The sequence below is a fragment of the Larus michahellis genome, chromosome 6 (genome assembly GCF_964199755.1).
Source record: "Larus michahellis chromosome 6, bLarMic1.1, whole genome shotgun sequence".
NCBI classification, from domain to species: domain Eukaryota; kingdom Metazoa; phylum Chordata; class Aves; order Charadriiformes; family Laridae; genus Larus; species Larus michahellis.
The window spans coordinates 1,211,033-1,499,390 of record NC_133901.1 but is presented as its reverse complement, the minus strand read 5'-3'; the positions used below and the strand labels follow the sequence as shown (position 1 = coordinate 1,499,390).

General features: G+C 44.6%; 1 protein-coding gene and 2 long non-coding RNA genes across 5 annotated transcripts; 2 read left to right on the top strand and 1 right to left on the bottom strand.

The window, feature by feature from the left end:
- The first annotated feature begins 29,377 nt into the window (after window positions 1-29,377).
- Window positions 29,378-32,467, top strand: SOX2 (SRY-box transcription factor 2). Its single transcript, XM_074592694.1, has one exon. The coding sequence runs from the start codon at window positions 30,419-30,421 to the stop codon at window positions 31,364-31,366; it is 948 nt and encodes a 315-aa protein (XP_074448795.1). The 5' UTR covers window positions 29,378-30,418; the 3' UTR covers window positions 31,367-32,467.
- A 12,718-nt stretch (window positions 32,468-45,185) lies between these two features.
- On the bottom strand, window positions 45,186-52,199 carry LOC141744747 (uncharacterized). The gene is made up of 5 exons (XR_012587547.1): window positions 52,005-52,199; window positions 51,224-51,307; window positions 48,457-48,598; window positions 48,036-48,235; window positions 45,186-46,571 (listed from the first exon to the last, which is right to left on the bottom strand). It is a non-coding gene; the product is annotated as an uncharacterized LOC141744747 (long non-coding RNA).
- A 22,446-nt stretch (window positions 52,200-74,645) lies between these two features.
- LOC141745211 (uncharacterized) lies at window positions 74,646-283,496 on the top strand. 3 transcript variants are annotated; one of them, XR_012587706.1, is made up of 6 exons: window positions 74,655-74,687; window positions 128,975-129,065; window positions 195,200-195,267; window positions 267,845-267,944; window positions 268,872-268,950; window positions 280,772-283,496. It is a non-coding gene; the product is annotated as an uncharacterized LOC141745211 (long non-coding RNA). The 3 variants fall into 3 exon arrangements; XR_012587705.1 differs by lacking the exons at window positions 267,845-267,944; window positions 268,872-268,950; XR_012587704.1 differs by lacking the exons at window positions 128,975-129,065; window positions 267,845-267,944; window positions 268,872-268,950 and having other exon boundaries at window positions 74,646-74,687.
- The last annotated feature ends 4,862 nt before the right edge of the window (window positions 283,497-288,358 follow it).

Below are 288,358 nucleotides of genomic sequence, written 5' to 3'. Positions count from 1 at the left end.
ACTGCGTCAGCCCAGCAAGGAAACACAGGATTGATATTGTGCGAATGTATACACATTTGCTTTATTCCTAAGACACAGGCCTGCCAGTCTTAAGGTGCTGCCATTTCAGCACCTTAGTGGTCCCAGATCTGGTTTGAGCAAAATAAATAAATAATATATATACTGAAATATATATTTTATGTATTGGTTTTCATCTGAACCAGCTGAACTGATCCAACTGAACTTGCAGCCACATGAACATAAAACAACAAAATGTAGGTTCTGGTGTTAAAGCGTATTTTCAAAGCAATAATTCTGAGGAAAGGAATCTAGGAGAAGGAAGACCCTTGCTTTATTTCCACACCTCAGTTTAATTGTTTTGTAAGAGCAGGAGGAAAATCATTGGCTGGGCTGGATTTTCCAAACATCTCTGAAGTATTACATTATGAATTTTCTTGCAGTACCTTCATTTAACACAGGCAGAATTTTAAAGCTCTATTTATTAAATATGAAAAAACTATATATTTGAGAAATCTACAAATGATTGAAGAAAAAAAAAAGTAATTAAAAAAAAAAAGAAATAGTTGTTTGTAGCTGTTTGTGGACCCGATCGTGTGGCCTTTTTGTTTGCTAATTTGCCAATGATTCTTGCGGAGGAAAAGAACTCAAGAGGGGATCTTTGAATTGGTCCCTACAGCTGTAAAACTTCAGATATGAGATAGAAACTCACGGAGTGCTGTACAGCATTAACTGAGAAGAGAGGAAATTGTTCTATCAACCTGAAGCCCCTGAAAGCTATTCATTTTCCACTCTTTATTCTCACGTAAGTCCCAGTAATGTCAATGACAGCAACTTGCGCTCTCAAAGCAAAAATCCACCCAAAGGCAACAATTCATAATGAAAAGCAGAAAAAAAAAGCAAAAAAAAAAGCCAAAAAAAAAGCCCAGGAACAAAAATTTTCCATCTTGAATTAAAAACCCCTCAACTTCACCACACATGTTTGATTCAAACAATGTTTTGTTGGCTGTAAATTGTTTGCAATTGGGATGCTGTATTTTTAGAGGAAATAATCCAGAAAAGCATTCCACCGAACTCCTGATGATTTGATTGCGCAGTCCATATTTGGAGCCTATTAGCATATTCACTGGTGTGTACAAATATCGAAACTGTCCTCTCCCGAGCAGCGAGAAGAAAATTGACAGAGGAGGTTGGGATGGGGGAGAAAGGGAAGAGCTGCCAATAAGGCCGAGGGCTTGCCAAAATCCTGTAAGTGAAGGAAAAGAAACAAAACGCGGAGCATAGACAAGGAGAATGAGTGGCTAATTACTGTACGTCCCACGCGGCTAAAAATGAAACATACAGGCACGAGACAGCAGAGAGGCAGATATTGCATAGGCACATCCTGACAGCGGTGACAAAACAGTGTAATCACAAACAGAAAACTCGGAACCCTTTCCTGCGTTGGCAGTGCCGGCGGAATGGCTTCTAGCAGAGAGGCTGTTATTCCCCTGTCACTGCCGGTCCCTTGTCTTTCATGTGCGGAAAGAAATGGCTCTGGGAAAAGCCAGACTCCGGATCTGGCAGGTTCCTCGTGCCTGCAGCCCGCAGGGCCCAATTTATTTCCCATCAGAGCCAGTGCTTTCCCTCGCCCGTCCTCGACGCAGGTGGCAGGTACGCTGTGTGACACGCGGGGCGTGCGGCGGGCAGGGCTCCGTACAAATCACCAGTTAGAAATTCGGGATGGCTGAGAGACCCCTACCTTCGGCACAATTTACCGTGTCATTGCAAACAGGTGGCACCTCTTGGTACTGAACTTTGTTATGATTTTAAAATGTAGCCATTGTTCTTTTAAATCATCTGAGACCCCTGTAGAAAAGGCACAATATAAGGCCAAAGGCTGATGATTTTTCTAAGATTTGGCTGATAATCACCATACATTCCTGGAATTCACCAGACTGATATATTGCTTTGTCTTGCAGTGAATGTAAAGTGGTTTAGTCACTGGTCATTTTTTTATTTTAATATAATCAAACCAAATATAGCTAAATTAAAATATTCCGAAAGATATGACTGTGACTCAAAGCTGAGGAACCTGAATGCTGCAGGAAAATATCAAAGCGCTTTTGTATGTGCTCATCTCCCTCCAGCGGACACCTGGCTCATCCTTAGACATGTGCACAAGGTAGTTCTAGTTATATGCATAAATATATATATGGGACTTTATCGTCACGTTTGGCTGTGTAATGCTCATGGTCGTATGAGCTGGCCACATAGACCAAACAATTCCTGGGGGAGTTCGAAGCAGCGAGGATTTGATGAAGAAAGGAAAGGCATAGCCTTGTATTTCCCCACAAACTGAAAAGGAGTACATGTTGCCAACTGAAAAAGAAAGGAATTACAGCTGGAAGCAATTAACAAGATAGTTAAATATGTACTGGCTGGTGAGATCTACAAAAAGTCACTGCAGATCGCTGCGGTCTGTCTCTGGAGCTCAGCCCCTCTGCTCCGAGGGGTTTGCGGCAGGTTGAGCAGGGCACAGTCCTCCTCTGAGGGTGCAGACGCAGCCTCCGCCGGTTGACGCTGGCAGCAGTTGGTCTGCATTAGCACAGCAAATGCACCAAGCTAACGAAGGCACTTCATTAGGGACCTCTGTCTTCTGCTTAAATGCCTTGAGGGTGATGTGAGAGTGAAGCAAGAAGCGCTCTCTTAGCAAAGAGATGGTTTAACTCCCACTCCCGCAGCGCTCCACAGGGGCTCCTTGCATCGCAGGGTGCGCTCCAGGAAGAAGTGTGGTTTGATGGGCCTCCGCTATTGAGCAGCTTCCCCAGGTATTTCGTTGAGGTGCCCGGTTCCTGTCTAGAACAAAGTAAATGGTGTGGACATTAATGGTAAATGCAAAGCGAGGGGTTCTGTAACAGATAACATAATGTGAGCGCGCACACACACCCCCCCAAACACCATTTCACCAACAGTTTTATGATTCATAGTTGATGCATATTGCCTATTTATTTCATCAGTAATCTGTGCAGGTGTCTACGTGAGATGCGTTGTTCTTGGGAATATTTTGGGGTGTTATGTTAAAAAAATAAACCACATTATTCCTGCTTAAGGGTACTGTGATTTACACTTAAGCTGTACTCTGCAGCTGTGAAGTGACTACAAAATGTTCTTAGTTCCATATAGGGCATTTTTCAGCACTGGGTTGAGCTCAGCGTTCTGTGGGCCTTCTAGACTGTTACCGTGCTGAACTGTGTCTGCAGTTACGGTGGAGGTACCATCTCTCCATCTCCCTTGTGGAGCAGGGTATGTGGCTGCAGTGAGTGGCATTGCTGTTAGACTGCACTGGATGAATAATCTGCAATTCGGGATTATTTAGTGAAAATATTTTTGTGAATAATGCTTTCTACCGTCTTCAGCTGGGTACGGTAATGGTCTACTGTTACTTAGGTTTGCCTTAATCGCCTCCCAGCTGTACGGCGAGGCAGCATGTTCAGGCGTGACTGTGGAAAAAAGCAGTGTAAATGTTTCCTCAGTAGTATCGGTTACTGACAACCTTAGATCTGTCCTCTCTTTAATATAAAAATATATATATGTGTGTGTGTATATATATATATAATGCTATACCGAATGCAGGCTAACCTAAAAAATCAGATGCAAATTCTTAGTCCTCATGTCCATGTTGCGCAGTTGTCTGAAGCACAGGGTAACTTAAAAGAAAATCCCTTGAAACCCTAGGAAAATGTTGGGAATTAATAATCTCACACCTCATGGAAACAGCCATGAGAAGAAAAAAGCGAGAGCGCGCAGAAGGCAATCTTCCCGAGGATCGGCCTGTCGTATGTGACAGTTTCGAAGGATCTCAGTCAATAGCACTCGCCGTTTCAAATGAAAAGATAATTTATTTTAATAAAAAGGATAGTATAAATAAATAGAAGTGACAGAAGTTTGGAATATGTTATATGTAGCAAAGTTTCTTTAAAACTATTTGAAAGCCACACTAAGATGAAATATTATATCTAACTGTGCTCAAACATGCAATGTGTTTGCATCAAAGATCAAAAATAAATATGGAACGTACACGTACAACTGTATTTTATTCTCATTAAATTCCAACTTGTGTTTCTAAAGTAAGGAAAACAAACCTGTTTAATGAAGCCATGTTTTAACTTACTTGGGACCTTTATGAAAAAGATAGAAGTCTGTTTCAAATTTCACATATTAAGCATGAATAATTTTTCACTTTGGTTTTGATAAGCTTAGAAATGACAGAGTTGGTCGTAAAGAGGAGATCTCCGCAATGTCTGAACCAAAAAAATCAGTGGCATTAGCAGTATCATTTTTACTGCTTTGAATGTAGAACTCTGGGAAAAGGCAGGCTAGAAAAAATAATTCAACACCAAGAGCCAAACCCTTGGCTGGCCGGAGCACTGGTTGGCCTCTGACTTGAGACGGGATTGAGAGGAGAGGACAGGAGGTGTAAAGCTGCCCTTCGGTTCTGGAAGGCTGTAGGACTCCAAACTTCTGCCCTGGTGAGCACCTACTATTGGAGTACGGTGACTTAGTCAACTCTTCTCATGGCTTTTCATTCCTGCCGCCTGGTACCGGAGGGGGGATAACGGAGGTTCCAGTTGTTGCCTGCGCTGCCCTGCAATCCTTGTGTGGTTCTGCAGTCTTCTCAGTGCCAGCTCCTCTGCCATTCTATACTTTATACCGTAGTATCTACTATATAGTAGATACTTTATAGTATGTACTAGATCACTACTGTATATGCACAAGTTCCATTAAGTGAGCAATGGTAGCTAGTGAAAGCAATCCAATTAATTGGTCAACAGCATATAGCAGGAAAGCACCTTTATAACTTCACGCCTTTCTCTTGCAGGCTCCTTATATTTTGCCGGTAAAAAGATGAGGGCATTGTGTCAGGTAGTCAGGGAAGCTCCGAACCGCAGGATGTGTTACTGCAGTGCTGGTCTGCGGGTGGTCCACCCTGCTGCTCCGTAGACTTACTAGCTTAATGGTAAATGCCACGTAAGCACGTATTCTGGGGGAGAAATGGTTTTATCTGACTGGTTCTGAGCAAGACCAAAGTAGACGCATCGTTGTCCGTACCTGGTGGTACAAACGTGACCAGCAAGGGGAGGGTGTGCTCCATGGCACCTTTTTATCCTCCAGGATGTCCTCAATTCTCCTTTGGGGGAAATATTTCCAGGATATGATCTGCACAGCCATAAACTTAACAAAAGCAAGATTTATTAGAAAAAGTAACAAACTCAATGGGGCAGGGCTACAGAGAAAGTAAAGCCAGTTTATGCTGAATAAAAGTAATCTCCCAGGGATTTATTTTACTTTAACTAATGCTCTAAATTTGAGTTCACCCCTTTGCTTAATTTGACTTATACTGCCCAAATGTCTCAAGGTAGACATGGCTACCTTTGTATTTAAAAAATGTAAAAAAAAAAGTGTCCTAGCATTGTTTTCAGAGGACAGATCGTCTTGTCTCAGAATCCTTTATGTTCCAGCAGGCGTTGGCAGGAGGAACACTGGCTCCCAGGCTGAAACATAATAGTAAGAGGAAAAAGACAAAGTGCTTTCTGGGGAAAGAGTTGAGAAAATGTTGCTATATCAGTAAGTGTTTTTGCTATTCCAACCACATACAAGTTTTTTGGGTTCTTTTTCAACGTCAAATGTCTATCCCAAGCTTTATAAAATACTTATGTACTGACAAAGTATAAATCCTGTAACATCTTCTCATCTCAAAACCCAAATGAAGAAATGAATGATCAGCCACAAATAAAAGTGAAATCCAAGCCAGACACTCCGTTACCCAGAAATGAAAGCCATTCTCCTCCTCTGTTCCCAAGGGTTTGAATAGATGATGAACCAAAGATGGATAATATGATATACCCAAAGGCTCAGTAAGCTTTGAGTAATTTGGAACAAGGATCTGAGAATTTGCACAGCAGCTCCTGCCATACCCTGTGCCTTAGGCAAAGAGCTTTCGGTGACGTTCTCAGTTAAAGCCGCTCAGTCTACTGACAGGAACATTAGGTTCTCTGCCAAGTCCAGTGGAAACTGTTCTATCTAACAGCTAAAATAAATTTTGCAGTTCCTCAGTTTAAACTTTTGATAGAAAAACCAGGAAGAGGTAGCTGGATGGTACGGTTACCTGCAGCAGAATTGCAGGCAGGCGTTGAGGATTCCACTGCCTATTTCTATATCCTTGCTTATTACAGGCAGACAGACCATTTCTTTCCAATGGCAAGTAAACTAAATTTTTTAACCATTTTTGGCTAGCAAGTAACTGCACCCTGTGGAGCTAATCCTGCAAATAAATTCCTTCTATTAAAAAAAAAAAAAAAAAAAAAGGTAAGACAGAATCCTCTTTTGGAGCAGAGGCCGGGACAGTTCCACTGACGTGTAGGGAAGGACTAAAGACCATCTGTGGAGGAGCGGTTATATCATACCCTTCCTGTCAGGCTGTGGCCAGGCTTTTCATGCTCTTTCTGGCCAGGAAGCTGCAGAGAACCACTCGTAGGCTACTTTTTCCATCCCAGCAGGCTTCCATGCAAATTCCCTCTTGTTGGCATGGCAGAATACAGACACGATGACGCAGTGACTCTATGACTCCTACAGTTGTGAGAATACGCACGTGAACGTGCAGCTCCATGCTAGGAATATGCTGCTGATCTGGGTGAAGTTACTTGTACACGTAAAACCAGATGATTTTAACAGAACCTGTTCACAGACTGAGTATATGTGCAGTTGTGTTGGAACGGGAACTTCTGATGGGAAGTAGCGAAGAAAAGGCGGTGACAGTAACCTCCCGGGCTGAATCAGCAAGAGCCAGAGCAAGGAACGAGGGCAGCAAAGAAAATGAAGAGGCAGGGGATTAAAAAAAACAGGGGGGTGGTATTTCATGTTTAGTGGGAGGTGTCCCTGCCTGTGGCAGGGGGTTGGAACAAGATGATCTTTATGTCCCTTCCAACCCAAACTGTTCTATGATTCTGTGTTGCCCAGAATTCACCTGTCAAGCTCATTGTCATGGAATTTTGGTAACACATGATTAGGGGGGAAAAAAAAAAAAAGGTGAGGTGAGGGTAAATGAGGGGAAGAAAAGTTTATCAAAATCCTATTAAAACTACCTTGGATTCAGCAAGTTCCTGACCTTCAAGTTGCTGGACATTGTCATGGAATCATAGGATGGTTTAGGATGGAAGGGACCTTAAAGATCATCTAGTCCAACCGCCATGCCCTGGGCAGGGATGAATGTGGCAGGAGTACAGCTATAGCGCAACCGTTCCTCTGATTTCGGATTTCATGCAGTCAGGTCTGGTAAGCGTGCTGTGTCAATCTGCAGTCACACGTACTACACCCTAGGAAGTTCTGAGCTTTTTCTGAAGTCCGTGGAAGGTACTTGAGCAGTCTGGTTACAGTCCTGAAACTGCTAACCTGCCTTGTACGTATTGGAAATAAATTGTTACCCACTCTCCCCAACAGAGCACTCCCATTTCTGTGCTATTTTATAGTGGGAAAGGAGAGTAATTTGTAACGTGATTTGATAATTTAAGTGACTGACCTTTTCCAATCTGCTACGTACCTGCATGTATCACTGTGTTTGTAATTTGGATTTTTAAGGATATGGAACATTTAGAATCAAACAAATGTTCTTTCTTACTTTCCTTCAAGAAAAGTAATGTGGATTAGTTAATCTGCAACAAGTATCCTGATTAAAAGAAAGAAATGTAAAACTTTTACTTACTTTGTGGGACTTAATTTAGTCATTCTGAAACGTAGAATAGCTACTTCATCTGTTAAGCAGTGTACTCTTGGTTATCACCCACTGAAGTATGTCTTTTTCCAGAGTTATAATGGAAATATAATGAATGCTTAAAAAAAAAAGAGTGTAAGGAAAAGAAAATTATGCTTGGTCCTCTGAAATTGAACATTTCAATGGCAATAGAATGGGGAGGAGATAGATGTTGCAAAGGACTTTTCGCATTTTTTCACTTTTTTTTTTTCTATAATTGGAACATCCTAAATGATATTATGACATTTAATATGTGAGATTAGATTATTAGCGTGAGTAAATGTAGAAAAAGGACACAAAAAGACAAATTTCAAGCATTTGGCACCGGAGGAGCAGTGCTAACAGTACAAATTGACTCACCAAGGCTCCAGTCCAGCAGTTACCAATGTGCTTAAGTTCATGCAAGTGATTTTTTTCCTGTAGAACTATTTATAAACATTAGGCTGGACGGGATCCTAGGATCTTGTTGTACTGGGGCTAAATTAGTTTTCTACGGAATTCTGGTTTTCTGATTTAGCTTTGGTCACTACCTGAGTAGTGCTACAAGAGGTTTTTAAGGGAGTCTCAATTACTTAACAAATAGAATTAACAGCAGAGTTCCCTTTTGCTTCTCTGGGTGGTAAAAGGTGTCTTGGACACTGTCACTGCGCACCCAACAGAGTGAGGACCAACAACAGCCCCACGTTGTGCACGGGCATTACAAATGATGGATAAAATCAAAGGTGGAGAAGTCATATCGCTGTCATTTGATGATCAGCCAGCATCATTTCAATCTTGTCCAGAGATCTGTGGTCATTTCACTCCATTCTGTGTCCCTGTCCCCACGAGGTGTAACATTTAAAAGCATAAATCAAATACTTGAGGGATGTAGGCTCGTATGGACAAATGTATTGAGGAGCCTAAAGCTCTTTGATTTCCCAGTGCCTTTGTGGGTCTGGACCGTAGCGTTGACTGTCATCAGCTTATAGAATATAGCGTAGAACATGCCTCTTCGCTAACTATTTTATTATTCCTAAATGCTTACTGCGGAGAAGAAAAGATAAGATAGATCCCCGCAGGACTCGCCATGGAAACACTGATCCTGGGGGGAAAAAGCCACTCAAGATCAGTGCTGGCCACTCTAGGCAAGTACAGAAACATTCTGGTGTATTGTATGAAAAAATGCTTGTAGGTGCAAGAATTAGAAGCACAAGTATCTGACCATCCGCCACTGACAGGGAGAATGTAGCCATTAACTAATTAGCAAGAGAATTTGCATAGCCTGCAACTCTCAAACATTTTTATGAATAAATTGATGGTCATCCAAATACTTGCAAATGAATTAATTAAAAGAGATGATAGGATTCTACAGATAACCAAATGAAACTAACCATTTTTAGTAATTAAAATATTTTACCCATATGATTACTCACCTAATTCTACTCAGGAGATTATTTTTGTCTAGTTCAGTGGAAAAATCATGACCTGTTACTATATTGTATTTTTTTCTGCTCCTTATTTTCTCTTTTATTTCTTGACTGTGCTGGTCTGCCCAGTGTATATGAAAAACTAATGCATTAGCTTGTTAGTGATTAGCTTCTTAGGCAGGACTTGTGAAAATTTAGAGCATTCAAAATGCTCCAGCTGGCTGCTGCTGTCTATTTTGACTTCTACAAAATTCACTCATACCCACAACATATTTCTCTTGTCCTTCGGTAATTAATAGGCTAGAGGTGCCAAAAAAAGAAAAAAAAAAGGAAAAAACCAATTCCCTGTTGCCCTGGCACTGTAAGAACAGGAACTATGAGCCTCTAAAAAGTATGAAATACCTTATTCTATGTTTAGAGCTGAGTGTATTATTTGGTGGTTGTGGCCTTGAAGTATTTTGATTTCATCTTAGGAAACGGGGCTGATCTGGATGAATTCCAGCTCCAGGAACTGAAGAATTAAGCTGCAGAACATAATGAAATGATTCAGTCCCATGCAATCTGATGAGCATCACTGTGTGTAATGGGGTGTGTGTGCGGTTGCATCTGAAGCTGGTTGTATGCCATTGATTACAAAAGTACCTTTTGCACATAGTGTAAGATAATTACTTTGTATGAAAAGCAGACTATTTTAAAGCATTTATTTTAATAAATACATTTAGCACTAGTTTTCTGTATGTGGGTATATTGTTAGTGGGTAGTATTCAAGGCTAAAGCCCTTACCTTTGTGCTGATGCTGAAAACTATCAATTATAAAACACCTAACAATGTTCTACCAATGAGCACTCTCTGTCAGCGGCACGTTCCTATTCCTCTCTTTAAAAGACAGATATTGCTGCGTGCGGGAGCACCGAGACTGGGGTACCATTGTTAGGGTTGATGAAGGGGAGGAGGAACCGTTCAAATTTTAGGGTTCTTTTCTTATCAGACATCTATTGAACTGAATAGCATTTTGTTTTATATCACACTTTTTATGGCCCAGGTATCTCAGAGCTCTTTACAAAACAGTCTGTTTCAATAATAAATATTACTAGTATAGTGGATGTGTAGGCATCTATTATGTGATCCGCAATAGCTCACGCACGCTTTGGCATTTGAACAATGCGTTTAGGTAGTAGGGTGATGGGAATGTGTAAGATAGTTTTATTTGTGAGTGTTAAAATAAATGTTTAAGAATCTTAGCATTGAAACCAAAAGTAGGAGGAAAATATTTATCCTGCAGCTTGTAATTTGGTAAAATCTGCTTAGCGTCCACCTGGATGCGGAGTTGCGGTAGACAAGAAAAGCCAGAGCGGTAATTGCTCGGTGGAGGGATGGAGCTCTTGAAAGAAATAGTCCCAACCTCCAAACATCTCACAAGTGGCTTAGGACCGCAGCGGAAACGGTCCTTGTCACTGAACTGTCTTTGTTAGCGTGGTGGGCCTCACTCTACCTGGAGCAGGTCCACAATTTCAGCTCATTTTGAGTGTGCGTGAGGAGAAAATAGAAGGGGGCATGTAATAAATGCTGAAGAGGCAGTAAGGAACAGAGAAGGGGAAATAAGAAGCGAGACGGTAAGGTTTCTGCTCATCCCCTTCCAAAATTGCAGCATCAGCCTCAAACAGCACTGGCACAGAGGTGTCCTCTGTGGCCTCAGTGAACCCGCTGCGTGGCTGGCAGAGGCTGTGATAAAAATACGCATCTGCAGCTCAGCCGCCACGGCTCACAGTCCAGCAGAGTGGAAACTAGGGGAGATGGGAGAATTGGTAAAATCCTGTGTTGGCCCTGGCTGTATAGGTCGTGCGGAGTGTGGTCTCTCTTAGAGGCACAGGTACGACAGGCTTACAGCTACGTGGATGCCTTTCTCTGACTGTGCACCCCAGATGCAGCTTCTCTTTCTTTTCTCTAGATTTCTGGCTCCCCGTGCCCTAGCTATCTTTTCCTGTAGTCAAGGTCTCTCTCTCTTCCTTCTCAACCTCCATCTGCTCTCATCTCCCTTTCAACTCTTCTCTGGCCCCCCTCCTTCAACCTGGACAACACTGCACCTCTTTTCAAAGCCTTTATTTTTAGAAGAAAATAAAATACATGAAATCTGAATGACTTCAAAACCATATTCTGGTGCTTTCTCTTGCTTCTCAGTCCACTATTGTTGTTCAGACAGTGTATAGAGCACTATATCAAGTAATTGGGTATTATCTTCTGGACTGTAGTTCAGGCACTAAAAATAGCGTATTAGTGACCACTTTGTTCCATATGCCTCCTCTTCATAAAAGGAGCTAACGGCACTTTTTCAGGTTTTCCATGTTGGAACATTAACTTCTAGCAGAGGTGCTATTCTTTTTGTGGTGAAAGCAAAATAAGGATGAGCTGGATATGATTGTCGCTTCCATGTAACGTTGCGAAACTCGTTGCCACATGATTATTTTCTGTCACCAGGCTGATACTTGCAAGTTCAGACTGACATGGTCTCCACTGCTGTTGTTTGACAGCATTGCTTTGTTCTTCTACCATTCTTTATCCTGTGCTATAAAGGACCGTGTAGGGCACTGACAAAATCTCTCTCATTAAGACAACCACCAAGTGGGCCACTGTTACCAAAGGTGGCTGATGGGTTTGGTTTTCAGCTAGCAACATCTCACAGGAGCCTAATTATCACAAATGATAAGCAACCTTCTGCAGATCATGCTCTTATAAAGGGTATTGCCTGGGCCTCCAGAGATTCGGAACCCAAAATACCTGGTCACTCTTTGAAATCTTCTCCGAGCTGTCCACAATCAGGTGGATGATCTTCGGGACTGGGCAGTGGTTTCTGTCTCTTGATGTGTAAAAGGACCAAAGGTGGTCCTGAAAAGTTGGCTTGAAGGTGTCTCTTCCCGTGTCCCCTTTTCCGTTCGGTTGTTGCGGGACCCCAGGAACAGGCTGTTCCTTCTGACAGTCCCGCAGGCGATTACCCCGCTCCCCTCATCACCAGCCAGCGAGGCCGAGCCGCTCTGCGTCGCTGCAAGGTGATCTCTGTTTCTTACTGCAGATGTTGAGAAGAAGGATGACCAGCTGACAGTAAAATTGCTTGGTACTGATGAGCCCTTGGCTTTGTTACCGTGGTAAAACATACATCATTTGACAGCTGCTTGTGCATGGAAAAAACCATAGATGATTAACGGTTTCCTATCTTTTTCTTGCTACTGATCTTCTTTGCTTATGACAGATGAGACTCAGATGTCTTTTTTAAGAGACAGAGAGAGAAAGGGAGAATATTTAAACTTGTTCTCACCTAAGTCTTTTATGTTATCCTAAGGACCTTATCTGTAGTAGAGATTTTTTCTGAAATTCAGCTCTCCTAAAATGATCAGCTCTATCATTCAGCTTTAAAAGGGAACGTATATTCTCCCCCTTCTGGATTTTTTTTTTTTTTTTTTTTTTTTTGCAAAAGAGTGTAATGCTAATTTTACTTATTCAGGAATTAAAATAGCAAACAGTTTATATGAGGTGTTGATAATTACCTATATTACTGTAATGCTGTGACAGATGTTGGCAAAAAGAGGCAGAAAATGCCTACAGCTGTGCACTCCATGACATCCAGTTTATACTCAGACAGAAGGCTAACAGATGTTCTGAACTGTCACTTTGCCTAAATGTTTCTAAAGTCTAAGGACCTGCTTTATAATTCACTAGGGCCTCGTTTGGTTTCACAGAGGTCCTCAGAATTCCCATCTGTGACAGTTCACGTCGAAGACTTTTATAAACCAACCCCTGTCCTTATTAGCCCTCTGCAAAGATATTGTGTATCTGTATACTCCGGAGACTTCTGGTTTTTTGTGACCTAGTTCTTAATTTCTACAACTCGTACATAACATAACTCTTATTTCGAGCACAGAGAGAACTGGATGACGTGAATACGGCTAGAGCAACGTGGTCGAAAGATTGCTGATGTACTTGAGTGACCTCAGAATACCTATGTTAAAATATTCTTTATTCTCTTCCCAAATGCTGTGGCCGTTTCTAAGGTGGCTGTAAAATGCCAACAACTTCAAACTACTTGTTTTCCTGAAGTAAAATACAAATCTTGTTATTAAAATAGAGCACTTAAACAAGCATGTTGAGCTGACAGAGATATTCCTATTCCTAGGGAATATTCTTATTCGAAGATAGTTATATCATTTCAGGGATACTTTGAAATACAAATCAAGTTTCATATACTAAATTATGCTCTTTAATTTCAAAATTGTGATTTTGTAAGTGTGACATGCATGTAATGCCTGCATATAGAAAAACTGAGATTTAAAATAGTCTTCGGTCTTTAAGCTCCACCCAAATTTTCCAGCATACCTTTAGATAAGCAAAAAATGTCACTAGTGTAAAGCAACTTACACTTTAGTGATAGTTGCCGTTTCTTTTTAAAAGCTGAATTCCTGTTGTACAGTAGTTTAATAGTTTAAACATTGCGCTAACATAATCAGTGTTTGGCCTCTTCTGTTCCCCAATCCTGTATAGAAGCAGAACTCCAAATTGTACATCTTTCTGGGTTTGTTTCTAAATTACTCCCCACACTTAATTACGAGGATGAGAGGGATGCCTTATTCCTCTTTGTTATAGGCTAAGCTCTCAGTAATCCCAAACAAAAGAGCCAGTTCTGGAAGATATAGGATTTGCTAGCAGGATTATGGTCTCATAGATAATGATGTGCAGTCAGCAGAAGCGAAGCTTTATTTTAATTCAAATAAGCTAGTAAACAAACCACTGACAAGTCTGCTGGTGAGAGTAACTGGCTTCTGTTGCCACATTGGCAGCTAAATTATAGAAAATCTATTATACCCTGTTCACCATATGTTTAATTTAATACAGATACAAATTAAACTATCCACAGTGCCTATTAAAATAACAATACATATTTTTTAAATATATGAATGTTTTAAGATACATTCCCGTGACCTTAAGAAGGGCAATGCTGATTTGGGAGACGACAGCAAAACACATGCCATAGTCAACAGATTCTCTTCAACAACAACAACAACAACAGTAATTTGAAAAACCCAGAATATTAATAGTACAGTTTTGTAACAGATAATGAGGTTAATTGGGGTGTTTTACCTTCTAAGCATCTGCTCTTACACGCTTCCCTCCCCCTAGGTTCCTGGGCCTTGGATTTGATAGAAGTGGTTGATATCTAATCCGTTGTATACTTTTTCATTCAGTGCCAGCTACAGTATGAGGTTTTTGCCCTTTTCCTGCCACAAATAGCTATCCCTCATTTCTGCGTATTCTCGTTTATTAATGGTCTTTCAAATAACCTGGATTTCTTGACCTGTCAAGAACCTTGGAATCGCTGCTCTGTGGTATTGGTGGAGGGTTTCAAATTGTGCAGAGGGATCCTGCCTGGGGCCCGTGTTCCTCAGGGGAAGCAGCGTTGAGCACAAGGTGGTGTGGCCCACTACGGACCCTGATAGCTATCTTGAGTTCTGTAATGGCCAGAGTGAAAACAGGCATTGGGAAAAAATAAAGAATAATAAGGGGCAAATATTGTGCGAGTCTATCTAAATATGGGTGTTTCCGAAAAACCTGAATGAAGTCACCAAGTCGCTGCAGGCTGTGGGGATCAGCAGATGTTACTGTGGTGAGGTGGTGATAGCAGAGTACTTGAAACCATACAGAAACCACAGGAAAAACAAAAATGAACCTCCCCAAATTCTCCCAGTATCTTAAGTCAATGATGATGAAGAGAGTGCCAGGCAGAACATTGTCAGTGAAGAGCTCTCTGGACTCCCTGGGAGCCTCCTGCCACGGTTGGCGCTCTCCCTTCCAGTTCCAGTCTGTTCACAGCAACAGTAAGCACGTAACGAAAACCTAAGTTTTGAGAAATAGCCTGGATCTAGGTTGCGGATTGTCACCTTACTCCATGGTAATACATTTGGAATTTAGCATGCCAAATCACGTTTCTTGCATCATTAAGATGTGAGAACAGACGCAAACTCCATGTGCATTTGTGGGAGAATGTGTGAAGGGAGTCTCCGACTCCTGTAAATGCTCAGTGTATGCCACGTAGGTACCAGGCTGTAGATTGTGTCCTGGCTTAGGTATCGTGTATAACATGTGCGTGGGTATGCGGCATACAGTGTAAAGTATATATATACTGTGTGCACTTCCATGCAGATAATCTATTTTTTTAGTTACTGTTGTTATTTGACAAAACATTTCCAGACTCAGTGTATGTTTGTAACGCAGACATAACATACACAGGAACTTAATAGTTATTGCAAACAAGTTTCGCTTATTTAATAAATTCATCTCTAGTGTGTAGAAAAAGTCCAGTTCCAAAGAAAGTTGCCATATAAAGAGTTGAATATATGAAGGTGTCAAGTGCCAGAGATATTTGGACAAAACACAGCATATTACTGGCGCTGTACTTTCTGCTCTTCCTCCCAGGAAAAATTTATCCTACACCATGTGGTCATCTCTCAGTAAAGGCATATTTGACACCGCAGCTACCCATAGCAATGGACAGCAAAAGTATAGCAGTAAGCGTGGAGGTAATAAATGAACATGTCTCAGGTGTCTCATAGCAATTGTGAAAAAAATGGTTGAAAAATCTCTGATTTTAAGAGGCACATCTTAAGTTCTTGCATCCATTTCTGTGCAGTGAAAGGCCTGCTCACTGTGCAAACCTGCAGCTCCTCGAGAGCCGCTCTAGTAAACTACAAACTCTTTGCCTTTAAGTAACTGAATTTTTTACTGTCATATCCCGGAGAGGTGAGGGGAACAACACAAAAAAAACCACTACTAGTGTGTCACAAATGTTCTTTTGAGGCTGCAAGGTGGTGGGAAGCTGGTCCAGCCTTCCCGAGGGTATATCCATGCGTGCACACCAGTGCACAGGCAGTGCACCACGATTCCCATGTGTTGCTTTTTGGTTAGAAAAGCCTGAACATTGTTAAAACGAAACGAGAGGATGAGAACTTCTGGAAGTGGTGATTTGGGAAGCCCTTTGCCCCCGGGAAAAAAAGCCCCAGAGGAAAGGCGAGGTAGCCACTGGCGAGCAGGCGGCGACTCGGGGCAGCCGGCGGGTATTAAACTTTAAGCCTCTTGTCAGCGAGCCAGGATGCGACACAAGGGCTTGTCCTGCTTCGCCGTTACCTTCATTCCTCCGCGGAAGATGAACGGCGGAGCGCGGAGGGACGCGGGTCTGTGCGCGGCCGCGGCCAGGCGGGAGTTGTGGCGGAGCCAGGGAGGGGCACAGAAATGCTGGCTGGGGGCGAGAAATGCCAGCAGCAGCCTGGCTCTTCCTCTCTCCTTCAAAGCAGGGTCAGGGGTTTGTCCTGGGTAGGAACCCTGAAATTCGGAAATTACTCATTTTCTGGAGACAGTTGCGGGTCAGACACCCGCGCACAGCCCCCTGCGGGACAGCCTTACTGGTGCCTCCTGGTTGGATATGCAACAGAGAGGTACAGATATATTTCACAAATTTGAAGCGATCCGTTATTTTGTCTGTGCACCCGGGCGCAGTTGAGTTTTTTCCGAGTCTAAAATGAATCGTGAAAGCCAAAACGTAGGACATTCATTTTCCCACCCCGTGGGATCCGTCTCGGCGCAGAGACTTAAGGGTAACCGTGTGGGAGCCCAGCCCTCCGCAGACCAGCGTGAAAAACGCATGTTGAGATGCGGGTTTCTTTTAGAGCCCGTCCAACCTGTGGTTCACTCTCTTATATCTTTTTTTTTCTTTTTTTTTTCTTTTTTTTTTTTTTTACCCTCCAGAAAGTCTTAGAAATTGCTGCAGAGCGTTAGGAAGTTGCAGCCACCCGGTCCACGCACTGATGATTTCGTTTCTGGTTATCTGCAAAATGAGCTTTAAGCCAATTTCGTGCTTCAGGCTAAAAAGAGGGATTCGTATTTCCCTCCTAGGTGCGTGGCATTCCTGGAATCTCTTTGTCAGCTTGCTGTAGGATGCTGCTGTAATTTGCCTGGAAATTCTCTTTAAGATTTGTATATAGCAGTTAAGAGCGATGTAAAATTTCTGAGCCATCGGGATGTTTTGTCTGGAAAGAAAAAAATCATCTTTCCTTGATAATTCGGTATTAAACTGTTCGGAATCTGCCTCCCGTTTAACCCACAAACCACTGTAGGTAGCAAAATGCGCATTTCCCACTAATCCCTTCACTTCTCTGAGGAATAAAATACCTCTTCAGGAGAAGCGGTGCTTTCTTCCCGCATCTTACCAGTTTAGGGAAGTTCCTGCAGGATTTCCTGAACTTTGTCACGTTTGGATCTTTTATGCCACTTCCCCCCACCCCAGCTTTTGCACCTAAAGGCATTTGCAAAATGACAGGAGGTCGCCTGAGCTGTGTGCGCGGAGGTGAGCCCCGCCGCCCTCCCCGCCAGCCTTCTCTTGGCGTTAAGCCCGGAGGGAAAAGCTCCCCCCGTCCCCTGGCCGCACGGCTCCCCCCCGTGCGGGGCTGTGCGGGGGCCGGGACCGCCGCCACCGGGCGCTGGCGGCGGGGACGCGGCCGCCGCCGCCCCGCAGCGGCTTCCCCGCACCCTCCCCGCTGCGGCGGAGCGAGCTGGAGCGAAGATGTTTATCCTGAGATGGAAAATGGGTTGTTGAAAAACAAGCCATGTGCAAATAGTTTAATTTTCCGTTTTGATGCTTATCTTTGTCTCCCGAATTTCATCGGAGAGGCTTTAATTGGCGTGTGGGTAATAGTTCCTAAATAATCCCTTATTAGATGACTTCAGACGAGTTGCGAACCAATAACGTCTTAGTCCCAAAAGTGAAAGTAGAATTTGAAAGCGCGGGTCAGTTTTTGTCAAAGGGCTCATTTGAGCATCTTTTAGTTTGCTGAAAAAGCTAATTAAAGAATGTTTGAAGGTTAAAGTCATTATTCCGTGCTGTTGTCGTGCTACAAGTGAGCCGAGTTTTGTGAAAACACAAAGGGCAGAAGTCACAGAGGTGGATTACTGTCAGTCCAGGCTACAGAGGCACAGAGAACTGTGGCATTAATTCCTATAGAAAGGTAGACAAACACAGCCACTGACTAACAACTTTCCCGCAGAGCCCCATTGTCTAAGCACTTTCTTTTGCTTTGGGCTCTCTTCGAGTTGCTACAGTCGCCACCAGACCCAAAACTCGGGAACGGGGAGACCTTCGGGCGCAGAATCCCTGACCTGTGAAACAATTCCCAGGACAAAACCAGGCGTGGGGCTTGGCGTTCCCCTCGAATATTTATTTTCCCCTCCAGCGGTGCTAATTTGTTCATTACTTAGCAGAAAGTTAGCGGCGCACCAGAACTCTGCCGGCGCCCGCGGCACCGCGCTGCTCGCCAGCGCCCGGCCGCGATCGCCCGCTGCGCTGCGCCGCCGGCGGCTCCGGGCGGGGGCCGATCCGCAGCCCGCTGTGCGGGGACCGCTCCGGGGGCGGACCGGCGGGGACTTTGCGGGGGGCGGCCCCGCGCCCTGGCCGCGCCGTGCGGGAGCTGCGCGCCGCGGTGGGTTGCCGGAGCGCACGGACACTCCGCGTGTGCGCACGCCGGGAGAATGCCGTGGGCTCATCCCGGCGGCCGTTAGCCCCGGTCTGCGCTTTTGTGTGTGCGTGGACAGCGGATTGCAAAAGCACCGCACGCACAAAGCTACGCGCGTAACACCGCGCGGCCGCGGCTCCTCCGCCTCCCCTCGCCGTCGCCCACCGCCTTCGCCTCCGGGCTGGCTCGCCCCGCTCGCTCCTAAAGTCTGGATTTTTAGGTCTAGCTACGACTGCAGATCTCCCCAAATTCAAAGAAACAGATGTTTGGGCTGATTAGGGATGGGGCGCGGGGGGAGGGGAGGAGGGAGCCCTGCAGCTGCAACTCAAAGAAATATATTGATAAAATATTTCAGCGGTAATAAATACGCAGAGATCAGCTCGACCTCGCGAGGTCTTTATTTTAATTTTTTTCCCCCTATATACAAAATCTTTATCAAACCTCTATTCTGTGGCTTCAATAAACAGAACCCATTACCTCACGGCAGCTTTTGTTGGCCTGTATACAAGCGAGAACAAAATGGTTATTCAGGAGAACGCTTTCGATTTTTATTGTGTGTAGTATGCACAAAGAGCAGTGTTATTGTATTAAAAAGAACCATCTGTAGCAGAAACAATGGCATCAAATTATCTTTGAATACCCACTGCAAAAATATAAAGCTTTTTTATTATTCTTCTGCTGTACGGTGGGGGACAGAGAAGTGACTTTTTTGTTGTTGTGGGTGCATTCTTATAACACACACACACACAAAATCAGCCATTTGGATTTTTTAAGCCATAAAAGATTTTTTTTTTCCCCCTCTTGTTCCAGGGACTGCAGTTAAAAGCTAGGGCTAGGACTTGGAGGATGTGTAGGCAAACGGAAGGAGAGCCGGGGGAAGAAAAACCGAAATGGATTCATTCTCTGTCCTGGCTGGAGGAGGAGAGGAGAGGAGAAGAGAAGGGGACGTGCGAGCTTCCTTCAACTGCCTCTGTCCGGTGAAAAGTGCTCAGACCCCCGGGGCTGAGCGGGGCTCAGGAGTCCGCGCGGACTTTCGCTGTAAGCTGCCAATCAAACGGCTAACTAGCCACCACCCTGCTCTGGCACCGACATGTAAGTAGCTGCAGCACAACTTTGACATTCACAGGTTTTTTTTTTCGTCCCCCCTCCTTCCTCCCCCGTGACCTTTAAAACGATCTGGAAATGTAGCTCCCACCTACGACCCGCCGCTCTGAGATCCGCAGCGTTAACCCCGGGGAGCCCTGTGCGGCTTTTGGGCTCGGCTCATTAAATTGCGCGGTAGCGGACCGCGGCCGTACCGTTGGGCAGGAGCGCTCCCCGCCCGCCCGCCCGCTCCCGGGGAGCCCACGGCCCGGGGGGAGCCGCCGGGCTGGAGCGGAGCCGCGACACTCCCCGCCCGGGGCTGCCTCAGACGGGACCGTTATTTTGGCGTTCCCCCCCGGGATGACCCGCGGAGCGCGGGGGCAGATCCCGGCTGCCCGGCGCGCATCCCGCGCGGCGGCGGGGCATGGAGCCATCCCACCCGCTTCCCGCGATGCCGGGAGGTGCCTGCGGCGGGGGCGGCCGGCGCCGTGCGCGGGTGCGGAACCGCGGCCCGGGCGGGGGTTACCTGGGCGCGCAGGGGCGCGCAGCGCCGGCGCGGCGCCCGCGGCGGCTGCCCTCTGGCGCCCCCTGTGGGCGGCGCGGGGCGCAGCCCGCACCCCGGAGGCGGCGGCGCTCCCCCCACCACCTCCGCGTCGCGGGGTCCCAGCGCTCGCCCGCGGAAAGGAAAGGGGGGGGGTCGGCCCCCGCGGGCGTCCCCGCGCCCCGCAGGCCGAACCAGGGGTTACACCGGGGGGGAGACGCGGAACAGCCCCGGGCAGGGCTCGGGCTGAGCCGGGGCGGGGGGGCCGTGACCGGGGAAGTTGGGAATAAATCAATGGATTTAACTGCCTCGGTCTAACGCTGCCTCCTGATGCACGGCAATTTGGGTTGGGAAAAGATCGATTTTGACGTTTTGGCTCATTATAGTGCCGTGTAAAGGGAAGCTCTTTTTAGTTACAGTTAGCAAAGTTGAGGTTGGATTTCCCCCCTCTTTTTCCCCCCCTCTTTTTTTTTTTTTTTTTTTGGTAAGAATTTGGTAGATAAAGGTTAATCTTGGGCTGAATGATAGAGCTGTGATTGACAAGAGAAAAGGTGTTGAGGGCAGGTCGAGCTGTCTTATTTACAGCCCACTGCTTGCTATAGAGCCTTTGTTAGGACTGGAAAGCTAATTTAGTGCTGATCAAAAGCACCACAGAGTTAAAGGACTGGTAATGACTGCTAATTTCATTTCAACCTCATACATCCCCAACTGCTGTAATTAAAGACGTGCTATTTAAATACAGGTGAAGAGTTTTTGTAGTAGGGGGAAAGTGGGTAGCCGGTTACAATTTTATTTATGCTTAATAAGGTAAAAGACCAACATTAGGTTTATGATTTTAGCGACCGGCTTTTGCGCGATGCCCTGCCTGCCCCGGGCAGGGCCGTGCGGCGGCCGGGCGGGGGGGACAGGGACGAGCCCCCACCTAGCCTGGGTTTGCGTTGTTGTTAATTATTCCCATCAAACGGCCGTCGGGAAATATCGGGAGCGCTGGGGAGAGGGGAGACGGAGGGGCATGTGTCAGCTTTTAAGTGCCTCTGCGGAAGCTCGGGTCCTCATATTATTATTATTTTTAATTAAATTATTTTACCACTCCACGGCGGGTTCGCCGGCTCTGAAACGATGTAATTTCACAACCGATATAACAGTTTCTTTCTGGGCGACATCAAAGGATAAAAGCTCTACATTTTCGGAGTTGGTTAAAATTGATACAAAAAAAAAAAAAAAAAAAAGAATTTAGCCTTTAATCTCTTTTTATCCCCGAAGACTAAAGCTCCGCACTCGACCCCGCGGGCCCCGCGCGCTCCCCCCCCCCCCCCACTCCGGGGCCGCGCGGGCGGAGGGAGGCGGCGCCGCGCGCGGGAGGGGGCGCCCCCTGTCGGCCGCGCCGGGCGCTCCCCCGCCGCCCGCGGGAAACCTGCGCGGGAGCGGCGGGGCCGCAATTAGCAGCGGGGCGCGTGGAGGGGATTAAGGGGAAGGCGAGAAGCCGGCGGCCGGACGCGGTTCGGAGTCGCTGCGGGGGGGGGGGGGGGTGGAGCGGAGGGAGCGCTGTGGAGCCGGGCCCGGTGGGGCCAGCGGAGAGCCCGGCCCGGGCACCGCGGGAGGGGCAGCCGCCGCCGGCCTGCGCTGCTGGCTCTGGGGGTTTGCAAGCGCTTCACAATAAAAATACAAATGCCCCCGGGCTGTTTCTGAGCAGCGCTCTCCGGAAGCCTGGCTCCGCCGGCAGCGTCGGTATATTCCGTTCTCCCACGCCGAGGGGGAGCGGGGACCTGCTGCCCGCTCGGGCTCTGCCCGCCGGGCACCGGTCACCTCAGCGGAGCAGCTCCCTTGGTGGTAGCACAGGCACAAAAATAAGGACGTTTTTTCTTCTCGTTCCCAACTTGGGAGCCCCAGCGCTGCCGGTGAACGCCAGCCTTTCAGAGGCTTGTGCTTGTGTTTTCCTCCCAAGGTGTCTGAAACAAGTCAGCGTTGACAGGTGTCCCTTGCGAGCAGCCTTGGACGTTCTCTTTGCATTAAGGAAAAATTTTCTAAAGTGGCATATGTTTAAACCAGAAGCAATAAAGTCGTCTCAACCATCCCCCCCCGCCTCCCCCCCCAAAAAAAAATCAAAAACACGAGTAAAATAAAACCCCCCTCCCCCAATTCCTGGAAAAGGAAGAAGCGTTATCTTAAGTGAATGCCTGGAGTGGGGTTTTTTTCTTCCTTACTGTGGAGATGACAGATTTAAAAGAAACCTGGGTGATATAAAACGATTAGCCAAAATATGTGAAGTGCTGCATTGTCACCAACTTTTTAAGGTGAATTCGCTACTTATTTTGTAGGCATCTGCGTGGCTCGGTGTAGTGCATTTAACGGCGGTATGTGCGAGTTGCGGTAATACCCAGCACGGTTGGTGTGTCTCGCGTGCGAGGAGAAACACTAATGGGAACCAAATTATTTATGTTAAATTGGGGTTATTTTGTATCTCCTGTTGACAGACTGGATGAAAGTCGTAGCGCCGCAGTTTTTCTATTAAATGAATCCTATGGTTGTGGGTCTCACAATAAACTTTTCACTTTAGAAATTATATACGAATAGATTTTTCTAAAAGATTATTGTTTGTCGCGCTGAGTATACTTGCTCCATTCTCTCAGTTTGATCTCCGCTTGAGGCTTCTAATAAGGCAATTCTGTAGTAAGAGCGCCCAAAATAAAGACATAGCATTTTCTATAAATAATAGCAAGAGCCCTGCACAGATTTCCTGCACAACGGAATTCCCAGATTTCCTTTACTGTTTCTTTAGTTAGCATGCGTTGGGTATATATAACTCCGAAATTAAGCAAAAATATACATCTGTATAGATCTGCCAAGCTAGCTATAAACAGAGATATTATATGTCAATTACCACAGGAAACGGAAAAAATACAGAGCGGTTGGTAACACACGGTTTAACGTCAGGAGGCACTTTACCAAAAATTTAGTGACTGCGGCTGAAAGGTGAATGATTAACCCGGTTCCAGGAGGGGGGCTGTTAGTGCTCCCCTTGCAACAGCAGTTGTGAGGGGGGCTGTAAAGGGGTCGTAAACTCCCCCCTCCTAGAGGCAGAAGTTGGCACATAAAATCGAGGGTCCCGAGGGCTTCCTTTAACCAAAATGCGCTTTTCCTGGGCTCTGTCCGTAACTCGGCTGCCGGCTTTTATTCCGCGGACGTTACTCGAGGGAGCAGATGCTGTACAGCGGGGATCGGGCCCCCGGCTTGGCAGAGAGCTGGCAGCAAGGGGGGTCAGCTCTCTGCTCCTTCTTCTTCATCTCCTCTTGGAGGAAAAGGGCATTTTTAGTTTATTTCTGTCTTTTGGAAGGAGGTTTTTTGGATGCCGGTATTTCCCACAGCTCGCTTTCGAGCGGTGGAAGGGGAGATGGAAGAAACACACTAGAAAAGCAACCTCAAATCCCAGTTTCCCACTTTCCCTTTTCTCTCCTCTCCCTCAGCCTCCCCCTGGCACCTGCTGCCCGCAGCACTGGCCCCGGGGCCAGCCGCCCCCCCCCGCCGCGGGCCTGTCGCCCCACGGTCACCCGGCCCCACCGGGACGGCTTCTGCGGGGGCGGGCGGGGTGCTGTGAGAAGCCCCGTTCACCCGAGATTTCCACGGAAAAGGGGTCGTGACACCCCCCCATCACTCACTCACGCCCCCACCCGAAGCCAGGGGTGCTCCAGGTCTTTATGTGCCCGAAACGCCTCTCCCGTCCCCGCCGGACCCACGCACAGCCATGGCCTGAGCCGGGGCGGAGGATGGCGGGGAGCAGCCGGGGCCCCCTCTGTCCCTCGCCGCCCGAGGGACACTCGCCTCCCTTCCTCCGGCGAAGGCTCTTTCAGGTCTTTGGGTGGAGGACAGTGGATAGACACATGGGAAGCGTTGTTGTTATTGTATATAGCACCGTCTCTCTGCTCCGATTAAGCGCCGTCTAAATATGAATTCACGGTATAGACCGCTAGTCTATAATTTGAATTAAAATCCCCCCAACGAGCCCGTCGCTGGAGAATTCTGAAATCACAAGCCTAAGTTGACACAATGAGCCCATGGTGTCAATAAACCATGGGCGAGATGGAGAGATTGTCACTCCAGACCATAACAGTTCTGAAAGTGTCATTACCGTCTGTCCTGTCAATGAGCTCCAAATTAAGGACTATGAGGAACAGCGAGATAAAAGTCACCGTCTTGGCTCCATTACGGGCGATCGTGTCAGTGATCTGCGAATCACTGGAACGGGCTTCCCCCCCCTCCCCTTTTTTTGAAATTTTTTTAATGTACTTTTCAAACCTTGCCTCGGGATGCCAGGGTTTGAGGTGCGCGGGGAAGCAAACCTTGAAGCACCCCAGGCTGTGCCTCAGGCGTTCCCATTGAAACTGCCAGAGCTTCTTTGGGAAACGGTGTGAATTCAATGGAAGAGCCAGAATAATTCCATCAAAACTGCGCTGGGGCCAAAGAGGACTTCATTTGATTGGGGCGACACGTGTGATCCTACGAACAGACACTTTTTTACACCATTATTTTCTTAAGTCAACACAAAGATGGTGAAGGGGGAAGAGGGAAATAAAATAGAAGCCTCAACTTCAGCAAAAGACAATCCATCTTCTATTCCAGATAGCCCCTTCCAGGCGTTAAGACTTTCAGAAAATGTCCCCAGTCTCTCTCTCCTGCGAGCCTGAGAGAGTTAAGGGGACTTATTCAGGAATTGGAAACCTTCAATTCTGGATTTTTGTGCCTTTGTGGGTTTAAGCAAAGCAGTTAGCGTTCTTCAGGAGGGGTTTTGTGTTTAATATACATGAGTTCATTCAACTACAATGGGAAAAGAAAACTCATTTGTCTTATAAAACTAGGAAGGGAAGATAACTTTAAATAGACTGCCAAAAAGGATCCCGCTCGAGGGGGTTGCCTTCCCGCTAAAGGGCCTACATTCAACTGTAATTTCACCCCGTTATGTTGTGCGGTAATTCCTGAGTTTATCCTCGCCACTGGTGCTTGATTTTCTGATTTATTTTTAAGGTCATGTAAGAAAAAGTACGGGCTTCAATTATGCTCTCCTCCGGGAAGGAGGTGTGGGGAGGGTTATTTTAGATGCAGGGGGAAAATCGCGGAGAGTTTGAGGAGGCTGTTGGCTATTTATGAAGAGTCCTGAAAGCGTGTTTGGACAATCGGCTTCTCCATTTATTGAGAAGCCTTTTGAAAGCGACTTTGAGAGGTGGTGTGTGCGAGTCGGCTTTTCTGCTGTTTATTGTGTACCTTAAACTCGTCCCAGGCCCTGAGATTTATTTATTTTTTAAATTTCGCTTCTCCTAGCGCTGGAGAAAGGTGGAGCCCGTTCTTTTTCTATTTTTTTCTCCTTTTTTTTTTTTTTTTTTAAACCTCCCCGCGTTGTTTTTTCACTCCCTGACCCCCTCGGCAGCGGTGCGCTCATGGATGCGGTGGCGGCCGGGAGGGGAGGTGGCAGCGGGGCCGCTCGGGGGGCACGGCGGTGCCCGGGAGCCGCCACCCTTTCCCCCGGCCTCGTCCCCCGGCTTGGTCGCCGGTCCCCGCGGCTCGGAGCGGATCCGGGCCGTGCGCTGGTCGCCCGGCCGCACGTGTGCTCGCCCCGCCGTTTCATTAGGGAGAAGGAGGATGAAAGGGGGAGGCCGGGAGGAACGCGGAGCTCCCTCTGCATTCCCCGGCTTTCAAGGGTCCTTAGAGCCCTTGAATGAAATTATTGGGCGAAATGGGGTCTGGCGAGAGCGGTGGTGACTCGCCCCCCTCGTTGGTTTGTACGTGTAATGCCACTTCTGAGAGCGACAATCGGGCTGCTTGCTGGACAGGCAGGGACAAAAAGGAGATTAAACCGTTTTAAATAATAATAAAAAATATCCAAAATGCCAGCAGAGTGGATTACACTTGCTTCAGCGCCTCGGTTCCCCCCAGATTCCCCCAACAGCCGCCCTCGGGCCTCGCAGAGAGGGTGGCCCGGGCCGGGGCGGCAGCGGGGACCCCCGCCCGGGCGCGCCCCCGCCCGCGCCCGGCCCCGCCGAACTTCTGAAGTTTATTGGAGCTCTTTTCTTTTATTTTCTTCTCTTTTTTGATTTTTTTTTTTTCGGTGCCCGGCCGCTGTCGCGGGGTCTCCCTCCGTCGCCGTGTGAGATATTTATTTGGCTGAGGAAATCTCGCCTTTTCCCCACCCGGGAGCGTGCAGGAGGCTGGGGACAGGCTGGGGACAGGCTGGGGACAGGCGGGTCGGGCCGCGGGGCTCCTCCTGCCCCCTGCCCCTTCCCTGGCTCCGTACCCCCTCGAAATGTGGGGTTTATTCTCGGGTATTCCGGGGTGTATCTCCCCAACTTTTCCTCGGGACAGCACCGCAAACTCACCATGTGATACCTGAAACTCCCCAGAGACTGGGGTATAGTTAATGCGGTGGAACTTCCCTGGCGAACTTGGGCTCCTGAGCTCTGGGCTGTTACAGCATCAGAGGGGAAGAGGAAATTTCTCTGTACATTTTCGCTTGCCTTTTTCCCCTTTTTTTCCTTTTTTTTCTTTTATTTTTTCTTTTTTTTCCCCCTTTTTTTTTTCTTTTTTCTTTTCACGTAATGAAATTAAAACTTTTGGAGCTCACAGTTGACGTTTTGCAGAAAATTGAGTTATCAAGGCAGTAATTATTTCACAGGGAGATAAAACTCTCATAGCCCTAACTGTCAAATAGGGCCCTTTTCAGATTTTAATTACAAAATAAAATTAGTCTGCTCTTCCTCGGAAGGGTTTGTGAGTGGCTAAACAGAGCTTTCCCCAATACTGGTGGTCGTCAAACTCTGCTAATTAGCAATGCTGAGAAATTCCAGTTAACAAGGACATTCTCTAAGTCTCTGCAGGTTCCCTGCCGTTCGCCTTCATTTCCATAAGAAGATTAAGAGTGGAGGGGAACACACTCAAATGCAGATGCAGAAAAGAAGCGTTTTTAACAAGCATCATAATAGTAAGATGCTTGGCTAGTTCTCACCTAATTACTGCAAGTTAAACCTCTATTTGCAGCTAAGGACAAAAAATGGAGCTGCAATCTCCCATCTCCACAAGACTGCTTAATAGTTTGCTTTAGATTGGTTACTGGTAGGTTCAGGAAAAAAATAATATGAAAATGTGTATATTCTTTCCGATACAGTTAACACGATAGGTTGTATCCTTAGAGCTTTTAGAGAAATCGGCGAGTATTAGAACAATAAATACATAAAATCCAAGTAGTTAACATTCATTTTCTTTTTAAGAAACTCATAACCTGGAAATAAGAGTGCGTGTGCCGCAGAGCCCATCACTGAGAACATTTGCAGACTATTTGTTTAATGTAAGCACTTGCCATTTCCATAAATTATACCAAAGGCAACGATTTTTTAAATCCACTCAGATTAAACCATCCCTCCGCAGGCCTCCCTTCCAACGTGGCTATATTCTTCCAGTGAGTGGTGGTGTTATTGTCATTAATACAGAAAATCAGGGACCATTTCATCTTTTTTTTACTATTATTTTATAGACAGCATCCCGGTCTGTCGCCGCTTCCGCCTGTGTGTGTACATATTCCCAACCAGGCACACCTCCATACCCAGAGGAAAGGGAGAAAATGCCCCAAAAGAGCCATCTCCCCCACCTTATTTTCCGCAGGGCATTATTATGTATATATATGCCAGATAGTTTATTGCATCGATAATTAAAACTGTTAATTAAAATAGAGCTGTAAATACTCCCGATAACACAATTGTTAGGCATTTCCCATCCTTTATTCCTATGATAAGTGCAATTAGGAAGGGGCCAGGCCCCGACAGGCCCCCAGCGCGCGGAGGGCAAGCCCCCGGCCCTGCTCTACGCACCCCGCGCACCCCGCGCACCCCCAGCCCGAGCGAAAATAACGCTTCGCTTGTGTACCACCAGCCCTCAGCATCAGTTTATTACCATGAACAAACATCACCGCCACTCACCCACCTCCCTTTTTTTTTTCCTTCCAAACTTAATTATCCCTGAGATTTTTTCTTTTTTTTTTTTTTTTTTTTTTTCTTTGGAATAACGTTATGAGCTGCAGGCCAAAGGGAGAACAATGAGAAAGTAAACAGCCGCCGTGCCCTCAGGTGCGTCTGGACAATCGGAGTCCGTTTCTATCCCACATCTCGTAATTTGCACCTATTTTTTGGCGGTTTAACCTATCACTTATCTCCGGGTTATATATATACATTTGCGAATTAAACACATTAAACCCGACAGGATTTATTTGCATAACCCACACACGGAATAAGACGCATCCTCGTTCGCTGCCGGTTTTTTATTATTATTTTTATTATTATTTAGACGGGGTGTAATTGCCCGGTCCCTTCCCCCCCCCGCCCCGGCTCCCCGTCCCTCTCCTGGCGGCGCCTCCCCGCCCGGGCCGCGGCCGGGCCGGCAGGGGGCGCCCCAGCGCCGCGGCTGAGCCCTCGCGGGGCGCCCGGGCGCGGCCCCCGCCCGCTCCGCTCCTCGCCCTGGGCCCCCCCCTCCGCTCGGGGGTCCCCCGCATCCCTCCGGCTCAGTGCTGTGCGGGGGGGACCAGGCCGAGAGGCGGAGCGGCTCCGTCGGGGCGCGGGGCAGCGCGGATGGGGCGGGCGTGGAGCGGGGCCGGCGAGCGGCTCCCCCCCTCTCCCGCTCCGCGTCCCCCCCCCCCCGCCTTCTCTTTGTCGTCAAGTGCGTTTTAGCAACAAAGATCCCAACAAGAGAGTGGAAGTAAACTTAGCCGGGGCTTTGTGCGGCCCGTGTAGCGACAACAAGAGAAACAAAACTACCTATTTGTAGCGCCGGGCCGCGCTCCCCCCGCGCTGCGCGCCCACCCAGCGCCGCCCGCGCCCGCACGGTGCCTGCGGGTCGCCGTACGCCCCGGCGTTCCGCGGGCAGCGGCGGGAGGGAGCGCGGACCGGCCCCCTCCCCAGCCCTACAGAGGGGGTTCCGTGCCCCGCTCTGTGCTCTGCGGGGGTGGCGTGTGGGGGACCCGTGTTTGCACTGGACACCCCCCCCGTGCTCCGGGGCCGGGGGCTGGACGGGGGGGCTCGGCGTTTTGTGCCGGGGCCGGGAGAAGAACCCCGGCGCTCCCCGGGCTGTGCGGGGCGAAGCCGGCTCCCCGGCGGCGGCAGGGCCCGGCCGGAGGCTCCGCTCTCCCGGGGACCCCAGGCCCGCGGCGGCCGGGGCTCGGCGCCCTGGGCCGGCCTGCATGGGGCGAGCGCGGCAGCCCGGGGGGCACTGGCAAAAGGGGGGTGGGGGACCGGGGGGAAGCCGCTCCCGCTCGGCTCCCCCCATGGCTTCTCCCAGCCCCAAGCCAACACCAACTTAAAAAAAAAAAACCAAACCAAACCAAAACAAAAAAAAACAACTAAAAAAAAAAAAACCCACGTAGCAACAATGCTGTTTACCCACTTCCTCCAAAAGGCGTGTGTGACCTGTTGCTGGAAGGGGAGATACAAAGGCTTCCCAGTGGCTGCCTGGGCCGCCCCCGGGCCCGCCTCCCCCGCCGAGCCGTCCCGGTGCTCCGAGCCCCCGCCCCGTTTCATGCAAAACCAGGGGTAGAGACTTGTCCTCAGTGGCGGAGCCGCCGCGCGCTGATTGGCCGGGGCGAACACATTTATTCCCTGACAAGCCCCCATCACATGGATGGTTGTCTATTAACTTGTTCAAAAAAGTATCAGGAGTTGTCAAGGCAGAGAGAGAGAGTGTGTGTGTTTGCAAAAGGGGGTAAAGTAGTTTGCTGGCTCTTTAAGACCGAGGTAGAGAGAGAGAGAGAGAGCGAGCGTCAGGCAGAGAAAAGGGAAAAAGGAGGAAGAAGAAGTTTTTTAAAATCGAGGCTCCGGCGGTAATAATAGCAGTTATTAGCATTATTAATCCATCAGCGAAGAGGAAGATCCTGATCTTGATCCAAGTGTGGTTTTGGGGAGTCCCCCTCCCCCCTTTCCTACCCCTCCCTAGGAAAAAAAAAAAAAAAAAAAAAAGTCCGGCTCGGGACTTCGCCGCGGCTGCTCCTCGCTTCTCCGCTCACGGCTGGGTCCAGGCAAAAGTAGTTTGAATGTACAACATGATGGAAACCGAGCTGAAGCCTCCCGCCCCCCAGCAAACTTCGGGGGGAGGCACAGGCAACTCCAACTCGGCCGCCAACAACCAGAAGAACAGCCCGGACCGGGTCAAGCGCCCGATGAACGCGTTCATGGTGTGGTCCCGCGGGCAGCGGCGGAAAATGGCCCAGGAGAACCCGAAGATGCACAACTCCGAGATCAGCAAGCGGCTCGGGGCCGAGTGGAAACTTTTATCCGAGGCGGAAAAGAGACCCTTCATTGACGAAGCCAAGCGGCTCAGGGCTCTGCACATGAAGGAGCACCCGGATTATAAATACCGACCCCGGAGGAAAACCAAGACCCTCATGAAGAAGGATAAGTACACGTTGCCGGGGGGCTTACTGGCGCCGGGCACCAATACCATGACGACTGGGGTAGGGGTTGGGGCCACCTTGGGAGCTGGGGTGAACCAGAGGATGGACAGTTACGCGCACATGAACGGCTGGACCAACGGAGGCTATGGGATGATGCAAGAGCAGCTCGGCTACCCGCAGCACCCGGGCTTGAACGCGCACAACGCGGCGCAGATGCAGCCCATGCACCGCTACGACGTGAGCGCCCTGCAGTACAACTCCATGACCAGCTCGCAGACTTACATGAACGGATCGCCCACCTACAGCATGTCTTACTCCCAGCAAGGGACCCCCGGCATGGCCCTGGGCTCCATGGGCTCGGTGGTCAAGACGGAATCCAGCTCCAGTCCCCCCGTTGTCACTTCCTCCTCTCACTCAAGGGCTCCTTGCCAAGCTGGGGACCTTCGGGACATGATCAGCATGTATCTACCAGGTGCTGAAGTACCAGAACCAGCTGCCCCAAGCAGACTTCATATGTCCCAACACTACCAGAGTGCACCTGTTCCTGGCACAGCCATTAATGGCACACTCCCTCTATCACATATGTAAGACAAAGGGGCCGGGGGGGGCGGGGGGTGCGGGGAGGGGGAAAGGAAAACTAAACAAAACAAACAACCAACAAAAAAAAAACTTTTAATAGAAATTCTGGACTTTTTCTTTTTCTTTTTTTTTTTTTTTGGACTATTTTTGTACAGAGAAAACTCGGGGCGGGGGGGGGAGGGAAGGGGAGGGAAGGGTGCGTGCGGAGGGGGGTGTCAGAAATTAAACCGACAAGGAACTTGTATAGATCTCGGAGGGGAAGCGACTACACAAAACTTTTAAAAAGTTCTAGTGAAAACGGTAGGAACTTTGCAGAAAGTTTGCAAAAGTCTTTACCAATAATATTTAGAGCTAGACTCAAAGAGCGAAGAGGAAAATGTTTTAATATTTGCAGGCAACTTTTGTACAGTATTTATCAAAAGAAACATGGCAATCAGAATGTCCATTGGTAATAGAGAGAGAAGAAAAAAAAAACAAACTCGCGAATTTGCCAATTATTTTTTAAAAATAGAGTCTACTTGGAGCGTTGTGGCTTCGGCGGCTGAATTTGTAGCAGCTGCGAGAGGAGAGGAAATTATTTTACAGCATTTGGACATTTAAATTGTTTTAGAAATTGTACAAAAGACAAAAAAAGTAGGATGAGTACTTGCGAACCATGGGCTTGGTTTGCTGTAAAAGGGCAAACGTTTAGATTGTACTAAATTTATTTTTTTTTTTTACTTCTTGTTAAAAAGCAAAAATTGCCATGCAGGTTCACACGCCGTTTGTTAATTTATAATAACTTTTTGTTTCCAGACTTCATCCTGTTCAAAGAAAAGAAAAAAAAAAAAAAAAGAAAAAATACCAACCTGAAATTACTGTGTTTGAAATATTTTCTTATGGTTTGTAATATTTCTGTAAATTTATTGTGATGATATTTTAAGTTCTTTTTTTTTTCCTCATTTTCCGTAGTTGTATTTTAAAGATTCGGCTCTGTATTATTTGAAATCAGTCTGCCGACAGTCCATGTATATATTTGAACTAATACCATCCTTATAACAGGTACATATTCAAGTTAAGTTTTTACTCCATTATGCACAGTTTGAGATAAATAAATTTTTGACATATGGACACTGAAGTTCCGCTTGAGTCTTGGATTTATTTTTGTAACGCAAGATGGTTTTTTTAAATAATCCATGCAGTAGAAGGTATCATCGTAGCCAACAGAGTGCGATAAATAATGCAGCAATATAAGCAATATAAGGCATGAATATTTTTATACGTGTGTATGTATAGAGAACGTGCGGTAGCGTTAATGGAGTAACTGCCTGTGCCTCCTTCGGGGGAACGGGAATGCGGAGCGGGACGCTGGGCTCCCAGTTCTCTTCCCTTCGGAGGACGCGGGTGCGGTGTGGCGAGGGGGGGGTCTCGGACTCGCCTGCTTTTTGGCCACTTGTTGCCCCCGGCGGGGCCGAGCCGGGGCGGGCGGGGCGCGGAGCGGCAGCGCGGCCGGGGCGCTGCTGCGGGCGCCCGGTTCGCACCCGCGGATCCTTTATTTCTCTCTTTTCCCGACGGTGCCGCCTTCCTCTGGGGCAGGCGGGAGAGCGGCCGGCTTTGGGCCGCCGGGAAGCGGGATGCGGCCGGCCTGGAGCTGAGCGCTCCCCGCTCCCTTTGTTCGGGACTTCCCAAACTTTGCTCCCGGCCAGCGCAGGAGAAGGTGAGAGCTGGGGGCGAGGTGGCGTGCGGGGGGGAGCGCTTGGCCGGGCAAGGGTAAGAAACCAACAAAAAGCGGACAAACAAACAAAAACGGTGGAATGGCAGAGACTTTCACGCTTTATCACAGCTCTTTCTTGAATCCTATTTCTTAAATTGCCAGCGCGGTGTAGCCCCGTTTCGGACACTCTCTGCAGCCGGTCACAAGCCCCCAAGAGAAGCGGTGGCGCCCGCCAGATAGGAGGAGAGAGGGAGAGATCCGCCATCCGTGCCAGGTAGAGTTCGACTTTGTACAGTTGTAACCGCAATCGCCGAGGAGACGGCTCCGCGCTGCCGGCCCCGACCGCAGGCCGGACGGCGACAAGGGCCGGTCGCCCCCGGGCCAGGCAGTGGCAGGGGGCGACGGGCAGCCAAGCGGAGCCGCCGCAGCCAGTCCTTCCCCCTCCCCCGGAGCCCCCACGTTTATTCGGTGCTGCTAACGCGGCTGCGGATTCCCTTGGGAAACGCGCGAGGGAGATGCAAATAATAATAATAATAATAATTTTTTTCAAAAAACGGGTTCGAAATTGGGGGCACTGTGCTTGCGAACTGGTCGTGTCTTCTGCTGCTGGCGCGTTGTGGATGGCGAGGAGAGGACGTGATGGTTGGCTTAAGCGGGGCGCGAAGCGGGCACTGTGGCGCGGGGACAAGTGTTGCTCAGCTTTTCTCTCTGCCGGTTTTTATCGGTCACTGGATTTCGCTTTGGCTCGGGGAGGAAGAAAGCAAGGGGCGGGGGGGGGGGAAGCAAACAAAAAAGCCCAAAAAACCCCAAAAACAAACCACAAAAAGAAGTTACCTGGCCGGTGGTGGCTTTTATTTGGTAGTGCTATTTCCTAGGCTCAGTTCTGGCCTCCATCCCTGATGCCTGGTGTCCAGATGAAAACTAACATTGCCAGACTGGGAGGTGTGGAGTTGTGCTCACTGCCTGGTGGTCTAGTTTAGCTCCCTTTGTCCCTTTTATTTCTGCACCGTCGCGGTACTTGGGCAGCTCAGCAATTCTTGCAGATTCCCAACCATTTCTATTCCTTTTAGGTTAATGCAACGAGTAAAATATTCTTTTTTTTTTCCAGTGTTGTGAGGGTTTGCAATGCGTCTGGGGATTATTCACGTGGTAACGAGCCCCCATCCCCACTCCCGCTCGCCTCGCTGAGAAAAGAGAACCAGGAATAAAAGCCCAATCGATAACGCGATTCCATTTTTTAAAAGCGAATCTTAGCCAATTAACAGCAATAAAACCTGGCCCCTTTTTGAAGTGCTAACTAAAATATTCGAGGGGGGTAGTTGGAAATGTTGGTCCTTTTACAATTCGCATAGAGAAGGCGAGCTAATACCATTAAACAAAAGGCACTAAGCCACATATTCAGGCTTAGTGAATTCAGCAACTTTTTATATGGGCAATTTGTTCTAGCTTAGATTTCGGAGTGTGATGTGGAATATATGTTGTTGAAACCTGATCTCCCTTGGACAGATTCCCTACATCCATCCATCCATCCATCCATCCATCCATTTATCCGTTCGGAGAGGATAACCCAAAGCATTTTACACCTACAGCTGAACGATTTTATTTTTAATACTTGGAGGAACGCCATTGTCCACTTTTAATTTTAAATTCAACACATTCAATAACCCCATTCACACCTAAGGCACCATTCTTTCGTTTGTGACAGCTGAAGTGTGCGGCAGAACGCGTGCAGAGGTTTTTATTTTGGTTATTGAAGACCTTTTGGTTTCTCCGTGTCTTCCCTCTGGTGGATTGTTGTGTGTTTTATAGCCAGGGTGATGCTCGGTCCAAGAGCACAGTGTAATGTTTCGCTAACCTTCTCCAGAGCCGGAATGAACCCAAGGATAAGATTATAGTTTCCCCTGTGATTTTTTTACGGCTTTTTAAGGGCTGGGGTGTTAAAATATTTTGCGGAGCTGGAGAGGTAGATTAGCAGGGTTTCTTGCCAAAGCCGGGAAGCTGGTATTACAGACTGTCCCAGGGGGAAATCGCTCACATTAACCACTAAATGAATATTTGACAAGGGCTCATTCGGGGGTATTATTACTACAAACGGGTCCCTACTGGACTTTCCAAGGGTCAAAGAGCAATGGTTCAATTAATTATTTAGACTGTTAGTAGATTTGGTTGTAATAGCTGTACTTATTCCTGCAACCGACAGCTTCTTGCGGTGGGGGACCCGGGGAGCGGCTCCGCGACGGGGCGAGCGGCTGCCGGCTGCAGCGGCCGTTTCTGGGCCGAGAGCGCGGGTTTCTTTTCTTTTGAGATGCCCACGGGTGCCGTGTGGGACACCGGGGGTGGCCGTGGTCCCCCGGCAGCCTGGTCCCCCTCCGGATCCCCTCCTCCTCGTCCCCCGCGGGCAGCAGAGCTGTGTATCTGTCTCCGAATAGGAGGTAGATAGCTCAGCAGTTTAAGGAGTATATAATGTAGGTCCCGCTGAAAGCAAGAGGCCCATTACTGATAGGCGTGATTAGATACACTTCAGTTATTGAAATCCTGATCTAACTCAAATATTAAAATCTAAAGCTCGCTTCGGTGTGTACGAGATTTCCGAGGATATATGCAAAATGCTGACATTCGTATGGCAGGAGAGCTTCGTCTCTGCGTTTTTAACGCCAGCCAGCCTCGCCTGACACTGTCGTTTCAACATTTTTGTTGTTGTTGGGGGGGGGGGCGAGAGAAGGGAGGATTATTTTGTTTAATTTCTACAACAAACATGTCCGCAGTAGTAGATACTAAAAAAAAAAAAATGTTGGGAGTGTGCGATTAGGTGACAATAATATATGTTGAATGAATAAGAGATAAGCTGCAAGGGGGGAGAGGGAAGCAGTAATTACAAACCCAATTCATTCAGCTTTTCAGGACTTTTGTTGTGGGAGCTCCATTGACGGGCTTCGAGCTGCCAGTTTTCTCACATTAAAAAGAACTGATCAGCGCCTCAGGGGGACAAGCAACACCGCTTAACTGCATAGTGATGGGGTCCTCATTTAGAGCCATTACAACAAGAAAATTAAACAGAGCCTTTGTGTGCACCAGGTTTACTTTTCAATTGCTGACAGTTTATAGCTAACTGCTCAGAGATTGAAGTTTGATTGCGGTTTGATCGCCTGCTAGTTAGCACCACCGCTATTTTAGTTTTGGTAATTAAAACCAGTTTTTTTTTTTTCCTGAGGATGGCACGGGGAATTGCAAGAACTTTGGTACTGTTTTGCTTTTGACGAACCAATTCGCTTGGGGAGGACGTTCAGCGCTGAAGTGAGTGCGGGGCTGTTCCACCGGCGAGCTGGAAAGAGAAGGAGCCCAGGGATGGAAAACCTCGGAGCTGCACGTTTGGCTGGGGGAGAGCGGGAGGGCGAGCTCCGGCCCCCGGCCGCTGCCGCCGCCCGGCCATGCTGCCCGCCCCGCTCCGCGCCTCTGCGCGCCGCTCCGCGCCCGGCGGGACAAAGCAAACCCCCAGACCTCGCCGTGGTGATTTTTGAGCTTTGCTTCTGGAGTGCGCAGCGGATTTGCTGTGGCTGAGCCCTGTGTGTGTGTGTTTGTGTCCGTGTGCGCCTGTGCGTGCAGGGGGAGGGGGCGCGCCGAAAAGGGCTGTAATTTTTCGTTAGAATTTAGCAAGGTTGGGGGAAAGCCGGGCCCGGACACTTACAGCGGGGGAAGGTCGGTCCCTGCCGGCCCCGCTCCCCCGACTCCCGGAGACCCTGCAGGGCTGGAGAGCTGCTGGCAGAGCGCCGGGGGGAGCCCGGGCTCGGGGGTCCCGGCCGGGGCGGCCGCCCGGGGAGCGGGGCCGGGCCGGGGAAGTTTGTCCCGGAGTTTGTCTCCGGTAACTCCGACGTGCCGCCTCGCAGGACCTCCGCTGTGGGGACGAGAGCTTTTACAGCCTGTTTTTATGTCTTTTTTTTTCTTTTTAAAAATTCTTTTAGGGTTTCTGTGTGCTTTGTCTGCATCCCCTTGCCCGCCCCCCGCCGGTAAAAGACCCTCTCCCGCCTTCCAGGCGCGTTTCAGACCCAAGTCACCGAACGCTTATTCCGAGGCGATCGACTTCTTCAGGGGAGCGAGAGGGCCCGCAGCCTGGGGGGTGTGTGTCCCTGACGGTCACTCCACGGGGCGGGGGACAGCCAGGCCGCCCCCGCGGAGCCCGGCGGAGCTCGGTGGGGCCGAAGCGGCGATGCCGCCGGTCCCTAGAGGCTCTGGGGACGGCGGGACCCCGGGGGAGCCCTGCCAGCCCCGGGGCGAGGAGCTGGGCTGTGCCCTCTCGGCTCCCCAAAGCGCGTCCCCCCGTCCGGAGCCCGGCGGCGGGGACGGGGCAGCCCTGGCCCCCCCGGCCGGGACGTGCCCCCGCTCCCGGGCAGGCGGCGGGGACCCGGGGCCTGGGCCGCTGCCCCGGGGGAGCGGGAGGGGAGGCCCAGCCCCCCGCGGGCTCCCCCGCCCCGGGACCTCGGTGACCCCATCATCTCCGCAGCAGTTAGGGCTGATGACGTAATGTGGGCGCTTTTTTTTTTTTTTTTTTTGCAGAAAGTCATGATTAACGGAGGAGGGGGGGTGACGGGGGGAGGGAATCCCACCGTGTGCTGGAGAGGCCTGTGCAGAGCCTCCCCCGCGGGCAGCCTCGGGGGGGGTGCCCTGGGACACACACACACACACTCCCGCACATCAGGCTGCGGGCCTGATCCCGCAAACCTGCCTCCCCTCCTGCGGGCAGCTCCTCGGCGCTGGGTGGGGGGCCCGGCCGGGCCAGCGGGGCTCGCTCGGGCGAGTGAGGACGCCCGGGGCCGGGTCCAGCTTAATTAGAACCAAACCCCGCAGCGCTCTGCGGGGCGGCCGGCCCGGCTGGATGCGCGCAGGGCCGGAGCGGGGCTACCGGGAGCGGGGCTACCGGGAGCGGGGCCGAGGCCCGTCCCTGCGCTGCCCCTGGCTGCCCGGCTCCTGCCAGGGCTGCGGGTGCCGCGGGAGAATCTCTCCAACGTGTCCTTCTGGCGTTTCTTGGAATGATGGTTCCTTTAAGCTCTTACAAATTGCAAAAGTTGCGGAAGACAGAGAAATAATTAATGTATTAAAACAAGCAGCGAATTCCTCAGGAGGCACCTTATCAACTCCAGCCACACTGGCTTCATCCCTCCTCGTATGCTAATGCCCCGTGACGTCACCGGCGCCAGATTGAATGTGAATCAGTTATGAAATTATTAGTTTTAGCTTAAAAAGCAATCTGGCTCTCCCGCGAGTGGGGTTTGCGTTGCTGCGGGTTCTCGCTCCGTGTCCTCCCCGTGTTGTGCACACACAGTAGTTGCGACTTTCCTGTCACATGAATCAATATTGCCAAAGCACACACCCGAACTGGGGTTGATGTAAAGAAAACCCCTAAGATTAATTGGGTCCCGTTTCTGAGACGGCTGTGTCTTCCTTATCGATACACACATTACACCCGAAACCAGACAATCGGATTTTCCTCCTACTTTTCAGGTAGGCAAGAGCTCCTTGTGATTTATTTCTGTTAAGATCCCGCTGAGGGGGTGTGATTCTTTGCCAGCGTCTGAGAAAAAAAAACACCCAGGAGTGTTTGCTTTTGCTCGCGATAGAGGAAAATGGGCCAGGAAGGGGGGAAATACAGAAATTTTTTTTTGTTTGTTTCAGGTAGAAAGATTTTTATTTTTGATTTTGAAAAGGAGAGTAGCCCAGCGGTGGCGGGCCAAGGGATCTGAGCGGGGAACAATGGGAATTAACACCGTTTCAATCGCTGAGGCCACTCTAATTAGATGTCTGGATCCGGCGAGATCAAATACCTGAATCTCACCCCCCCGGCTCGGTTGCTTTTGCTTGCAAATGCTTCTGAAAAACGGTTCCTGAAGAAACCAAACTAACCCTAAATTCCCCGGAGTCCTTTTCGAGGAGTTTCGCCGACAACAACTTTCTCCCCGGGTCGGGGCGTGGGGGGGATGCGGTGCGTCCCCGGGGCTGCCCCGCCGCCCCCTCCCGGGCACCCACCGTAACCCGCCCCCCCCCCCCCCTCCCCGCCAACCCCCCCCTCAAATGCTGAAGGACACTTTGGTCTCTCTGGCCGTTTCTTTCTCCCCGTCTCCCGAGAGCAGGCGGCTCCGCGACCATGAATTATGAATAAACTTGTAGCGCTTTCTCCCGGGGACAGCCGAGCTCGGCCCCCGCTCTGTGCTGAGGGGCTGCGGGGGCCCCGGCGCCCCCGGCCGCAGGGAGGGAGATGGCACTCGCTCCGCTCCTTCTTCCAGCAGCCCCCTGAGCAAAGAAAGGAAGAAAGAAAAAGTTGTAACTGGCTGAGAAGTGAGTTTTCTGACTAATGAAATCCAAAATGAGTGGCGAATATATAAAGTATTGTAAGATTTCTTCCCTGCCTCCCCCCCACCCCGGCACTGATTGGCAATACTCTTTTTTTTTTTTTTTTTTTGTGTGTGTGTTGGTTTGAAAAGCAGGAAGAAATGTAATGAATTGAGTGCTGTCAGAGATGTCTTCTCTGTTGATGTGGTGAATGGCAGTAGCTCCCTGATCCAGTGCAGGTGCAGTAGAGCTGGGGAATAAAAGAGGGGGGCTCTCTGTTCAGTGGAAAAAGCACATTCCCTACAATAGACCACACACTGCCAGCCAGCACGGCATCAGCTCACACTCTCAGACTTTTTTCGCCTCTTTCCACAGTCCTGAGCTCACAAAATGGCTATACATTAGCACCAGTTAGGGTTTGCTTTTAATGAACAGTTGTGACTCCTTTTGACCAACATTTAAATCTGCTGTGCTCTCTCTGAAGACAGGTCTGTTTTGATCACAGGTTTTAAAAAATGGCCCGTTTCCTCACAAGGCGGCTCATTCAGGGCCATCAGTCGCATTTGATTGCAAAAAAAAAAAAAAAAAAGCTCTCGATTAATAAAACGCGTTTTCCAAGTGCTGCTAACGGGGAAAGTTTTTTTTTTCTTTTTTTTTTTTTTAAATATATATAATAAATTGATGTGGGGAGGAGGAGAGACACTGTTTTTAAATGGATAAGATGGTCTAATCCTATACACGAACGCATATTAATCCTGTTTAGAGATAACCTGTCTCCTTTTTGGCTTAATATATTATCCTTATACACGGATAAAAACTTTGCGCTCCTTTTAATTCGGTCCAGATTGGTTTTTCTTGGCTTATTTCTGTCACTTTTTTTTTCTTTTTTTTTTTTTTCTTCCCCCCCCCCCCACCTTCTCTCGGCGATCTGCTCAGAGGAAGCTAGATGGTTACACTTGGTTACTCAAGTTTTATTCGAAATTATTTCCAGCGCGAGGGCTCACTCCCCAGCCAGGGGGGCTGATTGATTCTGTCCCTCTCCGCCTCGCATTTAATGTGCCTCGTCCTATCGCGGCCAAGCCAATGAGCCGGGATTTTCATGGCATCCCGGAGCAGCCCTTGCTGATCCCTCTTGCACGTATCCTGCAAGAAGCAGATTAAGCTCTTTTGGATATACTTGCTGATGCATTGCGCTGAGGAAAATTGCTCGGCGTTTGCTTATAAAAACCCATGTCACTGTGAAAGTTCTTTTTTTCCCCTAATCATGGTAACAAATAGCATCAGCTCCTGGAACTGTTTGGCAAAGCTATTCTTTGCCTGAATACTGCTAAACGGGAGCAGCTGACAGCTAACCAGTTACTACCTGAGCTCCGAGTAAACTCCCCCTCTCCCCCCCCCCCCCCCCGGGCTGATCACAGAACGTGTTGGCAATAAATGACATTAGAAATAACAGTCAGATGCCGGTGGGTGCCTGGAGCACGTTTACCATGGGTCAGATCTTGTCATCCGGCGCACAAAGGGACGGATCTTGTCTACACGGGAGAGAGGGGATCGCACCGATGCGCCAATATGAAAAATACAGCTCGTTTACACTTTGTTTTCGGGATGTTTGAGCCGCGCCGGAGCATCACCGCCTGACAGCGCCGTATTTACTGCCAACAAGTTGGAGCTCTCCCAGCGCCAACCTTCGTCCCGTTGCTGCTTAATTATAAAAGAAGGGGAGCTGGGGCTTTGTCGGGGGGTGCCCGGCACCGCCCGGGGGAAGGAGGCGCGATCCGCCGCTGCTCCCCCACCCCGCTCCGGCGTCCCCGCTCTCTGTCCCCCGCGCTACTTGATCGCCTTTGTGTCCTATTGCTGCACACACCCATAATTAATCCTCCTTCTTACCGCTTACATCCCGGACCCAAGGGGCAACTCAAACCTATTTAGATCGCCTTGGTTGGTTGCACAAATTTAAGTGGCAAATGAGTTATAAACCTAATAACTGCTTTAATAAAAATAATTATTTGATTACGGCAGAGGAAATTTTCTGGAGTGCAAGGATGCGGCTGGGTTTGCGTTTTGGTGGCGGTGAGGCTCGTATTTGGATTGAACTCAAACGCCTTTAAAAAACGTTACTCTGAAAAAAAAAACCAAAACCAAACCAAAACGCGCCCCAAAATCCCGATCTTAAACCCAACCTTAAATCAACAAAAAGATCGCCCCGATTCGCGAAGCGTTGTGGAACATTTCCCGTGATATTCGGAAGAAGAACTAATCTGTAAACAGAAAAATCGATATGAGATTTGGGTGGCTGTGAATTAATTGAAAACAATCAACACGGGGGACCATTAATCACAAACGCCGGTACCTCTCTCACTTTTTTTCCCGTTAAGGACGAAGTTTCTGCGCCTCTTTCAAGTGTATTTATGCTTCTGGTTTTACAAGGAAAAGTGAGGATGCAACAAGACCAGTCGCGTTGTCCTCTCTATACTTTTAACGCTAGCATATTGTTTGATTACTAATTCGAGTTAATATGATCTTTATGGCAACATAACAGTGGATAATTGGCCCTTTTTCTGAACAACAATGTAAATCACAATCGCTTTATTATTTAATAACGTCAAACGCTTCGTTGGATTGGCCCCGACAGAGAAGACCTTTTCTTTCTAGGCAGTGTTGTTGAGAAAGAACAATGCAGATCTAATTGTGGAGATTTCAGAAGTTGGCTCCTGTAAATGAACAGCTTAGATATGGAAGTTCCAGCAGATGTCTGCACTTTTCCCTGTGACAAACCTTGTAACCCCCCTTCCTCCCCCACTGCCCTGTCCTCCCCCCCTCCCCGACTTATTGAAGATTTTTTGTTCTCACATCCTAGCAACAACCTAAATCTTCCAGTCGCAAATACACCCCTTTCCCCCTCGTTGCTACACAGCACTTCAGATGGCAGCCTTAAGCGTACACACCAAATTAGCGCTTGGCCCAAGGCGCGCTCGCCCCTCGCCCGCTCCTCGCCCCGGCCCCCCCATCAGCTGCGGGCTGGGAGGGGGGGGGGTGTCGGGACAGCGGCGGGGGGGACACCGCGGAGGGGGGGGGGGGTTGGGCTCTCGGCGCCGCCGTTCGCCACCTTCTTGCCAGCCCTGTAAACGTGCCGGGGGGTTGTTTTGCAACAGTTTGGAGGCGACTGGGAGTTGCGCAGCCCGTGATGCGGCAGGAGAGGTGCCAGGGCCTGGTAGCCCAGCCGGGGTGGGCGGGGGCCGGCCGGCCGGGCCCCCCCGGCGGAGCACCCCTGTGTGCCACCCGCTGCCCCGAGGGGCTCCTGCTTGTCCTTCTTCGGCCCAACCGATCCAAACCCTCCCGCGGCATCAGCAGTGACCCTGCCCCGGGAGGGGACACGGCTGCGGGGACAGGGATCCCCCCGGGATGGCTCCGAGGGAGAAGTTGCGCGAGTTCTGGCTGGGGGGTCCGCGCATCCCAGTGCGCATCCGCTCCCCCGGCCCTGGCTGCGCGCTGCTCCGCGGAGCGGAGTTTTCCCCCCTGGGCGCGTTTTTCCGTTGCGCTTTGAGGCCACCTGCCTGGGATCGGCGGATCCCGCTCCCCTCCCGCACCGCCGCCCCCCGCCGGGGGCAATTCCGCGGAGGGGAGTAGCTTTGGCAAACTTTGGCGGAAGGCGCTGGCCGCGCTTCGGGTGCCCGCGGGCCCAGCGATGCGCGCTTGGCTGCGCGCTGGGGGCCCGTCAGCGGGGGGGTCAGCGGGTCGCTACCAGGGGCGCCAAGAGATGAGGCAGATACAGCAAATTCGGGGCATTTTCCCTTCCTTTTGTGTTTTTGATTTTTTTTCCTTTTATTTTTATTTTTCACACAAACTGTGGCTAAATCCTCTTCCGTAGCAAGACCGGCGGAGCCCCTTTCTGCCCCCTCCCGAGGTGCAGTGATGGGGGTCCCGGTGCCGGCCCTCGGGCTCCCCGGGCGCCCGCACCCCGCCCGCGGGGGGCACCGCCGCCCCAAAGGCGGGGGGGGCACCAGCCCCACACCTGCGCCGGGCTGGGGCTTTTTATTTGTTTGCAAGAACCCACTCGAGGAAAAGTGTTGAAAACACAGACCTGGCTACTGAAATTCCCCGAAACAGAGAATGCAGGTTCAGCTGGGGGTTGCCAGCCCCGCCTGCAGCCCTGGGAAGCGGCTGGTGAATCCCTGGTGACCTTTGAGCCTTTTTCTCCTCGAGTGGGTGGAAAATCTCGATTTCTGCATTTCTGCTTTCTTTTTTTTTTTTTTCTTTTTGTATTATTTCTGCCTTTCCCGTCTTGTTTATTTGTTTCACAACTTTATTTTTTTTCCCGCTCACCTCCCCTGGCGGGGGGAGCACCGCGCCTGCTGGATGCCGCCCGTGGAGAGTGGGGACACGGAGGGGGGGTGGCCGGGGCTCTCCCGGCCGGCAGCGGCGGCCCCGCGGCGTACCGAGGGTTAACCGTACCCGCTCCGCGGCTCTGCGCGGCGATGGGTGAAACTGCCGCGACTTCCCCCCAAAAAATCAAGAGGAAAGAGGTGTCCCGGAGCCCCGGGCCGGGCCGGGCCGGGGGCGGGGGAGGCCTGGGGGCTGCCACTCCCCCCCTAATGAGCTCATTTCCATGTCTGCGCCTCCCGCAACTGTGAGAAAATCCGCCGGGACACGCAGCGTGCCGATGCGGCCCGGGCTGCCCCGGTCTCCCCGGTGACAGCGCCCGCCCGGGAGAGCCGCGACGGCTGCGGGGCGGGGGGGAGTGGAGTGGAGTGGAGTGGGGTGGGGTGGGGTGGGGTGGGGTGGGGAGGAAGACGACGACACACAGCAAATAAATAAAATAAAATGAAAAACTTCTCCCGGCCTCGGTACCTCGCAAGTTTCCGCTGAGGAGGGGACACACGCCCCCCCCGCCCCCGTCTCCCACGCGTGTCTTGAGTGGGGCCGGGCTCCCCGAACACCCACGGGGGGGTGGAGGGGTGCAAAAGTGCCCGGGGACAGTGCGGGAGGGGGAAGGGAGCGCTGAACAGCCCCACACTTATCAATAACAAGATGTATAAATATCAAAGTGAAGGAGCCCGAGTAAGTCTTTCTAGAAGCGAGGAGGAAGCTTAAGCAGCTTTCTTTAATGGTGATTTGTAGCTCTGTAAGGGGCACGGATAGCAAATACCCTGCAGGTGCATGTTGTAACACTGCCATCCGGACTTTAATGTAGATTACTCTCCAACTCGTTTGATCGGTCCTTTGAAACCCTTTACAATTGCCTGTGACGAACCGCCAGTCTCAGTTTTTTTTTCTTTGAATAATGCCTTAAGGGTAAGTCCTCGGGGCTTTTAAAGATCTCCAGCACATTTTTAAAAAAATCACGTTAGATTTTTACTTTAGAGCGTGGGTCCGTGTCTCTCAACTTGGGGCTGCTAACAGGCATCTTTTAAATCATTAATCATCTAATAACCACCAACTTTACTCTGTGAGGGAGACCCAGGGATCTTCTAAAGGCCTCCAAATATTTCTGTTGCTTTTGGGATAGTACTGGTTAAAATTTAGGAGGCAAAGCCCCCCGGTCCCTCCTGCTGAAGCTCGGGAGCTGGCGGCCCTGCGGCGTTTGTGGACTTTCTGCCGGGTGAAGCTCTGCCGGAGGCCCTTCCTCTGGCCACCGAGGAACCGCAGGGTGACACGGGGGAGAAGCCCGGTCGGAGGGGTCCCCCCGGCCCCCCCCGACCTCCACCTGCTGCTGTGTCGGTGCCTTCTAGCAAACAGTGGGCATTTTTTTTTTTTTTTTGAGGGGGAAAAAAAAAAAGGCAAAACGAGAGGACGCAATAAATCCCGCAGATGTTTCCACTCTCTCCGCAAATAACGTTTAACCTTTAATATTTATTCGTTACTATTAATTCAAAAAAATAATTACTGAACTTTTGGCCCTTCAATTTCCACAAGCGGCGCTTTGTTTCCCTAAAATAAACTTGGGAGAAGCGATCCCTCCGTATCAAACTAGGGATTTGAATTAAAGGCCCATTTGGGACACTTGAGACTACAAAGGGTTACACATAAATAAATGCCACATTTGCCTATTGCAAAAGTTTTCTCTGTCCTTTCTCAGTCACAACAGGGGAGGAAAAAGCCGTCGTTTATTATCTAGCGCTGGGCAGGAGCAGCCCCTCCAGAATGTGCTCTTAGATTTGGCCGGCAGAAGAGGGACTCTTTTTTTTTTTTTTTTTTTCTTCTTCTTCCCCCCCTCAACAGCAGCTCCTTTTGTTCTCCAGATCTCTTTCCCAATTTCAAGCTTCACTTGCAGATCCTAAGTTTGTTTGTTAATGACGCTATTACCATCTGGCTCGTCCTACTTTCCAAAAGATATAAATCTCCCCAGTTTCATTGCCTACATTATCATTTAAGTGCCACCGTAGCTGGAAGAAAAATATGCTTTCAAGGCTGCAAATTCTCTTGCAGGGAGTAACTTCCCCGGGCGCGGAGCTGCCGCCCGGCCGGGATGGCTCCAAATGGATTTCACCTTCCAGCGATGCTGGGAGAGGGGGAGGCAGCACCATTTAAGTTTTCCACCAGAAACTTAAGTGAACCTTCCCCCCCCCCCCGCCCCCCAACCCCTTTTGTCGCTGTTTAATGCATCTGGCTACTTTGAACCGTTATCTTCGGCGGGGAGGGGGCAGGATGGGTCCTGCCCCTGGCAGCCCCTCTTTTCCCTCACCCAGCGTGAACCCCCGTCTCTCCGCCATCAGTACATATTCCATACGTGGGGCTAAACCTTTCCCACAGGCGTCGTACAGTAAAGGAAAGAAAACTTTGGGCTCCTCTTAGTGCAAGGCGGTCGCAGATTTGTGTGCGTTTAGGCATAAAGGGATGGTGGGGGGGGGAGGGCGAGAAGGGATGGGGGAGGGAGTTGGGTCGGTTTGTGTATGGGCTCCACAATGACTCTATTTATTCGCTGCAACCAGCCTGGGCAGATTGAATAGGCGAGAGAGAGACACTCAGCCTTCCCAACGCGTGGGCTTTGTGGGATCCAGTCCCCACGAGCAGATTTCCACCGCTAATTTCCCATTCCGCGGGAGGGGGGGCGGGGGAGGGGGGGTCCTGCGAGGCGACCCGGCCGTGCCCAGCAGCTCCCCCGAACATCGCCCGCGACTCCAGCCCTCAGCCTCGCCGCGGAGAAGTTTAGAGAGAAGTTTCAACCTTTATCGTTTCTTTGCTGGGTGTCCGGCAACGCTTCTGCGGAAAAAAAAAAAATAATAAAAAAAAAATATATATACGTACACACACGTACACACAATAATTTCAAGCGAGGGAAAAGATACTCCTTTAATAATGAGAAAGAAAGCCAGGGATTTTTTTTTTCCCCAAGTGATCTAATTGTTATAAATAATTACGGATGAAAAGAAAACTCACTTATTATGCACTTGTACTACTGCGACTGCATAGGAGAGAAAGGGGGCCAAGCCAGTGATTAATTAATATCGCACTGGCGTAGCTGTTTTCTCGCGAAAGGCCTTTTCCCCCCTCGCCGCTGCGGAGTTATGGCTCCGACTCGAGTCATGTGCAGGCAGGAAGGGATCTTGTTTATAAATTTATATGACGACCTTTTCTTTGTGTGTGCTCTAAAGTTGATATGGACAAATTGCAGAGGTATACAATTTAAGTAGATGCACTTTTAATCACCGATCATTAAAATGGTTATGTTAAATATACTCAATTACATGCATGACTTCACCCTAACAGTACTTTCTATTCTCCCAGCTGCTCACGTATTCCTTAACTATAGTCAGCAGAAGAAACTCGATTATGCTGAATCCATACATTTCTATGGATTTCATCAGCCTAATTAATGCTTCAGTGTGGTCCATGTGTCTGAATGGTCCCTTTGCTATTACTTGGGTAAGGAGGCAGTGCTGGAATGCAGAGGGTCTTTCTTTCAAAGATACCCATGGGGGTCACTCTAGGATTCTAATGGCAAAGGTAGCAAGTGTTAAATAGCAGAAACATGCAAAGAAAGGGAAGGCAGCGATGTAAAAGGGACATTGATACTGTAGGTATGCCCAACAGGTCAGTGATGATAATTAAAACGCTTAAAGAAGAAAAGGTAAATGGAAAGCTTCCACAATTCGCAGCGTGCACGGTTAAAAGCAAACAAATCAGCCCCCAGAAACGCACCTTGCTGATCCCGGCGGAAAAAAAAAAGAAAAAAAAAAGAAAAAAAAAAGTCGACAGCAGATTTTTAGCCTAAATAACTGCCAGGGCAGCCTCTTCTGCGAGCAGCGCGTTTGGATGCCCCGTCTATTCTTTAACTTTCTCGTTGTCGAAATGCAGCGTGTCGGGAAGAGGGTGCCGGGCGCTCCCACGCTGTCCGGGGGGCTCGCTGTCCCGGCACCGGCCGTGGGGGCGTCCCTGCAGCCCCCCGGCTCAGTGCGGAGACACACGGAGCTGGTGGAAGTAGCTCTTCTCTCCCCGGCTTTTTTTTTTTTTTTCCCGAAATGAAGAAGCGATTAAAATAAATGGGATGCGTTGCAGCTTTAGCGCAAACAGCCAATGGCTGCTGCTATAACCCATCTTCCCATCGCAGCGCTCAGTGGGATCGAAAAGGCAGGAGCGCTTCCTGGTATTCCAGCAACATTTTAATCGATGAGAAATGCAGATGCATCGAGATGTAATTTTTTTTTTTTTTTTTTTTGTTCCCACCTGTTGTAGTAGAGGACCATCTGATCACACCTTTCTCTGGCTGCTGGGAGATGTGAGGGGAAATCAGAGCTCTCTCTCGTCACCCACTGCACTGCCAAAAAGGTGGTGATGGAGCCGGGATTTCTTCCCTCTTCCTCCACCACGCACTCTGCAGCTTGATTGTCCTAACTTCCAGTTGGTGCCTTGCTGCAGCCTTCATCCTTCGAGTGGAGAGAGAAAGCAGGGAAGATTTCAGATCTATAACCAAATTATAACCTAGGAACTTTATGCTTGTCATGCTAATTTAATGACTTTTATAGTAAGTGTAGACTTTCTGTCTTTTGAAATTAGCTCTTCAAAACGCTTTGTGTAATGACAGACACTAGACATAAGAGACAAATGCACAAGCAATAGTGGGATAATAATCTGGCAAACACTGTACCATTTAGTATTAAAATGGAGAACAAAGTGCATTAAATCTCAGCGGAGATGTACATCGTTGTCCAATGCCGTTGGTCCAGGCCTGGGCTGCAGAGTGACCCGAAAGGGGGATGTCCTCCGACAGCCGCCATGCCTGGGCTCACCTGGAAAACAAGCAGGTGCCAGATGTTGAGTACAAAATAGCATTTCATGCCGTGTAGTGCCCCTTCGGCGCCTGGTGGTGCTTACACGTGTTTGAGTACTGTAAATATATTGATTTCCACAGGCTGGTTCTGCTGGGCCCGGCCCCTCGCTCGGTTCCCAGCGGGGGGATGTACACGCTGCACTCGTGTATGTTGCTCTGAACGTACACGTCCCCTCCGGCCTTAAGAGCGTCTCTGTGCTCCCATGTTATGAGAGGTCCAGAAATCTGCCCAAGAGATGGTCTGGCTAACAAAGGGAGGGGTAAACCCAAAGCTATAGGTGTACTGCAGTCTGGGCGACTCACTCGTTGCCTATAATTGTAAATAAGGTGAGTTCACACGACGATCGAGTAACGAGGGAACAAGAGGCCCATTTTAATCAGGTGGTTATCTCTCCTTGGTGGAGATCAGAGCTCCATCGCTCCTGGCCTTCTCATTGTGTCCCCCCTGCTGGAAATGACAGCTCCTTCAGAAATAAGCAACTTGGGCCCTGGATGGGATTTCAGCTCTTTTGCACTACACATGTACCAATTGTCATTTTACAGCTACAGCGAAACCTCTAAATTATATGAGTGTATAAACTCGGCCTCATTAAATCCCCCCTTTTGGATAGCCTCAAGGTTGGAGAGTATATTACTGTAAGCCAGAGGAGACTTAAATTATATCCAAAAGGGGATTGAAACGTAGTGGTACTTAAGCACACTCCTTGTCTCAGCTACAGAGGTTTCATTTTTCCCCTTTCGAGTGTTATAATATTACAAACGCAACAGTTTCCTTATGTCAAATCAAACGATCTGAAATCCTATTTCTTGATCAGGCCGACGGGTCCCTTTGTGGTGGGGACAAAAACACAAAGATATGATCAAACACCGTAGCCTGACCAAAGAGAAATTTATCGTTCATCTGAGAGAGCTTCCTAATTTGAAGCAGAAACCCTCCCCTTCCAGAAAGCATCTGAACATGCTGTGGAAGTTGTTTTCTTGCGCGTGTGCCGGTGTGTAGGGATAAATAGGGGTGGGGGTGGGGGGGCGGGGGGGCGAGGGCAGCCATTGCCCCACAACCTAGAGCCCGCCCTGCCCGCAGGTTAATTTTTCCACCCCAACCCACAGAAAAATCAAGGGTGCGGTGGGAAATCGGTGCCCAGGCGGGCTGCCGCTGCTGCCGCCGTCCCCCCACCCGCCCGGGCCGGGGGGGTCAGCCCAGAGCCCCCCTGCGACCCCCCCGCAGGGCTCCCCGAAAGGGCCGAGCTGAGCCCCCCCCGGCCACGGCGCTGGCGAGGGGGGCACGGCTGCGGCGGGCATCGCAAGCCCCCCAAAGTCGGATTTGCCGGGAGGGGGTCGCCTTCCCCCCCCTTTCCAGCCCTCGCAAGAGGGTCAGTGGTTTAACCAGGCGTCACCAGGACTTCGTTTTATCCCCGGCCCACTGAAGCGTGTGGCTTTTAGTGACTGATGGCCGCTGTGGCTGTACGCGGCACAGTTGCTCTCACGGTGCGGGCTCCAGATGGGCACGTCCCGCAGGCTCGGGGCGGGGGGGCGCGGCCGCTTTGCAAAGGCCACCGAGACACTGAGATTTGTTCTGGGTCAACCCTCCCCAAACGCCAAAGTTGGGAAACAACTTTCGCAGCGTGTGTCGGGGAGGGAGGGAGCGGCGGCGGAGCGGCAGCGGGTGCCGCGGTGATGGGCGCCGGGGCTGGGGGCTGCTCCCCCCCGCCCCCTCCGTCCCGGCCACCGCCCCCCCCCCCCCCGTCCCTCTGCTCGGCTCTTCCTCCCCGAGCCCCGGACGCGCAGACAGCACGTTTCCAAACTTTGAAATGCCAAATCACGTTATTGCTGTGGCAGGAGGCTGCTTTCGGATCCGTGACAGCTGAGTTTTCCTTATCGATTATGTGACACTGCAGTTCATTTACACAGCTCAAAAGCTTAAAGACACTGGAGGAGCCCCGGGTTTAACCCGAAATCCTAACAGAAAGTGAATCAACTTTCTGGCCAGTGTTTAAACTGATAGATCAGAACTTAATTCGGAGAGACAGAAAGGGAGAGAAACGACAGCACGGATTTATCTTGCCCGGCGTCCTCCGCTCAAACTTTAGAAACTGCGGCGTGGAAAATCCAGGGCCGAAATGCTAATTAGAAGCCGCGCGTTGGGTGCCCAGATACGTTGTGTATTTTCGAAAGCCGACGATGAGAGCGCGGGGGGTTTTGCGGGCGCGGGAGCAGCCGGGATGCGGGAGCCGCTCCCGCCGCGGGGCCGGCGCCGTGCGGGCTCTGCCGCCGGAGCGGCCCGGCCCGGCCACCGGGCCCGGGGAGGGCTTGGGGAAAGGCGGGGGGGCGGCATTTTCCGCTCCCGCATGGGGACGGGACCGGCCCCTTCTGCTGCCGGGTCGTTCCCTCGGCTTCTTTAACTGGGGGCTTTCCAGGAGCCAGCCCACCTCCCGGTCCCTGCTGCTCCCTCCCCCTGTCCTCGCCGAGGTTTCATTACTTGCTGTTAGTGCCTGGAAACAATAAAGGATGTGGGACTGGGCTTTTATTGATTATTTGTCACCCTGTATTTGTCAGTTTCAATAACTTTTCCTGAAGTTTTACTTACGGGCACTTGAGCTTTCGGATTAGGCCAGCTCTGCGGATTGCAGTGAGGGGTAATTATCCGCTGGCCTGCTTCCCTGCAGCCGCGCTGCGCACCCGGGGAGAAAAGAGCATTAACGTATAGAATGGGCAGGATCCGGCCTGAGCCCCGCCTAAAGCGCTGCCCGGGCGAGAGGTGGGAGCAGCCAGGGGCTCGCCGCGGCCCTGCCAGCTGCCCCCCCCCAGCCCCCCGGGCTCCCCCGCCGTCCCCATCCCTGCCGTCCCCATCCCCGCTCCCCCCACCCCCGCTCGCCCTGAGCGGGCTACAAGGAGCCCACGGCCGCTCTCCGCCCCCCGGGTGATTGGGGGGGGGGGGGGGGGGGGGCGCTCACCCAGGCCCCCCACTGTCGCCCCCTCCCCCGGTTGCGGAGGCGAGAGATCAACCCCCGAGAGACGGCCCCGTTCCCGGGTGGGGGACGGGGCGGGGGGGGGGGGGACTCAGGGCGCTGGGGCCCGAACCGGGGCTCTCGGCAGCGGCCAAATCCCCGGGATTCAATTAAAAAGCTGGCTCGCGCCGCTGGCGGGGAGGCGAAGCCGGGGGATTTGTATTATGAAGATCGACTCTTCAAAACTGCCCGCCTGGCAGCCCGGCCGCCATCCCGCCGGCCGAGGGGACACGGCCGGAGCCCCGGCGGCGGGGGGTGCGGGGGGCCGGGCCCCACGGGCGGCGGGGAGAAGATCCCCGGGGACCTGCCGGGGGGGGTCGCATCTCTCTCAGCCTTTCCAGAGGGGGGGGGGTGTCAAACCTTCCTGGAGAGACAAGACCCTCTTCCTCCTCTAGGAAGTCCCTGCGTCTCCCAGGCGCTGGCGCCGCTCCGTGCGTGCCCCGGCTCTGCCCGCGCCCAGGCGCGCTGGGGCGAGCGCAGCCCCCCCCGGGCTGGCAGGGCGCCTGTCGGGGACGGTATAGCGGCCGATGCGCTGCATCTCATCCCGCTGCGAGCGAAGAGACAAGCGAACACAGAGTGCCCAGTTACACAGGATTTAATTACAGCGGAATGCATTCTCCATGCTGATTAGGAGAAAAATCAATCGGGGGCTTATTTGCCACAATGAACCAATAAAACCCCAATTTATTAGAGCAATAATCTCAGCCCCAAATGGTCTAAATATTATTGTTTCAATTGCATTGAGGGAATTCAGACTGAAAGTGTTACGCATAGAGCATCAGGGAGCCCTTCTGCATGAATGCAGCAACAGTTTCTAGCCTCTTCCCGGAGGCTCGCTTGCTGGCTCCAAGATCTTTGAAACAGGGGGCCGAGTTCCCCCATTTCAGGTCCAGGTGTCTGGATTGCTGTAGCACCTACAAGGCAAAGATGCTGTGCGGTCCGCAGCGATCTATGCCAAGAGACAAACATAGCATACAGCTTCCCACCGGGTCTTAAAGGTTTTCCTGCTTTCCAGTGATTTATATGTGAAATTCCTAGAGGAGGGGAGGCCACACAAAAGATCCCCGAGCCATAGGCTGACATAAATGCCTTGTTGTAATATCGTTAGAAAAACACCATGCGGTGTGCCAAAAATTCTCTCGCAGGGATGAGGGAGAAAGGCATTCCCTTGGGAGGGTGCTGGGCACCGGGGCGGGGGGGCGTGGGGAGCATGGGGGGGGGGCAGCAGTGCCCTCGCTTCCCCTCTCCCACGCGAAATGTCCCCCCCCCTTCTCCCCAGGGATGCGCAGTTTGCAGGGTGCTGCCGTGGGAAGTCGGTGGGAGGCTGGAGGGCGATGCAGCGCTGGTGGGCCGGGTCGCTCTGGGAACCGTGGGGTCCCCCAGAGCTTAAAGTCTGTGACTCAGGAGATGCTGATTTTGCTTTACAGCTTTCTGTAACTCCAGTCATCTCTGTCCCAAACCGGAGAGGACCTCATTTCCTGCTCAGCGCTCTGCCAACCGCAAGGTCTTTCAATAAAGCTGCCAGGGGTGCCTGGCTGCGGGAAGGACAGTCAGTGTTTGTCACCAGGGAATGCGCTGGCATCGTGGCTCTAATCTGAGTCAACAACCTGGCTAGCTCTGAGCATGACTTCATAAATCATGCTATCTAATTGAAAGGCACATGCTTATATACACAGTCTTGTTCAAAAAGGACGTAAAAATAAAATAAAATGCAACAAACGCTTCTTTTCTTCCCGCTGGCCTATTAATCAGTCACCTGATTGTTTCAATTTACATTATTTCACGCAGGAAAAAAAAAAGAGAAAACATAAAACCATCTTGTATAGCCATAATAAAAACACAAATGAAAAAATTCATCTCTTAATGAGAGGCTTAGCCTTTTTCTAACACATCCCTAATAATAGGAAAACAATCTTTAAGTGTTTTTAATTTAAATTGTTTTCGTGTTTAATTCAAAATTGCTAAATAACATTATCATGCGTCTATGTATCTATTTAGCATCGAGGCGTATGATATTTCAAAGCAATTGAACCAGTTTTGAAAGGAGGAAGAGTCCTTTAACGTGCCCGTATTCACTTTTTTTTTTTTAATGTTGGTTAATACACGTACGCTGGCCCGCCTTTTTCTCATCCTTCCAGCAGAAATTAAAAAATAAATGTGGGACAGCGTGCTTTTCACACCGAAACCTCCCGCTTTCTCTGGTCACCCACAGGACGCGCAGGACCCCTCTGCCACCTCAGCCCTGCCAGGGGAGAAGCCCCGGAGAGAGCCCAGAGCAGGGGCTGAATATTCCAATTTAACTCCTCAAACAACACAAGATTCTTCAAAACCGCGTGTGAGACAAAAACGACATTAAACTTTCAGTCATTAAGGCTCTGTGTAGCTGTACTGCAGAAATGAGCAGTGCATAACAAACGGGGAATTCTGATTGACAGTTTGCCATCAGGAGCCCTTAAGTAGGATTTTTCCAGCTCTAACGCAGCGTGCTCTCCTGCGCTCCCGTTTGCAAGATGCTATTTCAAGTATAGGAGCACGAGGAAAATTTACATAAAAGCTTCGTGTATAAGATGTGATTGCTCTGAAATGAAGAAGCACCAGTTTTTCTCCTATTGTTTTAGAAATGAAGAGCGCACTTTGTTTTCTTGTTTACTTACTGCGCTCTCTGATCCCTTGATGTGTTTCAAGCCTTTTCTGTCGGCACCGCGAGACCTTGCTTACCTGGTAAATTTTATGTGTGAAATGGTTAGTGTTCAAAGTGCCTGAAGAAGCCAACGGTAACGATGTCTGACAACTTCCCCCCCCCCCTTTTTTTTTTCTTTCTCTTAAATAATATTTCATGGTACATTAAATGGGTTATGCAGTCTCCTCTTAAGAGACCCAAGCAATGTAGTGCCGCATACTTAATGTTTTCATCCAGCAGCTGGTTTTTAAAAGGAAAAAAAAGCCGAAGGCAGCCTGGAATCCCCCCCTGAGCCTTTTCTCTGTTTGTTCTGAATTCGATAAGGAATGGTAATAATTTGGAGACAGATATAGAAAGAAAAATAAATATTATTTCCCAATAAACCTCTTAGTGTGTCATTTGCGATCGCAGGCAGATACTGGAAACGCTCCTCGTTAAATCCACCGAACATTACTTTTTCAGAAGTCGAGATGTTTTTAGCCAAACTGCTTACTCGATGGTTGTGTCGGATGTACCAGTTAGAGCCGGAGCAGCCCAAGGAGAAACAATTAAAACATTTATGTATTTGATTCTTGGTAGACATCTCTACGAGGTAGGTTTTAACATTTTTTTTTCTTCTTAATTTTTTTTTTCTCTCTCTTTCTTTTTTTTTTTTTTTTTTTTTTTTTCAGTAAGAAGGATAAGCTTGGAGTGCCCAGTCACCGTGGTAACTGCCAGAAAAATTCTCCTGAAGTTTGAAGAGGTCAGCTAACGGGGTCAACAACTCCGGCCTCTCCCCGCGCCGGGGCCGGCAGGCTCCATCCTGCGGCTGGGGCGTTAGCGCAGGCGGAGCCCTGGGAGGTGGACCATTCCCGCTCTGATATAAATTTTTTGAGTCAGTTCACGGCCCGGACTCTCCAGGTGGCCTCCAAAATCGATTGTGACCTGGTGACCCTGTCTAACGGAGGCATAGCATCCAACCTAAGTAAGGATTTAGCCAGGAACGACAGCTTTCCGCTGAGTGTTATTGGGGACAGTACAAACAGTTTTGGAAGCAAGGAGGTAGGTATGGGGAGTAGAGGTCATTAAAAGCACATTAAAAAACAATTTAAAAAACCCGTTAGTGGAAAGTTTTTATTAGCAGTAACCCTTCCTTAAATAAACTCTTCTGGCAACTGTTTTTTTTCTTCCCTAACAACATCGTGGCAAGTGTTTTGGTGCATTAATATACAAAAAATCGTCACTTTATATATTCCAAACTAAATTAATATTTTATCTACCTCTGGATTTTGAACTTGTAAACGAAGCTGACTGACTTGTGTTGAACTAGATGGCTGTGAAGCAGGTTTTTTCCTTAATATCATAAAACCAGGAGGCAGCTTATTAAAGTGGGTTGTTTACTTTAGGAAGTATCCTCTCTAATATGCGCATTCTTTTTGGATTCAAAAGGCTCTTAATCTGTGGAATTTTATTTTTAAAGTAGGAAACTCAGTAACGTTCAGAATAGCGGGGAATGAAAGTGTGAGGGTGTCAAAGGCGAGTTCCTTTGCTGATTTGCAATACAAATAGACAAGCCACAAATGCGGTTATGTATTTTTGTAGAAGAAAATTGCGGTCATGCTCAGATCATATTTATAGAGAATAGGATGGTTTTTTCTTTAAGATTTTAGGCAACAAACTACGTAGGGCAGGGAGGGAGAAGGCTGCTGCAGACATATGATTTTGTCATCAAATCTAGAAACTCGCCCTTCTGAGCAAGTGGACTTGCTCGTGTGTTTTATTCCCGCTTCTACAAAATCTGCACGCGTTGCTCCGTGAGTAACCGGTGCTCATCAGATGAGTAAGTGGAACTACACCGAGGAGCAAAGTCCAGTCTCCCAGGTGGAAAACGCTCTCAGACTTTAAGCGACTTTAAAACTGCTCCGAAGGAAGAAAATTGCATTAATATTTGCTCCCAGGCATAGGAAAATTATGCAGACTTATCCCAGTGGGACTTCTTGTGCCTTGCAGGAGAGGGCCTGGCTCCGACGTCCTTCCTCCCAGTCACTTCCCTGTTGAGCAGTTCCCCTGCGGTTGGCGGGGCTGCACGGAGACAGGGCTATTAAATATGGCTCAGGATGGGGGTCTGAGCTGCTCTACACCCTAAATATCATTGTACTGCTGAGGGGTCCCGCAGGGGACAACGGCAAGGGTCTCTAGCTTTTAATTGTGCTAACTCCTTGCTCTGCAGAAAGTCCCCCAACATCCATGGATGCTTGTTGGCCAAGGTCCTACCTCTCGTAGGGTCGGCATAATCTGCTCCGGCGGGATTATTTGAAGAGAAGGAGATTAATTGCTAGGAATGGGAAGGGGGGAAGAACTGTGCCCTGAAATAATTTAGGACCCAGACCTGCGCATGCAGATATCAGTGGCGACGCTCTATTTAATTCCACCCTGAATACTAATTGTAGTTTGTTGTTGTTGTCGGTTTTTAACAGAAGTGTGCTGAAAACAATTTATTCGCATTAGCAAGCGTGTTGATTCAGGGGAGTGCCTCGTGTGACTAAGCTTGGCAAGACATAGCTCACAGCCCCCAGCGAGGACCAGCACATTTGCTTGGTTTTCAGAAAAAAAAACCCAAACATTTAAAAATAGGAATTGTGAGCAGCTGGAAGGTGAATCCTCAATATTTTCAAAAGCATCTGCAGAATTTTTAGCAGCTTTTAGCAGCTTTATCTCCTTTCTAATGTGAGTATACAGTGCACCAGTTCTATCTGACAAACAGGGGATCACTTCTAAAAAAAGGTGATACAACTCTTCCATCGGAGCTTTTGGTCCAAAATTGCTCCAAAATTTCCCCAAAGCCTCAGGCTTGGAATGAGGACTCATCAGCAGAGGGAACGACAGGGGGGTCTCAAGAGCTTTGACTTGCTGCAAATTCTTTTGAGTTGATTTCTATAAATCCTATTGAATTAATAATCAACTGCAAATCTGCAAATGTCCCTTGAAACGGGTCCTGGGCTTGCGTTTATTGTAGCTCTTCACCTTTTCCAGGTGGTCATCCCTCCTCCAGGGGGGACGCGGAGTGCTGAGAGGTGCAGTAGCTGCAGTGGGACTGTTCGTCCTCCTCACCCCCTTCTGCTCAGCCAAGTGCTCACTTGGATTGATTTCATTCCTCGGAATATTTTCTGAAGCGCAGGCTCTTTCAGTTTTAACAGGGTGATACAGATGAACGGGCTTAATACAGCGTTAGAGACGAACGCTCAGAATCCCCAAAGGCTCTGGTGGTTCCCAGCCCCTCCTGTATGGGCCACCGCTAATCCACGAGGCCTTGGCAAGTTTGCTGCTGGTGGTCTGCGGAACCGTATTAAATAATAACGATCATGGACTTCCATAAAAATTGTGACGAGAGGAGTGTATGGCCATCTGCAAGGGGAAATCTGATCTCCTAGCCTGAAAGCTCCGAGGACGCCTCCTTTGCAGGAGCGCGCCTCAGCCCGTGGTCTGCGGGGCATTAGATGGTATTTTGAGAATGTATTCAAATGAAATACGCGCCCAGTTAAACGAACGCACTTTATTAGGCATGCAAGCAAGCGAAAGAAAAACAACAAAAACCCCCACTTCAAAATAAAATGAAGAAAATAAAAGCAATGAACGAACACTGAGGCCTCGGCCCGGTTTGTGTTTGCCCGTACCCGCCGCCAGGCTCCCGCCGCTGCTCCGGAGAGTGACAGGTTGTCCCAGCCCCTGGCAAAGGTCTGCGCGTCCCGGGGGAGCCGGGAGGGCCAGCGAGCGCTGGGGCTCCCACGTGCCCTGCCAGAAGGTCCTGAGCAAGGGCCGCGTCTCCTCCTTCCCTCTGCTCCGAGTGCGCGTGGCTGGCGTGCAAGGGCAAAGTCAAACCAATTCTGATGCTTTCCCCTATTTGGGGCGGACTGAGTCAGAGAAAGCCCTTACGGCAGCCTTTGTGGAAGGGTTACGATATAGGTTGATACTTTCGGAGTTATAGGAAGTTCTTAATCCTTCCCTGCCTACGGGACTGTCACTCATAGACCCGCTATTGTCTCATCTTTTATAAGGATGTTTCCTTACGTTAAGGTTCCAAGAGCAGCCGGACTTTGCCATTGTTCACAGCTATTCTGGTTCGTGGCTTAATGCACATCTAATATTCTGTTTATGCTTTCGCTGCTCTCCTACGCAGCAGACGGTACCTACACACTGGCTCAGGTGACATCATTCTCAAAACATTCATTTCTGCGTTTCTCTTTTTTTTTTTCTGTGTTGTCTGTGCATCTTCATTTTGCATTAACCTAGTTTATTGCAGGTAACATGCTGAAGCACGTGGAACTTTATGCATTTAATTGGACATTTCACGTTCGGTTCTTGTTTGCTGAACAGGCACACTGTCTTATAAAAATCTTCTGTGTGTTGTTTTTCCACCAGGTTAAATCCTTTTTATGAAAGATAATAAAAAATCTCATAGCATGTAACAAGAATGAATTCAGCCATGAGCAGACAAAATGGAAGTGTAGATTATTTTGGATGTATAAAATTTAGCTGGAGGTTACTGGTGGTTTAATGACAGGATTTTTTTATTGCTATTCATACAGACATCGTTGTTTTCTGCTTTGATTTATCTCCAGCTCAGCCCCCTTCAGGACCCCGTTTCTGGCGATCTCAGCAACACGTGGGGGTCTGGCAGCTCCTGCAGACGTTCCAGCTTCCCTGCACCGCTCCTTCTTCTGCCCTTTCTCAGACGGTGCCTTTCCTCCCTCGGCTGCCCCGCGGCTCTTCCAGAATCACACGCTTTTGTCAAAGTTTTTCGAACCCATCTAGAAATAGATACTGAAAGAAAGGCAGGTGGATCTGGTGATGGGGTGACGTTCTGACGCTGCCTTCCTGCCCTGCCTTGGGCAGATCACTGACCTTCTCCAGAGCTCAGCTCGTTCTCCGTAGAGTAAGAATAATAACAACTTTGCGAAGTGCTTTTTATATGTCTGAAAGATGTAATGCAAATTAAAAGCTGCCTAGATTTTGTCAAGCCTAACTCTATCTTACACTCTTCACCTTCTCCACTGCTGACTTTTAGCTGCTGAAGATTTGCCGATAAGCCTTTTAGAGTCAGGTTTTCGCTTCATGCCTTGCATATAGCAACGTTTGGGCTTTTAAATGACCCTTGTTCATAACATACATAGCGGCGCCGATAGTTTTTTTTTTTTTCCACGCGCATTCTTGCTCTGCTGAAAAAGAAAACCCCACCCCAGAACAAACTACAACCAGCTGGATGATGCACGGTCTGGAGTGCCCGGCAGCCTTTGTGCGCGCCAGGCAGTGCCCGGCTTTATGGTGGCCATTGGCGGGCCAGCGCAGATGGAAGCGGGTGATCTGTTCCTTCCCCAGCCCCGGTTCCGCCGTGCGAAGCGGTTCCTCTGGCTGGTGAGTTGCTCCTGTAGCTTCCAGTTACGCAACCCATCTCGTTTTGTGAATATGTGAATTTTACAGCTGTCAGTGTCAGCAGCGGTGGGGGGGGGGGGGGTGGCGGTGGTGGGTTTTCTTTTTTTTTCTGGCAAGCTGGCATTACTCATCAGTCTCATGGTAGTTTTGTTTGAAAAATGCTTGTGTTAGAAAAAGTGGATTTATCAGCTCAGCACTGTATGGTGCTAGCATGCAGCACAACAAAAGACAAGTGCTCATTCCAGTAACGCTCGCAGCATTTCGTGGGGCCCCCAAATAGGCTGAACAAGGCTTCTCTGGCAGCTCACCCCAAGTACAGTGGGGAACTGTTAAAGTGGCAGTGGCACTGCCTGCAAAAGGGGTTTGCTTTTCCTCCATCCTTCAGCCCTGCTTTTTGGTTTTTTTTTAATAAAGGCTACAAACTGCAGTAGGAATTTCACTGAATATTGGAGGAAAAAAAGAAGAGGGCTGACTGAAAATGCTGTGCTCTTAGAAGTGATCTTTTCACACGGTTTCTTGGAGCACAGACCAAACTGTCAGTCTGTCCTTCCCAAAGCGTGTGCGCTTTACGGGGAAAAATAAGTCACTTGCAGCTTTTTCCAAGTAATGCTACAAAGTCAGTCGTGCTGCAGCCTCTCAGGGAGAGCTCATTCTCTGTTTAAATCAGTTTATTTTCAGAGTGATTTGCTGCACTTACACTTTCTTTTGTAATTGCTCTTCCAGAATGCAAATACAACCTGGAGAGTTTTCTGTGTTTAATTGAATGTGTCAGGTGGTTAAAATCATGTTTTAGAAACAGTATTACATACTGCAAATGTGTAAAACAAATGTATTTCTCAGTATTTATTTATTTATTCTCTCTGTTTACACTCCATGCAGATGGTGAAGATAAACCAGTGAGTTTCATTTTTGCTGAAAAATTGTCTTTCACATTTTCAGGTTCTCACATCCTGGCAAGATGCTACAACCCCCATGTGACAAAGATCGAAGGGAAGTACTTATTTGAGGAAATCTTTGGCATTACCTGTATTGTAAGTTTTAGAAAAGGTTCAATTTTATAAAATGCAAGTTCTGGACTAATTGTTCCTCTGAAAGCCTCTACGGTCTGCATAGTGAATCTCCTTCCTGCCTCTGCTCAGGTATCCAGCAGAAGCCAGAGATGGGTAAAACACATCTTCAGAGATCCATAAATCAGTTGTGTATATTTTTAACTTTTATTTGCTAAAATGTGATTGTTTACCATAACCTGCATCCAGAGTTACCGGCTTCTGGAAAGCCTCTAGCAGCTCAGACGGAGATGTAGAGGCCAGAGACACAGACGTGCCCCGGCATCACTGACCGCACACACAACCTGCTGCCCCCTCCACACCGCTGCCTGCAGCATCCCCTGGGGTCATCCTGGGATCCCCTGGGATCCGTGGAGCAGCCACCTCTGGATACCAAGAGCTCGCTGTGATTAACCCGCCGGGATTCACACTCGTCTGAAGACAGCGCTATGGCAGCCGGTAAGATGTTTGCATTCAAAAGAAAGCTGGGCACTTTCTAGAGTGTATCCAAAGTAGCGTGGACAAATTGGAGACCCATGGTCCTTAGCGGGGCCAGGCACAGGTAACACACCAAAACGATGCTTCAGAGAAGCAGGGAGGATGTTCAGGAATTCTTTCTCCCTGACCGGAGTAAATTTGAAAGCTATGGAGGGGCACCAAGATCAGGCTGGGGAACCAGGCTTTGAGGGCGTGGGAACTGTTGAAGACCTTCCATCACTGGTACTCCGATGCCCTCTAGCTTGTTCCCACCCAGGACAAAGCCGTGCAGAGACTGCTTGCTTTCCCCCCTGGGGGCTGTTAGCGAATGATATTTCCTTCGTGGCTCACTGTACCCTCACGTTTGTAGCTCATCCTGGCAGAGCACTCGGGGCCAGGTACACCATAAGGCCCCGGAGTAAGGGCGTAACTAAGAACTGCAGTTGGAAAAGCCAAGAAAAGGTGCTATCAGTAGCTGTGTAAAGGGGGGGTGGGCTGTTTGGGCATGGAGAGCCGGGACTGACGCATTTCTCCCACACCTATCCCAGCAGCGTTGTGGTTGTTGACTTGAGTGACGGAGGAATGGGAGACCGGGATGTCTCAGCCCAAACTCCCTTAAGCCGTGGCTTGATGGGTGAGATCTTGGACGTAGCCAGGGCCTAGGACATTAAAGGCTTTATAAAAGCAACAGTCCCCATTTAAAACCAACCTCCCACGTTACCAGCAGCCCCAGCAGGTGTAACGTGATCCAGCAGCCCAAGCCATTGAGTAAACAAACCGCTGCTTTCTGAGGGACTCGCACCAGAGAAACGCTCCTAACTGGGAATTACAGCGGATATTTGTGCTGAGCTGTGCTGCTATTGAAAAACCCGTGAAAATGGACAGGCTCCTGTGACTGTTAATTCTCCTTATTCCATACAGGTTTTTCCCTCTACACCGAAAACGAGGCAGGGGAAAAATTGTAGGGAAAAATTTCCCTAATAAGCCTGTAAAGTTTAGTGGGATTGGGCCTGATCTGGCTCCTTGAGCTCCAGCGGGGTCTGATGCTGGGTTTCCCTGAGCCAGAGTGAACAATCCAACTGCTTCAGAATTGCCAAGCGGCGTTTAATATTGTCCCCAGGGAAGCTGCTCCCCGGCTCTTCCGTTGGGTTCCCAGTCCCATCTGCAGTGAGCGATATCGCCTGAAGGGCTTCTTCCTTGGCCACAGCATTGATCACTTGTTGCTCCTCCAACGCCAACACCTAAGCCTCCCTGGACAGCCCCCCTGTGCCCAGACCAGCGGCTCCAGCTCAGCAGGGGTTGGCTGCTCCATTTTAGATCGCCCCCGGTGTCACTGCCTGGCTCCCCAGCAGGAGGAGGGAGGTCATCCTCCCCCTCTGCTCTGCCCTGGGGAGGCTGCACCTGGAGCACTGGGTCCAGTTCTGGGCTCCCCAGTTCCAGAAGGACAGGGAACTGCTGGAGAGGGTGCAGCAAAGGGCTACCAAGATGCTGAGGGGGCTGGAACACCTCTCTTGTGAAGAAAGGCTGAGGGATTTGGGTCTTTTCAGTCTGGAAAAAAGATGACTGAGTGGGGATCTTATCGACGCTTATAAATACTGAAAGGGGGGGTGTCAGGAGGATGGGGCCAGGCTCTTTTCAGTGGTGCCCGGGGACAGGACAAGGGGCAACAGGCACAAACTTGAGCATAGGAAGTTCCACCTAAACACGAGGAGGAACTTCTTTCCCCTGAGGGTGGCAGAGCCCTGGCACAGGCTGCCCAGAGAGGTGGGGGAGTCTCTGTCTCTGGAGCCATCCCAAACCCGCCTGGAGGCGTTCCTGTGCCACCTGCTGTGGGTGACCCTGCTCTGGCCGGGGGTGGGACTGGGTGATCTCCAGAGGGCCCTTCCCACCCCCACCAGTCTGTCATTCTGTGAGAAGTGCATAAAGGTAGAAACGATGCATGTCTCCAAGTAGAGTCTGGACCTTGACAAGTATTACAGGCTCTGAGACTCACCGCAGCGTCCTTGGGGCGTGCAGACCGTGGGCACCCTGCGCTGAGGTGCCAGCGGTCCAGCTCTGATCCCGTGGTTCTGCTTCCCGGCTGGGTCCCATCCCGCCCCGGAGAGCCTCCCCCTCCCCGTGCCCACGCTCTGGTTCCTTGGGAGTTATGATAACATATAAGCTGCTTAGAGAATTCTTATCGGAATAAGTTGAACACAATGCAACGTTTAACTCTTAATGACAGCCACCTCTGACTGTGAGTGACATATTATAAATTATGTTTGAACTGGATTTTTTTTTCGGAGGCAGATATTCCCTCTGCCACCCAGTCAGCCCCGTAACGTTGCACTTGTGGCCTTAATCCCACTTGGATGCGTGCCCTGCTGCCTCCACTTTCCGTCACTTGGGTACTTTAGTATTCTCGAACAAGTGAACAATCTTTGTTTCTGTACCTTATTAGGCCAAAGCCCATAGCAGCTAGCGATGGCATCAGCAGGCCCCGCAGGCAGGATTCTCTGCAGACACAGCCAACCTCCAACAAACCCCTTTTTATCCTCCTGTTTCTAGGAAGAATTATGATGGTGGTGCCCTGCTGTTGATCAGTCAAATCTGTGGTAGGCCTAGAGATAAGTCCTGTAAGTGTGGTGTACTGTAAAACAGCGGCTCCCATTCATTAGTAGCTTGTGTGTAATAAACCACCCAAAGGAGGGGGATGGGGAGGGAGAGGGACGAGCAGCTGCAGTATGCAGGAACAAACAACACAACTCATTCTTGGGAGCCAAAACTTTCTAATTTGCTGCCGGGCTGCTGGGAGCACTCAAATTCTTTCTGATAATACGCTCGTGCCCTCCGTGTCTCTGCCTGCCTTTCCCGAGTCCCGCTCTCCCGAGCTCCCCGAGCCTGGGACGGTTTCGCTTTGAACCCAAGACACAGAGGGTGGTTGAACGGGGAGGAGGGGACACGTCGGCCACCCAGCGTTTGCGGACTCCGGCCTAAGAGAGCCGGACTGGGAGACCAGTGGTTCTGCCGGGGCAGGGCTGTTGCCCATATCTGCCCGGGCAGGGGGCAAACAAAGCATGGCCCGGGCTGCAGGGCGAGCGCCGGCGCGCGGCAAACCCACGTGTATCCGAGGGCATCTCAAACGAGGGACATGGTCTCTCAAACGTCGTTACCTGGTTAGAGCCTGCTGGAACATTTAGAAACTTCTATCTCCCAAAAGGCAAAAAACCCCAAGTAGACCTCAAATCAACAATAGCTGAAAAATTATTTGGCTTAATTTCTACTGTTTTTTTTCTTCCACAAATTCCTGTAAATATTTAGATAATATTTCCCGGTTGCTCTGTATTGGAAACTGCTTATAGGCATATGAATTTAAACGAAATCTGCTAAGTATAATGTAAGATGTTGCATGTGTTGAGACCTCAGAAGTTCCTGATGCTTGTGTAGCTGTGGTTACGTTGGTGCTTTAGGATCTCAGCCGTGGACCCTCCAACTGCCCGTAGGACATTTCGGACCAGGGATTGAAATTACTGCGTCTTGCACAGCTGCTCCCATAGACCAGACCTTTGTGCTCAAGTTTGTGTTGTCACAAGAAGACGAAGTTATTTTCAGAGCGGTGCTGCTGTGGAGGACCGCTGTACCCCTGCAGGAGATGACAGTGAGGGCTTTTTCACAGAGATGTGCCAGGCTGTGACGGTGCTGGGGCTGCCTCCGAGCATTTGTATGGACAAGGGCTACTTAAATGGCAAATTCAGGCTTGGGCCAAACTGCAAGTACTGTTTACTTGTCAGTACTTGAAGACAAGGCAAAGCCTCAGATTTGAGGTTTCCCACTTTGCTGCAGGAGACCCATCCTCCTTTCTCCTCCCCTGACCTCCCGGGGGCCCTGCGTGAGGTGCCGGAGTCTCACGCTCTGAAACGAGAGGGGCTGCTGCCAGGATGCTGCTCGGGAAAGTTACCCAGTGGGCTGAGGTTGAAACATCCCGAAGAGCCCTCCCGTAATTCCCCGAAGTGGCGTTAACTACATCCGGGCAGACAACGGCTTTCCCGTCTTCTGAAAGTTTAGGTGGAGAAGTTCAGGTGACCCGCGGCTATCAGTGCCAGTTGTGTCATTTTGGCATTTTTTGACAAAGTCAAAGTGATTTGGCATTTTGATTTTCCTTCCCCAAACTCAGATAGGTGGGTAGGTGGGTAGGTAGACAGACACCTTTATAATTGAAATTCTCCAGACGGTGCCCATGTCCAGCATGGAGCCTGATCTCACTTCTACTCGCTGTTCCCAGGATTCCAGCTAGAGTCGCAATGAAGAGATTTTATGGGAATCTGTCCATGACTTCTCAAGGCAAATGACAAAGGGAACACCTCTGGTAATCGCCACGTGCCTTTACTGGGTGAGGAGATGGGTCTGGAGCAGAAAACTGTCAACTGGGAAACTCCAACGCTGGTCTTCGTGTGTTTCACGTGAAATAATGTTACGTATCGCACGGGAATTCTCAAGAGCGGAGCGTGCTTTGGACGGACCCGCTCCCCTGAGAGCAGACAGCACACAGCAGGCACCTACCTGTGATCAGGTTGTCAGCAAAACATTGGAAGTTATGGGTGAGGGCGGCAAAGGGAGTGAATGCGCTGGGCAGGTCTGAAACCAGGGGAGGGAGTTTTTTTCTGAGGGTTTGGGCCCCGTCTCCGGCACCAGCAAAGCCGTGTAATCCTTCCCTTTGCAATTAGAGCTGCAAAATCGCCCCCGGGCCACGGCACTCACGCACGGAGCAATTAGACGAGCGAGACAGTGGGAAAAGCTAAAAATAGTAAATAATCTGCCTCCACAAAAATACCTTGAATCATTAGCAAAGGATGTTTTATGAATTTCCTGGGAATCAGTTGCTGCTTTTGTGTTTCGTAGCGTTCTGCTAGAAGGGCTGTATTTTAACTGTTGTTTGACAGGGGTAAAGATGAGTAACCCGGCTCTCTTCTTACACTTGAGACACGGGAAAAAGCTGAGTAAATCCTGAGATTTTCATATCTAACCAACTGAAACTGGGGGAACTGCATTGTTTCGTGTCGAACTGAGGCAAAATATGCCTTAGTGCTATTTTAAGAAAAGTGGTCTAATCATTTGAGGGTAAAAAATGACTTATTTTGGGTTATTTAATGACTCAACCCAGTTTTCTTTAGAAAAGGATGAATCGATGATACTCATCCATTAGCTCAATCCAAACTCTCCTACTATAAACTATTATAAAAACTCTCCTTTTAGAAAGTACGTGAAAGGATGACAACTGTTGACTTATTTCGCAGCACTCCTGAGCTGGAGGAAATGTAAAAACAAAAAGGCTAATCAGAGCAGGGCGGCTTTAGTCCTTTGCAGGGAACTACGTATGACGCTATTTAATTAAGAATGACCCTTAAAGGGTGATTTGGCTGTTTCTTGCAGAGAAATTAAGTTTATGGTGCTATTTTTTACATGTAACAAAACTTGGACCGGAGGCTTGCGAGCAAAAAAAGTATGCTCAGAATTAGCTGTTTATTAATACAGGTAAAAAAGGGGTTACATGTTGCTGTGGGGGTTTTTTTGTTGGTAACTTGTGTAATACTGTATGAAAACCGCCGTGACCGGTAAATTACATTCTGTTCTGTCTTTTCTATCTACAGGAGACAATTCAAGAGGAAAAATAAAACCCCTGTATAAAATTAAACAGCAAACTCTGTGTGCATCTGTGCGCGCGCACACGTGCGTACACGTGGCTGTTGCTGGCACGCGTGTTTCCGAGTGGAAGTTTCAGTGGTGGGCGACTTACCATAAACTTTCAGCCCGTGGCAGGCTGGTTTTGCGGGCGTTTTTGCCCGCTGCCGATTTCACGAGCGGCTCTTTCCCGTCCCAAGCAAGCGCGACGCGTGGCAGCGCCGTCAGCACCCCACCGGCCTCGTGACGGGGCTGCGATACTGAAATTCCAGGAGCTCTTTTCACGCTGGGACTCGGAGCGGGGAAGGGGCCGCGTGGGGCCAGGCGGGCTCTCGGGGCGCTGCCGGGCGGTGGGGGGCACTGGGGGCCCTGCGGCTCCTGCGGGCGTTGGGCATCCCCAGGGCCTCTGGCGGCGCCGCCGTCCCCCTGCGTCATCCCCGTCCCGGCGCGTGGGTGTTCGCTCCTCCGGCCGCGGGCAGGCGGGGAGCGGGGCTGGGGGCCCGGGGGCTGCGCTGGGTGCTGGGGTACCGAGAGCCACCCCATCCTGCCCCGTCCCCTGCGCTGGGTGCAACCGTGCACACGGTTTCTTCTAAACGTGCATTTAATGCGCTTTCAGGCTTGACAAGCTCCTTTTGAATGGAAACATTTACGTTAAGCAAAAAGCACGTTTTTCTCTCCAAATAAATGGAATTATGGTTCCAAGATCTGACTTAATCCTGAAGCTCTTACGCTGTGCAGTAAGCAGAGAAGAAAGGGGATTGCTCGGAGGAGCAGGGTGAGCAGGATCAGGCTCCGCTTCGTAGCATCTGGCTGGTTTTCCTTCTGGCATTTAATGCACCTTTTTCAGACTCCCACTGGCTGTTTATAACAAAGTCAAAGTAACTTCACATCTATTACCTAACGGCAAAAAAACCCCAATAATTGAAAATAATGAGGGATGAGAGCCCACCCAGCGTTCCCACTAGGAAAATTTGAGGATTGTTTAACAAATGAAAAATGCAATTCTCCCAGATGTATTTTTATCATAAAGTCGTGTCCTTTTTTCAATTTGTTTCAGGACTTCTCTCAAATGCGTTGTAACTTTTTGTTCTCTCTTCCACACTGTTTTCTTTGTGAAACCGGATGTAAAATCTGCGTTGACGTTTCAAAGGAGTTGAGGGAAGATGTTTACAAAATAGCGGTGCCATTTGTATTTGTTGTATTTCTAAGAATGTAATTTCCGATCAGATAACATTAAAGTATTTTTGCACTCGTTTTTGTGTGTTTTCGTGACATTTATGTGTTTCTTGTTATGATTTTGGTACCTGATCCCGTGTTACCTGGCTAATTAAGGGAAGTGGGATCAAAATTTCTATTGTTCCTACGTGTTCTGTAACCCCGCTGCTGCTCCTGGTTCTCTCTCAACTCAATTATTTGGCTTTGGAGTTATTTCTTTTTCTGCTAAAGCCCGGAGGTACCCGTGTTCCCGTTGGTAGATGGATGTTCAGGAGATCTAAAGCTGACAGAAGCCTGGGCAAGAAGAGCAGTTTGTTTAGTGGGTGCATTCAAATGAACCCCCAGCGCAGACTAAAATGAAGACTGAATGAAATTTATTGTGGCAAAGTTTCCTTCATGGGCCGCAAAACAATACGCGCAGAGAATTGGACAAAGAAAGTTTTGCAGATCTCATTTTAAAGCCTGGACCCTCTTGTGTGGAAAAAAAATAAAAATAAAAATCCTTCTGAGAGATGAGACTTAGTTTTTGCTGTGCAAAGGGGATTCCTGGCCGGTACTTCGTACCCTGCTTTGTCATGGCCCTGCAAGGGGATTTTGTACGTGGACAAAAATTGGGCCCAGCAGACGACATGGTCGCTGGTAGAGGCCAAGGGGAAGCTTTGCTTCTTCTTCCTGCCTGGGCTGAGCTTCCGTGGGAGCCCCGCTGGGTGGGATGGGGGGTTTCTGCGACGCCACCCTGTCCCCCCATCCCTCGCGGCACCTCCCCATCCCTCCGGCAGAGCAAGGGAACGGCTCTCTGCCCCCTCGGCCGCAGCCTGGCCCGGTGCGGGGTCAGGGCCGGGGACTCGGCTGGGGCGGCCACTTGCCGACGCCCCGTGGGGACCCCAGGGCACCCTCCGGGGCTGTTTGGGCAACCGGGGCTGGTGGGACCCCTCACTGTCACCGGGACCGGGCGGGCGGTGGTGGCCGCAGCAGCCCACGTCCCGCCTGCGCGTGGGGTGGTCTTGGGCAAACGTCGCTTCCCTGAAACAAGGTTTTGGGTGGCGCTGCCGGGGTTTGTGCTCGGGGCCAAACCGAGCCAGGGACACGGGGGATTTCCAGGCGTCTCCACCCCACTGCAGGGTCTGGCTCTTGCTGCTCCAATTCTGGAGTGACATCAACAGCCCGTAGTAAGAAAATAAAGCAGCGTTTTAACGTTTTGCCACTGACAATGATCAAAAGCAACGTTTAGATTTAAAATAAACTGTTCTTTTTTTTTTTTTTTTTCCCTGACGGAGACGTTGCGTGAAACATTTTTAGCCAGTTCCAGGTTGAAACCAGCTCACTTTTTCTTTTTAGATTCAAATTTAAACTCGTTTCTATTCAAAGTTTTTAAAGGGACATACACCACGTCATTCTTCAGCCTGACATTTGAGTCTCGCCCCCTGCCAGGAAGGATACCTTAACCTCCCTCTTGCTGAAAGGGCCGGGGAGAAAAATAGCTTGGTGTTTTGTACATCGCTTCGCACGGTCACTTGGTACTACTTGGAGTAAAGCGAGTTCATTGTGACTCCTCTGCTTTGTGTTTCACCTTTCGGTTTGTGGGGGATTTTCTGTAGCTGTACAGACACGGGCAGAGGGAAAAAATGAAACCGCAAGGACAAGTCTGTCCTCAGAAAAATCCCCGCGTGGATTATATGGGCGACATGGGCTCGACACAGGTGGGCTACAGGAAAAGAAGATTTTTTTTTTTGTAGATGATTTGGGGACCATCAGGTTATCAGTGTCTCCCTAAAAAAAATAAATCCAGCTAAACCATCCCTATGTGCCAGTGTAACTGTACTACAAACTGGCTTTGCAGAAACTGCTCTAAGCATAGCTGTGAAATGGATGTCGGCAAATCTGTGAGTATTTTTCTCTTAAGTTTTTTTAAGCAGACATCAAGGAAGCGTTTGGGGTTTTTTTTGTTTGTTTGTTTTGTGACGGAAACAGACCACAGCTATGCAGAACAAATAAATTATTAAAGTATTCCCTACATATCTCCCTATCTTTCTCAAGCCATTCTGACCAAAAGCTTTTGTAAGCGTGTGGGGGCAGCACTGACCTTTTAATTCTGTTTATATGATGACTAGAAAAAAATAAATCCCTGATCGAGGAGGACCTGAACTTGTAGGAGTTGCCTCCAGACGTTTTAAGCCGCTCTGACTCCAGGCGTTTCTGCAGGCAGCCAGCCCCGCTCCGGCGCTCCCGGCTGGCAGCAGGCGCCGGCGGGGTTGTCCCTGGTTTATGGGGGACGCAAGGGCACCAGCACTTGTCCCCGTGGGCCTCAGAGATGGGCAGTGCCGCGGTCCAGCGCCGGTGAGCACTTACACAGGGCTCAGCATCTTCTCGGGCGCAGTTTTGCCCGTGGCAGCACCGTCACCCAGCGCCGAGGCTGGTGGCCGGGTGGTGGTTCCTGGGTTGACCTTCATGGTGGGCCGAGATGCTCAATGGGCGCCCACCGGACCCACAGCAACCTGTGGGGCTGCCCCACGCCCACGGCAGGGCCTGCCCAGCAGCGTGACTCGAGGCCAGCAGCATGGAGGTTCGTGGGATGGCTGCTCTGGAAGCACCCGCGGCCGCAGCAGCCGCCCTCCCCACTGCCACCATCTCCCCGCCGCACCGCCCGGGCTCCCGGGGCCCAGGGAAGGAGCCATGTAGGCAGGGTGGGCAATGCGGCCCCGGCAAGGACATGGCTCGGTAACACGGAGCCAAGCACAGCTCTGCAAAATGCAAAAGCCCCGGGGGGTGTTCAATAGTGGGGCCGCGGCGGGACTGGTCCCTCCATCCCTGGGGCGGCCGCTCACTCGGCCCCACAACTCACGGTGGTCCTTGAGTGCACTTTCAGCTGGTTTTGCTCCCCAAAACAGGTCCCGCTGGGGGCCTTTGCCCCAAGGGACATCTGCGATGCGGCAGCGTGGTGGTGAGGGCGCAGAGTTAATGCACAGCAGCCAAAAAAGGGAGGGAAACACATCGCTGGGGCCCTGAGCTGAGGGATGGCAAGGCAGCCCGTGGGTGGGCGGGAATGGGGGCCGTGTTAGTCTGTCCCCAGGAGTCAAACAGCAGCTTTCAGCACACACAGCCTTTTTCTTCCTTTTTTTTCCCTTTTTTTTTTTTTTTGGCTTAGCCACTTGCTCCTCCATCACTGCAGGAGGAGTCGCAGGCACAGCCCGCAGCCCCTGCCCAGGGCCGCCATCCTGCGCGGTGCTGAGCCCCGGCCGGTGCCTGCTGCTGCCATCAGCACCGGGGGAATTAAGGGCATTTCACAGCTTTCAGGCACAGGAACAAATTGTAAACTGTAGTGTCGCCTCCGTGTGTGAAACACACGCGCACACACACACACACACACACACACGGAGCGGCCAGCAGCTGATGCTGCATACTAATCGCTCTTATAAATGCCTCTAATTAGACTTATAAATACCTCCAACTTTCCTACAGGGAACAAAATGCCCAACAGGCTTAATGTAAACTCGGGGTGGGGGCGGGGGGGGCAAAAAAGAGTTAAAAAGATGAGTAAAAGCTATTTTTAAACCTGGCAAGTCCTCGAGCGGCGCTCTGGAAAATTCAACCAGTGCTACAGAAATCCGAAATTGCGGTGCCCTGCACCCCGCAGGAGCCCTTCAGGCTGCCGGGGGGGCGGCGCAGCGTGGGCAGATTGGGGTGAGCAGCCGGGGGAGGGGCTGCAGCCCCCGGCCTTTGTAGCCGGAGGGCGAAACATTGGGATCCTGCGGCGAGGGAACACAGAAACCCTCAAGGCAGAGAGAAATAGGCCCAGACAAAAGCCCGTTACATGGTTGCAAATCACCCCACTGCTGTTATTTTATTTACCGCTGTCCGCGGGAGGATTGTTTTCTCTTGCAAAATTTTAAGCTTTTTTTTTTTTTTCCTTCCTTCTCCCCCCTCCTTCCTCGCTTCCCCGCGGCGGTCACTTATACCACAGTGCCACATACAGACTGAACCCACCTCCGCGCCCGGCCAGGGAGGGGGTGCTGCTGGCAACGGCCTCCCGAGCACCCGCGCCCACCGCCCCGCTGCTGCTTGCGTGAAAAAAAAAAAAACAAAAAACAACCCTTTTTCCCAGGAAATGGCAAACGGGCAGCTTATTTGTCTGCCCGGGTGCGGAGCAGAGCACGGCCAAGCCACCCCGCATGGCTGCCGATGAACAACCCCGACACCTTCCCTGCCATGCCCATAAAAACCCCCAACAATCATCACAAAACTTCTTTCATTAATCTATTTTAAAGGATGGCTATATCATTTCTTTTGAGGGTGTGAGAGAAAGGAACAAAAGCCTCTGGGGCATCACATTCATTTATCGGATGTTTGTCTGGGGAATAAACTCCCCTCTCACGAGTCACAGGCGTCTTCCCCATCCCATTCCGGCAGGATAAGTTTAGGACTGCTTGATTTTAACCGTTGCGGTGAGTATGGGTCCTCAGTAAAAACAACCTGCAGACTTCTGTGCTTTGGAAAAGGTGCTAATACAGGCCGGGATTTGCTGGTGGTTCCCCCACCTTTAGCCTTAGGGTCTGTGAAATACCTTTTGGACGTTACCGGCTGCGTGCGCGAAACCCTCGTGGGCGTGGGGAGGCAGGAGGGCGCCGGGACAGCAGCTCCGTCCCTCTGGGGACCAAACGACTCCTGCCCTTGCCTGTAAACACTGTATCGCTGCGGTGGGCTGGATGTGGGGAGCACGGGGGACACGGGGGGGACCCTGGTGAGTTCGGGCTGCCCCGGCCACCCCGCAGCCGGGAGATGAGCTCTGCCTCCTCTGACAGGTATTTATTTACAAGGGGTTTGAGCAGGTAATTAGCGCCCAGACCAGGCTGCAGGGAACCCTCCCGGTCCCCGCCGCGGCACGGGCAGCGAGCGGGAGGGCTGATTGTCGACGGCTGATTTACCCCGAACAAAGGCCCCAAACAGCACCGAGCGCCCGACGTAGGGATGGTAACTCTAGAGCCAACGGGCTCCTGTCCCATCAGTTTAAAACAGTGTTATTTTTTTCCGAGCTGATAACATTTTCAACATATTGCAAGACAGAGCTTTCTTGGGAGGCAGGGAAGTCCATGCATTCCCTATAAAAGAAACTTCTGTGAAGAAGGAAACCCGTCCTGTGAATTCACCTGTTGCCAGCCAAGGAGAAATGTTTGGTGTTTTATTTCAATGAAGAATTTGCTGCGTATCTGGTAGTTTATCTAACCTCGCTCTTCGGAAGATTTGATGTTTTGCTTGGCACAGCTCTCAGGTCCAAGCTGCTTTATTATGCCGCGCTCTACAAGTTTCAATGTTTTAGACGGGTGGTATTGTAGGAGCAAAAATATAGCCTGAAACCCTGACAGAATAGGCAAGGTGCATTTAACGTGGCTCAAATGAATCTTGAATTATTTTTTTTTTTTATCGGGAGTTTATATAAGCACTGGATGCTGTTGGAAAAAAAAACCAACGCCACACCACGTTTTTTCTATAAGCAAAGTCAGAGAAATGCCCAGCACATCTGTGGCGGTCAGGGGATCTTTTTCTGGCCTTGACCAGCAACTGCATCACCCGCACGTCCTTCTCCGCGGGTGTGGAGACCCAACAAACCCTGCCTTACCAGTTACCAGCTGAGGAAATCTGCCACAGCGCTACCGGAATAAATCTTTGCCGTGTCCCCAGTGTCGGTTTGAACTCTCCCAATTCCGTGCACCTCTCCCGCAGCTCGAGGAATCCAGCTCCTTCGGGGGAAGCACGAGGGCGGAGGGTGCCAGGCAGAGCCGTTCGCTGCACAGAGGGAGGTTTGTGCCTCACACCCCCATTTTTATCAAGCCTTGTATCCTGGCCTCTATTTTTTAACTTTATACAAAGACCCAGCTGTCCTGTAGCAGCAGACTCTGATGGGTAGCCTCAGCTCCTCAGTATCTTTATCACACCATTGACTGCATGGACCGGTATCCGCAGTCTTTGCCGCTCTCTTCAGCCCACCACGTTTAAGGTGGTCACCCTCGGGTGGGCGCTGAAACGCATGCCCGTGCTCTGACCGTTCTTGTCCATATTTCTTCGTCTAATCTGCTTTTCGCAAATATGGGGTGTCTGAACGGCAGCGTTTGGGGCTGCCCTTCATCTCAAGTGGTGGCAGCCCCCAACGAAGGGGCAACATCAGCCACCTGGGGACACAGCCCCGACGTTATCGCAGCCGCAGCCACTCACGCTGTGTCTGTCACAGCTCCGAGATTTGGCCGTGTACAAAATGAATTTAGGATTACTGCAATTCACTGGTCAACGTGGGGCACGGTCCTGTTACAACCTCTAATTATGGGTGGTAACAGCTTGAGCAGGAGCGGCAGGACTTTGTTCTTACGGTGTTAACTGTTGGGCCTCACCGTCTGGTGCATCAGACGAGGCTGCAGATAGGAAACCTTTTCTGCGGTGACGCCCCTACTCAGCCTAACGCAATGGGTCCCACCTGGGGCTCTCATTAGAAAATCCATGCCACCTGCTTCCTTCCAGCCCCTCAGTGCGGGTCTGGTTGGTGCCCACCAGTTGCTGCATCCTTTCCAGGTAAGGATTTTTACTTTTATTACTATTTTGTGGTTTTTCTTATATTTTTTAAGGTATGTCGTTGTTTTTCTGGAGAACAGGAAAAAAAATATCTCTGCTGTAGGCGCAGGATGGGTCCATAGTAAGTTTTGCTCTGTGAGAGGTGGTTTGTTTGTTTGATGTTGCTGTAAGTGCACTGTGTGCGTAACCTGCAAATGGGCTTAGATCTGGTTGTGTTTTTCTTGAAACAATTGAGTTTAATGTATAAGTTCATGCTGTAGTTTAAAATAATGTACGCATTTAGTTTCAAATGGCTGCAAAGTTAACTCTGTGCTCAGAAAACACGTATTCTTCATCCGGGATAGTAGTGCTGTGTCATAACTAAGTGGAATAAAACAAAGTTTGCTGCTTTGATAACAAATATCTTCTTAACTATCTATCTACCGTATCTTGCTGAGCACAGAGGAGCGTAGCGGTGGCTGTGTTAGCACTGGAATGGTGAGCGGCTTTAGGAATCCTAGGGATATTCTGAAAAATAACACGAGGGCTAAGTTAATTTTGTAAAAATAAGGAATGGTGTAGGGGAGCTGTGCTCTGGTCCCTGTCTCGCCAGCGAAGCCTCTGAACGCTGGGCACGGGGAAGGCGGATGGTAGGAGATGGTTGTGCTGCCCATCAGAAACCCTGGGGCTGGGTTAGACACAGAAAATGTCTCTACGTTAATTGTTTGTTTACTGGTTTGTGCAGTTAGGGGATGTCTTCCAGCTTTGTCCTTTTGCCTGGGGCTGGAGAGGTGCCCTTTACTTATTTGTGCCTTGGGAAATGTTTGTCACTGTGGGAAGGGGGGTGTTAAATCCCACCCCGAGTGCCGTGAGGTTCCCGACAGCCCCCTGGGGTCCCTGCCCTGGGCAGCAGAAGGACCGTGGGGGTCCGGGGCACAGCACCGCAGGTCCCCTCCCCGTCCTGGCCATGTCCCTTCCCAGCAGCGAGGGCTTTAGTGGAGACACTGGGAATGTGGGAAACTAAGGATAAGGGAGCAGAGCCCCGTTTCTACCCCCAAAGGGGTGGGTGAAGGCAAACTGTTCTCTTGCCTGACCCATGTAAGTGCTTTTTCACATTGCTGGGGGCCAGGGGCCCTGTGGGTCCCTTGCACACCCTCCCACCGCCTCCAAAACCACTTCCCAGCGGAGGACGGGGAGGGCTGATGCCTCTTGGTGACCCACCAGGTGTCCCAGCGCTGCTGCCATCTGTGGTGCCCGGCCGCGAGAGCCGGAGCTTTGGTGTTGGGGTTCGCCTGGAAAAGATGGTGGGATCCGAGTCAGTACTTAAAGGTTTTCTCTCATCTTTAAGCCAGGTGTGGGGAGGGCAGTTGCCACAAAAATCTCCTGCTGTTTTAGAGTTGTGTTTGGGGACACTTAAAGTGTATCATAAATTTAATCTAATCACTTATGGCCTACTCATATTTTTTTTTTTTTATTTTTTTTTGGTCAGGGTCATATCAAATGTAGTTGTCTCCTTTTTCCAGCATCAAGGAAGAAACTAAAGAAAAAGAGTCAAGGCAAGTGCTGTGTACAAACGGCTTTTGGCTCTTCATCTGTGTGGAACTTATCCTTATTAATGTCTGTAATGACTTCAGTAACGACTAATGTGATGCTATAACAAAATGTAGTTTTTTTTCTGTGCTAACAGTTCAGGAAATAAATTAGAAAAAACATCTAATGCACAGGAAGGTTTTAAATACCTAGCTGAAAGCTGCTGGACCCGGGCTCCCAGGTGTCTCTCTGCAGAGCACACTTTAGCTTTGGACGTACCTTTAAAGACTTTAAACAGCTTGAGACTCGTAGCTTGCCACAGGAGCTTAGAGCAAATTCCTGTTTCTGGGTTTTAAACCCTGAGCTGGAGTACAAGAGCCCTGCTCAGGAAGGTAAGGAAAGGTGTAACAAGGTCATTTTGAACCACATATATTCAGGTTGTACCTTTAAAGTCAATTCTAAATTTAATTGAAAGCTGAGGGCAAGGGAGGCAGGGTAGCGCCGATGTGCTGACTTATTTGGCAGCATGTGAGGAGCCGTGCCGTCGGATGCAACCTTAATGAAATGGCACGGGACAGGCGGCGGGAGAGGGACGGGGCAGGAGGAGGGTTGGGACGGTGCCGGGGGTGCCCGTCTCTGCAGCCTCTCCCCAGGGTCTGCTGCCCCCTCAAGTTGGCGGCAGCGTGCGAAAGACAGCGATGAAGTCGGGCGTTTAACCAAAGCCTCCAACAGATTTCTCGGGGGTTTTATGGCACAGGGGAAGTGATGGATGAACAGAACCAACCAGATACGGCTGTTTGAAAATGGAACTGGGAAAGGCACCGATTTCACTGAACGGGCACTCAGTTTGAGTAATAACGCTTCTCTTCCCCCTCCGTTTTTGAGATGTTCAAGAGATCCATTGGCAAAGGAGGTGACAGTGTTTGACCCTCCTTGCGGACAGAGGTGCTGAGGCATACGGGGGCGCAGTGCCTTGTCCCATGTCACCCAGCAGCCAAAGGGCAGCCCGGAAAAGTCCTCCTGCTCAGGACTTTGTGAGCTCCATCTTGCTGTAGCAGTAATAACAAGTGCTGATCTGACAGAAGAGCACCTGCTAAGAGAATTACCAGCTCTTGGTGGTATCAGCAAAGTTTTCCTTTGCTTTGCTAGTTGTTTTATGCCGGAATAATAATCTCTTTGTAAAGCTTACCCTGCGTTGTGGAAGGAACTGCTCGCACGGGTGGTTGTGTGCGCCTTCCTTTGGTGCTCCCACATCCCCCAGAGCCTTCTCCATCCAGCTGTGGTGCGTGAGCTCCTCTGCCCCAGGTCATGCAGTGCCGCCCTCAAGGGAGAGGTGTAATTAATTTTCTCTGTAACCGAACTTTTCCCCTTAGTAATGTTACCCATGGTGGCTTTACTGGCTGGCAACAATTTCCATCGCTCTGATATAGAAAGGGGGGTGGCTACGATGGGGGGTGAACGCGTGGTTGCTTCCCCTGCCTCGCTGGCCTGACTGGTGGCTGACCAGTTGACCAGAATGGCAACGCGAAGCCTTGCTCTGCTGGAGTCTGAAAGAGAAATTGCGTACGAATCTGGTGGGTGCGGTGCTAGACCCTGAAGAGAAATGGATCTTACTGTACATGGCCGACTTCTTAAGCTGTTGATATTTGCAGCAGTCAGCAGTTACGTTTATTAAGTTGCTCAATGGTTTAGGAAATCACGTACTTGGGACAGTGGCAATGGGGATGTCAATTTTTTGGGCTGTAATTTTACCAGCCAGTTTCCTGTTCTCTCCACTTTTAAAAAATGAGAAACAAATATAGAATTCGTATGAGATATTTTCTAAGTTGTAAGGCAGATATTTTTAATCTGTGCATCACGTACCTGTGGTTACTCTCCGTTTGAGTACAGTCTTCGCGTTTTTATTTCAGAAATACTCTGTAAGGGCTTTACCAACAACCACCCTTCCCAACTCACACCAGGCTTTAGTAAAAGTAGACTGCAGTTGTCTCCTCTAGTCTAAAGTTTCTGAAAATTGCTTCCCAAGTCCAATTCGGTCTTGTTGACCTCATTATTTATGGAGGATAAAATCAGTCCTTCCACCTGCATTACGTATTAATTCCTCAGTCTATTTAAGAGAAGACTGTGATTCTGTGAGTTGTTAGTCGTGCGTCGACCACTTGCAGCATGTTTACACCCAAATCAGTAGCTCAAGGGGAATCAGCTGAAATGCATCAGGCTTCTAAAGCGTGTATCTCTACAGCAGAAATGAAATTGCACTGAGCTCAAGGGTTTTGTGCTGGATGTTCCCAAACACTGATCAGAAGGTACGGAAGTGTCGGCTCTCCTGTCATAATTCCTGCAACTTCTGGTATCTTCTGGCAAATCTTTGTCGTGCAACTTTTTTTTTTTTTAGTTGACTGCAGTTCCTCTATCAATATTCTTGGAGGAATTCTTTTTTCTGTTTGTTTTTTCTCTGTATGGTACCTCCCCATTAAATATGTAAAACAAAGCCTTAACATTTTAATTCAGCACTATAGCTAATTGCATTATGTAAGTATTGAAGACTGCCTTTCTTTGAAAGCTTTTGGCAACAATACTTTTTTTTTTTTAAGCCTAAGCCAGTGTTATCACTCCCCAAAATGAATAATGCAGTTGAAATTGGTGTTCTGACTTGCCTGTTATTGATCTAGCTGCTGTTATAACTTTGCCCTGGGAAGGTCACGATAGGTGTTTTTCTATGTTTTTGTTCCAGCAGTGATTTTGTTTTATCTGTTTTCCACACCCTCCAAATTACTTACAGTTATGCTATTTCAGGGTAATTTCATGGGGCTTCTCCCTGTTGCAGTAAAGTCAGTGTAAGCCAAAAGTCTGTCCACGTAGTTATTCGATAGCTAGAAAGGCATGGAACCGTCCAAATGTGAAGATCGTCACGCTCATCTTTGAAACTCTGCTTGCCGTTAGTGGTTGTGAACATCAAATTGATCTCATTCTGAACTTTCTGAGTACATTCCTGTGAAATTCTGCTTTGGTTTAAATCAAGGACGTTGTTATCCTGGGAACAGGTTGCTGTTTCCGTTCCTACTGAGAAGTATTTAAATACGGGTATGGGTGTTCTGGAAAAACTTGAAGAAAGCTTAGCTTGTGAATTTTTTTCATAAACCATAAATCGTCATAACAAGATTAGCCTTTTACTGCCTCTCTCCCAATTTTTCCCTAAGGCAGGTTTTTTTGTCACTTTTGGGGAGAGCTGTCATGGGAAATCCTCTGCTCTTCATCTTGTTAATATATATGCTTGATCATCTGTATTTGAAGTTTTGGAGTATGTTTAAAGTGTGTTGAATAAGTGACGTTACCCATCGGCACCGCTGGTGTAACACTTTCTCTCTATTGGTCCTGTTCTCTTCTTGTGGTCCAGTATTGCTTAAAACAGAATAATTGCATTTGCTATAATGGCTTAATTAATACGTTTTTCAGAGGTATGAGTGACTAAATATGTAATTCTCCAGGGGACAAATCCAGTCAAAAGTTTTTTCTTTCTCTTGATATAGCACCTATAAGTTTATATACTCCACCAGTTAAAGCAAATGGCCTTGCATATTTATTTGACAAATATCTTCAGTAAGTAAGTTTTGGCTGTGATCTGCAAGTAGTTACGCATATGCTTAACGTTTTAGTGCTGCTTCAGCTAGATAATAGCTGCACGGCGCAGAGGATCAAGGGAGCTGGGAACTAAATTCCCATCCCTTAATGGGAACTGATCTTCCCAATAATTTTTTTTTTTGGGGGTGGTGGTGGGGTGAAAGGCTAAAGGAGGGTGGGAACCAGGTTCCATTATTTGCCAAAATGCTTGAAACCCAAGGTTGGTAGCCCAGAGGTAGCCCCAGGTTCGCGTCTGTTCCTACAGCTCAGATGAAGTCAGAGGAACTGATCCAGCTTGTACCTGGCTGCTGATTTGGCCCTTGCCTGCTAACACAGGTGACAAATATTGCCTGAAGGAAAACTATTTTTACTCCCGTGGGTGTTACAACCTGACAGAACGTGACACTTGCATTTTGCTGTTGTGTACCGTGAGGAGCAGGAAAGGCTGCTCTGCCCACAGAGAGCTGAACCAAGTGAAGAACGTGCACCTGGGCCTAGTGCCTTGGTGTTTTACAGTCACCTACGGGCAAGTTTTAACATTCTGAGCTTTAGATTCAAAGTTCAGGTTTCCAGGATTCCTTGCTTTAACTGATGCATAGTGGGGGGAAAACCTGGAACCTGAACTGATTTCTTCCACTTTTTTTAATATGGTGTTAGTCCCCACTGTGTCGTCTCGGCTTATTCCACCTGGTGAAGCGGGCCAACAACTAGGAAATAAAAACTTAATCAAATCAAAGCTGTGATAAGGATCAATTCCATGCAAACTCTCCTCGTCCAACGAAGTATCATGGGTAACTTCTCCATTTGAAAAATATCAGTCTGACTAATTAAACTCATTCTACAGGTAATGCTTTTGGGTTTGCCAGTTAATAAAGCGCTACCCATTAAGGTTATACCAGACATCTGGAGCTGCCTACCTATGGTTTATAGGGCATCTCTAGCTCTACATTACTTGTGGGGTGGTTTTTTTTTTTTTGAACTTTCCTTTGGTTTTCTTGTCTCTGGTACTCCCAAGCTAATTAATATTTGCGGTCTTTAACTATCAAATGAGGTCGCAATCATAAGCACATTCTTAAACCTCTTAGTACTGAAAGGAAGACCTAAATAACTTTTAAATCTGTGAGACAATGTCAAGAAATGTACTTGCTTAAATTTAATCCATCGCTCTGTGCCAGCAACACATATAGCTGAAAGGTCAGGGAATCACCGAGAGGGAGAAAAACAATTAATTTGGTATCAAAAAGGTAATAGGATAAGGCCTCGCCAACCCTCTCCTATTGTTCTGCCGCATTAACTTCAGCAGGTCAGATGCCGCTGGTCGTTGACCTCGGGCTAAACAGGGTCAGCCCAGGCTGATTACAAAAGAGATGTGTTTGCACTTACCCAAGTGTGCCTTAAAAAAAAACCGAACCCACATCTGTGTTGTTCCTGGGGAGGATCACACAAAGGGTAAACATTTTTCAATGCAAATATCACTTACGGAATCTTCTGCGTGAAGAACGGCGTCTCCCATCGTGGCATGGCCCCTGTGCCCCATTCTTTCCCGCCACCGTGATGGGTTGTAACCCCAGACCTGCCAGTAGGTGTGTGTCAAAGAACTGGGGATGCACTGGGAAAATCTGCCATGAAAGGAACTGGTGGAAAACAATTGTATTTTTTTTTTTCCCCCTCAACTCTGCCACATCCCATTTCAGCAGGGGCCCTGCTCCAAGGGGAGCTGCTGATGTTATTAAAACAGAAGATGCCAGTGAGTTAGGTAATTCTTGGTGGGGGAAAGAAAGGTCCCAAAACTCCCAGTAAGGCTCGTCCCAGTGTAGTGGGCGGGATTCTGGCCTCACCATGGCTTTTAAATTCACCTGTCTGAGCCCTTGGGATCCGCTCTGTGCTCCTGCGGGGGTCAGTGGTGCTTCCCTCCTTGGGGACAGTCCATCCCACTGCTTCTAGGCACCTAGCTGGAAGGAATCGCGTTCTGTTGGTGCTGGATTGGCTTCACCAACGCTGTGATGACCCGCAGGTTGATTTTTCTAGCACAGCTCTAGGTAGTTAAGGCCCGGCTGAGGATACTGTCTGCCCATCTCTCTCTCCTTTCAACAAATTCTGATGCTTTCGGTTGACTTCAGCCAAAGCTCACCAACTGGTAAAGAGCCACAAGTTTCTACAGGATTTGTGACAGCAGAATACAAGTAGGGCAGAGAGAATCTGGGTCTCCTAAAAAGAGTTGGTGAAAAATCTGTAATATCAGCTCACTTCTAATAGTAAAGAAACTGGGGGTGGAAGAAACTGGCTCAGCCACAGAAACGGTTATAGACGAGAGAATGAAAAACAAGATACAAATTGTGTGAAACCTGGCTTCTGTAGCTCTTTAGTTTTCCGAAGCTAACTTAGGCCTTGACTGGATGCAAGTGTCTTATTTCCGTACCTTGTGCCAGACTGCCCCATCCAAGCCATCCCGTTTGCAGCTCCGGAGTTCAGGCAAATTTAATAATTACAAAGCTGTAAATATTCCAGCTGACAGATGTGAACTGGAGTATCACTGTGTTGTAAAAACATTTGAGACTCTGGCTCCGGGCTAGAGACAGTTAGCTAATTGAAGAAAACCCCCTCCTACTTTCGTATGTCATCTACCTGCTTAAATTTTAATAGGATTTCTCCCCTAAAGATACTCATTTAGTCTATGGACGAGACCTTTTGGAACCAGTTAAATTCACATTACCTTTATTGCTGGGCTTGGTTCTGCCAGGTGCTGGGCCTTCTCCACCTCTGCTGGGGAACAGGAGTTAGAGGTTTGGTTGTAAGCACCGGTGTTTCTAAAGCAGATGGGGAGGTCTCCGAATTGGTTTTCTAGGAAAGGAACAAGTGAAAACAGGGCTGTGGTAATTGCTAGTAAATGTACACTGCATAGTAGGGTTTGGGTTCCGTGGGGGGAGCAATGGCAATCCATTGGAGTAGGAAAAGTAGGAACTATTTGCAGCTTTAAAAATATTGAGCTGCAGCAATGCTCTTTTGCTTTGGATTATGCTGATTAAAAGCATTAATTGCAAAGACTTCCAGCATGCTCTTGAGCATTGCTAGGCTTTGCTTTGTGTTGACCAACAGCCCTCCGTGCAGCTTCCACATGTGAAGTCTTCCCTCATGCGATGCTTCCATGTTTGAACATTCACTGGTCATGAGGACGATATTGTCACTGTCCCGATGGCTGTGCCGGCAGGTGATGGCCCGCTGTGCGGAGGCACCCAGGTGCAGGTATTTCTTCAGCAGGAAAGAGCAAAATGCTCAGAAAACCAGGCAAAGGCTGGGAAACTGAAGTGCTGAATGAAGAATAAGTTAGGTAAGTGGAAAAGTAAGGAGGATTTTGCCAAGCTGAGACTGTCCTGTGGTGTCTGTCACTTAGAAACCCAATTGCACGGTCAACTGCAATAGCATGAAAGCCCATCAGCCCAGTGATCTCCAGCTTGTAATTGATTCTGTTTCTACAAATGTTAGCTAAAGAAAAAATCTGCATTAAGGTAAGTGCTAAACATCCATCAGCCTGACTGATTAGTCAAAGTAGGAATTGCTGGAGAAATGCACGTTATTTGCCATCAGATTAAGTGAAGTTTTGCTTCCACGGTCAGAAAGCTAATAATTTGCTCGTGATGGGATCAGTTCAGTTTTCAGCTCCAGTTGCTGTACAAATCTCAGTGTTCGAGGGCACATCTTTTAAGATCATGAGGCAGATAATCAGAAAATATTTTTATTTTGCCTAAGTAGATATCAAAAGCTGTTGGGGGGAAAAAAACCTTGAATTGCAAAGATTGAACAGCTAAACTAGACAATAGACAGGCCAGACTCTTAATATATCAAAGACCAAACTGGATTTATCCGTGGATTGTCTAAATCTTCTTTGATATTGTGTTGTGTCTGTGTTTCTTTGCCATTTTCTTTTCTTAAAGCATGATCAGCTGATATTAGTTTCCGTGAACTTGTTGATGTAACTCTGCTTTTGTCAACCGGGCAACTATATTCCATGCCTGAGAACGCATACAGGGTACATGTGTTTTTACAACATAATAGATATATTGACTTAGTGGGGAGATAGCCCTGAATTTGACAAACTCATTTTTTTTGAAACATTCTGTAATGATTATGTGTGTCCATACTAAAATTATTCCTGGTCCAACCGAAATCTGTCATTTGCTGATGCTGAGCAATTACATGGCAGATGGTGTTACTTTCCTTTCTAGCTCATGTAACTACGCATGGCTTCAGGAATTACAAGTCTTATAATATCCTAATCGTACTTCCATTGAACATTGGAGTATTTAAACTTAAAATTCACTTATAAAAATGTTCTCTAGTAATCACAGGACTCTAAAGCTTAGCAAAAATGAATCCAAAAGGGGCTATAAAGAGATTAAAAACTTGGTTCTCTTTGTATTCAAGCGAGTACTTGTGAATAACTTTTTCTCTATTTGCTTATCGCTAAGGTAAGCATCTTGAACGTACCTCACCGAGAAATGTAGTGAGTATGGAGCAATGCTGCAGTCCAACAGGAGCCCTACCCTTGGCGAGATGCTAGGGGATCTTGAGTGACCACCGGTGGTCAGGAGTCTGCTTCTACCACCACCAGTGATCACCTCTGACCACGTGTGCTGGGCTAGCAGGTTTCCTGTCAACAGCGCATGCACAACACCAGCGTTTTGATGTTCCTTCCACCAAAATACCCAATCTTTAATCACCTTGGAAAGCCCTCTCATTCCCAAGTTTTCAAAAAATGTCCTTCCCCTGCATACTGACGATGAGCCTCTTGGCCCTGTGACCCTGATGGCATGTCGTTGTTGTTTATCAGCAGCAGGGAGGAATTGCCCTGGCTGTGATCCCACAGGGTTCGTCCCACCAGACGCCCTGCAAGCCAAGCCACGGTGGTGCTGAGATCCTAATAATGTCTGAAGATATTTATGGATTAGCCAGATATTGCCCTGGACGCGCCATGACTTGGCAAGCTCAACCCAGGAAAAAGGTGAAGCAAAGCGAGCTGCCCCACAAGCAGGAGGAAGCTTCTCGCATGGATCTCTCCCTCCTGGCCGGACTCCTGTGGGGCTCTGGGCTCCGCTGAAATGTTTTCTGTGGGCAGGGTGAGTCGCGAGGTTTCTCCCCCATGTGGGCGCTGTGGTTTGCGTTCACGCTGCGTCCTTTCTGTCTGCCGGGGCATCCTTGTGTCGGAACTGGCAGTTCCCTGGAAACCTGCAAGGCTGCTGTTTCCAAAGACCTTTTTCAAATCTAGGTGAAACTGCTCCCCAGGCTCAAAAAGAGCAGCTGACGACGGGAGCGCTTGGATTGGGTTCCTCAGGCTTATTTGTCGTATCTTCCACGACTAGCAGCGCTGTTACTTCGCAGGCTGGCACATAAAATCTCCCCACGAGGGCTTTCCCTTCCCTGGGTGCAGCTCTCGGCTGAGGTGTGTGCGGCCGAGCGGGAGCAGGGAGTTCGCTGGCAGGAACTGGGATGCTTCTGCCCACACCAGGCGTGGGAGGAGCTGCAGCCTCTGGGGGTAACTCTCGCTGGTGAGACTTTCAGCTGACTTTTCTGGCCCAAAAGGAGTTGATGGGACTTTGTGTAAGTACCTAAACATTTAGATACATGTGAACTAAATAAAACCACCAAACCATGTGCAGTTTATTTAAGGTTACAATAGCTTAATTTCTTAAGCATCCTTATTCAAAAACGAGCAACAATTCAGCCTTTAATACAAGGTCGAGCTGTGAGTCATAGTTGGTGGTAGGAGAAAGCAGTGAGCTAATTGCTGGGGTCTGGTCAGCAGAGAGTGAAGCAGCTCCCTTGTCCGTGACACCAGGCCCCTTCCCTTTCTGGTTATTCACCAGAGAACATCCTACGGCCCCATTCATAAAGTCCAGTAATGACACAAGAAATGTCAGGAGTATCTGCTGGGAGAGTGGGAGGCTGACAGAGCCGCGCATTGTGAGCCGGCGAGGGCAGCTCTGCGTTTCCTCTGGGGTTGTTTTCAGTTCTTTTGTCAGCTGATTACATGGTCTTTTATAATTTCTAATCTACAAAATAGGGCTATTTGCTTGTGGATTATGTGAAAGTCGCAGGCTTATGCAAAAGAAAAACAAAATAATCTGAAAGTGGATTCTGTTGGCAAAAGTTAAACTTCATTTAGGGGGTTTTTATCTAAAGGGGAGTTTAATCTAGGGGTGTGAAGGAAAAAACCAAAACTTCTGTCAGTCTTTGAGATTTCAGCTTTATGGAGTTAATTCACCAGTGCCACTATGCACATAGTTAAAATTACTTCTCCCTATTCAGTGAAATGTATTTAAGACTCTGCTTAAATTTAAAGGTTGGTCTTACGTGTTTTGGTGAATAGTGTTAAATGTGTGCTAAAGTCCTTTGTGGATTGGTGCCTGTGTGTGTTAAATGCTATAAACCAGCTTATTACACTTACTGTCTCCTTTATAGTTAATGACAACAGTGCATGCTTTTCCTGATGCTTTTTTATGTTAGTCTGTGGATGTGGGTGCCGAGTCTTTGCAGAAAGAAGGAACTGTGAGATTAGGATTGGGATATAAGCAAAGTGAGGTGTGAGATGTGTTTATATTGCTCCCCAAACTTCTTCAGGTAGATCTGGGTTTGCAGTCTCAAGCAGGCAGAAAGTGTCTGTTGGGTCGTAGTGGAACACGTGTGTATGTATATAGAAATATTTCACGACTTCCTTCTTCTATAGGAGTTGAAAATGGTGCTAGTGAGCAGTATAGTTTCTTGTGGGTCTGCAGATCGAAAGACAGACCTTGAGATGGGACCTGGGGGAAACAAGGGAGGTTCTTCTTGGCAAGGGTGAGAAAGCCCAACTACCGAGAGGGGTCTGAAACGCCAGCGTGGCTGGAGGAGGGAAGGGTTTGCTCAGCTGTATGTAAAACCTCCCTCCGCTCCTTGCAAGGCCTCCATCTGACTTGCAGATGTGACTAGGTGTGTGCAGACGGCTGCTGTGATATGCTTCTGATTTATCAATATGAACTTTGGAAGCCGGCTTAAACCCCTCTCCGTAGCACCTGCAGCAGGCCCCCTGCTATCTGCTGTGCAAAGTGGACAGATGTATATCGAAGAGGCACGCTTTATTTTTCTTGGGTCAATATTCCACATGGAGTTCTAGCCGGGTAGTTTTGTTTGGTTTTCATCGAGCCCCTTATTATCATGCTTCTGGTGGGGGGGTGTGAATAGTAATGCCAGAGTCGTGGGAGCTGCAGCGGCGGGCGGTGTGCTGATACCCCTGCGTCTGGCCTCCCAGGAAACTGCTCTTCCACTTGTGCAAACGCACTGTTGGAACACAAAAAACCCACCGAGGAAAAAGGTAACAGTGCGTGAGATGTGCTGGTGCAGAGGGAAAAGGTCTCGGGGAGAGAATTTGGCTCTGTAACAAAAATGAACGGACCTCAAATAATGAGACTTCTGATATCTTGTTCTGCTATGAAACTTCTAAAAATTAGCGAGAAAGAGTCTTGTTGACTTTGATAACTATTAATGAAGGTTCTTGAGAGATCTCAGTGCTTGTTAGTTAGATGCGTTTGGAGGCATTAAAAAAGTTTCTGTGTGGCAAAGGTTGATTTGAGAAAAAGATTCTTCCCTCTGGTTTAAAGTTTGCTGGCTTGAATAGGAGTTAAGTTTACAAATGAGGGTTTCTGCTTCTTATTACTGAAGCAGGTACCGTCTACTTATAGCTTACTATTTCTGTTGTCTGCGGATTGTGCAGAATGAATTCTATTGTATCACTAAAAAATGGATTTGATAGTTTCCTGAATGCTTCTGTTAATCTGGAAACGGGGGTTCTGCCCAAGCCATCTAGATGCCCATCCTACTTGTGTGTTAACCCAGCACTCGAAGGAGAATGTGATCCAGCGTAAAGAAGCGTTCACCTTGCGGAAACATGGCACAAAACATCTTGCTCCATGACTGCGCTTGGGGAAGAAATTAAAAGGAGCTGTTGGCTTGCGGGTGCACGTGGCTTCTTTCCCGGAGTTGGAAAGGGGCGTCTGGCCTGTAAAGGCACAAAAGCCCCTATGGTATATGTTCTGCTTGTACTCTCTTTTAAATGCTTCCCTTGGAGTTTACCACTCTAATAGTAGGTTTTTGTCTCCAAGATTACGAAATGGTTTACAGGCTGTTTATGTAGGGATTACTTTATATATCTCTTAGCTGCCTCTCAGAATTTGACAACTGTGTCCCACAATAATGCGTGATTATTTTTGTTAAAAAATAATCTGCAATATGAGGATCTAGTTCACAAATCCAGACTCACCCACATTGTTTACATGAAGACATGGATTTGGATAGGAGCTTAGACTCAAGCCTGGAGCAGAGAAACCAATGAGTGTTTTGTCCCAAAAGTGAATTGTTAAACTGTGGGTTTGTTTGTTTATTTTTTTTTCCTCCATTGCCACCAACCTCAGAAATTTGGAAGCAAGTTGAAAAGCAGGAGAGACTTCGGATCTTGTCGTGACCTTACAGGCTTTGCTTCTGGCTGTGGTCCTATACGCTGTGGCTCACATCTTGGTCACTAAATCCCCAGGATGACCCGACGGCTCTTCTGTGCCAGAAGCTCCAGAGAGTTACAGGTTCACCTTGTTCGTCCTCAAGATGCTCGTGTTGTCACGTCTTATGAGATTTATACTGAAATATTGTGGTGAGGAAGGTCACTGCTTGTGGCTTTGATGCTGAGTCAACTCAATATAAAAGTAGTTTCCAGCTGCCAAATATCAGTACATTTATATACAGATACTTACGTTTACCCGTAGCGTCTGGTTCTTGTCTTTAGTCGTAAGACCAAGCGTCCTTTCTTTTTTTTTTTCGCACTCGGAGCTGGTAGTCCTTTCCCCGGGCACTGTGCCTCTACAGCCCCTGTTTTCTGTCCTGACGGTCAGCACAGTCTTCTCTTTGGTGACAACTGCGAGAGCCCGTTCTGTCCCTACAGAAGGTCTCCATCATCAGAGAGAGCAGAGGTTTGCCCTGCCCAGCAGAAGCTGCCCTGGCCCCTGCTTTCATTTAGACTCGCCCTCTAAATCCAAGGGACATCAAAGGTTTCCCCCGTACGATGGAGGCTGCCTGGCCTGTTCCAAAGCGAAACAATGGATTCCCTATATTCTGGGCTCAGTGCTCGAAACGCGCCTGTCTGCCTGGCTAATGGGGCTTGGAGCGTTTCTGCTATAAAGGACCGGTTGTCTTTTGCGTAATGGCCTTTGATAGATATTCTGGGTGGGTACACCCTAATGTACAGTGTAAGGAAAGAGGCTACCAATTGTAGCCGTGAATGTTTTGTTTATGAGATCAAAATCACACACAGTATTTGGGGAAAAAAAACACAACCCCAAACACAAAACAAAACCCCATGAAATAGGAATTGACCGTATTGTGACAGTATTGGTACAAATAATGTTTTCTAAATCGCCGGAGGGTGATGCGCGTGTGTGAGTATAGAGTGTTTGTCAAGCCAACTTTAGCTAGACCAGGTAGCAAAAGCATTGAAGAACAGATTTTTTTTTTTCCAAACTTGGTTGACCCCCTGCATGGTTCCAGTGGTCCCAGGTGGTCTTGAAACATGTAGTTTTAAAACTTTGAGAATTAGCAGGGATGCTGCAGCTTCATTGCTCTCTGCACTTGGAATATAGAGGAAGCTCGTTTGCAGACATCCTGCTGGCACAGTTCTCTGCCCCGTTTTTAGAAACCACGCAAGTCCTATTTTTAAAAAGAAAACCTACTTTTGGAAAAGGTCATTCTCTATCACTGGAGCCTGATAGATTGTGCAGATGGAAAGTTCTGCTGTAAACACATCCATCTGATCGCTGCTCAGCGTCACGTATTACTGCTCTGACTTCCACCCCTCGAGGACAAACGTGGGATCTTCAGAAACACGGGCATCACTGGAAGGGGCCATGCAAAACTCATCTAAAGGCAAAGGTGTTTGGGCTTTCTTTATTTTAATTGCTTTTGGAAGTTTTCTCAAGATACTTGGAATTTTGCAGAAAGAGAGTTTGTGGGGAATTTTGTGTACAAGGATTAATTTTGTAGAGAAAATTAGCTTTATTTTTCATTTTTTCCATCTGAAAATGAGAATAATTTGGCTGAAATGGCATAAAGTGAAATCTGTAGAGAGCAAATGAGAGAATAAAATTGGGAGGGAAAGCAGTATCTTTTACTCCCCGAGAAAAGGCTTCAATAATGAGGGCATCTTGTGCATCTTCCATCAAAAGGGACGTTTGTGGCTGAGATTCGTGCCTGACATCAGGCAGGTTTGCATCAAGTTTTGACGTCTGATGTTAGATCCCTAAATATCCCCTCTTGCACTGGGTTTTTGTTGCTCTTTTTTGCCTCATCTGTGCCTGAGGAATTCTATGACACTGCGAAGTCATTGTTTCCTCTGTAGCTTGGATGCCTTCCTGCAAACAGCGATGCGCTGGCTGCGGAGCGCTCATGCGGCCGTGGCCGTGTAAGCTGCCAGACAATAGTTCACATCATCACCTGCGTTAAAAGCCAGAACATTCCTGCTTTGCCGACTCCGGTTTTGACAACCATTGTTCTTCTTGTGTGTGCAGTATAGTATCACAGGCAAATAAGGAAAAATTGCTTTTTATTAATAACTGTATGAATTGGAATGAAATAGTGTCCTAATTCTATTTCAGTCAACCTGAAAAGAAAATCCCTTCTGTCAGGGTATTGACAACGCTCAAGTAACGAAATACAAGGTGCAAGGGTTGCATCACAAGAACACTTCTCACCGCCTAAATACACCTCAGGGCAAGCTAGAGATACATAGCTACGTTTAGGAGCTTATTAACTCCGTGGTTGTGTCCTTTAGGCTGTTATATCCTGGAAAAATATTTGTTTCCTATCATTCAGCTTTGTTTTCAGATCACTTTCTAATGACGGTACTTGTTTGCTGAGTCCAAGTCTACCTGCGAAGGTTTATGCTACTCCCGCTGGACGGAGGTGGCTTGTCTCCATCCACCTATCTATATCTCGCGTGGAGAGCACTCTCTGAAGTTGTCATAACTCACAGGAGAAACGCGTGTTGGCTTTGGGGTGCACTGCCTGAGGGATGTGGCGATGTACATCGCCTGGGCAAAAAGGCGTTCTGGAGGAAAGCGATTTTATGACACCTTTTGCTGCTTTGATTGCTGCTTTTTGAATACAGTGATGGCAGCTATTCTGGAAAATTAGGTCTGAAAGACAAAATCAATGAAGGTACCCCCCCTTCCCAAGTTATTTTTTTTTTTCCCCTCAAACATTTCTGAGGTATTTAGTAGTGCTTCCTTGTTTCTTCTGTGGGTTTTAAATCAAATCTGTGTAGGTGACACAGCCCTGCTGCAGAGCAGCTCTGGCTTCATTTTGTTTGCTCGTCGCTGCTGGTGGGAAAGGAAGAATAATAATTTATTGATGTGGTACAGAAGCGGTTGATTTTTGCGTTAGGGAACTGGTGCTTTCTTAACGCTCAGAATAAACGCTGTGAACATCTCTACAGTCCTGCCTTGGTCCAGTAAGCTATATGAACATTCTTGTGCTATATGGCAAGTCCCCAGTGCTTAGTTGCCTTCATGGTCTAGTGACCACAAGAGGTAGAAGCATTACGGGCCATTCCTACGTAAAACATATTATTGTCTATGGCTGATGTCCAGAGGGTCAATCCAAGCTGTCAGTTTTAGCTCCCTAATTCTAATCTCCCCTCTTCAAATGTCTTATGAATAAGAAGAGGGTAGAGGAAGCCAATTGGCCCCAAAGAGCAAGGTAGAGGATTAGGATTTGGGGTGATGTGCTGCCAGAGTGTAAAAGATACTCCTCGCTCCCCACGCTGCTTGATAGCAGCTTTGCAGAACACTTAATAGGTCTGGCTAGAAGTCTGCCAGTTCAGTGTTCTTGTTCCCCTGAGACCATGTACTGGTGTGCTTGGCTCGGGTAGCTGGAGATGGCTTACAGCCCCCTTCAGTTTAGCCACCCAAAAACTAGGCATCCAGTTTCAGGGCACTGGGTGTGCTCTCCTGGCTGCTGGTGGCCAGGCTGACCTCCTCTGGAGGTTGCCTTGTCCCACCCTGCAGCAGCTAAAGTGGGGCGAGTACCACCCTGATCCATCCTTTCTCCAAAGAATTTGTCTCCTCCGTTACTGCCGTCTGGGCTCAGCTCGTTGCTTTGGAGGTAGAAAATGGCCCAAGGCATGCTCGTGGACTAAGCGCAGGCACACTGGCCTGTGTCGCTCAGTCTCCGACATCAAGGCGAAGGCAGAACAAAATGGCCAAGCTGACTCCTGCATCCCTGTCTTCTGATGCAGGAAAGTGAAGAGTCAGCCCAGGTAATGCCCTTCCCCTGTTAATTACCCAGCAGGCTCTGTTCATAGACAGGGCTTTCTTTCACTACTTGACTCTATCAGGGTGTTGGGGTGGTCCCTTCTAGTCGATGGTGAGGGGTGAGGAGGATGAGGGATGGAGATAGTCACTAGGAGGGATGGTCACTAATTGCTGGGCACATGCCCGCCTGCAATTAAGGCTTCCTTAAATGCAGACTTATTTGTGGAAGTCTGGTGGAGCCTTTTGTGGACTACTGCAGCCAAGAGGTATTTTGTCCCAAGGGGGAGGGCGCGAAATGCATCTGCAAAGTCTGCAGGAACTGTTCTGGAGGCCTCGGATCTGCCTCTACCTGTCAGAGGGTAAACAAAGCGCCCTGGGAGGACGCGGGGTGAGCCGAACACCTTGGTCACACACTAAGCAAACTATCCCCCAGGTGTGCTTGCAGAACAGACTCTCCATCAGCGTCCTGTCATGCACAAAATGTTTATCCAATTTGTCAAGATAATCTTTCTTCAAATAAGCTCAGGTCCCAGGCCTCAGAACAGCCCAATTTCAAGCAGTATAAAGTAACTTTTTCGTTTTCTTTTTTTTTCCTCCTTTGCTCACCCTCCCCCCCTCCCTTTAATCACTGTGTCAACTTTTCCTTGGCTTTGAGCAAACTGAAAGTAATTATATCATTCTCAAGTGAGTTATCTTTTGACTGAGTTAGCTGATTTGTAAGTGACTTCAAAATGCTCCCAAGTTGTGGTATCCCTTTCCAAACACACGTTCTCAGATGCTTCACGAAGTTGAGTTCATCAATGACCCAACAATTTGTTTATACAGGCACATACAATAGCTAACTAATGACAACTAATTCAGAGCATCTGTAAAGAAATAGAATTTTGAGTTGTTTTTTTTTTTTTACCTTAATGGTAGCTTTACCTATAGTTCTGGATTTCCCTTAGGAATTTAAGAGTCTGTACATTGTCATTTTCTGCTTGAAGCTGTCAATACATTTTAAGTCTATTCTGAAGTATGGATTAATAATCAGGTGTTACTGCCTAAGACAATGCTCACTCTTATTTTTGACAGACAACAGAGTTTCTCAGTTGTATTGCATACAGAATATTACTTCTGTCATCACTCACAACTGTCAGATTGAAAATCATTTGCTCAGTTTTTCCCCCAGCTCCCCCAAAGAACTGAGTGTGTATCCCAAAATAGAAAGATAAATCATCTTCCCCCCCCGCTATGTTTCATTCATTGATTTCCTTCCCCCTCCCGCCCCAGGTAATACTACAGAATCTGTCGTTTCCTTTTCACTTAAATGAAGGTGGAACCAAACTTTGGGTATTCTCTTGCAGTCCTTCGCAGGTAGGATCCTTAATGCAAAAGGACGGCTGCACGTGCTCTTTAATTTTTAAACTTGGCGGGTAAAATCCTCCTCAGTTGGAGACAATGGGTCTGTTCCTGTGGGGCTGTGTGGGCCGGAACTGGTCAGTGGTGATCGGGGAAACTTGCAGAAGAAGCTGAGTAAACCCATCAGTCAGTTCTAGATGTTCATAAAAATAAATCTTTGGACTACGATATGGAAAAAAAAAAAAAACAAACCAAAACCCACCCCAAAACCCAAAAAACCCCCACCAACAGAAAAAAAAACCCAAAAGAAAACCCACCACAAAAAAACCCCAAGCAAGGATTGAAAAATGTCTAGAGCTGTTATAAAGATAATAACTGGTATATTTACATAAGTAAGGGATGTGATAGCTAATAAATAGAACTTAATTAATAAAGATTGCCATTATGCAGCTGAGGACCTTGAAGCGCTTAACAATTAATTAAGCCTCACAACCCTTTTGCTTTATTGATAAGTGTTGTTATGATTATATACCTCTTCTACAATAGGTAAATGGAGACCTTGTGCACTTGAGTGAATCATTTTCCTCAAGGTCACATAATGACTTGGCGATAGAATTCAGGAATCTTCCCATCACCACCTGAGACTGGTCCTTAGACAATACGGTTTTGGCGTAGATGGGGGAGGGAGGGAAGTATATTCATGCTGGTGTCAATACAGCTCTTCTGTCTGCGGAACCATTGTCTCTTGGTTCGTGTGGAGTACGTTATATGTGCTGTCAGGGTTTTTTTTTTTTTTTAATGGTAAATTCATCTTTTCTGTTGCATTGCCAGTCAACTAATTGCTGTCTGTGCAGCCTCACAACTGTTCTAAGTTTGTTCTGTATAATTCTATTTCCGTTCGTGCTCTCTTGTGCTTTTGTTTGCATAACTCGGTTTGCACATTATACAGCCCTTGTCAGGCTCATCTGCAAGGAAAAAACTGAAGAATTGTGCTGCGTAATATTTTGGGTAGGAAGAAGTCCGTCTTCATCTGGTTGACTTGACAGTCGCAGGAACGGCTTTGCTAGTTGCTGAAGAGTGAAATATTGTCTGTAAATGGGTGTGAACAGGCACACGCTCAGTCGTGAAAGGGAAATTGGAAGAATAGCACATCAAAATGAAATTTGGGTTTTGCTGAGGCAGTTGCACATTGCCTGGCTCACCAAAGGGAGCAGGGAGGTATTGCTTTTGCGAGAGCAGAGGCAGCATCCTCCTTCAGAGCTACCTCTGAAGCTCTCTACAAAAGGCCTTCCTCTCCCGTGGCCCTGTGGCGAGATTCTTGTTACTCTCCGACAGGTTCCTTTGCCGGCCTCGCACAAAGAATCTGTCCTGGTGCCCTGTGAAAATAATGATCAAGTTCTCCCAGAAGCCATTAGCCAGGAAGTATTTCTGGCAAAAGAGAAGTGTTCTCTGAGCCTGTGCTTAGGCAGAGAAATAGTGAAATACATACGGCCAACCCCAAATGTTTACTATTCAACAAGGCAGATCTTTCAAAACAATGAAAGTGGATTAAAAATATTACTTTGCCCACGTCAGTGAAGGCTGGAAATATATTTCTTGTCAATAAAATAGATTCTCAAATAATGATGAGATTCTGGGAACAGGAGTGCTTATGAAAATCTTGCTATTTTCCGTCAGGCTATCACAAATCTTGTAATAAAACGTTAAGTTTTGGCAATAAAACGTTAAGCTTTGGCATCAGTAATGTTGCTTTGTGATCGTTTAAAAAAAAAAAGAAATTCAGACTGGTCAAGTCCCTGAAATTCGTGGGTTTTTTGAAAGCAAAACTTTATTTTTGTCTCCTTTTTTTTGCAGCAGACCAAATTGTGCTATTTTGCCCTGTGCAAAACCCCATTTTTTCCCAGATATTTTCATGTTATGATTGTTGGAAAGGGATGCTTTTAATTTCGCCTAGTTTTGGAAACACAAAGATACTTTTATTTCAGATGTTTTTGTTGCCAGCCAGGACATAATGTGCTCCTACTGACCTGTACTAATTAAGGCTTCATGTCCAGTGTGGACACTCACTGTTCTAGTGTCATGGCAAAACCAAAGCTCGAATCTGCCACAATCAGACAAGCCATACACTTGCCAATTATGCTAAGGAAAATCTCCGTTACCCATTGGCTCCATGAGGGAATCAACAATTATGAGTTAGTCTCACTTTAACAGTGTCTGGGCAAGTTGCTAGTGCTCATTGGGCAGCTCTGGACACAACACTGAAGTAAAACCATGGAGCTTTGCTTCTCAGATCCACGCAAATGAGTAAAATTAAACTAAATAAGCCGTGGCTTCTATGAAGCATCATGGCAAGAAAGTGGCCAGACTTTCCACTTGCATTCTCCTGGAGAAGCTGGTGAATCATGGCATAGACAAGTGTACTCTTCGCTGGGTTAAAAACTGGCTGGATGGCCGTGCCCAGAGAGTTGTGATTAATGGGGTGAAATCCTCTTGGCAGCCGGTCACCAGTGGTGTCCCTCAGGGCTCAGTTTTGGGGCCGGTTTTGTTTAATATCTTTATCAATGATCTGGATGAGGGGATGGAGTGCACCCTCAGTCAGTTTGCAGATGACACCAAACTAGGTGGGAGTGCTCATCTGCTTGAGGGTAGGAAGGCTCTACAGAGGGCCCTGGACAGGCTGGATCGATGGGCCAAGGCCAACTGTATGAGGGTTAATAAGGCCAAGTGCCGGGTCCTGCATTTCGGTCACAACAACCCCAAGCAACGCTACAGGTTTGGGGCAGAGTGGCTGGAAAGCTGCCCGGCAGAAAAGGACCTGGGGGTGCTGGTGGAGCCAGCTTAACATGAGCCAGCAGTGTGCCCAGGTGGCCAAGAAAGCCAGCAGCATTCTGGCTTGTATCAAACAGCGTGGCCAGCAGGAGCAGGGAAGTGATGGTGCCTCTGTACTGGGCACTGGTGAGGCCTCACCTTGCGTACTGTGTTCAGTTCTGCGCCCCTCTGTACAGGAGGGACATTGAGGTGCTGGAGCGTGTCCAGAGGAGAGCGACCAGGCTGGTGAGGGGTCTGGAGACCAGGTCACGTGAGGAGAGGCTGAGGGAGCTGGGCATGTTTAGCTTGGAGAAGAGGAGGCTGAGGGGAGACTTCATTGCCCTCTACAGCTCCCTGAAAGGAGGGTGCAGAGAGGTGGGGGTTGGCCTCTGCTCCCAGGGGAATAATGGCAGGACCAGAGGAAATGGTCTGAAGTTGCAGCAGGGCAGGTTTAGATTAGATATTAGGAGGAATTACTTTACTGAAAGAGTGGTCAGGCCCTGGAACAGCTGCCCAGGGAGGGGGCTGAGTCACCATCCCTAGAGGTGTTTAAGAAACGTCTAGATTTGGCACTTCAGGGCATGCCCTAGTGACAGAGATTGTAGGGGTCTTTTTTTGTGTGTGTATGGTTGGACTCGATGATCTCAAAGGTCCTTTCCAACCACGAAGATTCTATGATTCTACGTTTGTTTTCTAGGGGGGGTGGACTTCTGTCAGTTATGTCTGAACTCTGCTGAAAGTGAAGGTAGTCATAAATATGTTGCTTTTAGAATACAGGAAAATGCATGTACTTTTCCATCTTGTTTTCCCTTTCTCCTGATTTATTAGTTGAATGTGGGTTTCTTACTAGTATCTTGTCATATTTTGGGAAAAATCAATATTTCAGATTTTTTTTTTCTTTTCCGTATCACACGAGGAACGTAATCATACAGCGGTGGTTCTTGGGGGGAAAAACTCTAACCTCGTTTTGCAGACTCAAGAAGTTCAAATAATTCTGTCAGCATGCAAATGTCGGTGCTTAACCAGGGATTGTCTCCGAACCTTTATGTTCATTGCTGCTTCTTGATTGAGTATTCATGTTGTTGTATGGAAGAAGAAAAGGTTGCAGGATAATTCTTTACCATTCTGGCAAGCTGTGATCTGGGGTGTGGAGGGAATCATCTCTCTTATTTTGTCAGTGCTACTCCTTTGAACTCCTGGCTAAAAAGCTGTAATAAAGATCTGTCTCAAAAGGAAGGTCATCAGGCAAGTGCTGAGACTTCAGGAAGTCTTAAGCGAACCTATAGAGTCTTTTTGCCATTCAATTGCTCTGTCTCAAGCCAGGCCCTTCCTTACCGGTGTGTGCTGTAAGGAAAATGCCAGTGCTGCTCTAGCTCCTGCTGCTCTAATGCGCTTCTCCCCGGCCCCTGCGCAGAATGCTGATTATTCCCTCCGCGGTGGTGCCCTGGGCGTGCGGTATGTTGTGTAGAGTCCTGGAGATGCCACGGACGGTCTTGAAGTCTGAAAAGAAAACATGGCTGAGACTAATCATAGAGGCAATTGGATACTGAATGGTAAATAGTATGTTGGGGAAGATGAAAACGTGTGTGTGTGGGGGGAAGAGCAGCTAAGTTCAGCCACATACTTCAAAAACAGATGTTTGACAGCTTTTGGTATGAATGTTTCCCACTTTTAAAATAGCGTGTTCTGATACTTCCAATTTCTTTACCTAGCCATCGCTGTTGGGAGGCTGTTAAGAGGACTGGGGGGTCCAAGGGCAGTGCTCTGGTGCTGTACCCCACGGCGCAGGACACACAACGATGGCTGCTGTAGAGTGAGGGAGAGCGCACAGGAGTTTAAGGAGAAGTGTTCCTAGAAATGCTCTTCTCGTGAAACGCCCCAAGGCCTCCAGCTGCTTGAAAGACGTGTCCCAAGGGCAAACTTATTCTCTAAGAAGACAACAGAGACATCAGATCTTGGCAGACTAATGCGCAAGCTCTTTAATGTGTGTATTAACTCTTTAGCTGCTAAGCTATTTTTTTCTTCTTAAACATTGTTAATAATATCTTTGGAAGAAGTTGTCCTAGAAATTTAAGTTGATCTGGAGTTTGCTTGCAAAGCTCAGCTGTGCTCCAGGTGAAATCTTGGAATTGATTGCATAAGGCTAAAGCATATTCCTTCTCGGTGAGAGAGTTTTGACTGTTATATTCTCCAGTCAGTGCAAACACACAGGCTATAAAAGCTGTTTGCAAATTCTTTTCTTTCCTGTGTTGTTTTTGTAAGTTGCTCATTGGCTTAATGGTTTTCCAGGAACTCTCTTTGTTTTTCTGTTCTTTTCATGAATTGTTGGACAGGATCTGTGCTCCAGAGTCAGCAGGAGTGTAGACTTTAAGGTAGAATATTCGGATTTGATCCCCCCCCGGCATCAGTAGAATCTTCGGGAGCTCTCCAGCTTTCTCACACGTGCTCAGAGCTCAATGGTCACCATCCAATGATCAGATGATCAGATTCTCAGAGGTTTGTGGTGGTGGTTTTTTGGTGGTTTTTTTTTTTCTTTTAGAAAGGCTCTGTTATGTAAATCAAACAGCCACAATTATCATGGATGTCAATAGGATCCCATAATCATTATTACCTCTTGAGGAGTGATCCTCAAATGACCTAAGAAAAGTAATTTTGAATAACACGTGTCTCCATTTCACTGATAGAAAAGTTTTAGTCTTGCAAAAGAAGAAACAGATGTCTAGTTTGGCATCAGCAGGTACAGTTCTGCCCATAGAGGAAGCCGTAATGTGGCCCCAACAAGAAAAGAAACCATGCAGTTTTAAGCAGATTAGATAATTGAGATTAGCCCTCTGTGATCTTGCTGTGTTTTCATTTATTTCAAAACAGTTTAACATAGAGCATGTTGGGCAATCAGTTGAAAATCACGTGCAAACACTGCCTAAGTACCGATAAGAATCGTGGAGGTAAACAATGAATTCCTACTAATGGCTAAGTCACCAAGGTAAGATCAAGTCTAAATACACACCCTTAGTTAAATATAATTTCATTAACTCAGGTTACGTGGCTTTGGTAAAGATTTTCTTTTTTTTTTTTTTTCTTCTTCTCTCCCTGCTCTCCACTTTCTGATGCTTGTCAAATGAATTGCATACAACTAATCCATCACTTTCGACTTTGTCTGTACCGGAGATGTGTTCTGAGCTGAGCACCAGCCCAGCAGAGCTCTGTGAACCTGCCGGCAGAGCAGCGCTAGGTGTGTGTGCTGATGCCGGTTGGGGAAGTGCGGTTTTAGTGCGTTTTGCATATCACGCTTCTGCATCTGAATTCTACTAAAAGTTTAGCTTATTAAAAAAACCCCATAGTCCATTATAAATACCCAAATATCACATATTTTCCATTTGGAAAACACCAAATGTCTTTTTTGCAGGCGCTGCAGGGTTTCTAATCCCCTGTTAACATTATGCGTTGAGCACTATGCACTTGAAGTCACTCACTCGTCCCTTTTCAGCCTCTCCCATTCCAGAATTCTACATAGGTGTGGTGCGGCTTTTTTTTTTCCTATACTCAACAAGCAAGTCCAGGTATTGTAATTATAAACAGTTTATCGCTTGTTTCACACTTTTGTGGAAAATCCTAACTTTGAGTATCTAACTGATATTTACATCTCGGAATTTGCCTCCCTTTGTAAGATTTGCTCTTTCGTTCTGTGATGTCTCGTGTCCTTTGCTTTTTTTCTGCCCATGCAGCCATTTGTTTGGATCACTTGTCTTTCCTTGGTTTTCTGGCCAACAAGCCCTTCTAAAATATCCAGATTCCCTTTTGCTAAATATTCTGCAGTAAAGCTTCCAATCAGCAATGCAGCAGACGAAAACAATGGGCAAACAACATGAGGGCTCCCTTTTCCACAGGGAGTTCTTGCTCCCACAGAAAATATTCCTACTTTAATATTCCTCTCATCCTCCCTATTAAGTTCTACAGGACCAGTTTTCTTTTTTTAACGCAACAGAAGACTTTTCACCCTGCTCAGTACTGCCAACTGGTCCAGTCCCAAGGAGATAGTTAACACATAACAGCTGACAATAAATAATAGCAATAATTAAAGCATCCATGGCAGTGGATTTAGAATTTATTGGCTCATTTATCAGCCTGCATAGAAAAACAGATTTCCTTGCTGCCATAGTCAGTAGCCTGACAAGGGCCAGTAATAGATTCTTCAAGAGGGAATACAATAAAACCCGTAGTGGGAACATATGGGCTCTCCTGACTCAAAAAGGACGGGGGGAAGAAGTCTTGTTTATATGCTGATGCCTGATTTGTCCTATTACCTGAAACTATGAAAGTTGGTTGGTTTTTTTTTTTATACCAATGGTATTTGTGGTGGTGAATACTGTAGGTGCTTGTTATTTGTCCGAAGGTTGGACCTCTTTGTGTTAAGCAAACGCAGAGCAAAAAGTTAACTGCTGCCTCAAAGAGTTTGCAACCTTGGCGAAGAACTAGAGATGGATAAGAAAGCGGTGCAAGAGTGGTATGAGACCTCATTGACCAAGATGAAAAGCTTTGGCTACAGAATGTGAGTTGTCGAAGCATCACCCATGATTTTTCATGAGGAGGATGGGAGAGGACATAAATGAGCTAATAGTCTCGTAGGTGCCTGCAAGGAATTCCCACTGAACACTAAGGTAGTGTGGTCGAAATCGTGAAGGTGTCTCTCTGTGAATGCAACAAATGCCTTTCCGACTGGTATATTGGGATGATGATGCAGAAGAGGGGTCAGGGATAATCTGTGAAAGACCTTGCCAAGGAAGATAAGCTTGTGTTTGAAGTAATAGAGAAGGTGAACCAGCTGAGAAGTGAAACATAGTCAAAGAGAGGAGCCGAGAAATGATCTCTCTCCCATGATGAGATAGCAACAAAACATTATGGTGTGCAATTGTGGCCAGAGGATAATGGCAGGAACTGATATGAGATGGCTTAGATAAGAGTTGGCTCAAGTGCCTGATGTTATGCAGAACAACTGTGGAAATTGTCTATATAGGACTGTGAGAGTCCAGAGGAAGCTCTAAATCCAAGGTGACTTTTTGGTACTGGTGAGATCTCCGTACTTGGGATGACAGAGTGGACACGAGTGATGGGGAAGACGGTGGTATGATCAACAGTGAGAAAAGGACAAAACTGGGAAAAGAGAGGATTTAATACATCTGCCTTGGATGTTGTCTGATATTATTTTTTTAAAATCATTATCCCTCATGATTATCCTAACAATAGAAAAAAGGCCCAATTTGGAACAGCAGGGAGATCTGGAGTAGAGATGTGGATTTTTAGAGCCACTAAGATACGGTGAATTTGTGAATAAGATCATCTGTGTAAAAAGGGGTACAGGGAGGCAAGACAGAGGATAAAACCCCCCTGGCTCCCAATTTTGCCACCGTGAAAGATGAGGGAGAGCGAGGACAGATTTTTCCATAGGATGCAATAAATAGCACATTTAAACCTGTTCCATTAAGGTAGCTGCCTTTTAGCTTTACTGAACGTTTCCCTGCTCTTGTGTTGCAGCAGAAGCTGTATGAAGTACCCATTTTAATCCTTTACAGTTCATTATTTCATAGATTTTTATTTGCTTTTTCTCTAATCTAAAGAGCAATCATCTCAAGATGGCAGAGTAAGAAAAGTAATTGTGAACACTGTGGCACATAAGTAGCGCATAGGAAGAAGCTGAAGTCATCCATTATTACTGTTAGTCTGATTTGCCTCTTTAATCTCTTTCATCTCCTTGCACTCAATGCCCTTTTCTTGCTTGGGAAGCCGATAGTTTAGCTTTGTTCCTAGATTTGTGCAATTACAGATACAAATATCTGCTGTATGTTTTCTGCGCTCAGAATTCTGGCATGAGATATCACAAAAATTTCCAGGTGTGTTGCTATTACTGTCCAGGGAATCTGAACTTCCAGCAATTCCTATATTTCTGTGAAGTGTAGTTGGGCTTATTTTATTGCCTGCATTTTTGTTTGCAACCTTTAGTTGTCGAATCTTTGTGTTTGCAATTGGGGTGTTTTGGATCTGACACTTTCTGTAGTGGTGGGGGGTGTGTGCGTTTGGTTTTTTGTGTGTGTGTGTTTGTGTGTTGTTTTTTTTTTTAAAGTGCATCCCAGCTGGGATAGGGAAGTGTCCTTGCTACCTCTCGGCTGTGGCAGTTAAGGGTGTCTTTTTGAAGCCCCCTGGGGATGGATCCCCTCTGGGATCTGGCACAGCGTCCCCAGCAAGCGCAGTCCCAGGTGTGCGCTGACCTGCTCTGCCGAGTAACGGTGGTTAGAGATGCATGGGAAGTTAGCAGAGATGTGGCTCGCTGCGGCAGAAATGGAGTAACAAAGTCCCCTGTCCTTTGCCCCGAGCTGTGTTACTCCACCTGCGAGGACAGCAGAGCAATACAAATAAACCACTCGCCGCCTTTAAGGCATCTCAGTTTACTTAGTCGTCTCTCTGCTGAGGTAGCCCCTATCTGGAATGTGATCTAAGTCGGCTATTCCAAGTCTTCCCGCCTCTTTATGCTAAGCTTGCCTCCAGTTTGGGGAAAGCAGGAAAAATATTGAATCAGGGCACAGATGGCAGGAAGTTTCCTAGGAAAACAAAAAAGCATTAAAAATCTCTTTATTTTCTGTTGAAATTAAAACCTGTTCTGTGCGTATCTAAATAGGAGGAAAATGTATCTTTTAAAATTACGTCCAGGAATCCAAATCTGGTTGTGCGAATCCCAACTGCTGGCTCCACAGCTCATCGTTTTGGAGGTTCGAGAGGAGGCAGTGTGGAATAGGGAGATTCTGACTTGACAGGACAAAAACATCTCTAGGGAGGGAAGGAGCTACACGTGGCCAGGTGTCGGCTCTCTGATGTCCTGCAGGAAAATACCCGCCAGCCGTGTGTACTGAAAGCAGCGCGAGGGCCATGTGATGTTATATCCCAAATTGCACTTACTGAAAGTCAAGGAACAGGTTTGTTGTACCAACAAGCTGGCTGTGCCCCGAGGAGACAGGCGGTGGCTGCGGCTGGTTTGGAGGGGAGGTGATGCTCTGGCCCGGTCGCAAGGTCGGGGCTGGTGTGGGATTTGGGTCTGGGTTGGGGGGCAGCACTGTGGTGCCCTGTGAAGTCTGGCCTCCGGCTTTTTTTCACCTTGGAAAGTATTGCTGATCTCACATGATGGATTGCAAGGAAGGACTTTTTTTTTTTTTAAGTAGTATTTTTAGTACCTTTGGCTGGAATAGGAAAAGGATCCTTTTGCAACTAAATCCGACCCACCAGCACAACTCAAAGACCTGAGGTTGTATTTCAGGGGTTAATCCCATCTCTGATGTCAGATTGCCTAATCCTCTTTAAAAATTCCAACAGCCCATGCTTGCACGTTGCCCATACCTTGACACCTGAGGACGCTGGGGAAGGAGGACAAGTTAAATAATCGGAAATTTTGGAGCCGGTTTTGATCTGTACAGATCTCATTTGATCTGTTAATGAGATGGAAAATCATGGTGCTTTATGGCAGCTCAAAGTGTGTCAGTTGAACAGTCATAACCAAGGCACTTATTGGATTTGAACCGCTGGCCGAGTAAGACTGTTATTGTATCCATGAGAAACAGTGCGGATATGCCTGAGCCTGGTGAACCTGGGGCTGTGGGAGCCGGCATGGAAAGTTAAACACCAAACAGCAGCCAGGTGCTGTTGTTAGCAAATGTTTCCCCAATAATTAGATCACCTTGTGGTGGGGACAGTGGAGCCAGATGGTGCAGCAGAGCTCACCTTGTTAGAGACCAAGAGAGGCAATGCACTTCTACAATAAATTTCACTTTCCATGTCTCTTAACTGCGGTATTTCCCCCCCCGGCCTTTCTGGGTTATCTTTTGGCAACGCTGACAGTTTTCTCGTATTCTTTTGGAAGTATTTTCAACATTGCACAGCTGTTTATTTAATATGTCTCTAGTGCCTCGGCAGATAATAGCAAGTCAGGGGGAATATTTACCTTATTTCTGAAGCACTATTCCATTCAGCACTTCTAGCACTCCCTTTGGCGGTTTCAAGTGAGCAGCACAGCATTTTAGTTTTTCTTTACTTTGGGCATTCAGCCACTCTAGAACAAGACTATTGCTCATGTTCTTTCTCCCATTATCTTTTCTTTCTCATCAAATTGTAAATAACTTCATTGCCTCTTTTCCCTGGCAGACTTTCAAATTTTTATTTGCCAGGTTGGAATGACCTCATAGAAAGCAGCGGTTCCCCTCACCCTCCCCAGAAGGCTGCAGAGTGCTCAGGAAAGTACCGTGGGCTGTTGTTACCGCACTCCCACAGCACCAATTAGCTGAAAAGCGGACAGCAAAGTCTATTAACATAAAGAGAAAGGAACCCCAAATAACACTTCCCCACTGCGAGAAAACTAAGCTGTGTTTATTCCACCACTCACTGTAGCGTTGGTTTAGGGGTGGATTCTCAAAACTTGTCTGCAGCGCTTCTGCTGAAGTCCTAAATCTCTAATAAACTTCTGGTGAGCGCTGAGAACGGGAATCCTGAAAACCCTGTCCCCAACAGGCACCTTGGGAGGGACTGGGGGCGGCTGTTCGCTGCTTATTTACTACTTGTGCAAACTAAGTCGCTCCGAAGAGATTAAGAAATATTCTCCTTACTTTTCAGAAATAAGTTACCCACAGCTGAAGCTGGGCATTTATTTAATGTGATTCTCTTTCACTGCAGTATGTCACAACATAGTGCTTCATACTAAATATATGATCATAGGAATTTATTCTGGTCTGAACAACATTTATATCGTATTTAAGCATCCTTCATTTGAACCAGATTGGGAATTCACTGTATCTTGGAGAATAGGTAGTAAGGGAAGCGTTCTTCAGATGACAAGGGGTATTTTTGTATTTAGCTTTGATAGCGCACATTACATCAGCCAGAGCACTTCTGTAAGGGTCTGCCAAGTCCTAAATTTTCAATAATCCCACTTCCTTCTCTTAAAATTGAAAAGGTAGTGACTCCCCTGGGAATGCATGTCATTTCAGCATTCCCGTTGACTGTGTATTCTGAAATGCTGCAGTCTGTTTGCTTAGTAATCCCCTTGTCTGTGTAAGTTGTTAGGGGTAACCAAAGGCAGCTGATTACTTAATTGTATAAGGCAGGAAATCGGGTTCTTTCATTAGTTCCCATAATGTTCTTGAGAGCAACCAGTATTCTGCCTGACTGAGTTTTCGATCCTTTAATTCAAAAGATATACTTTCCCTTGGCATACTCAGTGACCCTTTACCCTGATAGGCTATTTACTGAATAAACGGAACATTTTAGATTAAAAAAAAAAAAAGCCTAAGATTTCTAAATAAAATAAAGCATTATCTCTTATTATAAGACAAAATACATTGCAACCAGAGGAGAAATATAACCTGCGAGGTCTTCACGTCACTCTGCACTCTTGTGAGATTGTTGATTTTTGTGTGTGTTGCTTGAACTGATGGGCCCGACTAGGAAAAGAAATATTACTATCAACTTGTCAGAGCCCTAGAGATCTGACTTTGTTCAGCGTCTCAAGCTGAGGAAGCCCTTTTCCATACTGATGATTGGCTTCCTTTGGCTGAAATTAAAAGAGAGCTTCGGGCCAAATTGTGCCGTTTCCGTGTCCATTGGCAAATAGTTGCCAGAGAAGGAGACAGTCACAAAGTCTGTGCTTTGCCGTGCGATCAGGGGCGTATGCAGAATTCTGAGCAGCGCTGGCGGGGGCTCTGGCTCAGGTATGTTCCCCCCGTCCCACCCCACCGTTTCCCAGGTGTAACTCTTTCTGTTGCTGGTTCAAGCAGCAAAGCGAAGGGGGAGTTTGTGAGCTATCCACACGGCTGGGGGTAACTTCAATACTGGGTGGCCTGTTCGTGCTCCTCAGCAATGAGTTGGTTCAAAAATACCTCCAAACCTCTTCTGCCCCAGATCATCTCTCTACCTCTTCTCCATTCCCTGTAGATAAAGCTGGGGCTTGTCCAAGCTGGCCTCGGGTGTCCTGTGTGCCTGCACTGGTGCCTGACGTGACCTAAGACGTTTTAGGCGCAGCTTCAAGAGGGAGCGACGTTTCCTCCTGCCTGTCACACATCACTTGTGTTACCTGCTCCTGTCGCCAAAGGAAAACATTGCATTTGTGAGCTTGTAGACCTTCAAAGCATAAAAACCAAACAAACACAACTTACTAAATTTTCCATTGATCCGTATAGGCAAAAACATCCCTTGCAAGATATTTTCTAACATTTTGGGCAGCTGGACCGCTGCATGAAACCTGTGCGGGTGGGTGAGTTTTGCAGGGTTATTTCAGATAAAGATGAGTACAGTTTGAGAAGAGGAGCCTTAATCGCTGAGCGAAGGCGTTTGCCTCGTTTGGGCTGATCTGGGAACAATCGTGTCTGTCTGCTGTGCTTCTTAGTGGATGTGGAAAAGGTGAAAGGAACTGTGAAAATGTTTGCGAAACAGGCATGATTTCAGTGGCCTGTGGTGGCAGCGCCCTTCTGTTGAGCTTGCGCGCCGCTTTCCCTGGGTTTGTAAGAGGACACCTTCGCTGGTCACTGGCCCATATTGACATCATGCAGAAGGACAGATCTATAACCAGGTGTTTACTTTGGATCTGATTTAACACTCACTGCAGTTGATGAAAAATCATCAGATGATTTAAATGCCCTTTACATAAACAGAACAGCCTTTCTTTTTTCCTTAAGGAAAATGTAGGGCCTCCTAAAGGGCTAGAGACTGCAGAACCATGTGAACACATTTAATTTGAGTCTAATAATTTCAAACAAATATGTGACTCAACTTAAATTAATTGGAGGTTTCTGCTTCTAACTATAACATTTCTTATCGTGTAAAGCATTAAGGCAGCATAACATATACAAGACAAATATTAAACAAAGGTATTATGGATGGGAAATTCCTAATCTAGCTCACTGTGTTGGTACAGTGGAAGTTTCTTAATCCAATATCTGATGAAGGAACAAGGAGAGAATTAATTTACTGCACACTAATTACTGAGGAGTATGCACTGTATATACAGTGAAAGGCGCTGAAATGAATACTTGATAAACAATATCTGGCAAATTAAAAATCTGAAATGTTAAATGAAATGCAAATTAAAAATCTGGACCGTTAAATTAATTGAATGCAAAAAAAACCCTGACATTAACTATCGTCAAGGGTCGAAGTTATATCAGCAAAAGCAAAGCTATTCAGAGCTAAATCCTGCTTCTCTCCGTGATTTACTTGTTGTGAATGGGTGGGTGCTAGAGGAGCCCCAAAGACACGGAGGAATTTGCATACGTGAGGAGCCATCCTTTCTGCCTGCTGCGCAAAACGCGGTCCTGGGAAATGAACGGGGATGGTCTAAGAGACCATAAGAGAAGGTCTGGAATGAACGGGTCCCTTGGGTACCGGCGAAATGCCAGCCCCGCGTGGCGGTGTCCGTGCCGACTTCAGCTAAGTCAACGCTGGACAAGTTTTAATCTTAGAAGAGACTTGATTTTTTTTTTGTCTTTTGCATTATATTTTAAGTCTAGTTTTCTCTGTGTGTCTCATCTTTTGGCAGAAAGGAAACTGGAAAACACTACATGGTGAGGATGTAAGATGTTTCTAAGAATGAATTTACACAAAATTAATTAAGGCTTAATATATACTCACACATGCATATTAAATAATGTTTTCGCCCAAAATATGCCCATTAGGGATCTAATACTATAAATATGTACGTAAACTTCTAATGCAATTGAAGCAAACGGAAATATGTTTTAAGGATCACGCTGCTTGTATCAACTTGGTCAAGAGACTGAAAAGATAGGGAGAAGTGCAGTATTTATCTCAAAATGCTGGGGCATACCACAAACTGTGCATTAGCATGGGGCTTTTATTTAACAAATTTAAATTTTCACCTGTTTTCCTCCATTTTCATGTTTGTTCATTATTATTTGCGTAGGGTATAATGTTACATAAAGTGCTGAGTATGCGAATTGTTCCAGATGGAAACTGTTTCTGCACAGCCACCAGGCTGCGGCGGAGAATCTGGAAACTTTGCAAAAGGCATGTTGTAGGCCAGCCTTAAAGTTAAACCCTCCCAAGCACACATGTGCACGCACATCCACACACGTGCACACCAGCCCTTATAAAGTGTAAGGGAGATAAGAACACTCCCAATTTTAAGCATGTGCATAGTCCCATAAAGGTCAAGTGCTGAGTAGGGGGATCTGATGACTCAAGTTCTCTTTTGGGGTGCAAGAGCCGGTTCCAACAACTCTGAGACAAATTGTCGAGGCCACAGTTAAAGTGTGAGGCTCTTTGCAGGTGCTTATTTCTGTCATCTGGTTGCAAAGAGAGAGGTGGTATTGCTGGGTGCTAGTCCTGAGCTGACTTGAGTGTGTATCCAGAGAAGTGGGCAGCAGCAGCGGGTGTTCTGCATCTTTGTACCAGTTTCTTCCAACTGAAGAGCTTGCTAGCAGCGAGGGGGGTTGATTTCGCTGTTTGAAGATAATGCCCTCAGAATGGCGGTTTTCATTGATTAAATGAGGGCACTTTTCAGAGGGAAAGTGATTGCAGTAAATTCCAGCTTAAACTGATATTAGTATTTGAATTATAGGCAAGTATCGTAACGACTAAGCATAAGGAATTTATATTAAGATAAGATCGATCTGGAGGAGAGTACTGCTAGTAAAAAAAGATGATCTATATATTACCCTCGTCATGTCATGTCATGACCCAATTCCAGTGTCCTACCACTTAAAGTCTGGAAAGAATGCAATGCAATTAGTTTAACATTTAACAAATCTGAACTATAGCCTAGCACTATATTTCTATTAATCTTGGTTTGTTCCAATGTGTTTTAATAGGTTTAGACATACAGCGGCAGATCTATCGCAATTAAAAATAAAAGTTCTTAGGTGCTAGTAGTGTTTCCCTGGAGGTCTAGTCAGTCTCCCACAGTAATGAAGATATAATTATACTGATGTAAATCACAGCACCATAACTAGGAGGGATTGGCCTTTCCCCTCCTTTAATTCATTGAAAGATTTTATCTTTGACAGGTACTGTCAAACAGGGTGATGGGCTGGAAGGCAGGATGTTTTTTCTGGTAACTAATTTGCTGGGGAGAATTTTCTCTTTTTTTTTTTTTTTAAAGATGGCTTGAATTCTGAGATGATTCTCAAGTCCTGCTTCTCCTGTTCCTGTAGCAGCAATGCTCCAGCTTCTCCCACTCCTGTAGCGTGGTTAAGAACCAACTTTCTGCTCTGACTGTGCTGTTCCCGGCCTAAGAATAGGAAAACTTGTCTGAAGGTAGCATGAGATCACTTTTGGGTTCCAGCTCTGCAAAGAGCAACCTAGCTCCTGATGCAAACGTGAAAAAAATGGCCTTAGGGCTGATTTGTATTTTCTCAACTGTGATAGTCCCAGACATTCATTCTTTGCCGTGAGAAGAGCATGCTCAAACCAGAACCGTTTCTCTCTTGGTAGGCTTCCAGATATACTTCCTACCTGTCGGATGCAGCAAAGGGCTACTTTGACAGCTGTAGTGCTGCCTGAAGAAATCCATTGGCTTCGGATGTTTTCTGCGGGTTTGCTTCTACTCTGCCGCTACCTGAGTACTATAAATAAGCCACAACAGAGGGAAACTCTCCTGCCTGTTGGGTTATTTTTCTTGGCCATCAAATATGACTTGTCCTACCGAGATGCCAGCTTCCTAGGAAAAGACTAAAGTTTAAAAATAATTATCTTAGAGTGAAATAACAAAATTTGTTGCTGACAGCTCTTATATTCTGCGGTGGGTTTTTTTTGTGTGTGTATATACATATATAAAAATAATAATAAAAAACCCACTAAGCCAAACCCAGCATCAGAAGGTGGTGTTTGCTTCAGGCAGTAGTTTAACGTATTAAGGATTTTTTTTTTTTGTTGTGCTCCTGGACTGAAATAGCATTTAGTTTTCCCCTAGTCCCTTATCTAGCAAACATCTCCCATTTTCTTTCACTCAGTAACCTCTTCTCCTTGGATCCGTGCATATGTTCTGCCATGTTTTGTGTATACTGTTAAAGCCCACAAACAAAATACTAAATTAAGCCTGACCAGATGACCCACTCCTTATTTTATTGCATGGCTGGGACGTGATGTCTGAGAAGGGAGCACTGCGGTAAGAGAAAGGGCTTCCTGCAGAACAGTCTGGTTCCGTGTTTCAAACACCGCCTCAGAGGTCTGAGAGCAAGGCAGGACCTTTCCACAGAAATATGTTGTACCAAAAATCTGGGGGGCCACCAAAGAGGCTGTTCAAGTGTCATCATGATCCTTCTTCCAGCCAGCTGATGGTTATGATGTGTTCCTCATCAGGTTCATTACCAAAGATTTTGTAGGGACATGTCAAAGATCCACTAATCTCTGACTTTCTGGGCAACGCAGGTGTCAAAGGAGATGTTTGAGGCAAACTGTCCCTAACATATCTCCTAGGAGAAATTCTCACAAGATGGATTTCCCACCCCATCAATGACAACAGTCAGGTTTTAGACTAAGACAGCAGTGAAGGATGTTACTATTATATTACTGGGAAAAGACTGCTACTTTTTTTTCATCTCCATCACTTTTTTTGGTAAATATTCTGAGGATTTGCACATCTGTGTGTGTCATCTCTGGCAGTCTGCAGTTGCCTGACTTTGGTAATGAAAATAGGGCTTAGGAATGACAGCAGAAGTCCCAGACTGCCTGGGCCTGGGGGTGGCTTGCTGTTGACCCATGGGGACTCCTCCAGGAGCAGGCACAGGTGTGGTGGCCGTGCCACCGCTGTCTAAGCTGTGTGTGCCCTTGGGAGAGAGCTTCATCCTTCAGCACTGGGAGGCCAGAGCCTTTTCCAATTGCTGAAATTCACTGAGGAGAAGATACAAAAATAAAATAAACGTCTCGGTTTTATTTTCCATTGAACTGATGTTCCTTTAGAATTGGTCGTTCCACACACTACTCACCTTGCTGGCAAAAGCATCGGTGATCAATGAGGACAAAGTGATTCTGACTGTCAGCTTGCCACATCCAGCCAGAGCAAACGAACACATCAGAAGCTGATTTTGTGCAAGGCCTGCTTTTGATTTGTGCATTTTTCTGGCAGACTTGGGCTATGCCCTATTACTTTCTTACAATAAAAGGGAACATTTCTTCTACTGGAGCTTGCAGCATGCAGCTGCAATAATCATAGGGGAGCCCCAGGTGGTCTGATTTATGGTGTTTAATGTGAACCCCTGAGGTTCAGTGGGGAGAGATATATAAAGTATAAAACATTTTGCAGAATTGTTTTGCCACACTTCGTTTCCAACTTGCAATGGGCCTCCTTCATTTATCTCCCTGCCCCAAGACAGCTTATCTAAACGTATGTTTATTAAAGAGCTCCTGAACCATGTTAAAGTTGCTTCTGAAAATATTCTGACTAATGGCGATGTTGATGAGGGTGAATCATTGCTGAGAACATCGTGCTCATCAGGACAGTTTCTCAGCTGATGGGATTTGGCAGAATGCCATGGGAGTTGGTGGCACTTTTCTGTGGATGGGTATCGGGCAAGGATTGAAACTCCGGGCAGGCGAAGAGTGACTGCAGCTCTGATGGAGCTCTGTGGATTTGGACTGGCTGAGAGCCTGCAGTTCATAAAAGGAAGGCCTGAACTTAAATGCTTTTATTCTACATTCTTTATACGGGGAATGTTATTTACTGAATGTTAGTGCGAGGATGCATCAGCAAATGAGGCAAGGAGTAAGAAGCTATTAGTTTGACTGTGCTGCCATTATTAAGGTACTGGCTACAGGTTTCGTTGCTGTCCTTCCCAAGAACAAGTCAGAGCAAGCTGGGTTAGGGCTACCCCCCGCGCTGGGAGTCCGCAGTGGGAGCGGTGGAGGAGGTGCGCTGGCTGCACCCATCCACGCAACTGCACTGGCACCAGCGGCAGGGAGGGACTGGCTGAGCAAGCTACAGGGATGTGCCTGGGGCTTTGGCTGACTCTGTTCAAACAATGGTTTGTCCAGGCAAGGAGACGGATTTCCACCCCTGGTACAGCCTGTGACTCAGAGTCCGTGCTGGAGCCCTTCTCCTCAGCGTGCTTTCAGCGAGCCCGATTGCAAAATTACCATGACGGATCCAGATCTCGTCTGTCTTCACTAGCCGGGGGAGCTTAGACTCAGGGTTTAAACCTAGGTTCCTCTGTAACTAGAAATGATGTAGTTGCATAGTATTACAAGCACAAGATAGTCCTCAAGGTGGAATTCATGTCCTGAAGTGTTTAGTGAAGCAAAATAAGACGACAGTAGCTGAGAAAAGAAGGTACTGGCTGAGTTGATGCTTGCTTGATGAGGAAGTGAAGGAATGAAATCAGAGTAGGCTCAATGATTAAACTTGTACTGGATCAACCGTAGGGGTTTGGTTTCGTTGTTTAACCCTCTCCATTCCTGTGCTACCTACAACTGAAACTTCCTGATATTTTTTTTGGCAGAGAATAGACGATGTTTGTTATAGCACTTAGTTTCAGCTAATGACAAGAAGACACAATCTGTAATCTTGTCTATTACCTGTCCTGTATCACACCCTTTCATTTACTACATTAAAGTAGCAGTAAAAAGCATTCCAAGAGACACAATGGAGCAGCACAGCAGCCCCAACACAGTTTAAGGCTGTGTATTATATTACAAAATGACACTTTTTTTTGAGGTAGGAAAGGGGGGGAGATATTGTGCCAGTTTACAGGAAGGTTGGGCAAAAGGTCAGGGAAAGTGCGTGATTATTATCGACTCTGCGGAGGCCACACCTGTGTGAAATGTTTAATGCTGACACAAGAATGAACTTGAAGCCTGTTTGGAACATACAAGCAGCAAAGACAATCAGAGAACTTAAATGGGAATTTACACTGTGTTGAAAAAATAAAAATATAATTATTAGAATCGGCTATAGGATGGAGAGCCCAAAAAGCAGCTGACAGAGATCTAAAAGTGTAGTCAAGGCCACCGTCATCTTACTAAGGACGTGGAGTGCACGGAGGTTACAGAGCTCGGCATGAAAGTGGTCCATCAAGAGCAGCTTTGGCAGGTGAAGGAAGAGGGCTCAGTTTTAGGTTGTAGTGAATGTACCTTCTCTGTAAGCAGGACGGACTATTGCCGTGGTGTGACTGCTGGATTTGGAACCTGTAAACGAAACGACTGGCTGACTTTCGTTCTTGCACACCTACCCTAACAGGAGGCAGGAGTTGGTTTCCGCATTGCTGCAAACCTGCTTAACTTTGCCAGCATCAGTCGCTTTGTGACTGTCTGTACCAGTTCGGACTTAATGCCAGTTGCAACTTGCTCACCACTGCCGGCTGGAATGGAACCCAAACCTGGCTCCTCTACTGATGCTCTATCATAACACCCTTCTTCGTCTCCTCCTCTGAAAATCTTGCACTTAGAGATATTGAACCCTAAAGGAGAAGTGACTCTCAGCGGACCTAATTTTGTATGAGTAATTCACTTTTAAAGCTTGGATCTATTCCATCTTCCTTGTGACTAATGGTACCCGAACAGAAGATAATTGTATAATCATTTTCCAATTGCTTAATAATTCATTTTCCTTGTTTGCAAGATGCTGTTTTTCAGCATTTCAGACGAGATGCAAGGACCTGCGTGCAGTAATGAGTGACAGACAATTGTTTATTTCTCAGCAATAACGCCATTAAAGAGAACTTTACGCTTAGAGCCCTGACAGCTGGCAAGATCCTGACATTCTTACTCATCTCTCAACCCAGTGGAAGGCCTGTCGGCAGGCAATTAGTCCACGGTTTCGCATGATGTTGTCTTTAGTGGCAACGCTCGCTTGAGGAGTTCTGACCCCACCACTTCTTGCCTGCTCGCCAACACCTAAAAGCCAGCACATCGCAACCGCTCGGGGCTGCGCTGCAGGCACCAACACAGCAGCCCCGCAAATAGTTCTGTTGGTGATGCTGGTGGAAAGGGGAGGAGAGAATAGGTGGGAGCTGAAACCTCTCAAGCTGGTTCCTCTGTTGGAGGGGGATGAACTTCCTCAGATGTGGAAAGCTTGGGCGGGAGGGAAGGATCCTGCACTGGTAGCATACAATGTTGTCTCCAACGGCTGGACCAGCCAAGTTGAAGAAAGTTATTCAGGGAGAAAAGGGCAGGCAGAGGAGGAGAAGCAGAGAGGCGACTGGGTGTGGAAATGCGCGTGCATCTCTGATATGGCAGAAGAAATGTGCATAAAGACCAGAAATTTCCCAGAGGCTTTGATCTAGTTGCAGAAAATGCTTTTGAACAGAGGGGACCAGTGCAGGAAAATAGGTTGCGTAGATGTTTTATGTTATTTTAAACAGAGCTGATGCCTATGTGTGACTTCACTGTATTGTATTCTTAAATAGATGAACAAAAAGTATTCACTTTTTTTGGGAGAATGGATTCCTGAGGCTTAGGAGTTGATGATGATGTTTAGGGGTAGAAAGAGAAGCCTTTTGTGGGTGGGCAATAAACTGCCATTCTTTCAAAGAGGCAACAGACAATCTGTGCCCAAGATTTCTTGCCAGGAACAGCAAGTGCCACAACCTACTGAAATAAAAAGAAATTTAAAGCACGTGGGTCCAGATGGAATGGGACTGAAACACAGAGCCCGGAGAATGTCCAGTTCTAGCAGGGTTGTGTGATCCCTGCTAGGGCCAAGAAATACATTTTATACTGCAGTTACAGATATAAGCACCAAACCCCCTGTTGCATTTGGTAGTCCAGTATCAAGTCTTGATTTGGCTGATGTGAATTGATGTTTTACTCTTGGAGAGTTTGCTCTGTAGAGTCTCATCCTGGACTTCTAGAAGATTAATGAAGTAACTTGCTTTACGGTCTTTTGAGATCTATCACAGAATCGTAGGGTTGGAAGGGACCTCTGGAGATCTTCTAGTCCAGCCCCTTTTCAAACCTGAAAATGGAGCTCAGAGCTGGGTGATGTTCACAGGAATTGTGATTGAGGAGAGAAAGTTATCCGTATATCTGAACGTGAAAAAAAAGGTTCCGTTCTTGCAAAGAAATTCCACCAATTTCTTCAAAGTTGCTCAAAGTGTTCATTTAGAAATTAGAAAAATGTGTTACAGAGAACAGGGATTAGAATTTCCAGGGGAGTGAAATACAGCTTTAATTGAGAAGTGTGCACAAAACTGTATTGCATCTGTCAGTGGGTGCCTGGAAGTGGCCTGAGCTGATGTAGTTGGTGGCACTGCAAACAAAGTCAGAGGATAACGGGACCACTTTGAAAATCAATATTCAATCTTGCCTACCAGATTGAGTTCTTCTGTTCTGGCATTTAGACCTGCCTTCAGGGATGGCTGACTTGCCTGCTTCCATCCTCCAGGTAGCTGCAAGATGAGGGAGGAACCAGTTCAGCCATCGGAATCTGTCTTCCCTCTGACAGAACAGAGTAGCCGTGTTCAAACGGGGACTTCTTTAGAGGAAGAATCTGTTTGGTTTTGCTCTTTTCTACCCCCACCCCCCAGTGTTAAAATACTTGGGTCGTCTCTTAGGAACCTCTGTTCCTTCATGCATGGGAGCTTCTGCAGGTTGTCCTTATACAGGAGCGTTGCATTGTTTATTTTGTTTCCCCTCGGTATGAATTTTTTAGATTTCTCTTTTCTGATACTGCCAAAACATGCTATAGCAGGCTGTGTTCTCTCACAACCCATTCCATGTCGAAATGTAAACCCATTGCAACACAGCCCATCTGGCATATGTTGTCATAGCGTTTAAAAAGTTGCCCTGCTTTTCTGTTGGCGTGGAGAATTTTATTAAATAAGAGTATTTATTTTTCCAAATTCCCCATGGGCAAAAGCAGGTAGAAAACAGATACCTATGTCTAATTATAACCTTATATTTCACATTAATCTCTCTTAATTTTCTTTCATCCCACCTCCAGCCTGCATTCTCTCGTTCATAATTGCCACTGGATAATTTGAAGTCATTTGCTTACTCAGGGCTTTATGCCATACACTCGCGGATTGTGGCATATGAATCCTTTGCAAAAAATAAAATGAGAAGCTCGTTCTCACTGTGTAGGTAGCTCTCTCCCTCCCTGTCCCAAAGTTACCGAGCAAATTGTTGCCATTAACTTTTAAATTAGTGTACTTGTTGCTCAAGGAAAAGCTCAGTGTTCAGAGGAATTTTGCAACAGACTCCAGACTGACTGTGCGTCTTCAGGAGAGATAGTCCACGCTACGTGTGTGTTGCCAGAATACCTGATGTGTGGTTCCTCCTTGGCTGCTGTGGGAATTCCGTTGTTCCCAGGGAACTGCCTCGTTGAAGGAGAAAGGACTGCTCAGCCTTGGTCCATGGGGGACCACAGACTTGTGGCACTGTTGACCCCCAGATGGATGCCGTAACTGACCTGAGTGACAAGGATGTTGCTTTTTCATTTTTCCTCCCTCTCTAATCAGTCTTGTCTTACTCTGTGCTTTTTTTTTTTTGTGCTACTTTAAATATTTTCAGGATTATGGCCTCATTTGCTGTGTTTAGAAATATTACTGCCTCTTGATCCACAGGAAAAAAAAAAATTACCTCCCAAACCAGAAACTCTGGGAACATTCAAACTGAATGAAAAAACCCAACAAATTTTCAAGGCTCCCTGGTATGTAAATATGCTCTGACTTCTATTACGTGAATATATGGCTTGAACGTGGTGAGATTATTAGCGGCAGTTATCCTAAAAGGAGATATAATTCCTCCTCTAGCTCACTGTCCTATTTCCAGCTCCCTCGAAGCGGTCTCTCTCTTTTTACAGAGTTAAGTCACAGAAATCCTTTAGTTCGTTAGATATGGACAAACAAAAGGGGAAACACACTTCCAGTTCTTAAACTAGCCATGGCTTGGGAAAGGCCTGCCCCAGTTTCCAAACAGACTGAAGTCCTTGTGTAGTTTCCTTTCCTTTGGTTTTCTTTGGCCCCACAGCCCACTGAGCTGGGCAGAGAGTTGCTCTCACTGCCAAAGAGATGTGTCTAAACAAAAGCAAGTCCTAGCAAGGCCTCTCGTGCCTCGAGAGGGAATATTCCCATTGCCTGCTCTCTTGCAGTCCGGTCACCGGTGGCTCAACCTCAGTTTCCCTTCCTTTGCATCAGGGAACAACATGCACAGGGTTTTTACTTATCCTTAAGCACTTAAACCCCAGTTATGAAATGTTGTTGCGACCCGCTCTCCTTTGGGCTTCAGTGAGAATGAAGACCCTTACTGCCGCAGGGGAACGGTCCTACACAGCACCATAGTCTGACTGGGATGTTGTATTGTGCGTTTTCTGTCAGGCAAATGTCATCCCACTGGGTTAACCTGTTGGACACACGTTGATCTCTTACTTTGTATTCGCTTCCTTTGGTCAAGAAGTATGCAAAGCCTTGGTCTGCTACACTGGTTAATGTTTTCTGCTATTCACATTTCTTTCAATCCATTTTATGCAGCCCTATTTTTTTTGGTCAAAGTCTTTCATATTCCGAGTCATTTATCTCCTAAAACAGCTACTTAGTTGCAACTTCAGTGTTAAGAATTTACAGTGTGATAGAGCTGGGGAGAGGGTGGCTGAAAATCAAACATTATCAAGCAAAAGCACATGCCACTTCTTGTGTATCTTATTCTGCAATTCTTTGAAGTTTAATCTTTTCAAAAGAAAAGCCTTTCAGCTACTTTGTGGCAACAACTCGGCCTTGTAACTTTTGACTGCACAGTGCTCCTAGTTCATAAACTGATCTCATCCTTTTCTGACAATTAATGCTAAAGCGAATTTAAACTGTATCTCCTACTGCCACCGCATCAGCCGTCTGGAGCAGTTTGCCTACCTTGGTCTCCCACACTAATTCTCTCTGTGCCTTTTCACAATGCTGCTAAAAACCCTGACCACCTTGATAGCTTGTCGGCTGGTAGAGCCCTAAATGAATTTCCCTTCATGCGTGGATTTGGTTGTGCATCCACTTTGCATAGGGGACTAGAGAAGGGGTGACTGAAGGCCGCACATGGGGATCAGGAGATCAGCTTAAGCGGTGCCATAAGCCTTTGAAGCCACCTTCACCTTATGTTTTGGCTGCATTAAGCTGCAGAACAGAGCAGGGGTCAGTGCAGCTCACGCGTGCCCTGGGCGAAGCTCGGCATGAACTTCTCCTTCCTTCCCCTTCTACCGAGTGCTCTGCAGAGCTGCAGCCCCAGCGCTTCATCCGTCTCCTGTGCGGTTGTGTGAACTGTGCGCATCCCCAGACCAGCATACAGAGATGCTCTCGGAGCTGCGATGAGGCCTGTAAAAGGAAGAATTCTCCTTGCATCCTTTTCTTTTCATGCAAGGAAGAAGCATTCACAGGTTGGCTCTCAAGGCTCCCATTTATCTGAAAAGCACTATCTTGATTACTGCGTTAAAAGTGGAAATATTTTTATACTGTGATAAGATTTTTCTTTTTTTTTTTTTTTGGTCTAAATGTGGGCTGGTAAACAGTGAGTATAATATCACATTGCCTTCTGGTTTGTTCTGTAGTCAAAGGAGTAATTATACGAAAGTTGTCTTCCCCGCCCCCCCCCTTTAGCTCCTGTTGTACAGTAATTCTGCTGGCATTGGGTTACGAGAGAATTGTATTTACACCAAGGCCTCTGAAATAGTCTGTGTACAGAAACTCAGAGTCGTGAGTCAGACGCTTCTTGCATCTCACGAGGTTTCCCATAGCAGGTTATACATTTCAGAGCATTCCGCATCCTATTTTCAAAGGCTTAGCACTCACAGCTGGGGCCAAATTTTCAAAAGAGAAACATTTTGATGTAGAGCCTGAAATAAGGGACTGTGATGAAAATGCGATCGTTACCTATCACTTTGGAAAACCCGTGAGCTTATTTTTGTTGCCTTAACAGTACCTTTGCTTAAACACCTATATTAATAAAAACATCTTGCCCTTTGTGAACTGACTGTAAATGTTTCCTGAGGACGTTACTAAACTCATACATGTCAGTGGCATAACTGTTTCCATGGAAACTAACATACTTTTAAAGGAAAATAATAAAACACACAACAGAGGACATATGAGACCATAAAAACGGCCATAGCAGGTTCGAGCAGAGGTCTGTTGAGATGTGTGTCCTGCATCCGGCAGTGGTCAACGGAAGGTGCTTGGGGAGGTGTGTCAGAACAATGGGAGCATGTGGCAATGCTGCTCCAGAAATTCTTTCAGCTTTAGCAGTTTTGGACTCATATTTCCTGAGCCAAAGGCGTCAGCCTTACAAGCAACATGTAAATTTTTTTGCTACTGTGAAAAGCCTCGTACAGCACAATGACATGTCTTTGCAATCAGGCTCTTGCAACCATATCATTCCGCAGAGAACACAGGGGCAATTTGACCGTCTTTAGTTGTTAATTCAGTCCTTCCTCAAGCAAAATGCCTGCTAGCTTTGCTTCCTTAAATGTTTCAAGATTAACTGTCTAGAATTCATCATGGAGATGCTTTAGGGAAAGAACTGGGGTCATAGGGTTTCGCTTAGAATGACAGTTGGAAGAGAGCAATCCTCTGTATATTATTACACTCTTTTATCCTAAGAGCTAATCATTTGTTCAATTTTTCTTAATATCACATGTCTAACATAACCTTGTTCACTTCACCTGCCCTTTGTCCCTGCCCCCGTCCATCTCGATCAGGACGCTCCTTTTAAAACAGGTGGTTAAAATGATGTGCTTCCCGTCTTTTTTAAGGAGGATTGCACATCTTCATGTAAGTTTGAAGCCAGACTTTAAAGAAATGTGGTTTCCAGTTGTGCAAGTGTGTAAAAAAATTTTTTTTCTATATGCGTTTCTCAGTGCTGAAACTTGGAGTGCCGTCTCTGTGCATGGTAAATTGTATCAGTGCCAAGTCTTCATTGTAGCTGGGGAGAAAGCAAGAGGTGTGCCCACACGCAAGCTGCTTGACCCCAGCTGACATGCGTAATCTTAATATTCCACGAATCTGATGAGTTTGGTCACGGTTTGACCATGCTCTGCTGCAGATTTTCAGATGTCCAGAGCATGTACCGTGTGTTTGCCTATGTGGGCTAGTGAAATATTATGCTGGGGAAAGACCCTGATTTATTAGGCTTTAAACAAAAAGTCCACCTTGGGTGTTAATTGGAATCTAAATTCAGGTGTTAACCTCTTCGATTGAAAATACATGCTGAGTAATTACGGGAAAGAGGCCAATTTCAGGCACAGCAGTAATTACTGAATTAGCAGAAAAGTTCAAGAAGAGCTTCAAATTTCATATCATTGCTAAGGTTTCTGAGGAACAGTTAATCCTGAAGTGACTGCGCTCCTCACACCTGTATATGTTTTTGGAAACTTCACTTAAATTTCAAAGAAATCTCTGCATGAATAATTCCAGAACCAGATGTCAATATTTCTTAAAATGTTGCTTTGTTTTCAAATGCAGAAGACTGACTATCAGCCTGACATTTCAGTGCTGATGAGACCAGGGAGAAAAGCTTTTTTTTTTTTTTTTTTTTTTTTGTTAGGTAGTATTTCTTTTTCTTGTTTGTGAACTTTGTGCTCTCTTGCTTGATTCATTTAAGTGGAATCCTCTGGTATAACCTCCTGCCTGTAGTGGTGTGCCTCATGTCTACTGCTTCTCAAATTTTCCTTTCCCCAAGAAAGTCTTCACATTATTTACCTGACCACATCGGTAGCTGCCAAAACAAGGAAATCCATGTCCTCATCTTCGGTGCCAATGTCACAGTTCAGTCACCAAAACAAATCTTAAACGCTATCACTTGTATGTCGGGTTTCAGGCCATTAACGTTTATGATAATATTTTGCTCTGGACAATAGCTGTGTCTATTTTAAGAGTTAAAGCCTCTTTTCAACCCTTGAAGAACTGTTTGGTTGTCGTCAGATATTGTGATGTAGCAAAAAAGATGAGAGATGCCACAAGTATTTCAGTTACAGTAACAAGAGCTTAGGAGTGGATATGTGGGGTGAAACCTTGACATTGTTGAAGTACAGTGCAGGAGCCTTTTATTCATGGTTTTGGTATAGTTGCATGATAAAGGAGTAGATACAGCTACAGTATATGGCCAGAGGTGCCATTCTGAAAGTGCAGAATCTGTACCACAAGTGCTTGATAACATGTCTGTGCACTCACAAGAAGAATCTGATGCAAATCCTTAAATATAGAAGCTTTCTATTTAGTTCTCAATAGGTACTAGACCATTATTGAGTAAGTCTTTCCATTAATACTTTTTTGACAACTTTCCTTTGAGAAAAATCCATTTACAGACAAACAATTCAGATCCTTAAAACAAACTGGTCGTATATTGATATCAATTAACTAGAGAGTAAGCTACTCCCAGGTTCAAAGAACTTCTTTGTGTATTGAAAAGACAGATTATGATTGCTTCAGAGAGTATTTAAGGCCACCTTGATAAGGCAAATCCAACCAGTAACTCAGAGCACTTTTGAACTGTTTTATCTAATTTATCATATATCTAAATGGCAAGTTGTGCTGTTAGGAGAAAAAATATCTGATACGTGAATTCTTTGATTCTGTCTATTGTGACAAACCCTTGGTCAGTTGATTCTCTCTTGCTGCATCCAATATCTTTGACTAAGACAGAATGTCAGCATATAATACATGTTCTGACAGTGTGATGCATACGTTGATGCATGTACAAGAACAATACACCTGTGAAATTCACCAGGATTCTATTTTATAATAAAAATACTATATTATATAAACTTTTTCTGATACTCTTTTCTATGTGCATTGATTCTCTGAGTGTGCTGCAATCAGGCAAAGCCACTGTGAGACTTATCAGAAGGTAATCCCAAATTGTGAAATCATTCTCACTCATTAATATCTCTGGGAATTTGAATTGAACAGTGGAACAATTCATGCTTGCTTTTGGTTTTTTTTTTATTATCTCCAATACATAAATCCAAGTCCTGCAGGATATTTATTTTGCACATATCTGGCATGCATTAATCAATAATAAAGAGAAAATTGTACAGTGATTAAAGGCTCTGCTTGGAATGAATGATCCAAACATTACGTTGAATTGTTTTCAATTAATTTATTAAAGTTTCAGGTGCAGCTATCTAACTTATTTGTGCAGCCAGCATTTGCAACAGTGGTAATAAAAGACTATGGCTTTAGGAGATTTATCTAGCAATCAAAATATACAGTATTTTTAAACTGTCATTATATTCTCCTTATCCTATGTACTATATTAGGCATTGAAATGAAATAAGGGAAGGGAGCTGAGGAGAAAGAGGAATGGGGAGGTGACAAGATAGTGTTTGTGTACAACACCCACAGTGTCTTCCTGAGAAGTCCAGAAAGAAAAAGAGGGTTCTGGTACTTAATGTGCAGAATGGTGAAGTTTGTTGAAATTACATGTTCCTGTTTTCTAGGAGCAGGAATACCCTTGATGGTTTTTGTCTGTGTGTTGGGAGACACGGCTGATACTCAGAATCATCGTGGGCAGTGTTCAGGATCCGCAGGGCCTGCTGCGGGGATGGTCCTGTAGTCTGTGTCACGCAGGGGTGGCTGGACCATGGCTCCATAGATGAGTAAAGTAGGGAGAGGGTAGTAATGTCTGTACAAGGCAGCCTGCCTAAGTTAGGCTCTGAAACGTCTTCTTTTCATGGACTCTCCAGGGAGCCGGAGACTGGTCTAGTTTGTACTGGTGAGGTCTACAGACCTTTGTGGTGGGTGGTCTGTATGCGAGCCCCAGTTCGCTCAGATGTGAGGCATGCTGTGATGATTTTGTCCAACTGCACTGACTCTCCCCGTGATCCTAGACTTACTGATAGTTCATGTTTTTCTGGTTCTGTGTTTAAAAAAAAAAAAAAAGCCACGGGGGATGGAAAAGGGGAAAATCCATAGGATAATTAAGGACAATAACTCTATACCTGTTTATTTTATCCCATCTTAAACCTTTCTGACATGTACTGATGTCTGTAATGTAAGTGCCCTAAAGGTGTGTGGGCCGTCATATTCTTTGGTGGTGTTTGCTTTAGGAACTTAGCTGTCTGAAAGTTTTGATATCTAAGAGGAACTCCATGTTCTGGCATGATGCAGCTTGCAGGCTTCAGGGAGAAAAACAAGCCCAGCAATGCACACACTAGTCCCCTTTTAAGCCGCTGGAGGTAAAAGCATAGAAGTTCAGGCACTTAGATGTCCAGACTGAATGTAAAGAGATAAGTGATTGTATTTGTAATACCTCGGTGTGCTGGATGATTCATTCAACCAATTAATAAACCCCTGCCCTGAGCATAAAGCAAAGCCTGTTTGGAAAGGTTAATGTCAGACTCTCAGACAGCTCAGTTAAAGTTACCTTTTTGCACTCTGCAGGAGCTCCCTGAAAATCTTGTCATAAAGTCTGCTTCGTGAAGCAGAGCAAAATAATGCAGTAATAACACTTGGTATCTCATAAAAAGCCATCAGAGAATCTCCAAGCACTTTGGACAAATTAGTAAAGCCAGCTCAGCTCTGTCCATTGCCAGGTAGAGCAGGTCTATGTCCTTTAGCAAGAGGAAGGCTTTTTTTCCTTTTTATTTCTTTCATCTTCCCTGTTTCAAAAAGACTACTTTTCTCCTTTAAAAAAAAAAATAATAAAAAAAATAATCTTTGAACGTGTTCCTGTTCTGCATGGTCTCAAAGTGAAAAACTCTCAGGAGGCCACAGCAGGGAAAACAGCAATGAACAAGTTTAAAGCAGGAACCCTGTTCTGAGGTGCGCAGGAGTTGAAGGCAAAAGTGCTATTGGCTGAGTGGGATCCAGATCGTACTTCACATTTAGCTGAGGCTAAAGAAGTTTCTCAGGATCAAGTCAAGTCCCACCCCAGCTGCTGGTGATTGGAATTTTTCCATTTATTTTAATGGAGGCAATATTGCCACTCCTAGAGGTTTCACTCGGAACAGAACTAGCTCTAGAGGGTGGGGAATATCCATGGAGGGGTTACTTCTGGCTGCCTGTTCTGTTTTTCATGAACTTTCTCAATTTATGCTCTCCCACCCCTTTTCTAAAGGTGACTTTTGTTTTTATTTTTCCCTTCAATAGAACTCGTTTCAAAATCTCCCACAGCTCTAAGCAGAGGTTTGTGTCTTGCAAACAAATAAATACTCTTGTTGTGAAAGTAATTAATTCTTTCTTTGATCTGACATGATCAAGCTAAGGTTAAAAGAATACTAAGTAGTCAAGGAAACTCACTCCCACATCTTTACCCTTATATTTGTTTTCAGAAGGCTTGAAATGGGATGAACCCTGTTCTTCCTTACCTCATAATAACTTTAATTTGTTTAACAGTTGGATAAAAAGCAAATTAATCACACAAGTACCTTCAAAGGGAGAATTTGGACATAGAAAATATTCAGCTGTGAAACAACCATCTGCCATCGCATGCGGTTTAAGTAGCTAGTACCCCTGCGCAGAGATGTAGCTGTGCATCTGAGCATCCTTAATCCTTTCCAATGCAAAGTAAAAAGGACTTGTCTGTGGCATTGTGCTTCAGATGAGTTACTGTTAGTAAATTGTGACTGTGGTAGCTATTTGACTAGTAACCATGCATCTATGCATTACATATGGAAAAGTGTCTTGCTTAGTAGCTGGCCAGAGTGAGATCCAATTTCTGGAAGCAGTAGTCAGAAAACAACAAATTCTCCCCAAATTCAGGATCAGTAAAGATAATTAACCAAAGGAAATAGTTTACCAAGGACAACTTTACTATGTGCCTTGTCCAACTCGAAATGCATTTAAAATCAAGGTAAACACTGTAATAGGTAGGAGCTGTTGAATTTGTGACCTTTTTCTAGAAGAATTATTATCTGCCTGTGTTTTAATATTAGCTATTGTTTGATGACGGAAATGTTTCAAACTGTTTTTCTGAAATAGTTAACTATGTGTTGTGAAGCTAGAGAACTGATCCAGCTCTTCAGCTGCTGGTACCAGACTGATTTGTACCGGTGAAGCCGTGGCTGGCTGTGCTTCCTGTGGGAATCCCGAGAGCAGAAAGCTTCCAGTACAAGTAATACTTTGCACTGAGTCCTGGGCCCAGCTCACTTCTGCTGTGACTCCAAATGCCTAAGGACATAAGAGAAAAGGTGAACAATAAAAGTGTCTCCAGACTGAGAATAAGAGGTCTATTTTGCCCGTAACAACGAATACATGGAAAAAGATCACAGAATTCTCTTTCTGCCTATAAATCTGGCTCTGAGGCTTGAGGCTCATAGGTTTCACTTGTTCCTTATGATCTGAAACAGATCCAATGTCAATCAAGGCTAGGAAGGGGGAAACCCTGCTCTGAGGAAATGGCTGAACAAGAGCCCCTGTGAAGCTCCGTTGCTTAACTAACAAGCTGAAGTAAATCCAGTTTGGTGACGATGCCGTGAGGAAGAAGAGAAAGGGCCGGGAAGGGCTGTGGAGCTGGGCCTGGTGGGCAGGGGCGGCGCTGGGCCTGCTGCAGGCTGGCCCTGAGGCGTAAGCAGCCCCCAGCTCCCCACTCTAAGCTGGAGCAGCCGCTCCCTCTGACAGGAAACTTCCACATTTTGGGTCAATCGTGAATAGTTTTGCAGTAAGGCGTTTGTTGTGAGAAAGCTTCCCCAGCACCAGGGCAGAAATCTTCCCTGAAGGAAGGGAAAGGCCACCCCGCTGCATCTCCCTGCAGGCCATGGCTGGGGCCTGCTCTGCCCTGAGGCCTCAGGTCTGGTTCAGAGGCCTCAGTCCCCACTTAATCCTCAGAATGATGGAATGAAATCTCCACACCTCGCAGTTTTCTGTGGATTTCTTTCGGGCTAGTCCAGGTAGTTGTTATTCCCATACGTTTCTGCCTCTGATACAGCTAACCTGCTGGGGCATGGCACTGATACGTCTGGTCACTTGGAACAAGTTTGTTTTCATCATGCTTGTCCTTACAGGATTTATGTGAGGTATGAGTCTCATTAAATTAATAGCCTTCATCTTTTCAGCATAGGATACATTTAAAACCATCTGGTCCTAAATGCTAGGTGTCTTTATCCATAAATGAAATGACAGGGTTGGGAACCTCCTTTCAGCCCTGAAGCAAGCCACAAAACCGCCAAACCCCATGGTCCCCTCCATTCAAAAGTGCTGCTCCTTAGGGTGCCTGAAAAATTACTTTCTTCTGGGTATGCAGCTGTTTCCCAAAGCTGATAGTGGCGAGTGTGCCCGTACATTCTGTTTCTGACCAAAGCTTGATGGCACCTTCCAAACCTGAGGCCCTGAAAAGCAGCTGGATGTGAGCACTGAGCTGCCCCTTCTCCGGCCTGCTAGCAACCTCAAACAAGCATAACTGTGACTGAAAAACACCCCCAGCCACGAAAATACCCCACAGTTCTCCCCCGAAAGGTGTCTCTGTCAGTCACTGTTGGCTCTGTGGCTTTTACCAAATGGGAGATTTGGTTGCACATGGTTTTCTTTTAATAAAGTGTCCTCATCTGTGGTATGAGGATATCCTGATGAATAAGATCCAAAAGGAAGTACCTAATACTGCTGAAAGCTAAATTAGGAGATTGCTTCAAAACAAGACATTTAAACACGTTAATGAAGGTATTAGGTGTTTAACAGGAGTCTGGCTAGATGAGCAGATGTTTGCCAAGGACCTTTTTTTCTGATGTATCAGTGAAGAAATAAAAAAGTGAAAGGGTAGTCGTGATCCCACACAAATGAAAGAAAATATACTTGAACTTATTGCTGGTTTGAATTGCTTCCCATTCCAGCTACTTGATTCCTTGGGTTTGTTTTGTTCTCATGTGATTGGATTGAATGTTTTAGGGTTTAAAAAATTAGAAGCTTTATCGAGGTTTCCTAATACCGTAGGATTTCAGGTTTTGTGCAGACACTCATACTGTTTGAATCCAAAGGAATTTAAATTATGGATGCTGATGGTTAATTTTATCTATGATGTTGTTTATGCTGTGTGCGACACTCTGTGTGTGTTTGGGAGTCATCTTGCAACTTCTGATAATTAAAGTAAATATTTCACTACGTAAAGATTTTTGAATTGAGTCTGGATGTTTTAGCGAAGTTGTTGGGCTGTAGCTGTAGGACACGTATTCGGCTGTACGATACTGGGCTGGAATTGGAAGGAACCATTATAGAGCTCACGTCATAATCTTCTGTCTTTAAAATTACTGAGACTGCACTCGCTTTCCTTCTCATAAAGACCTCTCATCATACAAAAAGCATTACTCCAGAGTTCAGATGCAGAGATCTGGATAATTTTCTGTGGGAGAACTAGTAGAAGACATTCTGGATATGGACTGAAACAGTTTAAATGTCACTTCATATTCTGTTAAGGTGTCATCTTTGCAGTGAGCTTGGTTTTTGCACAGAAGAGGGAGTATGTGTAGATGTATCTGTATCTGAGATCTTTTAAGATTCACCTGTGGCTGGAGTCATCTCTGTAGAGAACATACGTGTCTTTGTTGCTTCTGCTTCAGCTCCTAAGTAATGCAGTTTGTATGTGGCTGCATAATCTGTGGCTATCGTCCTACATGCTACCCCAGAGTGTCAAAATTCATCTCCCATGAAAGGTCAGCCTGTGATACAGAGTAATGTAGAATGGCAACTAGAGGGGGATTCTGCAACCTGCTTCCGTTATGTGAATTACCTCTTTGGGATTTTCTTTACTGTCTTGGTGACTTTAAAAAATAAACAAATCTCCATCTGAATTTGCTCTTCGTTTTTCTCTCCCTTCATCTCCAGCCTCTGACAGTAAAACATCAACGAAAATTAACTGCGTGCAGCTGTGGTCAAGTGGGTTTGGAATATGCAAACAAGATCACTCAGGTCTGGACACTGACACTGTCCAAACTCTCTTATCAATCTGTGTTATAGGGATTTACTTTTACCTACTTTTGTGATTGAAGTCTCTGCTGTAAATGGAGCCTCTGACTCAGATAACCAGTACTGTATCAAGTTCATATAGCCTATTAAAATAACATTACATAGTTAGATGGGATGGTCCTTTTACAATCTTCTTAACAAGGAAGAAACTGATGCCTAAGGCACTGAGCACTGCCTGCGAGATAGAGAGAGCCCTAAATCATTGCTTTCGATGTGTATTCAGGCCGCTAACTTCTGTGCAGCTCAATGTCTTGCAAGGATGGGCCCCTAACAGAGCTGTTAAATGGGCTCAGCTACAAGAGTTGCTGCAAGTGTGCACCTGTCTAGTGACAGCAAGTTAAAAGATAAGTGCCTGAATAAATCAGTCGACAGGTTTTATGAAAGACTTGGGAGGAGAGAGAGGACAGCAGAAAATAGTTGTTTGTAATGCTAATAAAAAATGAAACATGTTTTAAAAGCATGTGAGAACAAGCAAATATTAGCAGGTGTTGTAAATGTCCAGGCTTACAGCAGAGTTTGAGCCACACTGGGTAAACTACTTTCTCATGGGTTAAACTGTGCTGAAGATGCTAGTTCAGCCACATAGCCTCAGTGAAGGAAATTGTAATTTAGGGATGGATGACATATCTTAGTCTCTGAAGTCTCTCTTGACTTCTTTACCACAGATTCTTCTTTCCAGGTCTGCTCTGGGATCCCTAAACTACTTATACTACATAACACACTTGTGCATTCCTTCTTCATACACTTAATTTTGGGGGCAAAATCCTGGCATTCACCACCTTTCCCAGCACTTCCACAAATCTAAATTTTCTCAGTGACTGTTTCCATTGCATTTCAGACCATCAGGAGCAGTTTCCAAGGAGACTACCTCCTTGTGGGTTGAATCTTCAGCAGGTGCATATTAGCTCATTTCCAGTGAAGTCTGCAGGGTGAGTTGTTCCAGTTTATTTATGGTATTAAGTTCACTAATCAAACTGTTAGCTGTATCACGAATGAAAAAAAGTGGTTTAATCTCTTTTGACTACTCTTGAGGGCAATACAGATGATCAGTCTGTGGTTTCAAAATAAACAAACTCATTCTGGCTACAGAAAGTAAAGCCTGTTTGCACTACATGCATCAAATTCCACCACAGGCTTGAGATTTTTAAGGAAATGGCAAGTTCTGGAAAACAATATGTTTGCATACGATTTCTGTAAGTCTTACTTTTCAGAGCATTAGGAGACCAGCCTGCAGCTCTTCTGGTTGCTTTGTGTAAAACGGGGAACATCAGGATGCTGACTGAAATTTTGCAGCATTTTTTCCTCCTTTGGCACTTCTCTCTCTGTGATGGCGATACAGGTGGCAATTGTGAAGTGTACTTATTTTTTCCACAGAAAGCCCAAAGTTAGCATTTGCTACAGATCGTTGCTGTGCCTCCCTCAGCAGGTCCCATCCTGGAACTAATTGACTTTCTGTTTGGTGTGTGTGTTCTTGGGGGAGGCATATGCGGTTTTTACTTTAATTATCAGTACAGCAGGCTAGACTTGCCTGTGTATAATGTTAGAAATAGAAGAAACGCTGTAGGCAGTTTATGTCACATTAATTTATAGCTTGGATAGGATTTGGATAACCATATGAATTACTTTACCAGTGGACTTGACCTTTACATGTGGTGGTAAATTTTGTGAAAGAGAGAACAGCAACAATGTATTTAAGGAGGGGTGGAATTTGAATCTGAATTGTCCTGATTCTGTAATAAATCAGCCACAGAATAAACATGTCTCTTCTCTCATCCCCCCCACATATGGAACGATGATTAAAACCAGGACATCAAAAAGGTTGCAGGAGTAAACAAATCTATGACACTTTTTTTTTTAAATTTATGAGCATGTTTAAAACACTAACTTTGTAATCTCTCTTAATGCACATAAATCAAGTATATGTTTTAATGGTAAAAGTATGGGTACGTTCCAGCCTTACCCTTCATAAACATATTTTGGGCTATTTCTTAAATAGCTGTGGCCCTTAATGAAAGGTGTAGCATTGCACACCCCTCTTAGTGCTGTATTTCTATGGATAATGTGTGTGTGTTTCTATCTCGGGAGGTCTCCTAGACCAGACCCTCTCTTCTGACAGTTGCATCCAGCAATATGGTAGTGTTACAAATTATTTTTAATATTATTAATGCAAGGAGTTAGCAGCTCTACCCTTTCTGTGCCCCTCAGTCTTCTCTTACAGCTTCTTGACTCATGAGGACTTTGGCATAACATGTGCAGCTTCATTGGATTGGGCTTGAAAAGTGGCTTTGCAACTAACTCAAACATGTCACTGCCATCATTTTCATGTGCAGCTTATTGTAGCGTCGTATTTGCCAAGAAAGCTATAGAAGGAAAGCTGGTTTAAAAAAAAAAAAAAAAAAAGAGAGAAAGTGAAAACCTAAATTTAGAATTAAGTAATTAAGTTTGTAGGTTAACAGATGAAATCTCACTGGGGTTTGAACTTTGGGCTGAACTAATACAAAGACATCTATGGTATAGCGAGTTGCTTGTGTAAATTTCTAGTTAGACTAAATTCATGGGAGCAGATCTAATAACATTCAGAATGTGTTGCTGGATGGAATAAGTGAGCTAAGAAACAATGTGCATCATCTTCTAATTACTATTTTAAATGTAGACTAGCATCTCAGAAGGATCACTGTTTCTCATTAAAAGTCTGACCATACAGTGCTAAACTTCCCAATTTTTGCTCAAGCCAGCACTAAAATCATAAAGGTTGGGTTGGATTGTCTGAAATTTTTAAAGCAAATTTGGCTTTAACGCACATGTAATTAAAATCTTTCAAGCATCTAACCCACTCAGTACTCGGATTCAATTGGGCTTGGTACGGAATTGTATGTGATCTGGATTCTTGTATATTAGCATGGCTTTCCCCCACCCCCATGCTATTAAGTAACTGTTGAGCATCACTGCAAATACATATTATGGTGTGACAATTTCCTACTGTATTTGGGTAAATGTTGTAGAAAACATAATGCTGTAACTCTGTTTAGTCAGGCTCTGTACAGATGTAAGGTTAGTCATGGATCAGACTTCGTTTTCATCTCTCCTTCTGCTTCATTGCCCACATATGGGGTTTTGAGCATGAATTATTAATAATTGAATCATTTTAAATGCTGGAGATGCACCAATTGCTGTCAGATTTTAAATTTGTTCCTTTTAATTACATAGTTACCATTTAATGCACAACATGGATCTAAGGAGTTCTAATTGTTAAAGAACATTTTTCATCTCTCCTGATTGGTATGAGGTAGATTAAGGGTATAAAAAAAGCTCTTCATCAAACCCACTGAATTTTCTTGTTGGTGCTAAATCAACACAATATGAGTGTAAGAAATGACCAGGAATAAACATTTTAAAGGAGGTATGCTTTTAAATCTGTGCATTCCTGTACTGTAAATAATACTGGGGGGACTAAAGCTTCCAATTGTTTTACCTGGTAACTGTAGATAGTGTAGGAAAGATAATAAGACAGAGCACACACACAAAGTGAGGATTAATTACTTCATATGGATGAAAATCTGAAGTCACCCTGGAGATGCTATTGCATCTGTTATTGCTTTGCTTTCAGCGGTTGGTGCTGATGGTAATGTTTCATCAAGGGCCTTGGAAAAATTTACATGCTAAATACTTGAGGCTTGGCTTAATAAAATGGAATTTGGAATATGCTAATCATGCTTACTTTGATTTGCTGTACCTGGCAGTTGATTGGGCCCACTTGCCACCTAGATCTTGGATCAAGGAGGTTCAGTTTGAAGACCATTCCCCAGAGATTTTCCCCTAGAACTTCATATGAAATTGATTAAGGATTTAAGGTCATCTGTAGAAAAAGGTTGTTACAAAGTGAAGTTCAAATTTCAGCAGAAACAAGTACCTATGGAAACATAGAGAAAATTTCTTCTGTTGTTTTTCCTCAACAATAATTGGACACTTATTTTTCTGATCAATCTGTGGGTACTTCCACGGAACAGCCTGAAGAGAGATGAAAGTGAGTGGGCTTTGCACGACTTTCTTAAAACCAAAATTTAGGTCTGTAATGAGCAATGCTGTAAATAGCTAGGGAGTTTTCTTTTTTTTCTAGATTCACCCACAGTGGGAAATTTCATCCCTGTCCCTCTCTGTGCCTCTCAACCAGTTTCTTTTGGTGGCTACAAGTAAATAAATGGAGGAAAATCAGAACCTGGGAAATCCAATAAGTTTAATTTGTAAGGGACGGCTTTTGATTGAGAAGTAGGCATTTGAAAAAGTGATGGACTTGATTTATATTCACCCAAGGGTAAACGTGAAATTCTGGGTGGGGAATTAAAATTTAGAAATTTTCTCAAAGAGGAATATGCTGATATAACTGTAGCCATAGCGAAGAGTTTCTGTTCAGGTAGCAGAAGTATTGAGAAATTCCTGTGCTACGGCAGAGAGAAAAGTAGGTGTTTCCTGTTAGGACAGTGAATACGCACTTGATCCTACAAGTGCAAACCCAACCTTTAGAGCCAGAAATTATGTTAGAACAACCACTACTTTCCAAATGGGTGAACCTTTCTCAAACACCAACTGTCTGTTCTTCCCTGTCTAGTTAGTGTCTCTGATAGCTGCCTTTGAGGAGCTCCATTTGAGGAAGGATTCACCACTCACTGAATGGGGGATTCACCAGTCAAGGAAAAAATAAATACATCCAAAACTTGATGTCATAGTCCTCTAAGACTCTTCTAGCTAGCTAACCATTAATAAAACCATTAATAACTGCTTGTAGAACTGCATAGTGCTTGATAGAACCTGCTAGTTTTGAAGCATCGATGGGAAACCTGTTTTCGTTGAGTTCAAATGAAAGGGCTGCACAGGGAAATGGCCTCTATACTTCTGTCGTTATCGTGTAACTTCGGGTCTGGAAGACAATGCCTGATGGTAGTGAGGTTCAATGATTGGACTGGCCTATCTGCGATTAGACCCGGTACTCTTCTCTCCAAGAACTTTATAACACTACAGATACTTTAGAAAGAGAATCAAAATATTTTAATCCTCTGTGGTAGAGAGAGTGTGAGAACAGAGGACATTACTGATTTACTGCTGTAAACAGGGAATTTTCTGTTTCTAAAAAAAAGAGGCAGACCATTGGATTTATCTTAGGCTTGACTAGAGACGTATCCAAACAGAATCCAGTTTGGATGAAAAAAAACTTGCTAAGGTGAGAAATCCATGTGCTTACACAGGAGTGTTTGGAACAGTACCCTTAGGTACGAACAGCCCTGCTCCAGTGCATTGTGGCAGGCTCCGCACAATTACATCAGTCTTTGCTCTCAAAACCAAACAGATGATACCTCATAGAAATTTTTATCTCTTCCTCCTCCTTTTTTTCTATTTTTTTCTAATGATTTGTTGAAACTGGAGGAGTCATTTTAGCTTTACATAGCATGAATTCCAAATCTGTTCTACTGGGACTTCTCGTGGGTATAGGAGAATAATTAAACTATTTCAGTACTGCAAATGATCTCACTTTTCTTTCACCTTGCCCCAGTATAATATTAGCTACTCATCATTTACATAGCTAAAATAAGAAGTTTCTGAATACCAAAGTAGTCAGAGAGCGTATTATGAAATCTTAGTTTCTCTTACATTTTATTCTGGAGTGGTTCTCAAAAGTTGTACATAATCATCTATCATTTTAATTTTGTAATGCCATTTAAATATCAAAGTAATAATATCTAAATTCATGCTAGTGTAAGATAAGGATCTAGTCCTATAATTTCAGCTGTAAGCTTAGCACCACTGAAGTTAATAAGAGTCTACAGAGCTACGTGATATGGTTGGGATCAGGCCCTCTGGAATTAGCATGACTGTCCACACACAAAAAGGCTGTTTGAGTAGGTAAGGATTTGCAGCCTTGGTGGTGTAATCTGTTGAGTCTTCCTGTTGTAACCTATCTGGAATTTTAGCAAGAAAACAATTTTCACAACTTTTGATGCTTAACCGATTTAAACTTTTAGTTTGAAACCTGATAAACTTTGCAACCTGTTGCAGCTTTGAGATTTTATTGCTTCTTGCTGCTTTCATTCACCATATGGTCTGCTATTCACAAACTCTGCCCTAATGAGAATTACTCTTGCAGGTAATTTTCTAATGATTGTCTTGGGATAAACAAATTTTTCATACTTGTTTTGCTAATGTATTCAAGTAGGTTCACAGGGGAAAAGATTAATCATCTAAAAAGCAAGCCGGTGTCTTTCATTATGCTAAAGGATCCAAAGATGATCAGAGCAAAGCCACTCGTTGCTATGACAGCAGATACCTTTTTCTCCCTTTGTGAGGTAAATGGCAGCTCCCAAGCTGATTGGCTAAAATGAGCTTATCCTGGTGACCAACCATAGGGAGTTAATTTCATCAGAAAGAGAAAATGGTGGGAAATCCTGCCGTGATTGTACAAAGGAATTTTCATTAGAAGCCAACAGAGTCAGGGGTTCTCTTTCATTATAATTAATATGTTCTATCTAATAAAATAATTTAGGAGAGGCAGACAATAGAATTAGCCTATCTATTATTTTGTATATCCACATAAGCTTTAATCTGTTTTCTACTAAGACCTACACTCAAAGTAAAGCAACCCTTATTTTCCCCATAATACCTCTATTACCGAAGACTGTCATCATGTACCTGTTTATATAATTGGAGATAAGCTAACTGCAGGCAATACAAAAGGGCTGGCATTCTTACAGGTATTTGCTGGAATCGCTCGTGCTCTATGGAAATAATGGATGCAATAAACTTTAAAGAGCAACATTTCCCTTTGGTTTATGGTGGTAATCCACATCGCATTTCTCACTTTCTCAGTGGAGGAGATTTTTATGTGGGTCAGATTCAAGGACAGAGGTTCCATGTCCGTTCACAGGTGAAAGGAAGGAATTGTAATGAGGCATTAGGGTTCTCAGTTCGGTAACAAGGAAGGGACCTACACCAGCTTGCCTGAGTTCTCACCTCCTGTGAGCTTTCAGCTGTGGCCATCTCATCTAGCCTTTCAGGTAGGATTTACCTTGAAGAGGTTGGACTCGGTCACTTCTGTACAGTTTGCCATGCATAATACATCACAGGTCAAAAAAGAGGTGGTAAGAGTCTTATTAAAAGCTGTAAATTACATACTAATGATTGCGTTTAAGTCACTGTAGAACAGGACGTAAGGTTGAGCTGTTTTACCTGCTGCAGGAGGTCTGGTTTTCCTTTTTACTGATTGCTTTTCACTGACGTTGGTCAAGAGAGATTAAGTTTAACTATGAGACTTTGTTTTGCAAGGGCCAAAGAAAGCACATCATACCTCAGAGAAAACTTCCACTGTCTGAACCTGGGCTTCTTTTTGTGGTTGCTTTACAGCTTATTTTTAAGGTCATTTGGGGGGTTTAATCATAAAAGCATTTATAACTGTTGCTTTATTTGATTCCTATGTTCATGTTTTAGGAAAAATGATGTAAAATGATGAAGTAATTCAGCTTATTGGGTATGTAGTGGATTAAAACCACTTTCTTGGTTGTTATTAGATGTTTATAAAATATGTGCTGCCACAGGAGATACAAAATCTCTATCACATCAAACTAATGTAACATGAAAACTGTGCCCTGAGACACTAATTTTTAATATGAAGCATGATCTTAAAGTCACTGAAATCACCAATTTCAGTTGGTTTTGTACAGTGCCTATACTTGAAGGTTTCATAAATCTGTAGTATCCTCTGCGATTGTCATTGTATATCTGTAGCGTGAGAGAAGAAATCTAGAACCGAGTAATGTAATAAAATTACTGTTCTTGGTGCTTTAAAATGCAAAGGTTAGGCAGTAAAGTATTAGCTTGTATACATCTGCTTTATTTACCCTTCTTATACATCAAGGGGAAAATACTGGGCTGTATCTAACATAAGGAGAAAACCAAGACAGTGGAAAGTTTAATTACTTGCCTAAAACCACAGTGATTCAGTTGCACAGATGAGATTACAATCAGGAGCTTCTGGCCCTTTGCCCAGGCTCTCTCAGTGTCATGGAGCTCTTAGTTTACATGTTATTCTACCAGGACACTTCCAAGACCTGATTTTCTGCACTGTGTATGTGTACACATGCAAAAACACTTATGGGCAAAACTTACATGTGTCTTTGTATTTAACCCTGCTAATTACATATGCAAATCTACAGCTGACAGACTGTTTGCCTTCATCTTGTGCAGTTGTGGTAACTTGGCATGCAAATTGGCCATGCAACTGTAACCTACCTTTTTGCATCTGCAAACTCCTGGGAATCCTACTCTTTGTTCTGCTTCTCAGGTTGGTGTAGTGGAGCTGGTTCATCCAATTTGCAAGCAGTGATGTGGTAGCTGAAGTAAGACCAGCCCTTCTATCAGTTGAACGCTGTCCTGTACTGTGTATGTTCAGCCGTTAACAGGAGAACAGGCTTCAGGCTCGACACTTAATGTCTTCATTTGAGATATCGAATCTTAACTGCAAGTTCATGAGAGGCATGTAAGCAACCGCTTGGGTGCCCTGACATGGCCACAATTAACAGCCAAAAAAGGGAATCATAAAAAGCATGTGCAGTGTCTCCTAGATTAAGTTTTCATCCTTTGGGATGTAAGTCTTTTTATGTCTGTAATCCCAATATTGGTCTGTCTTGAATTGGGTGTGGGACTATATGTCAATATGAAGATATCAAAGGTGTCTCTCAAGGAGTTAATGCAGCTACCTATTTCCAAGGACTGTTTTTAAGGCCAATGTGAGAATGGTATCAATGGTACTCAATGGTATCCTGGAACATAAGCATGCATTTTTATATGCCTGTGCTGTAGGCTTCTGAGAGCCTGAGTTTTGCAGGGAGAGTTCTAACATAAAAGCTTGGTGAGTAAGGAGGTCCCTTGCAAGCAGTTTTGTGAATCCAGCCCTGCCTCTCCACAGACTTCAATGCAGGCAACCTTGCAAAGAGGGCTGTGACATCAAAGCCAACTGCTTCTTTAAAATTGGCATGTTTTCTTGTTTTCTTCTGTAAAAGGTGGTGTTCTCAGGTGTGCTAAACCTTGCTGAAAGTGGCAAGTTTAACCACTGCCCTGAACTTCCATTAGCAGTAAGAGAGTTAATCGCTTGTTTCCCCTCTAAACAAAAGCCAATGCTCAGGAATTCCAGTCCTTTCCCGAAGAGGCCCCCGTGGGGTGTTGCTTTGGGAAGGGTCGGTGTGCAGTGCGGGAGAAAGGCTGAAAGAGCTCCCAGGCACGTGATATAGGTTTTGGTGGGGATGCCAGGTTAGATTTCCACCCTTCATGCCGCTGCGTAACACAGTGAACAAGGTGGCAAACTGTGGGACAGTGGCAGGAGTGAGAATGGGGGGGGAAATAGAGGGGAGGGGGTTTCCTTGCTTCAGCTTTCTGGGGCTGTGAGCACACACTACTTCTCCCCCTTCCAGCAGGAAGCTGACTTGGAGCCACCTGCTTTCAAAACTTTGGAGTTTAGGTATCTGTTCAAGTCTAAAAGAGTAAAAACTGATTTATCATAAAAATGGAGTGAAAGGAAAATAAAACGGTTGTCTCTATGGAAGTCCACACGCCAAGTTTGTTGTAAATGGTTTCAGGATTTTACAGTCCTTTGGGATTGAGGTTTTGGCTCAGTTCACGAGATTAGTATCTAACCACAAAGTGTAGATCAGAAATTTGGATTAAAATTTCTACAAAGGTAATAAATATTTTATATTTTTATTTTTATGTGCTTGATTTAGGGTCTGCCTCGATCCAGTGCAGGTAAAATTTATTTACTTAAAAAAAAGCCATATAAATTCTTATATACCTTTGATTAGTATCTTCAGAAGTTACAGTAAAAAAATGCACTTCAAAGCTAGGCGTCTTTAAACTGTACTGTTCCAAGGTTTCAAATTTTCTTTCACAAAGGAAATAGGATGAATTTTTTTGAAAAGAATAAAAACAGAGCAGAAAGTATTTTTTTAATTTAAATTATTTTTTCCACTAGCCTGTTCTCTGATTTTCAGCTGGAATTTAATCTCTCCTTAAAAAGCAGACGAACAGAATTATCTAACAATGGTAGAGAAATTATTTCAGAATGAGCGTTTTTCTACCTGGAAAGGTGAAACCATAGTTTCTGAGGTGAGCAGCAACTTGTACTGTGCTCATTGATTACAGAATTTTATATGTTTGAACTCTCCAGAAAGATTATCTTCTATGTAAATTCCAGGTGGAAAAGGTATTTAAACATACACCTGTAAATGAGCTGGCTTTGAATGTTTTCTCATGAAATGCATTAATGGGATGCAAAGGCTGCAATGGAGCTGATACTGTTCTGCTGTTCGTAATGGTCCCATTAAAGTACTGCATGATCAAAATGATAGGACTTAGCTTAAAAATTCCAGCGCCAGTCTCAAGACTCTGCTTTTCAATGCTTTCGAATTAGGTCAGAACGTGGAGATAAAACGTACTATTGTGGAAACAGAATCCATTTACAGCCTGCACTGTCAAAACCTGAGTGATGACTCCCCTCTTAAGAATGGTGTTGATGATGTATTTTCTGACACCAAACAATTTCTATTTTTGACTCTTTAATTCTATCGTTGCACTTCTGTTCAGTGCCCTTCGATTTGTATTCAATCTCACTGTACTTTGGCAGCTGTAATTCTGTCACTTCCAAGGTACACTTAGAGCTTTCTTGCAACTGTTCTGACATACTCATCACAGGTACAGTTTTTCTTTGACAGTGCAGTATCTGTTTTTATCGGCGTGTGGGCTGCTGCCAGTGATTTACAATCAAATGTTAATAAAATTTGTCTGTTCCCTGTACTGCGTTTGTTTAAGTAGCTACTCTGAGTCTTTTCATGAGTTGCTCCAAATAAGATCAAAGGGTTGAGAAAAATGTTTGTCGATTTGAGAAGTTACAGCGGTGGCGTTCTTGTAAACTCAGAATCCTAAAAATCCATAGCTAGTAAAGTGCTCTGCACACATGATTAATGACTTAATGGTAGATGACAAGATAGAATACTTTTTGGTAAAGTTTCACTTTAAAGACAAAGAGTAATCTGTTTCAAGCTTAGAAAGAAGGGAAAGGAAAAAAAAAAAAGACAATGTCAGGCTAGATTTCCCCTCTAGATACGGGTAGAGCTTCTGTCCCTGCCATTGAGCACAACAGCTGGTAAGCAGCAAGCAACTGGAGAAAAAGACCTGCCTTCAATCCAGCACAATGTTTTCTTGTGCCCACTTTACTGTAAGTCTCAGTGGCAAAGAGACAAAGGCTGTTGACTGATCTATGCAATTACCTCCTTTAATATTGCTTTCAACTGTCTGCCTGGAGTGGTGGATGAGGTTTAGTTAAAGTCTGGGTAAAAACGCCCTTTTAATAAATAAATAAATAAATCTCCCTCTCTGTTATCAAGCTGCTCTTTTAGACCTTTGAATCTGTTTTGGAAGAGTGCAGGTGATGTGATTGAAACTTAGAGTGAGTCTGAAGTCAAATAGCAGCAACGCAATCACAGTTTTTTACTGAAATACCCTTAGCACTGTGTGCAGTTTGCATTGGGAAAGAAGAGGTGTCTCTTTTTTTTTTCTTTTTTCCATTTCTGGCATGTGTGCACATGTAGGGTGATATCTCTTTTACGTAGTATGACTCAGAAGCAAACATATTTAAAAATAATTGTCCAGTGCACAATTTGGAGGCTTTATCTGTCCTTGATGACAAAAATGTGATCCTTTAAAAATAAATAAACAAAGATAATCCAAGCTGCTATTTATTTCTAATGTGGAAGATACAAAGATAAAATTGTGTTTAATGAACTGTAGATGGAAGCCTTTTCCTTTCATCTGAGAAGGCACTGCACGTACCTTTATACTCTGACTCAGTGCAACGGATCCGAAACCTAATGCCGAGGCTCGTTCTGTGATGCAGGTGACTGTAACAACTGGTATCTTGGCCCCTATTTTCTTAGTTGGTTGTGCAAAAGGAGACAAGTGAACAGGAGTACGTGCTGCACGCAGGGGCTCGATGTGAGCTGGGGCTATGCAGTCACAGTGATGAGTGCACCTGTGATTGACGAACAGGCAGCATTTCAGTAAGTACAGATGTTCAGATGTCACGATGACGAATAGAGATGAGTGTTGCAAAGCCTGCATGGTACGTGGCAGAGGATATATCCTTATTTGTTGTGTGTGTGGTGTTTTGGTCAGATGCTTTCATAGATGTAGGGCAGCTTGGGCTGAGGAGAGCTGGAATCTACAGCTTTAACCAAAATCACGAGAGAAAACAATTGTGCTTCACAGCTTTCTGTTCTTTTTATACCTGTAGCCAGGAACAGGCTGGGTAGGGACACTGCCTCGCTCTTTCCCTTTTATGAATCCAGGGATTTCAGGGGAAAAAAAAATCCGCATCTGAGTCGATGCAGAATTGAGCTGAACGGGGCTCCTTTTGCTCTGAATGTGAAGACGCAGCACTTGGAAGACAGCAGATTTCATTCTGTGTCCCTGCAGAGCATTGATTACCTGCTCGCAAATTTTCATACCTAATGGTACTGCAAATTCTTCTCATTTTATTAACAGTTATTTTTATCAGCAGGCCTGAGGCCATCAGGTGTCTTAACACTAAATTGTCCTCTAAAATGCCTGAGAGGAAAGGTCAGTGAGAAGTTAATTTACATTTCATTGTATGGCATTTCTGATTATAGCAGCAGAGTAGGAATTGGGAGTGAAACTACCACATCCTTTCACATATGGCACCAAATATCCTCACTATTCAGTCCATACCAGCATCTGTTGAATAATGCTCACATATTACGAGACGAACCCATTCATTCACTAATATTTAAGCTCCTGTTCAGTACATTCCAACCATGGCTGACCCACTTCCATTCACTTTGTATAAGCTTGTATATGCATTATTTACCTATTAACAAGAAAGAGTGCACTCCAGTAGATTTAATGGTAGTGGTTGTCAAGAGAAGTGAATTCCACTCCCAGTCTTCATATTTTCCACTCAAATATGTCCCCCCCTCAAAAAAACCCAACAAAAACTGTATTTTATTTAAATTTATGCTCCTGTTTCTGCAAAAGCTCTGAGATCTTTAAGTGGAAATTGCTAAATTAAAGCCCACATTTTGTTATGGTGGCCTAATAGGTCACTGAAAATTGGCAGCGACTATCTATCTGAGCATGATCTGGAAAGATGGCCTTGCCATAAGAGTTTTGCTGTGCTGTCACGTCTGACCCTGCATGGGGAATACACTGCATTCGTACCACTTAGTGAGTGTTGCACAGTTAAGGTTTGCAGAAGGTATTGTACTACTCTCGTGTCCTGCACTGAACAGAAAGCTGTGCTTACTATCCGTCCCTGCTTCAAAACCTCTGAATCCAAATTTATTAATCATTGTTGCTTTGGTACCTTTCTAACTCTGTCGGGTGCATTGTTGACTGTTGCAGTGTCTGTGAGCCTCAAGGACAGAGCTTGCCCGGCTCAGTGGTACTTGTACCTGTTGAAATGACTGCAGAACACTGATCTTGTAACTCTGGACTGGAAGACGCTTTGCAGAACAGTGGGAACAAAAAGAACCTGCTTGTGATGACTTCGTATTCCTTTATCTTTCTAGTCTATTTGTTCTGTAAAACCAGAATAAGAGAAGAAGTAAAAACCAGTGCTGCTCCGTCCTACCTTTTTTTGTTTTTTAATAGTTAACTTTATCTTAATGCTAATTGTAAAACTTGACTAAAAATACCCTCAAATCTTTCTGGTTAAAAAGAGGAAAGGAAGCAGCATTTATAGATTTGTTCTCCTTTTGTGTTTCCATAACAGTTATTCAAGAGAATTAACCCGTGTGGAAATAAGAAATTAATTCAGAAAACTACCTGTGCTGCTTCTTGCCTTCCCTATTTTGGCCGACGCTGTGTAATTTACCAGGTTAGGGGAGACATGGAATTAATTTGCCCCAGAAACTTATTTGAGTTTCATTTGCATGGACAAAATGTGGCAATGACTTCCTTTATGCCCTGAGTGTGAAGAGGTTCAAGTAATGGCAGCACTGGTCATTTTAGCACTGCACTGGGTCATCGAGTCTGTTGTTGCTGCCTCAAGCAGTATTTGGATATAAATCCCGTTTGTTAAGTCTATTTGATTCCATCTTTCAGTCAGTTTGGGTTTTACTTTCTGCTCTTCCTATTGGAAGACAGTCCCACAACTTCTCTGATACCGACCTCTGAGAGCCCAGACATCCTCTTGGTTTGCCTGGTGGTACACGGCATGTTCTGGTGCCAGTTCTGGTCTGTTTACTTGCATGTTTTTTCACCCCAAAGCCATATCTTGCTGGGCTGGGAAGCAGTTACCAGACTTCTATGCAGCTTCTTTCTCTGGATTGTGGAAAAACTATTTAGTGTGAATTTCTGTCATTTATGGAGTAGAGGAAAGTACGATTCCCAAAACACACCCTCCTTTTCCTTCTCTGATCAATCATGTTCCAGTTATGGTTGTTCTGGAAACGTTTTCTCTAAAAATAGGATGCCTGAATCGTAAGTCTGAATAGTGTATTCCGAGAGGGGAATTCCTAGGGTGCGGTGAATTTTTACAAGACACAGACTTTTAATAGAAGAGGGAGGCATTCCTTTGAAGTGCTGGCTGAGCAGAGGAGGAGCCAGAAATCTCAGAAGGCCCAACTCAACCAATGCATTCAATTTGGCTTACAAGGTTTGTTATTTGCAGAATGCTAATGTATTTTAATACTAGAAAGCAATCAGAGGGTGGCTAGGGCTATCTTTTACATTCTCACCATTCCCTACTCCGTGCAAAATGAATAAATAACAAAAAAGCAAACTTAAATTAGTGTGGTCTAAAACTAACACCCAGGTGGGCTCTGCTAATGCTTCGGTACTTTCTCATATCTGATCTTTTCTGAGCAAAGGAACGTCTTTGCTGTCACTGCTTGAGCACCTTATGTTGCATAGGTATGGTGTAATTAAGCCTCTTAATCTTTTTTCTTCACTGTTCTTTTTTTACAAATATCTGGTGGTTATTTTAAATTTCTATTAAAATTTGACAAAGCATTCCTATAAAACGTGTATTCTCAGATGCAGAGAGATGATGTCAAACAGCTGCACTAAAAGGGAGGATACAGGTTAAAGAAAAATAAAAGCTCTAAGTATGGTGCAGTTTTTTTTTTTTTCTGGGGAGGGATACAGATACAGTTGTATATAGTGGTTTCAAAACCAACATACCCAGGCCTGAATTTCCTTCCCAATTCAACACTTCCTTCTTATTGGATTAAAAGAAAGCTAGCTGCTCTGGTTTTCATTATTACTACTCAGGGCTTCCTTGATTGAAGGTGATGTTGATCTTGTTTGTAATAGCTTTGGGTCACTTCAAAGGCTGGGAATCGTGGAAGACGACTCACTCATGATGTCTTGTATTCCATTGATTTGGAAAACCAAGAAGTGCCAATAGATCAGAAAAGACTTTCAAAATTTGGCAGCACTAAATAAACTAAAATGCAGTCGGGGGCTGTTTACAGCCATTTGGTTATTCACAAAGGAAAATTCAGTCAAAGAAATCTAAGTTGAAACCAAGCAAAATTCCTGAGTCTCCAGTGAGAGCTTATATGAAACTGTATGGACTGTGCTTCCACAGAAGTTTTGTATGAAATGTTATATACACGGTTTTTGCAATTGCCCTTGCCTGTCTTTCTAGTCACCTAACAAACTTTTATGTCAGTTTTTCACTTACGCGAATGGGCGTAATACTTGTAAGGCGGAAGAGCATGGAAACTATTGCTTTCAGTCCTTTTTTCCTTTAAAATGTTATGCTTCCCAATTAAAAGGCAATGCTTATCAAGAGAGGCTACATGCCCAATAGAAATGATCTTTCAAAGGCACAGGCAGCGGTTCTAATCTTCTCTGGGCATCTAATGAAAGCCTTCATGTTCACTATTTATTCCTGGCTCTCAAACTAGAGAAATAACTGGAAATTTCCATTCTACATTAATCTTTTGTAAGTGAATGTTGACTGTTGACTTGCTTTAAGAGTAAATAAGGGAGGTTTTTTTGGTGTGTTTTTTGTTTTTTCTTTTCTTTTTTTTTTTTTTTTTTTTTTTAAAAAGGACCTGTCGGGCCTGGTTGACCTTGATGTATCAGCTCCATTCATTATTCCTCTGCAAGGTGCTGGTTCACTTCCTACATCACGATGATAAGTAGAAAGGGACCAGATAGCAGAGGGCTACTGCTCGCTTCCTGTTAGCTGAAGTCAGATGTCAGGCTGGGCTTTCTCTTCTCTGGTTTGATTGATAAGCTTGAAGGAGTCCCTGGCAGGTATGCAGGTCAGGGGGACAACAGCTGGAAAATATGCACCCAGGAGAGAGACCACACAGAGAGAGACCAAATTCTTTCTCACTTATTGCTGCACAATTTCAGGATAACTTGGTGGTTAACACAACACGATTTGACATTTGACGCAGTGTGTAATCTCTGGATATAGCCATATAATTACGCTCTGCATTCTACTCGACTGATAAAATACTCTATTACAAAGTGGGATGATGCTAATTGTTTCTTACTTTAATTTTAGCTGCAAAATAATATCCAAGACTCAGCAACAACTGTCGATATACTGTTGGGTATTCAGAGATTTTTACATGTAATTGTGAACCAGCTACATCCAAAGAGTTTGGCGATTCCTGCTTGTTACTGGCCATAGAAAGAAAAGTTACTAAGCACAGGAAAAGTCTGGAGGAACTTTTTCCCTGCTCAGAGGCAGGGAAGTTGTCAACAAGTCTGTACTTAGATGGGAGCCGTGCCAGTCTGGCATCACTGGTAATGTGACGCTCCGGATAAGAGGGGAAGGAGCCCTTGGCAAGTTAGTGAGAGTTGTACCATGCACTCTGTCCAAAGGAACCACGGGGTTCAGTTATATTTGACGTCCTCGGTTATTGCTGTTGTACCTCACGTGGGTACCCTACCCAAGTTGCGGGAGGTCTTGGGTGGGCACTGGATACTCATAGACCTGGCCTGCTGCCTCTTCGTTCCCACTCTATGCATCCTCACCTCTACACACCCTGTCTGCCTCTCTGGGAGACAAACGTTGAGGTTCTTCTAGCAAAGATTTTGGGTGCTCTGGCCATGTTGATATTACTACAAGGGTAAATGCTGTGCCTGGCACAAAATAAGGCTGCTTAGTCATGAAGAATTGTGCCTGTGATCTGCCCCACAGCAGCTCAAGGTCACTGTCTTTTTGTGGCCTGCCCCTTTACAAAGCAAGGAGATGGCGTCCTGTCTTCCCTGTATCAACATTAGGTTTCTACACTCTCTGCAGTAGTTAGAAACAAGGAGTGACATTAGAGAAGGACTGATCTCGGGGCTCAGTGCTGGCTGAAGGGGCGCAGGTTGCTGCCATGCCCTCTGTAAGAGCTGCCTTCAAACCTCCATCGGTAAGTTAGAGATAAAACTGGTCTGAGGTCACATCCTTAGCTTTGATGAATGGATGGCCCAGAACTAAAGAACATCAGATAAGGCTGGACTTGTTGGTTTCCAGAACAAGATTTAAAATAATATTAATAAGGAGATCTAATGTCCTTCCTACAATGAATTAATCTGAAAATAGTTTTAAGACAGGAAATAGACAGGGGAACAGCTGCTTCTGACAAAGACGTTCTCTTGCACATGTGTTTTGTACAGTTTTATTCTTTCTTCTCAAATGACGAATCGGTGATACACCCTGTACAGCGACACTTGTGTAAAGAGTTGTGAATACCCTCTCAAGAACACTGCTGTTACACATGCGTATAGCTAGGAACAGCAATAATCATGGACAATTTGGGTTTTGTGTGCTCTTTTGTTAACAGTAACCACTGAGGCATGAATACACCCTACTGATTGTATTTAGTTATGGATATATTAGAGCGCTCTCCATGTTCAGTAACAGGCAGTTGTCTGGCAGAGGCATAATCCAGCCCTAGTAGAACTGTTTCATGTTCTGATTTCACAGATACAATTGAAACAAAAGAAAATCAATTGGCTTAATTTATTCAGGGTGCATTTATGAAAAATTAGTAGCATGGTATTTCATCAGTCTTTCTATACATTTTGGTAATGGAAGCTTGGCAGCAAATTAAGTTTAGATTCCCTAAGCAGTAGGTATTAAGGGCTCTGACCTCTTGTTTTGAAACCAGTAGATTGATTTCTACCAATGGGACTCACTCCACTGGTTATTAAACGGACAAACAACTTCACTGGGAGTTTAGTAGGTGTGCTGGTTTCGCAGTCAGGTGTTCGTAATGTACCTATGGGTAGCAGGTAGTACTCCTCCTCTTGAAAACATCAACCTGGTCTTTTAATTGTGTAATTCCACCTCTTCCCTTCATCGCTCTCCCCTCTCCTTCCTCCTCCAGCCCCTTCGCAGGTGTCTGGTCTGACCTGTCAGGTGGGTCTCTGTTTGCCTGTCAGCTTGGGAGCTGATGGCCTTACCGAGGTACGGCTGATTGCACAAAGCGGAACAGGCTTCGTCTGAATTGCAGGTGTGAGCAATCGGCAGAGATCTCTGCTAATCCCGGGGATAGTGGAGCACCCTGGGCTGAAGCAGGCACCGTCAGAAAGGGCTAAATGAGGTGCAAAAGGGAAAGAAAGACAAAGTTAAATGCCGTGGTTTCCTTCTCCCAGGTGGCTTGAGTTATTTAGGGCTTGTAAAGGGAGTTGCTCTTGTTTTTTCTGTCAGCCTGTGATGATGGAGTTTTGAAGCATGGCTGGGAATTTTTTTTATATACATATATATTGGTATGTATTTATATAAATATATTTATTGGAAAGTCGTTTTCAAAGGACTTTATAAGTCAATGGAAAATCCTGCCCACTTTAAGAATTTTGGGTTTGAAGCAAAAATGGAGCTCGTTATGCTTTGTCTTCCTCTGCGTCTGCGGTGATTGAGTTTTGGGCTTTATCATACAGGGTGCGCAAGAGCTCTGCTGGGTGCCAAACGCATTTGACAGTCTTGGGAGCAAAGGGGAGTGGATCTACTGAAATATTGTCTGCTTTGGGCATCTAAAGCATCATGCAGGCCAAATGCAGCGGGAAATGCTAGAGGACAGTTGGGTGTACAGAAGAGAGCGTTACAGCGGGCAGGGGACATGAGACAGATTTAGAAAACTGTAATAGGGTGAAAAGGGAGGTGTTGCCAAAGGGAAGAAATGGGGCTACTGGGGCTGGGAGAGAGAGGGCAGTACAAAAATGTAGAGGTGATATATCCCGTGTGAACTGGATGCCTTTGATCTGCTGAGTAAATATTTATTTGCTTTATGAGTTTTTAAATTCCACTCGGGCTTTATCTTCAGGGCTCTCCTGAAATCTTGTGAGTTACAAGTTCATATTTTTTAATTTTTATATTAAGCTTTCCGTATAATCACAAGATTCCAGGCTATTAATATATCTAGACTCTAATATCACAGTAGAATATATCCATAAAATTAATTTGCTAACATTTAATATTAACGGCCGGTAAATCTAACATTTTGCTAAAATCACTGAAAGTTAAGCTTTCTTATAGCAGGGACAAATTCAAGCTGCAATGTATCATTTCTACACTAAGGTCCAAATTCTATCATTCAGGGAAAGGGCTGCGGGTTATAGCTCTTTATTTGCAAACAGGGAAGGGCACTTACACTAAGCAAAGCGTGCCTTAAAAAACTAACAAGAAATTGGAGAGGTACAGAGAAGATTAAAGTATTCCTCAGCAAAGGAGGTTAATCCAATTTCTTGGCACTGATTTTTCTGCACTTAAGCGGAGATTGTGTTTTGCATGCCTGATCCATCAGGTGTGAGCTAGTTTAATGCAAGTCACCTGTGTTTGCTTGATATTTATTTATCTCTAAGCATATATTTTACAGAGGGTAGTGTGATACGGTGGTATGACTTCTGTTCTTCCCCTCCTTCTCCACACACAAAGTCAAACTGACGCTATAGTTTGTGTTCTCTGAGACCCAAGAGACCCCGCTTCAACTTTTGTTCCCCTGCTTGCTGGCCTGGTATAATGTCACTTTGTCACACTTAGTCTGCTTGTAGTATAACCTCTCCTTTGCATTGTGGAAACACTCCAAAAACACAGGAGATGCATACACGGGTCCCTACCTCTACGAGTGTAAACTGAGAGGACAAAAACAGACTCAGAATAAAATAAAGACCTGTAACATGTGAGTAAAGTGACCAGAACAATGGCTGGATTGTAGCTTATTGTTTGGTTTTCAAGTTAAAATCCCCAACAAAATCCCTCCTGTCAATTAAACTGGAAGGGGTGTGGGGCCAGGGGCCTCTCACTTTCCTCCTCCTCGCAGCTTCCTCCCTCCAGTCCAGAAGCACAGCCTGCACAGGAGATGGTGGTGTAGTCAACAGAAACCTGTGCGTGGACCCCAGGATGCCTGGGTTGGACCCGGCAGTGCTGGTTTCTAGGGGGGGTCTGCTGAAGTAGGTCTATGGGAGAGGTGAAGTGCTTGTGGATAGAGCCTGCCAAAGAACAGCATTAATGCTCAGGTATCTTTAAAAGAGGCTGTGGGGTTTTTTTTTTGTATTTTATTTTTTTTTCCCTCTTCCCCTCTATCTAATTCCTCAATGTGAAATGGATGCAGATGTGTGGAATGAATTCATCCAGGATTTAGAAACACCATTTTGTATGTGTACCCACCCACATAATTGCTTTCCTTTCACATACTGCACTTCTGTGCACACCTGTGGGATGTTGGCAAGACCTCCTGGATATTAGATCTACTGAACGTATGACCCATACAGCTTTCACAGTATGTAAAGTTACAGAATTACACCTGGTAACCTTGATGGGCAATATATTGTGTTCCTGCTTTCATCTTCTGTGTCCTTTTGCTTGTGTTAGAACTGTGTGATGGGAATCAGGACTGGTGTGCCCCTTGTGATTTACAATTTTGTGTTTTCATTTATTCATACTTTAAGCTTCATGATTAATCAGAGTGTTCCAGTTGTTGGGATTCACTTATTTCTACAGGGAGGTCAAAGGGTGATATTTATTCTGTCACTAAGTGTACCTATAAATAAAGTAGGAATAATGCTCATCTACTTGCTGATTTTGCTGTGAAGGTCGAGTACTGTTGGGAACTCTAGGACAGGGCCAGCAGGTCTTGTGCAGGACATTACAGAGAATTCCATCTTTTGGGAGCAGGTGGAGGCCAGGTGGGATAGCACAAGACATCTCAGGCTACGTGCTGTGGCCTGGCTTCAGGCAATGGAACCAAGCCTTAAATAAAGGGAGACTATAGCTCTCTCTTAGTTTTGTTTTCAGCTTTTTATTCTCCTGCTTTCATGCTTTTGACCACTTTTCCGATACACTCCCAAGTAGCTGTGTTTCTTCCTCCCAAATAGCCTGTCCTTTGGTTGTACTGCAGTCCTTAAATGATTAGCAGTTACAGTGCTGTTGTGGTCTCTTGCTTCCTCTGTTTCTGTTCAAGGATAGAAAATCTGGCAAATTTGGGGAAACCTGGATTATGCAAAAATATTAAAAAGTACAATTTGGAAAGACCCCATATAGAAATATGGATTGGGTGTAGACGACACACTTCAGCCATGTAGTAGTCAGTCTTTGTGTAGTCTGATAATGATCTTGCGGCTGTGTGAGAAGCAGGTATTGTCTCTCTAAAGTTGCATAGCTACTGAAAGATGTGGCCAAGTGGTGCAGAGATTTGCAGAACTCCTGAAAGCCGGGTGTCAACTAAACTGAGTGACTCAGCCTGCGTGCCAGGGTCCTAGAACTTTCATCTGCCATTGCTGCTTATCGTACCTGGACTTTTCATGCATTAAACTTAGTTCAACTATTGTGTTTAACGTTCTAGGAAGACTCATGGCATGGTGGGACAGTACAGGGGATGTCAGGGCAGGTAAGCATCCCTTGCCTGGGATGAATCCTGGAAATATCTGCAGGTACAAGGGCATCCCGGTGGTGTGCCATCATAGGATACCTATTTTAGCCTTGAATCCACCATGCAGGCCTGCCTCTCTGTGCAATGACCTGACTGGTTAAGGACTCGTGTGACCAAATAAAACATGGAAATCATGCTGCAATTGGTGGATGTATTTAATTTTTTTCTAAAAAATGTATTTTCTTGACACATACAGGTATTATGAACCCTTACCTCTTGATCAAAACTGTTGACTTTTAAATTGCTGTTGCTTTTAGGATAAATTAACAGTGGAGCAAAATGGCCTAATGTTGCTGAGAAGTAAAAATTGAAACTCTGTGGATTGTAGTTTTTAATCTTTTTGTGCGGGTGTTCATGAAACACATTCTCCTAGAAGAGCACCATGCATGTAAAATATCCTAGATAACAATTCAGCCAGGAAGAACAATACCGTATCTTACTTACTCTCCTTGTTGCAGTCAATTTTACTTAGTTGAATGTTTCATCATAAATTAACGTACAGTTCATTAGTTTTCAACATGAGTTTCAGAAAGGATTTTTCTGTTTCTCTAAGAAGTGGCACAAGTACTGAAGTAGGCTTTGTACTAGAGAACACATTCTTGCTCTTCCAGACTGTTTTGGCAAAGTTGGTGCCATCAGTGATGAGAACAGGAGTTACAGTCATTCAAAAGCCGCGAATGGAGAGGAGGGAGCTCCTGCACTATTATGACTTGATCAAAAATTTAGGACAGAAGGGAAACAGGAGTGATGTACGTAGCCGAAATTACAGGTGAATTAAATTACCCAGGGTGGAATTTATGCTGGTTGCAGGGGATGACAATGTTGACTTGCAGCAGTTTCCAGTGCAGCCTTTTTCTCCATCATCCCCAGCTAATAACTCCTCTTCCTGCGTGTTACCTTGTAGGTATAACAGACTGGTGCTCACCTTGCTGCCTGTTTCTGATTCTCAGAGGAAGAACTCCAGTCCAGAAAAAGGGCTACTATAGGGTCTTTTAGAGGCTACCAAGCACATAGGACCTAGGTTTTGTTGTTCATAGGAACGGCAGCTCTACGGAACGACACGGCGGTACTGTGGGGAGTGGTTGCCCCATTCATGACTTACAGGAAGAAGGTCACTTACTGATTTACTGGCACCATTTCTTAAAGTACTTAAGATTTTCCTTGAAAAGTCCTTCACCCAAATTCTGATAACTTCTAACCTAAGCTTAGCTTAGCTTGGGACCTAGTGGAACCACAGTCCAAAGTATGTTTTGGCTGCATATTATCAAAATGCTGTACAGTTATGTTGCACAAAAAATAATTTTCCCATTTGTGTGGTGGGTTTTTTTTTCAGTTACAGGTTACTTTTCTATGTTTTAACTTCCCAAATATTCCTTTCCAGGAAGGAAACAGTCTTTAACTTGTGTGTGTGTAGTCTTTAACGTGTGTGTGTGTGTGTGTTAGAGATTTGGGATATTGGAAAGATCAATCAAAATAGATAGCTGATTTCCCACTACTGTGCAATTGACAATCTGTAAAGCATTTTCACGGCAATCTGCAAGGCTAGAAAGTGTTGCTAACCCCACAGCATGGGGTTCCTGAGACTTGGGCTACAATGCTAACTATTTTTCTCCTCGTTCTCTCTCAATTTGGGAGCATGGAGCTTGATTCTTCTTCCCAAAGTCAATGACCATGTATAAAAAATAAAAAAAAAAAAAAAAAAAAGAAAGAAAAGGAAAGATAGCCTTCCCCAGGGAGCATATGGAAGGAAATAAAACAATTTGCTTGCAAATGGGAGGTAATTGGTATGTTAATTAAAGTCGACTTTACCTCTCTTAATGTTAACCTCCTGATTTTCTCCAGTGTTTCAGGTAGGGGAAAAGAATTTATTCTTTAGTATTCTCAAGAATGAGATTGGATAATAGACACAAATGAAGTCCAAACCTAGTACAAAAAAACATGAGAAGATATGTCTCCCGGCTGCCTTCCTAATACAGCGTAAGGAGGACGAGATAGTTATCTGAGCAGTCACTCCACAGCTCAGACTTCAAATTATAGTAATTATGACAATTTGTGCCAATAGCCATGAGGTGGGGTTTTTTGATGTGGTTAAAAATAACATCTGTAAAAATCCAATAAAAAAAATTACATTTTGCTAATTTTCTGATAAGATAATGTTTAACTGTACTGTGTGCCTTCTACTGCCGTTTTCAATTAGAGTATTTCCTTCTGGGCTTTTACCATCTCGTCTCATGGATCCGATTCCATCCTGAGCAGTTCATTTGTTTTAACTTTCTTAATTAATTGTTTTGTGTAGGTTTTGCCTTTCAAACTGATATCAATCTTCTAGACTTATTAACGTGCTGATTGCTAACGCGTGATACAAAGCACAACTCAGTTAAATTGTTCTTTCTGTCATATTAAACAGAGTTCCCATATTAGCCTGCTAAACAAAATAATTGTAGATAATTTAGAGGGTAACAAATGACAAGAGTCCTGTACCTGGGAGAGTAGAAAAAAGTTCTCTTTGCAGCATTTCTGTGCTGGCTTTGGGTGCAATTCCGAGCCCACAGGCAGAGTAATGCAAAATAATTAGTTGCCAAGAAATTTTAGGAGAGCTGGCGGGAAAAACTGCTTTTCCCACACAGTGAAGTTTCTTACCTTGTCTGAGGAATATGGGGGGCAGGGAGCAGTAAGGTATCGGACACAGCTGATACCTTCCCTCCTGTACGTTCAGGGAATTTTCTCTTTTGTGTGAATCAGTTCAGTTTTGTATTCCCGAGTTAAACAAGGCAGATGCAATTTTGGGGAAACGTGGCATTATGTCCTTTACATCCTCCTCACATATTACTCCATGTAGCTTGACTGAAAGGACGCATCGTTTGGAGTTATGACTGTAAATTCTGATGTAGTTTAATTGGTGTATGACAAGGAACACGTTTCCCTGGGGATAAGGGCTATCCTTGAAGCTGTCACATAGATGACCGGGGACAAATTCAGTGTGTGGCAATGCAGAATAGTTTCTCAGAAAAGGCACTAATCCTTAGACTATTTAAATTCACTTGAGGTGATGACCAGAGCCTGCATATCTGGGAATTTGTTGTTCATGCTCTGCCTGACCAAGCTGAGACCTCGTTATGCTATATATTGCACAAATGATTTCTGAACATGCTCTGTGATCACATAACTGCTCCTGGAGATTTTGCCTCTGGTGTTGGTGAGAGCAGACAAGTGCTTGAGTGCTGTTGACAATCTCCCTTTCATAAACATCACACTAAATGATAGCGTAAGGAATGAGAGAGACACGTAACTTCAGGCATGTTCTCGTAAGTCTTTAAAAGAGAGGTAAGGGCTAGGAGGACTCTTCTGGCAATCATAGTCTTCAAGATGTGCTTTAGATAGGTGACTCTGAAATGCGTATTTCAGAATTTATTGAGCAAATTTGTCTCAGTTCATAGGAGAAATAAGATACTTTACACTGCAAGTTCAGCACACAACAAAATTGAGATTTACCTCGGATTTGGAGACGTGTTTTGATTTAAATTTCCGAGGTACTAGTCTTGACGTGTAATAAAACTTGGGTGTTGTGAAATTGTAAATTCTGAAATAATGAAAATATTTTTGCTGAGTTTTGCTTGTTAGAGTGCCACAGAAGGGATTTGTCACCCTGCAATGTATTCTTCTGTATTTGTTGATTTTTTTTTTTTTTTTTCCTAATGCTTCTGCCATATGTTCCTGATTTCTCCTTCAGGCCCTGCAGAACTTTGCACCTGGTTTTCTGCCTTTTTTTCAACTAGGGAAACTCAACCTGCCTTTCTGTTTGTAGCTTCCCCTTCTCACACCTGTGCTGGTTTTTCTCTAGATCATCATGGTATATTCTTATGAGTGCGTCATTGTTCTTGAAGTGGGACACCTTTATACCAGTATTGCTTTAAAAGAATCACCTTTTAACTTGCAATCCTAGCAGGTGTACTGGAGATATTGTGACGTACCCGAGACAATATGTATTTTTCTGCATGTTTTGTCTGCTAGAGCTGGTACAACCGCTGCTGGCCGCTACAGCAGTTGTATTGAGCACTGTTCTACATGATGGTTGTGGAGGTCGTTGCTCTCTTCTTAGTTGATGCAAACCTGACCAACTCTCCAGCGCGCACAACCTCCGAGCTGCACCAGGCCTTGGTGCTCAGGCTGCTGAAGGGAGCTCACAAGATGGTACGTTTTACAGCCACAGAACCTGCAGTGCCTGTGACTCCAGTAGCAAAGATTTTCCTGCCTTAAGGTAGCTCCCTCCCATTCCTTGCAGTGGGGGTTTCCTCTGTGTTTGAAGCCATGCAAAAGCTGCAGACTGGCCACACTACAAACTATATAGAGTAATTTCCTCTTTTCTCCTTGCGACTGAAGTCCCTGTGCTGTTTCCCTGGCACTGTAGACCTCTCTTGTTTGAGAGGGGTCACATTTGCAAAGTAGGAAGAAGCATCTTGGAGCGGAATCTACATTATGCATAGACAAAGGTTGGCCGCCGTCAGCCCTGGAGCTTCTCTGAGCTTCCTGGCTTTTTATACACAAGCCCACATGTGCTGATGCAGATTTCTCAGCTCTGGTCCTAAGTTGCCCACAGAATAAGAATAATAGAAAAATGCTAAGCGTTTTGCTTGATTTAAATTTTGCAGAAAACCAAAGCAGAATGAACTTTGGCTCCTGTTCAGCTGCAATCTAGACATGAATTAACAGGCGCTTCAAACTTAAATTAGACGAGTCAACCATTGAACGTAGTTCAGCAGCACACCAAAATAAATCCGGATGACATTTATGACATATTTCATTGTTTCTATAATCTAAGTAACACAAAAGGCGTAAGTCACGGCACAATACGTTATTGCATTTCTTTTTGAAACGCTGTCCATGAATAAATTTAGACTGGAAATGGGAAGATTTGTTACTATCAAAGTGGGAAATATATGTTGCTCTGATGGCACTGGATTGCAGCTGCCCATACTAAACTGGAGCTCATGATCCAGTTCCACTCCAGGCTACTGTTCCTTGGTACGCAAGGCTGAGTTATTTAAACCAAATGTCAACACCGAATGTTTTTGGCTTCCTCTTTTATTCTAGAATCGTCAGAGTGCATAAAAAAAGTAGAAACTTCAATGAGGTATTTAAAACCCAATTTTTAGAATTTGATTTGTGGTCTAAGAAAATGTGAATATTGGTGATAGATGCCTTTATTTGAATCTTCATTCTGTGTCAAGTATATTTAAAATTCCAGATACACTTTCCTAAAAAAGAATAAAAGAAATATATGTATATATATGGAGGAACTGGGCTATTCCCCAGTGCAGCCATCCACCTGAAAGACAGGAGATATGTGACGCATTTACTAATTAGACTGCAAATATTCTCTGCCCTCTCAACTGAAAGAATACATAATGTATTTATTCATGTAGTGCCCATGCAGATCTAGCAAAGTATCTGTAGCATGCTGTCACTGGGCGAACTGCCTTCTAACGCTGCTGCCCTCTCCAGTCCAGTGCCATTTGAGAACTGAGGTGTTGAGTGGGTAGGATAGTTAACGGTGAACAGGACTGGGCCATAAGCTGCCCTTGCAGGCCGATGGCCTCTGTTCCTCATGGAAGGGTCTCTCACACAGTTGATACTCTCAAGATAACAGTAGTGCTGGATATATTCAATATCACTGGCCCGGCTGTGCCGGTAAAGGGAGGAAAATTTCAGTGAGTCATCCAGATCAAAAACATGAAAGTCAAGCTAAAAACACAGGAAAAATAAGTGTATTTAAATATGGTGGACTACAAGAAACGAGTGCAACAGAAAATCTAAGATCTCAACGACTGAAGGTTTTACAATATAATTTTAAGGATGAACTGTTCCTAAACAATTTTTCCAGTGTATTAAGCACTAACAGCATCAGGCATGCATGTCTTGTTCCACTCTTTCTCTTTTTTTTCTTGAACAAACAAGTTGAATGTGGCCAATACAAGAAAAGAGCCCACTCTCCACTTATGTGTGCGCGTTCCTTTGTCCTCTTTCCAATATCCCCCAGTAATGACGGAGTGCAGGATCGTGTTCTGCTCTAATGTCTTTCTTGTAAGATTCGGAGGGTAGTGCCGTCGTGACCTTCGGGAGCAGTTTTTTCCATTTGGAAGGAGGCGGGGGAGAGAGAGAGCATTGAATTTGAGATTGATTTTCCTCCTTTTAGCATGTGGAAATTCAAAGCAAGCTCCTTGATTCATCAACAATGGCTGCATCTCCAGCCTTAGAGAATGCAAAGGCAGCAGCAGGAGCAGACGGATGAAGTTAATACCCTCACACTGCATTGTGAATGTGACCAGAGTCCAGTATGCTATTGAAAAATGCTGATGTTGTTCCTTACAGTGACTGGTCACAGTTTTAACCAGAGAATTTTCACCTGATGATTAAAGAACTGGGGAGCTCGAGCAGTTTTAGACACGACAGTATGGCCACACTTTCTTGTTGGGGCACTTAAAGGCTCTGCATATTGCGATGTGTGTTTTGGGGGCTTCCAAGGACTGCATCCAGCTGAAGGCCAAAGCGCAGATTCAGAGTATCTATGGAGACTTTAAAGATGATGGTTTTCCCTGTTTCCGTTCCCTGCAAAGGGCTGGTCTATTCAATTGAAGTTCTATGAGGTGTTGGAGGTGAACAGCTATTCAATGTAAGCTGTATTTGCAGTAAAGAGCAGACTGAGTGAGCAGGAAATGTTCTGAAGAGCTTCAGTTCTTCAGCAGGAAGCCCTGGGGAATCACACTGGATCCAGGCTATGGGGTCCTTTGAATCCTTGGATGTTCCTTACTTGCCATCTTTGAATTTGAGCTGGTCAGTCCCTTCTGTCTGGGCTTTAAATTTAGCCCTGCTGGTTTGGGGAAAAGAGCTCACAACTAAAATTTCAGCAAGAATTGACAATACCTGGCTTTCGTCAGGCTTTGGAGAAGAAACAACTGAGTGCCCCCCTCATTCCTCAGAGGTGGCATTTCTGCATCAAGGTGGAGTCGTGTGTCTTTGTCAAGGGAGAAAGAAGTTATGTTCCTGCCCATGCTTCCTCTTGATAAAAGGGTACCAACTTTCGCCATTTAATTTTTGAGAAGGGAAATGTTTCTCACCTGCTACAAACTGAACTGTTGGCTCTGCGGGAGCGTGTAGACTCTGTGGTATGCCACTAGCAGGAGATTAAATCTGCTGAAGGTGTATGTTTATTGTCAAACAGGCATCCGCAACTGAGGGGCTGCTCTCCTACATTGTGAAATGTTATGGCCACTGAGAACATTAAATGCTGAAGTTTGTACTTGGGAATAAACATACAGCCAGATTGCCGTGCATGTTTTCTGTTGTGAGACTGCTGTACTCTATCTAGAAAACACTGGTAACTTCCAGTTGTTCTTCCCGTCACGTTTGTGCTCTTGTTGGCTGGGTGTGGAGCTAGTTGTTCTGTAGGAACAAACCCACATACGTTAGGGAGGACACAGGTAGATAGTACTTTGAGCCAGTGGGCATTTGAAGGTATTAATTTACGTCCTCTAATAGTCTTTATGAACTTTAAGAAAATAAATATGTGCTAGGGGACTTAAGGTAGGGAGATGTCGCGTTTAAGTGTGTTTGTTTTGTTTTCTTTTTCTTTTTTTCTTTTCAGTTGACCGTGTCTTTACCTGCCTAGTTACGATGCCATATTTTTGCACACTGTAGTGAAGGTTCATCTTTCAGTGCATGCCTAAGTTTCACAGTAACAAATACATGCATTTGGTCATCACACATAGGTTGATTTGTGTACATTTTAGTTCTGAAAGAGAAGAGACAGAGGAAAATAAGTGGGGTCCTGTTAAAATTTGTGTGAGAAATGTTTTAATGTAGGTGAATTTGAGAATCAATAAATGAAGTTGGCCCTATTCTGATCGCTGTTTTGAGGACAGTCAGAAGAATCTGTAGACGTTTTTGTGTATTAGAATAGCATGTATCCAGAAACAGCTACAACCAGGCAAGCGTGAGTTAATGGTGTGGTGGAATTCAGGTTGCTGGTAAAAGGAATTATTTTATCAATAAGATCACGCTTCGTTACAGTTACCACTGATAAAACTCAAAAGGCAATTTAGCACCCCGTGTTGCTGTATTCTACTACAAAATTATTTTCCCATGCTACCAGTGAATTACAACTACATGAGTTTAGCCCCAGAAAGACTTCTCTATTGTGCTTCTTATTGCTTATGAAATCTTTTTAAACTGTGTTGTTTAGTTGTTGGACATCGGATCTGAACTTATCCTAAGTTAACCTAAGGAACAGATTAGTTACTTGCATACCTCCCGTATACCTCCCTATCTGCAATGGGGAAGCAATGCATTTTGCTCTGTGTCTGCGTATTAATGCGTGAGAAATTATATTCAAGAGTATATTAATCCAATTCATATCTCTTTATGGCTCATCTTTGATCCTGGAGTGAAGTTGTAAGCTGGAAATTGAGCATGTTCGAGTACTTCCAAGCACGTTTTTGCAGTCATCTCTTATTGTCCAGTTAATATTGTATGCGAGATATGAAAATAAATGGCTTGCAGAAGACTCCCCAGAGGCTTTGGGCTGTTGTCATAGAAAGTAGATCCTGAGCTTCGCGATGAGTTCAAGTTATTTGTAACTTAAATTGAAATGACTGCTTTGTTTAGGAATTCATAATAGGAAAATCTTTAACAGGACTCAGGTGATATTATTTAGAGATATAGTCAGCACAAAGCTTCTGTGGCTATCTGGTTTTATTTCCATTGAATTTTAGGCCATGTAAATATTACTTCTTTCAATCAAGAACACACACATGTGTGTCTGTTATACATGAAACTGCTGGGGTTCAGAATTATCCTTTGTATGGATAATCTTCTGGAATGATGGTAATTTAATAAGTAGTTCATATATAAAATAACTGGCCTTGCTTCAAAGACACTACAGAAGGCCAGTTAAACTGGAAACAATTCAGACAATGCAGCGATGCAGCGTTTTTCATGTTTTTGAGTCTGCATTTGAGAATATGCAGACTTGTGCGCCTAGGAATAAATGACGGTGCATATGATGGTACCTCGATAAGGCTTTGTATTAGGAGCTACTAACTGGCTTTGTGATCTTCATCTTTAACCAGTGCTGGAAAAACCTTTTGTAATGTAACAGCCTATATTGCTCTCTGCATGTTGAAAGAGAACATGTTTTTAGAATGTTTGAGAACTTTGAAAAAAATATTAGTATGCTTTTCAAATTCCTCCACCTGCAGAGTCATGTGCCTTGCTTGCTGTAGCCTAAGTGAGGAAGTCTCAGGGTCTGTTTGTTTAAACTGCCTGTAAGAAGCTTAGAATAGCTATTGTAGAGGCGAAAATATCAGAGATTCAAATTTCAGCATCCCACAATCTGCCAGGACGAGAAGGCAAATCTCTGGTCCCACTGAAAAAGGGAACCTCCCATTTCTGGTAGCATGTTGTTCTGATTTCTTGTCTTTTAGTGATATTTCTCTAAATGAAGAAATTGTTTCTGAAATGGGGATTAAGGATTGCCAGGAAAGATGCTATAGGCAAATTTAATTCTTGTAGAAAATGTGATGTTTGGAAGGAACCTCTCTCTCCTACCACCACCATTTGTGAAGCAATTTTTTTTGCTTTTCAGCATCGCTCTTTGAGGAAGATGTTCAGGAACTTGACATGCTAATAGTAGTCTTAAGGGACATAAATGAGTGAACAGAGGGCAGATAAGACAGTCAAAGATGTATCATAATGGTTCCACAAAATGTCATCTACATCTGCAGCTTAACCGAGATGTATTATCTTATTTGCACCAGATATTTACAGTATCTAATATACTAATTCTGTGCTGGTATATAGTTGATTCCTGCTGTTAAGGTTGTTATTTATTCTTCTTGTTATGCTTATTGCACAAAAACAAATCACCTAGAAAAAAGGTGTCTGTGTTCTGGGCAACATAAGCATGAAGTCTCCACGAGCTCAGGCTCTTACCCATGACCACATATGATCCATGTTCTCTCTTTAGCACATTGAGATTTGACTAATTGTTTTGTATCAATTTTTTTCTTTGAAAGTTCAAAATTTTGGAAAACAGATTTGTTTGGCTTTTTAGGTGTCCAAACTGAAGCTCAAAGACTATAGGGTCTTGAATCATTTATCTTTTGACTCATATGAATATTTAGATCTTAAATAGGGTGATATTATTTTCTCTTTATTTAGAAATATATTTATTTACTGGGTGAAGGCTTATTCAGTGTGAATTTTTTAAAACACTACATAAGGTTAAGCTACTCATTTGGTTTTCAAATGCGAGCTTTACTAAAATTCAATGATAAGGTTGTTATTAAAAAAATAATAATTATTTGGTCTTTTAGTTATCCGTGCCCAAGCTGTGATGTTCCAGTGTGGTCAGCATTAGCCAAATTCTGCTCTAATTGAAGTCAGCGATTGTTTTCTTTGGGTGAAATATTAGGCTAGTACTAGGTGTTTTTAAAAATCTTATCCTTTAATCTTGTTCGGTTCCTAGCTTCTAATATACGCTTGTGGCTCTCATAAAGGCTTGTTTCTAAGGGCAAATGTCAGGTAGCATGAGGATTACCTTGTTTTCCTTTGCTGGAATGTACTCAGAAAGGTAGAGTTATCAGATTAGTGATCGTTGCTGCGATTAATATTGGGTAGTGCATCTATCATCAACCTGTGGAAAGCCTGACGGTGTGGACAGAGATCCTTTTCCAGCTCTGGCCCTGTGAGGAAAAGAGCTTTTCATCTGCAACGGCTCCTCCCTCTGGCAGAAGGCGTGGGGTGATTCTGTTCGTCATCCCCAGGACGTCTCCTCCAGACGGAGCCGGGCTGGTGGAGGTCCAGCAGAGCTCTGCTTGCCTGGAGACTGCCCTGGGTGGAAGTTCTCCCGTGAGCTGCAGCGCTGGTTGGTCTGCAGCGGTGCCAGCCCTGGCAGGGGTGATGGCACCGACCGGGGGGCAAACTGGTCACTGAAAACCTTCTCCGTAGTTACTGCTGTTTGCAGAGCCCTCAGCTGCCCATACCCAGAGGTGTTTTCTTTCCACAAACTCTGATGAAGAATTAACATCACCATTTCTGAAGTATGCTGAAAACATTCACTGCAGAGCTAGGAATGTGTCCATTTATCAGCAGAACTGAATTCACTTTCGTAGCATTAGCTGTAGTCAAGTTGGCCTCTTTCACCATGAAGAAAAGCAAAATGTTCCTCTATGAGAACTATTTTCTCCTCCTCTTTCCTCCCCGGTCTTTTCCATGTAGCCCAAAAAGCGAGTCGTCAGGCCCCCACAGCAGCAGTTACCGCGTAACTGGTACGGTTGTGTCACGCAAAGACTGAAGAGGTATGGAACTAAATCAACAAATTCTGATTTGTTGGTGCAACTGAGTACAAACTAGCTAAGGAAAAACCAAGTTGGAAATGGAGAGCAAATATATGTGAGAGGCAAGCCACAGCTTGCAGTAAAGAAAATGTTTGCAGAAAACGCCAGCATTACAGGTTTATCTAAGGTGTGGTCTGGCTTAAGCTGCAGTAATTACCCAAGGTACCATGGCTGTGGCTGGAAAATGAAGTGCTTTATAAACTTAACCCATTCGTGTCTCCTGAGACCAACCACAGTGTTATACCTAGGCCAAGCCATGGCTTTTCCATCACAATTGAAAATTCCGGAGGAAGATCGCATCCTCCTTCATTTACCTGGCAAGAGAGCTATGAGGCTCCGCATGCTCAGGGCAGTTCACAGCGTTACAAACTAGCAAAGGGAACCACCAGCTCTTCCCTTTTACTGCTTAGAGGTGTTAGTGATGCCATCAACTGCAGGCAAAGCAGTAAAATGAGAGAAAACCTTTGAAAACACAGAAGACCTGTGGGGAAAAACATTTGCCAGACAGTTATACATGGGGTTGGGAATACCTCCGCATAAATAATACTGGGTGAGTGAAGGAGACAAATTTAAACTTGTGAAATGTTGGGTGGAAGGGTCTGGTTACTGAATTATTGTTGGGTAGAAATACTGCTGCCTTCAGGAGAGCTGCAGAGAGCTTGCCTGGTATATTCTGTTCGGAAGAAACAGAAGACTATCCAGGAGGATGGCAAAATATTTAAGCAAATTTGGAGCAATGCCTCAAAAGGTAGCCAGGATCTGAAGGGGTTTGTTTACAAGGAAAGAACTCAAAAAAATCTGAGTAGATGAAGTTTGGCCAAAAAGGACTTTTAAGCATTTGAGGATTTAAACTATAAGTGAGTATAATGGATTGTCTGTTATGGATGAATTCCCAGGAACTGGCTGAAAAGGAGGACAATAAAATTTATGTTCTGAAGTCTTTCATTCACAGACGTATGGAGAAATGGCTTTCAAAGAAGAGATCAAGAGTTCACCTAACTTGATATTCTTTATAAATGTTTGCAAAGGATCTGATTTGGGACCAGTAACTTATGTTTTAGTCAAAACATTGTGCGTGATGTTTTGACCTGTAAAATCAGAGCTGAGAGTCTACCGCTTCCCATGCCGATGTGTTCCAATGTTTAATCTTCTTGAATAGCTCTTGTGGTTGGCTACTCTGACCATGGTTAATAATCTTCCCTGGCTAGAACTGGTATCTTTAGTCTAATTCAGATTTGTTTGGTTTTGACTTCCAGGGAATTAATCAGGAGCTATTGGTCGGGGGGGTGGGGGGCGGATGTTCTTTTTTTTTTTTTTTTTTTTCTTGGCTTTCCAAACACTGTCATTTTTAGTAAGTCTTCTGGTTTGCCAGAATGAAGCCCAACTTACCCACCAGCCCTTGCATCTTCTGTTCTTGGAGAATCTTTGTTGAGAAGGCTGTTCTGGCATGTTTTCATGTGTGCTCCATTTATTTTTAAAATGTTTTCCAAAAAGGCTTGGCAACAAGAGCTGAGACTGTCATTACTGTGAAGAACTGGAAAATAAAAGAACAGCTGGTGTGTTTGGTGTCCTGGGAGCTGTCACTCGTAGGATTCCCCCTCCAAAAGTAAAATCAAACTATGTATTTGTTTGTCTTTCATCATGTACAATAAATTACAAGAAGTCGAGCAAAAAGCCAAGCCAAATCCTGCAAAAACTCAGTTGAAAGCTGACAAATGCCTACTGGCTAAGTACATTCCTGGCATATGGGAAAGGAAAGAAAGTGGTAGGGCAACCTTCATTAAGTTCGTTACCCTAAATTACGTAGGGCCTTGTCCTTAGCTTGCAGAGGAAGTTGTTGGTGCCCTCACTGAGAGGTGCACCACAGCCAGTGAGGAGCACTGTCTCAGCCTGAGGGCAAGCTGTATGGCATGCAGCAGTATCAGAAATAAATATTACAGCTCTAGGCCCGGGAAACTGGTCTGGCACTCCAGCCACACTAACTGGTCCTGAGAAGGAGACGAGTACAAGGATCTGGACTAAACTTCATGTGTTGCTGTGTGTCATATGGACTTACCTTCTCTCCCCTGCCACTGGGAGAGCACTGTTTCTTATCTCCTTTCCGGGTTTGCTCCCCCAGGCTGTGTCATTTGTTCCTCGCAGGCTTTTCTCTGAATGCTATTCGTTTATCTATTTATTTACTTTAAGAATCTGCTCTATATTTGCTCATTTCATTTTTTATCTTGATTAAATATCTTTCTAGGTTTGGTTTTCACAGCCCCGTATTTTCCTATGCAGAAAGCTGTGGAGGGGGAGGTTTGCCTGGGAAAGGACTGCAGAACCACAGTGTTTGTGCAGCCCGGTCGGTGTACATCTGCCCCGACATCGATGGGGTTGAGATCAGACTCCTAGGTCTTATTTTTCCAGTATTCCCTGTACCAAACCGTGACTTCTGCTTTCTTTGAGTCCTCTTTCTAGCTGATGTCATCATCCCTGATGGCATTTCCCTGTCATCCCTAGTGGCATTTCACAAGGAAAACATTTGTTGCAGTGTTTGTAAGAGTTACTTGCAAGTGACTTATGCTAATTTGTTATGACTTTTCATAAAGAATATGTAAGGGCAATTTGAAAATCCTTGATTTAAGAGAAATACATCGTGAACTAGTATTTTTGGGGAGTGATCAGTTTTTGCTTTGCTGACCAAAATGTTGGCGTTGCTTTTCTCGGTAGAGTTTTCCATGTAGAAAAAAAATCCACTTGCACTCATTTCTCTTGTCTCTCTGTGCTTCTCGCTGCCTCCACCTCTGTCTTAAACTTTCTTAAACGTTTTCATTTGTTGTTCAAATATTTGCAGTTCTTAGAAGAGCAGAAAACCTTCAAGCATTTTGAAAACATAGAAGGGCTCCTTAAACTCAATGAAAATTACTGAGATATTGCTTTAAAGTGCCCTGCTTAAATAAATTAGAGAGTTCTACAACTCTTAAATGCCCAATAGAAATGCAAGAGGCACCTAGAATAATAGACTAGGTCACACTTAAATGAATCTCTCTTGAAGAACACAACGGTAATAAGATAAACTGACTCTGCACTAAACCGCAAAAGAACAGATAATAATACAATACAGCTCCCCTAACTGAAGCTCTCTTAGAGGAAGCGACCAGGTGACGGACTGGAGCATGAAAAGGGAAAAAAATTAAAATTATTTAACTTGTTGAAAGAATCAATTTTTCTGAGTATCAGGGCAAAACGTTACCAGCCTTACAGATAGCTCTTCAGAAGCAGAAAGGCTTTTTAAAGCATTGCCTTTCGTATAGAAGCAATTCGTTGACTTAGATATACACCGGAGTATGAATTTAGTTGCTGCAGGTAGGAACTAATAAAGTGCTGGTTTAGAGAGCTGGGCTTTTCTTTTCCTGTAACCTCTAAATCCAGGATTTAACCCCAGAGAGCGTCAGAATATTGTTGCAATTGGATTTTTGTCAACAGGCCCTGCGCAAATTGAGTTTGGTGGGTTCGTCAAGGTTATGTAACAGCAAACATTTGGAAAAATTGGGCACAATTGTCAGCCTTTGCTCTGAAAGGGCACAGGATTAAATGAGCATAAAAATTTAATTGTCCTCTCGCCCTGAATAAGGCTGGGGCTTTCCATATTAGGGTCGGGCTGGCTAGTTGAGCAGCAATTTTTATCTGGCCCGTGGATAAATAGATGCATTCAGCCTTCTCGGGCCTTCAACCTTCATTAACACAGAAATTAATCACATAAATTAAACATATATATTTTGCTGGAAAAAGTCTTAACAAGCTGCATCCTCTACTGGATGAGAGAAAAGAATCAGGCATGTGTACATATTTAGCCTGACAATGCCAAGATTTCCAGAATATGTTTAGGTTTCTGTCCTTAATTTTCAAGGGCCAGATTGGCAGCTGGTGTAAATTGTCGCCACTAATCACAGTGGAGTTAGGCCAATATATACCATGCCGGATTTGATTTGCAGTTTGCTCGAGGCTCTCAAATTCCCTTTCTCAACGTGTTTTCTTTTTTAAACTCCGTTGGTACTTTGCTGTAATTCAGTTTCTTTCAGAGGAGGTATATGGGTGTGTAATTGCAATAACCCAGCAAAGAACTGGTCCTTTAGATCTTATTGAGGACAAGTGTATTCCTGTGCTTCAGCAGTGAAACGTAACGCACGTAAGATACCGAATTTGTGACACATAACGACATTTTATGTCCCTCTCATTCCACGTAATCCTACGGAGATTTACAAGTAGCTTAATGGCAGCAAACTGTGTCTGTTTTTTGAAATGAATTATTTCTGCTGTTGGAGCACTTGGTCAGTAACATAAGTGATGTTAAATAGCAGAATAATCACCCATAACCTGGGCGCTTACCGGAGTTGTTCTCAGCCTCCCACTGTAAATGGCAGTGTGTTATGTGATGATGTTGACCATAAGCCATTAAAATTAGGCAGGATTTGCTTAAAAGCAAATTCTTTGTATAGACAGTTTATTTTTCTCATGTTTAAAATATGAAATTACAAAGTAAAAGGAAGTGGTAAAACCTCTGTCAGTCAAAGCCATGGGAATGTATCCGCTTGTTCACACATGCTCCATAGTTATTGAAAGTGTGATTCTCATTTTACCGACTAATCCAACACTTGGATGTGTTTAGAGGACAGCTTAGTCCTGGCCCGATGTTTTGATTTCCAAATAATTATAAAGAAGAATGTGCCGCATCATACCTGTCTTTTATTTGTGTGTCAGTGATGAATAAAATACTCAAAGTGCAATTACAGATAGGGCAACTTGTGTGCGAGACACCGAGCTCCTTTAGATAACTTCAGCGCCTGTGGTGACAGATGCCTATGGAATTTGGTGGGTCTGTATTATGCATCTGGGACGCACTGATGTACAAGCTAGCGTTAGTCAGTGAAAGTTGATTGTTTCAATTTATGGCTACCAGATCCTACCAGCTCTTCCTTGGCCGGCTCCTCACTCGCATCCTGCTTGTTTGCTCTGTGATGCACAGCCTGATGCCAGCTGCGGACGAGCTGGGGAGCAAAGGGGATTCGAGGAGCTCTGGTCCTGTGGTTTCCAGCACAGGAGATGCTGAGCGGTCCTCTGAAACGCCTCCAGCGTGGGGGGCAGAATTTCACATGCTCTCTGCATTTCCGAAATCTGGCGTTCAACTTCAGAAGAGCTGGCAGCTTTCTGCCTTAAATTGGCTGGGAATGAGACGTCTTTTCCTATGGAAAAATAGTCAAGGTTTTAAAATAGCTTATGTGATGAATCAGGATGAAATGTTAGGGGGGGGAAAACCCCACCTTACTTTAACATGCGTACTGTGTATATGAGTAGGTGTCTGGAAGTTTCTTGGAGAATCCAGCTTCTAGGGAAGCAAAAAAAAAAAGAGCATGTTTTTGGCATCTTTGCTGGCTTTCTGGAAGCCCCTGTTCCATTTTGGGTTTTGCAAAGCTGGAGAGGAGACAGAGGCGAGGAAGCAGAAAGATAAGGGCACTCGAAACCCAAGGAACTTGTTTCTGGCACGCTGCTCTTCCCTGTGCTTCTTCCCCTTTCTCTTCTCCTCTGGAAGGCTTCTGTCATTCTAATAAGGAGGGAGATTAACAGAGGCATTGTATCTGGGGAAATAATTCTGGGGATTTTTTTTCTGTTTAAATTTAAATTTTTCCCACAGAATTTTTTCAGTGGTGCAAGCGCAGCACTTCTGATTATCACGGGAGCTCTGTTTTGATGATTCACCAGTGTAGATCACAATGCTTTATTATGGTCACTTTTAATAGGATTAAGTCTTTTTCTCTAAGGTGTTTTGGCTAAAATGGGAGGGTTTTGAGCAGTAGAAAAGTATGTTCAGGTGACTGTTGTTGCACCAAATATGCCTTCATTTCCACTGGAAAGCCTATTTCTCCATGACTAGTCCTCCAAAATACATGCCCCAGGTTCTCAAAAGCATTCCCATTTCTCTGATTCCATGTTTCATTATTGTATGGGCACTCTGTGCCATTCCAGGTCTCATCTTTAATGACACGCTCCATCTGCAGGGTAATTCGAGTGAATTAAAGGATCTAAAATAAAGGACCGCAGATTTGAGGCACCTCTGAAAAAAAGAAAAAAAAAAAAAAGAGTAGAGTTTCTGAACATTAAAAATTACTATAGGATAAAAATATGCACTCTAAGAAATACTAGTACTGATTTACAAGTTAGAGTAAAAGTACACAGAAGCATTTCATTGCTCCTGTGTTGGACATGGGAAAAAAATTCAGACCTCTGAGAGACTTTGAGGAAGTCATTTCGGAATTCATATGCTGCTCTTTGATATTATTATTGTCAGGTTGATTTATCACATCTAAGAGATTATTAGGTATTATCACAGTAGATTATATTTCATTACCTCAGAATACTAATCATAGCATTAGTATTTTCTTGTTGTTAATATGAGTTTTGTTACTGGAATATTAAATATGAGCAGAGAATATAAACTGTAAAAAATGGTATTAGGAAATGTTTGATAAAAGATGTAATTAGCAGAATGGGACATTTTAAAAGAAAATTTTCATATTTATTTGTTACTACTGTACTGGTATCTCCACTTACCTTTTTTGTTTAAGCTTAATAGCGATAGGACACATAATTTGAATTTATCTGTAAGAGTCTTAAACAGTGGCTATTCGTATTAAAGCTAAAGCAAGTTTGTTCTTAAGTGTTAATTTTGCTTCTTTGTACATTGTCCTTGCCAAAATGCAGTCGCAAGTGAGTTGGTTTAGGCGGGTTTGTCTCTCTCTTGGGAATGGCAGGGTGAAGGGAGCGTTATCAGTGCAGCAACATCTCGTGGTCAGAAGTGTAAGTTGGGGAAGTGAAGAAGGTTGCCATCTCTCAGACTTAAAGGATTTCAAAGGCTGCAAGCTTAACAGACACTCTTTAATTTCACGCCACCCATCTTGTTTTCATGGTGACCCATGAAAATTGACACAAGACAGTGGTATGCCAGCGTTTCTTAAGGGGAAATCAGTTTATTACTAGAGCTTTGAGAACTTTGAAAAAGGCCACGGGAGCAAGCTTTATTTCTCCTTTTCAGCCAGCAGAAAGTTTCCCAGGTTTGTGATCGAGTTTGAAGTGGAGAAAGATCTGTGCAGTGCAGAATGCGCTGCAAGATGACTGGCCCCATGGCATTCACTGCCCTGTTTGGGGCTCGTTCATGCTCTGCCCGGGCTCGGGACCAGTAGAAATATGGTGCATTTGTATCATCTGTGCTTTTCCCCTGTCTGCTGTAGTCTCTGCCTTGGGTTTACATACTCAAACAAGCAGTACATGATGGCAGGTAGACAGTAGTGTGGAGCTGGGCTGGTTTTTGGTAGCTTACTAATGTTTAAGTCCAAGGTGAGAGCATACAAACCAGCCCAAAAAGCCTCACCCCCCTTCCTCCCCATGCCAGCTCTGGGTGAAAGCCTTGTGCTGTGTCTTCTCCATGTCAGACTTTCTTTATTTCACTGAAGGGTTTCTTTTTGGGGGAAAAGAAAGTCTCTAACCTTTTGGCTAATGGGAAATAGGGATACATGGAAGAAAATGCTAATGGTTTTCCCTCACGCCCACACATCACTCCTCCCTTTTTTGGTTCTCACCTTGTCTATCCAGGTTGTTTCTTGCGTGTGTTACTGCAAAGACACCAAGGCAGACCCTCAAACTAGATGTGCTGTTGAGATTTAATGGGGTGCAGCTCATTCTGGATGGAAATCAGTGGGGGCTGTGCTTTTGTCAGCACACTGCTGTGCAAATCCATACTGAAGGTTGGCTAGACTGGTGTTGCCAGCCCAGTACAGAAATCTCTGGTGGAAACAAGTTCTCCACTGGTCTCTATCCAGCGGGCGCTCAGAACCGAGGGCAGATTTTGCTGTGTGTGGAATGCAAGACTTCCAGCAGCTTACAACATTGCAAGGTGATGAGCAGCCCCTCGGTGCTGAGTGCCCCCACTTCCTCCATCCCATGCGCAGTACCAGGGGGTGCTTAGGAGCACTCTGCACTGCAAAGGATAAGGTCTGTCATCTCTTCCAGGGGTTTCAGAAAGAAAAAATCACTATTGAGAGTCTCCAAAAGCCTCTAGTTTTTAATGATCCATCTGTACCTTTCCATTGTGTTGTGCTGGAAAAGACATTTAATTTATTTTAAAAGATCTGGGGTGTTCAGTGAGCCCAGTTTGCACATTTCTCATGACATATCCAGCATCCTCAGCAAGGGCAACTTCTTAGCATGGCAGGCTACAGAACAATGCAGCTTTTTTTCTTTGCCCCTCTTTCTCCCAAGGAATACAAGTCTTCCAGAGAAGAGAGCATCTCTCATTATATAAAAAATGTGTGTGCCTGGTTATGTGTATCATATAGGTGGGAAATACGAACTTTAATAAAAACGAGCCATTCTAGACCTGGGTGCTGTAATCTGATGACAAAATTGATTGTCCTCATAGCTGAAAATGCATGAAGGAAACAAACGTTTTAAGAGGAAAATGACAGTGTTCGATTTAATCTGTAGAGAAATTGCAGCTTTAACTCTTTAGGGGCAGGAGATGGCTTGTTGTGAGGTGTGTGAACCATGCTGTTGTGCAGTGGAGCTCTACTCCCTGGCACAAGATTGTTAGTGCTGCTGCAATAGAAGTAATAACAAAATCCTCTTTGTCTCAAGTTGGTATCTACAAATTCTCACAGGGAGAAACAAAACAAAACAACACAAAACCCCCAACAGTCCAACATGTCAAACCCTCGCTATTTTCGCATGTGAAAATCCCCTGAGAGAAATATTGTGTATCGCTACTGTAGATAGAGTACATGTACTCAAGAACAAAGAGGGCTTAAGAAGAAGACATGGTGAATATATAATAACTCTGAATAAATACGGTAAGTCCTCTCTTGTTTCTTTGCAAGTGCTTTTCAAGAAGTGAATAATGTAAAGCTCTCCAAGTCACTTAGGGTCTGAGCCTGCAAATATCTACTCATATGAGTACTTCTTACTCATGTAAGTAGTCCCATTGAAGTCTGTAAACCTGCTCATGTGAGTAAGGCTAAACAAGTTCAGGGTCTAAAACACTATGGGAGAGACAAAAGCATATACAAGTACAGCCCTAAGACTCTTCAGACATGGAGCAGCAAAAGATTTATCTGAGGCTTCCAATGTAAAGCCTTGTAAATTAGTAGGAAGATCTAAAAAATCAGGCCGCCGCTGCATTGGGAAGCAATGGAGCTCTCTTAATATGGGGATATAGGGGTAATGTGATGGAAAGACTTAGATGCAGCATGAAGTCTAGCAGTTGTATTCTCTGCTCCTCACAAGCAGAGCAGTAGCTGGAAGTCTAGCGAGCAAATAATTATAGTAATCAAGTCACGATGAAACAAAGGAGAGGTTATTATTCCAGCAACTGGCCAAGGGAACACAAGTGTGACTGGCTGGATTCCTGAAGGAAAGCAGGATTTACTACATCACGTGGGATATAAACTTTGATGCATTTAAAGTGTTTTACAGATTTGTTTGCTTTTACTTTTTAAATAACCTTTGACCAAAAATAAACTAATACTTGACTATCAAGTTAACTGATTAAATTTTGGACAGCAATAAATGGAAATCTGCTAAAAGGCAGGGCTGGCTTGTCTTCTACACTTGCCAATACAAAAATGATCTATGATGAAATCCTTTTGCCCTGTGTTCAGTCTGATGAAGCAAGGAATACAATTCTTCCCGTTCTAAAGCTAGAACTGTAGAAGTAGCAAAACCTCCTCTCACAGGCTTTTTGAGGTGGCACAACTCTAGCTCTGTCTTTGTGGTGTGGAGCTGAGAGCAAGGTGAAGTGTGACTGTGCACACCGTGGCCACGAGGACTGCGCTCTGCCTGCGTGTCTCGTGCTGTCCCTTGCAATCAGTGAGGCTTTAGCCTTCAATAAAACAGCTTGGCCAGAATACGTGATGAAGCCTCAAGATATGGTGGGATAAGTAGTAAAGGAATGTTCCTGGCTGGCTACCTTGTCCACTTTGCACCTAGGGAATGTCTGAACATGTGAATATAGGAAGGGCATGGGGGTGGTTCAAGAGTCAGTTTCTTCCAATTGATGAACCTGCGTCCTGATCTATGTTTTGCAGGAAGGAAAAGTGAGGCTTAGAGAAATTAAGGCCTAATGTCATGAAAGTCAATGGGAAATACAGGGAAGATGGTATTTTGAGGGATCTACCCGCAGTGCTGTCCTCAGGGTGAAACACGACATCTCTCTGAAAGGAGGAAGCCCATGAGACATCCTGATGGACAGCCAGGTCTTGCCTTGAGTTTTACCTATGTCAGGTGCACTTGCTTCCTGCTTGGTGGGCTACTCTTGAACAAAGATCTCTCAATATTTGAACACAGGAGGAGATGTTGGGAAGCATTACTGGTCCATTGCCATCAGTGCTAGGTTCTTTTGTAACGTATAACTTTTAGAAATTTTTAAGCCAGGCTGAGGGAGTCTCGCCCTTTTGTTGAAAGTGCCAAACGACTGCCTTGTTGCTTCCATCACTGTTGTGGTGGCTGTGCTCGAGGTTGCTTTTTCCTGGTCAACCACATTGTCCTGGATTTTCTCTTCCCAAAGGCAGATTTTTATTGAATAACCTGGATGCTTCTGTGAATTGTGACTGGACTTGAAATGCATTGATTTGTTGGTATCAAATCCTGTACCTCAAATACTGAGGAAGCCAGCTAGCAGAGACAATTCTTGCAAAAACTAGGGGTGCTAAAAATGACTGTATCCATGCTGTTCCCAGGAACCCCAAGAAGTTTGCCTGCCTGATTTGCAATGCAGTAGATTGGACCATTTGGACTTTGATTTTGCCATTTTAAAGCCAGTGGTATTCATATGAAGTTAATGGAGTTTCTACCACTGCAAAATCTGTCCTCTCTTCTCAACTTTTCAGAGAGATTTCATCTTTGTGCTTTTTTCTTTTTTTTTCCCAAAGAAAAAAAAAGAAACATTTAAAGGGGAAAAAAATAGAGATAAGAAAGGCCGTGAAGAAATACTGTTTCTAAGTAATGTACTTTTTTCAATGACAGCTTAGTATTTTTGTTAAACGGCACCACTTTCAGCTTTCAAAAAGGTTTAGCCAACAGTGCTCACACTGTTTTCGACAAGGTAAACCTTGCCCACCCGTTATAACCTTTAGGTCATTCCAATCATGTTATTTCTCCCATAATGCCAGAAGTAATGGAGTAGGCAGGAAGTGAAAGTAGAAGTTATACAGCACTGCTCTCCTGCCTTTTGTTTGCTTGTCTATAACTACCTTAAACTACTTCCTTCTCATCATTATAACAATGGGATGAAATGGTTCTTTATAAATGGCCATGAAGTAAAGGCAGGCTGCAAAGGCTTCTGTAACCTATTATTATGACCTTTCTCTCATCAGTAATTGTTTAGCAATTTGTACCTGAAAAATCCAAGCTGTCTGTAATGTGCCACACAAGGTGTGGTGAAAGGGCTTTGGAGACAGCTGGAATAATTATTAAATACCAATGTGGTATAAGGCAGCAAGTCTAAGCAGCGTGAAAAGGCATCAGGAGATTGAATAATGAACTCATCTTCAAATGCGTTAGGCCGTGGCTTGTTTTGGTGAAATAAATGCACGCGATTTAACACACAGAGACTGCTGATGCTGTGCCTGGACTCACTTCATTAAGAGAAAACCAAACCAGACCTGGTGTAATTCTGCTATAAGTATCTGTAGGCAGAAACCAGACTCCATAAAAATCCTGGTGTCTCACAGAAGTGGCAGGAGGGAGAGGCCCGAAATACCCTCACGCTTTACTCATAAGCTACAGGGTCTGTTGTAAGCAACATTTCAGTGTCAGAACCCACCTGTTTGTTTAGATTAAAGCTGTAAGCGGCCTGACCTTTTCTAAACTCCTTCAACTGATGTCTGGGGACAGAAGCTTTATAGGTATTTTTTCACTAAGTTTTGAACGTGGCGACTAATAGAGTTGTCCTTCTGGCTAGCGATGACTCAGAGCCAGGCACAGGAGGCCTGGAGAAGTGTCACGCACGGTGAATGTCAGTGGGCTGCGAACGCTGCCGTGTCTCCAGAGGCGTAGTGATTGCAGTAAGGTCTTTGCTTATGTTTTGGAATTGAAAAGTAAAACTTTTGAAGCGTTCGGTGTTTGCCTTGACCTGGATCATTTGAAGTATTTTGTCCAAATATTCCTTGTCCTAAGTCTGACCACCCACTATTTTTTGTGGTTTGTCTTTTGCTGGCCCTTTTCCCGTACCCGTTAGCGTTTGCCTGGCGAGTGCCAAAGCTTCATTCTTCTTTCCCTGAATGGCTCCAAATTTGCATCGCATGCAAACAGCCCAGCTGCTAGAGTCACACTCACAGTAAATGGCTGACACACTATTTATACACACTTCTTCTTGGGTAGCAACTTGTTCCTTGGCTATGTGAAGAAAATAATATTGCTTGACTTTATTTTTCACACTCTTGGTTTTTTAAAAATTCTTCCTCTGAAAATATTTTGACAGATTTTTCTAGTTTTGTGGCTTTGGCAACAGCCGATGTTGGCTTATCTCTTTAGCTAGGCTTTTTTCATTATGATTTTGAACACAGTCTGGATGGTTAACAAGGGGCATCAGTGCACAGAAACAGCCATGAAAATGGGAAGAGGCGGCAAAGGAGAGAGTCCTGCAGGGAACTGCCTTGTGTGCCCTCTCCTGGCTGGAAGCAGCAGCTCAGGCGGGCACGCCATGCTCCCAGTGCCGCTGGCTGCTCCAGCAGGTCAAGTAGCAAGAGATAATGTGGGGATTTATGCAGCAAACAAGACTGGGCTCTTCCTCCGTAACCTCAGCTATTGTCACTGCATGTTCCTTAGTAATGCTCCAGACTTCCTGCCCTCCAGGCACGTCTTTTCCAACCTGCTTCCTTCAGCTGTGGCCCTCTAAGTTTGGCAGGCCCAAAGTAATGGGGTCCTCATGTGGCTTTTCCAGCTTGCTCCCTCTTCTTCCTTCTCTGGGATGAAAAGTCTTTCAGGCCTTGTTGTTCAAATCCTGGCTACAGTGCATCAGCAAAAGAGCTGTCACTCCGTTTTAGTATTTGTGTTATGGTGGCTGTCAGGTCTCAGGGTTCTGGGTACAGTAGAAACACGGAACAAGAAGGTTGGTCCTTGCCTCAAAGTTCAACACTGTCATCCTTGGCGGGGCAGGTTTGGCACTTGCCCTGCAGTTAGCTTGTCTTAATTAATGTATGACTGCAGAGAATCAGCCCCTGCATCTTGCTGTGTCCTAAGGAAGGAGGATGATTACGCTTGTTTGTCATTATCAGGTTTCAAGGACAGTAATCAAATCTAGTATTGCCAGCCTGGTCCTCCTGCCATGCAGCGCTGATGTGCAGAATGCGCTGGAGTTTACTGTGCTCTGGGCCTTCAGAGCAGATGCCAGACCTGCTGTTGCAGGTCGCTACGTAGGGACTTGTTGGCCTTAGTGCTCCAGAGATGGCTGCGTTCTACTATCACGGTTGCTGTGATGTTTGCATGCACCAGTTCTTTAAGTCTTTGAAGAAAAACCCGCAACTGTATCTTTGTAAACTAGCATCTTGTGTACTGTTATTTAACCTAGTCTGCCCAACGTTGCCATACATTTGGCAAGGGAAGAGCTAGATAAATGTGTAATGAGCAGATAGATGTGTGAGTAGAGCAAAGCAAAAGTCAGTTTTTCCTCTCTTCCCATTATTCCCATTCCCATTTCCCTCTCTTCCCTTTATTTCTCAACCTTTTACACTGATTTCTTTCTGCTTTCAAATCCCAAAGGAGTGATGACAGAGAAGGATTTTCTTATCTGCTGCTAAAGAGAAACTGAGGCCCTAATCCTGCAAATATTTATTCCTGGGCTTAACTTTAAAATTAAGAATGTTCATTAATCTTGGCAAGATCAGAGGACAATTTACCTTTTAGATGAGTCCACCAAACGACTTTTCAATGCGATAGCACTCGTCTTTCCTGCACAGATGCAGTAAGTACTATCCATTTAACATGGCTGCTGTTTGACCTGGTTTAGTTTGTTTCCAATTCATAAGAAAGCAGTTGGAAAAGGTCCCTTCATTAAGTTTTAAATTTGTGTGGGAATTTTGGTGAATTCCTTGAAATTCAGCAGAAAGCTTAGTTTTTAAGTTAAGCATTATGAGTATCAAATTAAGCTGTCAGCATGTGAAGTGATACAGAGGAAGACGTGTACAAGTACAAGCGCACTCACACGAACACAGGCATCTCTTTCCTCTCTGCCTGGTAAGTCTTAACAGCAGAACTAGAGGCTGGGAATTACATTTTAGTAATTCTTTTCTAGTTATGTCAGATTTCTAGCATGCTATTAGAGACATATGTGTCATCCTCACCATCACCCAACATATCATTGCTGTTTCAAACTGTTACCAGAGCTGTTGACACAGAATATTGTGTCTGTCGACAGCTCCAATTAGTTGGCGTGTCTGACTACTGACAGCACAGTCTACTTTTGTTTATGAAGACGGTGTGAGCTGTATCTCACTCTCACAACCTCCAGTGGCAGACAGATGGATAGAACTATATAATCATCAACGGAAGCGGGTGATATTCTGTCTTCACAAATCATCATGTGGAGCAGAACCAACGGCCTTTTGTCTGCTTTCAGAAATGACTGCAAGATTCCTCCCATCTGTCAAGTTATGAGGATGAATATGTATAAAATACATCAGATATATATGCGGGGTTTTGTATTGTGGGGGGTTTTTTTGTTGTTTGATTGGGGGGTGAGGGGGAAGGGGAGAAAACTGCTTCTTAATTTTCACCAGATGTTAGCTATGAGACATGGAACAGCAGAGGGAGAAGCGCAATCATTTTCTCTCAAATTAAACTTTCTTGAGGTTTGGGTTTGGGTTTTTTTGTTGTTGTTTTGAGTTTTGGTGTTTTTTTCTGTGTGGTTTTACTTTTTTTTTTAAAGGAATGGACCCAACCCCTCATCATTTGCAAATGTGGAACCCCATTGATTTCCTAAGGTCGTGCAATTGCAACTGAGCACAGAATTTAGTCGAATGCACTCTTTACATGTATTTAATCCTCTCTATTGTGTGATTATGAAATCTTAGCAGCTGCCCAACCAGCGATGTTCTGCTTTTCATTTAATAGCAGTTACAGATACAAACTATTTTCAAATATACAGTTCCAAGTTGCCGAGGGGTTCCTCAAGCACAGTGTACACTGAGTTCAGGGAGGGTTTGTTCTGAGAGCAGACACCCACCCAAGTTGGTAAGTAGTATAGATTTGGCTCATTCATTCAAGAAACATACTGCTTAGTATACCTTAAAAGACGCAAAATTTAACCGTGACATTTGTTTTCTTAAGAACAGCAAGATAAATTGATATACACAGAATTTTATTTTTTTTTTTTAAGAAATAAGGCTTTCTTTTCCTTAACATAGCAAAATATCAAGGTTTTCAATAGAACTTTTGTTATAGCCAGCAAATTCTTTATAAAGCAAACAAACGTCTACTTGAAAGGGAAGGGGAAATCAGAATATGAATTGTGTTTCTGCTGTTTCTCTACCCAGTTTTCCTGCTCTGTACTGTATAGTATTTTTCAGCTTTCCTTTGCTGTAACCTGTTATAACATTTAAGTGCTGATCCTGACTGCTAAAAGTTAATTAGTGTTTATTACTGACTGAAGTGGAAGCAGGATTTGAGTTTTATCCGGGAATTAAGGAATACACGTTCAGTTATTATTTGCTGTATTTCATATATCAAATGAATAATTGCCATTTCTCAACCCTTGTGAGAAATGAATTCTAATCTTGAAAAAATGTCCTAACTTTCCCTGCAAAGTCAGCAGGATCTAGTGTATAAAATGTAAGCGTGGACCTAAAGCAGCAGCCAAGAGCACTGATTGATAGCATTTTTAGTTTTGTATTTTACTTCAGGATCAGATGCCTACGAAGACAATTGGAACAAAACCAGTGTTATCCAGGGTAGTTTTGATGATTCTCCCCCGCCTCACCCCCCTTATTTTCCTTCTTTTTTTCTTTCTTTCTTTCTGCCCCCATCCCCCCCCTCCTTCAAATCTCTGCTGGAGTTTGAAGAAAAAACTAAAATTTTCATCCTGACTGGTTTCACATCCCTATTAGTTCCGTAGTTTCTCCATTACTGAAAAGAACCTAAAACTGGGGAGGAATATTGCTGCTCTTGATACAGGCCAGTTCCAAGGGTAGTCAATGTAATAATTATAACAGGTAAATCAGTAATATAAAAGTACTGTACTTTATTCAGAGTTCAGCAGTTTTTCCAGTGGTGTTTTTGACTTTTGCACATCCTCAAGCAGTTGGACTGTGTGGGGTAAAATACTTTTGACTTAGACTTTTTTAGCAATGGATTTTAAAATTTACATGAGTTTGTAGTTGCATCTAGTATTTTTCAGTTGTAGATGAGCAATGATGTAATGAGATTGTGCTGCACACTCTGAAACTCAGCTGAAATTTAGAAAATTCCTGGGCAAGCCACAGAATTAAAAATTAATAGACTTTTGCTGAACATGCATGAAGTCCAAGGAAATTCATCGTGACCTCTTGGCTAATCTAAGAACAAAGGAGCAGCTAAGTTAAGTAAATAAATAATTAATTTTTGATTATTCACTCAACTGTACTAATTACCGTGACCCAGTTCTTAATCAGTCAGAGATCCCAGTGAAATACTTTATGAAAGTCAGGCGTTTGTTCAAATGAGAACTCCGATATTTAGATCATAGAAAGCCTGTGGGTCAGAGTGAGAGAAATGGGGGCTGTGGACTGACCTCTCGAGAGTCGCTGAGCACGTGTGATCCAGAGCAGCTCCTGTGGCTCCCCGGTTGTGAAGTGTGACAGTAAGCAGAGAACTTGCGCTAGCATTTCTTCTGCCATGGGTCATTGGGCCTTTTTGTTTCAAGGCCATAAGAGGGCCAGAATTATTAAGGAGCTATGGTGGGCTGGAGTAGCATCAAGCGTGTAGGCACTGGCTCTGTGAATTCATGGACTTTGAGAGCTGCTGCAGAGCAAAAGTGGTTTAATGGGAAAGTTCTTCACTACTGCCAGCATCTGCAGGCTCTCCCCTCCTTCCCGGCTTGCACGGCAGCAATACGGCACATCTCACTTCCGAGAGAGCCCCTGCTTGGGGTTCAGGTGCCGGAGAGGTCAACGGGTGGCCTTAGCCAGGTCCCAAAGGTGGCTGTTCTCTCAAATGTCATGTTCACAGGAACATCTCCAGGAGAGCTGGTCAGTCTTCTGGGATACTCCTCTCATCTCCAAACACAACTCCTTTTCCCATCGTTTTTTCTATCTTCTTGTCCCTTGTGCCATATTATGCAGGCTGTGGGATTGCTAGCATCCATGATAGTTTTATATTTGTTCCAGTATGTTATTTTTCATTTATTATTTTTTTTAACAGTGCCGTGTTACACTCTGAGAAACCAGTGATGTGTCTGCTTACTGGAACAGCAATAGGATTGCTTAAAGAGTGATGGTTACTTGTGCTGTTACCTGAGCTGGGGTTTGACTGTTTGGTGAGGACCTCATCTCACCACCTGGGCAGCTGTTGCACAGAGAAGACGCACAGTCAGATATTGCCCTGTACAGTTGCCAAAGAGAATAGGCGAACCAGACAAAAGAATGGTTTATCCCTGTTTTACACACAGGAATTGAGGCACTCGGAGATTGGGTTACTTGTGCAAGTCCATGGTATGAAATAAGTTCGTGTACCTTGTGTTCCTGTATGTGCCCTAACCACAAATCATCCTTCAGGCAAATTTACCTGTCACTCTGGTAGTTAAATGAGATTTGCTCCTGTGGTAACTTCTGCAAGTTTAAACTTGTTCCGAGCACATTTCAGAAAGGACAAGTCGTTGCAGATCCATACTTAGAGCCGGGGGTACATGGGACCACCAGCTCCTGGAGTATTTTTCATCAAGAAAGCGTGAGTGTTTCCCTTATTTAGACCAACGTGATTGCACTGGATATATTTATTATAGAAGCAAATTCTGTATCCTGTGAACTGCTGATGTTCAGAAAATGCTTTGGTTTGAATACAGTTTAAATTCAAAATAGAATTTTACTTCAGCTTTTTTTTTTAATGTGGAACCAAATCCTGGCAGCTGTAGTTGGCTTGAAAACAGCGGAGTTTCACCAAGGCAGAGTTGTTGCTCATCTCTAATGGAAAAACACCCCTTGTAGTTAGGTAACTGAAAAGGATTATCCCCGTTTTGTAGGAGGAAAGAGAGAGATGTTTTTAAAATGCGGCGCCCAAGATTCTGCGGGTTCAGAGGGCTAAGCCCAGTTTTAAGTGAGTTAAAGTGGACTGTGCCACTGTTCATTGGTAGTGCGCTATCAGCAAGTGGGTTTTTTGTCTTATTTTGCCTGGCTTGCTGTGTTGCCAGGTGCTAATCCTGCGACCTACCCTAATTCTCAGAGTTCTTTTCCTATTTTTCATTGCAGGATAACAAGTATCTTGACTGTAATCTATTAATTGAATTGAATAAACTTGTTTCCCTAGCAGTGAGAGCATATTGTTTGCACACAGTGTCATCCCAGGCCCTCCAGCTATCGAAAGATTGCCAGATATGTTTATTAAACCCCCTGAGCTTGGAAAGAACACAGAAAACTGTCATCTAGAGCAATACGAAAGTGCCTATCTCAGCTGGGGATCTGGCTGTTATGAATAAAGGAAGAGTTTGTGGTAGAGTTTTGAGATGTAAAAAGAAAAGGCTTCCCTATGGTGCAAATGTGTTGGAACCCTCAGGCGAGAAAAAAAAATATTGAATTGTTGCTGGCAGTACAATGTAATTATTGAGTTAGCTACAGCAAGGTCTGTGAGCTTCCAAGGTAAAGGCCTGGTGACTTTGTTTTTTCTTTTCTCTATTTTCCCCCCCTCAGGATAATTAAAATTTTGAATTGTAACAGTTTTTTCCGCTTCTTAGTATTAATTGAACCACAAATACCTGCCAAATTTCCAGTGATCTTGTGGAACGATAGATTTCAAAATTCCCGTTTGGGGTCTGCTTCCTTTCCCTTTTCTGTTGTAGGTGAAATGCAAACTAGCCAATAATGAAAGAAAAGCTGGAAAGAGTAGTAAAACCCAGTTCCAGATCTAACTACTCTTTACTGCAGCTGGAGACCTGGAGATTCTGGTTTGTTGTGCTACGTCCTGGCTTTGTTGAGCTTTTCCCTGTTGACGTCAGGATTTCACCTACATGCAACAGAACCAGAGCCGAGGAATCGCTATTAGAGCTATCTCCATGAAGGACATTTGTTTCTATTGACCTGAAAGCTCTTATGTCTGAAGGTGCATTAGTTAAAATATGTCTACATCACCAATGGCTAAACTTTTTCTTGATTGTCAACCGGCTTTGGGGCTGATAATTTCCTGCAAACTAGCAATACAGACTCAAATCATGTTATTAAAAAAGGGAGATAATTAATTTCTGCTGGTCTGATGACTCCGCTTGAAGTTGGGATGTTTCTTTGGGAGCTGTGGGTCTAGATGCTGCGAGGTACCAGAGGGTTTCTTATACTTGTTTTCCCTAATCCCCTCCATTAATCATCAGAAAGTTCTTGCTGGCCATCTTGGAAAAGAGACTTCTGCTTCACATTAATTAAACTTATACCCTTTGTTGTTCATATGTGCTATGGACTTATTTTAGTTCTAAAATAATATTTTTATTGAATATTATCTTTATTGATTTCTTAAATGAAACAAAACTCTTGTAGGTGCTGATTTTGGCAGCCTGTGCTGCACAGAGCATACTAGAGTATACACTCTTTAATTTTTAATGGTGAGAAGACATGGAAAATGTGCTGCATAGTAAATAACAAGCGGTGAGGTAGAGCTCAAACAAGGGCCGATACTTATCTCTGGTTCCCATAAATTGCCCAAGACAATGGGGATCTTTCCATTGACTTTTGAGCTGTGGCCTGGGTCCCGTGTGTCTATATCCAAAATATATTGTTGTCATTCATTATTTATGTTGTCATTGTGCCTCAAGGCTCCAGTCCAGATCTCTGGATCCTGTTGTGCTGGATCGTTATTGGAGCATGCAGCTAACGCTGCTCTTAAAGCTCTTTCAAGCCAAACAGAATAGCTGGTTGATAAACCAGTCCTTTTCTAGAAACAGTAATTCATGACGACACACAGGAGCAACCTGCTTCTGGTGTTGGCTGCTGGGGTTCTGCGTTACAATCCCTGCTGCGGTTCTGTGTTACAATCCCTGCAGCTGTTCCCAGGGAGCCCAAACTAGGTATAGCTGGGTTTTTTATTCCTGAAGCTTAAAGTACTACTTTACAGGTGCATACTCCTTTGCTTGCTACTGTAGTATAGTCAGGTTTTCCTTGCTTTTCCAAGGGGAATGCAATTCACGTGAAATTGCAGTTGTATTTGCCCTGGCCTGAGAGATTTCTGTAAAATATTTTTGGTTTTACTTGACCATTGTCCAAAGAGGTGTATTAAAATGTTCCTGTGGTCTGTTGTCTTCCTTGCATCTTTTAGCAGAGGTGAGTTTATTTCTTCAGATCACAAATTGGTAACTTGAAGAGTCATGAACTTGGAAGATTCAGGTTTCCACTGCTAACCTTGTAGATGGAAGTGGAGAAGAGATTCTGAAGAGTTTGGTTTGATGGTGGGCTGAGGACCACGGGTTTAGTCACCTTTGGTCACGCAGAACTCAATGGGAGTTTACCCTGACTAGCAAGGCGAGAAGCTCAGTTGCATGATCCTTGCGTACATGCAGGTCTTGCCTACTGAAGGGAATATATCCACTGCTCACTAGTAACTGATGCCGAATCCATATGTAGGAGGATAACCACTGAAAACTTCTGTGTGCACAGTGTTCCTCACCTTTGCTCTGCTTGTGGTGTTTCCTGAACGTGGGTCCTGGGGCAGCGGCCGTGCTGACTACCAGGAGACTTAAACAGGACCAAATCTCCATTCCTGCAGACAGTGCAGGCTAATTAACTGTTTGAGGGTATTGTTTGCTAGAGAGGAGCTGTGGAGAGGTGCTACCACTCTGAAGTGATGAAGTTCACCTACTTGCAACCTAACCCATGTCTCCTGTTCACTGTTGCCAAAGTTACCTTTTTATCCATGATGTCTCATGAGATTCTTTGCTGATATTGAAGACTCATGGAAAGAATTAAGTGGATTATTTTCTTCAGTATTGACTCAGAAGGGAGGTACCAGTTGTTTGGTTTCGGCTGAACCTCAGAACAGTACCCATTCCTCCACCAGTCAGTGTTTAACCTCACCCAAAGGCCTTGCAGTGCCCTTTGTAAAATCGTGCCGGATTTTGTGGGTTTTCTGAAAACTGCATAGACTTTCTCTTGAGCCCACTAACAGAGGGGAGCACGCAGGGCCTTATTATGCTTTTCAGCTGGTACCACTGTGAGTGTGTTACCTTGGAGCTACAGCTGGTTAGTGCCACTTATGATCTGTTTGCTGGAGTTTCCCCGGTTTGGAAAATCCCATCAGTTTCCTCCTTTTCTGCTAGTAAGTACCTGCATTGTCATAATTAAGATGACGCATTCTGTAACTATTCGTCCATACTTTCTACCAAGAAAGCGGATCCTCAGGTGGGAGATGCAGACTTTGTTCTCAGCTGGACTGCTGACCTGATGTTAAGTGCTAAACAAATGCCTACAACTTTGTGCATTGTTATTTCTTTTTCCCCTGTGTCTTCTGTGACCTGTGGTTAGACTTATGACTTACGTAGAACTGTCTTTACAGCTTTACAGTACAGTATGCATTTTCTCTAAGCACTTGCTCACCCGCCTCCTTTCATAGTTTACTTCAGATACGTGATTCAGGCTTTGTCATTTAATAAACATTGTGTTCTAAAATAACTAGTGGTTAAAATTAAGCAGTAGTTTACTGAAGATGCTTTAATGATGCTTAAAGAGTAGCCTGGGCTATGAAAATGCTACAAGACAGCTTTTACTAAGAAAGGTAGTCTTAGTAGACCTTGTAGTTCTTGGTGAATATCTGAGAAGGGTTTATTTTTATTTATTTTATACCAGGAAATTGGGGAGAAATTCTGCAGCACCATCTGTAGCTCAGGGTTTTGCCTGCAAATTCAGATGCTTATTACAGTGCAAAACAATTTTCAGTTTAAATAGGTGCCATCCTGAGTGTTTTAAATGATCTTTAATCTTTATATATATATAAAAACGATTATACATGTATATATACAAATACAGGCTAGGCAGAGAATTGGTTGAGAGCAGCCCTGAGGAGAAGGACTTGGGGGTGTTGGCGGATGAGAAGCTCAACAGGAGCCGGCAATGTGCGCTGGCAGCCCAGAAACGCCCCCCATCCTGGGCTGCATCCCCAGCAGGGTGGCCAGCAGGGCGACGGGGGGATTCTGCCCCTCCACTCTTGTGAGAGTGCTCTCATGGAGCGCTGTGTCCAGCTCTGAGGTCACCAACATAAGAAGGACATGGACCTGTTGGAGTGGGTCCAGAGGAGGCCATGAAGATGATCCAAGGGCTGTAGCCCCTCTGCTATGGGGAGAAGCCGAGAGAGCTGGGGGTGTTCAGCCTGGAGAAGAGAAGGCTCCAGGGGAGACTTTAGAGCCCCTTCCAGTCCCTAAAGCGAGCCTAGAAAAGGTGGAGAGGGACTCTGTCAGGGGGTGTAGCAATTGGACAAGGGGGAAGGGTTTTAAACTGAAAGAGGGGAGATTTAGAGTAGATATTAGGAAGAAAATCTTGACTGTGAGGGTGGTGAGCCCCCGGCCCAGGTTGCCCAGAGAAGCTGTGGCTGCCCCATCCCTGGAGGGGTTCAAGGCCAGGTTGGACGGGGCTTGGAGCAACCTGGGCTGGTGGGAGGTGTCCCTGCCCAGGGCAGGGGGTGGAACGGGATGGGCTTTAAGGTCCCTTCCAGCTCTAACTGTTCTGTCATTCTATGTATAATCTTCACTCAGCTGAAGCTGGCAGAACTCCCCCAGGTTTTCGTGGAGCAGAGCCTTTCCTGGTGTCCCTCTTTCACGGGGTATTTTGAGATTTCACAGTTTGACTTTTGAGCCATACTTGGGCTGAACTGCCCAGTTTAAAACTCTTGGTGAAGGAACTTTGTAGGAAAAAACATTTTTCATTTTCAACTCTTTTGTTAAATGTTTTAAAATAGACAAAACACATTTAAGAAAAATAAAAAAAAATGCTTTGTCTTGAAAATACGAAAATAGGAAAAATCTGTAATAATAATGAAGTTGCTGTGAAATTGACCCAATTTTTTGAGGTGTTCTTGTAGAATGAAGATGTAGCTCAGTCAAAACATTTGTTAGCGGCTCTAGGTATTATTCTAGAAATTACATTAGTTTTGCTTTACAAGGTTTTTCAGTTTTACTTTCAGATCTTGGAGAGTGAAAAATACCCCAATGTATCTTCATTAATGTAAAGATACCTGCAAAATATTCAAATATTTTAGATTAAAGAAAGCTAAATGATTGTATGCATTTCTTTAAAATACTCAGTTTTCCTTCCCAAATACCTACACTATTTCAGTGTGGTGGGGTTTTGTTAATTACTTTTTTTAATTATTACATATTTCTCTTGTGAGGGGATAGGGAGGGGAGGGGAAGCAACCCCAAATTTTCTTTGCAGCAGGGAAGTAAGTATAAAACAAATGAGCTTGGATGACTTTACTATAAAGTAATTTTTCACAGGTCTTTTACCCAGAATGACAGTCTGTGTTCCCTATTACCCCTTTACACAATATTCAGTTGTTATGATATTGTATATATGCATTAACAAATAAAGGAATGCATCCACAACAATTATGTTCCTCTTCTGCTTGATTTAGTTGTCAGCACGCATTCACGGCTCTGTAAAGTATCTCCTTCACAGCCTTGTCAGACATACATACCTTTTTCTCCCCATAATGTCAGCCTAGTACAGCAGGCAGGCCAGGTGAGCTTGGCTCACTTTCAGGTTTTGTCTGTCTCTTTATCTGAAATTTTTAAAGGGGGACGTCAGAAGAGGTAATTGCCATAAATTACACACTGTCTGTTGTAAATTGTGCTGAGAACATAATTGAAAATTGAGCTGAGAGGCACTTCCTGGATTCGAGCCGTACGAGAGCCAGAGGACAGCCTTAGCAATTTGCGGTGGGCCTGCAAAGTCAATTTTTCCACCCATCTCTCCAAAAGTGTAATTGATTCCGGTGCTGTACGATTACACTCCCATGTCAAGGGTTGGCCTGAGGGTCCTGGAGAGGGTTATGGAGATGATTCCGTGGGGCTTACACAAATAATTGACTTGTTTCATGTGAGTACTGTGTGAGGGGAATATCAGCTTTTTCCGACAGGAGAAGTGGAGCTTGACTGCTTGTGCAGAGATGTCACTGTTCAGAAAGGGACATTGTTCAAGGTTCCCAGGCATTGTGTGTGTTTGTGTGAGCCCTGGTGTATTTGTGCCTCTCTCAGGCCTTGTGGGGGTGGAGATAAGCATTAGGGCTGGGGGAGGGGGAATAATTAGTTTTACTCTCTCTTCCACCCACTTTTTCCTCTTCTTTGCCTCTCGGCTAAATAAAAATGTGAAATCCTAATGAACAAATCAACTTAAGTAGGTATTATTATTCATAGCAGAGACTCGTACCTAGGAGAGTGAAGTGCCTGAAGTGGTAGATAGAGGAATCCCTACCAGGAGAGGACTAAGAGTAAGAATTTTCTTTGGCCACTAAGCGCTGCTGATGCTGACCCAGCTCAGCACCTTTCCATGCAGCCGGCGTCACCCCAGCTGGCGAGAGGAGAGTTTGTGGATCCGAAGGCTGTGTTAAGAGGGATTCAGTGCAGCAATCCTTGGCAGAGCACTGACCCATCCAGAATTCACTAGAAAACACAACTGCTTTGTTTATGATTTTCTGAACAAATCCCAGCCCAAATCCAAGCGGTGAATTTGTAAGTTGGGCCCATTTCATGGCAACACTTCACTCTTACATACATTTAGATTTTTAAGTCCGTTTGCATTCTTTTAGATCTGTGCATGTATACAGTATCACCCCAGAACAATTACATCTGTGAAAAACAAAACACCCTCGCATGGAAGAACATTAATTGTCATGTTGCATGAAAGACCTGTGATAAAATGGATTTACTACAGTCTCTCAACAGCTGGAATTACGCAAAGCTGAGAGTACTTCTTTCATACTCACGGCTCATGTGAAAATAAATGTGTGTGGATGTGTGTGCACATACACATGCGTATTTGCTTATTGCCAGTGGCTTTCAGGCTCTAGCTCTAAGGAGATTTAAATAAACATTTTTATTGCCGTGGGGAAATAGCCTCTAAGCCTCTGAATCCAATTCATGTTTTGAGTACTTCTTGCCCCATTGTAACATTTATACTGCTACACCAGCCTTTTGTAGGTATAATTCCTTGATGATATTTCCTAAGAGGGATGACCTTTTTGCAAAAGCCTCGATAACTCCTGGATAGAGAATAAGTGGTACCAAAGCGGGCAGCGACCTGCATCTGGCATCCTTGGCCCCATACCCCTGGGATGGTCTTTACCTTACCGGGCTCTTACGGAATTCCCCTGGAAGCTGACTTAGGAGAAGACTGAAGCAGGGAGGCATGGCTCAGCATGAGGGCGTATGGTTTTGGACCCGTCCATTTCTACTCCTTTCTCCCTTTTCCTGCAGAACTACAATTTGAGAGACACACTGTCTTACTGGCAATCAGGAACACCAGGAAATTTGTGTATTAGGCCTTTATGTAAATCATGTAATGAGATACTTTGCATATTTAGAAACAGATAGTTTATTTAAAACATTCCACTCAATGGCAAATGGCCAGCCCTACTCAGGCTCCTTCCTCAAGCGGAGACAGACATCGGGGCTGTGCTGGGCTAACCAGGGAGCGGGTACCCTGAATTGGTGAAGATGAAGGGATTTTAGGTAGCTGTAGCTCCTGGGGGTTCTCAAGCTCTTTGGCTACTGCAAGGATGCAAGAAGTGGTGGTGGTGGGTTACGTTACAGACCTGATCAAATGGTTGTCGTGGCTGAAAAGTGCTGGGGTGTATTTATGGGAGAGCTGGGGAACTGAATGTGTAAAAAATGAAGTAATTTTCATGAAAAATCTATTCCTTTTCTTTTTTTTTTTTTCTAAGCTGGAAGAATTTTCAATTCTGACCTTTGCATCCATCTCTAAAATTAAAAAGAAGTACCTGGTACATACTTGGGTGGCTTTATGTGGGCTGTTGCAGAGGGCATGGCCTTGGCCAGCAACGGTCTGAGTGGAGTTCCATGCTTGTCAGACCTGAGGATACCAGGATTTGTTCATCCTGTCTATTTGGTGATTGTTTGTAGTTGTTGGATTTTGTCATGAATTAAAATACAGCCCTCCAAGAGAAGCAGTGATGTGTTAGCACAGGGCTGAGTCCTTGGAGAATTGTTGAGGAGGCAGTGAGGTGAGTCTTTGGGTCTCCAAGTGCATCATCGGGTTGCTTGTTCCTTTTCTCTAGGCACTGTGATGAAGGACACCATTTTTTCGTTGTGATTTTCAGACATATGGGCCATAGGAGCAGTGTTTCAAGTTTTGTAGAAACGCCCAACACAAATATGGCACATCCTCAACTCTGGATCGGAGACTGGAAATAGCCGGTGAATAATTATGATACTGACGTACTAACAGGAAAGCGGCACTGCGTGGGTTATCCTCGGAACATGACATTCTTGGGGAGAGAGTTACATCGATGGGTGAATGATGACCTAATTTTGAGTCAAAGCCTTAACAAAGGGGATTTTCTGGTTAAAGTACTGGTCAGCATGGTTTCTTTTCTAAGTGTCTCTGGGGTTGAGCACTAGTGACATAAATGACTTGTTCTATATTTTATATCGCAGCAGGTCTGACTAGTTGTTTCATTTAATTTGATTGGACTCGTATAGCTTAACAGACAAAGGAGGAGTTAAACTGCCGTACTGGAAAATGTGGAAATTACAGTCTTTTGTTTCAGTAACCCAATTGGTTTTCTGAACAGACAATCCCAGTCATCACGTCTTGAAAGCAATACAAAGCAGGTTGGATTGTGAAGAAACCTTCATGTCAAATAACCTGCAAAGCAAAAAAAATATCTTCCAAGGGCAACTAGAAAATACTCAGGACGTTTCTTTTACTTGAAATGAGAGTCAACAAAAAGGTGTGGAGGAAAAAAAGTTATTTAAATATATTTTGTTGAATGCACGTTCATGGATTTCAGGCATATTTGAACAAAAATCTAAGCAGCAGAGGTTGATGGCGGGGAATACAGAAGGTGTCTCTATTCACAAATGAAAACAACTTTTGCCGATGTTGGAATGCCAAGTAACTTAATCTTTTCAATAGAGAGGTTTCAAAACAAACAAAACAGATATAAAGCTTAAAAAAAAAAAAAGTGGAATTAAATGAGGGCATGCCGTTCTTCCTAATCAGTTATGAATAAAGCGATAAAACTGCTTTGCAGAGACAGACTCAGGAGTAATGCTGGAAACCATAGTATGGCAGAAGAATCCCCAGACTAGCGGAGAGAAATATGTTCCAATGCACGGCGTTGGGGAGATACTGTAATATGACCACCTGTTTTAGTGTCTGCGTTCTTGAAAACTGAGGAGAGCGCAAAAAAAAAAAAAGCTACTGAGATGTCCAAGGCCTCGGGCTACAATCTAATTAGTTTATTAGAAGAAAATCAAGAAGCAATTGGATGTGCAGTCACCTTTTTGGAGGGAGCACATGGGGTATTAGAGCTCGACTGAAAGAATGTCTCTGCTAAACCCCAATTGGAGTGAAACAGTTTGTGAGACTTGACAAGATGCAGGTCACACAAGAAGCACCTCAAGACAGCTAAGGGCAGCCGACGGGGGTTTGTGCTCCAGGTGTGGTGGTTAATGATCTGGGAATGCTGTGGGCTTGGACTATTTAGCAAGGAAAATTGTCACAAGAAGCAACAGAGAAAAGCCGTAGTGAGACAAATACGTGTGTCAGAAACACGGTTTGTGTTTTCAGTAGCATGGACAGTTAGCAATTGGCATAAGCTCCCGAGAGAAAGTGGGAAGATGTGTGATCCGGATAGTATTTGTTGGCCTCAGTGTTGGATTAACTGAATAAAATTCTATACTCTGTATTATACACACTTTATCCCACAAAATGGTATCTTTTGACCTTCAGAGATTTGATTCTTCTCAAAACTGGACTTAAAAACTAAGGTAGCAAGATACATACTGTATATTGCTATCAACTGGCCTATCCGTAACAACAAAATCCAGTCATAAAACCAGCTGTAGAGAGCACTGGTCGTTCTGGCCCTTCTCTCAACAGGTTGGATTCACTGGTGGCTTAGGTACCGTTTGGTCTTTCGCGTTACACACGACTGGGATCGACAGTCCCAGCTGTAACAGGAGTATCACCAGACCATATAGTGCATATGTGCTTTTTTTGGCACCTTTTTTTCAGAGCAATTTTTAGATCCTTTTGCTCCAAAGGCAAGAGGCTTTACTTGCCTTTTTGAGCTAGAACAGAAATGCTATTAACTATTAATAGCCCTAGGTTAAGTGGTGCTGATTTCTGGCAGAGGACAGTGGTTACGTGTCTCTTGGACCAGCCCGTGTTGCCATTCTCAGCATTACTGCCTCATGCTGCATTTTCCTATAACCTTCTTTTAAAACCTTTTTAGTATTTGGCTATGCGTGTGGCACGCAGCGTTCACCTCATTGTCTTTTCTAATTCAGAGCACAGAAATTGTTCTCATTTATTCAGGGAGTTTTCCTCTTTAATGATGGGAAAAGTAGTAATGGGTTACAGGTGAAAATAAGCACACAATTAACGCAGTCAGACTAGTGGGGTTTGTTGGTGCTTACTACTCCTTAATCAGTTGCAATTAACACTAGATGAGTGTTTACTCTCGATTCTCTTAATACTCATGTAATTGACCACAATAACAAATTTACATCTATGCATGTGCTGAGGTTTTTGCTATCCAGAAGTGCACTGAGACTCAGAAAACATTCTCTGTGTGTCGCGCAGATATTTCAAATAAGCAAGCATGAAATAAACCACAATAACTTCAGCATAGGAAGAAAATAGGTATTTAAAAATCAATGCGTTTGGTGTGTAAACAGCTTGAGAGTTAAATATCTGAGGGCTGTGGCAGAAATTAAGCCTGAAAACTACAAATTACGTCGAATAGAATGGCTGTTAATTGCAGATATTTGGACTGAATTCCTGCTTTGTCACCAAATGCCGTATGAACTTTGGTCGGGTGAATTCGTCTTTGTGTCTGTTTCCTTTCTGTAAAAAAAAAAAAAAAAAAAAAAGTGGGGGGGAATAATGTACTATCTTGTTTCACATCAAAAGAGATTTATACTAAATACAGCAGAAAGTTGAGACCCTGTGGTGATGGGGCCACAGGAGCAATGAAGATAGGTAGACCGACATGAAAAGATGGATTAAAGATACAGACGTGGCACTCAGACTCCCCTCTGCCCCAGTTTAAACGTAGTGGTTTCCTTGCAAGGTTCCTATTTGAGTTAATTGATTTAAAAAAGCTGATGTTTTGTAGGTAGGATTGTAAAGAGAGATTTTGGAAAGAAGATTAAGACGTTAAAAATCCATGATTTGCTTCATAACCATGAGCAAGCCTTCAGCTTGTTTGCCGCCTTTCCTCTCTGTATGTTGGGGGGCAATAGTAGCTCGTTACTTTGTAGGGGATTCATTAGTGCCTGGGGGAGCACCTTTGGGACCGGGAAATCTCCATGCTGTAGGTCATATCTACCATAGCAAGATGAGGGGGGTGGTGCTGGGGACCTGACATCCCCACAGTGTATTTTGGGTTGTCTTAGTTCAAAACCGCCTCTAGCCTGGCCCGTGGACCCAAATGCCCATGAAGGGTGTCATAAATTAGCATAAGAAATTAGAAGTGGAATTAGGTGTAATCATGGACCACCTCTTCCAGTTTGGTTTCATGTTAAAGAAATCCAGTTTGTGTGCTGTGGATCAATGTGGTGGGAACTGAAAGACAGTAAATGAGGACATCACAAGTTTTGCTTCAAAAGCACGTTCTCGACCTTAAATGCTAATGTAGACACTGCCACAGAAGTATTTAAGCTGGAAAGAAGTGATAATACACTCACAGTCAAGTTACTCCTTCAAGTTTCTTTCAATATAAACACTGAAAACAGTATATTTAATTATGTTACAATACAACCGAGAGTGCCTCTGAAATATCGGGCCACTTTGTGCTGGATACTAAAAAAGTAGCTAGAGAGTGCCTGCCCCAAAGCCTTTCCAGTTTAAGTCGGAGAGGCTGAAGAGGCTGATTTAATGGAACAATGTAAGGATTTACAATTCCTAGCCTTGAAGATTACCTTCCCTGCAGCTTTGGTACTCTTAGTTCAGGTCAGTGCTGGTGAGTTTAAATGAAACATGAATAAAAGTTCAGCAGCAGAGCTCTACCCTCGAGTCTCTCAGCTTCCAGTCTTGTGAACTAGCTACAACGCTGCAGTGAACAAATTTACTTGTGGTTCTCTCTTTGTGCTCTATACTTTCTTAGTTCCTGGCTTTTTATTTTTTACCTATAAATATATGCATAAAAAAATCGTGTGCATCAATGCTTTTTATTCTTGGCGTGATCATTAGCAAGTAATGGATGTATTTTGAATCTCGTCACTCTGTGTGTGTGTGTGTGTGTAAACGCCTACATCACCATCTGCGTGCACGACAATGGCGTTAAAAAAAAGGTTTCAGCAAAGCAAACAGCAGCAATTCAGAGAGGAAGTAGCAAACAAATGCTAGCCCTAGGAATTGCCAAGGGTAATGCTGTTAGTTTAAGTGCTGCATGGGAGGCCCAGGGGTCAGAAGCCACCTCCTTTTTGTGCGCGGCGTTGGCAGAGGTGACCAGCGACTGCCGGGGTTCAGGTGGGAGTTGCAAATTTTGTTATCTGAAGAGGAAGCTTCAAGCTTTTCTTGATCCTCCTGTGCAAAAAATTCTGCTTGATAATTTAAAAAGGGACCTTTTCTCAATTCTGCAAAGATGGCCTGTGTCCTTGAAACACAGGCGAGAGCCTGGAAGTTCACTTCAGCAGAAAATCAGACCTTGGGTCCTCCAGAAACAGTTGGTTTAAAAGGCCTGGATTACTATGCGGAGAGAGGGAATGGTCACGGTGTGCTTGGAGGGGAAAACCGGCTCTTTAAATGGTGGTTAGACTGCAGGTTTTTATATCAGGTTTTTCTTCTCTCTGCACGCTGAAGAACTCTAACCCAGATAGTCCTGCTGGTGTTGCTCAGAGACGGCCGCTATCCTACGTGGGTTATGGGGTGTTTGGGCTATTTGCTACCGCCGCCAGCATCACTGTTGGGTGGGATTGATGGGCAGAGTCCTCCAGAGCAGCGGGAGTACAGGGCTGCTGTTCTGGCTCCACATAAGGTACCAGACTTTTCAATTTACTTTTAAAATCCTTTTTAATTTATTTGCAACCAAACGCATGAGCAGATTCACAACATTCCCTGATTACCCTTCTCTTTAAAGTCAGCAGTGTAGTGAAAACAGCAGAAGCTGGTTTACCTTCCGTATCAAAACATAAGCTAAATATGGATCTGTTTTTCAAATTAGTTAAATGTTCAGTTTTAATAGGCCCTTTGGTCCCTCTTCATGAGAGGTGCTTGCTCCACGCAGCCTGCAGTCTATTCTGCGGCGCTCTATAATTTGTGAAAGTACACATTAGTGGAAAATAATAGCGAAAGGCTGCCAGAAGACCTTTTGTCTGTACATATTGCCTTGTTTCTCCCAAGAAGGTTCCCCCCCACCACTTATTTTTTGAATGCACCCTTTGTGTTTATAATGGAAATGCATTCTTGTTTTGTTTGGTTTAAGAAATTAAACAGTATCAATTGTTTCTGGTTATACACGTTTGCTTGACTTAGTAGGTCCTGAAGCGTTTTCTACAAACTGTTAGGAAAACCCTGAAGTTAAAATGAGGGGGGAAAAAAGGGAGTCTGGTCTTCCAGGTAACTCGCGTGATTGATTTTTTTTGAATTTACGTGTTCTTTGTTATCCCTTTAAACATTCAGCCCTGATCCTTCCAGTATGTGCCCCCAGCTTTGCCTGTGCAGAGCCTGTTGGAGGTCTGGGATGGTAGGAAACGGGTGGCGATTTTTTTCGGCACATGTTTAGGGACAGTGGCTGCCGCCGCCTGTGCCTGCCCCGCAACCAGGAATCGCCCGGCCAAGCGTCCCAGATGCGAGTCCTCTGCCTCGGGTCTGCCAAGTGCTAAAATATCTTTCAGTGGGACTCGGTATCTCTGTGATGGCTGACAGTTTAAGTTTAGGGCCTTTTCCTTTCTACTCTGATTATGGTCTGTGGGTTCCTCTGGCTTTTCAAATTTTTCCTGGAAAACTGGATAGCTCGACCTTCTTTTCAGATGGAAGTTGAAATTGTTGTTTTCACTAGTTGTGGCTATAGGAGAATGTCAGCCATTCAGAAATGCAGTAAAACTGAATGGCTGCGGAAACTCAGCAACTTAGGTCAGGCTTTCTTGTAAACAAGTTTTTATTTGGGATTGAGCTATTAAGGAAAAATAGAATAATGAGATAAAATGTCCCATGGTATAACTGCCTGGGTCTCTCCTCTCCTACGCTGAGCAGTTCTTGTTCCTCCAGTAGCAGTGGCGTTCTTCAGGCTATGAAATATTGTAAGATACAACCTGCGAAGAGCAAAGCCAGCTCGTGGGTGCGTCAGAATGGCCGCGCTGTATCAAGCCAAAGGTCCATCTAAGTTGGTACATCCTATTTGTCACCTAACAGCACTAAGAGACCAGATATAAGAAATGGGACGATGTAGAGGATCCTTCCCTGGAACAGTGTCTCACTGCATGTCGATTGGCAGTTGAGGGATTTCCTCAGACACGGAAGACATCCTAGAATTAGGAAATAATACAAAATGTGTATGTTCCTGTAGCACCTAGAAATCCTGGTTGTGAACCAGAACGCTATTGTGCTGAGCGCTGTGTAATCGAGGAACAAAGAGGCTGTCCTCGTTGCTATTTTAAATCTGTTGAGCCTCACCATAAAATATAATTTGCATAGTCTGATGGAAGCAGATACAGAACCAGATAGTGATTTGGCAAGCCGTGACCTGTACGTTGAACTGTCTTCAAGCCCTGCAGCTTTGGCAGCGGCTCGCAGACGGCTGCGCTCAGCAGCGGGGGTGCCCATGGAATGACGCGTGGAAGGGATGCGGGTTCCTCAGTGGGCCGATCCTGCGGCAGGGCCATGAGGACCATCGGCACCGTGTCCTCTTGGCTTCACCACTTCTAAATCCAAACCCAGCAGCTCGGTGTGGGCGCGCATTTGTAGCGTGGGAAGCAAATTCACTTGAAAATTTTTGGGGATACTTGAAAAAGCAGAGGAGGAGAAGACATGCTCCAGTATTTTTTCTGTAGAGAGACTAGGGTTTACATTTCAAAATGCACTTGAATTATTTCTGAAAATGAAAAAAAAAAAATCCATTTTAGAAATGTGTCTTTTAAACTATTAAAAAAAAAAAATCAATGGAACGATGAACAAATAATTTTTTCCATATTTCTGTCACTTAAAATACCATCAAAATGCATTAGTTAGAAAATAGTTATTAATATTTTCATAATAGAAATATTTTCTTATATGGCTGCTTACTTGTACTTGAACAGTGTTGATTGAACTTTCTTTTTCCTTTTATTTCCTTTTACTTTTTTCTTTCCTCCCCCCAACCCCCCTGCAGAAAGACAACGTTTCTCTGAAGAAGAAAATTTAGTCTTTCTTGGATGCAACTTTCACTGCAGGAAGAAGGTAGGAAATATTTTTTAAGCAGCAGGACGCCATTGTAAAATGTCACAAAAATAAACCAGAAGTGTGATGTGATTTTTGAATTAATAATCCCAAAGCCATGCTGTTAAAAAGTTTGACTATTTTACTTCCTTTTTTTTAAGCCTTTAAACGGGGAGGAATTATCATGAATGTTACCCTTAAAATAAGCTGTTTTTACTGTGGAGAAACTATACTCTGTTAGACACTTATTTTTATATTGAGTAAGGGAAAAGTAGTCAAATAAGAAAATCTTTGGTATTACTCACCTTGCAATCACTTCAATGGATGTTGTATTGTTCTTATAACACTTCCTGGCTGTAGTGGCAGTGGCAGTAATACAAGGTTTGCACAATGCTGAAAATGATTAAAGTGCATTGGTATCTATTAAAAAATCACCTGCATGATTTTCAGCCAATGAGGCCTTTTGTAAGAGATGAGGAGAGGAGCATTTACGCTGGGACGTGATTATTCAAACTACCGTGACCACAACACTGGGAGATGGCACTGCCCTTTTAACCTTGATAAAATCAATAACGGTCCTTCTTCTTCTCAGCTTCAAGTTATCTGTTGTTGTTTAGTCTATATGTGTTAGAATAAAACAGAAGACATCTACAAAAATTCTGTAGGTTTTCTACCAAAATGCATTTTGAGTGTTGATTAATATTTTCTGTATGTTTGCAATTTAAGAATGGAGCATATTACGCTGAAAAGATGTAGGCCTGTGCTTTGCAGTGAGTTTCTTCTTTAAAATCTAAAAACAACTCCCTCTGATGGAGGTGTCTGAATTTCTTCAAAAGGTTCATAGTTCTCTGTGCTTCGTTTTCTCCCATTTCCTTTATCTTACTTTTGTTTTCACCACGTTGTCTTATGCGTAGGGGCTTTGCAAATAAAACCAAAACCGGTACAGGGAATCAAAATCTGTTTTGCCTTGGAAAATACTGCTTTTTCCTTAAAGGAAAACATACTTTTGATCATTTAAATTGTAACGGCTTCTTTTTGTGTAACCTTGCAAAGACTTGTGTGAATGCCTAATTTCATTCATGCATTCAGTCCATGGGAGTCCTTACAACCGCTGGCACGGAGGGACTGGGACGCCAGCTGACAGGAGAGGGGTTCTGTGGTTCCGGGCCAGGGTACGGATGCTGGGGTTTGATATCGGAGCTGGTTTTGCCTCTCGTGTTGTCGGTTGTGTCTGTGTGGCACTTGTGCAGTTTAGCAGTGATGAAAGTCTGTGGAATGAATAGGAAACAGCTGAGATTTAATTTCTATATTGGGACTTCAGAACGTTTCTCCCTGGCTCTCTTTTATAGTCTGAGTTCACAGCCGAACAGAATGACATAATAGGGGAAATTCAGATATTTTGTTTAAAGGGAAAAAAAAAATGAAGGAAAAACAGCAATAAAGCACTGAGAGGAGAGAAAATGTCTCTACGAATGCAACAGACATAAAAGAAAGTGAAGGAAAGTTAAAAATTACCATAGGGCAGGCAGGACACCTGCTAGAGAACCTTCTGCTGCCTCTCACAGCTGGAAAGAAAAATGAAAGAGATGCAAACAACTGTTCTGGAAGCATGAAATCAGCCTTTTGTCTTTTCACCCCTCCTTTTCTGAACAGTTACAGTATGCAAAATTTAGGGGAATCTCAAAGTATGCAGAGGAAAAAAATTCAGCAGGCTCTGCATATAAAAAGCTGAGCCATGGAAGTGTGCCTCTTTGAAAACAGGAGCATGTTTGGGAGCTTCCCGGTGCATTGAAGAAAGTGGTAATTAATGCATAGTGAATGACTTCGAATGAAGGTTGAATAGGGGCATAACAATGGGAAGTTTTTTTTTTTTAGGTTAAAGTGTTGAAAAAGGAAAGCTGTTAAAAGATGGCTACTGTGAAGCTACAACTTCAATCCTTGTCTTCCCTGACTTTCCTTTATAGACTGTGGTGGGTTTTGTTTTGTATGGGTCTCCAAATACAATGAAGTTAATTTGCACCAATTTCATTTTGTGTATGCTTTGGGATTTTTTTAGTGGTTTTCTTCTTTTTTTTTTTTTTTTTTTCTTCTTTTTTTGGCAGGACTTGGTTCTTTGATGGTGCTTTTGAGCAAATGGTTTGCCCAAAGTTCAGATGATGTTAGCTCCGTCCTCTTTTTCATTTACAACATCAAGGGGATTACAGAGAATAACTTTGTTGCCCAACATCAAGGCTATATCTTCAGGCTACTAGAAAGGTAGTTCTCAGAAAGTGTCTCTTCTAATATTTTAGAACCTCCACAGGCTTCAGATAAAACAAGTATTAAATACAAAAAGCTCACAAGGATCCCAAGGAAGGTTAAACTCACACAACCTCCTTCATGTTGAACACCTGAAATGTATTTTTTAGACTGTTGGAGTGTTATCATAGTGAAGACAGCAGTGAAGTCTTATATAACTGAAGAGAGAAAGAATAAAAAACAGCACCTTGTTTAAAGACAGGCAATTTTTAATGGAACAGGAGCTAAATATAATCTACTCTTGACATCAAAAAGGGAATTTGGAGAGTGAGCAAGGCATTTTGGAGGGGTCTTGGGGTTGATTCTTTTATTGGATCATAAGCTAGTAGATCTGCAGTTCTGCTGTGCTTGATCCAGGGCTTGAATTTATGAGGCTTGAGGACAGAAGAAGAACTGAGGTGTTTTGGAGAAACTAAATAGGGAAGCTACTGTGCAAAAAATCTTTTCAAATACGTTTCTGCTGTTGATAGTTCTTAACAGGAGTTCTGGCCTGGAGTATATTAAACTCAGCACCTCAATCCTTTATCACATAAATATTAATTATTTCTAAGGAAGGTGTGAAATTAAAAACACCCTACCCAACTCCCAAAGTATGTTTTGTTTTCCATTTTTCCAGAAGTAGGCAGAGAAAATGTAGTGTTCACTGCACGTAGTCTAGTGGAGCACATGCCCTTTCTCCCCAGAACATCCCATTAGTACAGTTTTGAAAGGCAGGTGGGTTGTGCTGGTTAGAGTGTGAGAATTTGGTTGAGAAGTTACCTGCTTTTGCTGCTTCCAGAGAGCTGTTGGCTGTCCTGGTCAAGGTGTGTGTCCTCCCCTAGTACCTATCTCCAGCAGGTGTGTTATTAACCTCCACTCCTTAATGTTTGTAAATGGACCGGGAATTCTCTGACTCTGGAACAGTGCTCTAAAATGACTCTTGGCGATATTATGATAAGAATGATGTCGATTTAGGTGCATTTTTGTACTGTTTTCCTTATGTATACATGTAAACCAGAGTTTCTGACGCCCAGAAGATACTTACCACTCCTACTCTTTGTGCTAAACTTAAAATGCTAATAGCGAGGTAATTATCTATCGGCAACTAGATGCATCTTCTGAAGTGTGTGGAGCTCAATGTCTGCATTTCAACGTACCTTTTACTGTGTTAAAATGTATGCATGTGTGATATGGACAACTTTCTTGGGGAAAAAAAGAACTCCCCACTTCAGTGCATCCATTTTTTACAACAGATGCTTGAGATTCATCAGGGATAAATTTGCCAAGCTAAATTAGAGCCTTTTACTTCATCTGTGAAATTCTGTTCAATTTAGGCTGAGTTCCTGCCTTCGGAACATCTCGGCTTACCTTTCCTGGCCTGCTCTCTCAGCAAGCCCTCACCAGCCGTCCAGAGCGCTGTGTAAATGCTGATGGTCCAAAAAGCCATTACCACCACCCTAGGGCAGGGCAAGGTGCGACCTGCAGGGCAAAGGCTGGAACTTGACTCCTCTTTTCCCTTTGTATCTGAGACTTCCCTCCTCTCAGGGGTCTATTGGTCCCTCAGAGGGACTAACAGCAGCACTGGGTGGGATGAAACCTGGGTGGGACTCTTTGCCTCTCCTGGGCCTCTTTGGTAGATAGTCTTGTTGAAATGGGGGTAAAACAAGGCAGATTTATTGGTGGAGGAGCCTGAGGAGACCGATGCTCTGCGTTATGTGATTGGGTGATTGTGTTCCTGCATGTATCATCCCACCCGGTGTCACAACAGCTTCTGGTCCCGGTAGTCGGCTGTGAGATTTGGAGTTCATGATTTGTGAGATCATGATGGGTTTGGGTGTGTTATACACAAAATATGGGATGGTTGCTATTTTAAAATATTTCTTATTTACAAAGCTGTGAGCTGCTGTCATCCAAAAACAAGATAATGAGATGAAGTTATTTAGGTTGCCAGGTCCAACAGTCAGAAGGTGGGGGGTACGGCATACTTGGCGGCTGAGCACTTTTGGATCGGTCCCGTTGTGGGTCTTGGGCAGACTTATGTCATGTGGCTCTGTACTAAATTTGTTGTTCCTCTCCCTTATTGGGTGCTCATGGGGGATGTAGTAAGAGCAACGCAAGTCATGACCCAGTACCTGTAAACTTGGTACTTTCTAAGCTGAAAAGTAAAAAATGTTGGCTTGCTTTTCTAGGCTTGTGTGTGTGTGTGTGCGCGCTACGCTTCTATAGGGGGAAAAAAAATCAGTGTCAGAAAATGTCAGGAGAAGACGTAATGTAAGCACTCCCTCTGCTGCAAAAAACTCCCAGCATAGAAAATGTGCTGTAGCACTAGCCATTGTGACCCAGAAATAAAATGTTTCCTGTGAATTAGAAGGCTACAGAGTTGGATTAACTGGATGACATTTCCCCATCTGGTTTTTATTTATTGTTGCCCTTTTCCATTCACTGTAATTAGTGCATAGAAGTGACAATAGGCATATACTGCACTCTGAGCTACAAGGATGTACCAACATTTTGAGCACTTTCCATTATTTTTTTTTTCCAGTGACACTTCTAAAACTCCTAGCATCTTAACTCTGCTGAAACCTATTATTTCTGTGAACTGAAGAGGCAATTTAAGGCACCTTTTCTGTTTGCAAACAATTTTCAAATATAACCTCACACTTTCTGAACTTTTCCCAAGGGCCTCATAAAATCGATAATTGTCCATTTTCCTCTAAGTGACTTGAAAAATTGAAGGTCTCAGGATTCGAAATTCAGATCTGGGTTTCAGGGTGCTCCCCATCAACGCTGCTGCTGAAAGGTGCTCAAACCCAGAATGTGTCGTCTTGCAGAGAGAGCAGCCGTTTGGAGACAGCCCATCCCGAGCTCCAGAGAACCCAGTTTTCCTTTGGACTTTTCTCTAGTTTGAATTTGGAGACAGCGTTGCTGGATATCTCATAAATACTAAAGGTGCAGAAAGGGTCCACTCTGTCAGTGATTCAAGCTCAGCATTAGCATAACTTAATTTTATTTTAAAAGTGGGCCGTTGACAGGATATTGCCACATATAAATGTGCTCGTAGACAGTCCTACGTTAGTCTGATTTTAAGTAATTAGGAGGGTTTTGTGACAGTTTGGCAGTAAATCAGACAGTTCAGATGGTAGAAGGGTGAAGCAGACGCCCAGCTGGTGGCCCTGCCAGCACTGGAGGTGGGTGGCAGTGACCAGTGGTACCAGTCAGGTTATTCGGAGGACATAAAAAAATATCTTCAGAGCAACAACTCTGAGCCTGAAGCTATTTATCCTTAAGAAAGGATCCTGTAAGGAAAACCACTAAAACCTGGAGCAAACTTTATACCCAGCAAAAAGGGGAAGAATGTGATGATATCTCCGCAAAGACATAAGAGCATGAGAAGTGTGGCTGAAAATTGAGGGTTCTTATAAAGTAAAGGTACATTAGATAGTCCAAAATCCATGACTCTACAGCCAAGAAAAAAGCCTAAAAGCCTTTTCTGGCTCAGCGTTGAAGTGAAAGCAGAGATTAGAAATAAAAAAGCAATTTATAATGAATAGGAAAAGGGACACTAACAGCAATTGATACAGTTCAGAAGTTATGAAGTGTAGAAAGTTGATAACAGCCACTAAAGCATCCAGGATAAAGCCATGTGAAAGGACAATAAGAAAGTTAAAAATGTATTTTTTTTTTTTTTTTATGAAGAGCAACACAGTGGCACAGTTCTGTTACTTGACAGAGATGAGAAAAACATCTGTTGTTTGGTACAGAGAAAAGCAATGAATTCGTGTTCTTTGTTCAGCTGAAAAAAGACCCCCAAAATGGGATGTGCTTGTATACTGGCATACTGACGGAGAACCGGCAGTCAGGAAGGGTGTTAATGTTTTTGCCAGAGCTCAGGATTATGGCGCTAAAACAACTTGATGCATCCATTCTCCATTCTGGGCAGAATAATGGAAGAATGGTCATATAACTAACAGGTTGTATTGTTCTATTTCTTTCCGATGACAGAGCAGAAATGATTAGGTATCACTTCTGATGTTTCTTCATCATTAAAAGTCATCTTCTATTCCTTCTTAGCTGTGAATCCTACACCACAGTCGGAGACCATGAGCAATTAAACATATGTTCCAATGTGATGTGGTAGAAAGGGGAACATATCATTTATAAAAAGGCATATAATGAATAGAAGTTGATTTTTGCTCTAGGTACTGAATATTGGTCGGGCTGATGATAGACTGGTACTTACAGTTCAGGGTTCTGCATCCCCGAAAGATATTGAAAACTGAATGAAAGAATTCATGGTATTTAAGGCTGAATAAAATACCATGCTGTGACTACCTTAAGGACCTCAGTCGGTAAAGTAAAAGGAGAACCAATTAGATTTTTAAAAATGATAATTCTGTTTTATTTCTGGTTGATATGTCCAGTTCTATGGTAACTGTATGAAATGTAATGGCACGTAGTAATTGGGAAGCTATTCTTCAGGCCGTTCCCGTGCTATTATTTGAGTCCTGGTATGTGATCTTCTGTACTGTGTTAAATAAACATGCCTCTGGCTCGTGACAAATAGCGCTCATCCAACTGGTTCCCAGTCACAGATCTGGAGGTGGGAACCATTTCCAATAAGCAGTTTTGACATGGCCCTCCTGTTTTAGAGGGTAAGATAATTGATAGTGTAGATGTTGGCTGCTCTTTCTCAGTTGGCCTTCGTGTTAAAGAATTTACTAACTCAGACATAGCCAATGGTCTAAGGTTCCCTTTAAGCCTCAAGCTTTAGGAAATAGAAGTGATCAAATGACATGTGCCGGTTGGTGTGCTCTGATCCTACCAGCCGTGCTCCTCCGAAAAAAGGGGATGAAATGATTAAGATCTGATTTATGTTCTGTCATAGTACTGCTCTAGCTGTCGGACTAACTGTGCCAAGGCAGTAGGGTTTGTCCGCAAGTGAACTGGAGTTCTAAGTGCTCTACAGCTCAAGGTGTATTTGTCTGATTTCTTTATTGTCCCTTCTGAATAGGACTGTTCCTCGGTTTGGTTTTGACTGACACAGGAGCCATAACACATTGAAATGTATTGCCACGAGGCCAATCCAGTAGGCAAGCAGATGTATCTAGAACACACAGATTAGACAAAGATTACACAAAGACATATAGAGGAAAGTTGTGATGTGGCCAAAGACAGGTGAACATCTCTACCTAGGCTCTGGTGCTCCCACTCGCTCTCCATGTTACAGGAGTCTTATAATGCTTTACAATGATGAAGACACTACAGGTGTGATGAATACCCCACAAGAGTCTTAGAAACAGCTTTCAAGTACTTTTGCAGTTTATACAATCTGTACCTGGGGAAGAGGACTATATGCCTTTTAGATCTCATTTTGCAATAGAAGGAAGATGATGGCTAGAAGAAGACTGAGGACCTCTGGATGTTTTAGGATGAGTATAACTCTTTGACTGCAACCACATCTCCAAGTGAGGGATATTGCATTAGTGGGGACCTCTACTCCACTCTGGTGAGACCCCACCTGGAGTGTACTGCATCCAGTTCTGGAGCCCCTACTACAAGAAAGATATGGACGTGCTGGAACGTGCCCAGAGAAGGGCCACGAGGATGATCAGAGGGCTGGAGCACCTCTCCTATGAGGACAGACTGAGAGAGTTGGGGTTGTTCAGTCTGGAGAAAAGGCAGCTCCCAGGAGACCTTATAGTGGCCTACCAGTATCTTAAGGGGGCCTACAAGAAAGCTGGGGAGGGACTTTTTGGGATGTCGTGTAATGGTAGGACTAGAGGGAATGGATTAAAACTAGAGATGGGATGATTCAGATTGGACGTTAGGAAGACGTTCTTCACCATGAGGGTGGTGAGACACTGGCACAGGTTGCCCAGAGAGGTGGTGGAAGCCCCGTCCCTGGAAGTTTTTAGGGACAGGCTGGATGGGGCTCTGAGCAACCTGATCTAGTGGGAGGTGTCCCTGCCCATGGCAGGAGGGGTTGGTATTAGATGGTCTTTAAGGTCCCTTCCAACCCTAACGATTCTGTGATTCTATGTAAGAACAGTCTGGACAAATCAACATAATCCTGAGTACATATAACATGTTGTAGGGAGCAGCCCAGGATGACCAGTATATACATCCAGGTAATCCAAGAACTCCAGTTCTTCCCCGTGTTTATTTTTCATAATATTTTGTGAGTGTTCAAAAGTTTTTAAGAAAGCTTGAAGTTTAGGGGAGACAGAGGAAAGGCAGTGCAAGGAAATTTCCACAACCAGCCGGAGGCTTCTCTTCAGCTCTACCAGCAGGACTTTCAGTAAGGGGATGTCTCATTAGGTTTTGGTGGGGAGTTGTGATATTTTTCGCAGCTGGGTTGGAGCTTATACCCAAGGATGCTTGTCCGAGTTTGTTTAGTATGAAATTATTGAACTGTGAATCTCAGAAAACTGGTTTTCTGCCTTTGTGAGGTTTCAAGCAGTATCACTTCTGATCCCACCCACAACTGTCCACGGGACCAAGCTGGAGTTTGGCATTTCCAGGCCTGAATGGAAATTCAAGTGGAATGAAAGGAACTAGTCAAGTCCAAATATTTAACGTTAAGAAGTACGGATATGCTGTTTGTTCTGGGAATGTGTGAAAGTGAGAGAACATCTCTACAGTAAATAAACCATACTTTGCCCATTCCTTCTGGCAATGGGATGAAATGCAGACTGATTGTCAGCAGGAATGCCTTTCAGGACATACAATAGGTCATTGGATACCCACTGAGTACTTTAACAAGTGTGTCAACTGGCATCAAGTGGTCAAGTGTAAGACCATACCCTGGGATGCGGAAATGCTGTGCTGATGCTATAGAGGTTGGAATTTGTGACAGAAACAAGCAGTCCCCCAAAGTATCTTTCATATATTTGCCAAGAAATTAACCATCCAAACACACTGAATGGCATCTGGGACAAATTAGGAAAATAACCCATCTAGAAGTGATGTTTTATCCAAGGGCAGAAGTGAGGGGAGCCACAATTAGGGCAGCCAACTGGTTTCATAATTCCTTTTTTTTTTTGTTTAGCTGATTTTCTTGAGAGTTTGTCTGTCAGTCTCTGCTCAAACACGCAGTTCTGTTGAGCCAGTGCCTTATCATACTGCTTGTTTCTTGCCATATAGTTAAAATTAGCATTTTGACTAATTAATCAACAACTTTCGAACATCCCCAGGAAAAAAAAAGGCAAGCTTTTATCAGTTATTCTTATTCCATCATAGTGACCTTGTGTTGTCCTTGTTTTTCAGTCTCTTTTGCTACCTTTGAAAGTCTTAGCCAAAGATTTGGAGCTAAATTCAGCCCTGATGTAAAACAGCACAGTTTTTCTAAAGCTTTTACTGGGTTCTGCTTTGATCCTGGAAGACTCACTTTTAAAAGGTGGGTATGACACAGTTTCTCCTCTGTAAGGAGCTGATTTTTTTTTCTCCCTTGATGCTTATCATAGCAGCAAGGCAAGCACAAAATTGCCCTGGGAAGACATTTCAATAATCAGAAATCTTTCTTTTGTAAAATTATCACAACTAATATTTTACTTGACTTTAGCTTCCAGAAAAGTCAGTGGGAGGAAACTTGCTTTGTAGTTTGGACCATTCTCTCAGAAAATAGAGGAATTGTAGTACTAAACACACTGGACTGATAATGAACTCATGCAAGATGTCTGCATAATATCCTCAACTCTTCTCAAGCGCCGAAGTAGTAATATTTCGAAAAGTGGCAGAAGTTTGCCCAAATTGCTGTCTCAGAGGCGACCACCCCAACAGAAAGAACAAAGAATTCAGTTCCACTGACGTAAGCCGGTCCTTTCTTGTTGCTGTAACTCGTTAAACTGGTGCTACGTCCTAGGGCAGATGAGGGTAGTATCTCTGTCTTCCACAGAAACAAGTTTCGACCTGAGTACAGATGCAAAAGTCCTGTTGAGTTCCCAGAGGGACCCCATGAGAAACAGTGACTGGCTACAGCTCACAGCTTCTCAGGTGCTGGGAGAGAGGTGGTGGTGGTGGAAGAGGCTGCCTGAATGTAAGAATTGTTGAGATACCGTTTTCGATGTCATGTCGCTGGAAAACATTTAACCCTTTGTCTCAGAAAGTTAGCATGAAGATAGTTTGTGATATTAATTGCTCCACTTGTTAATTGGATTATCTCAAAATCTGCATGTCATTCAGCAAAGACAGCCAGAAGTGGAATGACAAACCAATTTATGAGCAGAAAGGTATTTGGCAGGGCTGCTTCAGTCAAAATATCCCTTTAATGAAATGCCATGGGGAGTAGTTGGTTAAGAGAACAAAGTCAGGTTTGTGGCAGGGCTGTCAGTAATTTGAGAGGCTGCGCATCTCTGGAGCAGAATCTTGCGGAAAGGGTAATTGCAGCAAGTGTCAATCTTAAATATCAAAAAAAGACATTGTGACCAAATGCCAGTATCGTGTTCTGTGAGGTATCACAGTTCAAGAAATAGCCCTGAAGCATTATGGTGTGTCAGTTATCTGGACCCTTTGATTGGGAAGTGCTAAAATTCCCAAGAGATCCAAAAGATGTTGCCAAGAGTTCAACTTCTTGTAATGCTATTTGATAAAGATCTAGTAAAGATGGGGACCTTGCCAAACCAGAGACTGTTGGCATTTCTGCTTTGTGGGTTATATTGCTGGTAGTGAAGCAGTGAGGTTGTAAAGGAGTACAGCAAAAATCTCGGAGCTTGAATTAGTCTTTTTTTTTTTTCCCCCGTCTAATGTCATGAAATGCCACCTTACTAAACAAAGTGGGGTACGTCGCATAAATTAATGCGTGTTATGGGAACTGGCTTCCGCTGCTGACAGTGATTAATGGAAACTTTTAACTTAGCTTGTGTGAAATATTTTCAGGCTTGTAGAGCGAGCGATACAACGAACTATCACGCTAATGGGCTTCGGTGTTCTTTGCGCCCTACAATGGCTGTTCTTTATCACAGTGGTCTTTCAGCATTTCTGGGATCGTGTGGTTTAGCAGTACCAAATTTTGGGGTCCTTTAAGGCATGGAAAAATATGGGGAAAGAAAATTAAATGGCTGGAAAATATTTGTAATACCCATCCACTTGTTGATACTAAATATTTTTTTTCTACTTTAAAGTGAGAAATGTACCACAAACAATTTAGTTAGCGTACAGAAAATACTGATGGTATATTTATGGACCAAGTATAAATAAGCGTAAATGCTGAACCTCTGCATAATGACAAATATGCCCAGAGTTAAAGATGAAGCTGCATTACATATTCAAGTACTAAGTGTACTTTTTTGCCTGTTGACATATCTTCAGAGTAGGAAGAAAGTAAAGTGCTGAAAATAGAAAGCATTAATATTGTTGACGAGTAAACAAAAAGGCAGATTATATCCACACAGCTCAGAAAACTGGTGAATGCAGCCCTACAGTCACAGTGCAGATACAGTAGAAATGCATGTTTTCTGCAGGGAAAGCTTAGAAAATGAGCAGGACCTTTTAATGCGCGATCACGCTGCTTTTAATAGTGGCACGGTATTAAGGTCCACTACTAAATTTGTTATGAAGGATGAAGGTTCACCATACGTAGGAATTTCTCTTGTCTGATACAGTCAGTGTTGAAATAAGCATTTCTGTCAAAGGAACTTAATCAGTCCCAGAGAGCATTTTAAAGAGGAAGTGTAGCAGAAGTAATATAATTTTGAATATTTCTCTAAACATTTTTTCAGTATTCATTCTGAGGGAAAATGTTTTAATAAAGTATTTCTTTTTTATCCCAGGTTTTTTTCATTGATTTTGGGGAGGAGGGGAGGACTATTTTTGGATTTGTTTCTTAGGTTTCTGGGTTTTTTATAGATCACCACATCTGTAAGCTGGTTACAGACAGGTGATGACAATTATTCAGTAGATTTTTACGGACAAAACCACACTGTACTGAAGAAAAAAAAAACCCAATCCCCTGCAACTATATTTTATTTTGCAAAAGGCAAGTTGAAGTATTACTCCTCCACTTAGGTAATGTTAATTCTCAGTCCAGACAACAGGCACTGTCTATATGCGATCAAAGGAAGCGTTTACTTAAATTGGAAATTAATTTGCATTTTTGCTCTAAGAGGGGGTGATTTTAGTAATAGATGGATATTAAAATAAATATTTTATTTATCAGAATTCTGTTGACCTGTGAATTACTCTAGCTACATCGACTGATGCGAAGGGGGAGACAGTGCTGTCCTGTGTCTTTGATATTATCAAGATAGGCAATTCTGGAATCTGTAGATCTTCAAAAATCGGTTCTTCTGCAGACAAAATCTCATCAATTCTACCCCATAAAAAGGGTATTAAATCTCTCTTTTTTTTCTTAGAGGATGAATATTTGCATTAAAAAATATTTTAGCACCCACATATTCATTCAATTTTCAACTACAAATTGGATAAAACGACCCACATCTCCAATTCCCTACATTTACATGTGCTGTCATCTCCAGCTCAGGGGTGGAGGAGAAAAATTCTGTGGAACTTGTTTGGAAGTAGAACAATTACGGTTTATACTTACGTATGGGAGGAGCCGAATTGGTAAAGAGGAACCTTGTTCCCAGATGCCAAATGGCATTTTTCTGCTGGAAAAAAGCCAAAACAAAAGGCTCCCAGCCAAAACTTCTATAAAAAATCAATTCCCCACCCAGTCCCTCTCTGCAAAAATAAAACCCCGCAATCTGTTCTCACTGCGATGCCACCGAAGCAGCAGCGTGATTGCTGAATTCTGTAACCAACGAGTGAACTTTAAAAAAATCTTTGTGCATATGTGAGAGATCTGGCAGAACTGGGGAATATACCAAATGTTTGAATAGACTCTAAAGGCCTCAGAAGAACTTTTTGGATTCTACCGTCATGAAATTAGGATTTTCCTGGGGAAAATGTTTCATTTTATCAGACTTTAGTATTAAAAAAAAACAAAACAAAACAAAAAAACCAAACAAAACAAAAAAAAAAAAAACCAAACAAAAAAACCCCCCACAAATTGAAAATGAGGATATGGGGGGTTTGGCCATGTGGATTATGTTGGCTGGTTACATCCAGAGGGTAGTGGTGAATGGCTCAATGTCCAGATGGAGACTGATGACAAGTGGTGTCCCTCAGGGGTCTGTATTAGGACCAGTCTATGTTGTCAGTGACACAGACAGTGAGATTAGAATGCACCTCAGCAAGTTTGCAGGTGACACTAAGCTGAGTGGTGTGATGACGTGCCTGAGGGACAGGATGCCATCCAGAGGGACTTGGACAAGCCCAAGAAGTGGGCCCGTGTGAACCTCCTGAGGTTCAACAAGGCCAAGTGCAGGGTCCTGTATCAACATAGGCTGGGGGATGAAGGGATTGAGAGCAGCCCTGCCGAGAAGGACTTGGGGGTACTAGTGGATGAAAAGCTGGATGTGGAATCATAGAATAGAATGGTCTGGGTTGGAAGGGACCTTAAAGATCATCTAGTCCCAAACCCCCTGCCCAGAAAGCCAACCGTATCCTGGGCTGCATCCCCAGCAGTGTGGCAGGGCGAGGGAGGGGATTCTGCCCCTCTGCTCCGCTCTGGAGGGTTAATGGTAAGTAGGTAGTTTCCAGACTTTCATACTTTTGATGCCATTTTAGACTTTTACCCTATTTTTTTCTTCTTTCTTTTCCAATCACATTTCATTCTGTGCACGACCCCATTTCAAAGCTCTGTGGCCTGTTTTGGGTTGTGATGCCTAATTTCAGAATTACTGTACTAGATGTTTGAATTTTTTTTATGTTGGCACACCTGAGCAAACTGCAAATGTTTAAAAGGCAGATTGAGTCATTAAAGCCCAACTTATTGGATGTTTAGAAAATTGTTATCGCTTGTACATAGTACCAGGTGAGGGGAAAAAAAAGCAAATTATTGGGCAAGAAATGGCTTGTCAGGGAGAGTAATGAGTTTAGGAGATGGATAAACACAAGGCGAGTGATGAAAACGGTGACTGGTAAGATTCTTGGCAAGAAACAAGCAATGCATGGCAGAAAATGTTTCACACAATAGGACGGACCGATTGCTCAAGTTTCTATGACTATGTGACCTGTCGCCCCAGGTATCCTCCAAACCCAGGAAGGCGACAGAAAATAGAGAGAATAAAGAGTTTTCTTTTGTTTGTTTCATATGCATTTTAAAAAGAAGAGGGGGTTTTTTGATAATATTTAAATATTAAATAAATGTGATTTGATAATCATCTGTCACTTCATCTGAAGAATTAAAAATGCTTCATGCTTGAGCTGTTGGTGTGTCATCACTTTTTCAAATGATATCAAGTATAAATAAATTATATTACTTACAATAAGATGCAGTTTTTGTTTTGCTGCAAAAGATTAAAATGAAAATTAAAGTGATGTTGCTTGAAGACTGAGGATGTGGGGTGCATCTTAGCCTGGAGCAGGCAGCAGAGGCTGTAACTCAGACAGCGAAGCGGAGTGCTGGATGGTAGTGCTCCCGTGCGTCTGTCGGACAGAGCTCTAACATGAGAACACCTCCCCTTTCGTTCTAATTCAAAAGTTTGCCATTAAAATATCCCACAATAAGCACCAGCTTTGCCATAGCCCTCGTCCTACTTAACTAGCACACAGCTGTTTTGAAAATCTGTCTGTAAGAGTCACGGTAAAAGGTCTGGAAGCCTCAGCCTTATTGTAGAGGCAGCATGGTAAAGAAATCCAATATTTACCTGGTGTAAAAATATATACTATATTTTTTTTTCTTTCTTTTGAGGGCAATATTGGTTAATTCAAGATACATTCCTAACTTTGGGGTAATATTTTTCTGGAAGTGGTATACTTTAGCCATCCTTTTGCCTTATTAGAGCCGGAGCAGTGACCGTGATGTGAGGAGGAGTAACCATTTTGCAGCTTGACTTTTATTTTTTTTTTCATTCATTGGTCTCCACCTCAACTTTCTGAACTCAGATTATTTGTACTGTCAGTTTTGTGCCTCTCAAACATTTTCAGTCAGGTTGAAGCTGACTCCGAATCTCACCATCTCCTTGTTGATTTAGGAGAAGTGACATCATCTATTGTCTGGTAAATGATTGAGCTGCGATTGTTCTCAAGGAGGCAAAATAATCCAAGGGATTCATTGTTGTATAGAAATCATAGTCACAGCATACTGGCAAATATCTTTCTCTGGGAATGAGTTATTTTAAAAAGTGTCTTGCTAACATCAAAACATTCAAAGCAGTTAAAAGTTTTGTATCTTGCTTTCTCTGAGACCCAGGTGGTTGCAATAGGTTAAATTTCTCCGGGTTCGCAGTGGTTCCGTGTGGATGGATATGTCCGTGGACATGGTACTTGTTAGTAGAAGGCCTTGGGGTAAACGAAAGAAGTGAGGGAATGGAAAGCAAGCAGGGAGGTGAATCTAAGGTGCGATGGTTTTGTCTAGTAGCATTAATGTGTTGAACACCTGGGCTGTCCGTCAGCCCCAAAGGAGGCACCAGTACTTCTGTCATTCCCAGCTGTCCCTCCACGCTCCTCTCGAAGCCCTGTTGCAGTGGAGCTCTGCAGCACCCCAGCAATCTGGAGCAGTGCTCTGCTGCTGCGTTGCTTACTGCCCAAGGTTTAGCCTCACTCTTTCCTTACTGCGGCTGCTGCCGTTCCTGTCTGCCTGCCCCGACACGGGGAGCGGACCGGCCTTTCATGGGCTGCAGCACCTTCAGGTGCATTTGACAGTGATCTTCTGAATCCATGCCTCTCTTGGAAAGCAACGTCAGTTATACTTTTCCTCGTGTTTTACAGACCTCTGATTATATTATATGACTCTGAAATCAATAATCATCACCTTCTTGTGTTCATATGTTGAATTTCAGGGCTAAGGAAAACCACACACTCATTTTTGCTTTCTTGTCCAGGGTGATGCAGTCTCCTGGCATGTTGTTTTTGGAAACCACAGCTACTGCAGAGTTGTGTAATAAAGCCGAGTGACAAATGATCTGTGGGGAAAAGCAATGGAAGAATGTCCTAGTGGTGTATCGCTGAGAAAATCCCCTTTTGTGCACAGGCAGCTGCAGTGTCTTCCCTCCTGCCTTTAGGTTTGTAAGCAGCAGAACAATAGAAGTCTGTCAGTGGCTCTAAGCACAGTAGCTCAGATACTTTGATAAGCATATATCTGCCTTGGCTAAGTAACAGCTACATCCTTAGCATTAAAATCCTGGTGACGTGGGCAGGAGGTGGCTGCAGTGGCAGCAGAGTGGAGGGATGAGGCCCCGACGCTGCAGTTACGTTATGGAGCTGTCGTATCTGCGATGGGGCACCCCAGCTCCGGGCCCTCTGCAAGCACAGGGTGGTGAACAGTCCGTCCTGAAGGGCTCACGGTCTGGAAAGGGTGTGACAGAGTTTGGCGGAGAGGAGACAGGGCAGAAGAGGCTGAAGTGCCTTGTGCTGATGCTTGCGGAAGCAGGCAAAACCAGCTACTGCTCTTCGCAGCCTCTCGGCTACTGTGTGTGTCCTGCTGGGTCCACCAGCCTCCCTGGACGTCTGGTTGCTTTCAGGTCCAATTCTGCCGCGTGAAACTAGATAATAAAAACTTTTTTGTTAATAGCTTTCTCTAAACCAGGCTCTCACCCAAGGCAGGCACAGAGGAACGGGGAGAGGAGCAGAGTGCAGGTCCCAGGGCTGCAGACTGGCCGCGGCCATAAACCAGCTCCTCGGAATATGCTGATCTGACCCACCGTGGTGGAGAAAGAAGCCCAGCTTGCCTGTCCCAGTGCTCTTTTACTGGTTGTTATTATAGTAACGTGAGGGCAGAACTCTTTCCTGTATATTAAAAAAAACCCTTCCCCCTACACGTCTCTCTCCTATTTAATTTCTTTCTGTAAAAACCTCTGCAGTAAAATGAACGCGGCAGATGTCTACTCTTCTGCAAAAAGATTATGCTTTGAAGCCACACAGTAGCCTCACTTTTCATGGCATTAATGATGGGGACTAAGCTTTGGGAATTGTATTTAACAAATACTCCAAATAGAAGAGGGCTATTCAACTGCTAAGCACACCCATATTTTTAATAGCTAACGTGTGTGTGTACGGGCATAGAGAGAGTTCTTTTTCAAGTCGTCTTTTTCCTGGGTGTGAACACAGGCTGGTAGTTTTTCTTTTTTTATTATTCCAGTTTGAAATAACCAGAACAAGATTTTCTCTTCTGATATATGCAAGCCGTTGTCAGTGGGGTGGTTCCCTGGATGCTGGCTGCGGGGATCTCCCCGTCGCAGGAAGGTGGCGTTTGGTGGGAGCTGAGCCGTGGGCCAGAGGCCGTGGCTGCCCGCTGCGGCCCCAGCTGGCACGAGGCGTTGTGAGGGGCAGCGTGATGCCACCAGCGTCATTGTCACAAATCCTGCACGCTTGTAGGCTTTTTTCTGAGTAATTGTTTTCACAGGATTTCGGCCTTAGATGGTAAAAAACTGGTATTTTCATTTGGAAAGCAAACACTTTCCAAGCAAATGATAGCGATGGATCAGTGTCTTGAGTTGGGAAACCTTCCCAGTGCTTGGGCTGAGCTTGCGGGGTTTCTCTGGCTTCTACTTAGCTGTATTGACACGTGTGTTTGACCGTGATTGTAAGGGTCCTGCGCAGTGCTTTATTTTGCTCTCTCAGAAATTGGCGTTCTTTCACTGTCGAGGTGTTAAAGTTATCTCTGGAGCTAGCTGCCGTATCCTTTCTGAAGGCGCCTGAGCGTCCCTGAGGTCGGAAGCAGCCCAGGGTCTGCTAAAGCCAACTGCAAGAACTTTCTGACTTACGTTTGGAGAAAGAAAAAAAAACAAACAAAAAAACCCCAAAACACAAATCCCAAATTGAAAAAATTACAGTTGAAAAGGAAACTTAAAAGTTTGGTTTCCAGTGGGATAAAATGCAAAAAGCTTTCTGTGGGATTCTTCTCTTAACCGAGAAGCCGGTCACGCAAACCCGTGTGCCCCGGGAGGGGGGTTCTCTGTTCTCGTCCTGGTGCAGAGCCAGGGGAGAGAGACTCGGCCAGCTCAGAACTGCTTGATGCAAACGTCCTATGTAAGAGAAAGATAAATGTAATAAACTCACAGACCATGCAATTTATCTCCAAATCAGTCCATTTATATGACATGGAGGAAAGCCAAATTTTTTCATGCTGTAGTGTCTTTGTAATTCTGTAGCAATTTACCTACTTTTCACATGGAATAGATGAAGTGAAAATTAAATCCAAATAATTTTCTTACGTATTGGTTTTGTTTCTATTTCTGAGGCAATGTTTTAATGCCCAGTAAAGCAGTTTTGCCTGAATGTCAACTTAGTATTTACAGGAGCTCTGGTGGTTTGGGTTTGTTTGGTTTGGTTTTTCCCCCTTGCCGATAGTGCCTCTGTAGAAAAATTTCTGCCTTTTATTGTTTGCAGCCTTTTTTGAACCTGGCTTAGGCAGGAGGCTAGGTGGACAAAAAGGTTGTTTATTCCAAACCAAAAAAGTCCACCCGGCTGAGGGCATTTGAAAGCTTTGGAGACAAGATCTTTGCGTATTTACATTTTTTCCATTTGACGATGTATTGTACTGTCCTGCTATGAACAGGTAACAGAATCATGTTGTTTATTATGTTTTATTTTTAGAGGCAATAGATTCACCGAAGTAAACACTCTTGTTTAACACAGACTGAAATTAATCCAGGAGAACACTAATGAACAATATCACCGAATAATAGTATCAATGAATACTTTAACCCATTTGTGATATTTCTGTATTTTGTAGAATCCAGTGGTCTGTCAGCGTTCAATGTTATGTTCATCTAAGGTTGTAGAACACAGTCCCACCTGGCAATGTAGCTCGCTAAAGCCATACAGCAGTGCCATATTCCACAAGTGGAAGATAGTGTTAATAGTTCCATAGGTTTTTTTCAATAAAATTCTGTAATTTTTCATCAAGTGTATGCTGCATAAACTTTCAGTACCATTTTTCCCTGCAGTGAACATTTCTGGAGAGACCAAAGAAATCCGTAAAGTAAAGGAAGCTCTTAATGTTTGAATAAAGATAATTACATCTAATTGATGAACTGTGTGGGGTATATGACACACAGTGGCAGAGTTTTTTTTTTTTTTACATTCTGGGTTGTTTATCCGCAGAAAGCTGGCTGCGATACTGCTAGTTCTGCTGGTAAGTCCGTTGTAAGGACTAAAGGGTGGCCTGATAGCTTTTTAGAAACATCAATTTATGCAGATCATCAATTTATGCCAAATCGTTTGAAGTGCTTTTATGATGCGAAAGTTTGGGATGGGAGTTATTAAAGGGAGTCAGAAGCTTCATTTGGAGAAATTGTTTCGGGTGGGCTCTAAAAGCTTAGCTGGGAAGCAGCGGGCATCCGCACGCGCTGGATTGTCGCCGCCGTTGGAAAGAGGTGAACTTGTTTGTAGGGAGCTGCTGCGCGCGGTTCTGCTGTGCCGAGTTCTAGGTAACCCAGGGAGACTTCCCAGAAAGTTGAGAGCGTGTTTCTTTGTTCCAGGGTATTACGAAAGGGAATTGGCGAGGGCCTCTGGCTAGAAAGTGTGAGCTGACCTGCAATAGGCAAGTGCAGGAGGTCAGCCATTTGAAGTGGGATATGTCTTGGGGCCATTCGAACAGCTTCAGAGCCGGGTCTCAAAGTGCGACTTCCTGCAGTTGTGACCCACGGACCTTTCAAGTACAGTGGAAGTCTTGATAGATCACTCATGCGGTTTCCAGGACACTCAAACATCATTTGCTTCTCGGCTGGTTTTCTGGTGGTTGAAACGTTAAGACAATCGTTCAACGTTTTTCTTCTCTTGCGAAGCAAAGTGCATTTTGTTAAAATATATATTTTGTAAAAAATTCAATAAAGCAGCTCAAACTTTTTCGAGGCTAGACAATACTTTGAAAACCGGTTCCAAATCTCTGGCCTCAATATATGAATACTAATTGTATCTTATCTACTGTCGGTTATTGAAATCCCAACCAGTAGGAAAGCTAATCTGACATCTCCATTCACATACACCTCCTTTTGAGCCTCTTTACAATTCAGTCAGTGTTATCAATGATTAAATATCCCAGTCCCTACAGTTTTAACCTTTTTTTTTTGTAATCCCTTAACTTTTCTTTTTGGTTGTTACTTTCAGTTAGTGAACAGCTCATTTTTGAGTAAAGACATTGTGAAATTCACTTAAAATGGCTGTTTGAAGATTCTATTAAAAAAAAATAAATCTCTATGGACAGACTCTGTCCTTCATTACAACAATAGAAATCGTCATTGTCTTCAGCAGTATCATTCCAAATCTGCAGGAAGGTTAGGATCCGAACTAAAAGATGTAAAATACATTTGAATGTGTGAGCCATAGTTGAGAACAGCGCAGGTGTTTGTTTTCCCCGTGACTCATTTTGCTGACAACTAACATATAATTATTGAGACCGTTCTCAGGTAGATGCATGCAATCCTTGGAGAGATCAAAGCAGATGGACCCGGGTCACTGAAATTAGAATTTGACCCTATTAGTACAGTAATGGTTAAAACTGTATGTAGTCTGTTTGCATTTTCCAGAGCTTGCGTTTCAATGGTTTTGTGAAAGTTCTTTCTAAATTGAGTTAGGAGTAGTTCTTCTCTAATTTAATTTTTTGTGTTCAGCTTTGAGTAAACTTTAAAGTGTAAGTGCAAAGCCAAATTGTCCAAGGCACTCTCCATTTTGTACTCAAATCACAGATCCGGGCCTAGGGCAATATCAAAGTAGTGCGAGTATGATTGAAAAAATTACTATAGTCCTTGGACATTGGACCAACTGGTGTTGACTTTGCAATGAAAAATGCAACCAGCTATGTATTTTTTGTTTATGTGACCTTTGTTGACTTTCTGTGCAACTTCGATTTATTTACTTATTTTCAAGGACCCCTATTTTTATAACATGGCGGTAAAGAGAGAAATTAAGTTGGAGAGAGACCTTTTTTGCTGAGACCTTACAAAGGAGCAGGTGCTTGACTCCTGCCTCGGAAAGCAAGGTTTTCTGTTTATTTGTGATGACTCACTGTGTGTCAGATAATGGAATCCTATTAGTGCCACCACAAGAGTATTAAGAAGGTTTGAGTGTTTTAGCGAAGGGAGGAAAAAATTGAGGGAAAAGAGAAATTTTTTTAAAGAAAAAACAACTTTTGAGAAATACTAGATGAAGTCTTTGTTTCGTTAATTAAAGTTAACAGTGAAGATGAAGGCTGGCAAGTGATTGAGTTTGGACTCTGTCCACTGTGTGTGTACACTCTGCCTGGAACAGGGACGAGCCCCGTCGCTTACAAGCGATTCGAAATGGGTTAACTTACAGCAGTCCCCTAATCTATAGGGGCTTGTTTGTTTGTTTTAGTATTTTCACTTCTCAACCAGGGAGCATCAAAGTCTGGGCTCCAGCCCAGTGTTTCAGGAGCCAAGCTGAAAGAGTTTGCTTTGTCTTCCATCAGATACAGCCCTGCTCTGTTCCCACAGGATTTCGCTCATATGTCTGCAGGAGACGCGGGTCAGATTTTTGCCTGTGAGAGACCTGCACAGGCAGTATCATCAGCTGCAGGTACTTTTCCCTCCGAGTTTACAGACATACTTAGTGTTTTTCTTCAAGTCATAACTTCTGGAGTCACGTGTTAATGTGATGGTCTGAGTTTTCACTCAATGAAAGTGGTAAGTTTTTCACCTTTGTAGTTTCCAAGCGGGCATTGACCTTAAAGAATCAGTCATGAAGACACCACAGGATTTCTTGTTTTGTACATCTTCTGAGTAGTGAGAAAATTTTGCCTTTCAGTTGGCCTAGGTTATGATATTTAATAGCAAGGAAAGCGGTTCTGTATAAAACAAACTAGACACCCTGAGTCAAAAGTCTTGGCTGGGATAAAGTGTTGTAGATCCGTGGAGCCGTGGCAGTTGGATGAATACGATCCAAATTTGGGATACTGAGAACAAGATGCAGATTTGCGTTTTGGTACCCAACACATGTGTCTACTTTTAAATGGCAGCGTACCGTGTATCTCTGCATTTCACACGTCTCAGAAGCTTCAGCAGCCAGCCCTGAACTCGGACTGGCTACAGCTGGAGAGGAGACAAATGCACCGTGCTCTTTCTTATCTTTTTATTTTTTTCCTGCTTTTCCCCCTTCCTCTGTGTCTGTATGTTTTGCTCTTTGTTTAAGTATAACGATCTCTGCCACAGATTACAGGGCCAGGGCTCAGGGAAATGTTTTTAAGCATCCCAAGATAATTCAGAAAAAATACATTTCTTTTAGAACAAGTAACGATTTACACATTTTGTGGAAACTGATGATTTGAAAATGGCTGATCGCTGCAAAATATGAAAATTAAGATTTATTTTTTTCCCCTAAATGTTTAGGAATTTTGCATTGAGTTGTGACTTGACACATGTTCAGAAGTGTGCAATTCAGACACTGGCTCGAGACATCACTGGAAGCAGATCTGGGTTGTCATGTTTCATTATAGCTATTGAACTATCGCAAGCTCGCTATTATGCTGTAATGAAAGGGGTCTTCTCCTTCTCTTTTCAACTTGCAGATCTGGGAGAGATACCATATGTCATTAGTGCCTGGCACAGATTCTGGGGAAAGGAGTTCTCCAAACTGCTAAAATACATGTGAGGCCTTTTGCCTTGAAAAAGACGAAGGAAATACATTTTTGTCCAGCTGAACCTCAATCTTTTACTAAAGTATATAATGGTTACAGATCACTTAAAATATAATTTCACTTATAATGCACTTTTTAGAGGATGATCCAGGTTATGCTGGTGTTGACCTGTGGGGATAGGGTTTGGCCCTGTGGGATCTGTGGAAGCAGTAACGTGAACGCTGCCCGTGCCTTGGGAGTGTGGGGTTCCCTGCCAAGTCCCGGGGTGCCTGACTTGGGGGGGACACCCGGACAGGGTCTCAGGCAGAAATTGGGCTCTGGGGCTCTGCTGGTGCTTCACTCAGCATTGTTGTATGTGGAAAACGGCTGTGCTTGGGAAAGTAGCGAGTGAATCACAGTGGTGGTACGCTGGGCATCTGAGAGTGACAGCTGAACCGCTCGCCTTCCTCCAGGAATCCCTACGCTTGCTTCGCTTGCCAGGGTAGTATGTCAGTCAGGCACTGCAATCTCTGATCTTCTTGAGAAATCATTCAAGCAGACGGATAATGCAGGGTTGTTTTAAAAATATTATTATGGCATTTATTTAATTGGTAAAATATGCACGAAATAGATCAAAAGTCCTGACATTCAGTACACAGAACTTGGAAAAAAGCAGACGTCTTATCAAGGATACGGATGCATTTGTCCCTTCTCTCTTCTGTTCAGTTCTCTGCTGCAGAATTGACTTCTGCAGGAAATATGTCCCTTGATTATCTTTTCCCTATGGCAATATTTTCCTGTTGATAAGGATCTAATTTGGTATGTTAATCTCTCTTCAAGATTTTGGGTGAAGGTGGCAATACCTTTCGAGTCCTTTGGTGCCTTCTCTCACCTGCAGATACCTGCAAAATACCTCCCTACCTAGTGCAGAGCCAGTAGCATCTGCAAACGCGTTGGGTGGACGCAGTTCCGTGGGGATGTGCCCTGGAGAAACCTCACGTGGTTTCAGCCGTTTGAAACCCAGCCAATCCAGATGGAACTTGCGAAAGTACCATAAAAAACTGCATTGAAATCTTAACTGATAATGAGAGATGATTTTGTGGCCATGGCCAATGAAATTTTATGTTGAGCTTGCTAGAAATACTGCCTTTATTGCTGATGGGCTGCAATTTCAGAAATGGGCAAATGCTGAGTTCTTCATGCAGGCTCTCTATTAAAAGAAAAAAAAAAGCTTTTGCAGGTTTACAGCCTTTCTGTTTCTTGGTTTTTGGATTTTGATTGGATTTTTTTGGGCGGGAGGAAGTGGGGGTTGTCTCTTGGTTTTGTTCTTTTTTTAAAACTAGAAGTAAAGCCCCTATAGGGAGCAGCCGGATGCTGAGTGCTCTCTAGGAGCCTGTTTTTGAGTCCTTTAGAATCAGTAGAAGAGTTCCCATTAATGTCAGCGGACTTAGGATCAGGCCCTTGATATAAAAGCGTCCGTTCTGAGCCACACAAAAAGCCCATCTTCCCTGATACTGCCTTCCGTGAGGATGGCCAGTAGTGGATTCTTAGGGAAGCCAAGGATTTAAAGAATTCCTGAGATGCGGGTTGCCACTGATCCAGCGTGTCATTCATACTTGGTAGGCCTTTCTTCACGTTAATTTCTTTAACCGCTGTTGGAGCCAACTTCCGTTTTGATTCTAAGAGCGTCCTGTAACACTGCCTGGCACAGCTGAGTTCCACATATCGATGCATTGTACGTACGGACCTGCCTTACAGAGCTCTGGATGCCTTCCAAAATCAGTGGAAAAGATAAGGCCAGATGCAGAAATGTGGATGGAATGAATTTTAGTAAGAGGAATAAACACTGAAAGAATGGTGAATGTCTTATGGTCTGGATCACCAATCATCATCTGAGAGAATATTACGGAGTGAGTTGACGTATTTGCAAGGCAAAGACAGAATTCATTGTTTTGCAGTGGGCAGCGCAGGATGGGGACAGGACCACAGTGCATCCTCATGTTTCTTTAGGGACTGGCTACTTTGAATGCTAGCTTAAAAAAAAAAAAAGAAAAAGAAAAAAAAAAAACAAAGAAGAAAAAGAAAGAAGGGAAAAGGAAGAGAAGGAAGAGAGGCGGGCAGTTCATCCTTGATAGTAACACTTCTGGTTAACAGTGTGTCATTTAGGTGTCTGTTTTCTGATATTCATTTTCAGAAACATTGGAGAATTCAGCACTATGGTACTATATCGTGGGGATTTGTTTGACTCATGTGTTAGGATAAGAGGGAGTGCCTCTATTTGTATTAGCTGGAGGAGGATTGCGAACTATTATCTTACTTTGTTATCTGAGCTAGGAGTGTACAAGGAAGTTTCTTCTACTAATGGTTGAGCCGCTCTTCAGATAAAGCCCTCCACAGGATCCCTGTAGCCCTAATTAATCAGCTGTTAAAACAGTAGTTGATAGACAGGCTTGCTTTACGTTTGAATTGCCTGCAATCAGAGATAACAGGTGAGTCCCATTTGGCAGCGAGATACGAAAGTGGAAGAGTGATCTGTTATCAAAATGAATATGGCACTCAAATCAAAAGTGAAGTTTGCAGAAGGAACGAGCAAAGTAAAACAAAAGGGAATCTTTTTTACTTTAAGTGATCAAAATACCTTCACTTTGGTGATTGTTTTAGACAGGTCTAAATCCATTTTGTAAAATTTTGTACTAAGAGCACGCATTATCAAGGCAAATTTAGGCTTCTGGAGAACGCTTGCTACTCCGGTACCATTGCTGAAATCCTTGGTGGGTGACGCTAACGAGGGGCTGTGGCAATTCCTGCTCCTGGGGACAGGCCGGTGCCTCGCACCCCAGCCAGCACGCGGGACCTGCAGGTTAAATGGCCGTGTGTTGGGTCGGGAATTTAACGTCTGTCTCTGTCTGTGTCACTGCCCTGATCATCAGGGTGTAAAGTAACTTCTTTCCTTACTCAGTTCATATTTAATAAATTATGCAGAGTTGTACAGCACCGGTGGTGCAGGGGAATGTTCTATCCCGGTAGCTGGGTCGGTCACCTGGCTGTTATGGCAAGTCTAAGCTTGAGCCCCTCTCTACTGCATTTAGAGCCACGAAGAATGACCTTCCCTTTCCTCCCGTTCAGCATTAAAAGACAGACAGATTAGAGGCATAACGGCAAATTTTTTGGGCAGTAGGTACCTGATTTATTTTAAAACTTTATTTCATTATTGACTCGCTTGTATCACACCAACCACCAGAGGCATCCCTCAGGGCTGATGCCACTGCTGGTTGCCACACAAATAGTGACGAAAACATTCTCTCAGTCTAGATTCAATTTACATTTTAAATTCTCTGGATGTAACAGGAGGTTACCCGCTTCAGAGGGGTGTGCAGAGAGCCTCAAAGAGAGACGGGCCTCTGTAAATGACCGAACGCCTTCCACGTCTCTCAGCCTGGGCATCGTTTGATAGTCCCATGCCCACAAGTGGGACAGAAGTCCCTCCAAAACAGAGATACTATTTCTTTTCTCTGACTTCTCTGTGTGCAGATAAATATTCTTCTGTTGACCCCGTTGTTTAGTCTCAAGACTGAAGCTTATCAGGGCCTCAGGAATCCAATTACCACTGGCTTCGTACAGATGAAAGCGAGTTGGTCACTGATCACTTAATACTCACAACCAGGGCACCAGCATGGCCAACAGCCTGTTCTTGAGATCACATAGCTTAGTAATTTTTTTTTAAACGTGCTAAAGACCTCAGTAGATGTCTTAATTCCTGTTGGAAGTCTCCATAGTCATAATCAGTGCATGTACATTTACTTTTTCTTCCCGGGAAGCTTCGATTGTTGTAACATAGAGTTCTGCTTTCCACATTCACTAGGGGCAGACATTGTCTTTAGCTTTCCCTATTCGACTTCTGAGGTCATGGACCCTCTATTTCTTGGTCCTTATCTCTGCTAGAAACTGTGTCCTCCTTACGCTGTAGTACTTGCTCTTGCTTTGCATTTTTGAGGTCCCATTCAGCTGTCCTTATTGCCTGGATGCATGTTTCTCTAGGCTGACACTTCTTTCCCCTGTGAATCTTTCTTGTAAGCTCCAAAGACATATCCTGCTCTTAAACCACTCGCTATCTAGAAGTTCATACAGGTCTCCAGGATCACATGTGCACACCGCTGCTTTCAGCTCCGAGTGTAAATTTTGTGCTCTCCTTTTTTCATGGGTAAGCCCTATCCCCTCTGCGTAGTCTCATTCTGTTTTGGCTGGTGCGTCTCATCAAATACCTTTATCTGCTGCTGTAGTGTTTTAGATGTTATTTTTGACACCTGAGTTTTACTTGCTCCTAATTCTTTTTCACTGATGAAATGGTAAGGTAAAAAAAAAAAGTTTTAACTTTCTGTTTTCCTTTTCATCCCTCAATGTTCAGCGCTCTGTACCGATTCAAGTCTCGGCTCTGCTGTGCCCTCAGGTTTACTTCTGAAAATCCAGCATCCTGGTGGTCACTCCTTTTGATGCAGCCTGTTTGCTCTCTTTCAAGGCGCTGCTTGGCCCCTCAGGTAATCGCGCTTTTTTTCTCGTGGTGTCTCTTTTAGGTCAGCTGCTTCCTGCATGTATCGCCTACCACCTGGTGGGTAATAATATGAGAGTACTTCATGTTTCTAAAATTAAACGCCCTCTTTTATTCAGCAAACTCTTTACAGAGCTGTTGCAATTCGTTTACTGCTGCTGTAGTAGCCATGTGCACGTAGACTGGCTCGCCAGTGGACCGGCCGAGCTTTCGCCCAGAGATTGCTCCCCAGGGAGCCCACGGCTGCTCAGCGCCGGCTCAGCAGGGCCTGCAGCCATTTACCAGGTTTTCTCCCCAGTTCAATACGCGTTGCTCCCGGGTACCTTTGAGCAGATTTTCCACAGCCCTCCTGTGCCAGGGCTGCTGAGGGAGCAGAGCGGGGGCTGTCCCCAGGCCACCCTGCCTTGGGGCACAGCGAAGGGCACGAGGGGTGCAGACCTCGCTCCTCTGAGCCCACCGCTGGGCGAGGATGGGGTGGCCCCGTTCCTGCCAGACCTTCACAGCAGATTCACCCGCTGCTGTTAAAAAACCACTCTTCCAGGACCCGCGTTTTTTACTTCCATTTTAGTGGTGTATCATGGAACGAAACGGTAACACTTGGAAGCGTAGCGTTCCTATTTATACATTTAACCATTAACTAGACACACGCGTGTGCGTGTGCGCGCACACAGAGCCTATGTTAAAGACACATTAAAAGAAACATTTCCGGCACAGGGATTTAGCTGTGTGAATCCCATTAACATTAATGGGAGTTGTTCCCCTAAATCCCCATGTATCTCGTTAAAATATACCTATTAGTGACAGGCTGGAGCCTACAAAAACCAGCAGTTTCCAAGTTAAAACTGAAACTTCATCATTAACTTATTCTATTGTGCCTCGGTAATGCAACACTCTTTAACTTCTCAAATTCAAAGGTATCTTTTCTCCATTGAACTTAAAACAAATCTTGTCTTGTTAATACAATAGGTTCTGCTATAGTTAGCCCACTCTGTAACTCTTTATCATCTTGGAACTGTTTTCTCTCAACCAATACCATCTATGAAGGGACAGTGCTACCAAAATATCTTTGAAACCCTTATGAGAAATAGCATATAAAATATAAATAGGCTAATGCATTCTCTGATAGTAGATCATAACATTGAGGCATGACAGGGATAAACTCTCAGGTTCTGGATTATTGTTCTTGGGATTTTTTAAAATAAAGACTCAGAGCTCGATGTGTAACACCCGAGTCACTCTAGAGAAATGAATACCTGGAGAAACCAGATACATGAAGGAAACTTTATTTACAGTAAACTTATTTAACAATGTCATTATGACAGAAGGAGACCTTAAAATGGGCACCCCAAATTTTCACCAGTGTAGTTATATGTGTTCTAGGCACGATGAGGTTGTATTTGTGCGTGGGGATAAAGGTCTGTGGTGTAGAGGGTGTGGTGCAGCACAGAGATGATGAACCCGAGTTCAGGAGCCGGCTCCACTCCCGGCTGCGGTGCTGCTGCTCCTCAGCTACTGGAGAGGGGGAATTCAGGGGTAGATTAGCACGCGTGGAGGTCTGAGCTAACGCCGGTGTGTTGTTTCTGATACACGAGGAAGCTCCCTTACTGTTGGCTCAGGTAACGCTGCACTGTTATGTATATAACAGAAAGCCACGCTTTTGTAGCTTTGATAACAGCGTAACTTTTTCAGCTTGTGAGAGGAAGCTGAAATAAGGGGTGCCAGCGACAGCAGGATCCCCAGTGATGTACTGGTAAAATATTTGGAATGTAGACCTGCATCAAATATAATTTCCTCCCAGTTTAGCAGCAGAGATAAAAGGGTTACAGTGAAAGTGGATATCAGATCCAGTAAGTCCTGCTCTTTTTGCGTAGAGCATGGCACAAAAATAGACATCTATCAACCCCACTGCTGCCGCTTTCATTTGCGCTGCAGTGGAAACAGCCCTTCACCTTTGGGCTGGAACCAGTGGGTGAGAACTTCCTCCCATGCAAGAAGAAATGACTGTAATTACACTGTATGTGTGTGTTTATTTCCCCCTTCCCTCCCCCAGAGCAGACCTCTGTTTTAGTAGATTGCAAATAATTTTTCTGGCTATAGGTCCCTAAACGGTCCTTGTTAACCTGTGACCAGTGCTCCCGCTCGCAACAAAACCCGCTCCCTGCTAGACCCAGCACAGGAGTTTGTTCGGTCAGGAGCAGCTCTGGTGGGGCTTCTTCCAGTAGCTTAACCATTAACAATAAGCAGTGAAATGAGTCATCCGTACTTTATTTTTAATTAGAGCTGCAGTGAGCTCAAGCTTGAGATTTTCTTTGCCTGCAGAGCTGAGGAGCTGAACCCAGCAGCACTCTCCTGGTACTGGCTGTGCAGGGATTTCTGTAACGCAACATCCTTGGGTTGTTGTGGATACAAACAGCGGAGCAAAACCAATGCAACACGCAGATTCACGGGGGCAAGTCGGCATAATTCCTGGTGGCTCCATCTGCCTGGAGATGTTTTTCTTGCTTTATTTCTGGTTTCCCTCTCGCACCCCCACCTCTGAAACAGAAGCCTAAATAATGAGCAAAACAGCATTGGGTATAGGGGAAATTAATATTTAGATATGAGGGTTGTTTGTTTTAAATGTATGTAATTGATTATATTTTAGATAAGCTTAACAAGCTTAATATGAATTTTTCAAGCCACAAGCTGGCTGGAAAAATATCTCCACTGACTCCTGGAATCAAATGACACTCTGTATTTTAAGCACCTTTGTAATTCATTTCACATCCAGCCCAGGAACAAGCCCAGAACTTTCCTATAGGAAACCAAGTTCTGATGAACTATCCCCGATAGTGCCTGCGACCAATTCAAAAATCGTTAATGCCTTTAAACCGAGGAGTGAATCCAGTGCTGACCTGAGCTGCGGGGCCAGCCCTTGGCAGAGCGAGACTGCAGACAAGCTGCTGTGCTGATACGGACCGTGGCTTTAAAGGAATACAGTTCTTGAAATGTATTGGAGAGCAGTAGGAAAATGTACTGTGCCGTTTGGCGTTTTGTTATATCTTGGTGAATTAAAATCCTTAATAGAGGGCTAGTTCCATTTTTTTTCTCATCTGGGTTGCTGTTATCTGTAGAGGAAAATACAATTTGTGAAGCCTGTAGGCTTTGGGATGCCAGTGCCGAGCCGTCGGGAGCTGGCTGTCGGAGCCCCGCACCCAGCTCTGGTGGCCTCCGTCAGCCTGGCCACAACAGCTCTTCACTCTCCTCCTTCCTCACCCAGGTTTTATTCTGTCTCTTGAAAAAGTCGTGATATATCTGAGACAGTATCCCTAATTTCAGCAAGCCGGACCATAGCGAAGGTCATGCTGTTCGTTGTGCATACATGATATTTATTTCTCAGGTGCTGAAACTGTTTCTTTCTACAAATGCATTGGGCAGGTAATGATTTCAGCTGCCTCTCGTGATGGGTGTGTTCATTTCTAGCCTGGGTTGCACTGGGATTTCTTTTGCATCCCTAGTTAATGGGTGGGAGGACAGGTTGTGATGGAACAACCGGTGTGGTGCCGTTGAAAGGGTAGGAAGCAAGCTGTGCCGGGCCAAGGGCCCGCGCTCCGCACAGAGCTTCAAAGCAGCACACGAAATATTAATCAAACAGTCAGGTGCTTCTTTCTGCACAGCCGAAACACAGAATCCCTTGTTCTGGGGTGCAGGCGAGTCACGCTCGCCATGAGGTTTCCGTGGCTCAGGTCTGATGGCTCTGGCAGCACTTTCCTTCGAGGGCAGAGGGGCTTTGGTGGGAGGGGGAGCAGGGGGAGCCCAGGCGCTCTGCCGCGCTCCGCTCACGGCGGCTGTGCTGGGTGGCCTGGGGGGGAAGCGGGGGTGGCACGCGGGTTGTGTGTGGCTGGTGACGGTGACGTTCAGGTGGGAGAAGTGGTGGGCAGGCCGGCAGCAGGGAAGGGCATGCGGGTGTAGGCGTGAGTGCGTTTGGAAGGAGAGCTCTCCCGGGTGGTACCGGGGTGGTGTCGTGGCACCCGCTGCTGTCCGGAGCCCTCACTGAAGCGGGGCACTGGAGCGCCAGTGGGAACACGAGCTCAGGGACACGCAGCTTCTTGCTGTACTGGGCTAGTTTGGGCTGCAGGAAATTTGGTATTTCCCCTCGTGAGGAATAGCCTTTATAAAAGACCCACTTTGTACTATTTTTCATGCAAAGAGCCACACTAAATAACACAGTTACAGAGAGAAATGCAGATAGGCGCAGGTCAGGGGAGATTAATTGACGCAGAAACTGGAGAAGAACGGCCACTAGGATGGATAAGGCGAGGAGTTAGAGACCGAGATACCAGACTTGGTGGACAACCCTTGAAAATGAGCACCAAGGAGGTGAAAGGACCAAGAGGAGGAACAGTGCAGCATGGGGAAAGAAGCACAGGAGAAAAGGTTGGGTTGGTTACAAATCCAGCAGTAATTTAGAGTTTTAAAGCTAAGTGACATAAGCACATCCATGAAGAGGTATGGCTCTGTGCAGGGACCGGCCAATATCGGGTTCTGCTCTGAGATGACATCTTTCTCCGTTTCTCTCTCTCTCTGCACCTCATTGAGATTATTACATGTTTTGCTAATAAAATCCAAATTGCTAAGTAGCTGAAAAATTATATTCAAGTGTATCCATATAGCGATTTGTCATTACCGTAGATTTTTATGTCTTCATGTAGTTAATGTAACCTTTTTTTGGAGAGAGTTGGAAGGCAGCATTCAGAAAATCAGTTGGTTTCCTTGCTTCACCACTGGAATGAATTGCTCTAATTGAAACCAGTATTATTTCATTTGATCTTGTAATTAAACAATGTAATTTATATTAATCCATTAAATAATTTGGCTAATTGCTTTTACACTGATTGTATCTTAGCCTTTTTTCTTTTAAATTATTATTGGAACCAAGCGGTTATCTACTGAAAACCAGTAAGCCACAAGTGAAGAAAAGATCTTTCTTACTTGTGGGGATTTTTTTTTTTAATGTTCTTTGATAAAATACTGTGTTAAAATATAACCACAGAGGCCCGCCCCGATTCAGCCAAATATGTAAGCGTATTGTTGCACTGCTGCTCAGTAAACTTTCAGGCTTTCTTGAATCAGAGTCCAAATGATGAAAAGCCAGACTTTTGTTGGAAATTAAAGCTTTGCATCCCAGTGAGGGCAAAGATGGTCTCATACTAGCAAAAGAAACTGGCTTTCTTCCTGTTTCCATATCACTGACCTACAGAGAGTAACCTCGGTGAGTTACCCGTCCCGAGCCCCGTCTGCTGGCTGCGCACGGCTGAGAGCGCGCGCTGTTTTCCGGGGAATGGTGTGAGGCAGCAGCAGCCGTAAACGATACTCGGATGCATAGGGCTTAGGTGATCAATGGAATACAATAAATAATGCACAGAAAAGAGTCGGCTTTACAATCTTTCTTTAAGTTGAAGTGTGTTTATATGCATTCAGATAACACTCATTCATAGGAATACACTTGCAGAGATCACGTCGTGAACTGTTTGAGAACCTGACAGGTTCTCTCGTGCTTCGAAAGGTCTGTGCACAGCTCACACGCTTGAGTATAACTGGACTTGCTGCAGTTGAGATCGTCGCGTAGGAATAGCCAGGATGCATAAGCCCGAGTGAGAAATTCAGAAGGGACTCACCTATTGCCGTGACTTCTTGCTTCTGTACTCGTGGTGCCTCTTTACTGCCTTGCCACGTGCACCCAAACGGAGAACGTGCCAGACCACGCAGGAAAGGGCACGCATCAAAATAAGCAATGGTGTGAGGAATCAGAATGGATGAGAATGCACAAGCTCATTCTTCAGGATAAAATAATTCCCTTGTAGGTCTGCCAGAGCCCAGATTTTTTAGGATGCTCACCTCTACCGCTTGTCAGCGACAGGCCCGTCAGCTTCAAAGAGCGCAAAAGAGACGAGGTGCAGCAGGGTGTTTGACAAAGGGAGGAGCACGCAGCAGGAGTCAGCAGATGTGACCACGATGCTTTGGTGCATCATGCTTGCTTTGCTGTCTCTCTGTGTTGTTTGTTCATTTTTGGTGTCATTTTGGATAGTTGCAGCCGTGAATGTGGTTTGTGTATCCAGTTTGTGGTCCTCCTCTTGGCATCTGCTTGCTGTGCTGTAGTTGGACTTTGCCACGAGTGACGTTCTGCAGCACCGTCATAGTTAATACCTGAGCGAGTGAGACGTGTTGGTGGAACAGGCAATAACTGCGTCTGAAGGAGATCCTCTTGTTCTGCGGATGCTCAGACTGTAGCTTCTGAGCACAAAGCCGGTTGCTTTACCTCCATTCACTGATTGCCAGTCCCGGGTCCCCGTGGGCCTGTTCCGTGCTTTGCTCTGCTATTGGCCTTGTTATTATTAATGCCCATAACCTACGGACTGCATGAGTTAGATGAAAACCTACCATGTATTTCATGGCTGTATATTGCCACTCTATACACTGCCCTCTGATACCCACAGGTTAGTGTTATCGTAACGTTTCTGAATCGCAAATATTGCCATTTTGCCATCTATCATTTTTCTTTCTCAAGAATTCTTACTCTGTTGAGCCAGCCCAGACAGCCAGGTATTCCCTACCCATCCTTCTGTCTACTTAAAAAATGTAATTGTGTAGTTTCAAGCCTATTTCTTACAGTATTTCTGGTAAATTGTAGCTGGATTAGACTTATTTCTTATGGCCTCATTTTGTCTTTTTATTTCTATATTCTAGCACTAATTACTAGTGATGTGATTAATGTTCCACATACCTGGTAGCTTTGTTCTTTCTGGTTTTCAGATAATGTTAATTAACCCAACTTTGAAAAAATACTTGCAGTCCTGATCATATGTCACATTTCTAATTCTTCCTGGAAACCAGAGGCTATATAAAAGCTGAATAATTAGAGATACATTTACGCAACTACACTTGCAGAAACTTTCAGTCTGTGTATCACTGGCAGAAGTACCGACTGTATTTAAGAGGATGACTATAAGCAATTCTTTGCTACGTTTATTTTATATAGGATTAGAGCACAGGCTATAAGATCATTCCAGTGTCTTTTCATAGAACTATAGTGAGGGGTTGTTCAGGTTGAAGGAAAAATCCCACACCACAAACCAAAAAAACTCTACTCTCTAAAACTGTCTAACTCATTCAGACGTGTTTTTTATATGCCTGCTAAATACCTGGAGGGGTTTTGGGGGTCTCCTGTATTGCTAGCCCCCTGCGTATGAGCATTAAATTGCACTGCGCTGCCGTGGTTTTGTTGGCTCTGGGCAGGGTGAGCCCATAGCATAATAGCAGTTTGGGAGAAAATAAAGCAACACGTCTACTGGATGCAATGCATGCGAGTCACATCCCGCACCACGCTACTGGAAGGTGATCAGATACGACAAGGAGAAGGGTAGTTCAGGAACACGGGGAAGAAAGAATAGCAGTTACTTTCAGAGCACTTTGGTTTATCTTGCAATGTCTGTTTTCTTTGCAAAATCACTAATGGTCACTATTATTGGAATTGTTAAAGTGACCTTTAAATTGCTTTACAAATATCGAGTTGTGGATGCAATCTACCTTTGCACAATAGTCAATTGTCCATCCCAACTTAAACAAAACAAAAAACCAGAGTGCATTTCAAAGTATTTCAAGCAAACTCCTTCAAGTATTTTTAAGGGTGTCACCAATAGTCCTTAGCTTTGCAATAATGTCACCTTTATACAATGTTAGGAGTGATTTTTGCCCTGTAGAATGGCTAAAATCTTAGAAAATGATAAAAACTTCCCCTCCCCTCTAGACTTTGGTGGTATATGACTGAGCATGGAATTTTCGTTGAGCTTTGTGTGTGTATATACACACAGTTGTGTGCATAAACGTATACATATGCATGCACACCTTTTGGAAGAGAATGTAACAGGAGTTTATACAATCGAGTGGAAATCTTTTCCCCTGCCCATAATTCTGATGCGGCAGCTGTGTCTCCCCGAATATATGGGTACCTGCCCTCTCTCATCCCCCCCAGCCCATCTAGTCAGGTTGCAGAACTAGCAAACGGCGGCGCTTTGGTTGCCAGGTGGTACAGAGAGCGTGCGGAGCGCCCAGCCAGCAGAGCAGCTGGCACAGCTGTGGGACCCGCACCCACCGCGTGACGCTGGGGGCAGCTCCCATGTGAAGGTGGAACCTTGTAGGTTCTTCAGCAGAAATAAAGCGCATTATCTGAGCAGCTCTATACGGGTAGAACTCGCATCTATTGCACTGCGGCTGTACTACTGCGTTAGTTGAACAGCGTGTTCGGGTACAGCTAGAAGGTTTGTGTCTCCCTGTAGAGAGCTGCAGTCTCGATGCTGTGACTTTACTAACCCCTGTACCAAGAGTCATTGCATTAAAACAAAGTGAATTTCTGGAAGGTTCTCCCGCCATTCATAATATTTCAGGTTTACCTTCTTGATTCCCAGATTAAAATCTAATTAAAACTTCAGTGCTAGTTGTTCTGTAAATTAGGGCGACCAAGTGCTTTCCCTGTGTTGGTGTGACACCTTTAAAACTGTTGCGTGGAAGATCACTTCAAGAGGAGAGGTTTGGGTCTAAGTGGCCTCATGCAGTTCTCAGCTCCTGTGCACCATTACACTTCTGTATTTTTCTGGCGCCAGTGTCCCAGGTGATCAGTGATGTCCTGACCCCCAGCTTGCAGGTATTAACGAGGATGAATGATTCTGATCAATCTTTCCCAGCCCGAAGGTAGTTTCATTGTCTGCATCAACAGGGTTGATGTTGAGATCCTGCAGATCCTCTCAGCACCACTCAGGGTACGAGTTGTTAGCGCTGATGCCTACTTATTACGTTATTGTTGTTGCTGCTATTTATTAATTATACAGTGCTATTGCTGTTCGTGAGGCTTTACACAAAACGCAGATCCGACATTGAGGGGCCCCCACGTTGCTGCCGATGGAGTGCGGGAGAGGTGTCAAACGAAGGCCTGAAGTGAGAGGTGGGGTGATGTTTACGTGAAGGGCGAGTGTGGGTAAAGCGCTGAGATACGTTTGGTTTTATAAAGCTCATTTGGATGGGCCAGATCCTCAACCCCACTGCCTAAGCTGAGCATTGGCCCGAGTGCTAAGCGAGGATTCCTCTGCACAGAGGAAACTTCTCATGATGAAAAGGAATGCCAGCTCTGTCTGTCCCTCCTTCGGGAGGGCATACGGGTGTGCTGCGTGTCCTGGCAGGTGACCCCAGGACCTGCCACCCCCAGCCCTGCGGCTGAGATGGTCTCCTGGGACAGGAGAAGTTGCAGGGTGGCACACAAAGGTGATTTTGCTGCTGGCTGGCTCAAAAACCGTCTCATGCTCTTTGGGAATACCTAAACTTCTAGCAGTCTTGCACTGAAGCTAGTCTAACGGGACAAAAGGCAGCCCCCAGAAAAACTTGCCACGTCCCAGAGACAGACAGCAGCATTCCAGCATCCCCTGAAGGTCACAGAAACTCTTTTAATGAGGGGAAAAACCCAGCACAGACAAGAGCTCAGAACCTTAAGCCTGGAGCCTGGAAGCAGCCAGCTTTGTAACTACTTGAAAGATAATTTTTGTCTATACAGAAACTGAGACAAAAATAGACTTTTGCTGCGAATACACAAATATCATCCATAGAAGATAATTTTCTTCATATCCTATGGCAGAGGCGAGACGCCTGGTGCAGGTGGGGACAGGACCCTGTTTATTGTGCTGGATCTTCAGTATCTGGCAGCGCTAAGGGCTCAGGTACCCGGCCAGGCTCCTGTATGTCGACAGAACGGCACGCGCGCCCGTTGAGCTGTAGAAAATGCAAGAGAATTTAACATAGCTTGGTGAAGATGTAAGGATAGAGTTAGCTGCAATCTTGCTTGTATTTCATGAACGCAAAACAATATTTAAAATGTCCTCTGTACACTGGGAATCCGAATTGTGCCTTGAGGCAAAAGGCAGAATTCAGACCCGGTATAAGTATATTGAATTCCATTGAAATCTCTGCCTTTACAGTTGTGTTCGCTCCGACCTGGCTTTGACCCTAAATTAATCATAAGGGACTAAATTTAACTTGACATAAATGGACTCGTGTATGCACGTATACATAAAAAGGCACAAAAAGGTGCAGTTCGCATAGAAAATAAAACGCAGCTAATTATTGCAGATCTTTTTTAAGTATGTTTGCAAGTGATGTGTTTTCAAAACAAGCTAAACAATAATTCATCAGCTTGTGTACCACATGCTGGCTAATGAATAAAGTCAGGAATCAGGAAGCAAATGTAAATATGGGGTCTAATTCCCAACTGCCAAATTAGAAGTATTTTGTGCCCACTTTGCACAGGTGCAAGTGACAACATAAGTTACAAAACAGCTGGGAATCTGGTCTCACAGTCTGTTCTGCTGTTCAAATAATTGAATTTAAAGTGTGGTTACTGACTAACTAAAGCCTCTCCAACTGTATCGGTCCCCATTTCCCAACCCCAGGCCTGAGAGAAGACCAGGCCGTTTGAGAAGATTGTCATTCAAGCTTATCCTTTCAATCGGAATCCACAGGAAAAAAGAAAAAAATAATGCCAGTTTCTTTTATGGTGGCAGTTAATCTGCCAGGAGCAGATTCAAGTTTTGGCAAAGATCTGTGGTGAGATAAAATGAAAATGCTGCCAAACAGCATTGTTAGCGCGGGGAGGAGGAAGGGAGGGGAGCTGCCCCCGCTTCCCCACGCTGAAGGCCAAGCGCACCTACCCGCTCTCAGCCGGGCCGTGTGAAACCCGGGGTATTTATAGCAGTGGTAAGCTCTAGCGCGCATTTACCCTGGGGGCAGTGTGCTCATTGCAGAAATGGATTCATAATAGCTAATGCTTCCTTCTACAAGGTTTTTATAGTTTACTTGAGTAAGTATAGCGTAACATGCTAATAGTTTTTAAATAAAGCACAGCTAAACAATTGGTTTGCAGTGCCATGCGGTTTGCAGCTCAGCGCAGGGTTGTTCTCATCGTTTCAGCTTCACGCTTTGACTGCTTTCAAATGTATTTCTTTCCTCTCGTGCCGTTGTTGTCTGCATTTAAGACCTGGAAAGAATTTGGTGCCAATTTTAGGATGGTAACTTGATTAAGTGACTATTCTTTTCTAATGGGATTTAACAATCTCTCTTCAAGTGTGTTTTTTAGGTAGTTGCTGCTGAGTGAAAATGGGTATTTAGGCAGTCATTGCCTTGTGGGATGCTGTTTTATCTGCTACCTCAGAAACGAGATATGTTTAAGGGGAGCTGTTAATAAATAAACATGACCGTGAGCCTGCATTGCATTCAGTACCTGCCTCACCTGACTGTCAGTTTTTTCATGGGGTCCGGATTTGAATATGAGCTGCTAAAATAATACATAAAATTAAAGACCAGGTAGATGTACGGTTTCTGTGTTGCCCGATGCCCTCACACCGTTGTGCGCCTGTAACGCAGGATCCCTGGAGCAGCTCTCTCCCTGCTCCCTCCTCGCTGCTGGGGCAGAGGAGCTCCCAGACACCTGGATCAGCTGGGACAACGCTGTTTTCTGCCGCGGAGGAGAGCAGGAGGCTTTCCTTCCCTGGGTTTCCCCTTGGTAACTTGAACAACGCCGCTCCCGTATTTTAGTCCAGGAAACTTTGTGCTACCCAGAGCACAATCTGGCTGGTGCTGCAGAGCCCGGTGTGCCTGGTGAGGGGTGCTGAGCCTCCTGCTGCGAGATCCTGCCACCGGGCAGCCTCCATCTGTCCGTGCCAACTGTCGCCTCCGCTTTCGTCTGGTTACCCGGTGCTTTAGGGCACAGCTTGTTCTTTTGGGAGCGGAGGATTGGAAAGGACCGTCAGGGTTACCGAGACTGCTCTGCTGTAACTGCAAGTGTCTGTGGAGTTCGTTTCATGTGTAGATGACACCTGGTAGGATCCTTGGCCAGAATAATCCAGCTAGTTTTATTAATAAACATTACATGGCTGTTTTTGTCTTGAAATACTCTGACTCCGTAGAGATTTGAAGTTTGCTGGATTTCATTTGCAGTTTCAATGCAAGCATGCGGAACGGCATATTGGGTCACTGGGATGCTCTTAGAACATATGTTGTAAGTGTCTCTGTTTTCTCACAAGCTTCCATTTTTATCCTCCGTTATTTTCCAAAAGATCATAGTTTACATAGAAAAGTGTTTCAGGGGTTGGAATTGCACCCTTAAGGAAGCGTGTCGATGTAATGCGCTGCGTGCGCAGCTGGGGTGGCACCCTGCTCTCTGGTCGGGCAGCTCTAATGAGATCTTTTGCAGATGTCAGCTGTTTGCGGAAAATGGGGAGGAAATCTGGGATAAACAGAGCTTTCAGCTTTTGTGAGTCTCTCAACTCCATTTTCTCTTCATAGCCTTTCAATCTTTAGCCAGCATTTTACTCCCCTAAAGCTGGTCAGGCTTCCTTGAGTGAAAATTGTGTCTTTATTTCCATTGAGCATCAGATAGCTTGATCAGTTTTCATTACAGGAATGAGCTGACTTGGTTGTGACCCATTGCTGGTTTGTACTGGAGAGAAAAGTCTGGCCAGGATTTCCAGAATCTTTTGGGTATGGTAACTGTGCAAAACGTAATCTACAAGAGAAAGTAATGAAAAGGTGAGGAGAGGCTTTTCTTTGACCATGGGAAACCAAGTTTCTACCTCTGAGACAAACAGCTCGTGTAAGTGGAAACACTTGTGAATTCATGGTGGCTGGAGGTGACTTAAAGTACGGCACAGGTCAAGGATCAATCCTGGGAGGCCTGATTTTGTTCACTTTATATGTTAATAACCTTAAAGTAGGAACATGAAGTAAAGCGATAACATTTGCCGATGACACAATCTTGTGGGGAACAAGTTAATGGGAGGTCAAAGTCTGTAAAATTCAAAATAACTTAAATAGACTAGGAAAATGGGTAGATAAGTGGCTTATGGAATGTAGTTTAGAGAAATTTAAGGTAGAGAGGCTCACCCAGCTACCTGGTGTCCTGCGCACAGGAATTTCCTCCTACCTAGGGCACCTGGAGCACTCGCAAACTTGAACCGCAAGGAGAAGATGTGGCTACAGGAGTTTAATGCTCACAGCCACGCCGGCAGCAGTGGGTGGGAGATGCCGTGGTAAATCCCAAATGACCACTCTTACACCTGCAAAGGCTTATTGTAAAACATCTGGAGACTTCAAAGGAGCTGCTGAAGTAGTTCCTAAGTAGACACATCTCTGTAAGTTTTCTTACGGCAAATACACTTTTGGTGGATGGAGATAACCATCCGCGCACTGTTCAGAGCCCATTCCTTGTGCAGGGGGTACTGCTCTGGAAAAGGTATGGTAAGGACAGCCTTTACTCTTCTGGGGAAGAGTATAATAGATCCAACACTAGAGACACCAAAATGTTTCAAATTGCGTGTTTAATGACAGCTTCACGTAAATCCATCCACGTTCCAACATTGCTCAGGTTTTCTAGCTACCAACTGACGGTTGGTTTTGTGTTTTTAATTTCAAAGCTACTACCTACTCCCATTTTTTATTTTTTTTTTTAAACTGCCATACAGTAAGATTGAGAAATTGAGTTGGCTAGGACTGCTGAGTAACCCCATGAACTAATGAAGTAAACACTCGCAACCGCTGTGACATGGAAATCATCCAGCTCTCCCTGGTGTACACCTGCAGAAACCTGTGATTCACCTCTGAGTCACTCTGCAAATGTTAGCAGGGCAAAGCTGACAGCCGCGTGGAGGGCTCGCTCTGCTGCCAGGGCTCTCCTTCTCCCCTGGAATAATGACATTAATGATGCTTCCAAATGGCTCACGGGGTTGCAAAATGAGAGATCTAAAAATCCATGCGGCAGCTTGATTTCCTAATAGGATGCATTAAGTAGGGCATTGCATGTTTTACAGGCTGAAGTTGATTAGACAATAAGACTTAAAATATGTAGCTAAAGTGGTTAGAAAAATAGGTTTTGGAAGCTCAGATCAAAGCTTTACAGGGGGGTGATTAGATAAATAAAAAGTTTAAGCCTTACTGAGCAAATAATTGCACATCCTCTGAAAAGAACAGTTCGTAGGGATTGATCAAATGTGAGTCACCCCAGGCACAGATGTCTTTCTAAGAATATTCCATTTAATTTTCTTAATGTACACCAAAAGCAAAGAGATACTGGTGCTGATCAGTGAATGTTCTTGTTTGCATAAGGAAAGGCTCTTTAAAAATAATGGAGAATGAAAAAAAACCCAACCAAGACACCACCAAAAAATGATTCAGTTCCTGTTGTCTAACAGGACCGATAATTTCCTCTTTAGCAGTGATTTCCCCCCTCCTTGCAAGGTGCGGGCTTTCTGTTCTTTAATGTACACTGGAACCACACAGCACATGCTCAAAGCTTAAAGAAACGCAAGTCCCATTGTAGTCTTTGTTCTTAAGGGTCAGTTTGTACTATGTGGAAACGTCAGCCCTGGGAGACTTGTAAGAACCTTAGAAGCACAAAATAAATAGATATAAATATCTGTTACTTATAGATAAAAGTCCGTGAGGTTCTCCCTGTGCAGGGTTATCTCCTTAGGTACGGAATGGAGTGTGAGGAGAGACTGGAGGTGAGGGGCGTCTCTGTAGAGGGGAATCCTCTTCCCTGAGGACAGACGTTTCTGGAAGAACTTCTCCCTTCCTGCCTTTGGCATTGGGTTTTGTGAATCCACCTGCAAAGCCCTGTCCTCCGAAGGGTGTGCATATAGGGAGGCTGCATTAACATCACAGGGAACAGCCTGACGGGGAGAAATTCTGCCCTGCAAGATTTTGGCATGTGTTCCACTTATTGCAACAAAGCCAGAGTTTCACCTTTGCTGTTTCTGAAGGAGAATGAGTAATAGCAGGGAGCTTGGCTTCTTCCAACCTGTTCCTCAGACCTCCCTCCGACACAGGGAGTGCAGGTGGAGTGAAGCTGGGGAAAAAGTAACAAGAAAAAGGTTATGCAAAAAAATCTGAAGTTCCTTAGAAATAAGCTCAGTGCACAATCCTGAGACATGCAGCACCGTCGTACTAAAGGTGCCGTACAGATGTCGGGCATCTCACTGCCTGGAATATATTCCTTATTCAAACACTTACGTTTTGCTTTACTTGTTCACTCTTTGAACACTAAGATGTTAAATAAGGGCTACACAAACTCAAAGAAAATGCAGCCTGCTCCTGTGTTCCCCTCTATCATATCTGTTATGTCTCTGCGGATTGCAGTAGGCATCTTCGGAACGCTTCCAACAGGCTGACAGCGGTAGGACCATTGGAAGGTTAGAGATGGTAATAAAATAATGGCTATTGAATTTCACTGTAATGAGCGGCTTGGAACCATGACTAAATCTGTTTGTTCTTAATAATGGAGGATACCTGACCTTCTGTCTTGAGCTCTTTTATTTCATGTAATACCTAATTTCTGAAGGCAGCTGATCTTTTCTGACTGCTCCCCTCCTTCTCTCTCCCTCCTCCACCTTCATGGCAGGCATTCACATACCTGAATTTGGCATCAGCTGAAATCTAATACGAGCGAGGCAGTTCAGAAATGGCCTTGCCGAGGCGCTGTCTGGGATTTGGTACGACTCTGGCATGACTAGTGTGATTGCCAGCTCTCGGATAACTGGCTGGGCTGTGTCGGCCATGATGCGCGAGCACCCTTCACACACACTTCACAGCCAACGTAGAAACATTCCTGATGTAGGAAAGAATGAATTTTGTGACTTTGAGAACCATTTGTGATATCCAGTAGTGTGGAGGAGAGATAAATAATGAAATAATGGGAGTGAAATTCCCACTTGGTTGGTTTCCAACCTTTCCATTCAGTTTGACTTACTTTCTTTGGAGTTTAGGTCTTATGTTCATGTTTAATGCCTACCTCGTTCCTCCTCTAACTTACGTTATCTATTTAAGCTCAGTAACAATCTGCTGGAGAACTGAAGGCTCTGTAGAAACTTGGACTCCATGTTGTGAAAACGGTTTGCTCTGTGATTCAGAGCGAGGGGTATGTTGTCTTCTGTCAAGAGGAGAAACTTTCCTTTATCTAACTGTAATTTATTTTTATGGATGATTAACACTGCCACTTGTGATGCGTCCTTAAAACTCTTACCTTCCTACTCTTACCTCTTAGATCCTCTTCCACTTGGATGATGTAAACATTTGATGTGTGTTCATATAGAACAGGGCTTGGTCTTGTGTACAGAGGGGGTTAAGGGTACGCAGCACCTCAAGGTAGCCGCCTTGCACTTCGGAAAATCAGACATATTATGTATCAGCAATTTCTCCTTGCAGCTGGGAAATAAATTTATAGCTTGGTATTTCTAAAAGAAAAAATTACTAGTTCTGATTGAAATGCTTAGCAGCGTAGACAGTTAAAGTAAACATTTTTCCTGTCTCATTTTTTATAGCCATACGCTTCCTTAATTTTCTTCTGTTATATTTTGAACTTCAAGAAAATGATATTTCCAAAAATTGCAGAAGGATGAAAATTTTTCTTTTATTTATTCCAATCAGCACCTAGAAAATGTAGTCTTTTCATTTTTCAAATACATTAAAATTGATAGACTGATGTTCAGGCAATGGAAAAGAGCTAACTTCGGGTCATGCAGTAAGTGTTTCCATGCCTTGAGACAAGGCGGCTATTGGAAATGTCTCAGAGGAAGAGTGTTGCGTTGTCCCTTTACTGTGGAGAGGAATATCTCTTTGGTGTAAACTTGCTTCTGTGAAAGGGCAGGGTAGTTCTGATTGCCTCCAATCTGGTATAAACCACAGGTTTCTGCAAAACGGATGAGTTCAAATGTGACTAAACCTATTTCTTTTCCCTGTCATACCTCCGCTCCCTAGCTCATGTCTTACTCCAGCTGCTCTAGATCTGCACCAGTGCTACTGAGCTGAGGTAACAGGCAGCATGTGGATTTCAAATTTCCTTTATAAAGAATTCAGTGAAAGACACTACACTGAAGATCAGCTTGGGTTTTTTGTTGTTGTAATTTTACATTTTTGGGTCATATTTAGAAGTGATGATTTGAGCGTGGCAATTAACTCTGTTTCAAGAGGATGCAACATATTAACATGCTGTTGTCACTTATTGATATAATAACTTGAATAACTTATTTCATTACTACCCTTGATTACAATTTTTATTTTTCTACTGTAGGAGAACTATTTTTTGTGGAGAGGGTGGATAAATTGCAAAGGAAATGGGGATTTAGCAGGGTCCAATCAGGAGTTAATTAGCTATTTGTGTGACAGACAGCCCCAGCGTAGCCCTACTAATCCCCTCTTTTGTGGCTTCAGTCTAGAGTAAGGCTCAGACCTGGGTAAAAGTCAGTAACGCTGGCAGAGTTCTGTGAAATGTACACAAAGCTGCATTTGCTAAGTATCTCTTCATGGGAATGTTCCACAAAGCTCTAAAAAGCCACATGTGTTCTTAACAGCCACTGTCATTAGGTCACAGTATGTTGAAATTCTTTTCAATTTCAGAATTTAGCAATGGCACTTTCTCTTAAAATAGAAATTGGTCTTAAAAAAAATAAACTCGCATCCATTCAGCATACTGTGAGGAAAAGACCTGCTCGGGTTTTTGTGCCAACCCAGCAATTGCCTCATGAGAAAGTGTGATCCTTGAGAGGAGAGATACCCTGTCCTCAGGACACTGGCCCGGAGTCAAGAAAGGCATCGCCTTCATGATGGGGCTTTGGGCGACTGATTTATCCTCTCTGTATTTTGCTTCCCCTGCTATAAGATAGTAATTGCAACATTTCCTTTCTCCGTGGGGGTGTTGGGCTGTGCTTAGGTATTTGGCAGTGTCTATACAAGCTAGCCAGGCAGTACTGAAGTTCCTAAAATCTGATCTGGAAGTGCTCCATTATGGCACAATATTTCCTAAATCCGCTGCTTTAATGATCTCAATCAGAAATCTAATTTGGTGATCTAAAGGCAGTCAAAAATAATGCTGAAGCTGAGCACGCTGTGTAGGAGACTGGTTTAGAAGCTTCTGTTTCTTTCCTGCATCTTCACGCTCCTCTTGGCCAGGCAGTTCTTCATTTATTCTTCCTTCCCAGCCTCTCTTCTCGCCAGGGCGGACCATGGGGCTCGGGCTCTTGGAAAGGACTGTCGCAGGGCATGACAACTGCAGTGGGAAACGTTTTCATCCCGCTGCAGGAGCAGCTCTACGTTCCGGTCAGCCAAATTCAAGGCTGTAATGTTTGGACTTGGTCCAGTGAACTGAAGCAAGTTGGTTTCAAGCAGCTTCATGTATTTTCCCAAAGAGTTTTCCCAAGTGTATTATCTATTGCTATTGTGTTTAGTGGTTACCCTCAAAGAAATGGGTTACTAATGTATTCATGTCATTCTTTTCTTTACAATAAGCCCTGTGCCATTAAGGAGGTTCATATGACCTTCAGATGAGACAATAAAGACCTGAACCCAGTTACTAGCCAGTACTTCAAGTGCACCTTTCACAGAATCGCTTTGGTTGGAAGAGACCTTTAAGATCATCAAGTCCAACCGTTAACCCATCACTGCCAAGTCCACCACTAACCCAGGGCCCTCAGCAACACATCTACACATCTTGTAAATACTTCCAGGGATGGCAACTCAACCCTGGGCGTGCTGGTCCAATGCTTGATAACGCTTTCAGTGAAGAAATTTTTCCTAATATCCAATATAAACATCTCCTCGCACAACTTGAGGCCATTTCCTCTTGTCCTATCGCCTGTTCCTTGGGAAAAGAGGTTGACCCCACCTCACTACCACCTCCTTTCATGTAGCAGGGTTGGATAGTTGGGGGACTGGGCAAAATGGTCAAGTTCTCCAGCTCTGCACTGGATGTCTTCGACTATTTTTGGGTGGACGTGGGTCCACACTCCCAAATCATCACTCAGCCAAGCATGTTATAGTTAGATGCTTTGGAAAAGTGATCAAGACCTGGAGCCAGTCTGATGGTCTTCTCACACCCAGAGCTGGCTTGGAGCGAGCCTGTTAGATGGGGCTTCTTTGGGCAGCACTGGGGTTATTTATTTCCCTGCAAATAGCTGGGAGGCCGAGTTACGGAATCGGGGAAGTTTGGTGCTGTGTAACTATAGATCCATTTGGTTTCTTCTCTTCTGTGCCTGGTTTGTTGACTTCTGCCAAACAAATACTAATGATTGATCTGTGCAAAAAGCAGAAGACGACGTCCCTTTTTCCTGAAATATTTGAGAACTGAAACTTGTCGCAAGTATAATTCCATCTGAGTCTAATTATTTTTAAATGCTGCCTGTGCAGGAAAAAGGGGGAAAAAAAGGTGCGAGCTTTTACAATCTTATTCATTCCATCAATGTAAAAGCTTTTTATTTGGCTTCAAAGTCAGTCTACTACTTCACAACAAAATTTCATTATGTCCCAGCTGAGTTCTGTTTAATGGAATTAAATTTCACCCTTTCTAATTATCTTTTGGAACAGACAATCTTTACAGAATAATTAGTAATAGAAGTACACAATGGATCATTGTCTTTATTACTTGCAAAGAAATTCTAGATGCTGGACTAAATCTTGAGGTATGATCTCCCAAAATGTAAAATATCTCACGCCCTTCCTCCTAAATTATATAACATTCACCATAGTCAACATAATTTAGGCACAATGGGTGGTAATTTTGCTTCTTTGAGATGACCAGCTTTAAGTTGCTTTTATAGAACAACTTTCCGGATCCCATTCTAATTAAGCAAGACTAGAGATAGGCAATCTTTTTGTCTTCAGTTAATTTTCAAGATTTCTAAATGAAGGACTTAGCGTCCTTTTATTAAGGAGATAAAAACAACTGTACATTTCCTTATCAAGCCTCCGTTTTTCCTTCAATGGCCATTTACATTGTGGCATTGTTTTAAAACGCCGCCTTCCGCTTCTGCTAAAATGAAGTTAGTAACCCCACAAGTCCAGGATTTAAACCGGCAGTACCCCCGCGCTGAACGAACCCGCGCCGTCACAAATGAACAGAGATAATCCTGGCATAGGTGAGAGTCATTTGGAATATATGGCCTCTCCCTCTCTGGCTTTTCTAAATGTTATAAAAAGTATTAAATTTTCCTGAATTGTACTCCAAGATGTGCTTCTCCTTGTCAAAACCAGGGAGAAATAACTTAATAAAAAGAAAATTAATTTTGTATCAAAATGGGCTGTTTCTCTAAGAATCAAGGTTGAAACTAACCTTTCATTGATTTAAAATTTGCCACAAAACTGGGAGGAAAAAAGAAAATGTGCAAGAAAAATGGGTAGGGTCCTCCTTGGACTGCTAGTCTTTATAATTTAATTTGTTGAGAATTTAAAATTACATTAATTGTGCTTAAATAACTGACATTATTTGACACTGCAACAACAGAGCAACGGAAATGAGTGACAAACACACAAAAGACTTTTGTTATCTTTGTTTGTCTGCCTGAATAAATCTCAACAAGTAGTTCAAAGATTTAAATTTATAGCATACTTAATCGTCATTAGATGGCCAATCCTATTGACTCTAAACTGCATTTCACTGATATTGAATAGTTTTGGCATCCGCTTCAGTTTGACTCATCAAGAATCTTAATTTTCAAATCACGGGAATTGTGTAAGGAGAGGTCATAAAGGAGGATCGTACACAGTGTTATGCTATACGAGTGTTTTTAAAATGTTGTGCATTTTTCTTTCTCGTTCTAAAGCTGTTTGTTTATATCATTTCAATCCCACAGTGCTATTCAGAAATACAGCCTGTGATGGGGGACAGCTAATAAAGGTTTTCAGTTTAGAAAGTAATTAATTATTTTGAGAGTTACATTACTTGCATGAATTGGTGTGGTTTTAGTTCATAATACCCCTCGTCTGAGAAAGGCAAGGCTGCTCTTCCCCATTCCCCAAAAAGGCAGCGTGTCCTGGCCAAAGACACCATGGACTGCAGCGGGAACAACCCCTCTGAAACAAAACCGCTTGGCTAAAACCAGGCAGCCCTAACTGCCTGTGGGATTATGCAGCGAGATCTATAGGCACCGTGTTGGATCCTGCTCTCGGAGTGCCATATTAACGCTCTCTGGGTATCCATTTACCTATAATTGCAGGGGAAAAATGTATATTATACTGTCTGGCAGCAAAACCTCTTACAGCCAGTGTCTGAGATGGGGGAAAAACCAAACTCCCAACCCTTTCGAGCTCTCTTATTAACTGCTTCCTTTTATGAAAATCTCACAAAATATGCTTCAGCACTGCAAACTCTAACGTGAAATGACATATGTGTTCTATCTGCTAAAAACAGTCAATTTAATTTAATTGAAATGATTTGCAAATTTATATTGAATTTTCCCAGCTATTTGCTTTGAAAAGAATTAATAAAATTGGATTGCTGTCTAATTTTATTTTCACAATATTCTATTTTAACAGTTTGAAGAGTTTTGGGTTGGTTTTTATTTTTATATTTGAAGTTATAAAACATTTTCTCTAACATTGACCCAAATTTGATGTAAAACTGTGGGGAAATGAGGAAATTTTAACTTGAAGCCATTTGTTTCTTCTCTTCCCTACCTTTTCAGTTTGTCAGTTAACCAATCGTTTATTGAAGTAGCGCTATGTGATAGATACCGAGCACCAATGAATACAGCAAACATCCCATCCACTGATACCAAATAAAGGTGTTTGTTAGACAGCGTTACAGTCCAATCGAGACGAGCATATCCCTAGCAAACCTCAGCATTCCACCGAACCAGTGTCTCTTCACGTGCTGTCAGTGTTAACGAACTGGAGGCTTAAAAGGAAGCGGGCATTTTCAGCTCTTCGGAGGGACACCATATGTAATTATTAGCGAGCTACAGAAGACCAAAGTCAGGAAGTTTTCCAGATTTGTCCTTCTTTCCATACCTACTGGTATGGAAATGATGGAGCCTGTGCAGCGTTGTAACAGGAATGAGAAGAACAAGTTCAGGATCTGCCAGACAAAGAGATTTGCCTTCGTTGCAATATTCTGACTTTGCCATATAAAATTAATAGCCAAGTTTCTTATTTTCCCTTATTCTAGAGCAGAAAGGGGTTGAAATCAAAACCGGCTGTAGAAGTTGAGGGACAGCTCTGCGTTCAGACGTGTAAGAGGCTGATGTTGTTAACCTTCATTAGTGACATTTACTTTATTACATGGTCTGACTCTGAGTCCATTTACAGCAGGAGCTATAAAAACTCAACAAGAATATTGAATTTACTGGAGCCTTCCAATAGAAATCAGAATTTGGCCCATCTGGACTGAACACTGGTATTTGGTGGGAGTACAGTTTCCCTATGCTGTTGGCTGTTTAATTAATCAGCTGGATGATGTTATTTCACACCAGTGTCTGTTTATGACTGTGAGATAAATTAAAAAAGATCAGGATCTTCTCCTTTGGGCTAAGGAATAGCATCCCTCACTGATGCAGGTGAAGAAATTTTTGTCTTGTTTGAAGAAAGCTGCTCCACAGAGTCTTGCTGTGAACTGATGGCTAATGACTGCATTAGCCTCAGTGTAAAAGGAGAGACACACCTGTTAAACCACTCTTACTGGAAACAATTATCTTTTCATTTTTCTTATACATAATGGCAAATAGGAAGGGTTGCAATGTCGTACCTGCTTCCTGCAGCTCCCATGGAGCCTTAGGCAGCAAGAGCCCCCCTTGCCTTGATGGGAGGATTTGGGCAGGAAGGCACAATGGAAGGCCAGTAGCATCCACCCTACAACTCTGGAGAGAAAGAGGGACACAAACGTTGCGCTTTTCAGTCGCAATTTTGCGCCTTCCTTCAATAAACACAGACAAAGCATTCCTTGCCATTTGAGAGAGAAACCCAAATTCTGTTATCCATAGTGAATCCAAAACGCAGGGATTAGGCCTTTTGGTTCCTGAGGGACTGAGAGATATTGTTATGAGATGCTTATTCCTGAAGGGCCAAAATTTCACAAAATAAGCAACTTCCAGCATCTGTGAGTGGAGCAGAATTGGGACCCTAACCCTTGACCTTTGTATTGGCATTTGAAAGGATTTCCCTTTGAGCAGCACAACTGAAGGCCCAGCTGGATGCTGAGCAATCGTTTCCTTCTGATGATATAAATACATAAGTAAAATGTAACGCTGGGGTGAAAAAAATACTAGCTGGCCCCAGTAATTCCTTGACTATCTTGTTATTTAATTTGCGGTGCACTACTAGGGACGCGCTAGAGTGCCTGGTGTCTTTGCCATGCTTTAAAAAAGGACATAATAGTCAAGAGCACTAGTGCCTTCTGTTGAGTGTAGCAGTGTGCTATTAAGCCGATAGGATCAGTAAACTTCCTAAAGCCTGCAGGATGAATTGATGTTTTTCAAAGACTTGTTTAGGAAAACAAGGGAAGCAAATGTTCGTAGTCTTTTAAGCAGGGGGAAAAAAGAGACCGAGAAAGAGAGAAAACTCTCAACGAGGGATTATTCCTTTGTCGATTCCATTCTGACAAGAAAAGAGAATGTGCGCTGATGATGGCTTGCTTTTGTTTAGACACTTATTTGTGCTACTCCGTGTGAGTGGGGGGAAGAAAATTTGTCATGTCAGTAGGATGCAACAAGCGATGGGAGATTTATAAACAGATCAGTTACAGGCAGAGGCTCGTTTACAGCTTCGGTTCATATTCTTAGGCCTTTGCATACTGAAAGGTTGAAACACGCAGTGATAGATGGTCGCTGGTGAGTGCGGTGATGAAAAAGAACAAGTCACTGGTAGGCTGAGATTTTTCTTTGTTTTGCTTAATATAAAAAATTCCTAACTTAGTAATGCTAGCTTGGCGATGCTGTACACAACTGACTGTTAGGAGGGATTTCTTCGCTGGTGTTTTGTTTTGAGAACTCTTGGTTTTGTTCCCTTCAGCCAGAGAGATAAAGGGACCCTACGGACCCTTATGTCTCTCAGGAGAGCAGGTAAAACGTACGGGAAAGTCGAGTCCAGTTCTTTATTTCCGTGCGCACCCAGAAGCTGATGGAAATTTGCATGAGATGGGTTTAAATCCTTAGCATAAGGGTCTATATTAATTTCCCAAAGGCTTTCTATTAGCATAGTTTGGTAAAAATCCTAGTGTTGGTGCAAAATTAATCTCTAATCTTTTATATTGAATTCTTTTCTCTCTTGAGAAGGGATATTTTCTGTCTTATCAGAAAGATAAACAAAATGGAGGTGTAGTGAAGAACTAGTGCTGACATGAGAAGAAATGAGCAGGAATTGGCCGTGACTGGTCAGGTTTAGTATGAGAAGACTGATCATCAGGACAACCTTTCCCCATGGGGAAAATAAGCTAATACATATTTTTATATGAATCTTGACTGGTTTATGTAAGAGATTTTACAAAAATACCAGAAAACTGGACCTGAAGACCCAGGATGGCATTTCCAGGTTGATTTTCCAACTTTGTTTGGCTGCCACTTTATTTTCAGTCTCCACAAGCGCCTCCATAGATTAATTTTATCAGCACAAATGTCCACAGAACAAATACTCGGCTTCAACACTTGCATTTTTCTGAAAATAACTGTGGACTGCTAATTTAAGGATCAGAGGATGTGCCTGGCATTGCCTAAGATGTATATTAAAAAAAAAAAAACAAACTCAGCAAAACTCTAGGCCAAGACACAAGGTTGGCTGGACTCTGGGTTTCATCCACCGTGAGAGTTTCTGTGTGATCAAAGGTATTTGCCAGGTTCCCTTTCTCGCGGGAGCAATGCCAGCTCACAGAACTGTTGGCCAGCCCTTCCTGAGGCAGGCTTGCCCCTCCGTTGTATTGGCGTGACAGTTTATGAGTGTGCGCTGCGGGGAGGAGGCCGCACGCTCGGCTACCAACCTTGCCAGATCAAAAATGATGCTGATAAAAGAGAGAGGGAGAGAGATTGTCACTGGAGATCCACCACCGAGTTGGTTTGCCGTTGTGGCGTCCCAGCAGTTCGGTGGCACAGGGCTGGGAGGACTTGCTGGCAGCAGGGTCTGTGGGAGCCTGGTAAACAACGCAGAGACATTGTGTTGTGATTTATTCATCTCAATGACTTGGGTTTGCAACAGAAGTGACTCTGGGGCTCAGTCTGTGCCGTGCCAGTGCTTTTGAGCTCCTGTTGATCTCCACTGAGACCTCTTGGGAGCCTTTGCACTTGTCTACCCCATCCAGAAATCTTTATCATTGGCCTGATTCAGCTCCCGGAGATGTATGGGAAGAATTATCCTGGTTAAGAAAGAGAACTTGTAGCAGCATTTATGTTCTGGAGACTCTTTCTCGTGCGACTGTAGTGTTCAGTGCCTGATTCTCTACTGCCTTATGTCTTGTGTTGCTGTTGGTTTATGCTGGTGCTAGTACATAAACTGTGCTGTTCTGATTTGGAAGAATTTTATACCTGACAGGGAAGTGGGTTTAACTGGTGCAAGGACATTCGTACAAGGTAGGATGCTTAGAGGCAGAGAAGAATCCTGTAACAGTCTTAAATGAAAGGATATTCACTTACTCTGGGAAAGTAAGTACTGTAGGCGTTTACAGATATACATACGTTCACAGATGTTTCGTCTTCCTCTTGAAGGAAAGTTTTCCCAATGAAGTGTGTACTCGTACAAGTGAAAGTAAAAAGAAATAACTCTGAGAAATAACTCTGTGGATGTTGTTGTTTGTTTTTTTCCTTGCCCTGTGTATACTGACCATAGGGAATTGGCATAATCACATAGTTGATTTAAAGTTGAGACTGTGCAGCAGAAGAGTTAAGATGTATTAGATTTAGGGCTAGATTCTGACGCATCTTCTCTAGTAGGATAAATTGTTGTTTACTCTGTGAGTAACTGGAAAAAACAGGTCCTACAAAAAACGTACAACTTCCAGAAATCCCCAGTAGTTGTTAACGTTCATACTTCCGCAGTCATCTCTTTGTATAACTCAAATTCCATCTAAAAATTCCCTTCTTTCTAGTTTTGTTCGGGAAGGAAGATTTCACAGAATTGTAAGTGCATTTGAATCCAAGAGATTTTTTCGCTGTAAAACTCTGAAGAGCCTATTATGCTCCTGCCCTGTCTAAAGCAATGTAAAGTGAAGCTGTTCCCCTGTGAGTAATGATGTGTCAGACTAATTGTTTTGACTAGCTGGGCATCCTCTGCGCTCGCTGGATCATGAACACAGCGGCTGCCTTCGGTTTCCTGCCCCTGCGCTCTGAATGCCGTGTTTGCGCCTCACGGTCGCTTTTATACCATCTCCCTTTGCACCTCTTGTGTTACGTTTTTGCTGCTCGGTGTTTGTCAACATCACATTTGAAAATACCACGGAAGGGCTGAGTGTTATACAATCAGCGCCTAACGTTTAAAGAACACTATTTTGTATGGGACAACCTGCTGTTAGTTTGAATATCAAGTATCCCATTTACATTTTGGTGGATAGTTCAGAAATTTGATGTTTGCCAAATATGAAGTGTTGAAGAACACTTCATGTGCTGGATTAGTTCACTGTTGTGATCTCCTTCACAATGAGCAGCCATCTAATAAAATTTTGCCTGCACAAATTTACATGACCGTGTTACGCTGTCTTGTAGGTGACAGTTCAAACATGCGGCAACAGAATCTTTAAATGCCTTTTTGTTTTTATCAGATGGGCAGAAGATCTTTCAGGAAAGGAAACCAAAAGAAAATATTTGCCTCTAGCTGTTAAAATAACATTCATAAATGTTGTTGCACTTAGCTGTAGCTGTAGCAAATAGACTGGAAAATAGTTGGCTTGATCATACATGTGTTAAACTATTTTATGACAGTTCATAGCAAATTATTTTGAAAATTCACTTGGCGTATGCCACAAGTAAAATTTTACAATGTTGTGCGCAGTAGTAAAAACAGTATAATGAATCTCCTTAGGAAGCTGTTGCCAGAAATTTTGCCTCGCCTTGCAGCGTAATGTGGGGATTCCACTAGAGGAATCCCGTAATCCGTGCAAAAAACCGTGATTTGTGGAAACGCCGCTCACATCCTGTTTACCCTGCAAATATCTCCTCATCCCTGAGTTTTGGTAGCGCAGCCCGGAACACCTTGCTGACTCGAACCCCCCACCCTGCATAAAACATAATAAACGGAGCTGGTAGTGGTGAGATTTGGTACAAAATAAGGAGCTTTAATTAATTTTAAATGGTGCTTTTCAGAGTGTCAAAAGCTCAGCCCAGTGAAGTGGAAAAGGGGGTTAGAGCGGCTAGAGCCTGGCAACACAGCTAATCTCGGCACTTCTGAGCGAGCTCATTCCCGATGCTTACCTCAGTGCGTCGGCATCCGAGGTAGAGCTGCCTGGGGACAGGCGAGGGGACAAGCCACGGGACAGACGGCGCTGCTGCTGCGGGGCTGCCCGGGGAAGGGCTGTGACAAGAGCGCATTGTCCCAGCGCGGGGCTGCGCGGCCGGGGCGGCACGGGGCTGTTTGGAGGAAACCCAGACGAACCGGGGGCCTGGTGCTGGTGAGCACAAACCCTCTGAGGTGGAGCCCGCAGACCGGCTGCCACGCACCACGTACGATCCGTGGGCCGCGCTTTCAGTCGCTGGGGATCAGGGCAGCCCCTCTGCAGCAGACTCCTGCTCTACGGGCCCGCGGCATTTAGATAGTATTCTTGAAATTGGTGGTTACGTGTTTACTTTTAAAGAGAGAGGGACTGTGCCCATGCAAATATACAGTTAATATTCCCGTGCATAAAGCAAAATGTGTTTTGAGTAGTTCCTCTTTGCTTGTTTAAAGGACAAACTAAATTGTTTTTTTAACCTTCTGTATAGAGAATTCGTTCTTCTGGATGTTACTTTGGGAACTGTTTTCTAAAGGCTTACAGTTATAAACACAAATACCGTTAACTAAGCTATCAAATACTTTCAGGTTTTTGCTGTTTTATGTTTTCCATTATCATTTTAACAGTAGCCAAGATCTGCTTGTCTACCCAGCCTTGTTTCTCTTTATAGCAGAGGCAGAACTCCCATTGACTTCCACCATGGCACATATGGTGAATCGGTACTTAATATATGTTAAACTTAGACAAAAAAGCTTTGGTGCTGAAATGTTAAACTTAGACAAAAAAGAGCCTGGTGCTGAAATGGGTGTGCAAGACATTAGCTAAAAATCCCTCTCAGGCTTATAAGGCCTCTAATAATGCCCCTTAAAATTAAGCTGGCACTTCATAGTAAGTTCTTATTCATTCGTTATTTACAAAGTGGGGAAATAAACTCCCTCAGTACTATTTGCTGAGTACTGGTCAGATGACCCGCAGACAACAGAAGCTTGCAAAGTTTTAATAAGCTAGATAATTCCTTTTTATAAACGCAATTGCTCGTCTCAGCCACTGGAGCATAGCAGCTTCATACTCTTCTCTTCCTAACTTCTGCACAAAGTGACATTCTACAATTTTTAATTGTAACCCCAGCTACATTCACGTCCCATTTTGTATTTCAAGTTTGATCCATTGAAGAGGCTTAGGGTTTTGGCCTTGTTTCTACAAAGCACAGAAGCCTAAAATGGGACTACTCCTATTCCCAAGAAGTCTATGCCTCGGTGCTACCCCGAGAGGATCCACCGCCTGTGCTCTGCTGCTCCAGCTGTGAAGCTCTGGAGATAAGTTTGCCCTGACCGTCTCTGTTGTTGCAGTATTTACCCGTTTGGTTCAGGACGCTCTCGTGATGAGTTTGTCTCCGTGTAAAGGCACTTCCTTGCATTGTCTCCATAAGGTGGCAGGGCATGTTAGTCCAAAGTCTGCTTACTGTCCTTGTGAGCTACAACAAGCTCTCTGCACCTGCTGTCCCCAGAGCGTTTATTTGCTGACTTCCTTCCCTCCCCCCAAAAAAGACCCCAACACCCCAAAGCTCCCAAAACCTCAGAATTTCCACAAGCAGGCAATTCATCATTTCGCTGACAAGGATGCTCCTGAGTGAGTATCTCCTACACGCATCGAGCTGATGGCAGATTGGGAAGATGTGCTGACCTTGGGCATGACTGCCTTGTGCCACCGAGCTTCTTTCTGCGGATGGTGAATACACAGTGCTGAGTACTCCTCCCCAGCACCTGTGACATACTTGCTAGGTAGTCCTCTGGTAGTATGTTGTCTGTGGGGTGTAGAAGTTCAATGCAGGCAGTCCTTTGGAAGCTGCAGTAGCTCCTGAGGTCTTGCTGGGGAAGGTCGTCAGGAAGCTCCATGGAGCAGCCTCCCCCCTGGCCCTGTGCCTTGGCCGGATCCTGCGCTGCATACGCGGCTGGATCTGCCTGTGCACAGCAGCCTGGGGCCACCTACCCCCCATAACACCTTCTCCCAGTCGCTTAGAAAGGTGCAGGAGCTCTCTCGCTTCTGCCTCTAGCAGTCGCTGCTCGTTTAGGAATTTTGTCTGGCTGATGCCTTGCCAGCCTCTCTGTGACCATGTACGCATTGTGTAAGAGGTGACAGCAAATTTGGTTATGTGTAATTATACACAGTTTTATCCTAATATACATTGTTTCCTATTCATCTCTTCCAGATTAAATTGTTTCCCAAATAATAGACCGAAAGCTTTAGTTTAGGGATTGGTTTTAACTGAAAGCTGCCAAGGGGAGCAGGTAGGTGGGGAGATGGATTTTGGCATAAAGAATAAACATCCCCTGAGAAATATGTTGGCTCAAGTTTTTGTTTATTCATGGTCTATCTTGAAAATATAATAGTTTTGCTTCTGTGGTAGGATACCTTTAGTGGGAAACCTCTTCTTTTCATGGCTATATTCTGGTACCGTGTCTTGTCTTCCTTTTGTAATTAAACGTTTTGGGCCTAGTCCTGAACGCGTCAGACGAAATTTCATTGACTTAGGGTAACTCTTTGTCTAAGGAGATCAAGACCAGTCTGTGTATTAATACATGTAATCTGCATTCTAGATCCATACTACACAAAACCAGACCATTGTTACAGTTTTCCTCCGAGTGTCGGTGCTGTGAAAGTGCATCAGGAATTATACACGAACCCAGGCTGAATGAAACCCGTGCAGTGTAGCCACAGTAGAGAATATGTATTATTTTTGGCATTCATTCACATCACATAGTGACAGAGCAGTCACCAGGAATTACAGCAGGCTTTGCAAACCTATTGCTTACATGAGAACGTGCTAAATCAGACAACGTCCCCAGACCTATTGGCTCACTTCAGCTTTTGCTGGTAACAGAAATTGCCTCCCACCTTCCGTTTCAAATCTATCCTTAGTTTCTCTGAGGTACCTAATATAATGACATTAAAAAGAAAACATTGCTTATATATGTTGCTTTTTCTTTTTTCCATGTGTTTGCCCTGGGCTGGGAAGATTTTGACCACGAGCACATTCCCATCTTCTAATGAGCGCCAGGGCAAGGGACAGTCCCATGACTAAAACACGGGCCTGGGGACGCAACAGGCGGAGGCGTGGGGCTGGCCAGGCTCCAGCACAAATCTGGGGCAAGTAATTTTCTCTCTCTGTGACTCAATGTTTGCAACAAAAAAAAAAAAAAAAAAAGAAAAAAAAGGAAAAAAAATGGAGTCTTTTCTCAGTGTTAAACATGTTTTCCGATCCTGTGTGCAGAACAAAGGTTATTTTCTTTTGGAAATATTTCAGAAAAGAGCAGAGGCAGTGAGGAGGCTTCCTGTATGTTTGGAAATTCATTCAAAATTTTCCCAGGAGCTCCAAACCCTTTTGTAACTGGCAGTTAGGAAGGGATGTTTTTTCCGTGGGATTTTGATTACAGTAAGGTTGCGCTTTAAATGTACATGTGTTATTTAGGACAGAAGTTTAGGTCTTTGCCAAGGTAAGATATTTTCCTTTCTGACTCTAGAAGATGCAAGTGAAAAGGGAGGAGTGGAGGACAGGAAATTAAAGTGTCTTTTGTCCTTGGGATTAGTTTCTTTTCAAATTTTATGCGGTGATTTGGCTTGCTATTTATTTTATCCAGCATGGCTTGTTCATCATAGGTGGTTCTACATTGGGGCACCCAGTGCACTGTTCCACTCACATAATTGAGATAATTAAATCACAGCGAGATAATTTTATCTTCATTTTAATTCTGTGCATCACTCACAGATCTTAATTTAACAACACATGCAGATGAACGATTTCTGACTCGAGATATCTGTGGTGATGTGAGGAATAGGAACCATTTCAGGATTTATTCTTCATTTGCTTGCGTAACTCGGGTGTTGTGCCGAAGGTTGGCAATGGCAAAGCCGATGCCCGCCAGCGCTGTGCTCTGGGTACGGACATCCCTCAGTGGTCTGAACGAAAAGGTCAAGCTCTGTTAGCTCAGGGACGGAGCTCGCTGTCACAGCGGGTGCTGCCACGGGAGGGTGACACAGTTGGACTGGGCTGATGCGGGCAACTGGTTTTTGCATTCTGAAGTAACGCAAACGCAATTTTTTTTTTTGGTGTGTGTGACTTTTCGTAGTATTTAGATATACTATCATGTTCTAAAAGGGTGAAAGAAAAGTGGAGGAGAGAAATGGGGGTGTTCAGACAGTGACACATCAGCATCTCTAGATGTCTTATGATTTCAATCTATACATTAATTACGATAAGAGTGGCAATTTTATGCACGAGTGCAAATCTTATGCAACAGAATGTATTTTGCCATTAACTGAATGGACAATTTTGTCACTCTGAGCAATTTTTGCTAAAAATAAATAAATCCATTTTGTAACTAAATGCATTTATTTAGAAACAAGGGACGTCTGTCTGATTGGGAGGGAGTGGGTGTTTTGAGAAAGAGGTGGCTTGTGAGTCAGAACTCCTTAGATCTATTCTCGGTTCTGCTTCTGATTCATTATTGGTTGGATCCCAAATCAGTGGAAATTGGGCCAAACTTTTGTGACCTAGAAGGAATCGCATCAAAGTAAAAGTCGTCTTTTAGGCAAAGAGTTTCTTAACCTGTCTTGCTTACTAGAACACAAGAATTCCGATGTGAGAAATCTGATGTACTACTCCAGTCCCGTCCCTTTGAATGCCTGATGCTGGGTATGCTGTTTCCCTTTGACAGTCGTTCAGTTTTATTTCCCGTCCATCAATCAGCACAGAAGGTTTTCTAAAATCTGGGACTCTAAATATACCAGGAATAGCAACACATTCTTATATGTAGATACTATGCCCAGAACCACTTTTCCTTTTTATTTTTGAGGGAGAAACACTGAAGCTGATGATGTCCATTTTTGTATTAAAATCCTGATTACATTTTTGTTAAAAGTAAAAGAAATATTTATCTTTTTTATATTTAAGAGGCTTTTTAGACAACTAGAAGATTCCACGGATAGTGAATGAAAGTAATAATTCTGTGTACTCATGCAGTCTCTTACCCACTTTGACTGTAGCAATGTTCACTTCCTTTCATTTAGGATCACGGAACACAGAAGAGCTTCCCCAGTTTACCAAATCCAGTCCCCAGTGTTCACTGGAAACCATACAGTTAAATAACAGATAAGAAAGATCCAGAGTCTATTTTCACAGTCCCCAATATGCTTTCCACACCAAACTTCTGACCTATAGTGAAAACCCCAAACCAAAACTGTACAGTATTACAGCAAAAGAACAACAAAAAAATTACAGTGATGCTAACATCTTGCGATAGGAGAGAATAAAGCTTTCAGATGAAGCGCTTGGCAAATTTACCTTTATGGGTGCTCTGCCCAGAGCTGGAACGGCGCGAGATAACTACAGAGCAATCCTGTTTTCAGAGTGCACCTTCCAGAGCCTGCCTTCGGCAGCAAAGCAGTGCTGAGCATTTACCTTTCCTTCTTGAAAATAGTTCCAGTGGGTGTGGGGAGGGCAACTTAATACGTCCCGTTCTTGCAGATGGGGTTGTGTGTGTGTGTGTATTTCAATTTAGACTCAACAATATGGAAGCAATTCTCCAAGGGCACCATGTTCTTGTTGCATGTATAGTATAACGCTACTAAACATTAGAATAACTGAATCAATAGAATGTATAAATAGATATCTCCTTTTCGCATCTGCACAGCTACAATGTGTTTAATGTATTAATTAAAACTTTCAGCGAAAAGAAAAATGAAGCTTGAACACTAATCTGAAAACATTCTTTTTGAACATGTCAGGAGTGTACCGTACAAAGCGGCTTCCTTAACAACTTAATAAGTAAGTGAGAAACGGTGCAGCAGGTAGTGGGTCTTCAGTGATAACAGCTATTGCAAATGATTGATTTAAAAAAAGAAAAGACTTAGTTTAAATCTGTTAACTTGTGAAGACTTGGTTGTTGCTGAGTAAAGTGTAAGGATCTGGCACCTGCTCTAGGTTCAGGGAGAGAGAGAAAGTTTAGAAGTCTCACTCTTAGCTCTAACATGAAACCAGACGTCTGTTCTCCCGACAAGGAAAATTGCAGATAGTAAAGGGTTCTACACATCTAAATCCTTTCTACGTTCATGTGAGCATACATTTCGTAAGCTGCGTTCGAGCTACATTTACTTAGAGCTAGATGTATTTTAAAGCGTTCCCATACACTGGCATTTTTTTAATTGCATTTCCCAGGAAATGCTATGCAGTGAGCAAAATTCTGCTTCCCACCCAAGTGAAAATGAAGATTCTTCTCTATGCTGTTGTTATTGATGTAACTGAACACAATTTGTCTCAGTGTAGGCCTGCAAAGCAATTTACTCCTGCACCAGAACTCACTTTCTGTCCTGTAGGAGCTAGCATTCAGAGATGATAGCTCGCACCAGCAGCATCGTCTGCCATGAAAGAAACTCCTTGTTTCATATGCCTACAACTCCTTGGAAAATTAATTTGACACACAGAGTGCAAATACATTACTAGCTTTTGAAACTCCTCTGCATGGCTGTGGAGATTTAGCAAGGTATACCCTACACTTCCTAGCTGGCAACCTTTTTTTCTCAGTAGATTTTCTAAGATGTGATTATTTCCAATCTTCTGGAAACTGAACTTCTCCTCAGCTGAGAACCTCAAATGAGGATGTAACCAGCAATAAATGGCATGGCATGCTATTGTTACAGGTGGTGCAAATCATACATGTCAGGTAACCCTGATGTTATGAGTTAGGACATGGGCTGGACCGTAGGAGACAGCTCTATATTCCACGAGGACTGGAAGACCCGGGATAGGGTGAAGAGGGATGAGGCGATTCTGCAGCTGCAGTGCAGAGAAGGTTATGCCCAACAGTCTGCTCTGCTCCTAAGCCTGGGCCACAGAATGACAGTCCCTCGTGAGACAACCATTTGAAAGGTCCTCCATACATTGTAGTGAGGTCACGTCACCAGCAAGTGGGGGACCAACTGAGGGCAGAGGGAGAGAGAGAAACCTTACACTCTGAAATCCCACTGCGTCGTTCTTGCCCTGTCAACCAACATGGTTTCATACTATCATTGTCCTATTTTTTGTGCTTCACCATGCAATACTCAAATGCTACTGCACATCACAGCTGAGATCTCTAACCTGAGGTGGTCGTTGTCTGGATGGTCTGTGCCCAGCGCACACATGTCCTGTTTTGTGATAGTGACAAGTTAAAGCTGAATGTCTGTCATTAGGGATAGTCAGGACTGCCAGATCACATACAGAGAACCTGTGTGTCCCTCCCTGCCATGTGGAAGCTTTATCAAAAATCAGGAAATCTCAAACCCAAAACCTCTAAGCATAAGGAACTCTCAGTTGTCTGGGTTTTTTTGAACAACAATTCACATTTTCTTCAAACACAAGGGCTATGAACTTCTTTAAAAAATAATGAGCTAAGGTTGTCCTGTAACTAAATAACTTGAGGAGCTGGGGATTTGTGACGATCTCTAAACAACACGAGACTGCAGTCAGTACAAAAGATGAGGCAATTCAGGTGCTGTACAGGCTAACGAGGTTTGATCTACTCCTGCTGTTGATGCGTTGTCATTAACTTCAGTGAGACTCTGCTCAGCACTAGTGGACATTGAAGTGGTGGTGTATGACAAACTATGAATTTTCATATCCACTGACAGGCTGTAAAGGGAATGGTCTGAAATCCATGCAAACAAGAAGCAGAACATTGTATTTAAACTATTTCTGTGGTACTCGTATCAAACCTTTAGTAACTTACCCAGCTAACTGCATTTTCCTCAACAGTAATCTTTGCAAATGATTTATGTTATGTATTATATATGTATATACCCAGTGATGTTTCATCTTTCTCCATCCGATTTCTGTTATTTTCGCATGACATTTTTTTAGTTACTGAAATAATTCTATGTTTTGTTCATAGAACTCTTTGACAAACGTTTGTTAGAGTTAACAACCTTTTTTTTTTTTTTTTTTTTTTGCCACAGCACATTAAAGATTCAGGACTAAACCTTAAGCTGGTGTAAGCTGATCTGGCTTCCAGTGAAGTCAATCCTTTAACTTTGTGAAGACTTTCAGTCGTAGCCAAGAGAAGAATAAGAAAGTCAATGTAGCCCTTGTACCCGTCTTATTGATCAGACCTGTAATTGCACCAGGAAATGGAATGTTTTAAAAATTCTTTTGTCTGCCCTAGAACAGCTTATGAAAAATGTATTTATGGCGATACTATACTCGGTAGAGTGAGTTTGTGTGTATGGTTGGGGGGAGGGTGTGGAGCTAAGCAAAAACATTCATTTTAAAAGGGTACTTTAATTGAAACTAAGCAAACTAAAGTGGAAAATTATTTATCCAAACAAAGTTTGTATCCTATAAAGATGTGGGTACATAAAGCACGCAAGACCGTTGCTTATTAGATTATTTCAGGCCTTCACAAGCTGTTTGCTTACTCCAATAGCAACTTGTTGATAATAGGAAGCCTTTTGTGAGAAACGGCCCGAAAAACAATGGAAAGCGTCAGATTTAGTAAAGTGTCTAAGGCAAGTCTTAAAATGACACCCACGCTACGAAGGGAAGACCAAATTTGCTTTTTCTGAAGGGAATTTGTGTTTGTCAGGAAGGGCTCCTGGCGGCTTTGTTTCCAGGCCTTGATGTGTGACCAGGAGCCTCCAGGCCTCCCGTCACCCCTGGCCTTGTTCTGCCACCGCGCTGCCCACCCATACCGACACCGCAGGGGGAAGGGTTTCAGAGGAGCCGGAATCAAAAGCGGAGGGAGGAAAAAAAGTGCTTTTCAGGGTCTGATGTGTGGGAATCAAATGAGAGGCCTAGCTCAAATCCGGTCGCCAGGCAACCATAGTGATATGCTGAGGGAATATCATTAAAGTTGGAAACTAAGCAGTCGCTCTGAATTAGCAAACCTGACCGCCGTGTGGATGATGCGCCAGAGCCACCTCAGCCCCCGAGCTCCGTTTCTGCACGTAGGGGGGGTGGGGGGGGAAAGCAGCTGATTTGTGGAGTTTTTCATAAAAAAAGACAATGGCTGTCCAGACATGGAGTTGGTGGTGAAATATGGTAACTGCCAGGCTTGCAGCTGGCCCTCTGACACAAGATTAATAAGTTGCCGTTTCCTAGCCGACCACAACCTAGTGGGAACTATCCGGCATTTTTCCGTGAATTGTGGGTAGCAGCCTTCCCGCAAGCTGGCCTACTTTACTGCGCTGCTTTCTGCCCCTCGCCCCCAGTGCAGCAAACATCTGTGGCTGCGGTGGGGGTCAGCGGGGACGGTGTCCGGCGGCCGCCGCCGGAGCGGGACCGGCCTGTCCCCGCCGATAAACCCGGGGCTGGTTCTGGGTCCGGCGCCGTCCGCCGGGGAGGGGGTTGTGGCACTTCAGAAAGTTTTTCCGCAACCGGAGCGGGGAGGGGGCGGCGGGGGACCGGGTTCGGAAATGACAATGTGACAAGAGAGCGGGAGCGAACCTATTGAATTAGATTTCGGTTGCGCTGAATATTATCATTGACATGAACAAGCAAAGCTTATCTGCTCTTTCCTTCTTGAAAGGTTGAATGAAATTGAATTGCCAACCTCTGTATTTTACCCCCGTTTGGCTGAAATGGCTCTGAGGCATACATGATCGCTGAAAAGGAAGCCAGGTTGAGTCAAACTGCAGAGCGTATGTATGCGTTTCTGACAGCAACATCTCAAACACAGTGTGACATGGCATAACATTTAGAGGTAATTTGATTACAGGCACTGTGTAATGCAAATCAGACTTTCCCAAACATGTTAATTTTTTATCACAATAGCTCACCAACACAGTCAAGTTTGGTTTATTTTAAGGTATCTTCAAGCTACATTTTCTATTATATTAAAGCATTGTAATATAACTGTGTGCATTTGCCCCCAGATTATGAAGAGCTAAAAGATCGGTGAATCCCCTGGCTTCTGTCTTTCTAGGTTTAATTTTAAATGATGATATGATGAAAATCTTTCTTTATGATACATAGATGTTAGAAGAGAATCGTTTGAACGTTCCTTTAGGCATAGAAATTTGGAAAGAACAAGTTGCAACTCAAATGCATAGATTATTCTGGGTAGGAAAAAAAGTGAATGCATTTGCAAGTGTCTTTAAGCTTCTCTATGGTCAATTAATTCATTTAGGGCTACATGCAGCTGAGTTGCAATTAATTTTAGATATTAATTTTGTTCGTATGTAGCTAGGACCTGTCAGAGTAACTCTGAATGTGAAGGTGTAGGATTTGTGCTTTCTCTTTCTGGATTTTCTTCTGTCCTTCTGTGCAAATTTGGGAAAATGGGTTCCTTCTTTCTTTTCTCAGTTTCCCCAGTTTTACACAGTACTTTCAGATTCACAAATGAAAAAGATCATAAAGAAGCTAAATTTGAATGATAATGTCAGCCTGGGGAGAATATTCTTAAATTTTGAGCTTCTGTTTTTAGAAATTGCTTTGTGGAGCAATATTATTCTGATGATTCAGAGCTAATGAAACTTCAAGTGGTGAGAGAGTCCTGCTGGTAGGATCTATCTCCCGAGCTGGAGCACAGCATAGCCCCCCGCATCCAGTGTCTCTCAGATACCAACCAAAAGACTCGGCATTGGCAGGTGGTTGCCATCCATGTGCTATATAATTGGCACTGGAGATCAGTCTGATTTGAGGCAGCATTGAAGTGTCTTACTTGGTGGCATAGGAGAAGCTGATGACAAGTGATGGTCTGGCAGGGTTGGCTGAAGTTTGATCAAGCCAGTGAGCACAGAACGCAAACCCAGATTTGAAGTGAAGCAGAGCTGAGCACAACCAGGGCGAAGCCCAGATGATGAGAGCCTCAGGTGAGAGCGCAGGCTGAATGTGTAGTCGTTCGCCTTGGCTAAAAAGGCAAAGTTTGGGGGAGAAGGGGTGTCTCGTCTTGCATCTGTGCTATAGCTGGGAAAAATGTTCTAGCATCGACCAGCCGTGATTATCCCTTCCCAGCATGTGTGCCAAGGACTCCTTTTTAACATGTGTAAAGATGTAAATAAAAGAAATATCTCCCAGTCAGTATTAAAGAGGAACCCAAAACATAAACACAAGTGAAAGCTTATGTGTGGTAAACATTTCCTGCACATCAACTGATCTACCACAATTTTACACGTGTGCTTTTATCTCCTGAAAAATGTGAAGTAATTCATGTTGGCTTAGCCCTCTGCTCTGAATGAAAGGGAGGAATTAGCTAATTCCAGTTACCTGAGCTGCAGGCTCAGAGCACATGCACAGACAGTTGCCATGAATCAGAGGTCGTGCAGTCGCCTCTTTGTACGTGAACATCCCAAGTTTATGTGAACCGATCCCACTCAGTCACAATGAGAGAGGACAAGTTGCCTTCAGCTCTGCAGCCACAGAGACATTAGTGCTGTTTGCTGCCTCTGTCTTTTTGGGTCAGCGTAGCTTCTGTTTTTTCTCCGGTTCTTCATATAATCTCCAGCGCTTTCAGAACACACGCATTTCTCTTGTGAGATTTACCTGGCCTGGAGTGAGGAGAGAAGCTTAACAACATGGGTCCCTCTTATTTATAAGAGCATTCCTCTCACAATCTCTGCCTGTCACAGACATGAGGATTAAATACAGCTCTGTTTCTTGTACGTATTTTCTTGTATGTCCCAGTAATTCTGGCCCCTGTGGATATTTAGAAAACAGGTTTCCAACAGTCCGAATATTGTAGCCTTTCATTCACTAATGTCTACCCCATTTTTATGGCTACAAAAATATTCCTAATCTGACAATTAAGACTTATTTATATTCTATGTTCTGAATTATTTGGGACCTCTAGTTTTTAGGTATTTTAAAGGTGAAATCAAGTAAAGAGACATTAATTTACAGTTACAGTAGTACTACTTCGTATTTATTGTGCTGTGCATCTATTTTTGAACACCAAATGAAGATGTTTTCCTGAACTGGTTTAGCATTACCGTGTGCGTTCTTTCAAACAACCCCCCCCCAAGCCCCTCTCTTTGCTCCTATAGCATCTCTTCATCCTCACCGCTGGCCATAGCTGGCCATTACTACGGCAGAGGCACATTGGTGTTTTCCACTGGCCACTCTGCAGCTTTTCTGGTTTCACCGGTTCCTGCAGACAGCTGGACTCTCTTTCTCTTTATGAAGGAAGGAGTCGCCCGACTGCTGTCTGCTGGAAGGAACGGCTCTCCTCCAACCGGGCTGAGAAGGAAACGGCCTCCCTTCCCTCCCAGCACCACCCTTCAGGTGCGAGGGCAGCACTGGCCGAGCCCAGGAAGAAGCAGTTTGCCTCATTTATGGGATTTCCAATTATTGCAGCATTAACTCAGACCCATTTCCTCGCCACACGGCAGCGTCTTGCTGCTCGGCTTTAACAATCAACAGTGGGTTTGCGTCCGCGCCTGCCTGCCTCGCGGTACGGCAGAGGGAGAGGAAAGGGTGAGGCACAGAGAGCCCAGAGGTGCTTGGTGTTAACGAGAAGCCGATGTGATCTCCTGTGAGTGTTCTTCAGTAAGTGATGAATGGGACATGTAAGCACAAGAGCACCTCTTCTTGTTACCTGTGTGTACCTTTCTTGATGTCAGATGTCTGTATTACTACTCCTTCCATTGTAACCTGGGACTGTGATTGTGAACTGAATGTTCTTTATCTATTTAATAGTCTTATATAATTGAGTATCTGGAAAAGTAGAGTAGCCTGGTCAAGAAACATCATTCTCCTGTAATCCTGAACCAATGGGGTTCATTTGGGGCTTTGAATTTGTATTGCATTTTTGTTTCGCATACAGAATCCTAGCGGTGCTTTGGTGCCGAATCTGCAGGAGGCGTAGGCAGAGGGGGCCCGTTTGGGTACTGTACAAAATAGTGTGCACAGGATAAGCTCTTTCTGATCGGATCCTTTAGCATAGAAAGTAAGCAGCCGTTGGGCTTGATTAGTTCTGAGGGGTTCCTGCGTGCAGCATAGGAAATCAGTTGCAGGGTGGCTGAAGTCTCTTGCCTCTACTAATATTTCCGCAGAGTTTTCTATGGCACCGAAGGCCACAACTATCCAGTCTGGAGCTGGGAAGTTCTCCAGATGATCTTTGCTCCCTTGAAGTATTTTGTTCAGATTTTCAAGTGCCACATAAAAAATTAACTGATTAGCAAGTAAATAAAAAACCCAATCAACCTGTGCAGAAGGTAATATATATCTGTGTTGTCAGTAGCCCAAGTTCTGTCTTGGTCAGAAGTGCGCTCGCTTTGCAAAAGCCAGCAGAGACAGAGTGAGTGGGTACAGGCCACAGTGCGCTGTTGAATCGGCTGATTGATTTTTATCTATGCAGCGCATGTTTTTGATAAAAACGTTAAACCCCCTCAGATCAAGTATATGACAAGAATGCGGTACCGCAGAAGAACTATTCTGGGTTTCACGAGCAATTTATTGGACACTAGTTAAAAGGAATTACCTCAAGATCAGCTTGCCATTTTCCTGCTGCATGTGTTGTGGTAAAAAGCTAATTCCCCGCGCTCTTGCTTTTCTTGGCCACTATTGCAGTATGTCTTGGGCCAGCAAGTTTGATCTATAAGTAGATGTGATTTAACCCTTATGGTTTGTTTTCTGCTTGGCTGTCAGCTGGTGGCAAAGGGCCAAATCCTAACAACCCTAATGGCTGAGCAGCTGGGGCTGCATGCACGACATCCTAAAAATTACTTACATACTGGCCCTCTCGTTGCAGTAGTTGATCTCTTCCTATTGGACCAGTGTGGCGGCAGAAGCGAGATTAGCATCCTCAGGGAATATCCAGGGCTGAGGTCTTCTCCTTTGCAGGAGAAAATATTTTATTTCAGTGTTGCTAAGTAGGGCAACCACTGAAGAAACGTGCTCTCCAATTCATAAATAGTCTAGAACCTTTTTTCTTTAATTATAGTTTGAAAGGATTGATTCTGATTTGCTCTCATCTACGATTTTCCTTGAAGAAATGGTAGACATCTCAAACTCATCTCTGTCCTGGACAAGGCAGGACTTAATTCTGCCTATTGGATTCCTGCGGACTGTTATCAAGGAGAAGGAAGACAAATTTGCCTTTGAGGTAGAATTTAGCCATCATAAAAGCAGTGATTAGGAGAGAGAACTGTTTGCTAACACACGAGAATTAAAAATATCGTATGCAATAGTACTGGAAGTTTGTTATTGATTTGGTAGAAATGGAGTGAAATTTGAGGTAGTGAGATTACTTGTGTAAAACTAACAAATGCAATAAGGTAGCTTGCACAACTTCCATATGCAAGAAGAGAAATCCTTTATGTTTCATTTTATTTTAGGCAATCAAGTGGTTTTGCTGTCAGCACCACTTGTAGCAGTATAATGAAACTGAATCATTTTAAACAAACCCTCAAATACTCTTTACTTTGTGTTAGGATTATGCAACTGAGAGAGAATAGTAACTTCTTAACAAAAAAGAAGCAATATGTGACATTTTGTCTGTCAGCACTGGTGAAGTGGAATACACAAGCTTATTTAAAATTATTATTGAGTTTTACTTCGCATAATGATATAATAATAATACAGGAAAAAGAAATGGCTTGGGATATAATGAACCCAAGTCATCCACAGCAAGGGGTGTTATAGAACCAGTAAGGAAGAATATATGCAAGCAGCCTGTGATGAATAGCACATCTTGATATGGGACTCCTAAAAATTATTCTTGATATTGTGGAAGTGGACACTGAGGAATAATCCCACCATGACCAGTAAGTACATGACATTACTCGCCTGTAAATTGGGAAGGATCAGTCCCTATATGGAGATGTGTAGTCTTTTTCCAGTACTGAAGGATTAATGTGGCTAAATTTAGGCAGCACAGAGGAATTTTAAAAAAGCCTCAGTGTTAGGACTTCTGCTGACCTAAATGAGAGAAGAGCTTGACAGCCTCGAAGACTTTAGAAAATCCGACACTGGTTTCTGTGTACGTGTTCTCAAATCCTTAGCTGCATGCTAAACCAGCCCGTCCAATTTTAAAAATGATTAATGACTCGTTTAGCAGACCAGATTGAAACCCCTTCGAAATCTGTGAAAATAATCCTGATGATTTCAGAAAACTCTGGATCAGTTTTGGAATTAATTTTGTTTTGAAAGCCCTTGGATATTTTGTGCAAAAACAGTTGGGCGAAGGGGCATCAGAACTGGATGTGTTGATTGGAACCAGTTACACCTTTTACCTTTGGGGCATTCAGAGGGGGATTCGTATTGCTGTGAAATTTAAAATAACAATAGAGATTTTTCTGAGCTATAGGTACAGATTAGATTAAGAATTTTTTCACCTTACACGGTCTTTATAATTTATTTCACTACTGCTGATGTTATTGAGGGACATGCAATCTGAGAGGGACGTTCCTTCAGGTAGAGAGACATTATTGAGGCTGAACTAGAAGTTAGCTTCAGGAAATTTATTTTGTGGGTGACTGTGTTTTAATTCAGTGCAACACATCTGGCTGTAACTTGATTTCCTTTCCTGCTTCTTTTGGATTTTATTATGCTCGATTGCGGTGCGGGCCGGGGGAGGAGAGACCGGGCAAAAGCACTTCCTCGAAGTGTGCAGAAATGCGATGTGCGGCAATCGCCCGGTGAGTCCCGCGCTTGCCCTCGGCCTCGTGGGATGCTTCCAAAATAACACAAATGAACCTGTTGTTATTCTTGGTTTTGCTACCTCTGAAATTTGATATTGAGCTGGAAAGGATCCAGTTTCAGCTAATCCAACAGGTAAACCATGATGCTACTTGGGTGAACTTTGCAAAACGCTGTGGATAGAACCAGGGACTGCCAAAACCTCTCCCCGCTCGGATCTCTCCAGATAAAGAGCCAGCATCGGTCGCAGTGCCATGTAAAAGGCTTGGTGCCTCCTTGGCTCACACGCCAAGGACAGATGCTTAATATTGACTAGATGCGTTTGTTTGTATTGGAATTACGTTACTGTGTGTTCCTGCAACTTCCCCAAAGGAGACATTTTCCTCCTTGTGCTGTGTTTAAATATTTTCCAGTTAGTAATCTCCTAATACTCTTGACAAAAGGGAATCATTTCATAGCAGAATAGACACATCCTGGAGATACCGTGTCTTACATGAGGACCGGTTCTTCATTAGCGCCGCAGTGGAATTCAGTATTGCTAACAAAGCAGAATGTGCCCACGATATTAATGTAGTGTGATCGGCCACTCGATGAGGGAATAATTCACAGGCATGCACTGACAAGGCTTTGCTCAGCTTTGCTCAGCCTTTTAAAGGAAGACAGGGCTGTTGTTTTGGGGTTCAGTCCTGGCCCTTCTGAAGGCATGAGGATTATATTGTCTCTTTGAGGTGTATAACAATGAGAGCGCTACCTCTTCCTGCCAGGCCCTGTGCTATGCCTCTGTTAGAAAACAGAGCTCAGAGGTCTACCAAGAAGCCCACTGTGCCTGGAAATATCAGACAATGAAAACCTGAATTAATAGAATCTGACACAGTTTTACTGTAGCAGCATATTTTTCCTTGCTTAAATGTATTTTTCCTTCTCTCATCAACAGATTACTTGATGCTTTTTTCAGAAACAGAAAAGTTGCAAAAACAAAACAAAAGCCCTAAAGATGTTGGGTTAAGGATTTTTTTTTTCCCCCCTCTTTAATTCTGTGTTTAAAAAAAAGGTACCACACGAAACGTCAGACAGGCTGAAGCGCTGCTGGCGGAGTTAAGAAAGTGGTTCTCTGACAAAAGAAGCCAGATTGTCTTTGACTATCCATTTGAACACACAGACCTGCTTGCAAGCCCAGACTAGAATTCTTGTCCAAATTTTGGGAGTGTTTGGATTCTGCTTTTCGGCTTAATCTCGTATTGACGCATGAATTAGTAACTAAATTTGTACCTACATCTGTCTTTTCACACAAAATACTTGGGTTGCTTGAAGCTAGAGTTTTGACCTTGGATTGCAAAGTATCTGCCTCGTACATAAGAGACAGGGGTTGGGTTTCTTGTTCCCCAGCTGAATGCTCCGTGGCTGGGCTTGAGACCTCCATTTTGAGATGCAGGCCCAGGCAAAGGGAATTTGCTCAGTTTTCGGTGCTCAGCTGGTACTGTCTCGGGTGAAACTCCAAATCCACTGACATCCAGTGATGTTTTGCTGTTGGCTTCAGTCTGGCCAGGTTTTTCCCTGTCTCATATCCTTGTGCTGCCCAAACAGCTGCTCATCTGGAAAGGGAGGAGGCGAAGGCTCCCTTTCATGTTTTGGATTCTGTGTGTTTCTAAGGTGTGTTCTCAGACTGGATTAAATGAGTTATGAACTGTTGTACAATGCAGAATGTCTGTGGCACTGTGGATGGAGGATCTGTCCTCAGATCTCCTCCTTCCCATCTCCAGCAACCCCTTGCAAAGGGAGTCTGAAAGCCAAGCAACATCCACCAGTTGGGCGAGACAGGGAATCCTGTAGCAATAGCAGTAGTAGAGCAATTATAATAAGCCTTTAACTAGCTACAGAGTGAACATTTTACATTCCTAAATCTGCCATAATGCAAAATAATCTGTTTATATTAGGAAAGACATTGCATTCTGCTCACTCATCCCTTCCCAGACTTGTCTGCACAGGGCTAGTTTTCCATAACCCATAATAGCAAAACATACGATTGCCAAAACCTTGGGACTCGGCTTCTTTTTTAATATTACCCCAGTTGCACTTTCTTCATAGCCAAAGGGTCTGTTATTGGCCCTGCAGTGAAGAGCCATAGTGAGGTATTAAGGAGCACGGTGCTCATCCCGGGGGCCGCAGGGTCCCCTCTCACTGCTGCTCTCCCTTCCCAATTAACACAGCTGGCCTTGACGCCGTGGTCCTCAGCAGCACTTGGTAGAGTTCAGACATTCTGGCCCCATAGGCAACCTGCTCGCCCTGCTTTGCTGACGTTTTGTCTGCAGCTTACCAGCAACTTTTGTTGACGTCTGCTGCTATCTGACATAGGAGGCCCCCAAGTCAGAAACACCTCGGCTTTTCTCCCAGCCCCGCTGAGACGAGACCCTTCTAGTCGGCTGCCATTCCATCTGATGGATGCCGTAAGCAGGTCAGTTTTAATCATTGCAATAAACTGATTTTTACATTAAGTTTAGGAATAACATTTCACTAACGAAGTATTTGCAGAATTCTAAGCACAGTGCAGGAATTTAGCGGGGCTTTATAATCGTGGGCTTGCCTCTAACCACGACTAGAAGTGGCTGAATTCTTATCTGGTTAAAGGGAGTTGGATTGTGCCCTAAACCAGATGCCAAATTTCAAGAGCTTTTAGAAATCAGATTTAGATCAGTGAAGACTTAAGAAGCTAAGTGTTTGGATGAACCATATGGTTTCAAAAAAACCCAAATCACCTGACTGTTGGGTTTTTTTCCTTATAATTTTCTAATATAACAAATGCATTGCTTGCTGTCTTCTATACGAAGCAGGGTAATAAATGCATGAATAGCTTTAAGCATGTGACTAGCTCCATTGAAGGGTTAAATTTTTGCGCATTGTTAAGTTCTCTGTATGCGATTGCCATTCCAGAGCCCAATCCCACATTCCTGAGCAGCCAAATTTCCCCTGGAAGTCAGTGGGAAGTTTTCAGGTGCATAGCAATGGACTACAAAGCAGCGAGTTTCTTGAGAAACAGGGGACCCACCATTTTCAAACTAAAAACTAGTCGCCTTAAAAGCGACCTCTGTGCTCTCTCTCAGCCAGAAGCATTGAAAGAAAACCTTCATTCGTATTTGTCCTCTAACACTGAGTGGGACAAGCATTGCATACCCATCAAAGAAAATACTTAAAAAAAAAAATAATTAAAATCCCTAAGCATGAAAAGTTTCAATCTTTTTGCACCTTCCTTTCAGTGAGCCGAATTTATTTTAAGAAATGCAGTTAAGAAATTATCACAGGTTGTTGCGAGTAGCATTTGTTTGGGAGAAAAGCATAGTTCCCTTATATTTCTCTCTCCCTATTTTCCCCCTGTGATTCCCAGTTTCAGCTCTTTCCCTAACCTCGACCGGGCAGGGTGCCTGTGAGCAGCGCTGAATACAAAGAAAGGAAGCAGCCCAAGTGTAAGTTTCCTTTGCCTTATGCCCCATATTATTCCTTATTTGTTGTGCTAATTCAGCAGCATAATTCCCAAATACAGCCTCCTTGAGTTGTTGTGATGAGAACTGCTAACTCAGTGCAGGCTATTTTTAATGAGCCAGTCAGAGCTCGATGATGCGAAGGCGCCGTGTACAAACTGGTTAATAACGTGGCCGATTATCGAAGTCCCGCTACTATAAAAAAAAATTAAAAAACATAATGTCTGCGATGTGATTAGAGCGCGTTTGTCGAAGCGCGGAGCGGGCTGTGCGGAGCGCGCCTTTGTCCGCGGCGGCTGGGCGGCGGGGCGGCGGCGCCCCCTGCTGAAACAGCCCCGCGCGGGACTCGGTTCCCCTTTCTGCCGAGTCTTCCTTTGGGCCTCTGTTTTGGGACAAAATTGATTTATGTCTAAATATTTCCAAAGCTAACAGCTAGCGAAGGCGTCACAGTCCAAAAAATAATACCTGTTTCCAAACTTTTCAGAATCAGTGGGTGTTTTTTGTCACCTTTCAACTACTGTATTAACAAACGAGCCGTGGTTAGACGTTTCAAAGAGGCAGAATTTTTATTTTTGCTCTTATGCGTTACTTGTGCCAGCAGGGTTTTGCATGGCTGAAGCCTCACAAAGTCAGGAGTTGGAGGCTCCATCCAGTTCCCGGGGAATGCAGTACCCAGACTCTCATTAGACTTCCATGGGAGCAGGATTGGATTCACTGAACAGTCATACAGAATTAAAAGATAAACACTCAGCCTGAAATGTTAACAAAACTTTTAGCTTCCTCTGCTCAGGGAAGGGGGCATTCAGAAATATTTAGCATAGAAAAAGAAAAAAAAAACCCCAAAACAACCTAGAAGAGAAATATATATTTGTTGTAGAAAATTTCAGAAAGTGCACAAAATATGTATGCCGTTATTGCTGTCAAAGAATATTTTCTCTCTGTGTCCTCCTACACGTGTTTTATTGTCTCCTTGTGACCGTAACAATGACATATTAGAATGTGACCGAACTGGGGACCCACTGCGTTCAGACATTGGCTCCGTTTTTGGCGTTTTTCTGTAGCAATGAAGCAGTGAGCTAGAGTTTACCTGCAGTGTACAGGCGGGTTTGCACGTGCTGTAGTACACGCTATTAGTATGGCATATTTTTTCCATGTATTCTGTAACAAGGGTAGAGCTACCATTGTTAATCCTGTAGTTGGTGGTCAGAGTACTCCTGCTCTTAGTGCTATATTGAAATAGCAGCGAGGAGCCTGACTCAGAGCCAGCTGTGCTTGGTGCTGGACAAACGTGAAAAAAAACCCCAAAACCCAGAAACTATAAGGTCAGTCTCTTTCCTGAATATTTTGTTTCATTTAAATATCAAACTTTCCGCGCCATAAACAAACAAGAAGGCATCCTGTTAACTGAAGCATTAAAGAGGTCAGATCCTGTATTTCTTCTGTGATGGGGAGGGGGGCGAAAGGGGAAGTGATGCTATTGACCTATATAAGTGCTATTCAAAGTGAGCAAAAGTTAGCCTAAGAAAAGCTGAAATGTTCTGCGTGATCCTCTTCACATGGAAAGGTCAGGAGGTGGGGAGAGAAAATCAGGAGAAAAAGATGTGATTAAAATGAGGTTTTATTTTTGTTTCAGGTTGGGGGAGTGGGAGCTGATTGAACATTTTAGACATGAGAGCAGAGTCAGAGACGTGTCCCTCAGTGCCAGGGTTATCCATGTAACCCAAAGACCCTTTTTATTTAAAAAGCTATTGCTTGTGATCTTTTCCAAAGAGGGAATCAATAAACGTCCACCAAAGTTGCTCTTTTGGTCAAAATGATAAATGAACATTGAAGTGCTATAAATTGGTAGCAACCAGCGTAGTGATCCTGGAATTCAGCAAGAAAACCAATAAGAGAAAAGCAACGCTGGTACCGTACTGGCTCTGCAGATGCTGATGACATTCTCAGAAACGACCCAAATATTTGGCATGGAATTAAAAAAAAATAGTTAATTGTTTTTCATTGCCCCCCTCCCCTCCACCGTTTGAACTAAATTTAAAAAAAACCCAAAGCCTCTGGTTCTCCATCAGTGTCTGCAGTTTATATCTCCAGGGAGCCACGGACACAGTCACCAGTGTCTGTACCGCACAGACCCGGAGTCAGCCCCGGCACCTGCCTGCGCTGGAGCTTCCTGCAAGGCAGGAGGTGGGAGCAGGCACCAGTATCCCCCAGCAGCCTCCCGCGCGCAGGGAACGCTCTTGAGGCTCGTGCTCTGTGCCTGGGTTAGGGACGGCCCTGGTGCTCCACGGGAGCCCAGAGCCTGTGCTGCCACCGGACCCAGCACAGGCAGGGCAAGGCGCATCCCTCTCCGCGCCACCACTATACCCAGCGTAACAAACCCTGGGGGTTTCGTGGGGGGTGCAACCCCTCAGCTGACTTCTGGTAAGAACGTGCTGATTTTCCGAGTGAAGACATAGACTAAAAAATTATATAAGTTGCTCTTTATTTCTCTACTCTTTCAACTTTTTATAAAGCAACCTGTATTTCCAGCCAGGCTTTCGTTTAAAATAACCCTCCCATTCAAACCCTCACCTGTAACTTTATCCCGGTGGTAACTCTTACCTGCCATACTAGCCCTAGGCCCTTGTAGCACTTGACATCATCTTTTGGACAGGTTACAGAGCCTATTGAGGCAGTTGTTAGAAGCAGATTTACTCCGCAATGTGGAGCCAACCACAGAAGAAAATTAGTGCATTTATCTGTCAGCATTAGGCTAGATTATCAATCCAGTGCACTAGTCACAGGATCTGGTTTTTCTTTCTCTGGGGAAGTGAAATTGATATAGCAGTAGGCCGTGAAGGTGTCAATTATAAACAGGACATTAGCATGAGAAAGTAGGCAAATGGCTAGTTTTAGGCAACAGTCCTCTTTCAAGTTTAAGTATAGACTTGAAAAGTAGGTTTTTCTTCCTCATAAATAGACTTTCTAAAAAGAATGTGAAAACTCCTTCCTTCAAACCTGTTAGCTTTGTTTTCCCTTCAAAGAAAACGGCTAATTCTGGAAAAAAAAAAAAGGGAAAAAAACCCCTCTCTCCCTCTTTTTTTTCTTTTTCTTTTTTTTTTTTTTTTTAAAACCAAAACCCAGTTGTGGTAGTGGATTTGAAGACTCTGCAGAGACCACAAAGTATTGCCAATCTGTAAGGTTTGAACAGGCAAGGCCCTGTATGACATTGAGCAAATAATTTGCCATAAGTTATTTACTGTAAAAATTAGCTTATTTTCCTGGTCACACTTTGCCCATGAGCAGATCGTGACTTTTTCAACTGGTAAGACTCCAGTAGCACCCAGATGTCCCAGGCCAAAGCGCTGCCCTGTTTCTTAGATGCTGAACTAATACCCGTCCTGAAATAGTCCCGCCGTTCCGCATCCACGCAGGTGCCACACACTCTCGCTTGCTTTTCGGGTCTTGGGTGGCTTACAAAGACCTTGTTCTGAGGAACAGCAGGCTGACCTTGCTGATTGCTGTGTTTTAGTTCTTTTGCCATACCTGCGAAGTATTCTATTACCAAGCCCAACCAACCCATTGCTATTCCCATTACCCACCCACACATAAACACGCCTCATGAAAAAATAAGGCAGTTGCTCCCTGCAATTACGTTCCATTGTATATGGATGAGTATGAACTGCGTGAGCTTGGATTTTATATAAAAAAGTAGTGAATAGTAATCCTTTGCCCCTAAAACCCCTTTTTGTCCCTAAAAAGGGTCCCCAAACCCTTTCAGGGGTTTTGGGTCATCATATATAGGATATATTTTGGTTTATTTTTTTTGTGAGTCGCGGAAGGGCAGCTTTGCCAACGCCAGCAGGTCGCCTTGGGCTGACGGGGGCTGCAGGGGGCCGGCTGGCGGCAGAGGGTCTGCTGCCTCCCGCGCTCTGGAACCACCTCTCCTGGTGCAAGGATCTTGAGCAGAAAGAGATTTTGTCTCAGGCAGGGCGGTGTTGGAGGTTTTTCTGTGCTCCTAATCTGAAGGAAACAGCCGCCCCCCCCAGGGCAGGGTTTGTAAACAAGGCTGTTGTTTTTCAAAATATATTTAAAAAAAAATAAAAATCCCAAGAGGCTGAAAAAGAACTGAAGTAAGACCTTTCAGAGCAAGATGCTGGGTGCCTAATTCCCATGGAATTTCCAAGGGAGCTAAGGCCTTTGCTCCCCTTGTCCTTCTTCCTTATATAATATAACCTCAAGAAATACCACTTAATCCCAACAGTGAATACATTTTGGGAAAGCCTTTTCCATTGCTGGCTTAAGTACCCAAGAACTTTCCTGTACAGAATATCTCAGCCCTTGTCCGTGCTGCTTTAACATTTGCCACACTCAAGTGCCTGAGTATGGGGTTTAAATTCACCTCCCAAGAATGCCTGGGAGCTTGCTATTAATAGAAAGCAGGAGCAAATTCATGTTTAAATTTCTGCCATAATTGTGCATGAAAGTTCATTAATCCTTGTTGTGCGTTACTGGTACGAGTGGGTTTTGCACCAGTTAACATCAGTCACCTGTAAGCGGGTGGCAGGGCCAGACCTCAGCTTCTGGAGGTCTCTGGAAATATGGTTTTCTTTACATCTGCATTTTCCTCGAACGATGCCATGAGCATGCACTTTCACGGCCCGTTTTCCTGCCATACTCCTGGTGGTGAAGAGGACGGAACACAGGTGGTTTTGAGGGGAATGCTGGCTCTGCACGATGTGGTGTGGCACGTCCTGCCCGTTGCTGCTCACCACCTGCTCTTTGCCTTCCCAGCAATTAAATTGGAAACTGCCGGTAAATCGCCTCTGGTGCAGGTTCAGGGCTTTCCACCCTGTTGCTGTACGTTGCACACAAGTGTCGTTTCACAGGCTGAGCTTCTTTTTCCCTCTCCCCCAGCAGGGGAATTGGGCGGTGATGCGTGGACAAGCATGGGTCAGTGCTGCTCTGTCTGGAGCTATAATTTCTGGTTTGTGGGTCTCTTCAGAGGCACGTGTGCCCTAAAATTACTGCTGCTGAAGGGTTAGTGGGAAGACTGAATTGCCTCCCCATCTGAGGCTGATTCCTTGGTCAGTCTCTTACTGGTGAGAGCACTGAAAGGGTTATTAAGCGTTGGACCAGGCTGCCCAGGGAAGTGGTTGAGGCATCATCCCTGGAGGTATTTAGAAGACAGATAGACATAGTGCTGAGGGACATGGGGTAGCGGTGGTTTTCGTCAGTCTTAGGTTGATGGTTGGACTCGGTGATCTGAAAGGTCCCTTCCAACCCAGACACTTCTATGATTCTGAAAAGCTTCAGGTCAGAGAGGAGAGAGAGAGGGAGCACCTTCGGGCTTGGGAACGGGGATGCTGCCCACAGCAGAAGCGGGGCAGGAAGCCTGAGGGATTGGAAATAACGGATTTCCTTTCCCTCAGGCTGGGATGCCTGGGTTAAATTGGGTAAGAGCAAATGGGTTATGTTTCCCTACATTCGGACTGCAGGCAGGCGACTGTGTGCGCGCCGGCAGCACTGAGCGGAGGGGCTCAGCTCCCGGGCAGGCAGCTCCAGGGGGCTGCGGAGGACAGATGGGTCGAGGGACGTCGTGTGGGTGCACCCGTGGGAGGGATGTCTCGGCCCTCTGCAAACATCTCGCTTCGGGGGAGGCTTCTGTGTCTTGTTGTTCCGTTCCTGTTACGAAAGCTGCCCCGATGTAGATACATGTCCCTGCAGAAGCGGCCTGTTGATGCTGGAAAACAGCCTGAGGCCAACGGTGGATCTTTACCTGTCTCTGTTAGAAATTCTTATTTCTATGGGAAATTCCCTATCTGTTAGGCCACTCCTGAGCTCAGGAGCCATGTGCGTGTTTGGGCAGAGGTAGAGATTCAGACTTTTACTTTTGGGGCCTTAGGAAACCTTCTGGACATCAGCAGACTCTGACAGCTTACGGAAGATCTCTTAATGTTCGTTTCTGTGCAGGAGGAGTAGTGTTCAGTCCTGCCAGGCGTTTCATAGTTCTTCAATTAGGAAGGGTCGTGCTTTGAAGGAAGGGGTCATCGCTGCTTTTAAAATTAGCGTAGACAAATGAATCGGTTGCAAGACTTTGACGGGTAAAAGACTACAGCTGGTAAAGGGTAACAAGATCCCTGCCTGGCGCCTAACACTGCTGCAGTAACACAGAAGAAGGGGAAACCGTCTTGGTAGGACACAGTGGAGCCTCTCCCCGTGCAACTGCCTGAGGTGGGGAAGTGCTCCCGGGTTGTTGCCCAATGTTTTTCAGATGGTGTGCTTTTGTTTTGCATGTAAGAAAGAAAACCCTATGGAAACGGCTTAAGAAGAATCAGGGCACAAATCTCAGTTTTCCTCCCTCACCTGGTGAAGCTGCCCCCTATCTTTGACTGCCCCAGCAACAAAGTGGTGGCTGGAAAGCAAAGTAGGGGCCTGGCAGCTTTACCCTCGTCAACAAGCTGCCAGCAGAGCTGCTCCACACTAATCATATGACATTACTGCATTTTAATCGTCCTACATTGTGCTTTTCATAGGTAACATATATATTTGGCAGCATGGTTCGGTGGGGAGCTAAGCCGGAGTGGTTTTGCTCTATCTTTTCCCCAGGGGGCAACTCAGGATCACCGAGCTGAACTCAAGGGACCTGGGACTTCTTGCTGCTCTACAGAACTGCAGTGGAGGCACTCACCGCCGTCCAGCACTCTGTGTCCCTCAATCTCTTAAAATTCTAGAAGTGTTCCTTGTTTTGGTTTTGCTTGTTTTTCTTCATCAGGCAGTGAAAAGCAAGCTAGATCTGTACCAGGAATAGATTCAGGGAATTCTCATCCAATTCGGCAAATTCTTTGCTCACTCCCTCTTAAGTGAAGCTATTTCCATGAGAAAAGACTATTTGTGTGAGTAAGCTTTGCCCAAATGTAATACCAGCATTCATCATTTTGAGCTATAAATCTGAGAAGCAAAATTTTCACATATTCCATCTGCTTGAAGTACTGTCTGGAGTTTCCAGATAGTTGGAAAATCAAGCTGAAAAACTTCATCAGAGATTCTCTGTTGAATGCAAAGCGTAAATTTAAGAGATTGTAATATGATTGCAAAGGGCAGATCTGATGACCTAGAATTTTAAGACATGAATAAATTACCAAGAGCAGTAGTGGCCACAGGAAGCAGCCAGAGCGCTGAGATACTGAAGATGCTGCAGAGTTCTGTTTTACCCCCTGACAGCCCACTTGTGGTTTCAGTTCTCTCATAACCCTCTCTGCTGCTTGGCCTTCCCCATCCCTGGAGGGGTTCAGGGCCAGGTTGGACGGGGCTTGGAGCAGCCCGGGCTGGTGGGAGGTGTCCCTGCCCAGGGCAGGGGGTGGCACTGGGTGGGCTTTAAGGTCCCTTCCCACCCAAACCATTCTGTGATTCTATGACTTTGCAGACCTGATTGCTAAAGCTAATTGGAAACTAGGTTAGGGAGATAGCAAAAATGTCCTTGTTCACTTGGTATGGAGGGGGAACAGGTCAGCAAAAAATCGGAAAATTTCTTCTTTCTCCAACTTTCAAGTTGGGCAAACCCCATCAAATATTGCATCTTTATCAACATGTTTCTGTCTCCCTGTCCCTAAGCTCGGATTCTGCACTGCCGGCATGGGAGGACAGCTCTTTTGTCTGCAGGTGCAGTGGAGGAAGGGGAGAAATGTGGCGCTGGAGAGGAGCCCTGAGGGACGACAGCAGTAGGAGATATCATCTGTCCCCCGTCCCCAAAGGAAGGAATCCTCCACTCTCAATTGACATAAAGGTGGTTGTGAGGCATGGGCTAGGGGATTTTACTGTATAATATTACATACCAAATGCCTATAGATCTATAAATAGGATAATGTTTACTCGTAACAGCAAATGGCTAGAATTGCAGTAGTTTCCCTAGTTTTTGCAAAGGTTATTGCCCTGGTCTGGTGACAGATTTTGATTTATTTTACTAAGGGAGTCAATGAGCATTACATCAGAGGCAGAATGTTGTGAAAGGGCTGATTACAGTAAAGATGATAAGAGTAAATTCAAGGAGGAAGGAAGGAAACCGCTTCTCCTGCTTGCTGAATTTTTTTTTTTTGGTATTTTTCTTTAGTATAGACGACAGGCAATCATTTACATGAATCTCTCCATTATAGACCAAAATAACAGTGCAGTTTTCATTAACAAAAAGACTACCTTTTTCTTCTTCGTTTGTGTTGTCAAGATACTTTAGCTGAAACATACAGTGATTTCCAACACTTACCCTAGTTGTCACACTGAGAGTGAAATAATGGCTGACATTAGGAAGATTATTTCTCAGCAATAAAATTACCTTTCACAACATATTTCTATCTAAGTGGAAATGATGGAAAATCATAGATTCTATTTTCAAATTGAGAGAGAAAGATGAAAATGAAATCAACAGGATTTCCTCCCAGTCACACAAGTGGAGAACACAGGCAAGCCAAAGACGCTGCCAAAACTCCAGTGGGAGCATCTTCCCAGACCTGTTTTTATTAATTGAGCCGGTTGATTGAGACAAGTGGAATTGTGTGAAATGTTTTCTGCACACAGTGTAAAACGTGGAGGTTAATTAACTGGGATCCCAATCCTGCTGCCTCTGCTGTCAGCAACACGACTTGTGGATATCATTAAGAGCCAAGACTGAGCTTTTACTCAGGTTTGTTAAGGAGTTTGTGAACTTTTTTGATGAATCTCTAGCCAGATTTGACAGAAATGGGGTCAGTTTGAGGTTTTCTGTAGAAACTATGATGTTCCCAGAAATGTCTGATTTCAGTCATAGTCCTGGTGAAACTTGGCTTCTCTGTGCTTGGACTTGAATTTGAATGGAGTTCAGGGCATCTGAAACTATGGGAATCAAAAGAAAAAATGCTCATGTGATCCCTGCTGAACTGTAACTGCCAAATTAAGACTGCCTATAAAAATGAGTGTCTAAAGAAAAAGTGAAAGGGAATGGAGGCCGGCTTTATAAATACCACTGCATCTTCTGTCATCAGGCAGGCATCCAGCAAAGCCGTGGATTGTGACTTGGGTAATATGTTGCCTAATGTACATAAGTAACAGGGGTGGGTTGGTGCCTCCCCGTTGCTCTCTGAGTGAGGGCAGAATCCGGCCTCCAGGAGTGCTCCTGCAGTCCAAGGCAATAAACGTGGTGACTTTTCACTTTGCAGAAAATAAACCTGTTACTACAAACAATCAAATAATGTGCCCCCCCCCCCCCCAATTTTAGCCCTCCGAAGATCTATTTTTAGACCTGTCTCTGCTGCCAGCGTTGCTCCTGGGCCATTGTTCCCCTGACTCGGGGATGGCGAAGCAGCTGGCAGCCGATTGCGGCGGGGTTGGAAACGCACACAAACACGCTCGTCTACAAAGGGATTGTAGTTCTCATAGCGTTAACTGCCCCGTCCCTGCACTCCTCTCCCCCCGCCGCCCCCGCCTGCCACAAACGCGACCCAGATCACGTTAGAGTCCCAGCGCACAGGGAACGGTTCTCATCTATCCGTCACCAAGGAGGCAGACGGGACGGGGAAACAACAAGTCATTTGTACCTGATGAGGAGGACACTCCTGGGAAACAAACAGATGAGCCACCACATGAATCTGAGCTATTCTCTGAGGTAAACAGAACTGCATGAGAAACACACAAATTATCAGGGGCATCGTGCTTAACTCCCTCGCTTCAAGCTGCCGGGCGGACTGTGGGCCTGAAACTCTAGATTGGCCCCGTATCTGATTGTGAGAACGTTAACCCTCTGCAAGCAGCAGGGGAGGGGGAGCAAAGCCCAGAGCCCGGCTTCTGGAGTGGCGGCGTTCACCCCACCGCCCTGGCTCCTGCTCAGCCGTCCGTGCCACCACGAACTGTCCTGGGAGGCGGCCCCGTGTCACTCATGGAGGGCACGGGCTGTGGGAGCAGCCAGGCCTCCTGGTGAGGTTTCTAGGGGACACAGATTTTCCCTCTGGGGCCATTTCTGGTGAGATTTATTTCACGCTTGAGCCAACTTTTGCTGCTGTAACACTCTAATGCTAAGGGGCCGTACCAAATGGTGGGGTCCCTTGCTAAAACCAAAGCATTTTTAGTGGGGGGCAGTCACTGTGAACCGTGAGAGCGATGAGACCGCTGCAGAGCGGTGCTGGTACCCAAGCGGTTGTGTGTGGGTGGCACATCTTGCTCTGCCGGCTCCAGTGGGTTCGAGGGGCTTACTCCAGCTCCCGTTTTGTTACTGTTATCTCCTTCTGGTTGAAGGGAATCATGTAAACTGATTTTGTAGCAGGCCTAAGCTTTCTCGCAAGGTATGTGGGACAGCTTCCAGGACGGGAATCCAAGTCATCATTGCAGCCTGCCACTGTCTTTGAGATACCATTGCACTGGGCAGCCAGAGGCCGTACAAAGCTTTGTGGCATGTCCTCACGGATAACATAATGTTTATCCCCGTTTTATAACAAGAAATTGAAGTGGAGAGAGATTTGGTAGGTGATTTGTCTGAAGTCATGCAAGGATCCTGTGTGGAAGTGAGGAATTAAACCCAGAGTTTGGAATCCTAGTCCAGCCCTTTTGATCGCAAGGTCATTCTTCCATTCTGCTAGAGAGAAAAACAAGAGTTTTAATTTAGTGCTTAATATTTAGAGATGGCTGTGAATCCCAACCAAAGAGGCGAATACATGTAGTGGTTAAAACAAATTGTAGAAAGAAAAGATATCCTGCTGGAACTGAGCTCAGAAGCCTGGCAAGAAGAGGGGTCTTGTGATTAAGCATGACTTTGAATGTAGGTCACTTTGGAGAGCCAGGTGATTTCTGAACACAACACTTAGCAAAAGTCCCTCTGCTCATGCTGGATTGAGAGTAGTATAACTCAGAGGAGATAAAGGCTCTAATTTTGACATTTTCTTTCTTATTTTTTTCTCCAGTGCCAAGTATTGTTGCACTCCTTTTCTCCCTATCTTTTCCCCTTTTCCTTGGGAAGTGATTACTGATAACAGGCGACGCTCTTTGAGTACTGTGTTAGGAATACCCTTTCACACTCATGAATTACAAGATGGGAGGGTTACAGTATGTTGTCGTTGTACCTTAGCAATTTCACTTATGAAGAGCCAGGGAATGCTCCATATGATTTCTAACTTTTCTCTAAAGACTGGCACAATATAGAAACATATAGTTCCGTTCCGAAAGGCAATCATATATGTTAAAGAATTAAAAAAATGGTGATCGAAGAGCTAAAAATTGCATTGAAGACAAATCAGCGATTCTGCACTATGGTACCAACCCCTGGTGCCTCTGAGAACATGAACTGAACACGGACGGTTTGTGTGGGCAGGTGGAGCCACGTACAGCCGGCTCCCTCTTGGAATCTGCAGGTGTGACTCCACCACCTTCGTTAGAGTTGATTCATGAATGCTAGGGAAAAAATTTGGCTTTTACTATATACAGGACCGTATTTGCGACTTAATGTTCTCTGTGAAGTGTGTTGTCAAGCTTCTCTCTTTTACATACGGTGTTGCGAAATCATTTATACTTATCTCCCTGACATATGAATACATTTATAATTAATTTTATGAAAGCATTTTCCATGAATTATTTCCTTATTCTGAGTAGCGAACGCTTGAATGTAATCCCATTATTGTCACCTTTTTATCATCAATGTTACTTTACTCCAGGCCAGTGAATGCCATTTTGCGTGCGGGGCAGCAACTATAAATTAGCCAGTCTTCATAGCGGAAGAGTTAGTATTTTGTTAAGAGTTAGTATTTTGTTGGTTCATTAGCAGATTTGAGGGTAATTGAATGAAAGAGGGTTATATGTGCTTTCTTTCTAGATTTGAGAAAATGGAGACAGAAGAAGGACGAGCAGTTTCTCTGATTGCAGCTTGAGGATGTTATCGCAGCCACAGGGAATAAGGCCACAGCCACAGTCAAAACGACACTGGAATAATTATTTTAGACAAAGAGTTAACCCCATACAAAACCCAGTTGCATAAAGTTCTCTGTTCTTGCGTTATCGAGAACAAATGCTCCAGAACTGGCTCTTAATCCCACGCTCATATGTTTTAAAACCTGTTTCTGCTGGTCTTTTCTGGCTATTCCGTGTGTACCTCCTTGTCATGCTATTCTGCTCCTGGTGCAATTAATGGCAAGATTTCCGTGGATTTTTCTTTACAAATGATGTTTTAGTAAACACGTTCTCAACGAATTGGAGGTGTGTTTCCAATAGGATGGAGTATTAGTCAGTACGCACGTGATGGAAACTGGGCACAATAGGAGAAAAGGCTGGTTTGTTTAGGCGGCTTTCAGAGCTGTGCATCTCTCTAATGCCACCTTTCCTGTCTGAGTCAGCGTATTGTCCCTTCTGCCTGTAAACGGTAGGGTCAGGTTGAGGTAAAACTCCGCTGGGCTGTGAAAGGGGGCAGCTCAGCTGTGTGGTGGGAGCTTTTGCCTACCGTATCATTGAGAGGTCATGTTTTTCACCCCATCAGATTTTCAGAGGTTGCTTCATTAAAAATTGAGATTGAACCATGTTACAAAACACAGTGGCAGGTTGCTCGAAGCTTCTATCAATAATGTATCAGTTCATCTATTCCGATTTCTTCCAAATACTCCCTTTGTTATTTTTAGCGCAAAAGAGAGCGCATCTAAATACCGAGCTCTGTAAAGGGGGAGAAAGCTTCACTCACTGCCACACTTAGCTAAACAGTGTCAAACACGAAGTAACCTTCTGCTTCCATCGAGCTTTTCAGCTAAAGGGGGAAGGTTCCCATTCCATGAATGCTTGTTTTTATACCAGCCAAGATGAGCAATTTCTCAAAGCCCCCATTAACCAACAGGAGACGTAGCTGTGTTCAAGGATCCCTCCAAGGCACTAGTCGTGTCAGTAGCATGACTAACGCTTTCTTGGCGTTGGCTTACGCGCAAAGCACCGAGTAGTGGTCATGCTCACTGTGCTTGAGAAATTGCCGGGAGAGGGTGTTGTTGGAAGGCACGGTAACCCCCCGGGGTCCTTAAAGCGTACGTAGCGATGCTTTCCTCTTGTGCTGTTTCATTTCAGGCAGCTTAGAGGCAGACCTGACACAGGGTTTCTTCTCTCGCTACCGTCAGGGTAATCTGCCCTGCAGAGAAAACGAAGGCGATGAGACCTGCCCTACGCAGGCTGGTCTAGCGCACACCGACGAGTGTGACTGCGCAAGGGTGCATGGAGGTCCGGGAGAATTCAGGAGAGGAAGAACGATCCGGTACTTGGAGCACGGCCGTCGGGCTCCAAGGTGTAGTGCTGCCTGTGCTGCGGCAGTCTTTGTGTGACCCCGGACTTTTCACTTGGCTTTGTGTCTGTAAGGTGGGATAACAGCATCTCCTCCCTTCCACGTCCTGCTCCCCGCAATCTATTGACCTGAATGGAACCAGGCAGAGGAGAAAGCCCTCTTTTCTGATGGATTTCCACTGAGCTGTCTCTGCTGCAGTGCATGTCACCGAACCTGTGCTTTACAACGGAGATCTCTGTTCTACAGTCTGCGTCGCTCGAGATTTGTCTCCCTTTGAGAAGGTTTTCTTCAGCACTGGCTGGTGCGGGGAGATGTACATTTCTTTCTTTGCAAACTGTACCAGGTCCTTTCAATCTCTATCCAATGTAACTTTCTGCAGCCAGAGAGCTCTTCATCTGCATTTGTAGCAAAAGTGGGGGCAGACTTAGGAAAGAGAAAATTCTTGTCCGAAGGAAAAACAAAGTAACTTCCACTAAATCCTGGGGGTCAAAGAGGAACCATCATAGCACCATGCTAAATAGCAAGTGACAATAAGAACTTGAAGCTGTCGTTTTTTAGAATTAATAGTTCTAGCAGCACATTTCTAAAAGTACTCAACCTTGGGGAGGTATTTATACCCTGGCTTTAGGCACCTCTCTCCGCTGGCGAAGTTACTCAGTCACTTTATATTTCCTCAGCAGTCGGAGGAGAGAAGTTCCTGGCTGACCCTATGGAACAGGGCTTCAGTGCCTTGATTTATTCTGTGGAGAAGCTTGTGATTATGAAGGGGTAGCTGAGATTATCTGACTGAATTACGGGCTTAAAGTCAGGTGATGTGACTCTGCTGCTAGCGTCTCTGCAAGTTCATTAGCTAACTCAATGTGATAGAACTTCCATGGGTATTTGCAAAGTCCTGGTTTTGACCCTTCCTGTGAAATGCCTTTTTCATGATGTGATAGCTCAGAAGACTCATTCATCTCTTGCTGAAATACCCGTTGTCTTTAAAGCCATTGGTTTTACTTGGTGTCTGGTGTCATAACCAGAGGAAGGAGGAAAAAGGACTAGTGGGCCATGGAGACTGAGCTGCCCATCTCCATCTCTTGAGGTCCATGCTCTAATAACGGCAGAGAACAAGCAGGCAGGAAACCTTGTATTGCTGGTGCCTGTGACGTGCCTGATCTCTGTTCTTTTGCTTTATGTGAAAGCTCAGCTCTTTCTACAAACAGAGTGTGAAATACAAACATAGCTGATAAATCCTTATGGTGCTGGCTGTTCTTCAGCATTTATTTCTGCATGATTGGTATTAGTTGCATGGATGTTTTGGGGGAAAAATACCATTTTGCTGCCAGAAGAGCTGTTTAGAAATGAACGTAGTGACTAAGGTCAGTAGTAGCACCAACAACCAACTTTGCACCCGTGGATAGAACACGTACACGTAGCTTGTGGTGGGACCATGACAAGAGATGACTGACCACGTAATGTGTTCTTTTGCTAATGGGTCTGGCATGTATTTCATCTCACCAGTCAGAAATAATGCGCCTACTTTTACACCCAGGGTAAGTGCTTGTAGTCCAGCATTTTCTTTCATTGCGAGAATATGTCCTTTTTTCATATGCATTACCGTTGTCCGACTTTGTACTTCTTCTGTACGAGGCGTTTCTGAGGCTGCATGCACCCAGCCGGCGAACCCCGAGGTGCACCTACAGTCATTTCTCGAAGAGGAGATACCAGCTGGGGCGGGTGGGCGCCAGGTGAGCTCTCAAAGGCTGGGTAGGGCACCCACACGTATCCTTTGTCTAATTCTTTGCTGCTTTTCCTTGTCTGCTTGTTTTTCCAGTTGGGTTTCCTGTCCTGGTCCTGGGCCGCATAGTTACCTTCCCTGTTTGTTCTGTCTCTCCTTTCTTTCTGCTCATTGCTTGACACTTGGTATCAGAAGGCTGTTTGCAATGTATAACCTCGCAACTCGAATTTTGGAAGGTCCTGTTGTGTTAATGCAGTGTTAGAATTCCAACAAGCAAGCTGGTAAAATAAACATGCCAGAAGCGCATTTTTATTTTTTAAAGGAAGCAGAACTATTTTGCAAATGTTTTTAAAGATGTTCTTCAAAGAATGCTCTTCTATGGGGAGGTGTGCATGAGCTATTCTGTTACACCATTAGGAGCTCAGGTATTTGAGTAGGTATTTGGAAAATGAAATTGTCTGTAGAGTTGCAGCTCTGCTGTGCTGTTAGTCCACGGGTGTCAGAGAAGCAGCGTTTGGGGAGGGGTAACGCCTTTGATCAGACCACGTAAAGTGGTTGGGAAAAAGGGAGATCATTCCAGGCACACAGGGCTGCACACAGTCAAAAGGGCCGCCTTAGGTCGCTCCCCACTCCCAGTACGCTGTCAGTAGAGTCACAATATCGGTGACGATAAATAGCGAGATCTTAAATTCTGAAGAGTTGGACAAACTGAAAGGAAGCTGCTCCTTAGCCCCGAGACCGTCAGTACAAGCGCACAAAGGAGCAGAGAAAAGAACATTAACTTGCTTTATAAATTTTAGGTGTTTTCTGACAGGATCAAGTTAGATCCTTGGTTTTAATGTTATGCCAGTCCCTAGTTAAGCGTGGAGACATTACTTGTAATGTCACGTGCAGTTTAAACAGCAGTAAATTGTATCTTGGTGCTCTGAAGAATTTAAAGACTAAAGTACAAGTAGCGTGGGAGCCCAGAGACAGAAAGCAGCGTGAGGATGGACAGGGCTCTCCTAAACCACGTGATCGCGATGAGTTTCTCGTTGCTGCTTTAGCAAAGCGTTTACTTATTTTTCCTGGTCCAGAGGAATAAGTTTCAGCATTCACTTGGGATCCCAGAGAGAAACATATTTTGCACTTGCACTTCTCTATCATCAAAAAATATGTCACCTAACAAGTTCACTTTTCTTAAACAGACAACAAATGCTTCTTTCCTTCAAAGAGGGATTAACAATGTAATTTAGAAATCTCTCCCAGCAAAAACAATATCAAACACAATGTTTATCTTCATTGAGCCTGACAGCTTTGCAAATGGACTTCCAAAGCCATTCAGGAGCACTGCGAATACGGATCCTGCAGACGAATCAACAGTTTGTTCCTAATGAAACAAACGCTTATCAGCACATTAATCAATCTAATCACCGGGAGAAATCATTCTCTAAAGAAGTAGTTCTGTAACTTCATTTGGCCGCCTTGTGTCTGGCTGGCGCACGCCTTTGTTGGAGCTTCCCGGCTATCCAGGCAGCGCTTGAGCTGGCTAATCAAGGAAATCAATGTGAGCATTTGATACCATCGGTTCCCTGAGGAAGAGGTGAGAGAATCAGTCTGCAGCTTTCCTTTTCTCCGGTGTGGTTTGTTTTCATTCCCGCCCCCTGCTCTCCCCCCGGGAAAGGTTACGGAGCTGGGGAGAGACGAGTCCTCTGAAATTTGCAGGGCTGATTCCCCTTCTCAACCTGACATTTATGCAAGGAGGGAGCGTCCTCGGCGCCTCCTTCAGCCTTGGGCCACGCAGGGCAGGCTGCGAGCAGCTTGTGATCTTCACAGGACCACAAAACGTCTTTCCCCGCCGAGTGACCGCAGCCTTAATAAGCATATAGAGGATCTAACCTGGAGCGCTTGCTCGCAGAATCAGGCAGGCCTGACGTATCACGCCGGGGGTTTGACATCTCAGTGCGTCTTCCCTGACGTCAGCGCAGGAGCGGGGTGGGCTCCTCTCTTTTGGATCGTTATCTGCTGAGTAATGACTCGCTGCGATACTGCAAGCGAGGATGTGAAGGTGCCCAGATCTTCACAGGGAGCTCAGTGTGATCTCAAAAATGAACCTTTGGTGATGTTCAAAAAGTTCAGTTAACTTTTTAAAAAATTATTTTGCTCTTCCCTGGGTGGAAAGTCAGCTGTGCTTTAGTGCATGTGAAGTGCGATTCTCCTTTAGTTCTAGTGCCTGGGGGGCTTTTTGAAGTAGTAGGGTCTGAGCTCTCGCCAGCTGATGTCTGGGAAATGCTGGGTAGTCTCAGTGCGCAGAGCGGGGAGGCTGTGAAGTGCTGGGAGGCTCTGGGTCTGTTACAGCCTGTCTGAGACACCGCCTTTGCCTCAGCAAACTGGTTGAGGGTGGGCGGCTGCCCCCTGTAAGAGTCGAGGGCCAGGCCCACCAGATCAGTCCTTGAAGGTCTCTGAAAGCCGGTCAGGTCACGGCTGCTCTCCTCCCTGAGAATCCATGGGACTCTATGGATGAGCACTTCTTTCACCCGAACAGCCAAAAACCTCAGTATTTTTTATATTTCTACACCTGTATTAAAAACATGCAGCAGAATAGTGAGATAACTCCAATGCAGATGGCGGTGAAAAAAGTCTGCTCTAAAATGAGTGGTCTGTGAAGTCGGTGACCCATCTGCTGCTCACCTTGAACATTCCTCTCTCCGTCACAGCGGTCGACACTTGGAAATGACATCAGTTTATTTCGAGTCAGTTTGGGTAAAATAACGCAGCTTTTGTGGAGATACAGTCTTGTGCCAGTTTCATGTTTGCTACCTGATTTCTGCCAGTCTGCTAGGGTGAGGTGCCAAATTTGGCAGAATTAGTGGAGATCCGAGTGTTGTTCCTACAAGCTGCTTTTGAACAATTTTGACATGGCAAAAGGATTTGCATTATGTGATCATGGAATTTCTGATCTGATTATAAAATAACCTTTGCTTTCTGTACGGAAAGAAATTTACATTATACAAGTCAGTGAGGCATGTCGTTAACTAGATGCCTGTGGGTCCAGTGGTAGTTCTACTGACCTCAAAGAGATTCACTTCTCCAGGGCAGCAGGACTATTGTACGGTACGTGCTTAGAGCCTTCCCGAATTAAGACCTCAGAAAAGTTTTTCTTCATTTGAACAGAAGTTGGAATGTTGAAGGAGATGCTACAAAAGATGAGAATTCTATCTGTAAGTTGTTCCTGGCTTTCCCTGCTCCAGAGTGTAATTTCATTTCTCATTCTCATTTATTTGTTTTAATTCAGCAAAAATAAGTTCTTCGCCATTCCTCAAACATAGCAATGAAAAGTGTGAGCAATTATTAAGAAATGAGGCAGGAGTTTAAGAAATGTGAAGAGTTTCTAAACTAATGATTGCAATGCTGCTCCTTCCTTTGAAAATGGAAATCTTGCAATCAAACCCAGTGATTTTACGGATTTTTTTTTTTTTTTTCCTAGTTACCTTTATTGGAAGCACATACTGTAAAGATGCTGCAATGCAAGGAAGGAAGTTATTTTGTTTCTAATTCTGGCTGAAAGCTGAAAATGCAGTTGGGGAATACAGTAAAAAAACCTTGAGGAATGAGATACCGTATTTGTTAAATGGTAGTAGTAAGTACGTGCTTTCATGACAATACTGGATCTATACGGACGTCTGTCAAGGTGATCCTACAGAAACAATAAAAATATATCTTTTCAAAGTGAGCATCACAAAAGTGTCTGTGCTGTATGGAAGGCAGCGGCAGTGTGGGCTGCAGCCAGCACTCCTGGTGCTGGACGTGGCCATGGTTGCACCGAGAGCGGGAATATTTCACCCGCAGAGAGATACCTGGTTATTGAGGCTCTTCTGAATGCACTGTAGGGTTGTTGAGTTATTAGATGTGGCAGATGAAACAAATATCTTTCTCTGATTTGCATAAATTTGTCCATTAACAGTGTGCTGATAAGAACAGTAAATAAGTGCAGGACTCTCCCTGTGGTGCCCCAGCTGCTATCACCAAGGAGTCGCTTGGATAAAGTGTTTATTCTGCAGTGGGAAACAGGCCAGCCCCATCAAAGCTTTGCATGCTGTGTAGGGACTGCCTAGTGAATCAGCGTAAAATCACTAAATGGTTGAACATTTAATCTATCTGCAAATGAAATTAACTGGACAAGCCCAGAAGGATTCAGTCTAAATAGTTCTCCTGAACTGAGCATAAATCCTAGGGTGGTAGATTTCAGAAAAATACATAGTATAATTAAAGAAGTGGAGAGAAGAAAAGCTTTTTTCCATCTGTACTCACAAACGTCGTGACAGTCAAGCCCATTAATAAAATTTTACAGGACTAATTGGGAGAAAGCTTTGCGCTGCCTTTGCAAATATACACGTGTCCCTTGTACAGCTTGCAGCCCGCCAAGACAGACAGAGAAGTAGCTCTGTTGT

Bases quoted from the DNA above. Each gene is read 5' to 3' on its own strand.
- SOX2 (XM_074592694.1), top strand. From the start codon at position 30,419: ATGTACAACATGATGGAAACCGAGCTGAAGCCTCCCGCCCCCCAGCAA.